General features: G+C 44.7%; 4 protein-coding genes and 1 pseudogene across 8 annotated transcripts; 1 reads left to right on the top strand and 4 right to left on the bottom strand.

Moving 5' to 3' along the window:
- The first annotated feature begins 23,185 nt into the window (after positions 1–23,185).
- On the top strand, positions 23,186–25,499 carry LOC136102540 (inositol 1,4,5-trisphosphate receptor-interacting protein-like 1; annotated as a pseudogene).
- A 5,987-nt stretch (positions 25,500–31,486) lies between these two features.
- LOC136102526 (inositol 1,4,5-trisphosphate receptor-interacting protein-like 1) lies at positions 31,487–33,025 on the bottom strand. The gene has a single exon (XM_065839673.1). It carries the CDS (start codon positions 33,023–33,025, stop codon positions 31,487–31,489), a length of 1,539 nt encoding a protein of 512 aa, XP_065695745.1.
- A 10,997-nt stretch (positions 33,026–44,022) lies between these two features.
- LOC136102315 (inositol 1,4,5-trisphosphate receptor-interacting protein-like 1) lies at positions 44,023–45,561 on the bottom strand. The gene has a single exon (XM_065839294.1). The coding sequence runs from the start codon at positions 45,559–45,561 to the stop codon at positions 44,023–44,025; it is 1,539 nt and encodes a 512-aa protein (XP_065695366.1).
- A 3,157-nt stretch (positions 45,562–48,718) lies between these two features.
- On the bottom strand, positions 48,719–70,165 carry CCDC175 (coiled-coil domain containing 175). Its single transcript, XM_065839292.2, has 18 exons — positions 70,145–70,165; positions 69,931–70,042; positions 67,882–68,017; positions 66,800–67,028; positions 65,932–66,054; positions 64,469–64,578; positions 62,494–62,575; positions 60,635–60,771; positions 60,394–60,504; positions 59,077–59,148; positions 56,970–57,105; positions 56,344–56,475; positions 51,987–52,125; positions 51,615–51,694; positions 50,976–51,128; positions 49,702–49,804; positions 49,548–49,591; positions 48,719–49,002 (listed from the first exon to the last, which is right to left on the bottom strand). The coding sequence occupies exons 1-18, from the start codon at positions 70,163–70,165 to the stop codon at positions 48,826–48,828; spliced, it is 2,097 nt and encodes a 698-aa protein (XP_065695364.1). The 3' UTR covers positions 48,719–48,825.
- A 15,045-nt stretch (positions 70,166–85,210) lies between these two features.
- RTN1 (reticulon 1) lies at positions 85,211–207,117 on the bottom strand. 5 transcript variants are annotated; one of them, XM_065838874.2, is made up of 9 exons: positions 206,635–207,117; positions 139,011–139,748; positions 134,682–135,464; positions 90,466–90,673; positions 89,339–89,477; positions 88,384–88,453; positions 87,952–87,998; positions 87,804–87,862; positions 85,211–86,010 (listed from the first exon to the last, which is right to left on the bottom strand). In XM_065838874.2, exons 1-9 carry the CDS (start codon positions 206,822–206,824, stop codon positions 85,968–85,970), a joined length of 2,277 nt encoding a protein of 758 aa, XP_065694946.1. In that variant the 5' UTR covers positions 206,825–207,117; the 3' UTR covers positions 85,211–85,967. The 5 variants fall into 5 exon arrangements, with proteins under 5 accessions (XP_065694946.1, XP_071665860.1, XP_071665859.1 ...); XM_071809759.1 differs by lacking the exon at positions 206,635–207,117 and adding an exon at positions 167,941–167,959; XM_071809758.1 differs by lacking the exon at positions 206,635–207,117 and adding an exon at positions 159,230–159,317.
- Positions 207,118–232,649: the final 25,532 nt, after the last annotated feature.

Below are 232,649 nucleotides of genomic sequence, written 5' to 3'. Positions count from 1 at the left end.
TCAAGAGAGCTGTACATGCCATGGAAGCCCCACCAGATGCTAATACTGAGGGAAAGTCATTTCCCAGGGCTTCAGCACAGGCAGTGGGCTGTTGTGTCTCTTCACCTGCTGCACTGGGTAGATGGCTCTGTCAGGGCTGCTCCTGGCCAAGGGACAACCAACACCCATGTTGCTGCTCACCACGGGCTCTTTCTTGGGCTCCCATGACCCATCTGCTGCCATCCATCCATCCTACTCCAGCACAGGCTGGCACCAATCCTTTTTTGCCTGCAACAACCTTGCGCTCTCCCCTACCAGTCCTGAAGCAAGGCCTGGAAAAGAAATTAGACTCCACTAATTACTGATTTAATTATAATTGGATGGGGTCCTGCCTTTGGCCTTGCTCCTCAGAAAAAGTAGCACATGGGCCACTGCAAACCTCTGTCAGCCCAGTGTACCAGTCCTGGGTTTGAGGGCTGGTTTGAGTTGGGAAGGACTGCCCAGGAGGTCCTGCTGTATATTCTGGTGAAATTACCCACCCCAGATTTTCCTCTGACTTGGCATGACTGCAGAAGATGACAGCAGATGAGGCTCCATTCATCTTTGCTGTGTCCTTGACAACCTCAGTATGCAAACCAGGAGCTGACAACCTGACCCTCCAGACAACCACCTCTGGATACATGTGCCTTCCTCTGCCACAGGGTACTTGATTCCCTCCACTCTTTTCTAAATGACTCTGTTTGCAATCAGAGGTGCCGAACAAGCTATCAGCACACCTCAAAGTCTGGACTAAAGGGGCCAACATGAGGCTGGCTGTTTTTTTGGCTCACACGCTCCCTGTCAGCTCTTGGTACCTATTGCTTCTGGTGCTGAGTGCTGCCCTGCATGACTCCTGACATGCTCCCTGGGGAGGGTGCACCGGGAATGTGCAGGAACGTCCTACCACCCAATTGAGGTCAGTAACTGCAAAAGCAAAGTTGGAGACATGTTTTTGATAGCCAAAAATGGCCCCGTTCTCTCCTGGAAGATTGATACCCACTCCAGGAGTGAAAGCTTGTGACGTACCCATGATATACAGGTGTTGTGGCTCCTCCAACAAACCTGGCAGATGCTGTGGGCTAGCTTTGATGTGTAGTTTTTGCTATTTGAAACAGTCACTCCTGCAAGAGTTTGGACTGGGGACTGTATATAAAAGCTGCTGTTGTTTTTGTTGGGCTACCATCCATCTGTTTAAAAGATGGATGCCCTGAGCAATTCTGCTGACGGCAAGTGAAGGTGAAGAGGATCCTTTGGATGTGCTCAGAAATCATCTCTGCATCCAGAACTCCTTGTAGAGATGTTTAACCATCATCTGTCTTTCAAGCCTCTCAAAGTACTGCCACATCTCTGGGGTTTGGTATAAACACTCGGCTTCAGAGGCAGTGAGAGAGAACAGGGCAGGCAGCACAGTTACAAGATCATAGAATCATAGAATAGTTTAGATTGGAAGGGACCTTCAAAGCTCACCTAATCCAACCCCCGCCATGAGCAGGGACATCTTCACCAGCTCAGGTTGCTCAGAGCCCTATCTACCCTGGCCTGGGATGTCTCCAGGGATGGTTCATCCACCACCTCTCTGGGCAACCTGGGCCAGGGTTTTACCACCCTCAGGGTCAAAAATTTCTTCTTCATGTCCAGCCTGAATCTCCTATCCTTCGGTTTAAAACCATCACCCCTTGTCCTGTTGCAATAGACGCTGCTATAAAGTCTGTCCCCATCTTTCTTATAGGCCCCTTTTAAGTACTGTATCAGAAGTGGTGCAATTTGTAGCTGCATGGAAACGTGCTGGCAGAGAACCAGAATTCTGGGAGATGCACCTTTCCATTCCCAGCCCAGCCCAGAAGTAGCTGCCAGCCCCAGAGCTGGTGAAGCAACACTGCTCACTGCTCCTGGACCACAGAGATGAAGCTCTGATGTAACTACAACAGAGACCATGCTCACTTGTCTTTGCTTGCTGTCTGTACCAGAGCTGTCTTGAAGCAGGCTCTGGATAATATTCTTCAGACCGTTCCTCTTCAAAAGCTGTGCTCCAGCTTTCTGGAGCCACCAGCAGTGTACTGCCCCAGCACTGCCTCTAACTGCAGCTCTAGTCACCCAAGAAGTTATGAGTTGGCTGGTGCCTCCTTTCAAACCACAGGAGGGGAGTCTCCATCCCTCTGCCCACCTGCCTGTATCCCACCTTGGACTCTGCTACCCAACAACCAGCAGCCACCACCCAGCCCAGCTCCATCTGCTCCTCTGTCCCATACCTGTCCCTTTCCATTGGGACATAAATTCCCTGGGTGTGGATGTCCAGGGAAGCTGCAGGGCAGCACAAAGAGAGACCTTTTCCCCTTTATGCCTCCTGCAACCACGGTTCCTGGGAGTCAAACTGCAGCTAGGTGACTTGCCCAAGGCCACAGAGCAGGTCGGTGTCAGAGGAGGGACATGGACATCCCTCCCTGCACTGTGGCCCCAGCCCGGCCGCATGCTATGTGAAAAATGCACAAACCGGACATTCAACTTACCACGTCTCTGCACAGGGCTGTCTACAACTGGGCCTGCCAGGGAGTTATCAGATGCCCTCGTGGCTCTGCAGAGAAGCCAGGACTCTAAGGGAAGGGTTATTGATTGCATTTTGCCCCTGGGGAGCTGTGTTGGACAAAATGCTGTATAATCACTGCACAATTCAGCCTGAAGAACAGCACTGTAATATTTTTCTCTTAACATTGTGCAGCTTTGGAGGCTCTTATTTGATCTCCTTTATCCATGTGAATGTGTCCAAGAACACAGCAGCCTCTGCCTGCAGAATGGCTCCTATTGTTCCCCTTGTTCGTATGTCTGGACTGTTCCTCAGCCTCCTCTCTCGCTTTCTGCAAAGAGATAAAACTCTGCATGGTCGAAACGTATCTTTACAACTTGAGCTCAGCCATGGAAAAGGCAGAGGGCATATTTTCGTGAATATTACAGATACGCTTTCTGTGCTCCAGAGGGGAGCATGATGAAAGGTACCCTGGGCTCATACAGTAGATTAACAGCTTTTAACTTTAACCAGGATCTACTCACCCATACCCACTGCAAGCTACTCTGAACTAATGCTGAAAATAAACTGCACTGGACTGAGCATTTTGACTGATCTCTCTGTTCCTCCTGACGTGCTGACACTTTTTGTTTGAATTATTCCATAATAACACAGTAAATCAGCTTGGAAGAGAAACAAAGAATCTGAGGGATATGAGAAATACAGGTCCACATTTGAATTTTTTTCCCTGCTTTTTCAGATACAAAGGCTTTTTACCTTCATGCTGAAAACAGACTGGAATCAACTTAGATTTTAAATGTATTTAACTTAGATATGTTTTTTTTTTTGTGAGCATGGAACTGAATTCCATGCTTTTTGAAACTAGGCCCCCAGCTTTGAAAAGAAGTCTCTCCAACTTCTAGACCAGCCCTTCCCACTTCTTATTTCAGACAGGTGTGCAGCAGCTTATCCTAATGCTATCTGCACAATCTTTACACCCTGTTGAGTGTGCAGTTTCAAAACAAACCTCAAACAAACCTCAGCTCCCTCTTCTTCACTTAACCCTCCTCACAGAGAACCTGTAGGAAGATGTCAAGTTATACAAATGAGAACCTTGGCACAGCTGGGTTAAGATAAAGCTGAATTAGTCATCCAAGTTACAGCTGGGGGTTGTTAATCTGTTGGTGACTTCCAAGCAAATTATTTCTATTTTCTGTTTACAAAATAAGAAAACAAGGTTATTGGTGAGGCCTCGAGGGTGTGATGCTTCATTGGCAGTGGTAAAACGAAGATGACACGGAGCTTGCTGGCACACAGATGAAGGTGTGCTCCTTCATTAAGCCTGAGTCATCACTTCCACGCGGAGCAGGATCAAAGGGCGATGTGGAAGGGCTCACGCACCGGAGCCGCTCACTTCTGGGGCTGCTGGCAGTGGCCGGTGCCTCCAGGAATCCCTGATCCTGCGCTTTGCAATGTGCAACTGGTGAGACTGGTTGGAAACGGCTGGCTCAAGGCTGGGTGGATGCTTTGGCTTTCCCATCTGCCTTGCAGGGAATTATTCTTTAGACTAAGCTTGTGTGGGCTGGAGGCTGAAGATAATTTTCTTTTCTCAGTCCAGTTACTTTTTTTGTACTGAATTAAGCAGAGGAAATCACTTTCTGCTGTTCAGGTCTCAAGCATGTGAGCTGCTATTAATCTCAGACTTCACAAATTGTGAATGTAACTTCCCCAAATCATGAGATATATATATATATATATTTAAATAACAGTTTGCTTTCTTCATTGGTGTTTTGTGCTTTCAGTATATCTTGGTTTTTGCCGTGCACATGTAGCAGCAGGAACAACCCCTTCTGTGAAAGTTAAGACCTGTAACACAATTGCCTGACTCCTGAAACAGGAATTTAGAAAAGCACCCACTTCCTAAAGACCCAAATTAAAGCTTTAGACATGAGCAGTATAGGTAGGAGCAGTCATTTTGGTGCCCAGGGGCCAAATGCTTTCTAACCTCATCTTATTGCTCTTAGCATAGGATGCTTTGAGAATTGCATTGCTGGACACACGTTATTTCATCTGCAAACTGTGGAGGAAAAAAAAAGAAAAAACAAACCAAAGAGCAGCTGATTTTTAACGTGGCCTCTCCTCCGCCTTGTGGCAAAGTCCCTTTCCTCAGTGCAGAGAGCAGCAAAACCCTCCTGACCCAGCACTTCTGTTTTCAAGAAATATCAAGGTAAACCCTCCCCCCAGGGTAACATGGTTTGCACATTGGCCACCTGGTTATTCACAGTCTTGCCCACCAGCGAGGAAGAGCCAGTGCTGCATCCACCAAACCGGTGGCTGGAATGGGAGCACCAAGGCGAGTGAAACACCTCAGCAGAGGGACAAAGGAGCAAATAACCCCCCGCTGTCCAAGCCCCGAGTGTCTCTTTCCTCTGCTCACCTCACAAAGCAAAAGTGAAAAGCAAACCTCCTTTCCCGTCCCTCGTAACCTCCCTGAATCCCTCCTCATTAAGGAAAGAAAAGGTTAATATTGACGGTGTTGAAATGAAGCACAAGGACCGAAATGCCTCCTGTGCCTGGTGCAGCGCGCTGAAAGAGCCAAGCGTGAGTCAACATTTTCCAGAGCCTCCATCAGCTTGGGGGGACTGTTTTGGCTTGCCAGTGTGCAAGGAAGGAGCCTGACTTCAGGAAGCAATTTGCAACCAGGCCCTTAGGAGGATAGGGGAAAAAAAATAAAAAAGGCACAAAAAAGCACCTGTGAGTGGCTCATTGCTTGGCCTCCTCAGACACAGGTTTGAAAAGTGTCTGGCAATTTGGGAAATTCAAGAGGTGGTGGCCAACCCCCACCAGGAAGTTAAGGAAATCTGAGGCTTGCCGCGCCAGAGAGTCCTTTGCAAGACTTATCATTCTTGGCCCAAGCCACCCGCTTCCCTCCTTGCAGCATCTGTTTGCTGATCCATCCGGGCAGCAAAGCCTCCACCCCCAGGCCTGTGTTACCCTCAGCACATGTGCATCTTCTCAAATGCTGCATGAAGAGATGGTGTTTCCCACTCTACCACTTTGCTTGCCCAATTTATCTCTCTGCAGCTATCTGCCAGCTCAGCTCTGCCCAGCACATCATAGCTTCTTTCTTCATCTGCATAGACCAGCAGATGCTCTTCTGGCCAAGCATGGATTTGGTCAATGGTGACCATCTTGATCCACTTTCATTCTGTCTCCTCCCAGTTTTCTCCTCTGCTTCCCCTCACGCTTCCCATTAACATCTCATCACCCTCTTTGAGAGCTGCCTGTGGACCATCTGCAGTGATGGCTTGCAGAGACCACGGCTGGTAACGGCACCCAAGGTGTTGAGGCTGCACCCTCACAGAGAGTAGACTCTTCTGTGACCTTGTGCTTTTCTGTCCATATCCATCCACCCACTCGTTTCTGTTCTCAAATCTCTAGGCACCCTGGGTGAAAGCCGATGTCCCTTTGGTCTGTGCAGATCCACCATTGCTTACGATGCTCAAGGATAACTTGAAACAGCGGAGCACCAGGCTCGCGCATTTGTGCTGGGCATTAGGTGGAGCCGCTTTCTCCGACAGCTGGTCAAGGGCTTCCTGCTGAAAGGCATCTGTGAGGGAAATGCCTGTTGCTATAAACAGATACCTCCTATGGTATGGTGCCAGTTTTGCTGACATTTTCCTATTCCTTGTTTTAACCTGAAAATAAAACTTTTTTTCCCCCATTTGGTCATCCCAGGCTTCACTGTTTCAGTGTGACCAGTTGTTTTTAGCTGCTGTGAGTTTGATGTCGATCTGTGTCCATCCGAGTTGCTTTTCACTTGTGTGCGTTGTGAGAGACATCGGCTAAGCCTGGGTGAAAAACAGGGGCAAAAGCCCCTTGGGACCAGCATTGTGGGGAACAGCCAGTGTGCCGCAAATCGAGCAGGGCTGGAAGGCTTAAATGTGCTCAGAACTTCGTGACAGGTACTGTTCTGCAAAAAATATGAATGTTTTCTTGCCAATTTGGTATCAAACCAAGTGTTTAAAGAACCTGACTTTTCCCTAGGAATGGAAAATTTTATTTTTGACCAGCCTTCAACTTGCAACCTTCAGTCTGTTCTAGAAGGAAGCTGTTTGGATTGTTTTGTTTTGATTTTAGTGAGAACAGGCATCATTGGAATACTTTCCAAATACTTCTTTCTTGTGTACTAACAACTCAAGACATTTACCTTGGCCTACCAGGTAGAGCGGTGCCCAAGAGAAGCTGAATTAAGCCCTGGTGATGAGTTACAGTGCATAACACTTCCCAAATACAATCACTGTGATTTATGACCGCTGACATGACAAAGATTTTGTTTGGTAGTGAGGAGTGATGGCTGATGTCCCTCTCAATGCTTATCATTTCTGGTAGCTTAATTGAATCCCGTTAACAGATGCAACAAAACTGAGAAACATTTCTCCTGCTGGCAGTCCTCACTGGGCCAGCAAACCCTGGTGTTGGCCTTATTTCCTTGTTTTCAGGTATTTCCCTTTGAAGTCAGAGTGTGCAGAAATGATCTTCCTGAAGGAAAGAGGCTGAGACGGGGTGTTCAGCTTGGAGAAGAGAAGGCTCCAGGGAGACCTTATTGTGGCCTTTCAGAGCTTAAAATGGGCTGATAAGAAAGATGGGGATGGACTTTTTAACAGGGCCTGTTGTGATAGGACAAGGGGTGATGGTTTTAAAATAAAGGAGAGGAAATTCAGGCTGGACACGAGGAAGAAATTGTTGGCCCTGAGGGTGGTGAGAGCCTGGCCCAGGTTGGCCAGAGAGGTGGTGGATGAACCATCCCTGGAGACATCCCAGGCCAGGCTGGACGGGGCTCTGAGCAACCTGAGCTGGTGAAGATGTCCCTGCTCATGGCAGGGGTGGCACTGGATGAGCTTGGAAGGTCCCTTCCAACCCAAACTAGTCTATGATTCTATTCTATGATCCACAGCAGCAATGGATGCCTGTGGCCCAGAGAGACTTTCAGGAAATGTTAAGCTAGGCGTACAGCGGGTTCTCTTGCAGCCTGAGCTGGGCTGGTCTCTCGTCCAGCTTCATGCACCAGGGTGTTATCTTTTTCTCGGGAAAGCCATGTAACTGGGTAGAATTTAAATTATACCCCAGAGAAGTTGACTTGCTTCTCTGACAGAGATCGTAATGAGGGAGTGGAGATTCCAGTTATAGCTTGGCACAGCAGATGTAGCTGGTTTTGCAGATGATAAAAATACAGGCTTGTCTCAGGAATGCTGCAGAAGTGAGGCTTGCGTGTGGTATTTTTTGGTTTTTGTTTGGTTTTGTTTTCTTGTTGTTTTTTTTTTCAGAGCAGTTCTTTAACTCAGACTGTGCTGTACAACAGTTGTTCTCATTGGGAAATCAATATTTACAGGGTAAACAGCGATGAGATGTGGGCTGGGTGCTATCAAAGAATGTAGCAGGATCTGCTGCCAAATGCCCACACCTCGAATTGTGGAAAATGTTACTCTTCTCTCTTTTGGGATAGGAGTGGTTTTTTTCATTACCGGTGATGAATACTTTTTAATTTTCACTCTGTTCTGTATGCTTTTCAAGGCCTGCTTGCAAGGAAGGAGGCAGCCACTGAAGTGTAGGAAGCTACACTATATACTTTCCTATATCACACACAACTCACCTCTTCTGATCAGAATTCAAGGCCTGGTGCACAGAATTACCCATCCCCTCAAATACAAGTAATTTATCGTAGAAAGCAATCAGAATTGACACTTCAAATATACCGAACTTCCAGCACAACTTGAGCTACTGCTTGATCTCAGAGTGAAACTCCCATGTCAGAAACTATATATTATCAAGTTCAGTATGAGTGACCAGTGTGCTGCTGCAGCACAGAAGGCCAACAGGATGCTGGGCGGCATCAACAAGGGTGTCACCAGCAGAGAGAAAGAAGTCATTATATCGCGCAACTCAGCATTTGTCAAGCCACACCTGGAATACTGTGTTCAGTTTTCACCCCTGCTGTAAAAAAAAAAGTGAACAGGCTGGAGAGGTCCATAGAATGGCCACAAAGATGACGAAAGTTCTGCAAAAGCTGACATACGAAGAAAGGCTGAGAGAACTGGGCTTGTTCAGCCTTGAGAACAGAAGGTCTAGGGGAGACCTCATTACCATGTTCCAGTATTTAAAGGTTGGCTACAAAGAAAGTGGAGACTCCCTTTTTACAAGGAGTCCTATGGGAATGACAGGGGTTAATGGGTGCAAGTTACTCCTGGGGAGATTCCGACTGGACACAAGAAGGAAGTTTTTCATTATGAGGACAATCAACCTTTGAAATAATCTCCCCAGGGAAGTGGTGAATTCTCCATCATTGGACACTTAGAAAATGCAGCTGAACAGGGTGCTGGGCCATCTTGTCTAGACCGTGCTTTTGCCAAGAAAGATTGGACCAGATGATCCTTGACATTCCTTCCTACCTGATATTCTATGGTTCTGTGATCTCCTTAAGGCTTTTGTAATCCCACTGCCCATGGGGATCTTCACCTAAGGGACAAATGCTGCCCAGTGAGGAGCGCATCACTTCTGGGGTGAGGCTCAGCTGGGACGAACACAAACCCAGCTATGCAGGCTTGGTGCCTTGCTGGTCCTCAAGGCATTGCCGGTGGAGGAACGCGCTGCAGGCAGAGCTGTGCTGCCCTTCCCAGTTTACCTGGATGCTACGATGAGTCCACATCCTCTCATTTTGCAACCACACTCTTGAGTTGGCTATGTAATGCTGCCCAGCACTGTATTCCCTCCTGTTTGCAGAAGCAGCTTGCAGCTGTAAGAAAAAAAATTCTGTCCCTAATCTCTGTTTACACAGGATGGCGATAAAGAAATTCCTCGGCAATCACTTAATCTCCCTTCAGGCTGACACCACCATCTTTGCTCAGCCCAGCTCCAAACCAGCAGTAACACATGCAAAGACACCACAGTGCTTTGTGGGCTAGAGAAGGGCCAACATGTGAAAACAAGATCCGTACCAAAGTCTTTTGCTGAGCATCATGGGTTAGCAGCCCTGTGCACTGCAAATGGCCCCTGAAACAGGCAGAATGATGTTGAGAGGTAGGGCAGCCTCATCTTCTGGAAGATGGCATGTTTGAAGCTCTTGCTCATATTTGCCGTGTGATTTGAAACAAAAGAAAAAGCCTTCTTTGGGGTGGGTTTCTGCTGTAAATTCTGCTGGTTGTCGGCATCAGCGAGGCACCATTAGCAGACACGCTGTCCCCACCATGAGCTGACATACTCATGGAAGTAAACTCCGAGCAAGCTCTGCGTGAAATCACTGCCTGGCCCTAAAGGACTGGAAAAACAGGAAACTCTTTCAAAGGTGTCTAAGGATTTGATGTTGACGTCTGAATTTCCCTTTCATATCACTGCAACATTTTCATCCAGGCGCTTTATCCCGGCACTGTGAAACTGTCATTTATTTCTAGTCAGAGATCTTGTGCTTTTGAAAATAAAGCCAAGGAGGACAGAAAATTAAAGTACTTTATTGCATCAGAGAAGTCATTATTATGGGAAATTGAGCCTTTGCAACCCATGGGGAAAAGCATATCTTGTGTACAAATAATTTAACAAAAATACAGAGCTGTTCTGCCTACTGAGATTTTTGGTGCTATACAGTTTGAGGGAAAAAACAGAACGTACTCATGAGTTGAAACAGAATTATAACACAGTGACAATAACCTAGAATGAGCTGAGGGTGACCGAGGACAGTGCAGACTGCATGGCCACACAGCTGGGAAAGTGGCGTCCTTGCTCAACCAGGCCCTGAAGCAAAGCAGGTGGGCTGAGCACACACATCAGGGCTACTGTGGGGGCTCCTCTGGTGACAGTCTCATCTGTGAAATGGGCTCTACTTGCTGGCAGCTTGTGATCACTGAGGCCACGGGGACGAGAGCAGGCAGAGAGCATCTTGTCCTCTTCCCAGGAGCTGCAGGGAACCAACTCCCAGGGCAGCAACCGATGGCCGCTATTTAAAACACATGCATCTTCAATGCGGCAGCTGGAGCCGGCCACGTTTTCCTGCTGGTGAATTGTGTGTTGGGAGGAACTGTGGAAAAAAAGAATCCACCAAAATTCTATATGAATGTAATCTCTAAGGTGAAACTCCATCCCACTTGTAACCCAGCTCAGCAAATGTATTCACATTCCCATCAGAGCCATTTTCCCCAGACAATGGCCTTCTTTGCCTGGGTAAACACAGAAAGTAGACATTTCCTCAGAGGAAGTTAATTTGGATTTTTTAGGAACAAAAAAATAAAAAAGGAAGAGTGGGAAACAAGATCTTTTCAGTAATCTGGGTATTATCAGATAAGACCTTTTCTACTAAAGGGAAACACTTTCCCTAGTCCATTGAGATGCTAGGGACCAACACATTAACATTATCTTTAAATTAAGAAAATTAGATGGCCCTGCCTTTCATTTTTTCCAGTAAACATACCATAGTCATTGAGTGCTGACTTTATTTTAAATGAGTGATTCATACATTTAGCTTTCGGTTAATTTCTGTCTTAGTTTCAGAGCCATAATAAATCTCACTTTGGAGGTGCAGAATGATTCATTTCTCAACCACATTTTTGCTTTCAAGTGTCTATCGACTGTTAATAAAATAAGCCCTTTTACATTCTCTTCAAAGTCACAAAACACAGGCAGATGCTTTGGGCCAAAGGAGGGAGCCGAAAATCTTTCTGGCAGTGAGAATTTATCTGAAATGAGGAGGGGTGCTCTTATCTCACCACCCAAAACCACTGCAAGTGGAGGCAACGGCAAAGTCGGGACTGGGTCTCTGGAGCTCCTGGTTTAGAGGATGGAGTCTGGGGGAATGAACATTACATTTTGTTAGAAAAACACTAATGTTTTTTCAGCGTGGATTTAATAAAGCTAATTTATGTCTAACTGAAAGTTAAATACCTTACAACCCTGTGCTTAGCATTTGCTTATTGGCATATACTGTAGAGTCCGTGTCTGAGCCACAGATGGTATAACGATGTGTCTAGAAGGAGTTGTGCCTCTGAGACATGGAGAAATGTGGCAATCAGAGGAGCAAGTTCCTGCCTGGCATAACTGGGCAGCCACCCTCCGAAGCCACCAGTTCAGACTGGCTGGGAATGAGCTTCAGGCACTCCGGGGTTAGGTTTTTTACATAAGGCAGAGTAAGAACAGAATGCTGAACTCAGGCACTGATGTTCTGGGCCACTGCAGTTGTGCAAAGGTCTCCCCATCTTTGGGAAAGGATTTATCCAGAAAAACAGGCAGTGCACAGCAACCTTCATCCCAGGTTGGCAGCTGCACCACTGGCATGGCACAGAAGGAGGAAGAAGGGGGGAAAAAATCAAAGCAAGTTGGAATTAAGTCAGTTATATCCCATCAGAAAGGTTCTCTCTGGAAGATGTAGTTCTCACACAAAAAGAATCCTACTTTTGCTAAAATATTTCCCATTTATATTAGGGAAAGCCACACTTAGTTGCTTTGTTTCAGTCATTTGGTTCTAAAACAGAATGCGCCACTGAACACGACATGTTTCGGTTTTAAAAGAGCTTAAGTTCATCTGATAGTATTTCCCCATGATGCATCTGACCTGCAAGAGCCACCTTCCAGAGTTCAGGCCTCTTCTTAGGGGCAGGACACTTTGGAAGGCTAACGTGTCCTAAAAATATCACACTGCTAAAATTGTGTGATGCAGTATGGGAACTGCATGACTTTTGGAGTATGGTGGGAGAGGAGGTTTGGACTGGGAAGCCAGGTCACCACAGAGAAGGGGAAGGTGATGCTCTTGGACTACAGTTTGCATGACTCAGTGTGAAATGGGGCAGGTGGTGGGGACAAGATTCAGGCTCCCAAAAACATTTCCATTTGAGGAGAACCTTTCTACTACATACATGAAACAAAGGAATCCATCACTGTATACTCAGAAGGAAAAATCTGAATTTTCCTTGTATGAAATTTTAGGGTGTGGAATAAAAGTAAGTTCTGAAATGTCCCAGAATGTCAGTATGAATTTTGCTAACCTGCAAGGCTGGATTTTGCAGATGGAATCCTTGCAGCCAAGAAATTCCCACTTGCACTGTTGCCCTCCGTGGGGCTGCCAGCACAAGTCAGAGCCCTTCCTCGGTCTTTGCGTTCAGCAAGGCCCCAGTTTGGGCAAAACCTGAATTCCCTATCGAAGCACATCAGATTTACGCTGGCATGAAGGGTGATGATACACGACAGGCAAGCTCAACAAGCTGCTAATGCAATATGGCTTAGGCTACAGCTTTCTGCCTTTGTATCGTTGGAGCCTTATGGAGGGGTTGGCTCAGGCATGACTTTCGCCATCTCTCCTGCTAACAGCACGGGGCAATCCTATGGATGTTTTGTCTCACCTGGGTTCTCAGCACAGGCAGTAACCTAAAAAAGAACCACAGGAGCTTTCCCATTTGCAGCAATGGGAACATGGACCAGAGCGATGCCAGCAGCGGCAGCTGTGAACCACAGCAGATGCTGAGCACTGCTGCGAAAATTAACCAAAGCTCCTTCCTTGAGCTGTGGTGGCCAGGCCTTTCATGCCACTGCTGCCGTGACCTCTTACAGCACCCCACGCTTGATGCAGGCATGTTTCACTCTACCCTGTCCTTTGCAATGGATTAATGGATTAACCCCTGATCTTTGCAGTGACCTAACTTGTAGTCTGATTGATGGCTCTGCTTGTTTTCTTGTGTTTTGAATCATCAACACAAGAGAAGGGATCACCATACAAAAGAAACAGCTGCTGGAGAGGAGGAAAGAATCTCAGCAAGTATTTTATAGGCAATTTCCATGCTTTGTTCCACGAAAGGTGTGATTTGGTGGTTTGGGGTAGCCAAATATTTGGAAATAGTTGTTTCTCTCTCTTCCCCAGATCATGTTGCTTTAACAAGACTAGGGACCAACTATAGATGATGGAAGACCGATGTTTTTGAGAGGGCAAGAAGGAAAACTGACAGCAAGACCTCAACTGTGGATATGAGCTGAGCAGACTTCAGGTTGTTCAGAGAACTACTTAGTAAGGTCCCCTGGAAAGAACCTTTTGAAGGTGCTTGCATTCATCAGTGTTGGTTGCTTTTTAAGTACCACCTCCTGAAAGCACAGGACCAGGCAATTTCAAAATGTTGAAAATCTAGCAGGTGAGGCAAAAAGCCAACTTGGTTGAGCAGAGGTTTTCTTCTTGAACAATGATGAGAAAAGAAAATTTATGGTCAGTGGAAGCAAGGTCAGGTGTCATGGGAGGACTACAGAGATGCTGCTCAGTAATGCAGGGAGGAAATTCATGGGGCCAAAGCTCAATTAGAATTGAAGCTAGCCAGTAATGTGAGGGACAATAAAAAGGTCTTTTTAAAACATGCTAATGGCAAAAGGTAAACCAGAAATAACATGGGCCCATTACTTGATGAGCGTGGTCACCTTATAAACAGGGATGTAGACAAAGCTGAGGTGTTTAATGATTTCTTCACCTTGGTCTTCAACACCAAGGATGGACTTGGGGACCCCCACAGCTTTGGCCTAGCCAACCACGGCTGCAAGAATAAACTCCCAATCAATCTGGAACTTGTATGGGATTTGCTATTCCAGCTAGGTCACTTCAAGTTGATGGGACCTGATGGGATTCATGCAAGGATACTTAAAGAGCTGGCTGGTGTCATAGCGAGACCTCTCTCTGTGATTTTTCAATGCTCCTGCGAATCTGGAGAGGTCCCAAATGATTGAAAGCTGGTAAACATTGTCCCAATCTTCAAGAAGGGCAACAGAGGTGACACTGGGAACTACAGGCCTGTCAACCTCACTTCTGTGCCTGGCAAAATTATGGAGAAGATTATTTTGGGCGTTATTGAAAAACACTACAATGACACCTCAGTCATTGGTCCCAGCCAGAATGGGTTCATGAGGGCGAAGTCCTGCTTAACAAACTTAATTTCTTTCTGTGACAATGTTACCCACCTAGTTGTCCAAGGGAAGCCTGGATTTCAGTAGAGCCTTTGGTGCTGTCTCTTACAGTATCCTCCTGGACAAGATGGCCAGCATACAGCTGAATAAACACACAATGCAGTGGTTGAGCAATTGGATGATGGGCCAGGCTCAACGGGTTCTAGTAAATGGTATTATGTTGGATTGGCAACCAGTCACTAGCAGAGTTTCACAGGGATCCATCTTAGGGCCAGCACTCTTCAATATCTTCATCAATGACTTGGACACAAGACTTTAGAGAATACTAAGTAAGTTCACTGATGACACAAAATTGGGAGGAGCTGTCCACACTCTCGCGGGCAGAGAGGCCCTGCAGAGGGATCCAGACAAACTGGAGAACTGGTCAAACACTGACTGCATGAAGTGTAACAAGGGCAAGTGCTGGATTTTGCACCTGGGACATGGCAAACCTGGTTGTACCTACAGACTGGGGAATGAGATGCTGAAGAGCAGCTCTGCAAAGAGGGATCTAGGGGTTCTGGTTGACAGCAAGCGGAACATGAGCCAACAGTGTGTCCTGGCAGCCAAGACGGCCAACTGTGTCCTGGGTGCATCCAGCACAGCATCGCCAGCGGGACAGGGAGGAGATTGTCCCACTCTGCTCTGCACTGGGATGGCCTCACCTGAAGCACTGTGTGCAGGTCTGGTCACCACAGGATAAAGAAGATATTAAGCTGCTAGAGAGTGTCCAGAAGAGGCTACAAAGTTGGTGAAGGGTTTGGAGGGGAAGCCGTATGCTGAGCAGCTAAAGGTGTGTTCAGCTTGGAGGAGGCTGAGGGGAGACCTCATCGTGGTCTACAGCTTCCGCACAAGGGGAGGAGGAGGGGCAGGTGCTGATCTCTTCTCTCTGGTAACCAATGACAGAACCTGAGGGAATGGCGAGAAGATAGAATCATAGAATAATGGAATAATTACAGTTGGAAGAGACCTTCAGGATCATTGGGTCTGACCATAACCTAACTCTAGCACTAAACCATGTCCCTAAGAACCTCGTTTAAATGCCTTTTAAACACATCCAAGGATAGTGGCTCTACCACTTCCCTGGGCAGTATGTTCCAATGCCTGACAATCCATTCCATGAAGAATTTCTTCCTAATATCCAATCTGAACCTCCCCTGGCACAACTTGAGGCCATTTCCTCTTGTCCTATCACTTGTTACTTGGGAAAAGAGACCAACACCCTCCATTCTACAACCTCCTTTCAGGTAGTTGTAGACAGTGATAAGGTCTCCCCTCAGCCTTCTTTTCTCCAGGCTAAACAGTCCCAGCTCCCTCAACCGCTCCCCATTAAACTTGTGCTCCAGGCTCCTCACCAGCCTCGTCGCCTCCTCTGCACTGTCTCCAGCACCTCAATGTCCTTCTTCTGATGAGGGGCCCAAAACTGAACACAGGATTCAAGGTGGGGCCTCACCAATGCACAGTACAGTGGCACAATCCCTTCTCTAGTCCTGCTGGCCACACTGTTCCTGATACAAACCAGAATGCTGTTGGCCTTTTTGGCCACCTGGGCACACTGCTGGCTCATATTCAGCTGTCTGGCAATCAACACCCCCAGATTCTTTTCCATCAGGCAGCTTTCCATGTGCCAGGGGAGGTTTGGGTTGGGCATTAGGAAAAGGTTCTTCACCCAGAGGGTGCTGGACACTGGAACAGGCTCCCCAGGGAGGTGTCACAGCCCCAAGCCTGACAGTGTTCAAGAAGAGACTGGACAACACCCTCAGACACACAGTGTGAACTGTGGGGTTGTCCTGTGCAGGGACAGGAGTTGGACTTCATCATCCTTGTGGGTTGATCCAATTGAGGATATTCTATGATTCTAAGATGAGTGCAGCCACTCAATTGCATCCACAAGGGCACTGCAGTAACTCATGCGAGGCACCGATGTCCCAGAGGCAGGGGAGAGTCCTTCGCTGACCAGACTGCTGCTTCAAGTGGTACCTTCTCTAGGACTTACAAGAAAGATACCTATAAGAAAGATGGAGGCAGAGTTTTCATCAGGGGCTGTTGCGATAGAACAAGGGATAATGGTTTTAAACTAAAGGAGGGAGATTCAAGCTGGACGTGAGGAAAAAATTTTTGACGCTGAGGGTGGTGAGAGCCTGGCCCAAGTTGCCCAGAGAGGTGGTGGCTGAACCATCCCTGGAGACATCCCAGGCCAGGCTGGACGGGGCTCTGAGCAACCTGATCTGGGTGAAGATGTCCATGCTCATGGCATGGGCATTGGAACAGATGAGCTTTGAAGGTCCCTTCTAACCCCAGCTATTCTATGATTTTAGGTCTTCAGCCATTCACTTGTTATGCTTCTTCAGAATTGTAGTGGAATATGTAATTCTCTGGCTCCAGCTAGAGGCCGTTCATGGCTATGTTGCTGACCTGAAAGGAGCTCTCTTTATAAGGTATTTCTATGCTGTATTAAGGTGCATGGTGCATGGAGGGGGACTAAGAAGACCAAACCATCTTGCTGGAGACTCCTGCTCAACACTTGCGGTTTAGGGAAGTTTTCAGGGAACAGTGCAGGTATCTGGGAACCCAGAGAGAACATCAGTCCAGGTGAAGTATGAGAGCAACCTTCGAAACCTGGCACACATGAAGGTATCTTCTGGAGTCTTAAATAAAGGAAAAACAACCCTGCTACAGGAAACAAGCCTGTCATATGAGGAAAGGCTTAGAGATATAGGTTTGTTCAGTCTTGAGAAAAGAAGGTCTAGGGAAGACCTTATCACTATGTTCCAGTATTTAAGGGGTGACTACAAAGAAAATGGAGAATCCCTTTTATAAGGAGTCCAATAAAAAAGACAAAGGGTAATGAGTACGTGTTACTCCTGGGGAGATTCCGATGGGACATAAGTGGAAAATTTTCCACAAAGAGAACAATTGGCATTTGGAATAATTTCCAAAGGCAAGTAGTGATTTCCCAACATTGAACAATTGTCTGATTTGACTAGAGAGGGTGCCGGGCCATCTTGCCTAGACCGTGCTTTACCACGAAAGGTTGGACCAGATGGTCCATGTGGTCCCTTCTAAACTGGTATACTGATTCTATGAATTGTTTTCCTTTAAATCCATCAATAACTCCCTCCCAAAACACAGCAGTTCCTTTAAGTCTACTCAAGTGCTAAGAAAAATCTACACCAACCCAGAAATCCCGCAGGAGCTCTGCTGCCTGTCTGAGCTTGTCCCTCTTGCAACAGGATCACAAGCAGGGCTTGCAGCAAAGTTTGTGGAATCTGCGGCTGAGAGTAGTTAGGTTTTCCATCTGTAAGATGTACAACCACCTGGCAGTAGAGTGGTTCCTTCCTCCTACATGTGAACCCATCTGGAGTGTATCTTTAAAGCCCTCATGTACAAAAAAGGTCTCCTACCCGGCATAGTATTCCTTTTTGGGGACAGAAACTAATTTCAGAGTTAGAACAGAGGTAGTGAAAAGGATGCCTTGACACGAGCCTTGAGCAGGAGGGATGACACAGTCTGTGGTGTTTGCTGGCCTCTGCTGGAAAGAGAGGATAAAAGAAACACTGTATAAATACAATGACCTGAATATTGCCAAACTGTGCGTGATAAATATCTAGACAGAAAGAGGCAGGCAGCTTTCAACTGTTTGCTCTAGCTACTGTAAGGGGTACAATCCCTGCTAAAGACAATTGAAAACCAAAAGATATAGATTAAAATCCTAAGGACCCATGAAGGATGAGTATGATATCATGAGGTGACCAAATGCTACTTGAAAAAGCACAATCCTATCAGAGAGAAAGTAAGTGTCAGTGAAGCCGCTTTGGCCTACCAAATGCTCAGGAAGATGTCCGACTTGCCTTTCTCCCCACCGATTGTCCACACAATGAAAACAGTCCTGTTGAAGCAGTCAGCTAGCTGAAGATTGCATTAGTGGGAGAAGGGCAGCACCATAACCTGGAAGAAGGGTGATACAGGGTGGTATTTACTCAGTGCATCCTCAGGGATATGCACATGCTCAGCACGTTCTCCACCAGATGTCCCCTCGTCCAGGCATGCTGCAGCTCCACGTGGCTGCAGGGATCTCTTGCCAGCACCTGCTCCACGATGCCCAGATGGAGGTGGAAGGCATGGCCAAGGGCAGGATGCAGGGGCACAATCAGGGGGTAGACAGCATCGTTCTCATGAGGATTCCAGCCTTAAAAACTGGTGCCCGCCTCTGTGACTGGCTGCAGTGTGAGGAAGAAACTATTGAAGAAGAGCAATCTGAAAATATGGAGGAAGTCAACACTACTTCCTCTGTCATCTGGCACTTGCTGGCCGTGTTCTACACTGGATACTGAATGTGCTTTTCAAAAACCATGCCCAAATCACTAACATCACAGCGATCTTCTTCACTTCCTTCTTCCTCCTGCCTCTCATCCAGCCTCCTCTTCCTCCTCCTGCGCTGTGTTGCTGCTGGATCTCTCCTCCTCACTGATGCTGATATACACACAGCTCCTTTTCTCTAGCGGCAAGCAGAGCCCAAAGAGCAGGAATCACACAGAATGACAGAATGTCAGGGATTGGAAGGGACCTCAAGAGATCATTCAGTCCAATCCGCCTGCTGGAGTAGGAACGCTCAGATGAGGTTACAAAGCAAGGTGTCTAGTCAGGTTTTGAATGTCTCCAGAGGGGCCCAGAACTGGACACAATATTCCAGGTGTGATCTCACCAGGGCAGAGTAGAGAGGAAGGAGAACCTCTCTGACCTACTGACCACCCCCCTTCTAATCCACCCCAGGTACCATTGGCCTTCCTGGCCACAAGGGCACGGTGCTGGCTCATGGTCATCCTGCTGCCCACCAGGAGCCCCAGGTCTCTTTCCGCTGTGCTGCTCTTCAATAGGTCATTCCCCAACTCATGCTGGAACATGGGGTTGTTCCTGCCCAAATGCAATACTCTACACTTTCCCTTGTTGTATTTCATTAAATTTTTCCCCACCCAACTCTCCAGCCTGTCCAGGTCTTGCTGGATGGCAGCACAGCTTTCTGGTCTGTCAGCCACTCCTCACAGCTTGGTGTCATCAGCAAACTTGCTGATAGTACACTCTCTTCCCTCCCAGGAGAAGGACTGGACCTGCCACTGCTGCAAGGCAGAAAAGCACAGTGCTCCCAAGGCCACGCCACTCTGCTCTTGTGTCCTCTGCTCTATCTGCTGCACTGGATGGACCACCTTCCGGAGGCTGATGAGCTATTCCCATTGTCTCGATGAAGAAGCATGGACGCAAGGAGGAGCCTCATTTACAGAATCAGAGAGACCACAGCCCACCACATCAGCTCTTCTGCAAAATGCTCCCTGACTCTGTGGCAGCTGAGCAGTCAGCACCCTATGCCCACAACCCCCACAAAAGTGATGCAAACACTCACAACATAACATTTCTTTAAACACAACTCTTACAGGCAACTTTGCACGTGGCAAAGCTCCCAGAAGAAATGGAATGGACACTGTCAAAGAGAGAGGGCAGTTGCTGTCCAGGTGGTAACAGAGTCCCTGTCACAAGCGTCCTTGCGACAGCCTCTTCAGCTGCATCGGGTCCCACTCCCCAGCGTGTGCTTTTGCTGGGCAGGAAAGGTGCGGCACCAGTTCCCCCTGCCGACTGATCAGCGTGTTCCCCTTGTCCAGCGTGCTCGATTCTCTGGCACCAGCTCCCCGGGAGTGTCTGGGGTGGGCAGTGTCCCCCCAGATCCCAGAGGACACACAGAGGCACATGGAGCGGTGCCTCGTGCTTGGTCCCCACCAGAGCTCCCAGCAAGACTATCTGAGCCAATGTAAAATCGCCACCACGGCCATGACAGTGAGAGGGGAAAACAGGGTGAAAATCCTCTTTGTCATCACCGGCTGCTGCACTGGGGAGACCATTGAGAGGGGAACATTGACAGTCTTGATGGAGGGCTGCTGCGCAGGGTGTTCCCTTTCCTTTCCAAGCCCTGCATTCTCCTCTCTTTTTTCCCTCTTGGAAGAAAGGGTCGTCTGCCAGCAGCTGTGACCTGCGCAAGCACAGCTCTGTGCAGGAAGACCTCTTTCAGTGTCCATGGGGATCCATTCCAGGAAACCGACTTCGCAGCTCCTCAAACTCAAGCTGTGCATTCTCATGGGCATCAGGATCCTGTGCCAGGAGCTGGAAGAGGTTCACTGGTGCAGCCATTCACAATCCCAGGGGCAAGATGGACAATTCCTCAGGCACGTTCTCATTGCCGATGAAGAAGTGGTTCAGTTGTTTCTTCTCCAGGCAGCTCTGCAGGTACTGCAGGATGTCGTTCAGTCGTTCCCGGAAATGCCTCCTATGCCAGCGTGACACGGGTATAGTGGTGAGCAGGTGCATCACAATGGTCTTCAAGCCGTAGGTGGAGAAGTCTGTTTCCTTGTAGGTTTCCTAAAAGGGACTCTGGGCTGAGCTTCAGCTCAGGCCTCTACCTCCTTTGGGGCATGTACCAAACTGCTGCTGGTTTGGTTGGGAAGGGTCAAGTGCATGCGTCACACCTGGGCACGTGTTTTTGAGGGCCTTGGTGTTCCTTAGTGTTGGTGACTTTTTAAAAGCCATTTCTTAAGAGCACAGGACTGGGTAATTACCATGTGTTGCAAATCAAACAAGAGGAGCAGAAGGCTGGCTTGTCTGGCCAGGGCTCTCTTTCAGGAACTTAGGCAGAAAACAGAAGCGTATGGGCTTAGGAAGGGGATCTGGGGGTTTATTTGATGTTAAGCTCAAGAGGAATCAATAATGTCCCCTGGTAGGCAAAAGAGCCAGCCATCTCCTGGGGTGCATTACACACAGTATAGCTAGCCAGTTGCGAGAAGCCGTTGACTCTCTCTACACAGTCCTGGTGCGACCTCACCCTGAGTACAGCGTGCAGCTTTGTGCTCCACAACACAAGCAAGATAGAAAAGTGATAGAAGGACTGCAAAGGAGGGCAACAAAGATGGTGAAAGGACTAGCGGGCATGTCCTGATAAGGTGCAGCTGAGGACAAGTTATTTGTTCAGCTTAGAGGAAAGGAGACAGAGGGGTGACCTCATTGCTGTCTGCAGCTTCCTGTGGAGGGGGAGCAGAGAGGGAGCTGCTGATCTGTTCTCTCTGGGGTCTGTTGATAAGATACGAAGGAGTGGCTTAAAGCAACTTCAAGGGAGTGGATGTCAGGTGAAAGTTCTTCACAGAGAAGGTGGTCAAGGACTGGAACAAACACCCCATGGGAAATGGTCTTGGCCTGAAGCCTGTTGGTGTTCAGAAATCAATCAGACAATGCTCTTAAGATGCCTGAGCTAGATTTGTGGTGAATGGAATTAAATGAAGTTGGCGGCCTGTGTCAAGTGGTGTTTCCCAGGGCTCAGTACTGGGTCCAGTTCTCTTCTATATCTTTATCAGTGATCTGGACAAGGAGATCGAGTGCGTGGTCAGTAGGTTTGCAGATGACACCAAGTTGGGTGGGATTATTGATGTGCATGAGGGTAGAAAGGCTCTAGAGAGGGATCTGGACTGATGGGATCTATGGGCCAAGGCCAACTGTATGAGGTTCAACAAGGTCAAGTTCTGGGTCCTGCACTTGGGTCATAACCACCTCGTGCAACACCACAGGCTCAGGAAAGAGTGGCTGGAAAGCCGCCCAGCAGAAAGGGACATTGACAGCTAGCTGAATGTGAGCCGGGAGTGTGCCCAGGTGGCCAAGAAGGTCAACAGCATCCTGGCTTGTGGCCAGCAGGATGAGGGAAGTAATCATCCCCCTGTACTCGGCACTGCTGAAGTCGCACCTTGAACCCTGGGATGGGTTTTGAGCTCCTCACTACAGGAAAGACCTTGAGGTGCTGAAGCGACTTCAGAGAAGGGCAATGAGGCTGGTGAAGGGTCTGGAGCACAAGTGTGATGGAGAGCATCTGAGGGACCTGGGAGGTTCTGCCTGGAGAAAAGGAGGCTGAGGGGAGACGTTATTGCTGTGTCCAACTGCCTGAAAGGAGGTTGTGGTGAGGTGGGGGTTGGTCTCTTTTACCAGGTAACAAGTGATAGGAAGAGAGGAAATGGCCTCAAGTTTCTCCAGAGGAGGTTTAGATGGGCTACTAGGAAAAAGTTCTACATTGCAAGAGTTAATGAGCATTCAAAGAAGGTACCCAGGGAAGTGCTTGAGGCACCATGGCTGGAGGCAGCCTAAAAGTGTGTAAACATGGCACTTAGGGACATGGTTTAGTGTTGGTTTTGGCAGTGATAGGTTTGCAGCTGGACCCAATGAACTCAAGGGTGTTTTCCAACATAAATGTTTCTATGACTGTCTGATTTAACTTGAAGCTTGCACTGTGCAGAGTCAGAGGTTGGCCTAGGTGGTCCTCGTGGGCCCCTTCCAACCCAAAATGTTCTATGATTATGAGACTGGCAGGGGCAGGCAGAGGATAACAAACCCAGCGTGAAGCACCACGCAAGGGCCCATGGAGAACATGAACTCTGGCCCAGCCTTCACTGGGACAGCGGGGCAGCTGTGAGTGGGCCGGACGGGCACGGCCAGCGGGTGTGCCTGTGACATGCTCTGGCGCCTGTGACATCACAGGGGACGAGTCCCCATGGGGCGGTTATCAGGGGCACCAGCAGCAGCGCTGCCCCAGTCCGGACTGGGCCAGCGGTGAGTGCGCAGGTGGGGGGAGGCCAGGCTGGACGGGGCTGGGACAGAAACGCAGCCCCCGGGCTTGGGTTCTCACCCTGCATGGAGGGCCCGGCCACTCGCGGGAGCACCTTGGCCAGGGCACGGAGCCACCGCTGGGGCCGGGGCAGCCCTTGCTGCCTCCCAGCTGCCTCGGACCCGCTCCTACCTGCCCCCTGCTCCACAGAATTGTTTTCAGTTGGAAGAGACCCGCAGGATCACGCAGTCCAACCCTAACCCAGCCCTGGCACTGTCCCATGCCCCTGAGAACCTCATCTGCGTCTGTTCAACCCTCCAGGGATGGTGACTCCACCACTACCCTGGGCAGCCTGTTCCAATGCCCGACAGCCCTTTGGGGAAGAAATTGTTCCCCAGATCCAACTTCAGCCTCCCCTGGTGCAACTTGAGGCTGTTTCCTCTGGTCCTGGCTCTTGTTATTGGGTAGCAGAGCCCGACTTCCCCTGGCTCCAAGCTCCTTTCAGGCAGTTCAGAGATCAGGAGGTCTCCTCTCAGCTCCTGTTCTCCAGCTGAACTCCCCAGGTCCCTCAGCCGCTCCCATCACACTGTTGCCCCAGCCCCTCACTCCCGCTCACTGCTCCCCTTCTTGGGCAGCCTCATGAGGATCTCGGCCACTTTCTCGGCGGTCTGCTGGGCCAGGCTCAGCAGCTCCTGCTCATTGTACCTCATGGCCGGTGCCCCCGCTACCGCCAGGGCAGCCTTTGCTGCCTCCCAGCTGCCTCGGCCCCGCTCCTATGTGCCCCCCGCCCCGCTCCCCTAGGCACCAGCCCCCTCCCTCCCACCCAGCTCCACTGAGCCCCTTCTCTCCCTTCTCCTGCAGACCATGGCTCTCTTGGACATTGTCTTCGGGCTTTTTCAAATTCTTACTCTGAACGTGCAGTTGGTCGGCTATGAGCTGGATGAGGAGATGCGTGAACATATGGAGCAGCGTATGGAGATGCTGAACCAGGAGATGACTCGGCTGTGGCAGGAGATAGAGCAGATGAACCAGGAGCAGACGAACCAGGAGCAGAGTGGCTTTGCCTGGTCATCCCTCCTTCTCTCTGCCTTGCAGCACTGGCAGTGCTGGGCCATTGCTGGAGTCCTGGTCCTGCTCTTTGGGTTCTGCTGGTGGCTCAGGAAACGGAGCCGTGAGCGAGAGAGAGAAGAAGAGAGCTCTGATAGTGATGTGGAGGAGGAGGAACATGAAGAGAATGACAATGCAAATGAAGCTGAAGAAGAGAATGACGATGCAAATGAGCCGGGAATGTTTTTTGAGGAGCACATCCAGTGGCCAGTTCAGCACCTGGACAGAGATTACCAGACTGTGAGGGACCTTATGGAAACCTTCATCCTTGTCTTTCGGTATCTCTTGTCAAATGCCTGTTTCCCAGTGCTGGAAAAGGCCATTGAGGTGGGCAGTGCCTTTGAAGGTTGGAGTCCCCGTGAGGAAGACATCACCTACCGCCTGCTTTTGCCCTTGAAGCCCCCCCGTGGACACATCTTCCACCTGGAGCCGGGCCCCGTGTGGCCAATGAGGAACTTTCGCACCCGTGTGGAGTTGGTGTGTACCTGTGAGATGGAGCGGCCGGCAAGAGGGACACATTGCTTCCTCCATGACCTCGAGCAACAGCAGAGGAGAAATGCGGGCCCCAACATCCTAGACGACCTCTGCACTGACTCCTACCTAGATGTGCAGAAAATTGCTCGCTACTTCCAGATGTTCGTGAGACATTCCTGGAGGGCTCTGCCTATTTCAGCTGCACACCGCCTAACAGTGCTGCCCTCCGACCGCTCCTGCAAATTCCGTGTGACACGAGGTCGGGAGAAAAGGATTTTAACTGAGTTGTTTTTTGGGGTGCAGGAAGGCGACTCTGACATCTTTGTGAGCAGCCAGTATACAGAGGCTGCCTACACCCCTAGCACGATGTGGCCAGAGAGCTATGCTGTGGCAGAGATGAAGTTCTTCAGGCATATCGCCAGCCAGGCACAGCCTGACACCTACCACCTCAGATGCCTGCAGATCTGCGTCCGCTGCCTGCTGGGCAGAGACTTTTACACCTACACACTGAAGACCGTTGTGATGCACCTGCTCACCACTATACCCCTGTCAGAGTGGGGCAGGAGGCATTTCTGGGAACGACTGAACGACATCCTGCAGTACCTGCAGAGCTGTCTGGAGAAGAAAGAACTGAAACACTTTTTCATTGGCAATGAGAACGTGCCTGAGGAGATCATCTTGCCCCTGGAATTGCGAATGGCTGCACCAGTGAACCTCTTCCAACACCTGGCGCAGAATCCTGATGCCCATGAGCACGCACAGCTTGAGTTTGAGGAGCTGCGAAGTCGGCTTCGGAGATTGGTTCTCCATGGACACTGAAAGAGGTCACCCTGCACAGAGCTGTGCTTGCGGAGGTCACAGCTGCTGGCAGACGACCGTGTCTTCCAGGAAGAAAAAAGAGAGGAGAACGCAGGGCACGGAACGGAAAGGGAACACCCTGCGCAGCAGCCCTCCACCAAGACTGGCAGCGTTCCCCTCTCAATGGTCTCCCCAGTGCAGCAGCCGGTGATGACAAAGAGGATTTTCACCCTGCTTTCCCCTCTCACTGTCAAGACCGTGGTGGCGATTTCACTTTGGCCCAGATACTCTCGCTGGGTGCTCTGGTGGGGCAGGGACCAAGCACAAGGCACCGCTCCATGTGCCTCTGTGTGTCCTCTGGGGTCTGGGGGACACTCTGCCCACCCCAGACACTCCCCAGGGAGCTGGTGCCACAGAACCGAGCACGCTGGACTTGGGGAACACGCTGATAAGTCGGCAGTGGGAACTGGTGCCACAGCTTTCCTCCCCAGCAAAAACACACGCTGTGGAGTGGGAAACAATGCGGCTGTAGAGGCTGTTGCAAGGAGGCTTGTGACAGGGACTCCGTTACCACCCAGGCAGCGACTGCACCCCTGACTTTGAGAGTGTCCATTCCTTCTGGGAGCTTTGTGCAGAGTTTTCAATAAAAATGTGTTTGAACAAATGCTGCATCTGTGAGTGTCTGTGTGTCGGTTTCTCGGGGAACACAGGCACAGGGCACAGTTTCTCACAGAAGACATCCTGTAATCCCTGGCAACCAAAAACTGGCCACAGGAAGGCAATAAATTGCTGAATTGCTACAGAATCAGGGAGCATTTTGCAGAAGAGCTGATGTGGCGGGCTCTGGTTTCATGATTCATCTGGCTTTGGCTTACCAGGTGTTGCGGGTTCATCCCAGCAGGCAGCTTGGCATCACACAGCTGCTCAAGCCCTTTCCTCCAGGGGCACGGTGGAGAGAATCTGAAGGGTAAAATTGGGAAAGCTTGTGTGTTGAGCTAAGACAGCTTAGTGCGTAAAGCAAGAGCTACGTGCCCAGGCGTAGCAAAATCAAGAATTCATTCACTCTTGCCCTGGTCTGCCGGAAGACCTGCATTTTCAGGAATTGTTCTCTCTCCTTGCCCCTTGCACTTTCAGGAAACATCCCGGCCTTGCATGGCCCTCCGGTTATTATCATAGAATCATAGAATATCTCGAGTTGGAAGGGACACATAAAGATCATCAATTCCAACTCCCAGGTCCTCGCAGGACTACGTAAAATTAAACCATTTGTCTAAGAGTGTCGTCCAGACACTCTTTGAACTCCAACAGCCTCGATGCTTTGACCCCTTCCTTGGAGAGCCAGCAGCAGCTGCCCTCCACTCACTTAGGGAAGAACTTTTTGTAATGTCCCATCTGAATTTCCGCTGACGGAGCTTCATTCGATTTCCTCGTGTCCTATGGCTGGTCACCAGAGAGAGGAGGTCTGTAATCTCCCCCTCTACTGCCCCCTTTGAGGAATGTCATGGAGATAACCCAAAAGTCAGTCTAGGCAGAGAACAAGTTCTAATCCGCACTTTATTCTAGCCAGAAAACTGTTGCAAATGAAGTGATTAGAAACAGGTTTTATATAAAGTGCTTCACACTCCAACAACATAAAGCACAGACTTGGATATCAGCTGAGGAGATCGTTGGGGTGTGACAATGTTCAGCCACAGGGTGGTGTAAGAGTCGGTTTGAAGAACAGTATTTGCCTGAACATCACCATCAGGGACTTGTAGAACAGGTGGCCTGGTAGACAGAATTGGACAATGACTTGGAGAGGGGCCTGAGGAAGAGAATTGTGTTGCACAGGTCTCTTCGACCTGGGGGGCTACCGGTAACAATAGCTGCTGTATGGACTTCACTTGCTACCTCAGCCAAACTTGCCCCCACCTTCTAAAGGGAATTGTGTTATACAGGTCTCTCTGACCTGGGGACAGTAGCCGACATCCAGAAGGTGGATTTTCCCCTGCTGCCTCAGTCAAACTTGTCCCCACCTCCTCACTGTTACTAAGGCCAACAAAGAGGAGCATGCGCAGAGGCTCACCAAGGGTCTCGAGATCACCCAACGGACCAGTAAGAGACCCCTAAATGCGAGGCATTGCAGGCGTAGATGGGTTCTGGCAAGCAAAGTGCGGACTTTTTGGGTCTGCACAGTTTAAGCCTGGATTGCAAAACAAAGGTGGAGATCGGCCTCAATCCATGGGAACCGGGTGTGGGGGAGTGGAGAAGCATAAAAGAAGTTTCCTGACTGGACATTGTTGAGATTTCCCCACCAAAGGATCCCGGATCATGACGGAGGACCAGCAGGACTCTTCTTATGGGATCTGAGACCAGAGGGATGCCTTTGGGACTCGTTTGGTGGTAGGAAATCCTTTTCCCCCTTTTTCTTTCACCTTTTCTCTACATTTCTCTATCGCGTCCTGCTTTATGGGCAAAATAATAAAGTAACACTGTTTGACTGAATTATAAGCCCTTGGTGTTTTGGTTGCTTTAATTTTGCACTTCGAGATCAAGGTAAATGAACTATCATGAGTCCATCACCGAATGGACCGTGACAGGAGATTATTGGGGTGTGACCACATAGAATAATGAGGATCCACGGTGTGCATGCATACACTCACCAGAAACAAATCTAGATGCCTCCCACTCAAGGGTACCCAGAAGACATATTTACTTGCCTGGGTTAGGCAAGGACTTGATCAAGGGTCTATCCAGCAGAGAAAAACAACCACTGACCCAAGTGAGGAGGTGAGGCGCTCTCAATCCTGGGAGGTCTCCCTAGACAGTGTCGCAATCTAATGGAAGGTTCCAGTTAAGAGACCCGCTGCTCCAAGAAGGCCACTCAAAGGGGTTCTTTGGTGGGGACCCCATTTTATAACCTGGTCAGATCTGGCTGTGGTCATTACAACATGGTCCAGAAGCTTTGTAGCTTCTCTGGGAACCTCCTTTGTTGAGGACCCTGTCAATCGACCAAGGGTCCCACCCCTCCTTCCCCCCCAGCCAGGGGAGGTGAAGTCACCCTGCCCCCAGGTGTGGGGAGGACATGACTGCCAGCACCAACCTAGGTTTGTACGTGGACACAGGCACAGTGGGGCACAAAAAAACACAATAGGTGCTGAAGAACCATCAAGTATCCTACTGAAGTCTCCAGATATCCCCAGGGGATGTGCAACTGCCACAAGGAAGCTGTAGACTGCAATGAGGTCACCTCTCAGCCTTCTCCAGGCAGAACAAGCCAAGGGAGCTCAGCCGCTCCTCACAAGTCTTGCCCTCAAGGCCTTGCACCATCCTGGTCGCCCTCCTCTGGACACACTCTAAGAGTTGGATGTCCTGCTAATCGTGTGGTGCCCAGAACCGCACACAGTGCTCCAGGTGGGGCCGCACCAGCGCAGTGTGGAGCGGGACAATCTCCTCCCTCACCCAGCTGGCGATGCCGTGCTTGGTGTGCCCCAGGACACGGTTGGCCCTTTGGGCTGCCAGGACACACTGGTGACTGCTAAACTAATGGACTCAGTGATTAAGTTACAAAAGACGTACCCATCATTAACCAATTGACAGGATAAATGCTTTCTGACCACCTGCAAAAACAGGGCATATTTTTCAAGTTTTAGATCCTTCTGCATGACAAGAGGGAGACAGAAGATTAAGTAATACATTTTCTAGAAGCGGAGTGCTTAGCTTGTATTTAACTAATTATTAATAGATGTATTGTAAGTAAGAAACTGAATACAATGACCTGAATATAGCCAAACTGTGTGTGATAAATATCTAGACAGAAAGAGGCAGGCAACTTTCATGTGTTTGCTCTAGTTACTGTAAATGGTACAATCCCTGCTAAAGACAATTGAAAACCAGAAGATATAGATTAAAATCCTAAGGACCCATGAAGGATGAGTATGATATCATGAGGTGACCAAATGCTACTTGAAAAAGCACAATCCTATCAGAGAGAAAGTAAGTGTCAGTGAAGCCGCTTTGGCCTACCAAATGCTCAGGAAGATGTCCGACTTGCCTTTCTCCCCACCGATTGTCCACACAATGAAAACAGTCCTGTTGAAGCAGTCAGCTAGCTGAAGATTGCATTAGTGGGAGAAGGGCAGCACCATAACCTGGAAGAAGGGTGATACAGGGTGGTATTTACTCAGTGCATCCTCAAGGATATGCACATGCTCAGCACGTTCTCCACCAGATGTCCCCTCGTCCAGGCATGCTGCAGCTCCACGTGGCTGCAGGGATCTCTTGCCAGCACCTGCTCCACGATGCCCAGATGGAGGTGGAAGGCATGGCCAAGGGCAGGATGCAGGGGCACAATCAGGGGGTAGACAGCATCGTTCTCATGAGGATTCCAGCCTTAAAAACTGCTGCCCGCCTCCGTGACTGGCTGCAGTGTGAGGAAGAAACTATTGAAGAAGAGCAATCTGAAAATATGGAGGAAGTCAACACCACTTCCTCTGCCACCTGGCACTTGCTGACCATGTTCTACACTGGATACTGAATGTGCTTTTCAAAAACCATGCCCAAATCACTAACATCACAGCGATCTTCTTCACTTCCTTCTTCCTCCTGCCTCTCATCCAGCCTCCTCTTCCTCCTCCTGCGCTGTGTTGCTGCTGGATCTCTCCTCCTCACTGATGCTGATATACACACAGCTCCTTTTCTCTAGCGGCAAGCAGAGCCCAAAGAGCAGGAATCACACAGAATGACAGAATGTCAGGGATTGGAAGGGACCTCAAAGGATCATCCACTCCATCCTGCTGCCCACCAGGAGCCCCAGGTCCCTTTCCGTTATGCTGCTCTTCAGTAGGTCATTCCCCAACTTATACTGGAACATGGGGTTGTTCCTGCCCAAATGCAATACTCTACACTTTCCCTTGTTGTATTTCATTAAATTTTTCCCCACCCAACTCTCCAGCCTGTCCAGGTCTTGCTGGATGGCAGCACAGCTTTCTGGTCTGTCAGCCACTCCTCACAGCTTGGTGTCATCAGCAAACTTGCTGATAGTACACTCTCTTCCCTCCCAGGAGAAGGACTGGACCTGCCACTGCTGCAAGGCAGAAAAGCACAGTGCTCCCAAGGCCACGCCACTCTGCTCTTGTGTCCTCTGCTCTATCTGCTGCACTGGATGGACCACCTTCCGGAGGTTGATGAGCTATTCCCATTGTCCTGATGAAGAAGCATGGACGCAAGGAGGAGCCTCATTTACAGAATCAGAGAGACCACAGCCCACCACATCAGCTCTTCTGCAAAATGCTCCCTGACTCTGTGGCAGCTGAGCAGTCAGCACCCTATGCCCACGATCCCCACAGAAGTAATGCAAGCACTCACAACATAACGTTTATTTAAACACAACTCTTACAGGCAACTTTGCACGTGGCAAAGCTCCCAGAAGAAATGGCATGGACACTGTCGAAGAGAGAGGGCAGTTGCTGTCCAGGTGGTAACAGAGTCCCTGTCACAAGCGTCCTCATGACGGCCTCTTCAGCTGCATTGTTTCCCACTCCACAGCGTGTGCTTTTGCTGGGCAGGAAAGGTGCGGCACCAGTTCCCGCTGCGGACTGATCAGCGTGTTCCCCTTGTCCAGTGCGCTCGGTTCTGCAGCACCAGTTCCCTGGGGAGTGTCTGGGGTGGGCAGAGAGTCCCCCAGACCCCAGAGGACACACAGAGGCACATGGAGCGGTGCCTCTCACTTGGTCCCTGCCCCGCCAGAGCTCCCAGCAAGACTATCTGAGCCAATGTAAAATCGCCACCACGGCCCTGGCAGTGAGAGTGGAAAGCAGGGTGAAAATCCCCTTTGTCATCACCAGCTGCTGCGCTGGGGAGACCATTGAGAGCGGAGCGCTGTCACTCTACACAGAGGGCTGCTGCGCTGGGTGTTCCCTTTCCTTTCCGTGCCCTGCATTCTCCTCTCTTTTTTCCTCCTGGAAAAAAGGGTTGTCTGCCAGCAGCTGTGACCTGCGCAAGCACAGCTCTGTGCAGGAAGACCTCTTTCAGCGTCCATGGAGAAGCAATCTACCAACCCGATTTTGCAGCTCCCCAAACTCAAGCTTTGCGTGCTGAAAGGCGTAAGGATTCTGCGTCAGGTGTTGGAAGAGGTTCACTGGTGCAGCCATTCGCAATTCCAGGGGCAAGATGATCTCCCCAGGCACGTTCTCATTGCCGATGAAAAAGTGTTTCAGTTCTTTCTTCTTCAGGCAGCTCTGCAGGTACTTCAGGATGTCGTTCAGTCGTTCCCAGAAATGCCTCCTGCCCCACTCTGACAGGGGTATAGTGGTGAGCAGGTGCATTACAATGGTTTTCAGCGTGTAGGTGGAAAAGTCTCTGCCCAGCAGACTGCGGACGCAGATCTGCAGGCATCTGAGGTGGTAGGTGTCAGGCAGTGCCTGGCTGGCAATATGCCTGAAGAACTTCATCTCTGCTACAGCATAGCTCTCTGGCCACATCGTGCTAGGGGTGTAGGCAGCCTCTGTATACTGGCTGCTCACGAAGATGTCAGAGCCATCTTCTTGCACCCCAAAAAGCAACTCAATTAAAATCCTTTCCTCCGGGCCTTTTGTCACACAGAATTTGCAGGAGCGGTCGGAGGGCAGCACTGTTAGGCGGTGTGCAGCTGAAACAGGCAGAGCCCTCCAGGAACGTCTCACAAACATCTGGAAATAGTAAGCAATTTTCTGCACATCTAGGTAGGAGTCAGTGCAGAGGTCGTCTAGGATGTTGGGGTCGTCATTCCTCCTCTGCTCTTGCTCAGCTTCGTGGAGGAAGCAACGTGGCCATCCTGCCGGCTGCTCCATCTCACAGGTACACACCAACTCCACACGGATGCGAAAGTTCCTCATTGGCCACACGGGGCCCGGCTCCAGGTGGAAGACGTGTCCACGGGGGGGCTTTAGGGGCACAAGCAGCCGGTAGGTGATGTCTTCCTCACGGGGACTCCAACCTTCGAAAGCGCTGCCCACCTCGATGGGTTTTTCCAGCGCTGGCAAACAGATATTAGAGAATAAATGCTGGTAGATAAGGATGAAGGCTTCTGTAAGACTCCTCACAGTCTCGTAATCTCTGTCCAGGTGCTGAACTGGCCAGTCTACGTTCTCCTCTAATAACCTTCCCGCGTCATATACATCATCATTCTCTTCTTCTTCTTCATCTGCATCGTCATTCTCTTCTTCATGTACCCCCTCCTCCATGTCACTTTCAGAGCTCTGCTCTTCCCTTTCTGGCTCACGGCTCCACTTCCTGAGCCACCAGCAGAGCCCAAAGAGCTGGACCAGGACTCCAGCAATGACCCAGAACTGCCAATGCTGCAAGGCAGACAGGAGCAGCGATGGCCAAGCAAAGCCACTCTGCTCCTGGTTCGTCTGCTCCTGGTTCATCTGCTCTACCTCCTGCCACAGCCGAGTCATCTCCCGGTTCAGCATCTCCGCACGCTGCTCCATGCGCTCGCGCATCTCCACATCCAGCTCATAGCCAACCGACTGCACATTTAGGGTAAGAATTTGCCAAAGTCCGAAGACAATGTCCAAGAGAGCCATGGCCTGCAGGAGAAGGGAGAGAAGGGCTCAGTGGGGCTGGGCAGGAGGGAGGGGGCTGGTGCTGCGCTGATGCGCTGGGTGTTCCCAGCCGGGGGCTGCAGGGAGCTGGGGTCAGGTAGGAGCGGGGCCGAGGCAGCTGGGAGGGAGCAAGGGCTGCCTCGGCCCCAGCGGTGGCTCCGTGCCCTGGCCAAGGTGCTCCTGCGAGCATCTGGGCCCTCCATGCAGGGTGAGAACCCACCCCCGGGTGCCGCCTTTCTGCCCCGGCCCCGGCCCCTTCCAGCCCAGCCTCCCCCCGCCTGCGCACTCACCGCTGGCCCAGTCCGGACTGGGGCAGCGCTGCTGCTGGCGCCCCTGATAACCGCCCCGTGGGGACTCGTCCCCTGTGATGTCACAGGCGCCAGAGCACGTCACAGACACGCCCGCCGGCCCTGCCCATCCGGCCCACTCACAGCTGCCCTGCTGTCCCGGTGAAGGCTGGGCCAGAGTTCATGTTCTTCATGGGCCCTTGCGTGGTGCTTCACGCTGGGTTTGTTATCCTCTGCCTCCCCATGGCAATCTCATAATCATAGAACATCCGGTGGTTGGAAGGGGTCCACGAGGACCATCTAGGCCAACCTCTGACTCTGCACAGTGCAAGCTTCAAGTTAAATCAGACAGTCATAGAATCATTTATGTTGGAAAAGAGCCTTAAGATCATTGAGTCTACGGGAGGCTGGAGAGCAGCCAAACAGAAAGAGATGTGGGGGTTTGGGTTGATGGGAAGTTGAAGACGAGTCACCAGTGTCTGCTGGTAAGTCAAAGAGCCAACCGTGTCCTGGGGCACACCAAGCACGGCATCACCAGCTGGGCGAGGGAGGAGATTGTCCCGCTCCACACTGCGCTGGTGCGGCCCCACCTGGAGCACTGTGTGCGGTTCTGGGCGCCACACGATAAGCAGGACATCCAACTCTTAGAGTGTGTCCAGAGGAGGGCGACCAGGATGGTGCAAGGCCTTGAGGGCAAGACCTGTGAGGAGCGACTGAGGTCACTTGGCTCATTCAGCTTGGAGAAGAGAAGGCTGAGGGGTGACCTCATTGCAGTTCACAGCTTCCTTGGGGCAGTTGCACATCCCCTGAGGAGATCTGGAGAGTCCAATAGGACACTTGATGACTCTTCAGCACCTGCTGTGCCCCTTTGTGCCCCACTGTGCCTGTGTCCACGTACACACCTCAGATGGTGCTGACAGTCCTGTCCTCCCCACACCTGGGGACAGGGTGACTTCACCTCCCCCTTGCAGAGGGGGGCAGGAGGGGTGGGACCCTTGGTCAATTGACAGGGTCCTCAACAAAGGGGGTTCCCGGAGAAGCTGAGAAGCGTGCTGCTTATGGGCAAAATAATAAAGTAACACTGTTTGATTGAATTATAAGCCCTTGGTGTTTTGGTTACCTTAATTTTGTACTTCGAGATCAAGGTAAATGAACCATCATTGTGGAGGGGTTTCATTAGAAGGAGCTATGTTGTTGAATTAGTCAGGCCCAAAGGAATCTCAAGGCCACTTCGAGAAGCTGAGAATAGAATCTGCTGCGAGAAAGAGGGGCATTTCTTCATTAAAAGGACCTCAGTATGGCGTGAGTCGTCGGACCTATCATCGGTGGGGCTCCAGTGTGTGGACTGCCCATGATGTTCATTTAATGAATCCATGCGTGGAGAATAGTTGCGTATATAAGGAGACATGTTTCTGTAATAAATGGCTTTTGCGTGATTCACATTGAATCGGAGTGCTGAGTCCTTTATCGTTCCAACAAATGGTGACCCCGACGTGATACTCCGAACGGCGTCTCGCTAATGTCGGGGAAAAGCCTGGAGCGGCCCAGCCGGAGGCGGATCAGCTGGACTGAGAGCCGGGCGGAGATGTATGGACGTTCCGCAGATAAATTTTGTTGAAGAAGTCCCCAGAAAAGGTGAGCGGCTGGGAGCAGGAGGAGGGAAGAGTGAAGTTATGGGGCAGAGTATATCCTCAGAGGAAGAAGCTATTGTTAAACTCCTCCTGCATATTCTCTCTAGAGAGGACTTAAATATGAAGAAAGTAACATACGTAGACTGTTGGTTTGGTGTAGAACTAATGGCTACCCGACAGAAGCTGAGAAAGCTTTTAAAATTGAACTTTGGGACGATATAGGGCAGAAATTATGGGATAAGCTTAACGATGGAGATAAAGAAGCTAAATCATTAGCGACTACATGGAAGTTTATAATTTCCACCTTAAAAGAATTTAAGGCTGAACGGGCTGCAGTTACCAGAATTTTTGCAGCGTTGCAGCCTGATAAGAACTCTAAAAATAACTGTGAAGCTCATCCAGTTCGTCTTTTCAATACCCTTCCTGCTCCATCTCCTGTTGTGCCTTCGGCACCCCCGATGATACAGCAGTCTGGGGCAGAGGGAGGAAAATTACCGAGTGGATGGCCTCCTGTACCATCACAAAACCCTAAAGAGACCAAGAAGTCCAAAGAACTGGAGTCAGATAATTTGTCAAAAGGACTGGTGAAAGTTGAGAATGCTAAAGTCGTAAATAAGTGTAATATCAATTCTTTTACTGATTCGTGTCCGCCTTCACCACCTCCTACCCTTCTAACTCCTACAAGAGAACAGAAGGAGTCGCCGGATAAGAACTGAGCAAAAGAACTGTGTGAAAGATCAGATCAGCTATTAGCGAGTGAATCCAACAGTCAGCAATATCAAGCTATGAGAGAGGTGCCTGAAACCAACAAAGCAGCCAAATCATTTGCAACTATTAATCAGGGTCCCAATGAGAATTACATGCAATTTATTGACCATCTTCAAGAGACCATCAATAAGCAGGTTGAAAACTTAGAAATTAACGAAGCACTGGTGTTGAAATTAGCAGTAGAGAATGCTAATGTTTGCTATCAGCATGTTATTTGCGAGTTTTACAGTACATATTATGTGTTCCTGTGTACCGTCTCTCTGAAAATCAAGCAGGTTGTCAGGAATGTGAGTTAATTGTTTTACTAGTTGTTTTTAAGTGCGCCATAAAACCTTCTGCCTGCTCTTCCCACTCAGGCGGCAAGCAGCCCTGTGCTTCACCCCCTCCACCCCCCCGCCTCTTCTCAAGGTTTTTACTTGCAAGATGGGGTCAGGAATTATTGTTTTCAGTTGTGTTCCTAAAAAATCGGCATTGGGAGGTGTTTTAAAACATAAGAAAGCACTCAGACAAGAAATCATTAAATCTTTTCAGACAGTTTTACAGGCGGGGCGATTTGAACTTCAACAAGCTGAGAGAGACTTAACTGATAACACACAGGTCAGAAAACTTGTGAAAGTCTACAAGATACTTTCCTTATTAACCTGTTTTCTTTGTGGGTATCTGTTTAAGCATGTTGCAATTTTGGTAGGTCTTTGTTATATGGTACGATAAGTTCACAGTCTGTTAAATCATGAGATTCCGTTGACTCAAAATGTGCATTTTGTGATAATACAGAAGAACATGAGTGATTTAGTTCTTTACTGCGTGAATGTGATGTCTATCCCTGTTTTTCTATTAGGATGAGATGTGTTAGGACAACTAGGAGCAACTCTGGTGACAAAACAACAGCATTTCTAGAAGCGGCCATTGATGATGGGCGACCAGTACTGAAACTACAGTAGAAAAATGATGATCCAGTATGGGTAAATCAATGGCTGCTCAGTAAAGAAAAACTTGCCCATGTCGAAGAGCTAGTGCAGGAACAGCTTGAAAAAGGGCATTTAGAGCTGTCTACAAGTCCCTGGAATACTCCTGTGTTTACTATTCAGAAAAAATCAAACAAATGGAGGTTGTTACATGATCTTCAAAAAATTAATGATCCCATGGAAGACATGGGAGCATTACAGCTGGGATTACCATCCCCTGCCATGATTCCAGAAAATTGGCAGATCTTAATAATTGACTTGAAAGATTGTTTTTTCACCGTTGCTTTGCATCCTGATGACTGTAAAGGTTTTACATTTTCCATAAATTCTGTAAATAAGGCTGAACCTGCGAAAAGGTATTAATGGGTAGTTTTGCCACAGGGAATGAAAAATTCCCCAACTATGTGTCAGATTTATGTAACTTGGGCCTTGCAATCAATCAGAAAATCTCATCCTGAGTTAGTGATTTACCACTACATGGATGACATATTAATAGCTGGGGAAACTTTTTCGACTGATTGGTTGATAAATGAAGTATCTGATACATTGCAGCATAGAGGATTACAAATTGCTCCAGAAAAGGTACAAATTCAACCAGCATGGAAATATCTTGGTTGGGAAATTTCTCAGTCCACAGTGAAACCTCAGAAAATAGTATGTCGGCCTGTCTTTCAATCCTCAAATGATGTGCAGAAAGTAGTGGGTGATCTGAATTGGGTCCGGATCATTTGTGGGATCACTAATGAGGATTTAGCTCCAATTGTAAAACTGCTAAAAGGGGATAGGGACATTAGCTCTCCTAGAACGCTTACTGCTGAGGCGGAAGCTGCTCTGAAAAAGATTATGATGTCCAAACTTGTAAAAGCTTTCAGTCATAGGTGGAACCCAGATTATGTAATTGGACTACTAATTGTAAACAATACTAACTATCCTTTTGCTCTCATAATGCAATGGACAACTGGTAAGGAGCCGTTAAAGATCTTAGAGTGGGTGGTTTTGCTTTTTCAACTCAAACGAACCATTACAACCAGGGTTGAGGTCTTTGCTCAGCTTATAATGATAGGTAGGCAGAGAATAGTTGAAATTTCAGGGGCTGAGCCTGCATATATCATTGTTCCTCTTGTTTCAGAATATTTACAGTGGGCTTTGCAGAACTCTTTACCCTTTCAGATTGCATTATTAGATTCTCAGGCTTTAATTAAGACATTTTCCCCTCCACACAAGTTAATGTCAGTTTTGAATATGGGATCAATGGAGGAGGGTGCCCCTCTTCCCTCAGAATTTCCTGTTAAAGGGCCCACAGTGTTCACTGATGCAGGGGGTAAAATGCAGAAAGCAGCAATTACATGGAAAACAGATGGAAAATGGCACGATGTGATACTAACTGGCCTGAAAGGATCAACTCAGCATTTGGAACTCAGGGCTGTAATAGAAGTGTTTATCAGATTTGCTCATAGTCCAGTCAATATTGTTTGTGATTCTTTGTATGTGGTAGGTGTGGTAGCTCACATTGAAAGATCATTGCTCAAAGAGGTTCAAGATGCACAACTGATGTCTTTGTTCAAGCAATTATGGTTGTTGATCGAAGAGAGACAACACCGATACTTCATAACACATATCCGTAGTCATCTGACAATTCAAGGCGATTTAGCTGAAGGAAACCGCCGAGCTGATTTTCTTGTATCTCCTGCCTGGGTTCCACCTCCAATAGATAGGTTTGGGCAAGCAGTGCGCTCTCATAGTTTCCTCCATCAGTCTGTTCAGGTCTTACAGTGGCAATTTTCATTGTCCAAAAGTGAAGCCCGAGATATTCTTAAAGGTTGTGCAGATTGTCAGCGCATCTCAGTAGGGCTGGGTGCAGGAGTCAATCCAAGAGGATTAGGAGCCTTGGAATTGTGGTAAATGGATGTCACACATGTCCCTGAATTTGGCAGGCTGAAGTATGTGCATATGTCTATTGATACATATTCTTTTGCCATATGGGCCACTGCTCAGACTGGTGAAACTAGTTCACATGTGCAATGACATTTACGTTCTGCTTTTGCAGCTTTGGGAGTTCCTGCACAGGTCAAGACAGACAACGCACCTGGTTATATCGCCAAAGCTACTGCCACCTTTTTTCAATTGTGGGGTGTTAAGCATATTACAGGGATACCAAATTCTCCTGCTGGTCAGGCCTTGGTAGAAAGGATGAATCAAACTCTCAAGCATCAACTTGACAAACAAAAAGGGGGAACTGACTGTACTGCTCCACATGACAGACTAAGCAAAGCATTATATGTCTTGAACTTTTTACGCCTTCCGCAAGGGTTCGACATTCCACCTATGATTCATCATAGAACAAGCTTAAAAGGACACTTGACAGACCTTAGAGAAAACCAATGTCAAGTCAAAATACGCAATGGAGTTACTGGTGAATGGGAGGGTCCTTTCCAATTAATAACTTGGGGAAAGGGTTATGCTTGTGTCATTACAGACCAAGGATCAAAATGGATTCCTGCGAAATGGATCAAGCCATGGCTGAATAAAGACAACAAAGATTCGACAGATGCAGAAGGACAGGAGGGAGATAAGTTGTGAGAATTGTCTCAAATGTAAACCATGAATTCTTATTCAGTGTTATGGATGTTCCTAGACCCAGTGGTCTAAAAGCTTATTAGTAAACAGATAAGGTACCTTCCATAGAGAATGTTAATTTGAACAGATAGTAAGAGTTCCAAAAGGGTGATATTACAATTAGATAATCTATGCATAGATAAGGTAAAAGTATAAGATATTTCTACCATGGTAACCTAATTTAGCAACTGGTAAGGTTTTAAAAGAGATATTAAGATTAAGCTATAGATCTTTTAAATAGGTTAATATAAGTTTTAAGATATTAAGTCAATAATTAGCATATAAATAGGTTAATATAAGTTTTAAGATATTAAGTCAATAATTAGCATATGCTGATGGTATTAAGTACGTTACTCTATAAACTGCGCAGTTATAAATCTTTTAGGAATTTAAGAGAATATATTGTATTAAGTTGTCTGACTATTCTAAAATAGTGTGTTGGTAAGGTTGTCATAAGTAGAATTAAGGTTTTACATATGATATGAAGATTTGAGTATAAGCAGATAGTTGTTTAATCTTATTAAGTAAGGTTTAGCTACATTATATGTAATTGTAATTATGTTGTTAATCACGTGTCCTATGTTGCAGTGTATTTCAAAGATGATTCAGCATGATGTTTAAGGGGTCTGACTAGTTCAAGAACAAAAAGGGGGAATTGTGGAGGGGTTTCATTAGAAGGAGCTATGTTGTTGAATTAGTCAGGCCCAAAGGAATCTCAAGGCCACTTCGAGAAGCTGAGAACAGAATCTGCTGTGAGAAAGAGGGGCGTTTCTTCATTAACAGGACCTCAGCATGGCATGAGTCATCGGACCTATCACCAGTGGGGCTCCAGCGTGTGGATTACCCATGATGTTCATTTAGCGAATCCATGCCTGGAGCGTGGATTCTTGATTAGAGAATAGTTGCGTATATAAGGAGACATGTTTCTGTGATAAATGGCTTTTGCGTGATTCACATTGAATCGGAGTGCTGAGTCCTTTATCGTTCCAACACATCATGAGTCCATCACCGAATGGACCGTGACAGGAGATTATTGGGGTGTGACTACATAGAATTATGAGGATCCATGGTGTGCATGCATACACTCACCAGAAACAAATCTAGATGCCTCCCACTCAAGGGTACCCAGAAGACATATTTACTTGCCTGGGTTAGGCAAGGACTTGATCAAGGGTATATCCAGCAGAGAAAAACAACCACTCACCCAAGTGAGGAGGTGAGGCTATCTCAATCCTGGGAGGTCTCCCTAGACAGTGTCGCAATCTAATGGAAAGCTCCAGTTAAGAGACCCGCTGCTCCAAGAAGGCCACTCAAAGGCATTCTTTGGTGGGAACCCCATTTTATAGCCTGATGAGATCTGGCTGTGGTCATTACAACATGGTCCAGAAGTTTCGTAGCTTCTCTGGGAACCTCCTTTGTTGAGGACCCTGTCAATCGATCAAGGGTCCCACCCCTCCTTCCCCCCCAGCCAGGGGAGGTGAAGTCACCCTGCCCCCAGGTGTGGGGAGGACATGACTGCCAGCACCAACCTAGGTGTGTACGTGGACACAGGCACAGTGGGGCACAAAAAGGCACAATAGGTGCTGAAGAGCCATCAAGTATCCTACTGAAGTCTCCAGGTCTCCTCAGGGGATGTGCAACTGCCCCAAGGAAGCTGTGAACTGCAATGAGGTCACCTCTCAGCCTTCTCCAGGCAGAACAAGCCAAGGGAGCTCAGCCGCTCCTTACGAGTCTTGCCCTCAAGGCCTTGCACCATCCTGGTCACCCTCCTCTGGACACACTCTAAGAGTTGGATGTCCTGCTTATCGTGTGGCGCCCAGAACCGCACACAGTGCTCCAGGTGGGGCCGCACCAGCGCAGTGTGGAGCGGGACAATCTCCTCCCTCACCCAGCTGGCGATGCCGTGCTTGGTGTGCCCCAGGACACGGTTGGCCCTTTGGGCTGCCAGGACACACTGCTGACTCATCTTCAACTTCCCATCAACCCAAACCCCCACATCTCTTTCTGTTTGGCTGCTTTCCAGCCTCCCATAGAATCAATGATCCTAAGGCTCTTTCCCACCTTTAGTGATTCTATGATTGTGTGATTTAACTTGAAGCTTGCACTGTGCAGAGTCAGAGGTTGGCCTAGGTGGTCCTCTTGCACCCTTTCCAACCCCAGGTTGGACCAGATGATCTGTGTGGTCCCTTCCAAACTGGTCTTCTGATTCTGAAGAGAAGTTGCTAAACTAATGGACTCGGTGATTAAGTTACAAAAGACGTACCCATCATTAACCAATTGACATGATAAATGCTTTCTGACCACCTGCAAAAACAGGGCATATTTTTCAAGTTTTAGATCCTTCTGCATGACAAGAGGGAGACAGAAGATTAAGTAATACATTTTCTAGAAGCGGAGTGCTTAGCTTGTATTTAACTAATAATTAATAGATGTATTGTAAGTAAGAAACTAAATACAATGACCTGAATATAGCCAAACTGTGTGTGATAAATATCTAGACAGAAAGAGGCAGGCAGCTTTCAACTGTTTGCTCTATTTACTGTAAATGGTACAATCCCTGCTAAAGACAATTGAAAACCAGAAGATATAGATTAAAATCCTAAGGACCCATGAAGGATGAGTATGATATCATGAGATGACCAAATGCTACTTGAAAAAGCACAATCCTATCAGAGAGAAAGCAAGCGTCAGTGAAGCCGCTTTGGCCTACCAAATGCTCAGGAAGATGTCCGACTTGCCTTTCTCCCCACCGATTGTCCACACAATGAAAACAGTCCTGTTGAAGCAGTCAGCTAGCTGAAGATTGCATTAGTGGGAGAAGGGCAGCACCATAACCTGGAAGAAGGGTGATACAGGGTGGTATTTACTCAGTGCATCCTCAGGGATATGCACATGCTCAGCACGTTCTCCACCAGATGTCCCCTCGTCCAGGCATGCTGCAGCTCCACGTGGCTGCAGGGATCTCTTGCCAGCACCTGCTCCACGATGCCCAGATGGAGGTGGAAGGCATGGCCAAGGGCAGGATGCAGGGGCACAATCAGGGGGTAGACAGCATCGTTCTCATGAGGATTCCAGCCTTAAAAACTGCTGCCCGCCTCCGTGACTGGCTGCAGTGTGAGGAAGAAACTATTGAAGAAGAGCAATCTGAAAATATGGAGGAAGTCAACACCACTTCCTCTGCCACCTGGCACTTGCTGGCCGTGTTCTACACTGGATACTGCATGTGCTTTTCAAAAACCATGCCCAAATCACTAACATCACAGCAATCTTATTCACTTCCTTCTTCCTCCTGCCTCTCATCCAGCCTCCTCTTCCTCCTCCTGCGCTGTGTTGCTGCTGGATCTCTCCTCCTCACTGATGCTGATATACACACAGCTCCTTTCCTCTAGCGGCAAGCAGAGCCCAAAGAGCAGGAATCACACAGAATGACAGAATGTCAGGGATTGGAAGGGACTTCAAAGGATCATCCACTCCATCCTGCTGCCCACCAGGAGCCCCAGGTTCCTTTCCGCTATGCTGCTCTTCAGTAGGTCATTCCCCAACTTATACTGGAACACGGGGTTGTTCCTGCCCAAATGCAATACTCTACACTTTCCCTTGTTGTATTTCATTAAATTTTTCCCCACCCAACTCTCCAGCCTGTCCAGGTCTTGCTGGATGGCAGCACAGCTTTCTGGTCTGTCAGCCACTCCTCACAGCTTGGTGTCATCAGCAAACTTGCTGATAGTACACTCTCTTCCCTCCCAGGAGAAGGACTGGACCTGCCACTGCTGCAAGGCAGAAAAGCACAGTGCTCCCAAGGCCACGCCACTCTGCTCTTGTGTCCTCTGCTCTATCTGCTGCACTGGATGGACCACCTTCCGGAGGCTGATGAGTTATTCCCATTGTCCTGATGAAGAAGCATGGACGCAAGGAGGAGCCTCATTTACAGAATCAGAGAGACCACAGCCCACCACATCAGCTCTTCTGCAAAATGCTCCCTGACTCTGTGGCAGCTGAGCAGTCAACATCCTATGCCCACGATCCCCACAAAAGTGATGCAAACACTCACAACATGACATTTATTTAAACACAACTCTTACAGGCAACTTTGCACGTGGCAAAGCTCCCAGAAGAAATGGAATGGACACTGTCAAAGAGAGAGGGCAGTTGCTGTCCAGGTGGTAACGGAGTCCCTGTCACAAGCGTCCTCGTGACGGCCTCTTCAGCTGCATTGTTTCCCACTCCCCAGCGTTTGCTTTTGCTGGGCAGGAAAGGTGCGGCACCAGTTCCCGCTGCGGACTGATCAGCGTGTTCCCCTTGTCCAGCGCGCTCGGTTCTGTGGCACCGGTTCCCTGGGGAGTGTCTGAGGTGGGCAGAGTGTCCCCCAGACCCCAGAGGACACACAGAGGCACATGGAGCGGTGCCTCTCACTTGGTCCCTGCCCCGCCAGAGCTCCCAGCAAGACTATCTGGGCCAATGTAAAATCGCCACCATGGCCTGGCAGTGAGAGTGGAAAGCAGGGTGAAAATCCCCTTTGTCATCACCAGCTGCTGCGCTGGGGAGACCATTGAGAGGGGAGCGCTGTCACTCTACACAGAGGGCTGCTGCGCTGGGTGTTCCCTTTGCTTTTCGTGCCCTGCATTCTCCTCTCTTTTTTCCTCCTGGAAAAAAGGGTCGTCTGCCAGCATCTGTGACCTGCTCAAGCACAGCTCTGTGCAGGAAGACCTCTTTCAGCATCCGTAGAGAACCATTCTACCAACCCGATTTCGCAGCTCCCCAAACTCAAGCTGTGCGTGCTGAAAGGCGTAAGGATTCTGCATCAGGTGCTGGAAGAGGTTCACTGGTGCAGCCATTCGCAATTCCAGGGGCAAGATGATCTCCCCAGGCACGTTCTCATTGCCGATAAAAAAGTGTTTCAGTTCTTTCTTCTCCAGACAGCTCTGCAGGTACTGCAGGATGTTGTTCAGTCGTTCCCAGAAATGCCTCCTGCCCCACTCTGACAGGGGTATAGTGGTGAGCACGTGCATCACAACAGTCTTCAGTGTGTAGGTGGAAAAGTCTCTGCCCAGCAGGCAGCGGACGCAGATCTGCAGGCATCTGAGGTGGCAGGTGTCAGGCAGTGCTTGGCTGGCAATATGCCTGAAGAACTTCATCTCTGCCACAGCGTAGCTCTCTGGCCACATCGTGCTAGGGGTGTAGGCAGCCTCTGTATACTGGCTGCTCACAAAGATGTCAGAGCCACCTTCTTGCACCCCAAAAAGCAACTCAATTAAAATCCTTTCCTCCCGGCGTTGTGTCACACAGAATTTGCAGGAGCGGTCGGAGGGCAGCACTGTTAGGCGGTGTGCAGCTGAAACAGGCAGAGCCCTCCAGGAACGTCTCACAAACATCTGGAAATAGTAAGCAATTTTCTGCACATCTAGGTAGGAGTCAGTGCAGAGGTCGTCTAGGATGTTGGGGTCGTCATTCCTCCTCTGCTCTTGCTCAGCTTCGTGGAGTAAGCAACGTGTCCATCCTGCCGGCTGCGCCATCTCACAGGTACACACCAACTCCACACGGATGCGAAAGTTCCTCATCGGCCACACGGGGCCCGCCTCCAGGTGGAAGATGTGTCCACGGGGGGGCTTTAGGGGCACAAGCAGCCGGTAGGTGATGTCTTCCTCACGGGGACTCCAACCTTCGAAAGCGCTGCCCACCTCGATGGGTTTTTCCAGCGCTGGCAAACAGATATTTGAGAATAAACGCTGGTAGATAAGGATGAAGGTTTCTGTAAGACTCCTCACAGTCTCGTAATCTCTGTCCAGGTGCTGAACTGGCCACTGGATGTGCTCCTCAAAAAACATTCTCGGATCATTGTCATCATCATTCTCTTCGTGTTCTTCATCTGCATCGTCATTCTCTTCTTCATGTTCCCCCTCCTCCATGTCACTTTCAGAGCTCTCCTCTTCCCTTTCTGGCTCACGGCTCCACTTCCTGAGCCACCAGCAGAGCCCAAAGAGCTGGAACAGGACTCCAGCAATGGTCCAGAACTGCCAATGCTGCAAGGCAGACAGGAGCAGCGATGGCCAAGCAAAGCCACTCTGCTCCTGGTTCGTCTGCTTTTGGTTCATCTCCTCTACCTCCTGCCACAGCCGAGTCATCTCCCGGTCCAGTATCTCCGCACGCTGCTCCATGTGCTCACGTGTCTCCTCATCCAGCTCATAGCCGACCGACTGCACATTTAGGGTAAGAATTTGCCAAAGTCTGAAGACAATGTCCAAGAGAGCCATGGCCTGCGGGAGAAGGGAGAGAAGGGGCTCAGTGGGGCTGGGCAGGTGGGAGGGGGCTGGGCAGGAGGGAGCAGGGCCGGGGGCTGCAGGGAGCTGGGGTCAGGTAGGAGCGGGGCCGAGGCAGCTGGGAGGCAGCAAGGGCTGCCCCGGCCCCAGCGGTGGCTCCGTGCCCTGGCCAAGGTGCTCCGGCAAGCAGCTGTGCCCTCCATGCAGGGTGAGAACCCACCCATGGGGGCCATCTTTCTGCCCTGGTCCCTTCCAGCCCGGCCTCCCCCCACCTGCGCACTCACCGCTGGCCCAGTCTGGACTGGGGCAGTGCTGCTGCTGGCGCCCCTGATAACTGCCCCGTGGGGACTCGTCCCCTGTGATGTCACAGGCGCCAGAGCATGTCACAGGAACGCCTGCCGGCCCTGCCTGTCCGGCCCACTCACAGCTGCCCCACTGTCCCGGTGAAGGCTGGGCCAGAGTTCATGTTCTTCACGGGCCCTTGCGTGGTGCTTCACGCTGGGTTTGTTATCCTCTGCCTCCCCATGGCAATCTCATAATCATAGAACATCCGGTGGTTGGAAGGGGCCCACGAGGACCATCTAGGCCAACCTCTGACTCTGCACCAGACAAGCTTCAAGTTAAATCAGACAGTCATAGAATCATTTATGTTGGAAAAGAGCCTTAAGATCATTGAGTCTACGGGAGGCTGGAGAGCAGCCAAACAGAAAGAGATGTGGGGATTTGGGTTGATGGGAAGTTGAAGATGAGTCACCAGTGTCTGCTGGTAACTCAAAGGGCCAACCGTGTCCTGGGGCACACCAAGCACGGCATCACCAGCTGGGCGAGGGAGGAGATTGTCCCGCTCCACACTGCGCTGGTGCGGCCCCATCTGGAGCACTGTGTGCGGTTCTGGGCGCCACACGATAAGCAGGACATCCAAGTCTTAGAGTGTGTCCAGAGGAGGGCGACCAGGATGGTGCAAGGCCTTGAGGGCAAGACTGGTGAGGAGTGGCTGAGGTCACTTGGGTCGTTCAGCTTGGAGAAGGCTGAGAGGTGACCTCATTGCAGTTCACAGCTTCCTTGTGGCAGTTGCACATCCCCTGAGGAGATCTGGAGACTTCAGTAGGATACTTGATGGTTCTTCAGCACCTGCTGTGCCCCTTTGTGCCCCACTGTGCCTGTGTCCACATACACACCTCAGATGGTGCTGACAGTCCTGTCCTCCCCACACCTGGGGACAGGGTGACTTCACCTCCCCCTTGCAGAGGGGGGCAGGAGGGGTGGGACCCTTGGTCAATTGACAGGGTCCTCAACAAAGGGGGTTCCCGGAGAAGCTGAGAAGCTTCTAGACCATGTTGTAATGCCCACAGCCACATCTGACCGGGCTATAAGACGGGGTCCCTGTCAAAGCCCCACTTTGAGTGGCCTTCTTGGAGTGACAGCTCTGTATAAACTCAGGTTCCAGTATGAATTGGGGAACGACCTGTTGGAGGGCAGTGTAGGGGAAAGGCACCTGGGGGTCCTGGGGTACAGCAGGATGACCATGAGCCTGCACTGGGCCCTTGTGGCCAGGAAGGCCAATGGCATCCTGGGGTGTATTAGAAATGGGGTGGTTAGTAGGTTGAGAGAGGTTCTCCTTCCTCTCTACTCTGCCCTGGTGAGACCACACCTGAAATATTGTGTCCAGTTCTGGACCCCTCAGTTCCAGAAGGACAGGAAACTGCTGGAGAGTGTCCAGCACAGCCACGAAGATGATGGAGTGGAGCATCTCTCATGAGGAAAGGTTGAGGGAGCTGGGGCTCTTGAGCTTGGAGGAGACTGAGGGGTGATCTCATTCATGTTTATAAATATGTAAAGGGTGAGTGTCAGGAGGATGGAGTCAGGCTTCTATCGGTGACAACCAATGACAGGACAAGGGGCAATGGGTACAAACTGGAACACAGGAGATTCCACTTAAATTTGAGAAGAAACTTCTTCACAGTGAGTGTGACAGAGCCTGGCCCAGGCTGCCCAGGGAGGTTGTGGAGTCTCCTTCTCTACAGACATTCAAACGCACCTGAACACCTTCCTGTGTAACCTCATCTGGGTGTTCCTGCTCTGGCAGGGGCATTGGACTGGATGAGCTTTCGGGGTCCTTTTCAATCTCTAAATTTCTGTGATTCTGGTTCTAGTCTGTTTGTTGGCTACACATTCCCGCTAGAATAAAGTCTATTTTGGAACTAATTGTTGTCACGGTTGAGACGGGAAAACAACGTAGACCGAGTTCTTAAGTACAAACAGCAGTCTCCACTTATTGCCACAAATGCTGCTTTATATGGTCTTTACCAGTTCATGTGCCTTGTTGCTATTGGTTGCAGGCTGCAATGGTACCATGTCATTGGCTAACTTTGCTATCGTCAAAGCTACTCCTTTACTCCCATCTTTCTCATGGGTAGTCCTTTATATCTTCGAGGCTAATTTCTGTTCCCATACACTCTGTCATGGAATCCATGGACCCACTGTAGTTTCCCACAATTCCCCCTAAGTTTTCAACCTGCTTCTTGATGGCCTCTTGAGGATGGTCAATAAACTGCATGTAATTCTCACGGGGACTTCTACTACCCTGTTTTCACCACCCTCTCTGCCTGACTTCCTCCCAGGGACATTTCCTTCTTCTATAAATGCGTAATTCACATTACCCAGATCTAACGATTTCAAAGCAGCCTGTATGCCACAGCCTTTCAGCTTTAATATGTATAAAAAGCCAGATTCTGTAACAAGACAATGGTCATAGTGACCAAGCCTGCAACTCCTTACAAATGAGACCTCTGTGAATCAACAAGTAAAGCAGGTATCTACAGGTCTGAGTTAAAAGGAGGCCCTGAAACAAGTGATTTGTGCCCAGGGCCCCTGTGTAATACAGAGTATTGTTCACTCAGACAGAAGCAGCAGCACAAATAGTCCACATGTACAGTTCTAGGTAACATAAACTGCAGTGAAACCACAAGCTGTGGGAGTTGAGGTTTGTTAGTTTTATTTATCCTCTGTGGAAAACAAACATACAGTTCTGGAAAGATCAGTGATGTGCAGACAATTTACAGCCACATCACTGTTATTACCATAAGCCTTTCGAAAGTGGAAATTAAAGGTAATAATATCCAGGCTGTGTTATAAAGCATCCCTAGTTCTTCTAATAAATGTACCACTAGGTCTCAATCTGCAGGGGAGACGTCAGATAGAACATGGCAGTACTACCTTTTTTTATCACAAACTGCTAAGAATCAACATATTCTGAGTTTAATATATCTTACAGTGATCATCTATTCTAGATTTTTCGTCAAACAGAGAGGTCAGTGCTTCCAGCTTATTTTCTAGCCTGCTGTTAACATCACCAATCTTTTCCTCTCGTTGTTGAAATTTGGTTGTTAGAGCTGCCACTGCCTTCTGTATTTCCTGCTCATTCTTCAGAAATTCCTGTAATGGCACAGAGTAGAATTTATTTTTTCTTAAAAAGAAAAAAAATCCCACAAAATGTTAAGAAACTTGTTTATCTTGTTTTCCCACAGCTTGAATGGTCACCAGACCTGTAGCTCTGCAGAAAGTTTTTCACTAGCTACCCAATACTTACATAAGAAGCGCAAAGTTTGCCTTCCTATGGAATAACTGGTCAAAAACTTTCTTAAAAGATAGTTTGTTTTAACTCCTGTTCAAAATGAACGCCATCCCTAACAGGAAAAATATTACAAGGCTGATGAGCTGAATGTAGAACATCAACGTTACTAGGTACAGGGAGACTGCACAGCTTTAAGGGTTGAATGTAAGACCAGCAAAAGGAACAATATAATGAAAAATGAATTTTATAGCAAGGACTTCTATACAATGCTGGGAAACATAGGCTTAATACTTTGCCCCTCTATGACTTCAAAAATCTTAGTGTTTTATTTGCAATATGGAATTTTATTTTTTACATGATAATTTAAATATCATGCAAAGCAGTACAATAGAAAATTGAAATTCACCTTTTCAATAAAGCTCTCCTCCAACGATACCTTCAGAAGAAGATCTGCAACAGAGTTAACACTTAAAATGTGGCAGATTGCTGTGCCAAAAAATTACAAGGACAACAAGATATTTTTAAAAGTGTCACTTTTTAAACAGTTGTTAACATATTACCGTGAAGCACTGCTAGGTCATTCCGGATTTCGACTGTTGCTGACTTGTGGTGTTCTGCTTCAGAATTCATTGCAAAAATATCTTCTTTCATCTGCGCATTGTGCTGTGAAAAAATATAATTACAACAGAACACTTGCCACAGTTTTTAACTTTTCTAAATAATTTCCAAGTGGTTTCACCATTTTTATAGAGATCAGGAAGAATAAACTGAGTTTTAGCTTACAGAAATACAAAGGTTAACATATTCCTCTGGACACACTTTGTTTCAACAACAGCATCCATTTCATCCTGTTGAACAAATTTTAACAGTTCCCAAAAATCAACACAAGCCAGCTATGCCTGTGTTAGCAAATAAAAAGGATGAGGATGCGGGGAACAGCTGGAGCAGCAAAGGTCGTGAGCAAACAGGGAAACTCTTCCTCACTCGCTCCCCTAAAATAGGATGGACTCAATCACCTTGGATCAGCTCTACCAGTGCCCATTTCGTACTGTCCCCGGTTTGGCTGAAATGTGTTTGGTGACCCAGGTCAGGCACAATAAACAGCATTTCCTTGTGCAATTCAGCACTAAAAAAAGAATCAGAGTTTCTCAGTTTCTGTTAATGAACTGAATATAATGGGATGTTTGTGGAGTAAGCAAGAGTTTTTTTCCTGAGGGAACAACCTTTGTTTCCATAGGGATATATTCAGAGCTGCAGGTAGCGGGTACCCAGCACACACCATCAGACAGCAGCAGAGCTCTGGGTCTGCAGGCAGTAAACAGGGCACAGGGTTCAGATCACCTCAGAAATTTAGTCCAAAAGGTTGCACAAATGTGGGTTTGGGTCCGGATGGCAGCCGGGTAACAGTTGGCAATAAAACCATTTTTAGGATCCTTCGCGTGTTTTACAGTGAAAGAGGTTCTCCTGTGCTAACAGGCCTGAAAGTTACACAGAATATTTTCAAACGCATGTATTCCAAACTGCACAGGCCTATTTTACATCTCGCATTCATGTCAGCCGTCTTCCCATGGCAGGAAGGCCTTTTCCTACAATCTCTGACCGAATGCTGTGGATACACAACATTAATTATGCCTCACGGGAGATGCTCTGCCCTTGGATTTTCCTCCTTGTTTCTTTTCAAAGTAAACCCAGCCCCACACATTCAATTAAAAGGCCAGGTTTGCCATGTGCTGGTTTTGTTTCATCATCTTCCATGGCTAGTTCCCTGTGAAATGAAAAATTAACAGAAAACCTCCTATTGAAAAGGCAGAGTGTTAAGCTTCAATGTACTCACTAATTTGAACCGGCAGTTCTCGGTGTTCACAAGGTCAATTTTCCTGTTGATCTCGTAGATGTCTCGTTCCAGCAGCTTCACACTCTCTGTGTGATTTGTCAGCTGGGCAATCGCAGCATCGCGCTTCATCCGCAGTTTGCTCCTCAGCTCCAGCTGTTAATAATGAACTCTTTGCTACTAACTTATCTTTAAATAGGATTTGTGCAATTAAGTGAAGCAAAAAGAGCTTTTGTTATGTGGCATCTTTCATTTAAAAATGTTATAGCACCCTCTGAGACAGGTATCTGTGCCCTCTTACCAATGAGGAGGAAGAGATACACAGAGAAGTGATTGCTCGTGGTCCACAAGAAAGGAACCAGCTGTGATGTGAAGAGCCCCACCTGCTGCAGGTCACCCCGCGACAGGGACACTGCTTTTCTGTCACTGGGGGCTCAGGTGCACACAACTGCTTCATTGTGCTACTCCTGTTGTAATAAGGTTGGAGAAACAGGTCTCCCATTTCTGAACAGAGACTATCTCAGTGTGGATGTGGTATGCTCTCAGCCCCAGGCTCCCTGGATGCCTTTTCTTCACTGGAAGGAAATAAAGCTGGTGCTGGAAACTTTGCAGAAGTAGTGCAGGTAGGTTTTAAGATATTACCGTGTCCTCCTTGAGCTTCTCAGTGGTTTCAATTGACTGCTGAATGGCTCTTTTGAGTTCTGCCTCTTCATTTTGCTTTTCTACAAAGCAGAGAGAAGACTTTTATACACTGTAATGACTGAACATTAAACTTAAGCTGTTAAAATAGAACCAGGTTCTGTCAGTAAGTGATCTGTTTATCTAATCTGGCATTTAAAAAAATGCTTTGTGTTTATGTTATGGCCACATCTACAGATTTCAGTTGTTGCAAAGAGCTCAGCTTATACTTGTTCCGGGGATCCCCTGAGCCATAGGCAGACAAAGGGCTACAGCTTGCTGGTTTTGGAAACAACAAGAGAAAGATCCATTATGTAGAGGAGACTTAATACTCACCTACAATTGATTTATTCAGTTCTTCACATTCTGCGTTCTTCTGTTCTGTTTCTCTCTGGGCTTCTCCCAAGATAAGCCTGCTTGTGTTTAATTCTTGTTCTTTTCTAAGCAGATTTTCAGTTGCGGTTCTGATGTCATTCTTTAATGAAATTAATATTAATCAATAATCTATCTAGGTAACATTTAATGTATAAGTAATCCAGCATAACCAGAGGGAAAAAAAAAACCAAAACACATAACAAAAGAAAAGAAAAAGATAAAAGAATACTGGAAGTGATCCCGAAGGTCAACTTAGTCCAGCTCTCTGCTGTACAGCAGAATCAATTAGACCTAAGTACCCATGACAGATGTTTGATTTGTCCTTAAAAACCCTAGTGGTAGAGATACCATGTCTCAGACAACTGATTCCAGGGTTTTACTATTTGTGCTGTCAATGCTTTCTTAAGGCCTAAACTTTTAAGTTAAACCTATTCTGTTCTCTGTTATTTTTCTTGACAAGTGGGCATGAAAACCTTATCACCTTGCTATCCACTTTTATTTATTGTTGGATACTACCATGTCCTCCTTTAGAGTTACATATTTTAATTGGAAAAGCTGCACATCTCTTTTTTTCTGATCATCTTTACTTAGCTACTCTTGGACCTCAAAATAACCTACACCTTCCTTAAATGAGGTGATCAATACCAGACACTGTTCTCTAGCTGTGACCTGCCAAGAACAGGTAGAGTAGAAAACTTATATCATAAACCATTCCAGGCTATCTGCCTCTTTACACAGACTGGTTTGACAGTTGCCTCTTTCATTACTATAAATCTGTGTTGACTTATGTTCAACTTGTCATCTTTATTCCTATTTATCACTGCCTAAACACGTCTCTCATGATGGGTTTGCAACTGTTTCTACCTAAACACAAATATATGGATTTTTTTTACTATTACTACAATCTTTTCTTCTCCAAAATTACTTCACCATTCTAGAATTACTAGTTCTGCTCTGCAGAGCATGCTCCAACTCTTATCATGTTTGTGATCTGCAGATATGATAAGCACTCGTTCTATCCTGTCACCTGAGTCATGAGGGAAATCACAGATTCATTCCAGTCTGAGATCAGACATCCCATAAACCAACAGGGACCATTATTCTGTTTTTTTCAGTAAAGCACAGGTAACTATTATCTAGCATGATTTTCCAGCTGTTTTTGTACCTGGGATTCTTCAACCTGGCAAAGAGACAACTGAAGAGACACAATAAATGTGTGTAAAAATTACACACCTTTAATGGGGGTGAGAAGAAAACAGTTATTCACCGTACCTCATAACACAAGATCTCCAAAATGCCAATAAATTTTTGAGAGAGGAGGTTTAAAACAAAATAAAATTCTTGTCCTTAAATAAATTATGTGTTACAGGTTGTTATAGAGGATAAATATATATGTGAGCTGAAAGAATCAATCAGTGACAGCAGAATATTGGACTAAAGATCCAGTACAGCATATAATTCCATCAAAAGCTATTAAATGCAGACACCACCTCCATCCAAAGAGGTTCCTGACACTTCATTTGTCACAAAGATTACACAGAAAATGGTAATTCTATATTTGGCTGTTCTTAGATTACTTCTCCAAGCAGGACTATTGATCACCGCAGAAGACAGGTCCTGGTAGGACCACCATTGTGTTTTACCTAGCAAGGCTTTTTTGGGATACTAAGTTGCTTTGAGTTTCAGTCTCCTATTCCTGATGTGCACTTAAATATCATCATGAACAGCTCTGTACTGGCTTCAGTCACTTAACTATCTGAAGGTGAATTCTGTTAGACTCAGATGATGTGAAGGCATCTGATATATCTAGAAACACTTCCTAACTGGTTCCTTCCCTCTCTTTGCCCAACATGTTACTTTTCTCATGCTGGCAATACTATACCAGGCATTTGATCCTGTTGACTCATCAGTGAAGCAAAACAAACTTAAATATTCCTTTGTCTTACCACAAATATGAAGTGCTTTCATGTTATTCCACGTCCTTTCCTATCAACATGACATTCTGTGGCTTGACCCATCTCATGTTGTTGCTCTGTGCCCAGCCCTAAGTGTATTTTTTCTGTCATACTAATATTTGTTTAATACAACTGTAGCTACAATGCTCTTGAATCTGAGCTGTTCAACCCCTATAACAGGGCTGCACAGACTTACCAGCCTGGGGATCTTTGCACTTTGTTACATCAAGACAGGGAAGAAGAGATATTAGTTCTTAAAGACTAAGCAGATCATCACCTAAATACCATTACAAATCTGTACATTTCAATCTTTCTGTGTCTCACTCCTTCGCTTTAAAAAATATCTGACCTTCTGGTTTAAAGAAAAAAAAAGTCTAATTCGAAATATGTGAATCTCTCAGCAAAGTGAAATCTCATCTTGGTTAGGGCAAAAGGAACACAAGTCATGAGTTAAATGCCTTTTCATTAGAAAAATACATTTCTCGTCTTTTGCTACAATAGATAAAAACACAGAAAGGAAGAACAGGAGCAACCTATGTAGACTAGGAGACTCGATTAACAATATTAAGAAAGAGACAAGATAATATGCAGGAAATAAAGCCATAGGAAGAAATGAAGCTGCACCCAGGATGTGAAGTAACATCAGGACTCTGAATTTGCTTCTTTACAGGACATTAATGTCAAATGCTGCACTACATGTTTTTGTTCCCTCAGACTCTGAAGTCAGATAAGTCATCACCTGTGATCAAAGACTAGAAATATCAGCAAACCTCAAAGTATGGATGTTTGGATATGCTCATGAGCTGTATTTTTTAATATAATAATGGCAGAAACAGGTATGTGAAGAAAGGAGAGAAACAAGGGTGATCTCAGACTTATTTCTGTGGACTATTTAGATAACATGCATCACCATGACACTCTGGACAGAGCAGAATTAACCTGATCTGACATGACCCTTACAAAATAATCTGTTCCTCTAACACAGACCATCTCCATGAGACAACATTCAGACAGAATCATTTCGCAAATAAAAATAATGGAGAGCAAGTGCAAGAAAATGCTGAAAACTTCTAAAGAAAAAAGCAGAAGAATAAAAAGGAACTTCAATTGTTTCATCAAAATGGTAGGAAATGAAAGCAAAGCGGGAAAACAGTTAAAAAGGGAGAAAACGTTAGAGTGTGTCACTGGATGAAAATAATTACTTTTTCAACCTGGCTCTATCCAGGCCACAGAGGAAAATGCAACACTGGTAACAGTTTAATCAGCACTATACTAGATGGGGGAAAAACTCTTTTAGAATGGATCATATTAAAGATGGAAAGAAAGCCGAGGTACATTTAGCATCTCTTTTGTATATCTGCATAGCTCAGCTGCTGGAAAGAGCATGAGAATAAATCCAGCACGATTTATTCAGCAGTGACAGTCTTAGCCCTGCTTTTTAGGGAGCTTGAGCAGTACCACGACCGTAACTGTCTTGTGTGATATGGGAGCATAACCTCTTCACCAGCAACATGAGAAAGACTCTCAAGGCCTTTTGTAAATCTACCTTTCTAAGGTCAGACATACAAAGAGGATATTTCCTCCACTCCTGGCATCCAATTTATCTTCTCAAATCACTGTTGACCAAAGGTCAGACAGTTGCCCTGGGGACAGAGCATATGTTATACACCAAAGATCAGAGAAGCGCTTGAAATCTTTGAAAGCTCTGCCTAGTTCATATTCAGCATTTTGGTGTCCTATTTACTTTGGGAAAGCAAGCTCATCAGTGATTTAGCAAACACTGACACTCAGTAGCCTTGAGTCATGTCTTGCAAACCATCAGTCACTCCAACAGTTTTACAACCACAATAATTCAGAGGAGAATTTGACCAATGTCTGAAATCAAGTTGTCATATTTCCATGAGTGTTGGCCTGTTTACCCGAAAATGATGAAACAAATTCTACATTAACGGGTTTCACATTGGAAGACTCACTGCAAAGCTAAATTGGCTGCATCTCAGGACTGAATCTGGTTCTGCACATATTTTTCTTTTAAAATGGGAGGCGTCTCTTGTGAGAAACACCTTCACTGCGTTTTTTTGACATAGATGACTATATGTACATGAATACGTATATGTACATATACCTATATGGGTTTGTGCTGATTCCAGTGTCTCAATCTGAGGGACTTCAGTGCTTTCGACCATTAAAAAACCCAAAACACCAACCTGAAATGTAGAGAAGTTTTTTGAAACAATCACTGACAGATGGGTCACATTTAAGCATAGTTCCAAGGAGCATAGCTACAATGAGAAGCAACAAACACTACCAATGTAACCATCAGAAATCTTCCCAAGGTTAATAAAAAGAACAATAAAACCTACCTCCAGACATTTTATTTTGTTAGCAAAATCCTCATTATAATTCTTGTAATGATTTTCCCTCTTACTTGCTTCTTCAGTCAGGGCTTTGATTTTGGTTTCATTCTGAAAGATCTCTTTCTCAACATCTTCAATCTCATAACAGAAAGCAAAATGAAGGTCAGTGATTTCTGAAACACATAATGCCTATGTGTACCACTAAGAAATAAGCAACTAGAGCAAAATGAGAGCAAGCTGCATTTAAAACACAACATCTGCCAAGAAAACTAATTGCTCTAAAATTGTTATTAAAAGGAGTTCAGGTCAGATCATGGCATAACAGAATGGCTGAAGTTGGAGGGGACCTCTGGAGGTCATCTTGTCCAACCCCTCTGCTCAAGCAGGGCCACTTTAGAGCAAGCTGGCCAGAACCACATCCAAATGGCTTTTGGATATCTCCAAGAATGCAGATATTTAGAACTTTATATACTGAAGAGCTTTAGATGTGATATCATGTGTAATAGCTTAAAAAATAATTGGCCCTTGAAGACTGGTCACTTCCTTAGGTACCAGTTTACTCTGATTATGTACAGCATGAACATATTGTAACACTGGATGTAATGTGTTATAATACCTCCTGTTTAACATACCTCCAGAAGTAGTTCAGCATGCCTTTTTTTGACAGCCTCTGTTCTTTCATTAATTTTTCTGTTTATATTCTCCTCCTCTGAGAAAAAGAGCTTTCTCTGCATTGCTAAGTACAGTAGCTTCCACCGAAGAGTTATTCTGGTGACAGATACACAAGCAGAAAGAACTGGAAATTAGGAGAAAACCAGGGAAGGGAGACAACACTATCAGAGGCATTGCAAGCCTAATTTAAGTGATTGGAAGACTCAAACATATATCCTGCAACTTCAGGACTACAAAGTGGTTCAGATAAAAGTCTGGGATACTGTCAAAATCTAGGAGAGATGCATGAAAAGACATAAAAACCTTTTAAAATGCCTCTCTGTTTGTACTAAACATGGAGGAGGAGCCTTAAGGTAGCTAATCTCACTCACGTGCCTCTGTTATGTACTCAAAATTTGTATAAATCTGGACCAAATAATTTGTTTAATTTAGCTTAGCAAATTGGAAGGGACAAGATTTCACATTCATAAAAGCCTAGGGTTTGTAAATTACAAAAAGGATAAAAGACAACATGATACAAAATGAAGGAAACAATAGCTGTCTATGTGAAAATGCAGACTGGAAGTCAGAAAATACTATTCTCAGCCATTGAAAGAATCAGATTTTAGAATGACCTCTTACTGAGTGTAAGTGGGGGAAGCAGCTATGTCTTTTCTGCATTGAACATGGTTATTTTTTGAAGGGAAAATTATGATGTTATATTCAGGGGAGAACCAGTCTGGACTAGGTGACCAAGACATCTCCAGTTCTCTTTGCACCTTACATGGCAGAATAATCAAACAAGGAGTCAGAGCTGCAGAGTCAGTCTGAAGTAGCTGAGCAGACAATGGGTTTATTTTGGAGAGTTTCCTATCAATTGTAGGGGTCTAAGTACATTCTTTAATCCACTTTCTTTCTTGCCATTAACAAGAAGGAGGTAAAGATCCCATCAGGGTTCTCACATACAAGGAGGCATTAATGGAAGTAAAACAAAAATAAAACAGAAAAACCTGTCAAGTACATAGGTGTTAATGCTACAACAAGAAGGTATCACCATTTTGGTGTAGAGTGATAGCACCTCAGAACCAAATACACAAACTGAGTTCCAACAAAAAGTATGAACAAACCGCCAAGAGCTTCAGTTAAAATCTGGCAGTTGCTGAGAAACCCAAAATTAACAGGAAATCTTTATATCACTCTCCATTTAGCTCCAGCTACAACAGTTTTGATTTATCCAACTCGAGGCTTTTCCTATAAGTACCTCACACCACTGTGGATAGATATGTGTGTGTATATGAAGAACAATACAAACTACGACATGGTAGATGTGTTGAATGTAGATAAAACAACCCTGAGTCTTTTTGTGACCTTTGTGTAACATGCTCCTTAAAATCCTCTCTAAAAGTTTCGTAAAAAGACAGATCCAGTAGAAAACACTGCTTAACTAGTGAAAAATATCTAAGTTCAAAGAAAAAAAGATAAAATACCTGAAAATGCAAGGATATCTTATTTGTACTGAGTCTGTCAAAGGCTTTACCTATAAGACAGCTGGAACCCCACCAGCCTGAGGACCTGATATTGAAAGGTGCTCAGCACACAAAGCTTCCCCACGTCCTCGCTGGAACTGTGGGTGCTTGATACTGCAGGGAACTGAGACACTTTTTTGCTATTGAATTCAATAGCAAAATTCTTATTCAGCTCAAAGGTGCAGGATCAGCTGTCAATGAACACTAATTGAAATAAATTAGAATAAATTACACCAACCCTGTTTCAGAGTTTACATAAGTGTCCATATCCTAGGAAAACTCTAAATAGTTTGTAAAATAAGGTAGAATATTCAGTGTCATAAAGTCTTAAAAGTTACTTGCACAGTCAGATCTGTGGGTCTCACCACTTGGCAGTATAACAATTATATTCACATGAAATCATTTGAGGAGATGCCCTTTTATTTGTCATTATATCACCGAATATTTACATAATAAGGCTTTGGGTTTATATCTCTGACATAATAGCAGTAACAACATACAGTAATTAATTAATTGCTGCTTTGTTTTAAAGATACAATGCACACTTTCTAGTTTATCCTACCTCCTCTTATTTTCTGTCTTCAAATCTTCTGTTAGAGATGCAAGCTTTTCTGCACAGGTCTTCCTCATATTTCTGGGGAGAAAGAAGATAAACTTTCAGAAACATTAAGAAGATTTGGAAAGCGAATCATACCTGACAGACTTTATTTGATATTGCCCATTGAAAAAAAAAAATCAGTCGATCTTGTAAAGTGAATGCTGAGAATCTGAATCCATTGCATACTACTTTTAGAGAAAATAAAAGTTAACAAGAGATATTAATTTTGATTTCTGGTTTGGTGGCCCTGTTAAAGTGACTGGGAGGTCTGTGTGATGTGCATCAAAATTACATTATTTTGGGTCTGATGTAGAGGGATGTTGTGAAGCCAGTGAAAGTTCGCAGAACAAGATAATTATGCACAAACATACAATAACAGCCTAGGAAAGGACAGGGATAGGGACTGAGAAACGGGGATTTTTCAATCAGTTTTTCTAAGAAGTCAGAGCTGTGATGCATTTTGAACAGTTCCATGTAGCCTGGTTTAGAAGTCTGACATTAAGAGCTGATGGACTCTGGCAGGAAGCTCTTACAACCCTTTCCTTTACTATCGTCAGTGTAGATATCCAATACTATGTGATGTTTATTTCACCCCATTATGTTGTTAACTTAGTTTTATACTGTAGACTCCACTGCACTTCATTACAACTTCTCCTCTTTAGCAGTGCATGGCTACTTCCTTTTTACCAGTGTGTGGCATGGTCTTATTTTTTGCATCCTACATTACAACAATATCTCCTTTGTCAGGAAAGATGCAGACACTGCCTCTAGCAAGACAGGAATGTACTTATTTTCCAAATAAATGTATTATATGTTTTATTATTCTGTATTAAAAGGGAGACAATCAATTATTTTCTTACATTGTTATAATTATATCCGTAAGTATGACAACTCCATCATAACAAAACATTTTTAGGAGGATTTTGGTAGCGGGAAGACCCAAGGAGTGCAGCCCCTTCAGTGCCACACTGCGAAAATGTTGCACAGGACCAGCACAACTGGTGTCACTCAAAACACAGAGTGTGTGTAAATATTTGGCTCTGCTACATTTGGGGGACACACAATTAATCGGTTGAACCTTTTAACTTTCTCTTGCAAAGGATGACACTCCAGCAGAGACAAAAACAAGAGCTCTCTCCTTTGTTGGGATTATCATTCTTACATGACAACATTTGATTATTAGTGGACAATATAAGGCCTTGGTCTCCTGATTCTCTAGCAAATAGGTGAACTGGGTCCAATGAGTCCATTTACTGTTATCAATATTGAAAGATTACATACAATAGTCTGGCTTCAAGATTTTCAATTTTCTCCTCTAGGTTTTTCTCTTTCATCTTCTGATCTTCCAGAAGTTGAAACTTTCCATTCAATGAAGTAGATAATTCCCCCAATCTACCAGAAGAAAAAAGAAATGTTAGATATTTGTGAAAAACATGCTCTCACTATGTAGCAAGAAAAGCTTTGGTCATAAAATCACAAACTTAAAAAAATCTGTATTCAAAAGCTGACAGCTGAAACCTACTTTGCCACCACTTCATCTCTTTTTATAACCCAGTCTTGTTCTTCTTCCAGTAATTGTTCATACTTTTGGTGCGCAGCTTCATTTTCTAACCTAAGTTTTTTATTCAAGCATTTAGCATCGTGTAGATCTTCCTTAGTCTAGAAATAAAAAATCCACAGATGTTATGTTAATATTTCTATTTTCGCTTACAATAACATTCTATACTGCTACAGTGCCTTTCATCAAAAAGTCCTGGAGAACCTTAAAATGAATCAAGATTCACAGCATGTATGTAATTAATATATATGGATATCAGGTCAGGATCATGGTTCTTGATCTTCATTTCCATGGCCTCATTCAAACCTGGCACCCTAATACAGCCTGCAAGCTGTGTGCTGCTCCCAACACACGGTACCGTGCTCCTGCTGGAGGTATCGATTTCCATTGTGTGGACTACAAAGAGTGATAAAGTGGGAATGGAGAAGGCTTGATGATGAAGGAATGGTGGGATGACAGGCACACGATTTCATGGTGGAGGGAAGTAGGAATTATGTGTCCTGGCTGAAAGAGGCAAGGAAAGTGGAAAAGAAAAAGAAATCAGGAAGATGATGATTGGGGTCCTGGCTTTTGATGGCAGGAATGCAGTAGATTAGAGGGTGGGGAAGAATGTGGCTCCCACCTAGTGCTCTCTGATGTCAGTGTGGCAGAGTTTTTAGTGGACCAGCACCTCATCCAGCACAGAGCCACAAAGATGATGGAGTGGAGCATCTCTCTTCTGAGGAAAGACTGAAGAAGCTGGGTCTCTTTAGCTTGGAGAAGAAAAGACTGAGGGGTGACCTTATTAATGTTCATAAATATATAAAGGGTGAATAACACGAGAATGGAGCCAGGCTCTTCTGGGTGACAACCAATGATAAGACAAGGGGCAAAGGGTATAAACTGGAACACAGGAGGTTTCATTTAAGTTTGAAAAGAAACTTCTTCTCAGTGAGGGTGGCAGAGCCTGGCCCAGGCTGCCCAGGGAGGTTGTGGAGTCTCCTTCTCTGCAGACATTCAAACCCGCCTGCGCACCCTCCTGTATAACCTCAGCTGGGTGTTCCTGCTCCGGCGAGGGGATTGTACTGGATGAGCTTTTGAGGTCCCTTCCAATCCCTGACATTCTGTGATGCTGTGATTTTGTGATTGTTTGACGTGAACACCTCTGGAGGAAAAGTTATGAATGTAACTGGGAAACCACCCCCGATAGATGTGCGTCTGCACAACAACAATGATCTCAGGAAGGTGGCATTCCTTCACAGGTTCAGCAGATGGAGTGCCACCACTAGTTAGCTTTTCTCCACATGCAACAAAAATTAATAATAATGTAAAAAAGCACGGAGCAAGTCAGCAAGAATAACTACAAAAACTGCACACTCAACTTTCCAGACCAGGAGCCCAACCTCATCCCTGTTAACAAGTCTCCCCACATTCCTCCTACGTACATCTGTCTGCCCCATTCTCTTATTGCACATACACTCCCTCCCAAAACAACATCCTAATCTCATAACCTTCTCTTCCCTTGCACCCCACCTCACAAGACCATACCCTCAAACTCACTCCACCTTTAATCTTTCACCACCAGCCCGTGGTCTCAGTTGAAGAGCAGATCTTGCCCTTACCTCCAGCATTACCAAGTCCAAGCAGAGTGGAAGGCAAAAGCCACATGTCCTGCAAATACTTGTGCCCCTTTTCCCTGACCACACTCATCAAGCATAGAGGCATAGGCAAATCAAAGCACCTACCTCACAGGTTACACTTTGTGCAGGCCTGTTCTCATTGATTGTTTCAACAAGACAAGGCCTAGTAAAAGCTCTAAGCCAGAATAAAAATGTCTCTCTTACCTTTTGAAGTTCCTTATCAAAATCCTCCTTTTCTTGGGCATATTTTGATCGTAAATGAAATAACTCAGACTCAAGCTGAATTCTATTAAATAAAGACAATGTAGACATATGTAGGAGTGTTATTAGCAAAAAAAAATAAAAAATTAAAAATTATACATTCTTATTCTCAAGCCTCTATATAAATGTAAGCTCTGTGAATGTCTGCATACACTTGAGCTCTATTCCATTCAGATATCCTTATTCATTACTTCCCTCTAATATACCTGGTGAGAATAAAACCTGCAAAGAAGATAAAGACATACAGACCTAGCAGGCTTTCTACTGCAAGAGCTTAAAATACAAGACAAGGTAGGCTTGTGGGGACAGGCAATCATTTCTATAGACAAACTGATAGTACACAAAGAGAAAACAGATAGGCTTTCAGGTAGGTAAGTCCTACCAGCAACAGGCCTACAGGTTAAAATGAGAAAATTTGAGCATAGATTATTCCTCTTGCTTCTAATGGACATTGTGTGTTTGTATGTTTTACAGGATTTAGTCAGAACAAGGGATACTCACTTTCTTTTTCTACCTTCTATACAAACCAAGAGCCATACAAGAAGTATAAGCCTCCCTAAGGAAATGTTTGAAAAAATAAATCTGATACAGAGGAGCAGAGGATATAAAAAAAGAAGAGAGAGGAAGATAAGGCCCCAGGATCCTAGTAGTTCCATAACAAACAAATACAAGAGCAGAAAACCATACTACCAGGCTTTGAGAGCATGTGCCAAACATTTTGAAGGAAAAAATACATTGACCAGATCTTTTCTTTAACTCAACTGCCTAACTCATCTGTTACATCAGATAGTAGAATGAGTTATGAAGTACAAACACTCTAGAATAAATAAGGACGTCCACAACACTGAGCAGCTATAAAAATATAGCACAAACAGAACAGAAATACAATGCTTCTGTTACTCTCGGGCTATGAAATTACCCATAACCCACAGGCCTGTGGCCATCACCAGGTCATCACTACTTGGACTCTTGAAACATAAGCATGGTCAGCATGAATAGTCCTACTGAAGTTAGTACTAAGGAGAGTAAGATAAGCAATTTATAACTGCCTACGGGATCAAGAGCCACGGCCGGATGCTGGCTGCAGCTCATTTTTTACAGTAATTACATTGTTAATTAATGGTAATATCAATTTTGTGAAGACATTAATGGATTAGTTCTGCCATCGAGAAAAATAATAGAGTTTGGAGCAATAATTTTACCAAAGTTTCCAAGAACTTGTATTTTCTTCTTAGCTCAGCTTGTAGAGGGAAATGGGTTCAGACAAGAAGTTGGAATCACCAGGAATAGTCTCTCATTTATTTTTTCCTATCACTTCAGTCATTTCACCCTTCAGAAGGCCTCTGGCAAAGTCAGAAGAGAAGCAGCTATGGCATAGCCTGGGTAATGCTAAACTGAGGATGTCCACGTTGAGCTCCATGGGTGTAATGTAGACAAGCCCATGGAATGATATTTGGATTATTTTTGCTTATTCACATCATTTGTGATGCTTTGCATTTCAGCTAACACACATATCAAAGCAAATATGCCAAAGCATGTTAAGTATTTCAGCTGATAGGACGACGATAGCACATGCTGGGAGTAGTGACTGACTTTCCTACCATGCATATTGTAAGAAGAGCAGTTTAACTCTAGTCCAAAGGGCACTGTTCATGAACATTTGTTCCCTGACAGCTAATTTAGATTAACTCCAGTTGTCCTCCAAATCTTTACTGTATGCCCACTGAAGTCAATAGAAAGATTCCCATTACATAATTCACATACTTTATAGAATTTGGCTAGTTCTTCTTAAATATTGGGGGGGAAATTATTCTTCTTAAATTATTCTTTTTAAATATTGGGGAAAGAATCCCTCAGATAAGATTGATGTAGTTTTAGCAAAAAAAAAGATGAAATCAAATGGTCTAATAATTCTTACTTCTTTTCTGAGAGTGCCAGCATGTTTTTCTTTTCCAGTTCCAGGGTTTTTTCCAGTTTATTGCTTTTTTCTTTCAGTTTTGCAATGCGACTTTCCTCATTAGATATAGCCTATAAAAAATATAACAATGTTAAAACATATACAATTTCCAAACCAGCAGATAATTAATCCCTTTACTGCCACTGTTCTTTTTTTCTTATTTAATATTTCATAACATCTGCATTAGATTCTATTATTTTCCAGCCACTCTGAGATTTCACAGTCAAAATTACTACCGCCTGCAAAGAGAGAATACTGAAGAAGCAGCGGTTAAGGCTGTACTTACTGTTATTTAATCACTGAAAGAGTTTAAAAGAGTCAGTGCAGGTTGGTAATGAAAAGAAACGTTAAAAAATTAACCTATGAAACTTGTCATTTAAGGGAACCTCACTGCAGAGTTAACTCAGGTACAATTCTGGAATGTTTGCTAACACGATACCTGATTTTTACAGGAAGGCAGTTGTGCTTCTAACAAAAGTTGGCCAGACTAGGGCAGAAAATTATGCTTTACATCTGTGTGACAGATGTGCTTGATGCCTCCCAATCAAATTAATTTGACTTAACTCATTACAAAAGTATTCGTTTTGCAGTAGGGTTGCTTGCAGTAGTACTGAGGCAACTCAGCAGATGTTAAACTGAATGCACATAGTTTGAGTTGACTTTACAAGAAATCAGAAAAAAGAAAGATGAGAATGCTGGATTTTCCTTGCTTTTCTCTGATAAATGATCCCTGGAAAAAAGGGGAAAAGTAGTTCTAGATTTGGCAGGGCTGAACTGGAAACCAGTACTGAATAGGTGGTAGACAGAAAAAGCCTGGTTGTCTTTTAGCCCTATCAGCTTTGACTTTCTGCATCCTGAGCCACCTTAAAATTGTCACGTCCACCAGTGTGGAGTAAGTTACACTGCTGAACACATTCCCAGCACAATAGAGTCTCCTTGCTTATTTTAGTTTCTACATCACTTTTCCAGCACAAGCTCTTTCATAATATCTGCATGGAGTAGTTGTTTCTAAATTTCTTCCCCCTATGCCATAGTTTGCATCCGCCAAATTGATTATCATTTCTCTTTTTCAGCTAGTTCTCCAAATAGCTCCACCAGAGGCTGAAATGGGATCCCAATCATCCTTTCACTGGCTTGTTTTAATATTCCCTCTGAGGATGTCCTGATAATTAGATTGACTAGCACAGACTACTCAACTGGTTCATTAAGCTGGTAGAAAGAGTCTATATGGGCCTTCTGTTTTTAAAAGTGACATTCTAACTAAGAGTTAATAACAACAGTCAATTAGACATCATGCAAGCTTATTTTTCCTCTTAAAAGCCAGGGACTGCATTTCTCCATAAATTCCCCTCACTTTGACAAATTATGAAATTGAATGTTCATCTTTGTAATAAAGAACCAGAACAATTTTGTGTATAACTTACTGTTGTATTCCGACTTATCAAATGTTGTAGATCCAAAAACTTTACATTCAGGTTTTCAAATTCTTGCTTTTTCTTGGAAGTTTCTGCTTGCTGAGTATCGCGGGTTATTTTCATTTCTCTCTTCTACATTAAAAATAATACAATTATGCCAAAATCAAATGAGCACAAAAGTTACGTTGGAAGAGAACAGCTTTCTGCAAAGCCACAGCTATGTACCAAATGACAAAATTCCATAAGAAAAGGAAAAAATAACTAATTATTATAACATGCTAATTAGGACCTGATCTGTCAAAATTTCTTGTGATTTTATTCCAGAGTAGGAACGTGATTATACCATATTTTCTACTAGAAAGCTTTCTTTTAATCTGTTCGTCCATTTTTATCTTGTTGTTCAGGAAGGATGTCAAATATACACAACAGAAAGTAGGGCAGAACATAAAAAACAGTAAAACCTTACCTCAGAGCTTGCTGGAAAATACAGGTACCTTTATTTTAAGCAGTTTGCCTGGAGGGGTTGAATTCCCAGTACATGATTATTTGCCCCACAGTCAGTAAGAAGCACCAATAACATAACATTCTGAGATGTGCTGCTAGAAAATTAAATTCATATATCAAGCAATTTTGATGTGTGCATGTTTGTCTGTGTGTATTTGTGTGTGTATGTATATATACACACATAAGCATGTGTATACAGGAATCAAAACAGCCTGTGTGCACCCAATGTCAAGAGAGTCACTTTTCTGTCTGTGGTGCAGTGGACGCATATGTGAGCGACAGATGAGAAAGCAAAATACATCTGGAGTCATTTCTAAGGTCATTTCATTTTTGGTGCTGTATAACTACCTGTAAAACTGTGAAGCACATTTACCTTTTTATCACATTCTTCTAGCGCTTTCTCAAGTTTACTTATTTTTTCAGGTATTTGTTCTTGCAGTTCTGCTAATGCTGCCTTTGCCCCGAATATTTCTTTTTTGGTATCTCTTATTTTATCACGAGTTTCAATTAAGAGAACATTTGTGTTAATTTTCATTGCGATCTTTTCATTCAGCGAGTCTACTATTTCTTTATACTGTTTCCGCAAGTATTGCAGCTCCTTACTGGAAAAAAAACACAAACAAAATTAGATTATATTTCCTACTATTCATTCATATCAAAGACTTTGTTCATAAGTTTACTGAAATGAACGCTTGCCAATCTATACCGTAATTCAGTCTACTATAGCACTATATATTATAATATAAAGCATGACATGGTGTGATGAAGGTCATCTAAGACATTGCATTCCAATGGAACGGCTTTCAGTTATTTGTATTTTAACTCTTTCAAAGTTGTTATCTTTTTTCTGATGTGATCATTTTTCCTCAACTTGGGAGGGCTGCTTGCAAGCACTGAAAGAACAAAGAAAGCAGGTTTCCCCAAAGAAAATGCGTTGTGATTTATTTCTGAACAGCTCCAGCAGCATGGCAGAAGGTGACAGGAACACAAAATCCGGTAGAGAGAAAACAAGTATCTCCCAAATATCTTGGGGTAACTCTTGAAGAGGAAGATGGATCTCTAGCACAGTTACCAATTCAGAGTTTTTTCCACATTTATTTTCTTTTTTTTTTTTTTTTTTAAACTGAAAATTATGATTTTGTCTGTCGTGATTCCTTAACATTAATTGTTGAAAGAGAAAACTCTCCCTGCCGGTGTGGGAAGCGAAGCTCCAGACAGTTTTCCCTAAGGGAGCTCATCAGAGCTACGGTGGGCAGGCAGCAGCAGGCAGGCTCTGCTCATCACAAAACCAGATTTTAGAAACCAGGCTGGCTGCTGTAGCAAAGAGTTGCCTAGGAACGTTTGTGGCCGGCTGCAGGGGTGAGGGCCGAGCACGACTCACCGTGTTTTGATAACATTTCGGTTCTCCCTAATCATCTTGCCAGTATGGTTTTCCTTGTTCAAAGTAATACATACCACAGTGCATCATGCTGCCTTTCACAAAGCGCTTCCTTCTCCTCCTGTAATGCAATTTCATCAGCAATGCCTTTCAGTGCAGACTGCAGCTGATTTATCTTAGCAGCGCTAGATTCTCGTGCAGCAGCAACAAGAGCTAAAACACAAAACATGCGGAAGCCTCTGAGCTATAAAAAGCTATATATGAGATAATGCATTAAGGGATTGATCCATAATCATTAATTCACTACTAGAGGTACTGTCACCTGGTAAGCAACAGCTGTGATTCTAAGACACTAACATCCTGAAAACCACATACTTTATTTCAGCAATTTAGTCTTGCTACATTTCCCTAGTCACCTGCATTTATCAACAAGAAGCAGCGTGCTGTGTTCTCACAGAACAATTGCTCTTTTTCGTATTGTATGTCTAAGAAGTTCCCTAGACTTATAGCGAACCAGCAAAAATTACTTCATTCCCCCTCAAAAAAAAAATCTTCTGCACAACCAGCTCTGGCAAGGCAGAGATGAGGAGCAGGATCACCTGGCTTGAAATTCAATAACATTTCTCCCAGAAGAGACATTGCTGTGTGCAAGTGAAGAGCCTGGATGAAGAGGCACTGTGGATAAAGCTCCTCTGCACAGGGGCATTGTACTACAGCATCTTTTCATTTTCTGAGATAACAGCCACGTTAGTGTACATACACCCACGCAAAAAACACTTAGGCGGTGCAGAATGGGAGCAGCTCGTACAAACAACCAACTAGCTGCATAGCAACCACGTGCTACAGGCAGAGAGAAGGTGAGGGGGGAAACAGCTATAAGAAAGTAGTCAACAAACACAGAACGTAGCTGCAGATAAAGTGCAATACAATTTAAAAGTCTCTGTTGGTTTTTTATGATGAACCTAAAGCTGTTCTAACTCCGTAGGTTATGGTTGGACTTGACGATCCTGAGGTTCTCTTAGCAATAGGACAAGGGGGCATGGGCTTAAACTCTGCCAGGGGAAATTTAGGCTGGATATTAGAAAGAAATTCTCTACAGAGAGAGGTCAGGCATTGGAATGGCTGCCCAGGGAGGTGCTGGACTCGCCGGCCCTGGAGGTTTTTAAACTGAGATTGAACATGGCACTTAGTGCCATGATCTGGTCAACGGACTGGAGTTGGACCAAGGGTTGGACTTGATGATCTCTGAGGTCTTTTCCAACCCAGTCGATTCTGTGTGATTCTGTGATTCTATGATTCTGTAGAACTCTAAAAAGAGTAGTCCTGGCCACCCTGCCGTCCTTCTTGCTGTGCCACCACTAACAATCATATCTCCTCATGGCTGGCCAGATAAAGAACCCTGACTCCCTTGCTTCTCCCCAAAAGCAGAAATCCTAATGTTCATCTAGATCGACTCCCTGACCACTTTCCTTTGTGACATCAATGCAAACAGAAGGGTAGTAGCAGAATAGGGATGGTCATCTTAAAAGTAAAGCTATAACTGAGCAAAAAAAACCCCAAGAAATAGAGCTCAAACTTTATTTTTCTCTAGGTACCTATATTTGAGCTGATGCTTTAGCCTCCCTTTCAAGCCAGTGGAGAGAAAGAGACACTTCAAGTCCATGATTCTTCTGATTTGCTTGAAACACCTGTTCTAGGGTGAGATGAATCATGCCTGGAAGTGACACTTTACTGTCTAAAAGAGACAGCTGGTAAGCATTTTGTCGGGTGAAACCCACCCAAAAGTAAAGACACATCGGATGAGCATTGTTATCCCTACTGCACACAAAGGGATCTCACAGCACCTCAAGCACCAGAGAAAGGCTGTGGCAGGGCTGGGGTCAGGACTGAACGCTGCAGTTCTCCAGTCATTCCTCCAGTGCTTGTGCATGGTCTTCAGTGAAGACATCTCTCGTTTAAGCTCTTACGTGGGAAAATAAGCCCTCATGATATCACACATCAGCAAACACTCATCTTCTTTCATTAAAAAGTTATTACTGAAGGCAGTAACATTTATGTTATAGAATACTTCTAATTGTTTAAATGCATAGAAAATTCAATTCTCTGCTGAGAAAAGCCAGGACTACCTGCCATCTCTGCCATAATCTCTCCTGGAAAATTCCGCACTCTGAAGCGAAGATTGCTGTTTTTTATTGTCTCCTCTTCTAGGCATTCGATGGTGTACCTTCGAATTTCTTCCTAACAATTAAAAAAATCAGCAAATGAGAACTCAGTAATACAACAACAGATTGAAAAGTACGTCTTCCTTACAAAACCATAATTTCATATTTTTTCAGTTACTTGGCACTGGCTATTTTCCATGCCCGGATACATCATTCTCCTTGCTTGTACTTGCTCTCTTTCCCCCTTTCTTTCACTCTTCAAAATAACAAGTCTCTTGTTTTACACGTAGCTGACACAGCCTATGTATCTCCAGGAACTGTTGGCCTCAGACTATTAACAGCCTTCAGGGAGCTGTTACCTACATTTCTGCTCCAAAAGCTGTGCTGGCAGGGAAGGTCTTCACAGTCAGCTTCTGCCATTGTGCGTGAAATGTATTATTTAAGCAATAATGAAGCTATAATGAAGAAGAGGACTCTAGCTGGCCTTGAGACACACTAGAAAATCACCTTCTGGTTCATGGTTAATGGTATGAGAAGGGTCACTTCTAGAGTGATAGAAGAGCAGGAGAACGCAGACTGAACTGACTGCAGGAGAAGCCCTCAGACAACTGACTGCCTCAATTTGTATGACTGAAAATTGGAGGTGGGTTGATGAAACCCCAAATGTCTGGGGAAATAAATCAGTTCTTAAATGGATGTTGACTTTGGCATCAGAGCTGATGCACAAAACCAACTCTATCTTTCTCCTCCAGTTTTGCTAGCAGTTGTGATCACCAGCTGAGACACCGTGGGAAGAAAAGATACTGTTGAATTTTGCTGTCTACAGAGCAAATTCTATATGCCTGCATATAAATTACTCTCATTTCCTAGAGAGGATGAAATATTTAGAGGTGCAAAATAAATGTGTAAGAGGTTTTAATTTCATATGAGTTACATCCTCAATTAGCTGAAGCAGTGAAAGAGAAAACAGCTTTATGATTTCAGCACGTTACATAAAACACTTATCTGATAGACTAATGCACAACTGGTCTGAAATGGATGATTTAGAAGCCTTCTGAAGGAGAAAGGAAAGCTTTACAAGATTTACACCTACCTAGACAAACACATTGTGGAAATAACTTTAAAATACCTTCTGTTGGAAGCCATTCTGTCTTTAATGGCTTCAGAGGTCTTGCAGCAAAAGTTAGCTACCTATGAACAGCCATTCTCAGCTCGTAATTGCTGTAAGGTCTCTTATTATCACACACGATGCCATTGCTTCAAGAAAAGACAAATTGCTAAAGAAAATAAAATCCCTTTGCACCAGGTCACAGGGCAAACTACCCACCTGCCGAATTCTGTACCATGTGCTGAACACACCAACATTGGTGGGTGTATCCTCACAGCAGCACTGACAGCAAAGCATCATCTTTCTCCCTCACACCAATGGTATAAGGCCCTTATGATGTAAAAAGCTCTACACAAATTGATTCTTGCCTTCAGGTGATTTTTGTGGCACTCCTCACAAGTCACTGTAGGTTCAGAGCTTATATCACTTGCACAAATGCAACTATCAAGACACAACAGTATTGTGAACAGAACTTTAACCCCAAGCCCCAATTTACTCTGCTGAGTATAAGACCCTTCCTTTTTTTATTTTGGCAGAAATCTGGGCACTCCCCAAATTTCCCCAGCCCATTATATACTTGGCATCCACTGCTCCCTCATTAAAACAGCAGCAGGTGAGCTATGGCTGGGATCAGCTGGGTGACCTACCCTGGTCAGGTTGATTTGTTCTCTCATATCACAGAACAACTTGTGCAGGCAGCAAAGTGCACACAAGCAGCCACCAACTTAGCCCCAAACTGCCGATCTCTCTTGAGGTAGAATGTAATTCACACAAGAGGACACTTCTACTAGTAACAACCATAGAAGACTGATTTCATGGTTACCAACTAACATTTTCACATACACTTGAAACTAAATATTAGATTTTTTTTCTTACCAATTCCCTAATAGCAGCAACAGTATCCTCAAGATATTGCACAATCTCCCCACTGAATGCAGAGTCTTCATTTTCCAAGTGTTTTTCTAAATTAAAAATACAGTGAAATTAAAATTTAGAGTCTTTAAGCTTCAAGTATTGCTCTGTTGTTCTGCAATAATGATTCTGAAAGAGAAGGATTTATTTTTCAATTATTTGCTAAATCTGTTTTGCCTTGTTCTAAAGTAGGTCAGCATCTTTCACACTCCTCCTGGTGCACAGAAAAGGCAGATGTACAAGCAGCATATGAAGTCCACAGGACCTGGTAAAATATTCAGTCACAAAATGGTTCCAACTTAAAATTCTGCAGGAATTATATTTTTCAAGAGTCATTCAGAACAGTTTAGAGAGGTTATTAAAATGAAGTAAAAGCTGTGGATCAAAATAATTTCCCTTTAAGTGGGGTGTAGCTAATCTTTAGGATTTTTCCAAGCAGTCATGACTTCATTATGTCTCTTTCCACCCAAAAATACTAATCCGGATCCATCAAAGCCTGAAGTGAGATTTACATTACTCCAGAACCTACTCTTTGTATTGTTAAATTTAATTTAGCTTGAGCTGGAATAATAATTGCAAAGATTTGAATTAATCCAAAATATTATTGTACCTGTTACAGTGGCACGATTTTTTTTTATAGCCTGATTTTGTAACAGAGGCTAAACCCTCATTAAGAAAATTCTTAATCCAAGCATAAGTATATTTGCTGCAAAGACGAGGCAACGAGCCAGCTGAGAGCGTTGTTTTAATCTGACCTACTAACTTGTTTGAAAACTGTCAGCTGTCTCATTCCACCAGCATCTTTATCCGGGAGCAACTGCTACCTCTGCCCTACCTGCCCATCTCCAGGCCTGAAGATGTCACCTACCAGCATGGCATCTTCTGTGAACTCTCGGCAGGAGACACATCAGAAAACAAACCCATACGTGCAGCAAACAGCAGAGTGGGTGGTGCAATTTGTAGAATTTACCTCAGTTTCACCAATTACTTGTAATTCCAGACAAATCTGACAACATCAGTCTGAAATCAGAGTCTTTTTACCGTCTGAAAATCAACAGAGCTATGAGCTGTTATCCTCAGAAACATAACAAAATTTAGGGCACATCATGAATAGATGAAATTCTGTGTTAAAAACCTAATCTAAGTTCTGCTTGTGAAGACTTTTTTTCCAGTACTTTACGTCTTCTCTCTTCCAGACCTGCTCTTGATTTCCTTTGATGTATTTGATTTCCCCCCTTCTTTTCTGCTTACATTTGCTCACTTGAAAAATCTATATTTCCTAAATGAAATATCTCCTTTCAAAAGAGTTGCAATGAAGTTTTAAGGTATTTTCCATTTCCTCCTATGCCTGTTATTAAACCAAAACTAAATGCCAAATGTAAATAAACATTTGGCGAGGTATAAGTTTCCCAAATACAGGGTTTTAAATTTAAAAAAACCCATATCCCTCAGAAAAGTCTTGCTTTTTTTTCCAACATGCTGCACCAAAATTCAGCCAGCCTTTTAACCTACTCTCTTCATTGCCAAAATTCATATCTTAAACAAACCTTTAAACCTTTTAAAGAGGCATAAAAACTGCTTTTAAAAAGATGCTTTGTCCCACCTGAAATACCCCCTTGTCCCCGCTGGCTCCTTCAGGCATGGGATGAGCCACAACCTGACAGTGGCCAGGAGGGAAGAGCACCAAGACCACGGACATTTACTGGTGGAGTGTTTCCATGTCATCTTAGATCTCATCCTGCAGTTTATGTCACCCCAAGCCATTTGTCTCATCTCCGTTTGCCTTTTTCTGATCTCCAGGTCATAAGCTCTTTGAGGGACGTTATGATTGTACAGCCTTTGGAACTAAGCTGTTGAGATAACGCCGTGCAACCAGTCTCAAAGGTGACAGGGAAGCTCAGCCCTGGGCCCATACAGTCCTTTTTCTGACAGCTGAACCCTCCAGAAGTGAATATTTTGTCATACACATCTATAACTGCAAGCTGTGCTCAATCCTGCCTATTTATAAGAAACCAGTTCTGTTAGACAAGAATAACTTTCGATTACAGTTAAACAGATTTGACAGTGAAGGAATGTTTTCAATGGTCTGAAATTGGAAAATTTGAAAGGATAACCAGATGCAGTGACCCACAGCGTGGAATCCACCCCTTGAGGCTGCTCAGCCTTAGTATGTGTCTGCCCCTACCTCTTAAAGAGAAGTATTTTAGAGCCAGATAAAACTTGTTTGAAATGCATCCCCTGGTACTTAGTTCATTGGGTGCTTTTTCTCTAGCTAACTTTATTACTTGTAGCACAATTTCCTTGCTTACACTTGAAGCAATCCTTCTCTTGCACGATGATTAATCTTTCCTTCTAGAGCAAATTTATTCTGTTTTTAGCCACTGCTTCATCTCCTTCACCAAGGCCTTCGCACCGAGCTGCTGATTGCTGAATTGTTCCAGTTTTAAATCTCCATAATCCATTCAGCTACCCTGAAAGCAGCTGTATTTCTTACAGGAGACACCATGATAAATGTGATTCTATAGGTCACATTTATCTTCTAAGAAGGCCCAACAGCTCCCTAAGCAGGGTTTTGATATGGTTCACAAAAAAAAATATATATATATTAACATTCAAGGCAACTCAGGGGTTTCTAACCTCTCAAGACCTGAAAGGAATGAATTTTTGCTTTGGGCATATTTAAAATGTCCTTCTTCCTTCAGATACCACACCACACGCTCACTTCAGAGGCTGAGGGGACCACAGGCACCTGTCCTCTGCCACCTGCCACATCACCCGAACCACCGTGCAAAGTGCATTCGCTTCTTAATGTGCCACCAGGCTTGTAGGGGAAGGAGGATTTTCCTCAACGCTGCCCTACAATGTCAGCACTGGTGACAGCGAGGAGGTTTGTGTTACAGGTACAGATTGCAGTTGTCCATGGAAACTCTTTGTTTAAGCAGGGTTTCCAGAAATAAGATGGAGTAGAAAAGCTTGAAGAGGAAAAACCCTAGACATCTTCACATACATGCTTGCCAAAAAGTCTTGGGAATCCCACAGAGGAACCAGATGGCCCCATATGTGACAGTAAAACCAGAAAGACAAGGAGGAAACGCATTAATAACCATGGCAGCCTTCTCATTTAGAAACACATGGCCTACACGTGTCCCTTCCCCACCAGCCACTTGCAGTGACTCTTCCCTTCAGGTTTTATGTTTTCTACATTAACCCCAGTAAACCAGGCCGCAGGTGAACAGGAAAAGACAGTCCACAGCCACTGCAGGCGTGGGGGTGACGTTAGCCACGTTTTCGTGGGCTGATATTTAAAACTGAAAAAAATGGTAAGGCAAGAAATGGTAAGGCAAAATAATACCAATTTTCCCTATTAAGCCCTGGCTCCACACATCCTCACAGTAGAAAATACATGTACAATACAAGGTGTGGGTCTTTCCCTGCTCCTGCCTGCCCAGGGCTGGAGGGACATTGTCCCCTGGGAGACCAGCCCTCGCTCCCAGCGCCAGGGTTGGAGACACCTCAGCAGCCCCCGAGCGCTGTGCACACCCACCCAGGCTCTGCAGGCGCCTGAGGGCGGCCGGTGCCACCACAGAGGATGAGAGAGCCATGGTGGACGGACCAGCTTTCAACATGGCGGCTGGGCCAGGCCTCGCTGTTGCCAGGCAACCAGGTTCTGAGCGTCCAGGGCCACGCTCTGTCCCCTCACCCCACGGCAGAGGGCAGACCTTCTGGGGGCTCAGGCTGGGTCTGTCACCCCAACAGAACTCCCAGGGTTAAATCTGGGTGTAGCCTGCACCCCATGTCAGCCTCCCAGGGGTGCCAATGAGCACAAGCATCTGAACGAGGCTTCACAGAGTCACAGAATGTCAGGAATTGAAAGGGACCTCAAAAGCTCATCCAGTCCAGTCCCCCCATGGAGCAGGAACACCCAGATGAGGTTCCACAGGAAGGTGTCCAGGCGGGTTTGAATGGCTGCACAGAAGGAGACTCCACAACCTCCCTGGGCAGCCTGTTCAGTGTCTGTCACCCTCACTGGGAAGAAGTTTCTTCTCAGATTTAAGTGGAACCTCTTGTGTTCGAGTTTGTACCCATTGCCCCTTGTCCTATCATTGGTTGTCACCGAGAAGAGCCTGGTTTCATCCTCCTGACACTCACCCTTTATATATTTATAAACATTAATGAGGTCACCCCTCAGTCTCCTCTTCTCCAAATTAAAGCTTTGAGCAGGAGAAGACCTCGCCACCTTCCACACATCACATTCAGGGGTACAATGGTTGGGTTGTTGTTCCTTGTAGAAGTCATTTTTGGGGAGCAGGAATTTTCTACACTGTTGCAATCTCTTGTGCTTGTGGTTTGAGGTTTTCCTCCATCACAGAAAAGGGATGACGTCAAGATTAGATCAAAATATTACAATAAACTCAGAAGAGTCTTGGGCAACATACGAAATGGCCTTCTCAGAAAACATAGTGCATATAGTACTTTTAGGTCCTAGCAGTTGATAACTTCTGTTCTTGGAGGCAATGCTGGCATCCCAACCTTTCAAAACATGGAAGATTTAAAAATATTAATAATTAAGCTTAGATTCTCTATTTACTTTTCCAAGCCTGCAGGTTACAGTTGAGTTGCCTTCTGAAGCTGCCCCACGGATCTTTTTAAATGCCGTTATCTGTGGTTTACAGTTATCACTGGAAAAACACGGGCCCCGAGAACAAATATTCTCTATTCAAAATTGAAGATAAAGTAGTGATTGTATGAGGGAGTATCAGCTGGCACTGCTGATTATTTCAATGTGAAATAAGCTCATAGAGACAAATAATCAGCAGGATAATATCACCTCTTTTCCATTATCAAAATACGTCCAATAGAAAGTGCTGCAACTTTCCTCTGGAGATAACCAGCTTTTTAGAAGATGGATCCTTTCTTTCCTACATATTTATGGCTGCTACCACTTTGCCAAGCTATTATTGGTATATTGGGATTGTTTGGCAAGGTTTTGGTAGCAAGAGGACCTACAGGGTGGCTTCTGTAACAAGATGCAGAAACTTCCCCCTTGTCAAATAGAGTCCATGTCACCAGCATCGCATTTGCAACTTGTGCAGAGCTGCAAAGAACTTCAAGCTCTTTAACTCTTCACAGAAAATTTCTAGCGGCTCTTACACAAAAGATCCTCCCCAGGGCTATTTTCTCTCCCAGATACACTCCTTTTCAATTGTCACCGTGCTGCGTGTGCCAGTGCAATAAAACCTTCTCTGCAGACTTTGCTTTCAAACTCCTGTCAAAGATGAGGAGGTAAACACAGTACAGACATATAAAGCCCACACATGAGCAAAGGAGAGGTCAGAAACCGGGGTGGTTTTACAACTGCTGCAGGACATTTAAGCAAACAAATACTTTGATTTCTATCTCCAGACTTCTAGGAATTTATTGCTGCCCCGTATCAGAAATAAATTTAGCTACTGCATTAATCACCAAACGGGGAAATTCGAGCTCCTGCCCAGCCTTACGGTGAGAGTAGCCGGGCAACACAGCACCAGCTTACAAGAGCCACCAGGGTATTAGGTCTGAGCAAGCAGAGGTGATGTTTGTCCAGGAGGATCTGCTCCCTCCTTCCTTTATGACAACTCACAGTCTGAACACGGATAAAGCAAATACATATTCAACACAAATGAAAATCTACATGTCTCACAAATGATCTGCTTCCTGGCAAGTTTATTAGAGTAAAAACTAAGAAGGGAACTCCAGTAGATTTGCACCCCCCTATTTATTTATTTTCTCTAATTTCTATTAAATCTATACGTCACAACCTGAATCTTACCTGGTTACCCTTTTCTCTGCATTCAAAATTGCAGCACAGCAAACAGGATTCATAAAGGGAGACATGGACCAGTCTGTCTTCACAGCATCTTCCTAACTCCTGGGAAACAAGAGGAGGAGTGAAGCTCTATGGCATTAGGAAGAATTGACAAGCCCTTACACTTTTGTCACAAGTGTAAGGATGGCCTCGCTGGTGCCTGGATGTCTCTGCTGAGCCTGGAATACCTTTCTCGGGATCAGAAAGATTAGTAGTTAACAATAAATAAGGGCAATCTTTTCTTCCCAAAGAAAATGGGCCCAATTTGGAGTTCAAATGATCTGGAGAGAGCTGTTCTGACTTCATCTGATCTACTTGTCCATGTCACATGAGCATCTGTAGTATTATCTTCCTGCTAAATAAACACAGTGACTCTCTAATAGCTAATGCACTATTGCAAAAATTGATGGGGAAACAAAAAAAAAAGGTGTGTGATTCCCTGCAATTATCTCTGGTAAACTCACTTTCAGCACAAAAAGAGCTACATGCGGTATTGCTGTCTGCTAATTTTATCAAAAAGGCAATTGGCATTGAATGTAAGCTGTTTCCTACCTTCGATGACTTTTAGATTCCCAGTGCTTGTTTCTAAATCCTATTTGGGAGTTCGTCTTAATTTCCCTGACCAATAATAAATCTTAATTTCCAAACCAAAACCATGGAATGTAATTTTTTTCCTGTGTCATCATTAAGCAGTTTAATTAAGCAGCAGTTTAAAGAGATTTTAGCTTTCCTAGTGTTTACCCCCAGTACATGTGTAAAGAACAACTATATCCTCCCTTCCCAACCTACATTACAGTAACAAAGCCAAACTCCTCTGGATTCCGCTCCTGTAGTGTCCCCCACATGCCCTTGGACGCTCCCTATAGCACTTCTCTGCCCCACTGAGAACTTCCATACTGTGTTCAACTGGGATCTTCTCATCAGTATTTGTTTCTAACCAGCACCCTTCTAGCCGACACGAGAATTTTCTGTTATCAATCCACGACATAACTTTGCATTGTGGTGCAAAATATCATCTGATTTGTGTTGCGTATGGGCTTCGAGATTACCCAGTTCCTTTCACACTGCACCCCAATGATCTCATCCGACACTTCACTCCTTTGTATCATTAGCAAAGCTCATTGGCATCCTCCGCATCTGGTGTGTTTCATTTATTTAAATTTTATGTATGAAAAGTTAAAATATGGCTGATATGTGGGAAACTTCAGTACTGACCTCTCTTTTTAACACTACCGATTACCATCTGTTCCCAAAGAGCTCCTTAAAATCTTCTATTAATCAAAGCTTTACCTGCTTCTCTCATAATTTCTGTCATGCCACCATATCAGAGACTCCAGGTACGTGACTGTAGCATCTTTTCTGTCTGATTCCTTTTGCAAAACTTAAGTTGTGATACTGTCGTTCATCCTGCATAACAGCCCAGAGCGTTTCACTCTAGAAGGCAGACTTACTCAAGTCTCTTGTGACTGGAGAGCTGTAGGAGTACTTTTGGCTAAATGGCAGCAAAAACTATGTTTTCTTTTAATTTGCACTATTGGTGTAGTACGTGAGTCATAGACTTGTGATTGCTGTTGGGGAAGTGGGCGAGATAAAACACTTGAGATGAAGAGAGATTCTTGGTTATATTCTGATGCCAGAACTAAAATTTAAGCTTCTTTCTGAAAGTCTTGTGTTCAAAAGTGACACTAGTATTATCAGAATTTGATACCCGTTAAGTGTCTTTTAAGCTGACATGAAAACTCGGAGTATACTTTCTATTTCAGCTGCAAAACTGTCAATTGTCTAGGTTTTGAGGGGGTAAGAGAGGTGAGGAAGGTTTCCAGGACTTAAAATTTCCTACTAGAAGGAAGAGGTGCTTCCTCAAATGAGTTTTTCTGAGGAGGTTACAGCCCCACTGCTTCCTGATTAAGTGCTGTAAATTTGCTGATAAGTGACAAGTTAAGTTGATGTTCTGCTCGTTCAGAGATCACATTTAGCCTGTGCTAAAGGTGATACTTCTTCACTCAGTGTAACAGGCTAATAACTGTGTGCATGGCAGTTTCTCCAGGCCAGCATCTGTGGAATTAGGAGAGATGAAATTAGGTTTCATGTTTAACTTAGCAAATGAAGAATATTTTGTGTAAAGACATCTCCTCTTCAAGTCACTCCACTGACTGGATGTTACTTTCGGGGTTTTTTTTGGTCACATCTATAAAACATGATAGACATTTTGGAACTGGACTGGGCTACTTTACATCACTTTAGCTGAATTGGAAGGTTGTACAAAAGAAGTAAAAAGGTAATTAATATCCTCTTTACAGCTCCCTCATAAGGGAAAATATATACAGAGAGGCCTTGCTGTGAATGTGAATGATAATTACCTTCATTTGACTGAATTATTTTTTCAGCTTAAACAAAAGGAGTCATGAGGAGACATAAATTGCAACCTCGAGGCTGAATCACTTCGATATATAGTGAACATGAGAAATAGGTCTACTGTACAAGCACAGGGCTACTTCATCATTTGGTTTTCTTAGATAGACCCCTTCTGCAGCTCTATCCCATCCTTATATTTTGATCCTGGTCCTTGCAACATCTCCCAGCATTTTGGCCCAGGCAGAGCAGGAGTGAAAGGGAAGACGAGAACACGGGCAGTGCAGAGATGGACACATCCCAGTCAGCAGTGATTTGCCAGAGTGCTAAACCAGAACCAGCTCCCCACACACCTGCCTGCTCAGGTAGCTTTACCTCGCCTTGCACACACACAGGGTGATGTCCCCCCAGATTATACAACTGGCACAGGTGTAGATTTAGCCCTTTTTCTTGGGGAACTGCAGGGGTGGTCATAGAATCATAGATGTCTTGACTTGGAAGGGACCCACAAGGATCATTGAGTTCAGCTGCAGTCCCTGCACAGTTCACACCGTGTGTCTGAGGACATTGTCCAGTCTCTTCTTGAACACTGTCAGGCTTGGGGCCGTGACACCTCCCTGGGGAGCCTGTTCCAGTGTCCAGCACCCTCTGGGTGAAGAACCTTTTCCTCATGTCCAACCTAAACCTCCCCTGGCACATCAGGTTCATGGGGCTTGGGTGCTCTTTCTGGTTCTACAGAGCTCATCCTTCCCCAGTAACAGCTACCTATACAAAGAAAGAAGTAGAGCTGCAGAAGTAGCAAGTCACAGGCACCTGACTTACTAGCCCACAGTTACTTGGCTTAGATGCTGACCAGAGGAGAGCACCAACAGATGGTGATCTGACTGTTCATGTATGAACAAACACCAAAGACAAGGAAACAAACAGTTCAGGTAAGAGAGAAGCAGGTCAAGCCCATGTACCTACTTACAGTCAAATCCCACTTCTCTGCACATGTATGGAGAAGCATTGTCCATTCTCAGTATCTCTCCCCTACTGTGGCAGAGAACAAGGTTTTGCTACTGTCTCCTGTGAAGGTGTTGAGCAGTAAGAAAGCCTGGCAGAAATGAGCAGAGACCATTCCACCTTCCGTTTTCAGGCAGTGCAACTATCGACTCTTTTATCAGCGGACAAGTCTCACCCTTACCCAAATACCATATGTCCTGCAGGAGCTGCATGTGCCAGCCAGTCTTACCAGGTTCCTTACACCAGCAGCATCACTCCAGTGATTCCTGACTTCCTGGGAAGTTCACGTGCAGGTTCACTGATGGAGCATCTTTTAATTCCAGGCCTGAGAAAAGAATATATTAGGAAAAGCCAGGAAGAAATACATCACGCTTGGTGTTTACAAACACATGGGCTTGCCACCTATTTCCCTGTGCCCATATGGAGAAGGAACGGTTGATAAGCTTATAGCTGACTGACTCATAACCCACCAGGACAGGGATGTGAGCCAGCTGACATCTGAAAGCGTGCAGGGAGGGAACAAAAGCTATCAGGAAGAAGACGGACTCTCTTTAACTGGATTAGCTGCTCACAGAATATTATGTCATTCTTATCTCCTCCCCGTTCCAGAGCTTTCCTGACACTAATGTGTTTTATGACCCTACTCATAGGGTCTCACTAGATTAATATTAAAGACTAGAGGAAGCATAAAAGAGATCAGTAAGTGTGGAGGCAAATACATAGGCTAGAAGAAGAGTGAAATACTACCAGAGCATCAAAACACAGGGAATCGAACCCAACAATGTTAGAGAGTATTCACATTTCACATCGAACTAGCAATGGCTTATTCGTTTCAAGGTACATAGACAGATATTCAAGTGACATAAAGCATTGACAGAGCTCTTCAGTAACTATTGAACCTCTCCTTAACAGGCAGTAGTTTAGGAAAAGGCTTATAAAGTTTCTGGGAGGTACAGGTGAAACCACAAAGAAGATATTTTAAAGTCATACAGCCTAAAAAAGACACATTTGTAGTTGTAGAGATTCTAACAATTTTTTTTCTCCTGCCAGCACACCACTCCTGATTTCATATCCCCAAGCCAGATTTAAATTGGTTTCAGTTCAAACTAGCACAGCCATTTGGGCTGGCTTTTGAAGATAAGCTCAGCAGGAAGACCTGTTATTTTCTTTGGAAGGCAGCACCACGTCAAGCAGTTCAAAACACAGTTTCTTTACACGAGCCAGCCAGTTCTCAGCCATGGAAATGCCTCATCCAGACCTGTCCTTGTATCTAAAGAAGCCTTGCAGCTGAGGCATCCACTTTAGAAACATCTCATATTCCTCTCCAGAAAGGGAATATCAGTATCTCAAACTACCCAGAGACACTGCTTGGGCAAGGTATGTAGCACACACCGAACTCCAACCACCTGAAAAACCTCACTCCGTTAGGTGGGTCTTCAAAACATCCATACATTTGTATGTCTTGTTAAAGCAGCCTTTGAACTAGGAGAACAACCTGACTCCTGAAGCACCAGTGATGTGATGTCCAGGTTCTTCTGGCAAGGACATCTGAAGACAAAATGTTAGTGTGATGCTCTTCTCTCCTCCACCATTTTACTCAGTCTGTGTGAGCTGCTTCCCAGGTTTCACCTGTTAGAAAACCTCACAAGTTTGCAGCTTTCACTGGTCAAACTTCTCTACAGCTGCTCTTCACTTTGAATGCAAATGAAGATCAGAAACAAAAGGGCTTTACAGCTTGTTTACCTCAGAGCACAGCTCATCCATGGGTGCAACCATTGTGGTGTCTTCAGCCATCTACTGTAATCACACTAAAATATTTTAAAACAGAGCTCAGTGTTGGTTCTTTTTTCCTCACTTTTTTGAAAACCAAAAAAGATGGAGATATAGCCCCTCTCCATGGTGTGTCTCTGTGAATGAGACTTATCGGGGAATACCAAAGGCATCACAAGCTCTCACTCCCTATCTGCACAGGGCTCTGGCATTGCAAGCTGTATAGCAGGACCATGAGCTACCAGAGGTTTGCAAACAAGACTTATGGAGCGTTGGGCTTGATGGCTTTCTCCAAGCTTCCATGTTCAAAGGTATCACAGACAGTGCTGCTGTCATCCCAGTAAGGTGATAGCGGCCATGGGCAGCACAAGCAATCCAAGCCCTGGCTGAACACCTCTGCTTCAGGTACGTCCCAGCGTGGTCTTCCAAACTGGTCCTACCCGTGTTAACCTATCTCAGCTGCTCAGCAGCACTTGCCCACTTGCAGGTCGTGACTGCCAAGTTCATGGAAAGTCAGTGTGACTGCAAGGAAGTTTGGGAGCTGGGTTGGAATGGTGGGACATGAGAAAAGAGAGAAAGGTATGGGTTGAAGAGGTGAGTGTGAGGGGGTATGGTCAAGGAGATGATGGCTTGGAGTGAAGGGCTGTGGGTTGTGAGAGAGAGGGATGCTGGATCAGACAAGAATGTGAGTCTTGGTCTCTATTGATTTAGGCTCTTCAGAGTATTTGGACTCTGCCACAAGGTTTTCTTTCATGTGATTTCCAAGTATACGGGAGATGGAGCCTTCTTATCCTGCTTAGGGCTCGGCATTGCAAAAGGCTGCTCTTGGATATAACCGCATTGCTGATGCTGGGAAAGAACACGTTTGCGGGACCAGTGGGATGCAACATTAAATGCGCACGTTTTCAAAATTAACCTGTTGGACCCACGTACTCATCTGGTAAGTAATGAGAGCTCTGAAGATCAGTCTTTATTCTCAAGGACACTCACACGGGCTGTGCTGTCTCCCTCAGAGATACAGGGAGTACACTGGCCATTTGAATGCACTCGTAGGAACGTGTTAAGAGGCAGCTAATGCTGGAGGTAGGTGTTGAATTTCAACTCCTGGCTGCAAACTGCACACTCCAAAAAAACATATTCGAATTGATCAAAAGCAACATATATCATATTGAGGCATTCCGTTTTTCGTTGAGAAAAAGTGTTCATATCTAGCTACAGGTGATGTTTAAAAGACAGTCTAGTATTTTTAAATAAGAGCAAAGAACAATGTTTAAATATTAAATTAAGGGTATTTGAGACTCCTCATAAGAATTAAGTATCCCACAGACATACCACTGTTTCTACCAACCCTCATGTGCATTTGGGTTGTACATTTATACACAGCCAAACAGAACTGTAGCCTGACCTAGGACAAAGGTCACCATGTCCATGGGAAAGTGAGATGAAGGCGAATTAAATTAATTCATCGAAGGAATGACTTCAATTCAGAAAGCTGGGATAAGTGCGTAAGGATCTAGATGTTTGTAGAAAAGAATAAGTTCTGTATAAAAACTTTTGTGATAGAAAAAGAGAAAAACTTTGTTTTGGCTGAAAATGTTTTTATGTTCACTTTTTTTTTTTTGTATAATAAAGATTTGTCATGGGTACGTTCCACAAACGGGTAAATCGTTCAGCACTAAACTGATTGTTTGTTTTGAAGCACTTCAGATAATGTTCAACAGCTGTTTCTCCTGTCTGATGGTCCGTGAACAACAAACACCAACATTTAAAAGCCTTCACCTTTGACGGAAAGTAAAGGTTTAATTCAGTTCCCAGCCTCTGAGTTCAGTATCAGTCCCAAGGTTTAAAACAGATTTCAAATACAGCTTTGGATAAGAGAGTAACATGAAGATAAGGAAACTAAAAAGTCCTTGTGTTGTGCTGACCCCTCCCATAGTGTGTTGCTTATGATTTGCACAAGGTGCAAATGGAGGAAAACACAACGATTCACGTTCCTTTTATTTGCTAACAACACCAACCGAAAAAACAAACTATGTGCAAAGATCTTTTATTTCTGTTCTTTCCTCATCAAGATGTGAAACTGATAGATGAGCTATGTACTACAGGCGATCTGGTTGTTGGACTTTACCATTTTGTAAGGGTGAAGCATGTGTGGATCATGAGAGGTGAGACAGAGAGAAAATGCTTCTTTGCACATTATGTGTCCAGTTTGCAAATGTCAAGATAATCCCAGTGGCAACAAGAAGGAGAACTTTTACATTTAGTAACATTTATTTCTGCATTCGGTATCAAGTACATAAGTGCAAATATTCAGAGTCCATAATTAAGTCAATTAGGAACTACAGAGAATGTAATACAAATTGTAATAAATTTAACATGCTGTAACTTTCCAGTTACCATACATGTAAATCAGCCTGTCAATCCCTTACGACAAAAGTACTGGGTTTTCTTTTCACCTTTTTGAGTTATACAAAACTGATTACCATAAGTACCGATTACTGTTCATTTTATTTGTGCTGGAAAACACTAAAACATCAGTCTACAATTCTATATAGTTAATAAAGATGAATCCAACCAGCAACCCAGTGACGTAGAAGCAATTTTAACTATTGCATCGGTGCGCTAAGCAGGAAAGCCCCTAGCCACATGTAACATTAAAAGTTATAGAAGCAATGCCAATAGAAGAAGGAAAAACACTAAAAAAATAAAATAAAAAAAGGTCAATATTATTTAGGCTCTCACCATCATGCACTTTATAAGCAACACAAAAAACCACATCTAGTACACTTTTCTCTTTACTATACTTTAGTGCTTGACACAAGTGATTGCAAATATTCTAAGTGCAGAAGCAGCAGGGGAAAAGCACTGCTTCCGAATTTTATGTTTCTAATATTATGGTGTCGAGAAAATAAGAACAATAAGTTTGCAGTAAAGTGTGAGAACAGAATTGTTTCACTCCAGATTTCCCCATTATTCACTACTACAGTCGACGAATTTTTGATGTCTGCTTTACTCTGCCTTTCTCTTAGCACCTGGGATTTTAGCTTGAATCCTAGAAATAAAGAAGAAAAAAAACAGAAGGATTATATGGTCAAGCTGATATTCAATCCCAGCAGATCCCCACTTGGAAGCTTAGCCAGGGACAATCTTCTCTTTAGCTTGTGTTTGGTGTGTTGTTTCAACCGGTGGATTAGACACTAATGAGGAAAAGGGGTGATGCCTATCTGTCTGTTCTTACAGGCCCCAGTCGTAAATGGCCCGGGTTTTGATGGTTCATGTAACCATGGGAGATGCTCAGTGATATGCTTCCCAGCTTCATTGTCCTACAATGATCTATGGTCTATTGGAAGCCAGGAAGGAAGTTTAAAGAAAGAATATTGAGTACAGACTTTTGGTCCCACCCAAGTCTAACTGTTTTGCAGAATCACAGAAATACTGGCTGGAAAGGACTCCTGGAAGCCTTTGAATCAAACTCCTACCTGAGGCAGGACTATCACCAATGCTAGATCAGGTTGGCCACACCTTTGTCTTGCTGCATCTTGAAAACCTCCAAGGAAGGAGGTTCTGGTACCTCCCCACGTAGCCTGCTCCAGTGCTGTCCTAATCTCCTAGTGAAGAAGTTTCTCCTGATGTCCAACATCAACCTCCTAAGCTGGATTTACCTGGTTATAACATGTGCCACTATTCAGAAGTGTTTGGCTCCATCACCTTGTAACTTCCCATCAAGTATTGATAGGCTCCTGTGAGATGCTCCTTAGCTCCCTCCTCACCACGCTAAACAAACCCAGTTTCCTCAGCATCTCCTTGTGTGTCACTTGCTCTCTGCACCTCACCATTTTGTTACTTTCCATTGGATACGTGTTATTCAGTCAACTTTTGCAAAGCCAGAGATATAAACTGCTGAGATGCATGGATCTACCTTCCAGTCCAGCCATCCTACTTCAGTAATTCTCAAGGATCGAGAACTATGCTTAGACCCTCACTGTGCCCTTAAAGATCCCACAAAAGCTTGTGATACAGGTAACGCATTAGGAACTAGAGCAGACTGCACCAAAAATTTCATCCAGGTCTTCTGCACATTCCATGGTGGTCTGAGACACTCAAGACCATGATGCTTCCAGGTATTTTCTTTCTGTAACAGGGTAGTGTTCTAATTCCCATTTTATTCACTAGCGGTGTTATTAACTTTAAAGGACACAGTCCCTGAATGCAAAAACCCATGCTGGGGGTGGCCAGTGGGGAAGGGAGTTAACATATTCCTCTGGTTTGTCTTGGCCAGGTAAAAGTATGGACATCAGTCCCTGGTTGGGCAGGAGATGGGAGAGAAGGATGTAGGGGCACAGCTCTGCTCAGTTTGCACTCAGCTGAGGACCGTGTTCCTCTGGGGATCTGCCCTCCCACAGGCTCCTTCACACCACGAGTTCAGAGTTCAGAGAAGGGCAATGAAGCTGGTGAACAAGTGACATGATAAGAGGAAATGACCTCAAGTTGCATCAGAGGAAGTTCACATTGGACATTAGGAAAAAATGCTTCACAGAAAGGATTAAGTACTGGAACAGGCTGCCTAGGGCAGTGGTGGAGTCACCATCCTTGGAGTGGTTTATGAGACATGTAGATGAGATTCTTACGGACATGGTTTAGTGCCCGAGTTAGGTTAATGGTTGGACTTGATGAACTTAAGGGTCTCTTCCAACCAAAATGATTCTATGATTCTATGGTTCCATGCCATGAGTCGGGGAGAACACGACAGGGCATGGTGTCCTCAGGACCACCCAGCTCGTAGCCACCCCCAGTGAACCACAACCTCACAGCAAGACTTTTGGTCCAGTCTGCTGCTGAACTCACTTTGCCACAACAGTGTTTATGTGGGTCCGGACCAGTCCCAAGTATTGGTCAATCTGTGCCTGCAAAGAGCAAAAGGAGAACAAGTCAACCAGGGATCAACAAGGCAGAACCACCCAGAAACCCAGCCACACCATGCAGACAGACTTACCTGGTACTTGTCGTATACAACAGGGAGAGTAAACATTGACACCACAGCTGAGGAGAAAAAGAGCACACTATTAGATTCCTGCCCACCAGATCCCTCCAGAGAAGAGACCTACTTCTGTGACAAACACGTATCATGCCACCCGGTCAGCTGATCCACCAGGGATCTTTGTATTAAAAATGAACTTTGCTCAAACCTCCCAAATATGGAATTTCCCATTGCTCTGGGACCAGTAGCTGCAAAACCGTAAAACACAAATTAGTTCTAGCATGAGGGACGGTGTAATGGGAATAATGAATATCTAGTGGAAAGGAAAATAAAAGTTGATGGTTTAACTGTAGGGAAGGCACAATGAGGATAGGCTGTTTTGTCTAAGTAGATACCACGAGGGAGTTAAAATTAAAAATAGATTTTAAAAGAAATGTTAATTTTTACCCATTATCAGAAGAGTCAGGCCATTGAAGAGGGCTCCCACGTAAGTCAGCAGCCACATTAGTACTGCAAACTAAATTAAAGACTGATCATTACATCACCTCCGGTGCCAGCATAAGAAGAAATTAGTGCACTTAACTAGCTAAGATAATAGCACATTAGCCTTTTCTAATGTGTAAGGGGCCTTGTTAAGTAAGACACATTAGGAACTAGGTGCTTTTTCTGGGTGTATAGACCCCATCCTCCATTATGCTCTTCACTGCTTCTAACCCTCTTAGCTGAGCTTTCATGTATATCTAGAGCTTAATTGCATACATTTAGGGGTCTGCATTGAGCATGGCATAGGCAGATTTCTGCATCCCATTTTAATGATGTCAGGGGTCATCCCACACAGGTTAATGACAGCCCCACAGTGATAACCCCCATGACTGAAAACTCTCGAGGCTGGGAGATGGGTATGTTTTTCTAAAACTCTTCAGTAATTTAGGAGTCTAACCCTAAAGCCTTCTCTCTCAATGATCTTTCCTTTGCTCTGAAGAACACCTACCAGGGTGTAAGGCTGAAAATAAATATCTCAGCAGGGAGGGAAAGAAGACTTTCCTCCATAGCAGGAAATTAGAGGAAATCTAAATTAACACAAGTACTAGCAGGGAATACACCATTTTGTGGCAAAGTCATAGAAAGCATGACACAGAGATGCTTCTAGAACTACAGTGGTGCTAAGCTGCTCCTACAACTTTTATAATTCCTGTATTACAGATCAATACATTCAAAAGCAGTTTGCCAAACTTCTCAACGGCTGGAAACAAGCAGTTTGTAAATTAAAAAGGAGAGCAGCTTTTCTATTTGGAGCTATACAAAACTAGGTTTATGATGGCACCGTCAATATGGGAAGCAGTACTTTGAGATGTAGACTGATCCTCTAGAGAGGGGTTAAAAATATTTAAAGCAATCCTACTTTTAAAGAATCCACGAGGTCCTGAACGAGAAAGAGTCTCCTCAGCTCTTTGACTGTGCTGTTCACGTATAGCTGGAGACAGTCTGTGTATTTCTGAATCTGGTCCTGTGAAAGATTCATTTCCATCTCCAAGTAGGCTCTGCCATAAAAACACAGGTCCAGTTACAAACCTGGCCAGGTTCACCTGCTGTTCATGCTCGTGCCCATCTGCCCCATCACTCTGTCCTCCCCTGACCTAATTTCTTTGTGCTGGAGCAATGTGTCCCCCTTCCTGAAGGCACAGAGCCACCAGACACTGTCTTTGCCTTGCGTGACCCATCTCCTCGGGCAATTGCAGGCTGACGCAGGGCTGTTTGCCTCCAGCCTTGCCCTCTCCCCACGCAGACCCTGGTCTTGATGGGATCTCTCTCTTCACTCCATGCAAATGGGGATGCCAATCCCAGCTGGGGGGACAAGGGTTCCCCACAACCTTCTGTGCAACAATGCTGCTCAAGTCAAACAGAAGGAGCAGCACCACAAAGAGACTTTTGTTCAGTATGTGTGTTTGCAAACCAGGTCGGATCCGTGACCTGGTTTACCAACTTGTTGGCACAGCAGAGGAGAAGGGATGTCTGCTGTCCTGGAGCAAACCACCCCAAGGAGGGTGGGGAGGGCACCATATTGGCACTGGCACCAGCCCCTGGGGTGATGGATTGTCACATCACAGCCAAGCAGTGCTGGAGAAAACATAGAAATAGTTTCCTTCTACACCCAGAAGAGTGTGCCCAGAAACAATACCCTTCCTGCTTGCAGAGATACTGTGTTATCAGTAGCTCTAATGAAACTCTCTCTGTGTTTGCTTAAAATTTTCTGGATGTTTTGAATTTCAGGAAAAAAATACCCACATCTCAGAGGATGATGGCTTTTGTGTTGCTTTCTTTTTTTTATTATTTATTTATTTGTTTTCTCCCCAGGATCTGAGCCAACATAGCCTCACAGCTCTTGAGACACCGGACAACAGAAAAAATTATTTCCCCTGTTATGAACAAGAAAATAATTTTATCCAGTATAAAAGCAACGTGAATTGCCACTGGGAGTGGATCCTTCGCAAGATAAACGGCCCCTGGCATTGACTGCAAATCACTCACTTGAAGGGGTGGCCCTCGTCCGTCTTCTGCACAGCCTGTAGGACCGATTTGTAGATTCTGAAGCTAATGGTGGCTGAGAGGCCGGCGAGGGCCAGGTAAGCCACAACGCTGACGACGCTGAACTGGGTCAGGGAGAAGAGCAGCAAGAGGAGGCTGCCGAACATGATCCCTGTCTGCTTGATGTCACGCCAGTACAACAGGTCGATAGCTGGAGAGAGAAGACCAACATGTTAAAGGCAGGAGCTGGAAGGGCATCGAGGATGGTCACCATGGCCGCTGCGATGCTCAAAGTTCTTGCAGGAGGGTGAAGGGAGGAACGATGCTCCTGCTCACATCAGCATCGACAGGTACTCCTCAACAGAAGCACCGAAGTCACTTCAGCAACACACTGAGGAAATGACAACTGATAACCTACTTGAAATCCTGGTATTTCATGCATCTGTGTCTGGGTTAGAGAAGATGGATGAAGATCTCCAGCTGCAGCATGGTGGGTCCCTTACAGCAGCAAGACAAAAGCAAGCTGGGGTTCGTGTTGTTGCAAGGGTTGTATGGAATTTTTTACCCTAATTTGCATTTAGCTATTCTGCAAACTGGAGTTTTTTATTTTATTTTATTGTTTGGCTACAAGTTCAAATGCCAAATGCTTGATCAAAGCATTTTCAAATTTTGGTTGTTGATAAATGAATGAGAAAGTTTGGGGTTAGCCACAATAAACCATGTTCCCACTCAAATATCTGACAATAGGTTTTTGTTATTTCTTAAGCCTTGAGAAAGGAAAAGACTGGTTTTACCACTGCTTAATAGGTACATGAGTAGGAAACCATTTTTCAGATGGGACCTTAAAATACAGAATAAATCCCTTTTGCTACTGCAAATACCACCATATCAGACATATTAAAAAAACCCCTTTTCTGCTTGTTCAATAACTTTCCTTGTCTAGATCTATGGGAAGTGTTATTCAGAACAAAGCAAGTGCAGAAAACCATTTTCAATCAATATATTTTTACATTTGTTATGCAGTTAATTTTGACAGTGTTATGTAGTTAATTACAACCCCTTCAGCAAGCAATCTTACCATCAGTAGTAGCCACTATATAAGCAAGATTTTGTGAAATTTTGTTTCTGTATATTCAGTCCACAAAGGCGACCATAACTTCTTTACACCGATTCTTCATCCAGCCAAAGAACATGCTCATGACAATCTAAACAAAACAGCTCTCATTTCACACACTGCACAAGTTCTCATGAACAGCTTGAACACACCACCAGCCAAACAGATTTCATAGATGACACTTGTCAAATCATTCTGAACAATGAGTAAATTCAGGAAAATTGCAATCTGCCCCCAAAAAATCTCACAAATACAAAAAGAAACAAAATTAATCCAGCCTGGTAGTTCTTATCATCTAATCTCCAAAAATTGTGAGTCACCACATAATGTTTGCCTTGAGTCAATGAGCACTATTACTCATTACTATTACACATATTAGCATTGCTTTTCAAAGTGATGGGCTTGAATGCAAAAATTGCTGTTGTATGACTGAGCTCTTTTCTCTTCATGCAACACTCACATCCTACTATATTTTCCATCAATATACACAGTATAATAACTTTCATATTTTTAGTGTCGGTGTTCAGCTCTTCACCTGTGAACAGATCTATGGACTGAGTTCAGTGTTGGTCCCTGCTATACAAAAAAGGTGTGGACAGGCTGGAGAGGGTGCAGAGAAAGACCACAAAGATGGTCAAAGGACTGGGAAGGCTGATGTAAGAGGCAAGGCTGAGAGAACAGGGTTTGTTCAGCCTGGAGAAAAGAAGGCTTAGGGGAGACCTTGTCGCCATGTTCCAGTATTTAAAGGGTGGCTACAAAGATTGGGACTCCCTTTCTACAAGGAGTCACATCGAAAAGACAAGGGATAATGGGTACAAGTTACTCCTGGGGAGATTCTGGTTGGACACAATAGGGGAATTTTTCACCATGAGAACAATCAGCCATTGGAATAATTTATCCAGGGAAGTGGTGGATTCCCCAACACTGGACAATTCTAAGACGCATTTGGACAAGATGCTGGGCCATTTTGTCTAGACTGTGCTTTTGCCAAGAAAGGTTGGACCAGATGATCCTTGTGGCCCCTTCCAACCTGGTATTCAATGATTCTACGACTCCATGAAAGCCAAGGGATGGGGATCTTGGTGGTACATGCTGGGGTCCTGAGTGCCGACTTTACAAGCCAGGGACCAGGCAAGAGTCTTTTCAGACACATGCCCATGTCTCTCTCCTGCAGAAACCCGGGACCATGGACTAGGAAATGCTCTAACATGCAGTTACAAGGTGGGCAGAGCATGCACCTGTGTCAGGGAGTTTAGTGTCAGACACAGCTGTATTGATGCAGGAAACTGGGTCTCCACAAATGACTTGTTTTGAGTTTTGCTGGAGTGAGCAACTCACAAACCATCCTTACAAAATGGCATCCAGATCACAAATGTGCAGTTTTCACCATTTTCCATACCCTTTTTCAGTCAAGGCGCTGCAAAATTCTGCAGTACAGCACAGCAACTGGCATGCTGTCACCAGCGAGCATTTGGACAGGAGGTATTATTCACAGCTCAATCATTTTTATGCTTAAAAATTCCACTGTCAGAGGGCAGTATTGGAAATTTATGAAAATCTCACTTATTGAGATATGTACATTTTCTATCACACAATACCCTCACGTTAAATGAAATGAGCACAGGTGAGCTGGCTCGGGATGCTGTACGTGGAACATCATCTGCTGATGAAAAAGGCCACGCACCAGGGGAAAACACTACTTGGGATGTAGATGGCAGATCAGCAAACAAATGAGAGCTGAGCAAAGAAATGCAAAAGCCCACTTCAGTAGTTTTCTGAGTTAGTGCCAATTGATGATAAGACCTGAAATGAGCAACTGAGCCCAGTCTCATCCTTTCTAGTATCTTCTGCCTCATATTCCTGCAGACTGGAAGTGTGCGGTAGTCTCAGGCAGAGAGATGCCAAACTGCATTTTCTCATTTCCCTCAGCAAGGAAGATGCTGCATGACTCAAGACAAACTTGACCAGGTACATGTATACACTAAAACTTGCCCCTTACTGCCACAAAATGATTGAGATATTTACTGAGTTGTATCAGGTAAGGAAAGACCTGACACAACCCAGAACGAGATGGGCAGAGGCCAAATGACACAGTTCTGGGGACATGTCCATGCACAAGAGAGGAGATAAAGAGGCAGCTGGCCTCTTTCACTAGCCAAATGGCACCTGGGAGAGAGGGATCCTGCCTCTTTTAGAGCTGAAGGCAAATACTCCCATGTGCATGGAAAAAAATGTGTGCGAACTGCTAGGTGGACAAACCTCAGCACAGAGGGAGATACGAGTTGAATGATCTTTACACAGTTGCCCCAGTGCCCGGGTCCAGCCTTGAAACACAGCCCCTCCACCCACAGCCTCCAGTAGGTCAGTTAGGTTCTATAAGTGAGGATTTTCAGGGCAGGAACCGAATCTGCCTCCTCCTCCCCTAGGGAGAAGGAGATGAGCCAAACCACAGAGCAGACCTCTCAGGCAGGGAAGGGGGAGAGTTCAGAGCCAGAAGTCATTGGAGACTTGCGGGGTCCAGCCACAGTCTGTGAGCTTTCCTGGAGAAAGCACTTTTTGTTCTTGCCAACAGGCCTCAAGGATTTGAGCTGTATCAATTCCCCTGGAATTTAAATGCTGCTGAAAACACCTGAGCTACATGTCAGAGCCATTTTCTGTCCTTCAATTGCAGCTTCAGTCACTTCAAAAGGTTTTACATTATTTTTGTCCTGCATTTCCTTACATAAACAAATCTCCCCTAAAAGCAGTCAGATGCAAACTGGGTGCAGAATCCTCTAGTTGGGATCCTTTGCCTGGCTTCCTCAGGGTGCTGTTTTCTCCTGTAAACATTTACACCAGAGAAAACATACCTGTCACATCAGTGTCTGTTATTGTAGGTAGATACCAAGGGGCAAAACCATGAGAAATCTGCTCCTTCACCATCAGGTGAATCCAGGACTGGGTGCTTAAACCCCCTACACACCCATTTTTTATTCTGAACGGGAATTAAAATGAAAGATGTGGTTGTCCACCACACTTACATGTCTGTTTTAAGTTTAAACTCATATTAATATAAAACTAATTAAGATGGCAAACAACTCCCTCAAACACTCACTGAACCCATGGGTTTATTGCCCTTCAAAATATAAATGGTGGTCTGAGTCTTTGAGGAAGAGTAGCTGTCTGCATCCTTCCTTCACGTGCCAAAGAGACAACCCCCAGGCTCAGACCAGCCTCCTCAGCATCTGGGGATGACACTGATGCTAAGACAGTTATCAAGTCTGGTTCTTACGTGGGTACAGCATCCTGCACCTAAGTTAGGGGAGAGGGAATCCCTCATGGCATGAGTTAATGACATAATAATTACATGCTTCGGTCAATCTATAGGGAAAGAATAGGAGGTCCTGGTGTGGGGAAGGGTTCTGCAAGCGCCTGGTGTGTTGCAGACAGTGTGTGTGTGCACAGCACAACCCAGACCCACACAATGGCACGATTCTGAGCAACGCACGCTGAATATGCATGAAGCAGGAGGCTGGTGCCACGTGAGCCTGTCGATATGTGACGTGCATGAAATTGGGCAGTGGGTCAGTCTGCCCAGCTAAGCAAGATACACTTCTGAGAGCCTAAGTGCTAACTTCAGACCGCCTAAGGTTTGCAGCTGGGATTTGCAAACAGGGTTTGGGAAAAACAGGCACTGAAATCAGCTTCAGATTCATGGAGGCTGGGGTTAATTTTGTTTCAAAAATCCCAACTCTAAAATCCCGACCATGCCCATTAAGATGCAGAAGCTGTTCAGCTGTAGCTTTCTGCGATCTCCCTTTAGCCTCCTGGAAGGAGGGAAGCAGTGTTGTTCGCTTTGCACTCTCTCCAGTACAACACACCAGAGCTCTGGCTCATTTGTGGAGGCATAAAAGGACTCTGGGTTTTGCCAGAACTGCCTCAGACTCAAAAGTATTTGTATTTATCAAAGAGGACTTGCGAGACATCTCTAAGACAGCAGTGGTGCAGGTCACTGCAACTGCCTTTGAAGAATTTTTCTGGAGAAGCGTGTCTGATGAGCTATTTATCTGAAAGTAACCCCTGCCTGTGTTTTTTAACTGACAGCAGAACGTGTAAAATGTTACTCAAGTAGCCTTCTGTTTGAAATAAAAAGTTTTCAAGGGTGCCACATCGGTGACTCAACGATGCTTCATGTTATAATTTCATCTCATTAAACTAATGTGAGTTCTCCATTTCGGGCCAACCCCCAGACTAACAATGCACAAAGGTGAACTCTGTGGTACAAGCAACCACTTGTTAATGTGAGTAGCTGGTAAATACCCATGTTTGTGAGGCAAGCTAAAAGTAACCTGACAAACAGAAGTAACAGCAGCAGCATGCAATGCTTGTGCCAGCAAGGAACTGCTCCTGAATACAATGCCTGAAAGCTCTCCCAGCTCTCATCACGGTTTTCAGCAGAAAATGTTTCTGCTCCTCAATATTTGGCATCAAGAAAAGCCAGAAGACAGATGTGGGTGCTGGAAAGGGCAGTTCTCGAGGTGAGGAGTGAACAAGGGGTGGACCAAGTAGTGATGCTCCTGCATCCATTCTCCTTGGAACCTGGTGGAAACATGAGGACCGGGTTCTGGTGGTTTAGGTGGTCCCCAGGAGGACCATGATGTGGTGCAGCTGCACCCCAAGGCTCCTGAGCAGAGATCCCAGAGGGAGAACAGAGGATCCAAACCAACTTGTAGCTAAAATGTCCTCACGCTTTCAGACTCCTGTGTGGTTATGCCTCGTGAAAAAAAAAAAGCTTTTGTAGGAGAAATGGGGATCTTTCCATTGTATGTCTCAAAGCAAGTATTTTAAGAAGAAAATTCATGAAGATCAACTGAACACAATTCACATCTTCCACGGCTTCTCCCTCCCTCCCTCTGAAAACCTCTTCTTCTGACTTTGCAAGTTTTTCCTCTACTGCAACAGCTGTATGAAAAATGAAGATGCATCAAGCAGCATTTACATGAAAGTTAGTAAAAAGTATGTGCAAAATCCTTGTATCCAGCCTTGAAATGAGGTCCATGGACCTTAATGATTGAATAAAAGGTTATATGCTCTTCAGCATACTAATAACAGCCTTGGATGTCATCAGGCTGCCCGCCCCACGATGAAGGTCCCACTGGGCCTACTTAGGAGGTAAAATCAATGGGTTGTACAGCTTCATTCCCTATGTAATATAAGTATTAATGAGAAGTGAGAAAAACTTGTCTACGCACAGCCTTTAATCCTGTATGTAGTGTAATATTATAACTTCATAAATATAAATTACTTCATAAGTAATTTCTCAGACCTACTGGGTGTGAAAATGCCAGGAAACCTAATTTAAGAAGCATTGTTGCAACAATATTTGACAACAGATCTATAAGTCTTTGAATAGAAGTAAATATGGCTCACACTCAAAGAAATTCCAGTTTGCAGCTTTAACCACAGACTGCAGGACCAGTCCTTCCCTCTTCACTCCAGTGAAGGGTCCAATGTGACCATTTCTGCCTTCTCCACAACAGATCTGATTCAAATGGAATACAGATGGATACACCATTTAATGAGCAATCTGGTGCCTTCAAGAGACTGCTGTGATTAACAGCAGAGCCAAGACAGAATATCTGTGCTGTTTCATGAGGCAACTCTCCTTATACTTTATCTCCAGCCTTGAGGGATCTCTCCATACTTTTACCTCTTGTACACACTTTGTCTGTTAACTTCCTGTCATCAATTCAGCTTTATAACTCTATCATCCAAGACTCAATCTGAAAGTTCAGACTGTTGCTCCCAAAACCCTGATGAGAGGAGAACTGGAGCAGGAATAAGACCAGGAAAAAGGAAAATTTTTATATAGGATGCCTCCCAGGTTGTATCCTACTCCATTTGCAGGATCAAGAGGTGAGCAAAAAATTACTAATTGCCTCCTGTGAGGCACCAGAGTGGTCTTGGGTAGACAGAAGAGGATTTGCAATAAAAAAATCAGCCCTACAACCGTGCTGCACACAAATCTATTGCAGTATATAATGATTAATTATTATTATTTTTATTATTAATATCATCATTACTATTATTATTATAAGCATAATTATAATTATAATTAATTAATTAATGGTGGTTGTTATAATTTTCACATGAGAGATGCTTTAAGACCAGGATTTAAGCAGGAGAAAGCCTCCACCACACACCTCCTGCTCGTCAAACCATATCACTACCTGCCTTGGCCAGGTTCTATGGAGGATGTTATTGCTTTTGCCTTAAGTGAGCAGGAGCCAAGGAGACCAAAGAGAGTTCCTGAATGCAGTCCCTTAATCCACACAGAATCATAGAATCACAGAATGGTTTGGGTTGGAAGGGACCTTCCAAGCTCATCCAGTTCAACCCCTGCTGTGAGCAGGGACATCTTCACCCAGATCAGGTTGCTCAGAGCCCCGTCCAGCCTGGCCTTGAATATGTTAAGATTTTTCCCAGATGCTCCTGGACTGAAATGACAAACCTGGATCCTTCCTAATTCTGTCCAAACATTTGAAAATTGGCAGGTTTTCAAAGTGAATGGCTCAGAACTGTGTTATTTGTGAGAATTAAAAATAATGTGGAGAGAGTGACCCTTCTGATATCAAAAAAACCTCACTGAAACTCACTTCCCAAAGACCAAATGAAGGCAAAAGCAGCCCTCCAAAGCTGCCTTCAGCTGTTGCCCCATCATCACCCTCTTGCTAGAGTCTAAATTACTCCTCAGGGAATACCTTAAAACAATCTTACTTTGCAGAAATTTTCTCCTTGTTCTGCCACTGAAAGATATTTTCTACCTATTCTTAAAAGAAAATCAACAAATAATTTACATTCAGACATGGCACAGCAGGTGTGCAAAGCACATTTTGGCAGAGCTATTGAAATCTCACTGATTTTTTGATATCACCGAGATCAAGGTGTTCATTGGAATGGTTGGCAGTTGAGCAGTGTGAAGCTCATCTAAGAGAGGTTGTCCTCCAACTTTAAGCTCTTGATCTTGCAGTTGTATCCCCATTAACAGGAATATGCTTGAAGCAGGATTGATACAATTTCTGCAGCGTCAACAACAACAAAAAAGGAAAGTAAATTTGAAAGTGGAAAAAAAAAATTGACAAATTTCATTCAAATTTCACAGGAAATCAACTGTGAAATTGGGCAGTCAGTTCCTCATAAGTTAGTGTAGTTTTGTGACACAATTAGCTAAATTGCTTACACCACATGATGACTTGGTTCCAAGAATTTAACTCTACCAAGGTCTAACATAAAAACCAACCACGGGGACAGATATTTAGCTGCTAAAAAGAGTGAAAGCTCATTCGAGCAAGACAAGTGTATCCCAGCGAAGAGTTCAGCCCACACTATTTTCAGTAAAGCACTGAAGGTAGCGACTGGTTGAAGTTATATTTTCATGAGAACAGCTGTAATTAGACAAACTTTAGAAATATTGATAAGATTATAGATTAATAGCATGCATCCATAGAATTGCCATTGAACTCCTTCATCAGTCTTGAAGTAGGGAATATTGCCATGAATAGCTGATGTAGATCCTCAGCATCCTTAGGAAACCAATTGATGTATTGATCAAGGAAGGAAGCTGGTTGTCTGGAAACAGCTGCCAAGAAAATGCTGCGCAGTAACTCCAGTCCAGTGGAGTTATGTCAGCTAGATGGATTTGATGTAGTCTGCAGTCCTGTTCCACATTAAGTTATAATTGTAATGTGAATAACATTTAGGATCATTTCTATGAATGGTTCACAGGCCTTTTTCTCTGGATCTTTCAGATTTTCTTTTAAAATAAGTTTTGTGGGAGGTTGAATCTGCAGGAACAAGCATGTCACTTATGACCACACAAGAGCTGGCATGTAGAAGAAATAGTTGAAAAGAGAATACTCATGGGGATCAGCATCCTGCCATCAAATATCTCCACCAAGCTGGTGTGCAAAGACCTTCCTAATCCAGAGAAACCTCTCCAGCAAGGCTGGGGATGAGTCCTGCTGAGGTGGGCCGAGTCCTTGGGGAAGGCACAGAGACCTGCCCCATCCACCACATGAACATAGAAGTACAGAGACCTGCTCCACCACCCCATGAACCTGAAGGCACAGAGACCTGTCCCATCACCCCCTGAACCTGGAGGCACAGAGACCTGCTCCATCACGCCCTGAACCTGGAGGCACACCTCACCCATCAGGTCCCCTCTGGAAGTTGCGCACCGTGATGCGTCACGCGGTGGCACTGGCCATGTGTTGTCACACAAAGGCCCACATCAACCAGTGTCCCCATTTGGAGATGTTTCTCCACACGCCCATGCATTATGCATGGCTCCATCCCAGCCTCCTTCAAATGCATCACCTGCCCATGCGAAAAATGACTTGGGTGTGGAAGCTGGCTGCAATTCCTCAAAGCTGCCTAGATAATAGTTTGAATGAATCAGATACCCAGCAGGGACCAATTACTGTCCCGCTCCCCTGAGCTGCATCATGATCTACCGTTGACATGATCATGCTGTACCTATAGGATGGGTAGGTAAAACACATTGCAATATTTCTAAATCTATGTAGCAGCATCAGCTCCTTCATTGCAAGCAAAATAACAGTACATGGATTTAGTGGGGCAAAGCCAAAGCTTTGCCTTGTGTCTCTGCAGCTTCTCAAGATCCCCACCCAATTTTACACCAATTATAAGGGCAAATCAATGATACAGCTAGTTGCAGGCTTGACTATTTATTAATTAAAACTTCTATTATCCTCAATGTATCTCCATAATTTCAGTAAAAATATACTCTGTATGTACTGAGGTTTGTGTTTGCCACTGCTATGTTCACAGATATATTCCAGAGTTTTCAGAGAGGAACTATAATTCCGTTGATAATGAAGCTGGCAAAATTATACAACTCCAGGTTTGCACAAAACTGATATTCTGGGTTAAGGCAGAGACTACATGAATAATAGATATTAAAAGAATCAATGAATCAAGCCTTTAGTCTCCATTCTTCTGAATTTTAAATTTCTTCTATTTTATCTGGGACTGATCAAAGAATTTTGCCGTCAGAAATAATATTCTAGGACTATTTCATGTTTTCTGCAGAATCATTTTTGAATCATAAAGCACCACCCAAGAAAAAGATATGTAAATGATGTCAAAGTGAGGCAAGTGATTTATTTTAGCTGCGCTGATTTTTTCAGATCTGAGGTTTTTTTCAAAACAGCATGGGGCATATTGTGTCATTTAATTTTCAGCAAATCTACCTCAGTTTCAAAAAGGAGAGCGCAGAAGGAAAGTCCACTATTATTATTAATAATTAATCAAACAATAGCAGCATGCCCTTTGTTATTCCCCTTTTCAATATATAAAAATATAATTTTTTCTGATAATGAGGGAAAATATGTAGTTTGCCTCTAAATACAGGTGGTTGAGCAATCTGACTCAGCAAACTAATGTTTTGCTAAGGATCAGCAAAATATTGAGCCTTTTTGGAAACAAACAAAAAACCCAAACCCTGCCTAACAAGGAAGTTTTTCTGCAAAGCTCAGATGACCCTGAAGTTTGGTTGTAGCTCTCCCATAGAAGCTTAACAAGTCATGTAATCCCATAGAAAACCATAACCCTTGATTAAGGTATGGAAAGCTCGAGCTGCTGCAGGCTGGCATTGAACAGGTGCATCTGTTTACTTTCTAGCTACTCATCTTCCCTAATAAAAAAACAACCCTCATAAATACAATTAGATGCTGAATTAAGATTGCAAAAATATCAAGATCCCTGGAGACAGGCATCTGACTCAAAGACCTCCCCATGTCCTCCCATCCAGAAAAACACTTTAAGGAGGTTTCCTGGCTTCTGTTACATTGAGCTGCATTTATAAAACTATGTCTACAGGCATCCTGGATCCTGTAATGTGACGATGCTCTACAGTAATCTCCCTCCCAGGGACCCTATTGTGAGCATCAATACCATGGTACTGTCTATTCAGCGTAAACATGCACCTTAAAATTAAAAAATACATTCAAACAAAGCGTGCCCGAAGCAGACAGCAGCCTGCCCGGCAGGATCAGCCGCCAGCTTTTCTCCCTCTAATCTGCCCACCGAGCAGCGTCACAGAGACTGTCTTTTATCAAAACAAAGGCTGGATGCTGGCTGGGAAGTGTGAAGCCGACTAAAAATGGCTGAAAAGCTGTCCGAGGCGGCTGGGGAGGTAGCCAGCCCCACCCAGCGCCAACACCGACCCGCTCAAAATACGCTGAAAATAAGCCCAAAAGGGAGATGCTATTGTTCCCCTCGCCTACTCAGCAGCAAGACATCATCATCGCAATATTTTGCCCCTGAACGGCTCAGAGAAGTGCTCAAAAGCCCAATGAAAGGATCATTTTTTTTTTTTTTAAAGCAATCCTACAGCAAAACATGAAGCGGGTGGCAATGCCGCGGTTGACTCAGTGCTATCGCACTTCTTGCCGAAGCTGCGTTTTCTTTGTGTCGACGCTAGGCTAAGCCCTGCTATGGGTGTGTCCGTGGGCAGGGTGCACCGAGGAGCCCAACGCAACCGCCTCGAACCCTCGTGAGCCCGAGCCGGCACAAAATCACCGTCACCCGGCTTTCCTAAAGCCCAAAAGGTATGAAATCATGAAACCAGCAGCAGCCCCACGGAGAGAGTCAGGGATGAGAAATTATTCCGCTCCCTGCAAGGGTGGATGCTTTGGGGATGAGCTGTAAGGTGGGAAGGAAGGTTCTGTATCCTGGATGCTTTCAGGGTGAGACAGCTGGAGATGGGAGAAATGCATTCAAATAAAAGAATTAAGGGCTTTTAGTCTTCCTTTCTTAAATTAACCCCCAAACAAAAGCTTCATGGGGAGGGAGAGAAAACAGCATGCAAAGGCCCACAGGTGAACAATGCAAAAATGGATGGATCCTGCCTTTGCCTCCTCTGACATGCAAGTCCTTCTAGCATGCAACACTAGAATAGATATAATACCCTGACATTTCCAGTTGCTCCAAAGACAGTCCATCTTGGTGGAATCGGCACTGGCTTGCATCTCGGAAGGGCTGAGGAATTGCCGGTCCGTCTCGTCGCAGGCACTGCGTTAGCAGTCAGGCATTCCCGAGCATGGGTGGGTTAGCGGGTATCGCTCCCGTCTCCCCGCTCGGCTCCGGACTGATGCTGTAAGCAGCACAGGCGGAGGGGGGAGGGCATATTGTACGCGCTGCGGTCTCTACTGCAGCAAATCAGCGGTGTGATGTGGTTGCCCTAGGGAGCAGGCTCCTTTGAAAAGGGGATGCAGTCCCTTTTCAAATCAAAAGCTTGCGCTCGGCGGCTTTGCCTCCTAAAGCCATCGAAATGGTTAAGGCAACCTGACGGCAAAGAAATAAAAACAAATTGGGTGTGGGTGGACGGTGGGGGTGGGGGGGGTGAGCAGTGTTTCCTATGTGGCTGTATGGTTGTGACTATTCATGTTCCAGAAATTTCTTAAGAGTGATGAAATCTGGTGTTTTCTTCATTTTTTTGCAAGGGACAAATTTCCCCCCAGCCCCTTCAGGTTTTTATGTCCTCCCACACTCCTCCTCTACCCAGCCGGGTGATGTTGGGGAGCAGGCAGGAGAAAAGCAAGGTCAGGATCCAACCCCAACAGAGCAACACCCATTTTTCTATTTTTTTCAAGATTATTCCAGAAACATAAAAAAACCAGCAAGGTACCCACACCACGGGGATTCAGCCTTCACCCCCAGCAGGCACAAGCACCCACAGGTATGGGGTGACCCACACGGCCCCTCCAGCCCCTCACACCAAGCCCTGCTACACCAGGATGCTGAGCACCACAAGCTGCACCCAGGTTGGGGTGTGAGGTGTGAGCGCTGCCTCCTCTCGCTGCTCAAAATGCTGCATCAACCAGGATTTGAGGTGCAAGAGTGCAGGTACACAGGACAATTTGTAAAAAAGCATCTGCTCTCAATAAGTAACTGAGAGCCCACTAATAGCTGAATTTTAGCACCAAGCCAAATGCTTCTCTGACAGTAATATACTGCCCCTGCCTCAGTTTCCCCATCAATAAACTACTGTAAGTAACTTGCAGACACATCATAACTAAGCAATGGCCATACTTGGCAAATACTGAGAAAGAAAATGTTTTACAGCCACCCAACCTATTTTCCTTTTCAGTTTTTGGGGTGGTTATTAATCACAAAGAAACGCCCCAAAAATACGAAGAGGGACCTGAGATACTGCATACCAAACTTGGTCCAGTCATCACTGGTAGAATGATCCAAATTGCAGACCTCTGAGGCTGTTTAATCTTTTAGATCATGCTAGTTTATGAAATAATTTGACTTTAACCATGTCATATTGAGTTTAGCTTTTTTACATGGAAACAGACACTGGCACAGACACGGTGGGTCATGTACACATCAGCATGGGGAACAGTTTGAACCTCTCTATTCTTCTGGCTCCAAAACCAAACAGTATTTAAAGCCTGAATTAACAGAGATCTTCTCCAGCTGGCAGTAGTAGGTCACTTATCCTTCCCTCAGGTAACTCATCTCATAGAAGAAAGTCAAAATTTAAGGAGAGATTCACCACAGTGTGATCTTAATCTTTACTTGTGAAACTCTGCTGGGATTACAGAGGCCAATGGCTACTGTCTATGTATCAAAACCATCTTTGAAATCTCCCAAAAGACTTGCTCTAGGCTTGAATCCAGCATCTCCAGTCCCCTAACAGAGAAATCATTACCTGATTGGTGCAGAACTGGTTTCAGTCATCATTGCATATAGTGATATTATAATAAATCACCTACAAACACTGTTACAAGTCTTGATTTTGTGTTCTTCCTGACTTTGCTAAAAAGAGGGGTTGTATTCACACGCAGTGTATATAAAACAGAGCTGTAATTCACATGGAACTCCTAAATCCTGGAGTCCCTGCAAAAAGAAGCCAAAGAGACCTCAAACTTAGCACATGAATGAAAACTCATGGCTATCGGGCACATGCCACCAGCAACACAGCAGTGAGAAGACACAAAATCTCTGCTTAGTCTTCATTGTCACCCACATTTCTCAGTCAAGTATAAAAAACAAATTCCCTTTGGAGAGAAGAGTGGTCCACGTACATTTAACATCTCAGTGTTGTATGAAATAGTGATGGTTTCTCCTTTCCTTCACTGTTGGTAAGGTTTTTTCTTACCCCAGACTTCAGGTCTCCATCTCCTTCCCCAGGCTACCAAAATTAACCATACCTTCAGTTTTCTTGTTTAACTTCTTACTTCCATTTGGAAAAATGCCTCTTCAGTCCTGGTCCATACAATTGGACTGTCCGATGTTACTTCCAGAGCTATTTTTAACTGATGGGTGCCAGAACCCATCACTTTACCACCAGTAACAAGAATGATGCATTTGAGTTAGAAACAGAACTGGACTGGAACTGTGAGATGAACCTACTAAGAAGATGCGAATGGGCTAAGAAGGTCTCCAGTGTACATTTGCTGATCCCAGGAGCCGAGTCAGCGGGGGGACAGAGGCAGCACCTGGCATTAGTGTGGTGTGTATTTCTACACAGACTTGCACAGAAAGTTTAACAAAATCCCAATCACTATGGGGTAGATCCAGGACTAAAATGGCAATTGATATAAAATTCATTTCTACAATGAGAATTCAAATTATGCATTCGGTAAGTAGTGAGCCAGAATGAGGGCTAAGCATTTGGCCATCAATAGGCTGAGGGCAAGAACTACTTTTTTGCAGCAGAACTAAACCAGGAAAACCAACTAAACATTTACTGAGCAGACTGGAAGGCACAAATAAGCACAGCACTGCCTGGATCTTGAAACAGTGAGACATGCACAGGTCAGAGATCTTGGCATCAGCTGCAGGATACTGCAGTGCTGGAGGAGAGGTGTCCTGTGATCATAAATAGAAGCAAGATTAAAAGCATTAAGTGGAATTTGCTTCCCTTCCCTTCAGAGTACTGTCCACGGGAAGTCTCCTTCTGCCGCAGGACATTACTGAAATGATGACAGATCTTAAGATGTTTTAGTGAGGTCACCTACAGCTCAATGTTGATGGCACAGCCACAAGCCCATCAGTATTTGCCTGTTAAGTAGCTCTGCTGGAGATAACGACTGGAGAGAGTTCAGAGAAGAGTAACACAGCTGGTGAGGGGTCTGGAGCACAAGCTTGATGGGGAATGGCTGAGGGAGATGGGCCTGTTCAGCCTGGAGAAAAGAAGGCTGAGGGGAGGCCTTATCCCTCTTTGCAACAGCCTGAAAGGAGGTTGTAGCATGGAGGGTGTTGGTCTCTTCTCCCAAATAGCAAGTGATAAGACAAGAGGAAATAGCCTCAAATTGTGCCAGGGGAGGTTTAGATTGGATATTAGGAAACATTTCTTCACAGAAGGGGTTGTCAGGCATTGGAACAGGCTGCCCAGGGAAGTGGTGGAGTCACCATCCCTGCAGGGGTTAAAATATATACAGATGAAGTTCTTAGCAACATGGTTTAGTGCCAGAGTTAGGTTATGGGTGGACTCAATGATCTTGAAGGTCTCTTCCAACCAAAATGATTCTATGATTCTGTTCTATGACCCGTGTGTGTGGTAAGGATGTGTGGGGTAAGAACTCAGTAAAATGAAGTTACCTGGTTGCTTTCAGCCCATCCTAACCTCCCACTGAGGGAAACCTCTGGCCAGGTTTACAAATGAGTAGGGCATTGCTGTCTGACTCTTCTCTTTCAATCCCACCCCAGCAGGGATTGCTGGATGAGGTACAGACCGCAGCTCAGCAAAGGACACAGGCACCTTGCCGTGGTGTGTGGACCCCCAGGGATGTGCTGCTTACAGGGGCACAACGTGCCCTGCACCAGGACTAGCTCTCCAGCCCTAACTTGCTTCCAACCAAAGGTCCTCCCACTTCCACGGTGACCCAGTCTGTCTATGCACCATTGATGAGCTCTGATGAGGTCAGAGTTAGCAACATTTAAGGCTTTTTAGGTACGTATACCTGAATTGACAAAACAGCCCATAAGACCTAATGAAGTTTCAAGAACCTAATGAAGTTTTAAGAACTTAATGAAGTTTAACAAGGGCAACTGTAGGGTCCTGCACTTGGGGAGGAACAACCCCAGGCACCAGTACAGATTAGGGGCAGACCTGCTGGAAAGCAGCTCTGCAGAGAACGACTTGGCAGTCCTGATGGACAACAGGTTGACCATGAGTCGACAATGTGTGTTTATGGCCAAGAAGGGATGCATTAAGAGTGTGACCAGCAGGTCGAGGGAGGTTGTTCCTCCCCCTCTACTCTGCCCTGGTGAGGCTGCATCTGGAGTATCTGTGTCCAGTTCTGGGCTCTCCAGTTTAAGAAGGCCACGGAATTACTGGAGGGAGTCCAGTGGTGGGCTATGAAGATGATCAGGGGTCTGGAGCATCTTTCCGATGAGGAGAGACTGAGAGAACTGGGTCTGTTGAACCTGGAGAAGAGAAGCTGAGAGGGGATCTCATCAATGTTTATAAATATCTCAAGGGCGGGTGTCAAGAGGATGGGACCAGACTCCTTTCAGTGGTGCCCAGCAACAGGATGAGGGGCATTGGGCACAGACTGAAGCACAGGAGGTTCCATCTGAATATGAGGAGAAACTTCTTTCCTTTGAGGTGCCAGAGCCTGGTCCAGGCTGCCCAGAGGGGCTGTGGAGTCTCCTCTGGAGACATTCAAACCTGCTTGGACATGATTCTGTGTGATCTGCTCTGGTGAACCTGCTTCAGCAGGTGGGTTGGACTGGATGATCTCCAGAGGTCCCTTCAACCCCAATCATTCTGTGATTCTGTGAAGTACCTCCTATTCCACCACGAGAAGGATCCCACACAGCCCTAAACTTCTGAGCTGTCCCTTAACAATCCTGCTGGAGGGCAAGCTGGCAAATCAGCATCGGTTTCAAAGAATATTTAGTGATAACAAATTCAAAAATAGAGCTGAAGCCGATGCCAGTTCTGCTCTAAGTGCGGTGACTTTGAAGACACTTTGGACTCATTATGCTTTTCAGAACAGCCCTCTGCACCACTCCGCATCAATGCATCGTGGGACACATTGAGGGCAGCACCAGATCTGCAACGTGGTGCTGTAAGATCCTGACATTTAGCACTTTAGGAGAACAATAGCATTAAAGGAGATCATTGGTTTTTTCTTCTAAGATAATTTGTTCTTAGCATTAGCAACAAAAATAGAGGGGATGCTATTTTAAAAGTTGCATTAATATGTCTAGAAGCTCTAAAGAGCAATGGGAAATTTTTGCCTTAGTACTCCAAGCCAAGGGCAGCCAGCAATTACATTTTCATGAGGAGGCTGTCAACAGCAGAGGGATGGGCCAGATCCTGGCTCTGCTCTCATCCTTCCCTCCAGCTTTAATTTGTTCTTGCACAACACGTTTCCTGGGCTGCAGAATCACTCAGGTGAAAAGGCCACGAGCTGGGAGATGCTGACGGCTATTTCAGATCTATCACTACTCACAGCCTACGTGGGACACAGACGGTTCTGCTGTCTTTTGCCCTGGGTCTTTGTTGTTTTCTCTTAGGAGATTGATTACTTTTTTCTTTTCTCAGATCTTTCAATCACAAAATGATTCAATAAGGTGGCAAAAAAGACAGCACAGTCTTAAATGGGTGCAGTTTAAGTCTGGAGCCAAATACTACAGAAACAAAAGAAACCCCATGTCTCGACATGTCACATAATGTTCCAGCTTCCCTGAGATTTCTTTTAGATGTCTTGAAATGCCTAAGTTTCTGAGGGTTTTTTTTTAAACAATCAGTCAAAATTTTTGCATTGTTCACAGGGATAAGAAGTATTGTGCTAATAAGTATATTTTTAATTATTATAATCAGTAAATAATAAATAATAATATTGAAATACTTCTAATAATATCATTATAATTGTATTAATAGAAATAACTAATAAATAGTAATTAGGTTATATTAAGGACAATTCTTTATGACACAAATTAACATGTTATTGTTTCCAGATAATTTGTTAAGCTTCTGCTCTGCTACCTCTGTTTCACTTTCTGCTTAGCAGAACTGTTCTTCATGCCCATTTTTTGCTCCAACTCTGAAACTATCATGAGGTCTTCAGCAATGACCATGTGACATGAGTCAAACCAGTGTGTGAAAGAATCAGGTGAGACACCCTTTGCACTTGCTTTCCCCCCTGGGATTGAGGTGGCCTTTTTTGAATCCCAGCAAATGAGCCATCCTGGGGGGGGAAGTCCTTAAATTTGATGCTATTGTTAAAATACCATTTTCCATTTCCATTTTTGAACTGCTGATGTGCAGTCCCTCAGTGAACCTGGCACAGATCCTCTTCACCAGCCATCCCAGAGGTGGCTGTCACTTCTGCAGTGCCATTTGAGCTCGCTGACCCCTGCAGGCAACAGCATGTCTGACACATAAGAACAAATTTTGATTTACTCCTGGCTCTTCAGCAGTGGATAATTTCTCTTAGTTCTTTAATGTTATTTTTGAACCATGAGGATCACAGAGATGAAGGCTTTATTCCTGCCATTGACCTAGAAAAGTCTTTTGATTCTTTCCAGTGGGACTAATTTTTTCAGTTGCTGGGAACGTTAAAATTGGGTGTTTCTCTCCATTGGCAGACGTAGTTGGTACATCCTCCTTCCTCTTTTAAGATATGATCAGTAAGGCTGATGAGACCCTAAAACTCTGGCTGACTTACAGAATTCCCCCATCAGAGCAAACTCTTATGGTCCTTGCAGCCTACCCCCATTTCCAACCTGCCGCTTTTAAGCCTGTGCTGCTAAATTCGTCTCCCTTACAGCATTGTTGGTGCTGCAGCTGGCATTATTAATTCCATTTCATTAACTGATCTTCCTAATGCACTGGAAGACAAAAGAGAAGACAGTCCCGAGACCACAGTGTGGCTGGGCCTCGGGAGATCTATGTTCAGTCCTCGTGTCTGCCACAGGCTTCCTACATGACCTTGGGAATCATCTCTCTTGGGTCTCTGGGTCTGCCTGGTCTATTTAAATTTGGGGCATCATCTGCTTTTTAAACTTAATTTCTGCAGCACCTAGCACAACATCTGCTGCTCTAGCAAAGAAGCCTCACACATTTTTGCAATGCAAGTTACAGGGTCTCAGTCTTGGACCAGTGGAGATCAAGCAAGATCGTAAAGATGAATCCATTGCTCTTGGAAATAGTGAAATCCTGCCTGGTGCTGGGCAAGGATGCTGGAGGACAGAGGAGCCTCTTTTTGGGCCAAGCGTGCCCAGAAGAGACGAAAAAGTCACACTTTCAGCAAATTCTTGAAGCAAGGTCTGGCAGCCAGCGTCTGAACTGGGGAAACGAAGGCTGGAGTTTGCCACATGGATGTGCCACAAGCCACCAGCACCACAGTCCCTGCCTGGGCAAGGTCAAGTGCTGGGGGCAGAGGAGATGGCTCTGGAGCAGCCCATCTCACTGGCTGTCCCTCTGCACTGCTGGCACCCTGCAGAGCAGGCACAGCCCCTCCAAGCTGCTTTGCTGGGAGGAAGAGGCAGCCACAGAACTTGCCCAGCCAAGTCCTGCCCTTCGCTCCTCCACACACAGGTGCCGGGCTGAGGCAGCTCTCGTGCAGCCCTCAGGAAAGATGCGCTCAGAAAAATGCCCAAAGCCTGGCTTCCAGCTTACAGGGGCCGCCTCTACCTCCTGTCCTACTGGGATCAGACCCAAGTTTTGAAGCTCCAGGTGCCGATTCAGGGGCTGTGACGCTCCGTTCAAGTGCAAAATGCAACTACAAATTGTGCAAATGCGACAGTAAATTAAACCAACAGCCTGAGGGTAGAGACTCAGGAGACCCAGGCTTCTTTTGCAGCAGTGCCACAACGTTCTAATTCAGTCTGGGATTCTCACAGGTAGCCTGGGGTGCTTGCAAATGGGCTCTGGTTTGCAGCGTTTCTGCTGGCTTCTCTGCTTCTGTGCCCAGTGCTCCTCCTGCCAGCCCAAACCAGGCGGGTGGGAGAAGGTGCAGAGTGACTTACTGTAGACCAGACCCCTTCCCCAGCCCCCATTCCAAAAAAAAAGTAATTTTCTTTGGGGAAAGAAGTAACTGAGCTGGCCCTGAGCTGTGGACCCCTCTGCACTGTGCTGGAGAGCTGCATCGAGCATCTCAACATCTTTGCATTCCCCATCACTCTCCCCACAGCATAGGAGACCAGGAGGACAAATGCATTAGCAGCGGAGGTGTGCGGATGCTGTGGTCACACACACAGCAGCTCGACCAACACACAATTGTCATGGCAACCCCAGCTTTCCCCAGAAAACAGACCGCTAATACACCACTGGATGAAGTAGCCACAACCGTATGCTCCATGGATGCAAGATTCCTGGGTACCAAAATGCTCTCTGCAAAGGGAGGGGTGGCACTCACTGAGCCACAGCACTAAATCATTCACAGGCTGGGAAGTCAGCTGATAATTTGGAAACAATCTTGCCCAAGGTTGCAGAGAAAAGGGGGACAGGTCAGGGGAGGGGGTTGGAAAGCAGATGCAACCCCACAGTGCTTGCAAAGGTGATGGAGGAGGCAGAGCATTGCTTATTGCAGCAATGCTAACAGTGCTGCGAAGGCCTGATGAGTGAGGAATGTTAGTATTGTCCAAGGGGAAAAGATATTTATACATAAATGAAGGACATAAAATATTGGTGTGTAAGGAGTGTCAGTGCAATGCTGTGGGATGGGGAGAGCAGAGAGAATCTGAGCAGGGCTCTGGTGAGAGCCAAGATGAGCACCAGCTGGAGAAATGCTTTGGACAGTGAAGCAGCACTCTGATTTTTAAATGTTATTATGGGCCTCTAGGGTAATTAGAACAATTAGATCAGGAAATGCTGTGCCAGAAGTGTCGCCTGGATAGTGGTCAGAGTTGTGTTTGCTGGGGAAATGAGCAAGGAAAATGTTTTTGTGGGGCATTTTAGGACATTATCTAGAATAAGAGCTACACAGAGAAGTGTTGGAGGGACTGGCCCTGCCCCAGCCCATCTCCTCACATGGGGCAGAGGGAAGAGGAAAGGATGGATCATATGTATCTCTCTTATGTATATATCTATACCATAAGCCAAGTGAAACAAGCTTCCAGCATCAAATCAGCAAAATCAGCCAGCTCATTAAGAACTTAACATCAGTCATCCTTAAAATGATATTTCTTATGCATATAGATGCAAAATGAGCAAAAAGAGAATAAAAAAATGCTGAACACAGATAAATCCACTGAATTTGTGGAAATGGGTTCCTCTCTGAGGAACAGATTCCAACCGTGAGTATTTGAATATAATGTATCCTCACTCCCCCTCGCTGCACACAATGAGAAAGTCCTGATTTGGATGCTGACGTCGAGTAGCTGAGAAAAGACAATTTCATTTCCTATTCTCAAGGCCAAGGGATTAAAGAGAGATCAGCAACACTATTCCACACTTAAAAAACCAAACCAAAACACCTAAGGAATTCAAATTTCCCTGATTGTATTGTTAAACACTACGAGCCACAATTTTCTGATCACTTCTGCACAGGAATGATAGCCCTCTGCTCTGGGATGAGCATGAATATATAATAGCAGGTACAGAGTGAATTTGAATAAGTACATGTAAAACGGAATTACTTTGCCATCTTTATCAATTAATACGCAACATGAAAGTTCCCTGGATAAAACTGAACAAGGAAAAATGTTTTCCTTATATCACAGTACATTTAACCACTCTGCTTCAATAATGGATAGCATGTGGATATGGAAGAAGTAGCAGTAGTTTCAGAGTAACAGGGTGGATTTGCAGAGATACAGAAATAGCAGTTATCCCAGAGCACTGCACACGAACAACGTGAGGTGGAAGGGTAGGATCCTGCATTTTCTGCATGAATAGAATTCCTTTGCAACAGGTTTGGCTTTTGCAAAAACTGAAGAATTCCCAATAGTAAAAGAGGTCTGGGTGAGCATTGCAAAAGGTCTGCTGGGAATTCTGAGCTGTTTTCTATAAGTGTTTCACTCCTGGTAAACATTTAAACACAAGGGGCTTTGCTGAAACTCCCTGACTGAGACAGGTGCCACCAAATAGCCCTTTGTACTGCATGCTTAACAAAAACATACAGAGACCAAAGCCACGATATCTTTGTGTCCCATCTAAGCCTCTTGCATTTCATATGCCAGACACTTAAAATTAATTTCTGGTGAACGAACCAGAGATAAAACATAGTGGCATGACATTAATTTTAAATTATGATAAATTCAAGAAAACCACAATCTTTGTACATGCAGGCAAAACAAACCCAAACCTAGATGTCATATTTTGTTGTTGATGAACCCCACCTTTCACAGGCACGGCGAACATGATCAGCTGTTGCTGAATGCCAGGCAGGTCTCCGAGTCCTCCTGGTCCTCAGCACCCGCAGGTCCAGCCTTTGTAAATAAGGAACCCCCACCAGCTTGAAGCTGAGAGACATCAGCCCTGTAGATTACATTGTCTAGTACTGAGAGCCAGTGCAGGGATGGTACTTCATTTTGGAAGCAGCAGCTCTTATCTATTCCAAAACACTTGCTTTTTAACTGCCTTTTTTTTTCTCCTTTTATTTTTTTTTATCCTGAGTTGCCTGACATTTTAAGTGATCAAAGTTTCCTGTGAACCACAGCTTCTGAGTTTCTGATAAATATGGCCACACCACTCCGCATTTGTTTGTTTTCCTCAGGTTGCAAACCTGCAGTCTCAAGACCTACTTATTTTGGAGCAGGGAGAGCTGCTGCTTGTCACCACGTGCTTCAGCAACCCGGGAGGAGCACAGCTCTGTGTGCAGGGTGCAGCTCAGCGCTGCTTGCAAGACAGGGCCTAATCCTGCTCAGGAAGCAGGGAGCAAAACTAACCAGCAGCCCCTGTGCTGGCCTGAGGAGCCAGAACAACCCTGGAGTGGGCAGAAAGCAAAAGGAGACATGATGCATGGAGACAGGCTGTTTATAGGAATGCACAGACGGGATGATGGAGGTGGCTGTGGCTGAGCATGGTGACATGCCCAGCCCACGCTGAGACAAAAGGAGACCACTCTATAGAATCATAGAATGGTTTGGGTGGGAAGGGACCTTCAAAGCTTATCCAGTGTCACCCCTGCCATGAGCAGGGACATCGTCAATCAGGAGCCCCGTCCAGCCTGGCCTGGGATGTCTCCAGGGATGGTTCATCCACCACCTCTCTGGCCAACCTGGGCCAGGCTCTCACCACCCTCAGTGTCAAAAATTTCTTCCTCATGTCCAGCCTGAATCTCCCTCCTTTAGTTTAAAACCATCACCCCTTGTCCTATCGCAACAGGTCCTGCTACAAAGCTTGTCCCCATCTTTCTTATTGGCCACTTTTAAGTACAAAAAGGCCGCAATAAGGTCTCCCGAGAGCTTCTCTTCTGCAGCTGAACACCCCAACTCTCTCACCCTGTTCTCCCAGCAGAGCTGTTCCAGCCTCGGATCATTTCTGTGGCTCCTCTGGCCCCTCTCCAACAGGTCCATGTCTGTCCTGTGCTGAGGGCTCCAGTGCTCAGACCCCGAGCCCTTCAAGACAAGGTGAAGCTCTGGGTGCTCCAGGGTATCCATGAAACCACATATAAAGGCAGGAAGGTCCTGGCTCCCCCTCCTTTACCCTCCCATGCATCCCCACTCAGCCCAGTACAATTTATTTTGGCTTCCCCATTAACTGGGAAGTAAATGTGGCAATTACTTAGCACATCTGAACTGTCAGAACCTTTCGGCACATTTCCCTGAAGCTAAATAATTAATGAAGGACTCTGATTAGCATGAATCTTGTGGAATAATCAGACAGTGTGAGTGACATTTATTTTTACCTCTTGACACTTTAGATGGGGCTTTGTTAAGAGGCCAAGGATGGATGGGCTTCCTGGCTGCTGAAATGGGAGTCTGTCCTGCAGCTGAAAGGGTTTGGCTTGGGGTTCATTTTGGGAAAAAGGTTTCTGCCCTACTTTGTGCTTAGACTGCCAAAGAGAGAAGTAGCCTTCAAAATCTGAACACTTTGCAAGTGATGGATGATAAAATACACTTATTTTCCGTACAGGAAAGGCAGCTCATATAAGTAGCACCCAGCAACTTGTTCACTTCAATGTCTCATTAGAGGTTTTTTTCTCTCTCACCAACAAACAGGGGTCAAGCAGAGGATATCGGGTGTGCGTCTGCCAAGGCTCAGGCTCAGCTCCTGCAAACCAGACCACCGCAGCAGGGGTGATGGTTTTAAGCTAAAAGAGGGGAGATTCAGACCACATATAAGGAAGAAATTTTTGACACTGAGGGTAGTGAGACCCTGGCCCAGGTTGGCCAGAGAGGTGGTGGATGAACCATCCCTGGAGACATCCCAGGCCAGGCTGGACGGGGCTCTGAGCAACCTGAGCTGGTGAAGATGTCCCTGCTCATGGCAGGGGTGGCGCTGGATGAGCTTTGAAGGTTCCTTCCCTCCCAAACTATTCTATGATTCTGTGACCTGGCTCTGCAGCAGGGTCAGGCCTCGTGGAGTTATGCCTGTGGCAGCAGGTTTCCAGTTTTGCCTCTAATGACAGAGCGAGCTGGTGTCCCTACAGGGTGAGAGCCTTTCTAGCAAGAGCCTGCTGCATGAGAGATGCAGGAGGAGCTGGTGGCTGTCGCTCAAGGTCCACTTTCTCTTACAAGTGCTTTCTTTTTGCATCAATTCCCCCCACAAAGCACACCAGCCACCCAAAAACCTGCACTGAGCCCTGCCAGTGCCATGTGGGTCTGTGTCAGCCACTGCCCTTTTCGCAGCCTGTCCTTGTTTTGCCCTCAAACTGCAAATAATCTGTTTTTTACCATGACCCAGGGAGGAGACAGGCTGCCCAGCAGACACGTGGAGCTATTACATGAGCAAATTGGGGTTTTTTTCAGGTCCCGAAATGCAGAGGAGGCTATGATCCTCCCACCCAGGGAGGAGATGAAGGTAAAGCAAAGGGATTACATTAAAGCTGAACTCTCCTGGCCTCAAATGCCACTGCTATAACAACATCAGCTCCAAAACCCACTGACCCTGCCCTGTCCCATATATTTCACCCTGAACACATGTGCTCAGGGACGGAGGATGCTTTCAGCACCCAGAGCAACACCAGTTGGGCACCTCGAAAAGTTGCCCCTCCCTAAAGGGGTTTCCTCCTCGTCCAGAGTTTTGTACAAACTGGAGGCAAAGGGCTTCTCACAAACAAAAGCTAATGTTTTGGAAATCATGTACTTTATGTCTATGCCTGGTTTCACTTCATCCAACACGTTTCCATGGAAGCAGAGAAGGGAGCAGGGAGCCTGCGGCTGCAAATCACAGCGATCTCGTTGCCTGCTCCCAAGTCTGAAGAGACAAATGGATTATTAAAAATAAAACAAAACTGAAATTTAAACAATCCCTTGCGATAAAAGATAGAAGATAGCAGATATTTAGTGCTGCAATGCTGTTTTTAGGGGCCAGAGTCCAAGCGCATCACAGCTCAATGAAACCGAACTTGGGCTCATTCTTAGAGAAAACACAGTATGCACTGAATAAAATGATTTTTATTCTTTTGTTGATCCCATTGGTGTAGTAATTGTGTGAGCGCAGAGAATGTCAGCACAGCACACAAAGGGAGTTATATAAACTGATTAAAAAGATGTTTTCAGCATGGTTTGAAGGAGTGTATCTCAGAGAGAGGTCAAAACAAGGATGGTTTAGGAAATACTGATTGTTTAGGAAAACTGAAGGTTTGTCTGTTGATCCAAACCCAGTTCTGATCTCAGGCGTAAGTCTCCTGAAGTCAGTCTGTCTGTCAGTCAGTCACTCTTATCAACATGTCCTTTGAGCAGAAACTTAGTTTTCACAACAACCACAAAGTTTTCCTGGCCTTCAACTGGCACCTTGAGGCATCACCGCATTCCAACAAAACATGCATTTCCTAACAGCTTGCAAGCGTGTTGCAAATGCACCTTCCTGCTGCTGAGCCAGGCACGTTTCACTGGGAGTAATTACCGTATATCCTCAGGTAAAAAGCTGCCTCTCAACCAAAATGTGGCACTCAGCGACTTGAACGCAGCCGCTCCACACAGCTGCTCACGAGCGACTGACCTGGATCTTCCTTCCCAGTTGCCTTGCGCTGGCTCCCAGCAAGGCAGCGGGGCTGATACGTGCGCAACCATTATGTGAGCAAATGCAAAACATCCTTCCTGCATTTACCCCAATAAATATATATACATATATCCGTTTGACAGCAGCCTGCCTTCTCCCAAGAGGCAGCAGAATTTCTCACCAGTAGATGTTGTTTTCTTTCTTGACTGGCAGGCAATAAAAATTAGGCAGACCTACAAAAGCTGCCGATTAGAAAATAGAGTTGCAGACTCTAGTGGGTTAAAAATCCTGAGTTTTTAGTGCTTGTGAGATTTCCTCCCCACAGCTCTGTGTAATGGATTAGGAGCTGTTCTCTATAGCTGCCTGAACGCTGAATTTCTGAATACTGCGATCAATACTGTATTGAATACCGATACCTATGATCTAATGACAGCTCTGTGTGCATTTATTACTTAAGTTTAGTAGATAGCTTTCAGGGGGAGAACAGCGAAAATTGAAAGAATGGGTCAAATTAACTTGAGTTTGTTCAATACTACATTTGAACAGGGAAATATGTGAGATGAAAATAAATTTAATGGGGAAAATGAAGGGATTTAGCTTGGACCAGGTGTCCCCAGAGCATGCAAAAATCCCAGACAGCTTTATACCAGCACATCCCAAAGAGAAAATGCCAGTTATTGCCAAAAGTATAATTCTTGCCTTTTCTAGCCTGTGAAATTCATTGCTGAAAGGGGGTTTCAGGCCAGGTGACCAAGACAGGGCAGGGCCTTGCAAACTTGTTTATACATGGTCTGTGTTGGTGCTGAGTACCAGCATCCCAGCAGGACCTGCAGGGAGCAGGGAAGCTGGTTTGGTTTTCATCTCTGGTTAGCGCTTGATTTTTCTTTCTTCCTCCCACCAACAGGAATTGCCTGGTGGAACGGGTTGGTCCAATGAACTATGATAATACTTTTTTTTTTTTTTTTAAATAAAAATAAGGACAACAAATCATGATAGTGATTTGTGGCTTGTTTCTACCTATGGCATTGGTGAGCAGGACATTGAGTGTCCACTGGGCCCAACAGTCTGAAAGTAAAAGGTTCCTGTACCCCATTCCCCACCCTGAGCCCACGAGGACAAGGCTCTGCAAGTTTTAAAACAAGTAACTCAGCAAAGGAAGAACAGTGCACCTAAATTCTTGGACCACATAGGAATGAACCAGAAGGTGAGCAGAAAACCAGTGCAGATAAGTGCAGAGGATATCAGAAAAGCATTTGCCTCCAGACAGTGTGGGATATTGATGTGTAGAGTCATACAGCAGCACATACTGGACAGGAAGCATCCGAAACACGTCGGAAATTGGGTGATGGAAAGGGAGAAAGGTGTCAATAAAATCAAGCAGTGTGGCAAAGAGAGGAGGAAGGAGAAGGCTAGCAGGGCAGCTAGCACAGAAGCCACTGGTGTTTACCTTGCTCTGTGTATCAATGACCTTGAGAGTGGTGCCATTATCTAGTGATGCCAAATTGTAGGAGGCACAGAACAAATTAATTACAAATGGGAGATTAGGCTTACGGTCTGATAAGCAGCTCATGGAGTTCAATGAAAAGAAGTTTTAATGAGATTAAGTGACAAAGCCATCACTTAGAAGGAAGCACTAAACAGACTACAGACAAGGAGAAAGAACTGGGGGCGAAGGCAGAGAACTATTAAAACCATCTGTGTTATTAAAAGAAGAGTAAACAAGGCCTGTGCTTCTCAGGGAGAAATGGAGATAATAGTAAAGTGTGCTGGCACTGCTGGTGGAAACTCCTCCCTTGAATATATCATACGTAGCATCACAGTCAGGCTCAGGGGGATATGGATGGAGTGCAGCAAGGGTATCCCAGCACACATTTGGGACCAAAACAAGAAGCAAAGTACTGGCTGCCTTGAATTACTGCAAGGAAGAGGCCCAAGGGGAGGTCCAGGAGGTCTGGTGTTACTGGGCGACAGCAACGGGTTGGAGCTGGACTTGGTGGAGAAGACTTTAGCCCACTTCAAAAACACATGCAGCAGGTTATTGGATGGTAGCAACCAAGGACAGAAACAGGCTAGCAGTTAGTATGTCAGGCCAAGAAGGGCAGCTCTTAAGTAATAACAGCTACTGCTAATGATGAATAATTAAAGCAGATCTCTGGCCCTAGTTCCGTTCCTCTAATGTACAGCAGAAGCATCCTTTATAATATGCAACAGGAGGAATCATGTGCTTGCACAGATTGGCTGTGCTTCATCTCCCACCAAACCCACCGCATCCTTCTCCACAAGCTGGATTTAAAGCTGAGTTCAAATATTATGGGAATGGGAGCAGCTTTGAATCAGACTGATGAGAGACCTGGGCTGTAAAGGCAGCTCCATCTTACCATGCAGCAAATGTGCAAGGGCAGGGACTGGAGAGAACATCGCTCATTCACGTTACCTACAAGTAATGGGCCAAAACATTTCCTGAAGAGGAGAGACACATCTCATCTTTCAACAGAGGTGGGCAGACTTCTGTATGTCTGTTTTATAAAGCGAATACTAGACACATTTCCTCATCTTTCCTCTTCGTGATGGGACAGGTGCGGTCGGGGTACATGGAGCTGACTGACGTTGCCACGCATGCCATGACTCACCAGCAAAAGATTTTATCAATTCTCCCTTCTCAAATGGATCCAATCAGGGAAAAGGTTTGGAAACAGATCAGAGCCAATCTCAGCCCTCTCGCTTGTCTCTCCTCCCTCTCACCTTTCCACCCACCCCTACCCAAAGGGTAGCACCACGGCTGGGGGATTGAGGGACTGAAGAACGGAATGGGCACCAGGCAAAGCAGGGCTGACCCTCAGCCAACATAAAATGGTGAAATTTCCCAGTTTCATGCATTAAATAATCTTCCTCATACTGAAATTCATCCTGCAAACTCTCCAAGGAGGGGATCTTACTGTCTGCTCTTCTCTCGCTACACAAAAGATCCTGATCTTTCCTGGGTCTCCAGGCACTACAAATAAAATAAGATCTAAAACAAATAATCAGCACAGAACTTTCTTTTTCCTTACGAAATCAGGGAGCAATTTGTGCATGTTAAGAAACATGGTTAGCACTACAGCCTTTCAAAGTCATCTGCTATTCCCCTGACTTATCTTGCAATGCAGATTATCCAAATGTGGATCCCTGGGTGCCCTCTGATACACAATTCCAGTAAATATTTACATCCTCTCTCTTCCTATTTTGGTTTAAAATATGCTAAAAGAATGCACAAGGTGTGCCTCAGCATTTTACAGCCTCTTCACTTTGGTCAGCAAAAGCAAAATCCTGCAGGAGTGACTGCCAAAAGCATGTTGCATTCTCACCTTTCTGGAAAGAGTCAATCCCCCACAGTTTAATCTTACTTAAAAAAACCCATACAAAACCAAAGTGTGTGGCAGAACCTTCTTCAGTGATATGATTTTTCAAACTTCTTTTCCTTTTGGTGGGGATTACCCAAAATAAGCTCACAGAGATGGAATCTACCATTTCTTAGGGTCTGTTGCTGAGTAAGGGAGAACCGATCCTGGGAAAACACAAACCTTGGAGGTTTAGGATGCACAAGCTTTGTGCATGCTTCCTTGTTTGTAACTCCTTTTCCTGAGCCAGGGCTGATAGGTATGAGATGAAAACTTGGCCCACATGCCTGGTCACACCTGGCTCGACCTGGATGTGACACCCTGAGGAAACACAAGCACAGGCTGGGTGGGGGCTGTGGGTCCTTCTGACGAGCCCCTGTCCCGAGTGATGGGGACCAGGACCTCAGGGCTCACCACTGCACGCCCTAGCAGGGACAACTTTAGGGACAGATCAGCTACAAACCCCAACTGTCACAATTGTTCTATGGTATTTGCTGGAAGTGGATGGGACGGTCTTAGCCTCAGGTGTGAGCACGGCTGGTCGCTGGTGGGGATGGCACAGGGGCTGGCTTTGCTTTTGGCTCTGGAAACAAGAAGGAGCATTGCACACTGCAGGAGCCCAAAGAAACCAGAAACAAGGTATTTGGATGCAGCTGAGCACAGCTGGATGTGCTGATGTTGGTTTGTAAACGGCCAGACAGTTCCTGCTGTGTGTGTTTCTGATGCATGATTGTCCCCCTGCTTTCTCTGCAAAACCTCCATTTAGCAGTGCTGGGAACTCTCTCTGCTGAGCAGGTAGGAGGAGATGGGGAGGCTTAGGTATAGAATTACACATATAGGTATGATACACATCTATGCCTGACTCAAATCCATGAATAGAAACTGCAGATCTAAACTCCACCCTTTGCCCACAGGGCAAAAGTAAAGCTTCCACCTAAATAAATCCTGAAAATCTCAGCTGCCAGCATCTCCAAATCAGAACAACAGGAGATGAAGCCAAGTGCTCTGAATATTTTCTTCCAGAATACCCAGGAGAGCTCGGCTATATGTAGCAGAGCCATTTACATGGTGTTTGAGGCAGCATTTCTAGTCTTAGCAGACAGAGAGGTGCCAGGAAACGATTCTGCTCCCCAGGCAGGACTCAAACCACAGCACAGCCAGACCTGTGAGTCCATGATTATCACATTGATCTTTTCAGCCCCTCCTCATGTAACATCAAGCATGTGTTAGACGGCTACTGCTCATCTCAGATACTCCTCTTAGCTACTGCTGTGGGTTGTAGTGCACTGAATACTGCAAAGGTAATGCCTCCCCTCAGTTTGTCCCTGAGAAGAGGGTCAGATCCTAATCACGCTGAAGATGAGGCTTCAGTTCCCTCCCTTCCCGCGAAACACAGTAATGCAGAACACTTTGATGGGACATCGTTCCCTTCTTTCTATGGGATCTGAAGTGCAGGGAAGAGAGAGGAAAACCTGCAGACAGCTGCTCAGATTGGTCAGGGAAAGGGGAGAAGGAGCTCTGGGGTAAGACACTGCAAAACTTGTGGCTGAGTTTTAACCAGGGGTGCAGGAACAGAAGAAAGCAAGACACTCTAAAAACAGACAAAGAGGATATGGTATGTCCTTTTAAGAATCGGTCTGAAGATGGAGCAGTATTTGCCTGAACATCACCATCAGGAACTGAGAGAACTGAGGCCCTGACAGAAAGAACCCATGGACAATGACTTGGAGAGAGGTCTGAGGAGAAGCATTGTGTTGCACTGGTTTCTCGGATATGGGGGGGCTGCTGCTCACAATGGCTGCTGTATAGACTTTGCCTGCTGCTCCAGCCAAACCTGCCCCTGCCTCCTGAAAGTGATTGTTACGAGGGTCTCTTTGACCCAGGGACAATAGCTGCCGTCCAGAAGATGTGTTCTCACCTACAGCCTTGGTCACACCTGTCACCTACCTGCTCCCCCAAACAATGGCCAATGAAAAGGAGCATGCCCAGAAGCTTGCCAAGGGTCCTGAGGTCACCCAATGGATCAGAGAAAGACCCCTGAACGGTGGCCACGGTAGCACCGGCAAAAGAAAGCGTGAATCTTTTGAGCCTGTGCAGTACAAGCCTGGGTTGCGAAATCAAGGTGAAGACTGGCCTCAAACAATGGGAGTGAGAGGGGGTGAAGAAGCGTAAGAGACGACTCCTGAATGGACACTGTGGAGATCTTCCCACCAGAGGATTCTGAACCACAATGTAGGACCGGCCGGACTCTACAGGACCAGAGACCATAGGGACACCTCTGAAGCTCTACTGGTGGTAAATGCAGCCTCACTTCCCATCTTTACTTTTACTCTCCCCGTTTCTTTTCTCTTTTCTTTTTCTTACTTTCTCTCTCCCTATCGTGTGCCACTTTACAGGCAAATTAATAAAGTAAAACCGTTTGATTGAATTATAACCCCTTGGCTTTTTGGTTGCCTTAATTTTGCACTCTGAGATCAAGGTAAACGAACCATCACGAGTCCATCACTGAGTGGACCGTGACAGTCCTCTGGGCAGATGTGGCTGACAAGGGTTAATCTTTCAGATTTCATGGCTCTACCTGCTATAACCACACCTCTGGCTCTAGACAGCTGCCTGCTGCGCATTCCCTGCTGTTTGCAATATCTCCCCTCGAAGGGAAGGTCTTCCGTCACAAACTGAACTGATCCGAGCCCAAAAGCATCACCAAAGTCACACTTTGCGTGCATGACCAAAACTTTCACTCTGCCCTCAATAAAAGGCTCATACCTGGCAGCAACTGGCACTTAAGGGGTGGGATCCCAGGGCAGATCCTCTGTGAAATCTGTGACACCGGGGTGTTTGGCTAACACATCATTTGGCATTTTCTCTCCAGCACCCTCATTTGTTTCCCTTCGCAATGTCAGTTTGCCAAGCCAACTCAATGAATAATTCAGCACCATTAAGCACGTGCCAAAGCCGCTTCAGCACTTAGTAGGATCAGTTCTTTAGCCTTTTTCTCCATTTAAACTTCATTCCAACATAATCTCCCCTTTATTGCTGCTGGAGGAGCAAGATCTACAAGTAGAAAGTACATTACCAAAGCTATATGGAAATTTAGCTATATATATGGAAATCATCCCCTTGATAAAAATGGTGTGCTGCTAACCATTCTGCTTCACGCATGGTGCCTTGCTGCTCCTGCTCATCGCCACTTTGAATGATGGAAAAACCCGCTGTTTTTTCACAGACATTTATTAGATGTAAGGGTCAATAACCACGCAACAAGGACGATCTCACAAACCAGGATTCAGAAAAAAATGAGGTCATTTCCGAGCTCTGTTGTGTATTCCTGGTGTTATTGCTGTGAAATCAATTCATCACACCCAACAAATCAATTAATCATATGATAAATTAGTCAATCTTGGTCCCTTTTCAGCAGCTTTTCTAGACAAAGGGGCTTTAAGATGAGTGGGCACGTGTTTCAGCATCCAACCTCTAAGATGACAATATCATCTCCTTTCTTGCTTTGCCTGGAGATTTGGACTGTTTAACCATCCCTCACTGCCAACCTGCAGCGCTGAGAAAACTGTGGCTCTCAGCATGGACAAAACCTGTAGGTTCTCAGCTTCCAGTAGTCCTGTCACTGTGCCTGAAACATCTTCAGTCCCCCAAAATGGCACTACTCAGACCCTTTCCCTGCAAGGACTGAGGGATGTTTCCCTGGAACATCAGACATAACTGCACACTCAACTGCTGACCCAGTTTGCATGTGCAATTATCATGTCTGGGAGCAGCAGGCAGCAGAGTCAGCACATCAGATCCAGCTGCAATAACCGTCTGTGCAAATACAGCGTATAGGTGAGCGCTCATTGCAGAAGGCACAATTGCTACGACGGCTTTTATTAAATCCCACTCATTTTATGACTCCCTGGTTGGAGCAACAACCTTTCCCTTTCAGCTATGGGTATACATGGGTCTGATGTTTCAACAGCAGCAGCACAGACCAGCAGCTCCAGTGCAGGTGCCTGAGATGAACAGCAAAGGCAGCTCATTCTGTCACTTTGGTAAGCAAGTTCCATCCTTCGGAAAGGTTCTCACACTTAACCTAAGCAAGTAAGCATAGCTGCTCAGGTTTCAACGGTACATTAACCGACAAAGTAACCTTCAGAAATCCTGACTCTTAATCTCCGCTGTTTTTTCTGTAAGCTCTCCTCCCCTTCTCCTTGCTCGTTGCCCAGATACAGGCCTTGTTTTGTGGATGCTATCAGCATGTCATTAGGATGTCTGCAATAACTCCCCCCCCATCTCTGTAAGGAACTGCCTATATTTCTGAAAGAAAGCAGAAAAACCTGTCTGTACAATGCCTGCCCCTGCCAACAGCACCCACTGAGTGAGCACAGATTCTAGGTTGATTTTAAATGAGTTGCTGTGAAAACAGTGTCTCTGGGATTGTCAGAGGCTGGATTTTGATCTTACATGACTGTGAAACTCAAGGAACATCAAGTAAGGCAGATGGTTTATACCTCCAAGGTTTCAGACCTGGAAATCTCTGTTCATTTTGTTTTCTTTTTTGTTTGGTTTGGGTTTTTAGGGGGGGGGGTTGGTTTTTTTTCCCCTTAAATTTTGCAATCTCTCTGCACCTTCTATTCAAAAGATAAGATGCAATTAAAAAAATTTACATTTTGCTCATTGGTATGACCTGCTGTTCCAACAGTGTTTCCATCCAACCAGATGACGTAGCAACACCAAGAGCTGTTTCCCTGGCAAATGATTCTTTAGGATCCAGTTTGAAAGGGGACAGTCTTTACTGGGATTCCTACTTTATCTGGCAATCTGGGTAGTCTAATGCTAAATCCTTATTCCAAGCTAAATTTGCTGCCTTGGAAGCCTCTTTCTGTCTAAGACATGGCTTTTTTGCAAAGGTGGTACTGATTATCTGTGTCCTTTTTGTGCCTCTCAAGTTACTGAAGCTCTAGAGAGGACTCCTGAGGTCACCGCTCACAGTAGTTTGTGCTCTAAAGAACTGAGTTGTGGGTTATTTTCATGTGAACTGTGAGAAAGCTTGTACATGGCTTCCAGTGATGTTAGGAATTGCAGGGGGACTGGCAGCACCCAGGTGGAGCTAATCGGCACCTATGTTACAGGAGACTCCTACGGGGAGCCACGACACAAAGCAAACTCCGACACCAGCCGAAACCTTTGGAAGAGATCATCGGTTCCACACAAAATCACATGGCACCAGGTGGGAAAGGTTTCCTCCGCGCAAGCGATATCAGAGGACTTTCAGTGCATAGACCTGTGACTCAGGTTGAAGCTGCAAGGAACATAAACCCTAAAATGAGTTTTCTGGTAAAGAGCCTTCACCTCAAAGCAATCCAACTGGCAGGGTATTTTTTGCACAAACTATTCACTGCTGCGTAACGTGGCTTGCAAATCTGTCATGCTTTGTGTGTTCTGAGCCCTGAATATGCAGGAAACAAACACTCAGTCCTCTTGAGTGGATAAAAATCCATTTCAGAAGCACAAGGATCCTTGTATGCCAAGTTTTCATAAACGATGCTTGGCTGGAGCATCCCAGACTCTGAGCACGTGTGAAATCCATCATCGCTACCAAAATGATAAACCTTCACTCTCATTGCTAGAGCTGATTTAAGCAACTTTGATATCACCAAATGTCCCCAGCACAGACAGGGTGACACTTGGCAGACCTGCGGTGGAGGCAGAAGATTACTGCCACCCAAACCAACCTGTCTTCTTGTAGCATTAGCTTTTTTTCCATACTTGTTTGTATTCCTCACATGCAATTAAGTGCTGCAAAATCGAAACACCAGAATGACCTCTCACTGCTATGGTTCCCATGTAACCACCAAGCTACTGTCAGAATCAGGAGGGAGAGGATATCTGTGATACCTCTCTAGAAATAAAAACAGTGGGTAAGATCTACCAAGTTGAGTAAAGGTCAAGAGAGTTAGGAAAAAATACTGCAGAGTAGTAAAACAAAAGAAAGTGGTAATTGAGTTAAGATTAAGAGTTAAAGTAACAAAATCACCACTCTTTCTTCAGGAGGAAATCAAGCTCTCTGAATTGTTCACTCACTGCATGTCCCTTATTTTCTATATTGTTCTGAACTAACATGAACATAGCAGCCTCCTAAGGAAAAAAAAATCCCCTTTTCAGTCAATATTGCTATTATGTCCTAATCAGCCGTGTACTCTCGGAAGCTAAGGAAAAACACCAGTTAAATCAATACACACCTCCAGGTTTTATTCCCAGTAGAGATCTCCTGTCACACGCCCACCCTTCACAACAGTCAAATACGTTAATTTTAACCTCGTGCTACCTACCAGACACAAATAGCAATACTCAGGGAAGCCCTTATTCTGTTTAACACCTGCAGAATTAGAGCCACCCTGAAACTGCCAGACAAGTTCAAAAGTTCGTATTTCACCTCTGCTTGAGAAATAGAGATGTATTTTATATCACCAGACCTTAATCACACACTTAAATCTGACCTGAAACGAGTCAATACTCAGAATTAATCAATAAAACTGGTGGAAACCCATGATTGCCAGCTCACAGAGCATTGCAGAGGTTTGGAATCAACATTCCAAGCAGATCAGAAAATGAAATATTCCAGAAGTTTCCTGCAAAACATTAAATTTGCAAGAAGACTGAATTAAGAGGCAAAATATTCTGCACGAATAAAAGTAAAATGTTTCGATTTTTCCTTCACCTCATTTATATTATGGCGTATAAACTTCCCTGAGCACCTCTGAGCTAAAATATTGAATTGGTATGGAGAAACATCTTTACATCATTTATGGAAAAACCTTGCAGATGATATAACTTTTGCCTTTCATTATACATGATGTTTTTTCTTTCTTGTTTCCGTATGCCCAGAAGAAACATCTCTCCTTACTATATATTGTGTCAGCCACAGAAAAGCTATCAATAGGTGTTAAATTTCTCGGTCAATAACAGATCTCTGAGATCTGCTCGGAGGATTCAGGCAAAGAATATATATATATATATATACATATATATATATATATATGTAGGCATCTGGGAAAAACTGGCTAGCACGGGTCTGTCAGGGTCACAGCCTTCCCTGAAAGCTGAGTCATTGATCGCTGATGCCAAGAGACACCGAAAGGGACACCACGTCTAGATTTTGGCTTTCAAAACGTGCTTAAACTGTGAGTGATTCTGCAATTATTTGTCCACATGCACAGAAACATCGCCCATGAGCAAACTGTTTGTCTCCTTTTGCCTCCCCCCGGAGCAGGACTGAGCTGACCTTGGCATGGCCATGGCCATGGATGTGGACGGGGCAGAGTGAGCAGTGAGCTTGTGCAGCACAGCTCACAGGGGATGATCTTCACACATTACACATCTTTCTTCTTTGTTCTCTTCTCAGCAGTTGCTGTTTGTGTATGGATACCCACCAACTTGCTGTGCTCAGCTTAGACTTCGCCATTCATGGCTTTGATTTAAACACTTGATATAACCATCAGGCATCTGTATGTAGTCAAACAAGTAGCTCTTTTTTTTTTTTTTACTGGCCAGGATTACAATCTTGACCTCGCAGGAAGATTTTTTAAACACCGTCTTGTGTCATATCTATCAGAAAGGTCTGTAAACTTCTGTTTGAGTGTTATGACTTATGACAGCTCTTCAGAGGGAGTCTTTTCCTCTTAAAGGGAAGATATATGAAAACAGAAGGATAAAGCCTATAAATTTTTATAGCTCTGTACTTAACTCATACACAGGCAGTGGAGTGGATAGCAGTCCCATGAGAAGACTTATGATCCTCCTACTTTAAGCTATGCCAATTTTAAAAGCACCTCTGAGCATCCAGCCACTGTGTTTAAGATGCTTCGACACTTCTGTTTTAAACGTTTGACCTTACCCAACACATTGAACGTAATTTTCACGAGCACATCCAAAAATCAGGGACGGAAACAGATGCCAGAGGTGAAATGGGCCAAATGCTCAGGCTATGGACAACACAGGTTGTGATCTGAAAGGTCATGCACTATTGTGCATGCTGCTAGTCAGGAGAGGGCATCATTGCATTTGGTGGTTATTGATGCCAGCCACTGCCCAAGCAAACCATCATCTGGGGAGAGAAGAGAGGAAATCCCCTGTTCTCTGCTTTGCTCTGATCCTCTCCAGGGCACAGGCATCTCCTCTAAAGTGACTGCTCATCACTTAGGAGATCCAGTTATGCTCCCACCAGACCAGGACTCCAGGAGAACCCCAGAGCCAGCATGTTGACCACCAGGTCTCATTGTCCCCTCTGTGGAGAGGACAGGTGATCCTGAACCACTCCTGAGGCCAGAAAGTGCCAAAATCACTCCTTCCTCCCTCAAAAAAAAAGGTCTGGGAGGAATGGAAGAGAAACAATGTACCGCACAAACCTGCTGGTGTGTACACTGCTTGTTTCCACCACCATGACCTGAATGTCTCCAGGTTTCTCCAGCTCAGCTCCTCCACGCGAACACCCTCTCCACCTCAAGAAGGAGTCAACCAATGGTAGAAAAGAATGAAGGGAACAAAAAGACCATTCGGAAAACTGGAAAACCTGACAAAAGAGAAAAAACTGAAGAAGTTTGAATTTCTTAGCCTAAAGTGAAGAAGGATGGAAGAATGGTAACTGTTTTTGATAGACACCTGGGAGCTGGTAGAGGATCTGCCAACAGAGGCCTTTCCAAATGAGTCACAAGCATCTGTCAAGTGTGCGCTACCAGGGATCCTGGCTGTGCGCCAGGAGATGAGCTCTCTGGACCTTGTGAAGTTCCCACCAGCCCACTCTGCATGAAGCTACGTTGAGGGACAGCTCTCCTCTACCCTGCTCTGCAGCGTGCCTGCGGCTAATGGTGCTGAGGTGCCATCATGGGACTGACCCAGATTTACAGGCTCCAACTCTCAGCTACCCCCAAATCTCTGCCTTTGCTGAGAAGATGGACAGAGGCAGAAAAGCCCCGAGCAACTTGACCAAACTGCTTTGAGCAAGGGCTTGGGCTAGAGACCTCCACAGATCCCTTCCCACCTAAATTATTCCACGTGGGAGGCAAGCGCACAGAGGTTCACCAATCTACTCCAAGATTTTGTGGCTAGGCCAGGCCTAAATTCACATATTTACATCTCTGGGCAGGTTTTACCCCACTTCTACAGCATCAGAAGACAAAGACAGTCCCACCCCAGGCAGGACATCCCTCTCCCCTACACCTTTTCCAAGCAGGGACTTTCCAAAGGATCCAAAGCTACCAGAGCCCCATAAAAAGCAAACTGAAGCAGGCAAAACAGATGGGCCAGGGTGTGGAGGCACTTACAGCAGATGGCACTAAAATATTAAACTAACATTACCGTATGCTTAAGCCATGGCCCAGCTTGCTGCTGATTGCAGAGCCAGCCTGGTGAAAGCACGCAGATGAGACATGAGCCTCAGATTGCTAAATCATCCTACCAAACATCCCCTTCCCATGGAAAAATGCCTCACTAGCAACTCCTCCAACAGCAGGGATGTGCTAACATGATGCAAATGATGTTTTGCTGAACAAAAAGTATTTCCAATAAGTTAAGGTCTCTCCCAGATCTCTGCCGGAAAAACATCTCAAGAAACTGTGTAAAATCAGTTTGTCTGTGGCACCAGAGAGGGTCACAGTGACAGGTTAAAGGTGCAAAGCCCACACTGGTGCTCATCCACTGAGTGACAGCCCCAGACACCATGGGATGGCACAAGAGGCTCCAGGGAGGGGAGGGAAACATGTTATCCAACCCAGAGCATTTGCCAGTGTCACCCCAAAACCAAAATGATCTTTACTGCAGCTTATGACAATACCTGAGAGACACTGAGCTACCACATATAGATGAGTGGCCATGAACCTTGGTGTCCCCCACAGGTGCTTAGAGCCACAGCAGCCACAAAGGATGTGTAGTAAGGACACACTCTGGTAGGGGAGTAACCAGATTGATGTTACAAAAGCCTTTTATAAGGCATAAAACTCAGGATGCTTCATAGCATGGTGGCATAGAACTGTACTGCAGAATTAAGCATTTCAAATGATGAATTTTATTTGACTGCTTTTGCAGCAGGACCCTGCTTGGACCTTGGGTCCTACCTGTTGTGCCACCTAGCATGTGAGTGACTGCCATGACCCCACAGCCCTGGGACTGGGTCTTACTTTTCCCTATGCTCAATTTTGCCATAAAATGAAAAGAAAACGAAAGTAAACATTATTATGAATACCCAGGTTTGTTTTTTTAACTTGAGCTGAGACACGTCATCTGAAAGGTACCAAGCTGCTGAATGTTCACTAAATAGATCAAGCAGAAGGAATCTCCTAATGTTGTCACTGAAGGAGAGACTGGAGAGAGACCTGATGCCACAGCATAAGGGAAATGTCCATCCAGGACCAGGTCCCCAGGCTGTGGAACACCAGCACACGATAAGCTAGGTCACCCTGGCAGAGAGCTATGACAGGCATGGCAAGAGAAGACAGGAAAGGACTCGGCCAAAAGGCAGACGTCTGCCTTGGTCCAGGCTTCTTTTGGACTTCTTGCAAACTGCCCGTGGATAAAAGATGCAGGTTTCCAGGGCAGTAGGTCTTTTCTGAAATTTCCTGCATGCCCAAGCCATGTGCAAGCCCGTCCTGGATGTCACCTGAGTTACACAACATCACAGCACTGCGCAAGCCACACCAATCAGCTGCATTATTTTCCAAAGTCTGTGAAAGTCTGTTGCAAGACAGGGTTTTCTTGGAATAAACCTAAAGATCTGCATTCCTTGCTCTGACTACTGGAAAACACAAATGCATCTGGCCATCCTTCTCTGTGGCTGAATATAAAATATATATTAAAAAAAAAAAAGAAACTGAGCTGGCAAGCTCCTTTCCTGCAGAGCCACAGCCAGATGTGCTTTAAGCCCTGTTGTATAAGGGCTGTGTCCACCTCTGGGAGGAGATGCCAGGGTTGATGTGGGGGCAGTGATAGCTGAACAGCAAATGCAAGGCGACACGATCTTTCTGACCATGGTGAAAAGCAAGGGAGGCTCCTCGGTGGTTACCGGCATGGGAACAGCTTTGCTCTTTCAAATCGTGGTAATCAGCTCCAGTAAAATGGAGGTAAGAAGTCACTGCTTGTTTTTGTTATTGCCACTGGATGGCAACAGACGTTAAGCAGAGACATTGAGTTATCACTGCGCAAAACACACATGCACTTGCTGTGCTCCACCTTGTTATTTAGGGGAATGGCTGTGATTTCCACACTCCTTGCAGACACACCAGAGAGGTCCCTAAGGGATTATGCCCCAGCAAAACTATCAGCAAGACTGTTCCTGGGGTGAGGCTGAACGCTGGGCTTCCACTTTGCACAGCTTCTCCATGTATTTCTCAGATTGTTCACTCAAAAATCAATTTTTGTCTTGCCAGCCCAGGGCAAACTCTTCCGATGAACCATGTAAAGTATATTAAATGCCAAGGGTGTGAGTAGAAAACTCCTTAGCAGAATTACAGTATCGCACTGTGAAATAGTTAACACATGTGAAACTAATGGCTATTTTTAAATTACATATATCTGGTAATGAGGTGGCGAAGGGCCACAGAAATATCTACAGCTGGGTGTCAGAAACAGAACCAGGCATGTGAAACAGTTTCATTTGAACCAATAGTTTCCTATGAATCCCCAGAAACGCACTGACCTGAACTCAGGGAGGACTTGCCATGGTCGTAGGTTGATCACTTTGTGAACATCACTAAAACCATCATGTCTTAATAAGGATTAGTGGTGGTAGCATGATGCTTCCAAGGTGACATGTAACAAGGACGTAACAGGAAACAATGAAGATTTTTCTGTTTTCTATCTTTTAACAACTACATGGTCACATCTTTTTAGTATTCTCTTAATAACAGGTAACTATAATTAAGATAATTCTCTAAATTAAGGAATGATGATGCTGTTCTGTCTCTGGGTGACATTGTTCTGCAGCACCTCCGTTGTGCAGCACTGCCACATCTCCCTCTATGCTCATCACTTTGGCTGAGTGTGGTCTGTGCCAAATGCCTGCCAGCTGCGCCTGAGTTGGCGTATGACACATACCATGCCACGATGTTAAGCTCTGCCAAGACGTCAAGTTGATGCTACGAAGGCAATCCCTGTCCCCTTGGATGTGCTCTGCCACATCATTTCCCTGCCAACAGATGTGGCTCCAGGCTGATGGAGCCTGGCAGGACCCAGGGGGGATGCTCTGGTTCTACCAAGCCTGTTAACACATCCCCTGGTTCACCTCTGATAACTGAAAAACCACTGAAGTGTTTCACATGAACTGGCCAAGGGAAGGGCAGAATCTCCTTTCCCATGTCAGAAGAAGAGGCCCACACTCTACTTTCAATACAAAAAATTACCTAGCGCCCAGACACAGCAACCCATGAAGCAAACACTTGTGACTTCTAGTGGACATCACTGTCATCCATATTTTCTTATTTAGAGCCCATCTCCCCATACCTTGAAATCAGCTTTAAAGAGTTACATAGGTTTTAGCAACAAGCTTCTTGAGAGGCTTTATGTTTTTGTTTTCCTTGCCTTAGGCACTGGAGTGTTTCAAGGCAGAAAAGCATATGCCCAAATACTTCTCTATGCACCGCAAAATAGTAATTAGCTGTCTTGTGTCTGTCAGTCCTGGAGGAAACATCGCTGCCACTACTATCCTATGGGAACACAGATAGGAAACACAAACGCACTGAGATGCAAGAAGAATGTCTGTTCACGCACACAGGGATTTTCTCTGAGAACAAGCCTCTGTTGGCATCAGTTTCGGCAGTGACAGAAATTAAATGAGACTCAAAACTTAGGCAAACAAAATCTGAATAAGATCAAGGAGGACTGAAAATTGTAATGGGACCCAAAATATCAAGATCAAGGGACAGACAACTAGCTGCCTGTGTGACGTTCCCCAACTACTTTCCACAAATTCAAAACCAAGTATGTTAGTTGTCTGCCCAAAACAACACACACAACATGGTTGCAGAGACTCCAGGCAGGAAGGTGTGTAAGGTAAATTCAATCAGCCCTAGGGCTTCCAGAGTTTGGGCAGGGCCTGGGCCAGTCCCACAAAAGGGGAATTTGGGAAGGGGCAGGGAAATGGTTTGAGCTCATCCTACCCATGAGGGAGGTAAGAGATGCACAGCACGACACTGCAAGCTCTGAGAACCTAGCAGGAAAACATACAAGCAATAACCATATGTTTCCTATTCAGCCTATTAATGTAATTAGTTCATTATCTCTAAGAATATCAATATTAACATATTTTATTGCAGTGCAGATCTTGCAGTCCTCAGCACATCATGCAAGTTCGAGCCATTTCCTCACTAGATGTGCACGCTTGGGTTCCCAGCACTAGATAAATCAGTTGTAAAAATGTGCCACTTAAACGCGTCTGCCACGTCTCCAGGCCATCATGTGCTCAGATGTCTGCACAAACATGGACAGCAGAAAAAGACGCTCTCTAAGCAGCATGGGTGGGGTTTTCCCCCTCTTCATCTCTACCCAGTTGTTTGCAAGGAAGCAGCGGCTTTCTGAATTGCAGAGTCCCATCGGATAGAAGAACCAGGAACAGCCGCTGCCCCCAAGTCCAGCCGGGGAGAGGGCAGAGGGGAGCAGGGGCAGCCCCAGTGTCCCTGGCTCTCTCCCACGCCAGCCTACAAAGCCAGAGGCACACAAGGGTTCTGGCTATTCAGAGCTGGCATCTTGCAAAGAGTAAAATGCCTTTTTCTCTTGTGTGCCTTGTGAACTATAGCAGTTACAGGCTGCAGGGACCCCTGGTAGTGTCAGTGTGCAGTGACCGTGTGCTACCCCTTGGTCCCCAGGGTTTAGCTCTGGCCAAAAGCTGGCATTGGTTCTAGGGGTTTGATGGGTTCAAGTTGCAAAATCTGGCCCTGGCTGGCTCTATACCAGCTTTGAAGGGATCCCATGGTGAGACAAGTGCCCCTGAGCTCACCTGAGTACTAGGGAAGTGTCCTGCTCGTCCCTCTCCCAAAGATGAATGAGAGAAAGGGCTTTCAGAGGGGCACACAGAGCTGGGATAAGCACCCCCAAGCCACCTGCCTCCCTGCACCAGTCTGGAAGTGCACACCAAATTCTCATTCAGATTGGAGGGTGTCAGATTCATTTAAGCTGCACCAGCTTCAGTAACAATCAGACTCACCAAACCCAGTCCCTCTCTTCCTCCAAATCTTTTTTACTAAATATATCCTCAAAAACATTATCCTCACATTTCTGGGAGAGGTAGGACCACCCTCCTGGTTGCACCCCTTCCCTAGGGCAAGGCAGGTATTACTGCAAAGAAAAAAGTGATCATTTATTGTTCTTTGTCTTCCTGGGGTTACTGCTTGAGCCAGTATCTCTACATGCTTAAGCCTAAAAATTATTGTTGCTGGTATTTTTATATTTTTTCCCCCCAAGGGAAAGGAGAAAAAGAAGAGGATGGGAAGGTCAGCAAAGACGTGTGCATTGTCACAGGCGTGCCCAGCTTGCAGCTGAGGTGGTCCAGTGCCAGCAACACCCCCTGCTCAGCAATACTAACATCTCCTCTACAAGGAACAGGTGCTTCTCCCTCCTCCCCATTTTTGTCAGCATTGCAAAAAAACCCAGCATAAATATCTGCATTTACCTTTCTGCTTATTTAAAAATGGCAGTAGGGGCAAAGCCATGGGACTTCTTTTGCCAGAGTCCTTGGAAGACACTTTACTTTGGTTAACAACAGTTTCTTCGATGGGTTTCTTCAGGATTATTCTTTCCTTCAGCTCCTCGGTGCTTACAGCGGAGGTCGGGGGCTCAGCACCTACTTTTGGTGCAACAAAGGAGCATTTCAGGTGGGATGCAGACTCTGCCAGGTTTTCCCTGTTCATCCTGCTCTCTGTTGTTTTACTCGCTTCGTAGTCTGAGGCGTCAGTGCGCGAGACGTTCTCCTCCTTGATAATGTCCATGACCGTGGGCTTCATCAGAGGGGAGTCCTGCTCCCTCTTTGGGCTCTCTTCGGAGGCCGACGAGGCATCGCAGGACTCTATGATGAGCTCACTGTCAAGCTCAGCCTCCCGCTCCTCCCGCAGGATGCTGTACTGGATGGAGGGGGAGGCAGGCGATGGAGGGGGCCCTCCGATGTGGCTGAAGGTCATGTAGCTGGAGTGCAGTGCCTCCTCGGCAGCCAGCGGGTCCTCCGAGACCAGCTCGATCTCCGAGTCCCCCGACTCGGCGCTGCTGGCTTCATTATCCAGGGATGAGGAGATGGCAGGACGCCCAGGTTTGGCCCGCTGGTCTCTCTTCTCAGTGGAAAGGGCTGGCGACCGCTGCACCTCTGGAGTCTCGAAGGAAAAGCTTTTTGCTTCCTTGATGGCACTGATGATTTCATCCTCCGACAGGCTGCCTTTGCCCTGTGACTCTGAGCCAGACGGTTCTGCCACCCAGAAAGAAAGGGGAAAAAAAAAAAGTAAAAAAGTTAAAAATGAGATTTTTCTATTTGCTTAGGCAACAAACACAACAGATTCCACACCAGCATGGATCCCTTTAGCAGGGCTGGTACCACAGGCAGAAAGTCTCCCTGTTTGGAATGACTAACAGGATTAACAGCTTGTCCTCACAGAGCATTTTCTGTGCACATATTCATTACGAAAGAGGCACAAGGCATGCCGCAATGCTGGTCAGTGCTTGGCCAGTGGCTCAACAATATTGATTTCACCAGAAAAATCACCACCTGTAAGGAATGTGGGCTCAGGCCACACATGACAGCATCTGACTATCACTGATGTGTACGGATCTGTTCTGGGGACATGGGGCTGGTTGGTTCCTGGCACTGGTGATCGTAACAACCCATGTGTAGTTACAAGTAATTTTGTCAAACTTCAACTTTGAGGCATGAAATGTTCCAGGTGCAAACTTTCCTCAGACTTTTTTTTCTTTTTTTTTTGAGGGGGTGGGCAATGAATTTTCCTTGTGCTTTTATCTCAGTTGGGCGCAAGCATGAAACCCGTTTTTTCAACTGTAATTCTTAATATCATTAAGAACTACATTAACCAAAATAACGACTGACCAACTTGTCACCCAAAATTTGAAACAAAAATAATTATCTGCATTTTCTGACTCATGTTGAAGAGGATTTGCTTGAAGAGTGAAAATGAGCAGCTAAAAAGGCTGGCGGCTCACCCAGGATGAGCAAGGAGCCCACATCCCATACTAGAAGGCAGCCCAGCACCAGACTTCCCAGCTGTTCTGCCTCCCTGTATATCCCTTTACCACATGGGATTCTGTAATGAAATCACATGCAATTTCACTTCCTTTGTTAAGTGCTCACAAGAAGAGGCGATGGAGGCAGCATGAGGTGCGGCTGCCATCCACACACAAGACCCTCCCTTTTTGGGGGGAAAAAGGCTGAATTCCCCAGTCAGGTTGGAACTGCTTGGGGTGCAGCTGCTGCCATCAACTCCCCAGGGCCACCCGGCTGTGTTGGCCACCTCTGGAAGCTCCTCTACAACAGAAGGTGGGAAAGAGGTTGTATCAGATGTAACTTAGGAAAAAAAAAATCAGCACTATTTTGGGCTATTTTCTGACTGAATTTCTCACTGCAATAGCATAGCTGATTTCTTCCTGATCATATGCCTTTGCCAAGATGAATCAGGTAAAGGGGGAGGTTTTAATGACACCACCCAAGCCATGACGTCCTGCTGGGAGATGGGCAAGAAAAACAACCTTCCCACACCCCTCCAAGTGGTTTTGGTTTGTGCACCTGCCAATACACATCACCATCAGTTTTGGGCACATCTTGTTAGCACATCTGCAGCTCCTCCAACAAACTCTATTCTAACACACCTTGCTCGCATGACAAAGTCCTTCTGCAACCCAGAGTATGGCCACAAACAGGATTACGGTGTTTGGGACTGTCACTACACACTCTGGCGTGGGTGTTGGGAATTTTCTGTTGCATTGAGCAGGATCCTGTGCATACTTTTCCTCCGGCTGCAGAAAGCCCGGCTGAGCCGCACCGCCCTCCTGCATTACCGCGTGTTAAGCATTTTCTCCCCAAGGAATGACTTAATCCGGCACTCGTCCAAACGGGCATGTGACCGCCAGCCCTTGTAGCGCAGCAATGCGCTGTCCCACAGCTTCACCCCGCTCCTGTCCGCCCTGGCAGTTTGTAACTCTCAACCACGGCATTTACCTTGCAAACAAAAAAGTCTTTTGTGGCCAGCAGCAGGGTGTCATATTTACCACTGACACGGGGAAGCGTGTAAATATCCACCGCCTTTCAGCACCGGCGCAGCGTATGAACAGGCTATGTCTTCCTTCCCCAGAAAGATAAGGGATTGCAATTAAAAGCAAACCATTTTCAAAAGTCCTGATCCAAGCAGGGGGGAACTGGGGGCTTTGCCAGGATGCTTGAGGGGTATCTCAGAGCGACGACTTTGCTGGGTCACTGGGTAGAAATAGCAAGGGCAGGTTTTACTTTTCTACCTCTTATGAATGCAGAGTCTGGGTGCAGCATGTCCCTGGCTGCAGGAACGGGGGAAATCCAGATGGAGGGAGCCATCCCTTAAAGCAAGATGCCTGCTTTTTCCCTAACAAGATCAATAATGATTCTGGCTTTCTAGCACCCCAATGCAAGGTGGTGGGACTTCCCACAGCAGCACTGGGGATCAGCTTTGCCCATGGAGAGGAACATTTCCATGCCATCAGTCTCACCAGCCACACCAGTGCCTCCCAGTAAGGCAGCAAGCCGTGATGCTCAGCCAAGTACAATTCAGCCGTTCTGACGGGATAGAGTTATCAAGTGTCACAAACGAGCCTTGAACAGTTGCCAAGTACTGAATAAATAACAATCAGTGCCTAAAGTGCTTAATTACCTCTTAGTGCAAAAAGTGTAAATCAATAAAAAAATGGCACGCCTCCCTCAGAAGTAGTGTGTGATGTCACCCAGTCCAATAAAAGGGGAAAAATAGGACTCTCAAGTCTGCTTATCAAAAGTTTCTGGCTGATGCAAGCAGGAAAATCTCACAGATGTGGTGGACTTTTTCTATCACTTTTTTCATGTGTGAAAGTGTGCAAACACACACTCAGTTTTGGATAGAAATCAAAGTATTTCTCTAAGGATCAGTATTAAGTGTGTGTGGAAGTCCCAAACTGCCGTTTTAAGGTAATTCCACTTGATTTTTAAATGGCTTCTAGATGCCATCAAAGCAATGGAGATTTTAGCTTGAGGATGTTCATTGTTAAATGTCAGATGTTCATTGTCAAAGGGCTTTGATCGAAGATGTTGAAATTCAATTTCAAGTCTCAAAATTCTGTTTCCCATCACAGAATTTTATTCCTTTTTAAAATGCTATACTACTTCCATATTTTAGCAATGTACAGCAGTGTGTAATAGGGAAAATGAGGAACAGACATTATGTACTACTGAAGCAATCAGACAATAAGAAAATTTAGAAATTATGGACTTTGGTGTTCCTCCAGTAGAAATGAGAAGTCTTTAAAAGAAATGGGCCTTTTGTCCCTCCAGCCTTACTCTGTAAATGCGGTGACATTTCCCTCCTCAGCACTTTCTAAAAGCCGCATTTTCATTTGACAAGAGTGCTCATTTTTAGCAATTCAGCTTCCATAGAACCATAGAATGTCCTGAGTTGGAAGGGACCCACAAGGATCATGGAGCCCAACTCCTGTTCCTGCACAGGACATCCCACAGTTCACACTGTGTGTATGAGGGTGTTGTCCAGTCTCTTCTTGAACGCTGTCAGGCTTGGGGCCGTGACACCTCCCTGGGGAGCCTGTTCAGTGTTCAGCACCCTCTGGGTGATGAACCTTTTCCTAATGTCCAACCTAAACCTCCCCTGGCACATCTTCCTGCCATTCCCTTATTCTCTGCAAGAACAAAGACATGTTAGGAAATAGTAATTCTCCAACAAAAAATAGTAATACTCCACAAAAAAATAAAGGTGCCATACAGCAGCATTACCTGTGCCAGAGGACGGTGGTGTGACAGACCCTGGGCTGTCATCTTCTGGCTCCGACACTGTTACTGTTGGTACCACCTCATGGCTTGGCTTCAGGCCGGTCTCTGGCTGAGTCGGGCTCGGTTCTTTGCTGGCAGCTTCCCCAGTGCTTTCGATCTCAGTGAGCGTGATCTTCACAGGGGCTGCAACCACAGAGGCACTATGCTGATCTCCAGACCTTGTGTCTTCAAGCAGGTCTTGCTCTTTGGCTGCCTTCACGCTCTCCGAAGCTGTCTGCTGAGGTTCAGCAGTGTGGCTGGACCTGGTGGGTACACCCCGGTGCTTATCAATAAGGCCTGGGCTCTCATCTTCTAAGTCCAGCTCATGTTTTTCTTGGTATTTTATTTCTTCTGATCTGCTTATGTCCATGTATTTATAAGCTTCTACTTTCATAGGATCTGCTAAGGTTTTATCAACTTCAGCAGACTCTGCGGGAGTCATCTCTATTCCTGAATCTGAGCTAAACAAGCCCCGGGACTCAAACCCAGCCATATCTTGAACAGGATGCCCCAGCGTGTTAAACCCTTCTGTGCTACCCAAACAGGGAATAGGGCTGTTTTCCTGCTGATAAATGCCAGTGAAATAGGTGGAGTCCCGCGGGGTGGTGTAGTGGACATCTGAGATCAGAGAGGTGTAGAAGGAGCTGTCGCCCCCATTGGCAGTGGAGCCATAGTCGAAGAGATGTGATGAGGCTGTGACACCTAAAGCAAAGACACAAAAATGATGCACGGTGATGAGACGAGTGCCTGCAGACATCGATTTTTCTGCAAAGCCATACTCACCCCACACTGAATTTAGATTTGTTTTGTGTACCCGGCTTGGCTTTGCTTGCAAGCTCTTTGGGACTGTCTCTTACAATACCCTTGGGCAATGTGGTGGCACATCTGTCAGACACAGCTTCCAGCTGCTGATGTATCCTAAAATAGCTATAGCAATCCTGATAGCTGCTAACAGTTCCCAGCCAATGTTGGCAATCCCACAACTCCCCTCACAATCTGACTCAGGGACTCACCATCCAATATCCCTAAAAAAAACCAATCTCATGTCCAATACAAAACAAAACCTGAGAAAAAATATTTTTTTTTTTGTTTTAATACAGAGAAATGGGGAAGTTTCACACAAAGGAAACTTTTAATTAAGAAAAAAATTTCTACTGGACAGAAATTGAGATGGAAACTTGGTAGGTAGCTTTACATTTTGTCTTTTAACAGTAGCCACTCTAAACTTATGAAACACCAGGGCAGAGACTAAACATCCCCAGTTAGTGGTTTCCACATGCCCAGAAAGACTTATCCTGTGGGCATCACCTACAAAGCGTGCCAGCATGAAAGTGGTTAAACCTCTACCCACGCCCAATGCATCATTTTCATGCACCGCCTCTAATTCCCTCTGTCATGCTTTAAGTTCCTGGGGATGACGCTAATTAAATTACAAACAACAGCCTCTATTTGTAGCAGCAATATAAAGCACAGTTCAACAACGTGAACAGTGAGATCCCCCATGAGGGAGGTGGGAAGTGGAGAGACATTGTTATAAGAGCTGGAGGAATGGGGATGTAGAGGAACAAAACTGATGTCTGTAGGAGCTGGTACCTATAGGAGGGCGACAGTCTGTTAACCACTTGTATGCTGATGCACACAGCATCGCAGGGGCTGGCCGGCTTTCTCCAACCTCTGCTCATCACCCTGCAAGCGACATGGAGTTCCCGACCCACTCCACCTGTGCTGTGTCCCAGGCTACCACACACAATGCAAACTCCACAGTAACGTTAAAGGGACGTTGCTGCAGCTGCAAAGCCAGAAGCTGAGAAATGTCAGTGTGAAAGTTCCCAAGCTGCTTACATTTGGCTATTTTCTTTCCCCTTGCACATACATAATGATACCATCTCTAAATACCATCACAACTATTTTTTTTCTCCACAACCCTCCTCACATGCAGCTCATTTAGTGAGTCCTGAAGCAATTCCCACCCCCTTAACACTGTTCAGCATGTAACCACAGGCTTCATTTTACTGCACAGCCTTGCTGGATTTGACAAGCACCTTGCATAAAGGCAGAAGGACTATTTCCCTCATCCGTATTTTTGCACTGCTCTGCGCTATGATGACTTGCAAGCAAGTTCTCCACCCTGGATCAACTTTAGGGTAGGAAACTGTATGCTCCTCCTCTTAAAAGGGGAAACCTGGTAGCACAGGGAAAAAGCAACCTAAAAGCACCATGCCTTGCTTTTCAGCCTACCTACCCTACCTGCTCCTCCATGTTCATCGTCACCAACTTTGGGTGCTGCTGGTCCCCTGCCAGCCCTCGCTGCTCATCTGCTACTGCACACACAATGTTAAGAGGAGCTCCATCCCCGCACCCATGGCCAGGGATTGAAGGCAGCTGCCTTAGCCATACAAGAACACAGAGCAAGGGGTGCTGTAGCCAGCTGGTGAAAAATTATCATCAGTCCCAGCCTTCAGTCTACTTCTCTCACTGCTCTGAAGCACTGCATTGAACTTTTTATAGAAGTATCAATGATCAAGCCAAAATCTTGTTCAAGAGTGGAGACACTGCCTACACAAATGAATTTGGGAAGGATTTTTCCCTCCTTCTGTGTAACTTTACATTTACCTACTCTAAGCTTCATCTTCTGTTTTCCTGCCAACTCACTCGGGGCTGCAAGGTCCTTTTGTAACTCGCTACAGGCAGCTCTTGTCCTTGACACTCAGAATGACTCCGTCTCATCAGCAAAGGTATATGAGAATGAAGCCTAAGCAGAAAACAACAGTGAAACAGAAGCAGAAGAAATAAGGGCTAAGCTGGACTGTCCAGCACCCACATCAGGTCCTACCTGAGGTCATCCAGTGCCTTGCAAGGGCAGCTCGTACCCACCAAAACTTCTAAATTATCAGTAAGCAAAAAGCAAAAAAGAACAGTTTCTTTTTCTTTCAAATCCTTTTCTTGCTGAACTTGCCTTTCTGAAAATTACCCATAAACAGGCTTGGATTTTCACAAATGTGCTGGTTAGCCAGAATTATCTGATGCTTTGATTAAGCCAACATATTTCAGGCTGTGAATTGCTGACTCCAGACTATTCATGCCTGTTGCTGCCAGTATCTGCTGTGGGTAATTTACTATTTGTGCTGGGTGAGTGGCTGTCTAAATCATGGGGTTTCAGGGCTGCTCTTCCATTAGATGATTCCTCAGAGCCTACTGGGCCTGATCCAAAGTCCACTGAATTCACTGGAAACATCCCGTTGACTCTGAGTGGCTTTGGACCAGCTCAGGTTTGCTGTGCAATACTTTCTGTGCCAGGTGCTCATGAAAAATGCACCATCACACCACCATCAGTGAGCAAAAATCAATTTTGACAAACATTCCATGAGTGCTAGTAGAGAGGGAGCACAGGCATAGTCAAAGGAGATTGAAGTTGCCTTCAAACTGTTATTCATGGATGCTGTTTGCAGCTTTCATTTCTGCTTTGTCCACAGAATACGTGAGCCAGCTGCACATGCATTTACAGCACTTAGTAATGCTGATCAATAGAGCAGTGAAAGGGCTTCTAATGCATTTGTGTCAGGTGCTTCATGGCAGGAGTTATAGCGAGCCAGGAGAGCCACTGTGATAGAAAGCCTGGGAAAACATCATCCTGTTCCTCACGTTGTTCAACACCAGAAAGAAAAATAACCCTGGAATAGTCATTGAAAGAAACATCACTTCTCATTTCCAAATAGTACAAAATCAATGCTGTAGCAGATGTTAACACAAGAGCTTATTTTTAACAGACTCGGTGTTGATTGTAAACTTTTTTTTCTGGTTTTGCAAATAACAATGAAACAAGAAAATGTGTTTCTTACTGGGCTTGAGGGGGAAGACAAAGAGTTAAAGGGTGTGTGAGCACCTCCCTGTGCATGTGTGAGCTGAGAGAGGATTCGAATTGGCAGGACAGAGGGATCTCAACTCTCAAAGTACTGAAGACAGCTGAAATCACCTCATTACTAGGATTTAATGCAACTCTCCATTTCCATGGGGAATGATTTACAGCCATTGGTAAAACCGCCTTTTATTTGGCAAGTGTATGAATCTATCAGCTATTAGGCTGGCTATTAAAAACACAGAAACCTGTAATAGCCGAGCAGGTTTTTGCTGAAGAATGGTGTATTCAGAGCCTGGTGATTAAGCAAAGCCCTCGCTGACTTTAAGTTTATTTAGTTCAATATCCGTGGGAAGGAGAAGCCTTGAATAGCACTGGTAATGGATGGCAGTATCAGGTCTGAATTTACCCTTGTTACAAAGGGTTGGTTTTTTCAATCTGGATTTCCCTCAAATGTGCCCAAAAACTTGCCTGCCAATTTAGGTAAAGCAAAGCTATTCAGTGCCTGAGAGCAGCAGTCACGCTTTCTCGTAATACGAGCCCTCGGGAAAGAATTTTACTTCCTGCAACTAGCTAAGAAGTAATGGGTCTGATTCAATCATTCCAAACGCAGCTGAGATGCTCGGCAAGTTCCATGTGTTTTCATCAACTGTAAAGAGAAAAAAAAAAATTGGAAACGATTGTATTGTTTCCTCAGAATAAGTGAATGCTCCAGAGAACCTCTCCTACAGCACTGGATTTAGAGTTATTTAGCAATTGACACAGGAAATAATTTAGGAATCATTGGTTTCATGCAGAGTAACTCTTAATTTAAGAAAGGCAGCTGAAGGCCAGTTTGGATCAATGCAAGCTGAACTGCTGCACCATACTGGAAGAGGAAACAAAAAGTTAGCTGAGAATAACAGAGTTAATTTACACTAAACTGATTTGTTTTTCCTCAACTAGAGTACACCAAGTTGTCTTCAAATTAATCACTTCAGAATATTGTGTTCAATTCTCAATAAAATAGGCAGTTTCCCTGTTAACCCGCCTTTCTTAATCTCCACGTACAACTCTGGTGACCTTCAGTGCACAGACAGACTGACACAGAAGGACACAACAATTCAGTTTTGCAGAACTGGCAGCTCTGCAATGCAGGGTTCAGTATTTATCGTGTTTCAGTGATTCTGTTGGAATTATTAATTTTTCAGAAGAGGAGAGGGGGAACTAATCTTTAATTAGATGATGCTATTTTTACAGCCCGGAGCTGCACTGAGAAGAGGAAGGCTCTTTGGTTGCAACTGGAGGAATCAAGGTTTCAGCAACCTTTCCAGACAAAAGCAGAACAGTGCGACCAAGCCGCTTCCAGTAAATTCCTATAAGTCTTTTAAAATAGCTGGCTCTGACTTTTGCTTTGGATATTGAGCCTCAGGAGTTGTTGCCAGCAATCCCAGATCTGCCAGGAGCAGGGTCTCCCCAGCTCTTTCCTATGTTCACACAGATTGCAAACTCCTGGCAACAGGGTCCACCTTGTCCTGTTTGGACAGTCCCTGACCTTCAGTAATTTATGGACTAGAGATAATATGAAGCAAAGTCGTATAAACAAGGGGAGCACTTCTGCTTGACTGGCCCCAAATGATGCTAGAGGGTATCTCAGGCCACATGTCACTCCCAGGTTCCAGTACCTTTTAGGTATTTTCCAGAGATTTCAGATAACAAGGAGGTCAAAAACAAGTGATGAGCATTTTCCATCACAGTGATTTTGCTTTGATTCAAGACCCGCAAAGGCACCACAGAGCTCAGAGATAGGCAGCGTCTTTCCTTCAGCACTCATGAAAGCCTGGCTCTTTAAAAAGACATCCTACATTGTCTTAAATCAGGGGTGTCAAACTCATTTTCACCAGGGGCCACAGCAGCCTCGTGATTGCCTTCAAAGGGCTGGATGTAATTTTAGGGCTGTATAAATGTAGTAGTTACATTTGAAGGTAACTGCGAGGCTGCTGTGGCCCCCAGTGAAAATGAGTTTGACACCCCTTGTCTTAAAGGCCCAAGGAGGATGAGCACTTTTTGGCAAACTTTTCATTTTATAATTGCCCTCTCTCCTCAAAAGGCTGATTTCAAAGCAAGGCTGACTGTCTAAATCCAAGGAGCCATCATGGCCTCCCATTGCACTGTGATGAGAGTGAGTCCCATTGCCCAGACCTTGCTGTCACTTAAACCTCTGTATCTAGAGATCAAACCACAGCTTGGGGTCCTCTCTGATGACCAGCATAGACTTTGTTTCCCAGCCTCACATCAGCAGATTACATTCCAGCTTGTCCTTCATTTTTCTCATTCATCCAGATAGAGGCATCTTCCTGCTTTCTTCCAAATACACAACACAAGTAGCTATGAAACAGTCCCCCTGCCTTTGGTTTACAAAATTTATAGTATTGTTATCAGCCACCAGGAACAAACCCATGCTTGACCTTTACTTCTTTATATTCCTAACTTATCCTTAAAAAAGGAGAAAAAAGAGAGACTTTTTCCTATTCTTTTGGCCCTGACACATGATGTCTTCTTTCTCTTTAGTTTCTTGACTCAGTTAAATTCTGTTTTAAAACTCATATTGCCTTACTAGGTTCTCATCTGTAGTCTTAAACAACTTTGCAGAGATGTTCAGTGTTTTATCACTTTTCCGCATCTCATTCCAGTACCCACATGGACCAGCAGTCCGAGTCTAACTTCAAATTCAAAGCACACCCTGTCTTCTTAGATACAGCCCAAGCTATTTCTTCCTCTTGTCTTGATTTCAAAAGTCCAATTCAAACTTCAGGAAAGCTCCACAAATTTCCAAACATGCTTCACTGGTACCACCCCCAGGGGTGGGGAAGGCAGCTTGCACGAGTAGCAGAGGCATCTCTCAGCTCTGTGTCAAATCACAGTGCTTCAAAGTAGGTTGGGTACCCCCAGGGATATTTGTGTGTACCACTTGCGAATCACGCTCTCGATTTCACAAGACCCTTTTTTCATGAACTTTACAACCCAAGACACTTCAACATCCAGGCAAACCTCGGAAGTCCTTGAACATGTCAACTCAAGTGAAGCTTGAAACTCAAACTTCTGAGACCCCCACATGCCAAGCGCTGTGGATAACACCACTAAACCAGCTCTCAGGCTCCCCTGGACCAGCCTTTCTCCTCAGCCAGCTGCCAGCTCTGGGCTGTCCCACCTCCGGTAGGTTAGATGCAGAGAGCAGCAAGCTCCTCGCAAGAGAACTGCACCAGGCGAGCAGCCCTGGCAGCAGTGCCAGCTATTCCCTGCTGCCAGGAGATGGTGCTCTTTGGTTTAGCTCAGGATTTAACAACCTCACTTTACAGGTTAGCAACTTTTCCTCAAGAACTCTCCTGATCCTGGCTGCAGGAAAGATATAACTTTGTAAATCACAGCATTCAAAACATGAATGGTCATACTCCAAAAGTCATTTTGGGATTCATTTGCACCATAGCAGCTATAAGAAAACTGGATGGATCAGAAGAACGCATGATCCTATCCTATTATTATTTCCCCCTCCTCCGCATGGTTTCTGAACGTGTTGGGGAAACTCAGATCACCAAGAATGCTGCTTCCCGCTGTCTGAGAACAGCTGCAGCTCCTGGGGACAGGAGTCAGCCAGTGCATCAGCTGTGCAAGTTATTCATCCTTCCCTCTGGGATCCTGCAGCAGACAGAGAAAACACCGCCGTGCAGAGAGGCAGGTGCTGTCTCCTGCACAGGTCGGAGGCCAAAAGGACAGGGTGGGAATAAAAGGCTTAATTCTCTTTACACTCTGGTTACTCCACCTCCTTCATTGGGGTGACTTCTGATTCATCCTGCTTGGGAAGGAAAGAAAGTCCTAAACTCAAACGAGTTAATGATACCCTTTGGTGCATGTAAAACCCCTCCTCCAGGTGGATCTGCAGAGGATCTGAGTTACTACAGCCTCCAGCCCCAGCACTTTAGCTGTCTAGTGTAAGCAGTCATTACAACTTCCAGCTTCAGGGCTCCCCCATTTCACTCCTCCATGTGCTAAATATGTGTGTGAGGGGGGTCACCTGGGAGGCCAGCCCCCTAAAAACCTTGGCTGCCAAGGAAGAGCATCCTTTATCAACTCATCACCTCCTAAGTAAGCACAGAGGCTGCAGAGGGGGCACAAATTGCTCTCAGGTTCCAACCCCTGGAGACCCAGACACTTTTCGGAGCTTTAGTTTGGAGGCTGCCTGGTGGAAACACTCCCCGCAGCAGCTGGTGTCAGGTCACCATCATGTTACACACAAGCCTGGTCCTTCCATGTGGCTTCCCAAGACCCTGCCTGGGGGTTTCTTCTCTTGCCCCACGGTGACTTCTGGTTTCTTACAAAAACTGGGCAGGTGCGGATCAGGTGCTGGCTCAGCTGCCGAGCGCTACAGCCCCATCTGCGGGAGGGTTGTGTAGGAAACACTGATGAGCTTTAAATAAGATTAAGACAGATCCACTCCGCAGAACGCAGGACACACTGTGCTGCCGGCACTGTCATCCCAGCAGGTTATTAACAGCATCTTTTTTTGTCACGGACTCTGCACCACAACAGCTACTGTGTCCCTGCCAGTGCCACCTCGAAAAGATACCAGGGTGCACCTTTTTGCTGCTGCTGAATAGGCTCTGTGGGTGTCATGGTGCACCCCAGACCAAGCCAAGTCAAGCCGAGGAGCAGAGCTTGGTTTGGGGATGCTGAATAACTTCAGTTGCCGTGGACATCCACAGAACTCAGGGCATCTGACAGGGGATGCTCAGCAAGTCCCCCAAAATTTTGCCAGTGTGCAAAGTGAAGCCATAGCAAATGATCCATCAGTTCCCACTCCTCCATGCCCTCCAGGCTTTCTGCTCCAATAAGGGATTTCAGAGAGCTTCAATTCGACCTGGCAGTAAAATCCTGGTAAAAGGCCCATGACAGCTCCTGAGTCCTGTAGACAGCACGAAAATCAGGAGCACTGAGAAAAGAGCCTTGAGAGGAGTGCAAGAACACTTCAAAACAAGCATAAAGTTGCAAATGCTCCTTCTAGAAGTGCAGCTGCAACAGATCTTCATGATTATCAGAAAAGGATATAAATATAATTTAGTAAGTTTTAACAAAAATCTGGTTCAGGAAAAAAAAAGCAGACTTTCATAACTGTGACAGCAGAAATACAACTGGTCAGTAAGGTTCAGCGACACTAAAGTACCGCCTAAAATGCTATCAAATGCATTTTGCTAAGGATAATTAAACCTCGCTTATGAGAATAATTCATTGTTATTTCACTGCAGTCACTCTTCCCCTGGAATGATCAAAACTCCACAGAGTCCCACATAAAAAATACTCAAAACCTAGGTGAATTAGCACCTAAAATCACACTTTTGAAATGATTTGAAAGGGGTCTAATTCCCTTTAGAGCACTAGACACCAAAGTATCTCACAAAATCTGGATGTGTTTGGCTAAGTCTCACTTGTCTTTAAGTTCTAAAATACCTAAATCTCATTTCAAACATGATTTAGGAACTTCAGCTGTTCACTGTTTTTCCCCTGGACTGCTACCAAGCTGTCGGTCACTCTCCAGACTTGGGTTGTCTTTCAATACCCCCTGCAGAAACACCTTCTCCCCCTGTCCACAGAGGTGGAAGTGCCACAGGCGCCTCCTGCATATCCAGCCCCACCTTTTCTGGGTCCCAGTTACTTAGAAATTCAGCTTCACACCATTTCTGTAAGGCTGTCCACAGCTGCATGGCTGCAGTTTCAGGCTCAGCCTGGAAAAGAGAGAAGTGCCAATGCCAGCTGCTTTTGATGCTGTGATAAACCTGGAACAGAAATCATCACCCTGCAGCTCCAGGCTCTTCCATACCCAGGGCGAGAGGGTTCAGCATCAGGGAAGTAAGAGCCAGTGATGGAGAAGGGCTTCTGCTGAAATACGAGTCTTTGAGCAAGAGTCTGATACAGAACTGGATGGACTGCTGAGTATGGTCTATGCCACTCATACCTGACTGCAACATCTCATGGAAATCCAGCTATTAAAAAATGAGAAAAAAAAAGGAAGAGAGACAAAGCAACAATTGCGACAAAGTTCAGCTGAAATCACTGAGGACTCTTGAGAGGAAAACTGATTTTGTGACAACGCAGAAGACCACAGCGATGTATCAGGCAGAGTAATTCAGGGAGAAAGCCAGCTGTCAGGCACCAAAGGCTGGGGTACATCAGGAGCCGCTTCACCAAAGGCACTAGAGTTACACCTGTGTAAAACTGTCAGTGAGGAAGGAAGTATGAGGCCCTGGGAGACAACAAATAGAATTTGAAGACAAGACATTACAAGACACAAACCAAGATAAAATCTAATGCCCAAGGGACAACAGGGGAATCTAGGTCAGAGAGGACACGGCAGCACAAGGTTGATGCAGGCAAAGAGACAGAGCTCAAAAATCACTGTCAGACTCTTTTTAGCCAAGGTTTTCCCATCACAACATGAAGGACCAGCGTATGCTGGCTCCTGGTGATCACCTTTAGTAGCAGTAATAAAAACATTAGGAGAAAAGACCCTGTATAGCATAGACTAGGATCCAGAATATATAGCATCACGGAGGAGTGAGGAAACATGAGCAGAATCAGTAAAGATTTAAAACAAACAAAAAAAAACCACACACACACACACTAAAACAATAGAAAAACCCAGAGGTTCTACTGAGGCAGCAGGTTCTGATCCAAGCGCTGATGTGGCTTATTTGCGTGTTAAGTGATTTCCCTCTATTTCTAGAATGTAGGGGCACCAAGGGTACACCTCAAAGTCAGTCAAAGTTTCCAAAAGTATATTAAAAGTTAAACCTCTCAAAGTAGTGCAGAATGTGGGGCAGATCCACTGCAGTCATCAATCAGCACCAACCCGCTGGCTCCAGTTTCTGCTTAAGGAGGATCAGGCCATATGTGCTATTACTAATACTATAAATGTCCTTGCCTTCAAGGTCTCTTTTTTATTTACCTGCCACTGTGTCTCTTTGCCTGTGAAAGATGAGTTTACTCCAAGCAGAGACAAGAAAATCCTCTCACTTCTCTGAAGGGCATTTTTAGGGACTTATCCCACTCTTCACTCTAGTGAAGAACCAACAGACCTACAAACTCCTCCATCTCCTGACTCTGAATATGTGACATCAAAAGTATTCACCCATGCAGGAGACCAGCCAGCAAGTTTGAAGTCAGTACTTTGAGCAGAGGCATAATGAAGATTTCAAGGAACATAGGTTAGTTGGACCATCTCCATCCCTGAAAACCCAGGAGAAGACCTTTCTCCTTCCTTACTCAGCAGCTCTCCATCTCCTTTCATTTGCAAAGCCTTGCAAGGGTGATGTGGAGCCTCTGTGGTGAGCTGGGGCCTGGTTAACAGACTGGCTTGTCTTTGGGCACCTTTCACAGACACCTTGGATGTCACCCGTGGGCTCCTCCTTCCTGGAGATAACCCTCAGGGAAAGGAGCAGCCACTCTTCTATACGTAAACACCATGCAGGCAGCACTGCAGACTCACCCACTGTTTCCTAAGATAAGGAAACCAAGGACATGGGCATCTTTGGCTCACGGGGTGACTGCTTTGCTCCAGGGCAGGCAGCTGCTGATCGCTGCTTTTCTGGAAGAGCAGAGGAAAGCCAATGCAAAGTCATGGCCATGCTGTTTGCAAAGGCACCCAGCTCCCCGCAGTCAGAGTTGGTGGCTAAATCACAGCCTTCTGCAGATTTCAAGACAGCAGAGGCTGCACTACTGAAAGCTTTTGAGGTTGTGACAGAGCAACCTTGATTCAAACCAAACATTTGCTGGAATTATTATGTGTTATTAAAGCAGAAGGGGGGCAGCAGCTTGACAGCAGTGCCAGGACCAACCTCTCTGATGGGCGCCTCTCTGCATTCAGCAGCACAGACTGGCATTTGGCTTCACAAGTGAAAAGCTGGGGATAATTACCCAGATTATGATGCCCCATGCAGCTTTCCCAGAGTCTCTGCCACATGTGAAGGGTCAGCTGCCAGGTAACCGTGGAAGCTGCAGTAAAAGGCTGGAGCAGAGAGCTCTCCCCTTGCTCTCCTCCTCTGCCTGACCTTCCACCCATGTGCCACCATTGTTGCTGAAGCTGTTCTTGTGGAGCAGTTGTTGCACACCACTGCCTCACCCACATCTGCTGAAAGATGTGTCTTAAAAGCTGAAATGAAAACTTAGCTTTTCAATCACAGGGAGGTCTGTTTTCTTCTGTCCCTTCCCCCAGTGAAACATCCAAGACTTCAAACCTGAAAGCCTCTTTCCTGCCAGCCTGACCTTACAGGAGGCAGAAAGCACTGAAGGAGTTTTCGTGTTCAGCCTGGGAAAGTTTCAGATCCTAAATGACTGAAAGTTTTAAGAATATTTACACAAGTAACTCTCAAATACTATCAGTAGAGGTGCTCCTGTTTGGGCAGTCTAAATACATGACCTCCACAGCAGCTCTCTGCTTCAGGCTCTAGCCTGAACTACTTTTGGAAGACAGGTATACGGCAGTCAGATTTGCAGCTGTGATCACAAACAAGGACCTTTCCATCCCAGCAGATTCAACAGGTACAGCACCTCATCTGAGGAGAAAGCAGCTTCTAGACCAAGTGCTGGACAGGACATCCCTGCAGATATTGCTGATTCACCTACAACTCTGTGTCAACATGATAAACGTGAATAAAGAGAAAAAGCAAATATGGCATGGCAGTTTTTCTGCTGTGTTTTCAAAGAGATGGAAGGGGACATCCAGAAAGCTTCAGGGCAAGTGGAGCAAAATGTCTTCTGGGAGAAGTTCATTTTGAGAGCCTACCACAGTGAGTGAGCCAGAGGGCATTTGGAAGAGCATGACTGCTAGCTAACTTTAAGCTAAACTTTAACCCACAAATCTAGTAGCCATCTTGTCTGTAAGCTTGGTATTAGGTAGCAAAGGAAAAGTAGTGAGTGTGGGAAACCTCACTTTCTCTTGTATTTTTGGCATTCTGTCTTCTCTGGTAACCAAGTCATAATGTATGTACAGGAAACTGGTCCAATGGATAAAGTGATAACAAGGGAATTGAGACACTAAGATGTCCTGAAGCAAGTTCTTCACAGGCAGTATCAGTTACTGGCTGATCAGTCATTGCATTAAAAACCTCAGCCAGGGTAGTGTAAACGCATCAGCAGATGACACCGTGCTCGGGATGTCGCATATTCCCCCGGGCAGGAACTGGGAGCGGGAGGCTGCGTATGGTGCTGCAGAGTGAGCATGACCAAATACCCAGGCAGGACACAAAAGGAGGCAAGAAGCAGCCCATGAATAGACAGAAATAATAGCTCATGGACTAACCCTGAAACGTAAAACAAAGAAGGTCCCATTCAGGGATGGGCAGGAAGAAGAGTGTTTGTCTGTTCCTTGTCCTCTAACCAGGAGCCAGGTATTTTGGGGTTTGTTTCGTTCATCTAGTAAAAGCACAGGATGATGCAGAGAAGTGATAGATGTTGGTGGCATAAGTACTGGAGGACAGGTCACCTGGGACCAGTCTGGAGGAGGGAATAAGAGAGATAAATTTATATTGCACAGAAAAGGGAAGGGAGAGGGAGGGCAGGATCACTGCTATAAATACTCTCAAGGTACCAGTTATAAGTGAAGGGAGGAAATTAGTCAGAGTCTTAGAGGATGGTAGGAAAAAGAGCAATAGATCGAAGCTAAGACATAAAATTAGGCTACATGTCAAGGTGTATTTCTTGATGGAAAACAGTAGAAGAGTCAAAAAGGGAGCACAGGGTGTGTCCATATATCATGTTCCTATTACAGCACATCTGGATGGGCCTTAGCCAGGAAGGAGCTCCAGCTCTGCACTGGGAGGGGGTTGGAAATGTTTTTTTCTGGCACCACTGTCAATAACCCAATTTTCCCTCTCGTACATTAGCACTTTAGATGAAATCTGGGCAAATAAGAGACTTCAGTTTGGCAAGAGAGAAAATTAAAAGGAAGTAATTCTGCTTGGAATTGAGCTGTAACAGGTTTTTTTTTGATAACTTTTTTTTTCTTTTAAGTCAAACACAAAAACAAACCAATAAAAATAATTCTAGGTCAAATCAATTTAATTTGACCCAAAGCTAAATGTCAGATCTAGTTTACTACAAACTCTGAATATCAAAGGGAAACACTGCACATCAGCATCATGCATCATGATACATGCACAGGCACCCTGTGGGGTGGTCTTTATTTTGCCCACCCCAGTTGCACCTAATGGGCTGCCAATTCCTTCAGAGAAGCATCTCTTATCTTCTCCCCAAGCCCAACCACTTCAGCACAGCACCCACTTGGCTGAAGTTCACAGCCAGTCCTAAATCATGCTCAGGCCCATTTTGGATTTAAGCCCATGAAATTATTCACTACATCATATAGTTGCTATAGTAACATCCTATTAAATATTATTAGAAATCACCGCCCCAAAAATCCCATCGATTGGAAGGAGTTGTGCAGCAGCAGTAAGACCATCTTTGCCTGCACAGCTTTCTGTTCCCCCTAGCTCCCAACAGCAGATGATCTGGGCAGTGGATTAACCATGTCCAATCTTTCCCCAGCACTATCGGCTGCAGGACTGAGTTGTGGAGTGCAAAAAGCAACATGCACCCCTCTTCCAACTGGCCCAGCTTGTTCAAAACAGCTGCTGTTTAAAGCTGCTTCTTCAAAGCAACTCCTTACATGTTTTCCAGAAGTGAATGAACAGAATATGCTCAAATGCAGGCAACAGGTATTTTTGTCAGTCCAAACAAACAAGGAAAATCTGAGCCCCTTTACCCTCCATTCGTCACAAGAATTTGGAGTAGATTAAATTTCGCAGTAGACCTTTCTGAACATTTCCATTTTACCAAAAAGAACCACCAACGTGTTTCTTTATTTGTTTTCCCCTGATATTTAGTGTTAGAACAGTGCACATTTCTTAGGAAACATGAAGTTAAACATGTACAGGGTTGAGGATGAACAGAGAGGACTGGGCAGAGGAAGAACCAGCCTGCACCTTGCTCTCCAACACAAGTCACTACATTCCTCCACTAAACTCCTCTTCCAGGAGGAAAATGGTATTTCAGCAGTTAAATACAACTAATTTATTAGGCAACAGCTTTCCATGACGACTTAGAAATTTTGAGAATTTCAAAACAGCCCTTGATGTCTTCTTATCCAAATGCCACATGACTGGAGTGCTGCATCTCTTCCTGCCCATGGGGCCAGCAGATGTCCACATGAGCCATGGGGATACAATACATAAAAGGGCTTCTGACATCCACACAGCTCCCAGCCTGATCTGAAATAGCCTGAAGACAATAACCAATGTTTTCCTCACTTAAAAACTGGAAACAGGAGAGATGAGGGAAGCTGAAGATGGGAGGCTGCATGAAGAGCATTTCCAACAGGCTATTTATACCCTTACTGGCTCAACTTCTACTTACCCTGAAGCCATTTAACACTGTTTCACAGTGTGAAAGGGCCTTCATGTGGATAAACTTTCAGGTCTGTCACCTTAAGGCACTCACAACATATGGCAGACTCTTCATTTTTAGTATTTTCATCCACTTAAATATATCAGATAAAGGTCTAAGGATTTTATGCATCTTCTGACCAAGATGACAAGTGTAAACAGCCACTCCTGTGAGATATTTTTGTCTGCACATCCAGGGTGCAACAAGACACCTCCCTGGGCTGCCAAGCCAGTTCCCAAGCCAAAGGCTGTGCTACAACTCAGGTCTGTCCCTCACCTTTGGGGATTAAGAGCATCATCTCTTGTCTGGACCTGTCTCCAGGTATCTCCAGGTGGTTCTCACCCAACTGCAGACGAAGGTCAGATTAGTCTTCCAGGGGGAGAGCAGAAATGGCTTTTCCATCCTAATCCTTGGTGGTCACTGGATGCAACATGCTTCATCCACCAGCCCAATTTACCCGGTCTCTGCATCTTTCACCCAGCTCCCAAGTCAGCTTTTAACATCACACATAGGTTTTGGCCATCTCTGCACCAGGTGGCTAAACTGCACCAGAGATCTTTGGCATCTGCCTGCCCCAGGGGCTATGTGGGCAGAGCATCCCCAGCATATGTTGCCTTGTGATGATGAGAAGGAAACAGCCGAGGAAGGAAGTGAAAAAGATGCAGAAACAAGAGGGATAACAGCTCTGTGCTAAGAACAGGGAAATGTATCGGGAGGGAAAAGATGGGATGTGTGGGAACAGAGTGGAAAGCAGAGGGGAAAAAGGATACTGATGTGGAGAGAGAGAGGCAGAGTGAGAATTAAATGAAAGAAGAGTGATGCAGAAGAATTTTTAAAAAGTGATGGGAACAAAGGACAAGAAAGGGAAAAAAGCAGAGGCTGAAGTATGAAATGTGTGAGAAGAAGTAGTTTTGGAACTGCTAGGATAGACACACAAACCTGTCTGTACATACAGTCTGAGGCTACTACATTTGACCTACACTTCCCTCATTCATGTTTATCCATCATACATTTCTGGGACACAATTTTTAACCACTTACAAAAACACACTAGGAGCTTTTCTCACTCCCATTTTTGAGGAAGGATCAGGCACTTCCCAGGCACAAGTCGAATCTCTTTTTAGAATAAATTCAGAAAGGCTATCAGAGCAAACCCAATGCCTATGAATAACTCACTCTGTTCCTGCGGAGCAGGCTGTGGCAAGGCGCTATTCTCAGATGTGCACACAGCCCCAAAGGAGAGAATATTTGGGATTGAATAAGGAGGTGGCAGCCAGGAGCCCTGCGTGGCTCGAGCATTTTATCTGCCTTCCCACAGGGAAAGAGCTTTTCCAGTCAGGAGCAGCAAAGGGCATGAGGAACAATATGTATAATACATGAGGGCAGAAGAATATAGTCAACATCTGAGCTGCTGAACAGGTCCTGCTGCCCTGACCAAGGCAGCTCCTTCTCACACCAGGGCCAGCCCATGCCCTCTGCACCGTTCTGCTGGGCGACAGCCTGCAACAGGTTCAGCAGCACCAGTCTGATACTGGTTTTGTTCCATATCAGCTTGTGAGTACCTTGGGCGGAGCAGACCCGCTGCTGGAGGCTTTGCTCTGTGCTGTTGCGCTGCCATCCTTGTCAGCTGGGCTGTGATATTGCTGGCCAACACAGCCGCAGTGTGAAACGCTGGGCAGAGAAGGGATTAGCTTAAGGCAGAAATGTGCTGATTTAAGGATAAGCCTTCCCCCCCAGTGTCATCTCTCTGCTTGAATCTGTCAAATAAGCTGTTGTGTCCTGTTCCCTGCACATTACAGCTGCTCTGCCCCTCACTATAAGCATCAGCTGAGGTCAATTTGTCCAGTTATAGCAGGAAGAACCCAGAATTTTGTATAAGCCACTGAACCCTTCTTGGGTGGGACAACAAGGAAGGCAGGGATTGAGTCTGACCAAAAATCAGCTCCAGTGCCCCCACCTCAGGGCTGCTTGAGGCTGACATAGCTCTGCCTCAAGGCTGCTCTAACTCCTCATGGGAGAGTGACTCTGCATGGAGATGCACAAAGCCATTTCTACCCACCCTGCCCACCTTCAGGCCTTGTGTAATTTGAGCAGACTATACAGTACATTCAGCCTGCTTTGAAAAGTATCTGTCCCCTGCCTGGGAGGTGACTGGGGACAGCCAGGAGATGAGACACAGGAGCTAAAACAAGGTTTGGCCATGCTCACACAACCATCTTTTGATTATCCATTTACCCACACATTCATTCCCCTTAGCTGCTATATTTTACCGATCATCTAAATCATGCAGCCTTCTTCACCTTGAAGTTTATAACACAGGCTATTGGCACATTTGATAAGATGGCATCAGAGGTGTGACTTTCATCAGAGGTAAAAACAAAATAAGACTTTTGTCCATCTGCAATGTGACTTGATTCAACTGCCTCTTCTAGCAGTTGGGCTGGCAGAGATGCATCCTCCTGAGAGGCCAGATGCTAAAAATATCAGTGATGTGCAGAGGCTGGACGCCTGCACAGCTTATACTCATTAAATTGACATGAAGCTCCCCGGTCCCTTCACTGTTCTTTCAGAAGATGTAGATTCTTGCTTAAAAATTGGTAGGTTTCCCATTTCTGGTCTGTTCCTGAAGTCCCTGGGATCGGAGCCCCAGAGGGCCTGAGTGCAGCAGAGATGGTTTTAATGAAGTCAGTAGGATGGGCCGTGTCCCAAGGACATAGGAGTGTGCCAGAAATGCAGGGAGCTGTCAGGAGGGGGAAGCTGCACTGAGCTCCAGGCAGGGCTGTGGCTCAGCAGCAGAGGTGGTGAAGATGCAGAAGTGCTGCTCGAGGGCTGGAGGGACATTCTCTTGATGAATTTAATGCACATGTAAAAACTGGATAATACACAAGTGTTCAGATGGGAATCGGTCTCTACTGTCATCCATCCCATGCAAATCCATGCAGAGCATAGGAAACACAGAAACAAAACCCTTACAGATTTGAGATGTGGGAGAGGTCCCTGTTGCAGACTTTCAAGCACAGTCTGCCTTGGTGCCACAGATGCCCGGATATCTCAGATGTGAGGCTTGCTGCCAGCCTTGGAAATGGCTGAAGGTCCTGTCTGCTCACCAGCACTCCAGAACTCAAAAATAAACTTATTTCTTATCAGGAGTCCAGAGTTACTCACATTGCTAGAAGGGAATGGCAACCTGTTCAATGGGATAATGGGAGTGGGGTAAATGCCTCTCAGATGTGCAATGAGGTAGGGCTTGCACACCACAAGGTGATCCACTGTGAGTTCCTGCCTCCTCCAGCCCCACCATGATTTGAATCTCCATGACTTTGTTTCTCAGCTGCCATTTTTGGGATAATGAAATGAGACAAGGCCATCCTATTTCTCTTCAGCTGCAACAAATTTAAACCAAAGAATCAGAGTTTTGGAGTCAAGCTGCTCAATCACACGACAGCCTGCTGCTTTCCAATACATTTTAAGGACACTTCATGGGCAAAGGAGCCAGTTTTCAACAAAACGTAAAGCTTTAAGTGGGGAACATTTGGATTGCTAAGTAGAGCCACCCCCTTCCCCTATGCTGAACACTGTCAGAGACTTTTTCAGGATATCAACCTGTCTTAAAAAGCAATTTGACTTTTGTCTCCTTATATCTATTAGAAAACTGTTCCATGACATAACTGCTCTGGTGTTTAGGAGTCTCCTAAAATTCCAGCCTAAATTCATTCATCACCAACCTACATCCATTAGTTCTTCTGTCAGCATGAGTTTTTGCCCCTTGAAAATATTTATAGGAAGCAATCATTCCTTTGGAGCTCTCATTTTGCTAGACTGAACAAATTACTGTCTCTAGTCCCCTAAAGAAAGCTCTTCACACCCTGACACTAAATCTCATGAAGAGTCTAGGATGGCTGGTGCTGCACTCTGAAAAGTTTCTTATACCTTCTGTCCTGAATTCTTTAGTGTTAGGTACTTTAACCCACTCTCTAATGATGTTTCTACACGCATAAATGCATTTTACTACAGTTCAGACAACTCATATCATTATTTTGTATGGCTGGAGTAGCATGAATATACACTGACAGCAGTAGGTTAGTTACTTAGACATTTTTCTTTTTGGTTCAACTATCACAATTTCTGCTCTGGTATCATGAGATGAAGAAAAATACTGATAAGGGTCAGAAACGATGCAGAAATTGGAAGCATACAGCACTGTCAGGGTCAAGCAAGCAGTTACCAGGGTTTTCCTGGCAAGCAGAGCCACACAGCAAACACCATATCAAAGACTCAAAACCAAACTGCATACCAAAGCACATCCATATGTATGCATGCATATGTGTGCACACACACCTACACACATTCCCCTTCTCTCCCAAGCTGAAGTGATTAACTCTCAGCCTCTGAAACTTCTGGAATCACTTTTCTGGGTGACCACCACACCCAGTGCCCTGGCCCAGTCTCTGCATTGCCATACTGGAAATGGGAAGCTCTGTGCAAGTCAGCACGCTCACGCGGAATTTTAGCCACAGCATCCTGGCCCATCTGTTTGAGATTAAGACCACAAAGGAGCAGAGCATTAATAAATGATTTGCGGTTCCAACCCTCCTCCACTTTGCAACACTGGGGAAAAAATAATACTCCCAACACCCAAATGCACTTTACAGCAACAAATAATGATCATGATTTGGTTCAGCATTAAGCACACAAGAAAAAAGTTTAATGCAGAATCTGAGCATCATCCTATCTCACGGGGCTATTGTTCGAGCATGAAGATTATATATAGCTGAGTCTTTTTATTGCACTAATTCAATTCTTCAGCTGCTTAGGCTGCTCCTGTACATCGTTTCTAAATTAAGTTTGGTTGTCTGTACCTGCAGCTATGGTTATCCTGGGTATTTTCCTGTGTATTCCACTGTGAAAATCTTGATTAAGTCCATTTGTCATAAAACAAACATGACGCCATGAATGATAAATAAGCGAAGCGTACTGCAGAGACTGGCAATGCAGCTCCGCTTTCCCAGTGCTTGAGGGGTGGGGAGGGTTTCTGTGTCACTCATGTCTGAGATTAGAAAGCTTCCTAATGAAGAAATCTGCCTAACAAATGATGTCATTTCTGGCAAAGCCACAAGGCTAATTTGCAAGGAAGGGCCCAGCAACCCCAGCATCACCTCCCCAGGCGTGTGGAGGAGAATTCGCCTTTGCAGCCTGCAGGCAAGGAATATGCAGTGCAGAGGCAGCAGTGGGGGCTTCCTGCCTGGTCCCTGCACTGAGCTGCAGGCACCCACACACCTCCACAGGGTGACAGGGGGACATTGAACCCTGGAGATGCCTTGAGATCCAGGGAGCCTATCTACTGCTGCACTGGGGCTGCAGACACTTACCTACCCCTGCTACCTTCTATTCCACCTGCAATGGAGGGCAAAGGGGGACCAGTGTAATATTCACAGCCAGATTTTGTTAAATACATCTCAGGATAAACTATGAGATTGGACAGTATTCCACCAGCACCCATGACAAGATCCCCAGCCCCTATCCAGCCCTAAGCCAACAACAGCTGGCTGGGTTCTCCCACCACCCAGTGCGGTACCATAACCACAAGCTGGGGGCTGTGTTTCTTGCCAGCTTTTATGTCCCAGACTTGAGGAGGTGCTGAAGCAGCCTGAGCCACCTCCAGGAGAGTCACTTCATCACTCTGATGAAATCCAGAGTATGGGCGATTAGAAATCAGGCTCTCAGCTCCCCTAGGCACCCAGGCTCTGAGTTTACTTGCAGGCTCTCTGTCCCACAACCCTCATCTTCTGGGTGCTGCTGGATTTCAGCCCTTCAAACCACAGAATTGGAGCCCAGTTTTCCCATGAAGTTTATTCAACTCGGGACAGGTTAAACACTAAGCTCAGATCCCAGGAGAAGCCTTCAGTGTTTTGTGGCACCCCTGGCTGGAAGAGCAGGTAGACGTGGAGTGCCGTCCTCAGTCTGTGTTGCCCTGCTCTTGTTTCCAACCTTTGTGATGGATTTTCCACCTCTGTAGACTTGATATGCATCAAATTGCTTACATTTGAAGAGCCCACAGGTTTAACATAAAACACAGGAGTAGCCAGCATACAAACCCATACTTTGCTAAGCCATAGAAAGCAGAAAAATCAGTGACTCATGAGCTAAAGTGAGGTCTTTGCTGCCTATAAATCAATCCTACTCAGGCTCTTCCTCCTCCAGTTTCCAGCCTTCCTGAAGACCTTTTTTGCTCTCAGGTTATCTCAGCCCTCCAGCTATTTCTTCACCTTGCAGGTCTCAAAACCATAATTTTTTCGTTTTTCACTGCCCTCTTATTCCAGAGGCCACCAGGTCCATCGCTATAGTGTTTTTCATTAACCTCACACTCCAAGACATCCATGAGCCTTTGCATTCAACACCACCTCTGGCACTGACAAATCTGAAACAAAAAGCCTGCAGAAGCAGCCGGCCAAATACAGACCTGCTAAATGTAATAGATGCAAACCAGCTAAGCACAGTGACACAGCCATCAGGAACCCAGGAGAACGGCCTCCAGACCAGAGGCAGCTCTTCTTCTCTGCAGGATTAAGGACAAGACTGAAATACAGATGACCTGCAAAAATGCAGAGTGAGTTTGTGACCTGCCCTGTGGGTTGCCTCTGTTCAGCTCTAGGTTAATCCTGCTTCATTTACTTGATTTACAAGCACCACCACCATGTTTGCTTTATTCCCCAGTCCTTTCTATCTTCTGTGTTCCAGAGAGAGTTCAAACTCAGCATTCCTCATTCCCAAAAATCTCTTTGGCCAATTCTCCTCCTAACCCTTTCAGCTTAGAACGCTTCAGTTAGCAGCTGTTCAATACCTTCCCATTAATGTAATATTTTCTCTTCCATCTGTAATGAAAGCAAGACGCAAATACATCCTGCTTCCCTCTCCAAAAGCATCATCTCCTCTCTCTAGAGCCCAGCAGACATGTAATTTCTTGCCTTTCTGACACACTGATCGACAAGGCTGCCCTCTCTTTCTCTAATCATCAGAGCCGATTGCTGTAATTACATGCTGTCTGCTGTTCTCCAAGAAGCTGTAAATAAAGAATTACTCACAGTATCATCTCATCTATACTGTCCTCCAAAGCAGCAACTCCCATGGTCTCTGCTTGCAGCACAGACAGGCTGGGGGTATATTCTGTGCACAGCTACATACCCAGCAGGTTTCTAATATCAAAAGGCAGATGCTATAGGCTTGGGTGTCTGTATGAGCATAGCTCAGCACAGTATTTAGCTGATCACGGGCCATTCCTCCTACACCTAAACTGCTGTCCACACTAAGCTGCACGATTGCTGCAAACTGAGAGCCAAGCTCTGCTATGAACTGGGTTTTTTTGCCTACAGTATTTTTTAGGAAGGAGATCCCTGTTCTGCAGGTATTCACACACTTGAGACCCAACTGAAAATTGGATTAAGTCAGTCTGAATTGTTTCTACTTAGCTAAAGCTTTCAGTCATGTCACCTCCATCCCCTATAGGAACAACATAAGGGTGAAATTAGTAATTTTCTACAGGAATTATCCCAGAAATGGTACAAAGACTTATTCCAGTTACAAGACCTTTTGGGATGATCCAAACAGTGCACAGGCAGGCAGGAAGCCTCTGGTCAGTGCTGGGAATTTTCCCATAGACATTATTAAACAAGGAGAGGAATTTGCTGCTTGCGAGCAGAGGCTCACTGCTCATTTAATTCAGCCTCAGGAAGACCTGCACTGAATCAATGCTGCGTCTCTGCTAAGTGCAGGGTGGGGGCTCCCCAGTCAGCCCATAATGGAGTTTGTCAGAATAATTAAATCGGAAAAATGCATTTCTAGGTGTCACCAAGTCACTGGCAAGACTAGCAAGAAAGTCAGTTAAAAAACAAACAAACAAAACCCCCCACACAAACAACCACACCAAACTAAGAGCCTGCTGTTCAGTGAAGAAAACGCAGAGAGTGATGCACTCCCTCAGGCCGCACACAAACAGCTCAAGCACCGCACACTGCACAATACACCACGCCCTGGCTTGTGAAGAGTAGCAACTCCACAAAGCTGCAGGTTTGTCTCCCTTTTTCAGAATCAGAGAATCATTTTGGTTGGAATAGACCATCAAGATCAAGTGCCTAACTCTGGCACTAAACCATGTCCCTAAGAGCCTCATCTCTGCGTCTTTTAAACCCCTCCAGGGATGGTAACTCCACCACTGCCCTGGGCAGCCTGTTCCAATGCCTGACAACCCCTTCCAGGAAGAAATTTTTTCTCACATCCAATCTGAACCTTCCCTGCTGCAACTTAAGGCCATTTCCTTTCGTCCTATTGCTTGCTACTTGGGAGAACAGACCAACATCCACCTTGCTACAACCTCCTTTCAGGCAGTTGCAGAGCACGATAAATTCTCCCCTAAAGCCATGGAGCACTCTGGGTACGTCACAGCAGGGACAGTCACGGACCTGCTGCCTCACCCACAGCCTGATGCTGTGCTCACTGACCAGAGCATCCTTGCTGGAGCTAGTGACCCGTGCAGGTCAGGCCAGACAAGTAGCTACTCTTCCCATTTTAGAGGTGGGAAACCACGATACAGAAAATGCGAATGACATGCCCAAAGCCACACTGTGAGATCAAGGGAATGAATGACCATCTCGAGTCACAAAAATGGGTGTCTTCTGCGTGCCCCTTCACTCCTGTGCACAAGCGGCTGCCGTCAGCAGGAGGAATCCTTACAGCCACAGAACAAACACTGCTGGGGGTTTGCACAGATCTACCACAGCACTATTTTCTGAACAGACCCAAGGTCTTCAAATAGGCAAGTTTTAGAATTTAAAAACCTCTTTTACAGCATTGCTCTTGCATTCAGACAAAGCAGTAACAATGGATAGGGGGTTATTGAGCTTAGTCAAAGAGTGATTATAATAGCTTTTTCCCCCAAAACAGAAAACCACCATCACAGCTTAGAAGTGGAGGTGAATGGGCTCACGCAGACATCCAAGGCAGCAAGCTCCTCTCTGTAGCACAGACTTTGTAACCCACTAACCTGACATGTGATAGCAGAATAATCATCTCGAGCTCTTACACAGTCCTTTTCATCAGTAGATCTAAGAAAACTTTCTAGATGCTGATTGTGCCAGTGTTTGTGATTGCCAGGAGAACAGGAAGAGAACAGCAAGAGAGGTTTCTGAAGGCAGTTTTGGAGCACCAGGTTTTGATCAGTACAGTCTTACAATAGGAAACCTGATTCAAAGGCTGCTAAAATTCAATTAAGCCATTATGCAGACTTCAAGGGGCTTTGGAGCAGAACACTAGGGATTACTGTAACTTTTACTACAATTGCTTTTACAACAATAAAACCACATGATCATAATATGCTTTACTTGCCACATGCACCCTCGTATACCTAAGAGCTTAAAACGACCTTTTTTTGGCTGTTCCCAGTGGCACATCTGCAGCACTCTTCTAGATGTCACACGCCCGGCTGTAAGCAATGCTAAGGATCCTGCAGACTGAAATGACTTTGAAAGATCAGTTTACAAAATGCCTTTTTTAAGGTTCAAGGCTCATCTGTATTTTGTGCAGTGCATTCTTCAAGCCTTTAAAACAATGCCATTTGTCATGATGCTGTATTTCTTGAGTTAACATTAAGAAAGAGAGGATAGTTGAAAGCACCATCAGTCCAACTCGGACGTGACACCTTAATATCTGTGTAACAACAGACCTCAGCAAATAACTCAGAGGAATCATGATGCCCATGAAGTGGGTTCTGTTATATTAGGGTTTTTATTGTTGTTGTTGGTTTGTTGGTTCTTGGGGATGGGGGAGGAGGCAGGGGTGTGTCATTTTGGTTTTTGTGTCTGTGTGGGTTTTTTGGTGTTATTTTGTTGTTGTTTGTGTTTGTTGTGTACATTACATTCCTGCCAGAGAAGAACAAGCACACTCCTCAGGTGCAGCACATCCTCTGTTTATATTTTCCTGTTAACTGCATTTACAAACAAATGAAAAACCTCATTTCCAGGATGCCATAAGCAAGCAAGCTGTGAGCAGAAAAATAATTCTAGAGGGGAAGAATATGCATCTATTGCTGAAATTGCTGCTCTTTTGCAAGGAAAAGTTGAACCAGAAGAGCCCTTAGATTAGTGTGTGCCACTTGCCCACAAAGCTGGCAGAGATGGAGCCATCTCTGGTCAGCATGAACACAACTACCAGCAATTCTGTTGGAAAGCATCATGTGAAACACCCTGCACAGAAAGAGTGGCTGTTTACCGGGATGCATTTCCTTGTAGATAAAAACACCAAGAAAAACCCCAACAAACCAACCCACACTATACGTTGTACTGCTCATCACTTTAGCTAAACCATACCCTACAAAGGTTCAATCTTTATGTCAATGAAACAATGACAGTGCCCAATGTGCGAGGATCTGACACAAAAAACATGCAGAAAAGCAAGCAGGAGTCTGTAACCAGTCAGCCAGTTCACGCACTTGGAAACAGAGACACAAGCTCCATTGCCTGCTCCAGAAATCACTTTATACATCTTTAATAGCTTATAAATAAACCAGGGACTGAAATGGAGGTCCTTCACCTTGGAGGCCTGCCTGAAGCACAAGCACTTTGCATCTTTGGCTCATGCTCTTACCCCACCAGGGTGAAGGAGATTGCCACCCCATCCCTTTTCCACAATCCAAATCTACTCCTTTAGCAACTATTTGGGTCTCCCACCCTCTGTGTGGGTGTCCTGGGTGCCAAAATTCAGACCTGCAGCTTCCGGGCAGCAAGCCCAGCACCTCCAGACTCACTGCAGTTGTGCCGACCCAGTTGGAGATGCAAGTGACCCTCAAAGGAAGAATTGTTTGACGAATACAATGTGGAACTACAGCTGTTCCAAAATTACTCTGCTCCTCATCACAATTTTATTAATATCTCACTCGTCCAACCTTAAGGACAGGGCAATGAATTAAGTGCTTTTACTAGCCTAACGCCAAGAATAAATTAATGATGTATATTAATAATATACAGCACTCTTACTGAACCTAAGGCTATTTTCTGATGCATAAAATAGTAACCTAAAAATGACTTATTTTTAAATCAATACAAAATTCACTTCTCAGTGCTACCGCATAAACTGTAACTTTTATGCTGCATCTTAAATATTAGATGGAAGTGGATATAAAACTGACTGAAAAAGTTCCCCGCCTCTTCAATTTTAGAGCCGAGCTTCAGATTTGCAAGTGGTTTCGGACCTCCCTAGAGGAAACAGAAGAAGCGCTGAACACAGTGAGAGACCACTCAGAGCACCAAGTGTTACGTGGTAAGACATGACCGGTGAATGCTGGACAGACACATGGGTGTTACTTTAACTCAACACCAGCTTGATGCAGCACAGGACAACACCAATATTGGCTGTTTCCCCTCCAAATCACCGTCCTTGATCCATACCTACTCTTAGCACTCTTCCCTAGCCTCTATGCTCTCTACACACAAGGGCAAGCTCACTTAAACCAGTATGATCCTTCCCCACAATTCCCAGTGCGTTGGCTTAAATGCAGGAAGACAGATTTGTCCATCGGTGTGGACAAAAGAACAGTTTGGGTCACCATGTAGTCAGGTGAACCAGGAGCAAGGGAAGGGGGAGGCATTTTTGACCTTTAAACCAGGCACAGGAGCAGCAGCCTCGTACCTCAGTTTCTCACAATTAGGTCTGACCCACCAGCTATTCAGCTCTGATGAAGCAAAGAGCTGCTTAACCAACAGAAGAGTACATCAGAAAAAAAAGACCCACCCTAATCCATAGAACAACATATGCCAGGTTTACCAAGTAGCTGCCCATCTTTGAGCTCACATTTATGTACTCTTGTCCCTCCTTTCACCCAGGCCACAGCACAAAAACGTCCAGAGACAACACACAGCGTTTGCCCTGGCATTCCTCTTGACCCATCTCTAGCTATAAAGTTTCTGTGGGTTTGGGTGTTTTGGTTTGTGGGTTTTTTTTGTTTGGTTGGTTGGTTTTTTAGGTTGTGTTTTGCTTGGTTTTTTTACTTTTTTTGTTCTTATCCGTTTGGGTTCATGAGGTTTTTAGTTATGTTTTGGGGTTTTTTGTTTGTTTGTTTTTTAAATATTCTCTGGTTGTATCTGTGAACACAAGCACCATACTATGCAGCAGAGCAGCATTTGCTAAGCACATCACCTAAGACTCTGCACCCAGAGCGACAGCAGCAGAGCCCCCATCCCATGGTTTCCAGCTCCAAGGGCACAAAACCTTCCAGGATGAGGCCAGTGCGCACACAGGGGGGAGCCAGACCCCTGGACCCCCATCCGGAGTCAGTTTTGATTCTGAAACTGGGATTTAGCTAAAGCAATGCTAACTAGCCCACCCAAACAAACTCCACACATGTGGGAACACAACTAAGCAACCAGGATGATAACGATCCAGTGTTTGAGCAGGATAGCTGAGGGCTCAGAGACCCTCGCAGGCACGAACATAAGAGATACAACATTAAAAAAGGCATCTGTAAATGTTCCTGCTCCAAATTCTTCTTTGCTTCCACGCAGATGAAATTCAACTTCATGCTTTTCCAACAAGCAGTGGCTCTTTCTGGTGGTTTTAATTGTGAAGAAAATGAACGTAACCCTCAGCTATTTTAATCTGGACACAGCACTTAGCAGTTCCAGCTCCAAGTATGAGCCCCACACAGACCCTTATAATATGAAAAACGTTAATGTGACTGTACTCCAGGTATTCATCACCAACTGCAACGAGCTGGGAACGCACTTCAGTCTCCCCTTTGAACAACACTGGGAAAAGGAAAACCATGTAGATGCACTTGGCTTAAAACTATGTTTGCTACACGCAAACATGAGCATCCAGCAGCACAAACATCACTGCTCTGTGGGGCTCTGCCGGCTTCTAGAGCGCAAAAGAATCATGGAGTGTCTAAACCATCTAGAGGGGAAAATCCCAATTCCTTTTCACTGCTCTGTACTAAGCATACATTTTTTTATCATTAAAATAACATAATCTCTACTAGCCCCTCAAAACTCAAGTAAATCTGAGCAGCTATAACACAAAACAAAAGCATATACTTGTTAACTTACTACAAAGATTAGAAACACAATAATTTGCTTCCAGGTCGTGCCTCTCCATTCTTTGCAAATAGATCTTATTCAATTTAGTTAAACCAGAGTGCTAAATCTTAAAATGCTGAAGTCAGATGAGTACTATCACTTAGAGCATAATATTCTGGGTTATAAACATACAGGATCTCACAGTCACAGGCTCCCTAGAAACATCCAGTGTTTCCTCTTATCACATAAAACCATCATTCCTTCCAGCCACATCCTCAGCTGGTAGCAGGCAAGAGAGCAGAATCTTAAAATAGATATGGATGTAGGACACACTCTATTTCCCAAGGCAAACTCTGGGCAAAATACCATGACCATTATTAAAAAAAGATACACACACAGTAAACTCACAGTAAAGAAACAGGTTAGATGAGACAGTAGCAATTTAGTGCAGCTACTGTCTGTCTTCTGTATTAATCAACAAAGTAAAATCAGTACCAGAACATACTCACACATCTTCCCAGTGCAGAAAGGTGAAGGAACTCTATACAAACCCTTAGAAAAAGCTCTTCCACATAAATCCTGAGCTCTGGGCAATTTGCAAGCTCAGAGGCAGCTGAGAGAGGCACTCCCATTTGGGTGCTAATTAGATAAAGCTGAGCTAATTAGAAAAGGCTGGTGTTCAAGTCAAAGGGGAGCCCAGAGGGTCGCAGAAGAGGAAACCTTGGCATGTGTGGATAGATGAGCACCGCTGTCTGCTAAACAGTTATGTCCTTTCTGTCTGTGTTTATATCACTTGTGTTAGCTCACTGGAGTGGTTATTTCTGATGTAAGCTCAGAGGTGGAAGTGAGGAAGACGTGGGATGGAGGAATTCTCTGTGGCTTTGGCTCCTGCAATGCAGCTGGCTCTGCCCACACAGCTTTTGAGACATGGGCAGCTCTGCAAAGCCAAGCAAGAAGCTCAGCTGGAGATGGCCCTGTTGCTGCAGAGGGAGGGCCAGAGAGGCACATCCACGCAAAGGCACCCCTGCTTGCAGTGCTGTGAACCCAAACTGCAGCCTCTGTGTTTGCCCTTGTAAAACCATAGAGGAAAACATTGGTGTTGAAGTCTTCTGCCAACCCACAGTCTTCCTGCATTAAAGCAAGGCACCTAAAGCTTTCAGAGTGTTTATGTGTTCAAACAACAGCTTTTACTGAGCTTCCTTTGTCATGTTATTCCATGCAACAGGTACAAACAAGGCATTTTCCAGGGTGGTTTTAACATTGCACACACCTCACTGTGTACACGGAGCCATCAAGCAGACAGCCGTGCCACCTACATCGCGGAGGCAGCACAGCCACACCAAAAATGCGGTTAAAAGCTGGATGTCTGGGAAAATAATCAAGCACAGCATGCTTCATTGCAGCGAAATAAATCACATGTATGATACACCATGCCTCATGAGGAATGTCTTATTAAAAAAAAAAAAAATAAAAATCCAAGAAACTGTATATATAAGTTATTGAAATCCAAGGATGGGGCTTTTGCCGAAGCAGCATGTGGGAGCCCCTGGGAGAAATGCCCAGCAAAACCCACCGGTTGGACAACAGTTGTACAAGCCCTCCTGTGTATATTATCTTGAGATCGTTTTATTCGAGTGTTACACTGCCAGTCTGCATTAATGCCAGAATGTTAATATCTAGGGAAGCCAATCTGACTAAATACCACGCTGCTCTAATGAGCAATTTTTCTGTATTCACCAGCAGTAAGGCTCTGTTGTTGAAATGTAGTTCTCCGTAATTAGCACCCACTCATCACACTGCTGTGAGCTTGGTGTCTGAACGCAAAAATAAGAAGGGAAGCCTGTAAAGTTGGCAATGCTCCTTCAGTGATATCTGTATTAGGCATTTTTTAGCATAAAGGAGAAGGATGGAGAAAGAAGGGAAGATATCTTCTAAAGGATAAGGAACATCTCAAAAAAGTATACACTGAGCTGAAAAAATGCAGCTATGCTTTGAAAGATGTATCTGCAGATACTTACAATGTCAGGTCACATCCTCTATTTTCAGCTCACAGTTGGGTTTCCCCTCTGAGCCAAGGAAACCCAGTGATTTTCTCTCTCCTTGTGATAAGAGTTTTTGTGGGAGACACTAGTAAATAAGCGAGCCTCTATAATTGCACGGTTCACCTGCACATCTCAAAGCAGTCAAAGGTTTTGCAAAGCTTGTTAGGAAACAGTAGCTTTAAATCACTCTGGCTGCCCCAGCTGGAGCACGTTGTTATGTGGCTCAGAGGCTGGTGTTAAAAAAGCTGGATGGTTTGTATCTCAGGCACTGAATGAAGCAGATCTCTCGGATTCTTCAGCTCCGAGCAACTTTGGAGCCACACTGCGGCTTACAGAAGCTCTTTGCCTGTGTCGCACAGCGAGGGAAAAGCAGTTCAAGGAGGAGCAGTACCTGAATCTCTTTGGCTGGGTGGAAGAGGCTTTGCATAGCCTGTGGGTACCACCACTGGTGATCTCCTTGCTAGCCACCTTTCAGCTTCTCAAACCCTCCCTATCCATGGTCACTGAATAAAGATATACAAAATTAAAACAAGAAGTGGTGTCATGGATTTTTTCCACCTTTTAAAAGAAAAAAATTTTGAGGATCTTAGAACAGCAGCTACAAACTAGAACACATTGTGGACCAGCAAGTAAATATTCAACGGTTTAGAACAGGGGTGTCAAACTTGTTTTCATCAGGGGCCACATCAGCTTTGCCGCTACTCCTCTTCAAAGGGCCGAATGTAATTTTAGGGCTATACAAATGTAGGAGTAGTTACATTTATACAACCCTAGAATTACATTCGGCCCTTTGAAGGTAACCGTGAGGTTGATGTGGCCCTCAGTGAAAATGAGTTTGGTACCCCTGGTTTAGACATATTTTCCCTCAAATCCTTGACTAATTAACTACTAAGAAGCTTCAGCTGAGGGGAAATTATTATGTAACCAAATGTGATAATCCTCAATATCACTTAATAATAATAATAAGTATCTAAGATGCTTTTTTAGTTTCCAAATTTTAGCTTTGAAACTTCCATGCTTTGTAACTGTTAGGGGGAAATAGTGAGTTTTGCAGTCAGCCATTTCAGGGATTAAAGATGCTGCTCGTCCTGGTAAGTGCAGAGGGCAGCATGAGCTTGCACGGCTTGGACCAGCCCAGAGCCTTGTCCTTGCTCTTTGCTTGTCACCCCCAGATCCTTCCTCTGGGGCCCCGAGTCTGCCCTCCAAACGCAGCACGAGAGAGAGTGCTGATGCTCCAGTGCAGGGAAATGGGGCAAATTGATTCTGCATAGGCGAGTTCAAAGAAAACTGAGGGTGGGGGATGGAGTCCTGACTTTGGCATATAAATGCAGTGGTCAAAGCTTTCATTAGGGATGGGTATCAGTGTATCAGCTGAAGTATTTGGCTGCCAGCAGCTCCATCCACAAGCGATGCACTGAAAACATCATCTCCCAGTTTTGGTAGTTTTGGCACTTGTCCTGTTATAAATCTTCACCCAAAGTCACGTTACCTCAACAACATCCTCACCTGCAAACTAACAGTCCAGTGACGGATCAGATGTGAACCCTCTGCCCAGCTCCAGGCACATGCTTTGATTAGTTGTGAGCTTACGGAAACCATGTGTACCAGCCGACAGCTGATACAGCAGCACATGCTAAATCAAATCCCCATTTAGCCCCTGATCTTCAACATGCATGAGACCAGCTGAGTCACCACCTGTGCAGGATGAAAAACACAGCCCTTTGCTAGTGACTATAAATATTTTCCAAATAAAAGCTCACTGCATGACAGGTCTATCTAACTCCCCTTGATAAAGGCCCAGTACTGGACTTCATAATCCTCTTAGTCTCCTCCTACAAGAACTCCTCATCTGCAGGTCAGCATTATAAAGCAGACAAAAAGGGTGAAAGCCCATCAAAAATCAAATCACCTTCTGAAAAAAGCCAGCAAAATACCAAGCTCCAATAGATTATTTCCCTCCTGCAACACATTATGAAGAGAGAGGGAGAGGAGATAGAGGGTTCAAGTCAGGCAGAAGATGTGCTGGTGGCATGGCCAGCCCCATGAGATGTGTGGGGCCAGGGCCAAAAGAAACAGCACAGGAGGGGTGAGACATGTCCCTCTGGTACTGCTGGGATCGAAGAGCACACAGGGCATAGCAGGGTGTATTACAGAGCATTTCCATTCACATGGCAGGTTCTTAAAAAGCCTTTTCCCATGCGATGACTGGATCATGTATAACCCTAATGGCTCTACAGAGGTTTGCATGTGGTTGCATGTAGCAAACAACGCAGTAATATGGACATATTTTTTCTCTCTCTCCCCTTCTGCAGTTGTCTCATGTGAAACCAATGTCCTTGAGTGTCTCCACTGTGAAACCAGCTTTTGGCCTGATTTTCTCCTTACTCATGTCTCTTATTTAGCATGCATTAAGCTGGTACATTCATAAACAGGCATTTATAGCTCTATTCAAGTATACATCACACTGTGCACAATGCCACCACTCAGATGGCATTTTTAATAATGCTGTTGTCTTTACTATTTTGCTAGACCTTCCACTGCTTTGTGATAACTCCAGACCTCCAAGAAGACACACACCGGGGAGTTTCCACACATCTTTCCTAAAAGCCTGCTGATTGCTAAAAATCCTTCTTCTTTAATACAGCAAAACCGGGGAAAGAGAGGCTGCTTGTGAGTCCGCTCCCAATAGCTGTCTGAATCTGATTAGGATCCTGATTTGAGAAACCATGTGAGAAAAAAAAAAAATCGTTCTTCCCAGGTGTGCAACAGAATTGCTCACTTACAACGATCACTACCTGTCTTTGCTGAGCTGGAGGAGCTGGTCCTTTGCCCTGGGCAGCAGGAACTTTGTGCCCTGGAGATGCAAACCCTCATCCATCCTCAGCCCGTGATGCTGGACACAGGCCCCTGGCAAATGGGAGGGGACATGAGGAAGCACTTGTGCCTGAAAGTCTGTCTGGTTTCCCTACCACTATTAGCTGGTCCATTAGAAGTTGTTATCTCTCCTTACCAGTTCTGCCCCATGGATCCTCAGGCCATCATGGTTGCAACACTATTATGGCCCTGGGAAACAGCTCTGACAGCCAAGTTTGAGGTGTAAATGACAGAAAGACTGGGCAGAAAGGGTAGGAAGAATAAACACATTTACTAATCCACACACCCTTTTACAGGCCTCACTAAACTTGTACAACTTCACAGGATGATATTCTGATCGTCGACCTCGCTGGGAACTCCACCAGCCTTTGGTGTGATTGGGATTCACTCATCACTTCTTTCCCAATGAGCGGAGTTTGACCCCTTCCTTCATCGGGATTGTTCCTTCCTTTGCTAAAAAAAAAAAAAAAAACAAGCTGAAAATCTTCTTTCCTTTTTTTTTCATTTCAGCTACTGAACAAACAAAGTACTTTTCTTATTCAGCTCCCAAAGGCCAGCAAATACCTGCACGTACCACATGCAATCAAAGAGCACATGGCTGATAGAGGCAGAGTTAGCCCTATGGGAAAAGTACTCACAGCGTAGATCTGTCTGTGGGGACCTAACGGAATCAGGAGAATCAAAATAAAATTTGTATTTTGGAAGATAAATGTATTTCACTCCCTGTCACTGTCCTCGCCCCAAAACGCAATGTCTCTGATGAGAACCTAGGGTTATACACAAAAGCAAAGAATATTCAATTATTCAGCAATGGGCAGAAAATTCTAAAAATAAATACACCATGCTGAGAGAAAGACATCTGGATCCTCTTAAGAGAGAGGCACGAGCGGTGTTTACTGCAAAGCAATAGTGGTGCTTGCAAATGCAAATGTGTGTGTGAATCTGAAAAAGCAACAGACTGCAGGAGCAACACGAGTGCGTGGGATGCGACACAGCATTAGCTATATCTGCTTGGGGATTTTTTTAAAGGATAAAGAAAAAGCAAGTTAGCAATGCCAAGGGAATTTAGCACACTAAACCTTATCACTATAAGGATTGATTCTGGCTTGGGTGTTTAAAAGAAAGAAAGAAACCTATCACCCAACTAATTCATTTATCCTTCTACTTCAAGTCAAAGGCTGTCACTCCTATCAAGTGTGGAAAACATCCTTTGATCACTGTGTTGAGGGGTCAATGAAACTCACCTCTAAAAATCGAGATTTAACACAGTTACAGTGAGATACCCTTTAAAAAAGCTTGGAAAGCCTTGCCTGTTTCCTAAAAAGCAAAGAGAAATTTCAAGAGCTCTTCAAAGGCTGTGTTGTGCTCACTAAAAGGAGAGGTAGAGCAGTAGCAACTATTGTTGGTATCCAGGTGAGGAGATACAGCTGCTCTCACTGGTGTTCAGCCACCATGGCTTGCATGTGAGTTTATTGTCTCATGTGGTGCCAATAGGATGTAAGAGCTTCACCTGTCTCCACGTGACATTGTTCTTCGAATACGTAAGTGTAGGGTGCTCAAATTAGGTCCAAAATAGTTTTTGTCAAATGGACAAGCCTGGTTTTCAAGCTATAGTGTCCAAAGATAAATGCTCTTAAAAATGTAATCTGCCGCTCCGGTGCACATCTGGTGTGATGGTACCTGAAGTCTACAAAAAAACATGCACTTGCACACAACCACACAATTCATTAACTGTAGTGCACTTACTGTTATTACTAATTATTTGAATTTCAATAAACTCTAGGAGACCAAATAGTGATTTATACTCCAGTATGCTGAAAGCTGAACAAAGAAGATAGTCTTGCCACAAATGGACACAGTCTGAAAAGACAGAGGCAGAAACTGAAGGAGAAATGGGGAACACAAAGAAGCTGCATCAGTGTAACTAGGACCGTTTACTATTTCAGTTCTGAGCACGTCAGAGGAAAGATGTCTCTTACTACAGGTCCATAGAGTCCCAGTCTCTGTAGTGCCTTGACCTTGATTGATATTATAAACCAGATATGATAATAACAAGACAGACATTTTCTGAGTGTGCTTATCTGGGATCCATAGTTTTCTGAGGGCTGGATATAAGAATCGAACATTGCTTTGTTGAAAACATGCTGGCAAGAAATTTCCTTAGGAGGGAACTGTATCACCAGTGCCAGACAAAGAGGCTGGATTGCTTTTAACCAGACGCTGAACAGCCACATCTTTCACAGATGTCCTCCCACTGTTTTCAATAGGACCTGTGAAAGGCTTGAACTTTTGAAAAGCTGGGAATTTCATTTGAGTTCCCAAATGGCAAATCTACATTTCTAATCTGGACCTCCTTTACTATCAGATTGTTAGTTCTGAATAAATTAGCCAGAAACCAGGGCCTTTTTATTGTCCCTCAGTTCTGCTTTCTATAAATATGTTCATTACTTGCACATTGTCACCGAGCACTTAATAGGTTCTCTCCTGTGGAGCTACAGCAAATTGTTGGTTTGCAATATATACACTACTCATTAGCCACCGTGGAACTAAACAATTAACTCACACAATGTCATCTCCTTCCGCTGATGATGAAAATAACCAGCAGCAGATTATGAATAACAAATATCCCTATTATCAAGGAAAATCCTTCTAAAAGTGATGAGAAGCATTGTTTCTGTATCGGTGCACTGGTGTCTGGATGGTCCACCCAGTTGCTCGGAACTCAAGAAAACACTTGTGAGTGCTGCTTTATCCTCCTGCCCTAACCACTTTATTTTTACACACAGAAGTTGTCTAAGATTAAAAGAAGTGCTATGAAATTGTGTTCTGCCTTGAGCCACAGAGCAGAATAGGAGTTGATAAAGAAGTCTCGGTGTGTTTTCGCTCTTGTGCATGGTACAGAAGAGAGGAATGGGGTCAAGCAGCCTGCAGATGATATAGGGCTGCAAACTCTCATGGTGTGCCTGGTTTTGGGAGAAGTGTGTGGCTTTGGGCACCCTGCTTCAGTTCTCCATCTGTTTATTCAGTTGGCCCTGGTACTTCCCTACTCACTATGGGAAGCGGCAGCACATGTGAATTACAATCCATATGAAAATGTTGAAGAACCAGACAAAATAAGGGGAGTTGCTTATTTCAAATATACACTAGGAATAAATGAAAAGGCTTCTTCTATTTCCCATCCCTTTCAAATATGGACATGCACAGAAACACACACTTGCTTCCAGTGTAATTACTCTCAGAGTGAGCTTGACCTTGCCATAGCACCATAAGATGAAATCCTTAAGCATGAGTTCTGCAGGATGTCAGATCAAATAACCTGATGTTTTCTTCTGATTTAAACTGACGAAGGAGCATTTCCTTCCACCAGTAATCCTCCATCCATAAAATGCAACTGATCTTTAGCTTCACTTTCCTTTTTTTTTCTCTCTTCACATCAAGCTGCTGCAGTGAGTGGAGGAGGACATGTGCTTCTCTGCCTGCACCTCCATCTCAACTCCACTGTACCCCAAGTGCTCATGGCCATGCATGGCAATTCCCAACATATTTTCAGCCATCCTGGGTACCTTAGCTCACCAGGAAGGTAACTCTGAGTTGGATTTGTGTAACCTCCTGAGGCAAGGAGCAATGCACTAATGCATTAGGTTGTCTCTGTAGGAGATGCACCACAATATATCGCTTTATTGCCTTTTCAATAATAGATGGATTCAAATGTATTCACTTAGTTCTTAAGAAGGAGCATTTTTTTACCTTGATATTTTATTTTATCACAACAGCAGCAGCCATTAAGACCACAGACTTTAGCACATCGTTGTCCATCTGTAACACAGCACAGGATGTCTGATCTTCAGCAGATTGTTCCCACTTATGGTGTCAGTCCCAGCCCAAGAGCCCCAGGTAAACTGCATTCCTGTGGACATCACCTTTTCATCTTGCTGATGTGTGGCTCCTGGCTCAGTCCATCTTACAGCAGATGTGGCAGTGAAAGAGAAGTGACAGGAGTGCCCCAAGAAGAACCTCTATAAGTGCGTTGGGATGCTGCAGGGTGCTGGTGGCATGTGTGACTCACACGGCTCGTGTCAGCAGAAGCACACACTAAAGATGCATCAAAAGTCACAGGCATCAAACGGCTATTTTTAATTTTCACCTTGAGCTTTAAGAGAAGTTATAGATTTTTATGGCTTGCAGGATTTACCCACGTTCCTTTGACACTGCAGGAGGGACAGGCCACTACTGCACTTCATGCTGAGGGCAGAATTTGGATGCCACATTGCAGGAAGATGGACTGAAGACACAGTACTAATTCCAATATATGTGTACACAGTGCATCTAACAAAGGAGACAGCTGCTCTGGGCAGGGCAGCCAGGCATGTCTGGGTCACAAAAGGAAGGAAAATTCCAGCCAGGTATCTTATTAAAACTCCCTACACAGGTTTAATCTGGTCACATATCCCAATTCTGAATTGCATACAATCTCAGAGTATGGTCTCTGCACCCTGCCACCCAAAAAAAAAGGTTTGTTGGTCTGATATAATGGGGAATTAAGTCCTGACTCACCCCTTGAAAGCTGTGCTGGGGTCAATCCATACCAAAAACTAATGCATGAAACGGCCCTTAACTGCTTATGCATGAGCAGTGTAGTGGTATTTTGCACAAGAGAATTGTCTCAGGTGGTTTCTGTAGCAGGTCACTACATTTCAGTCTGTTTAAGAGGTCTCCTACTGTTTCAATGAAATATGTTATTCATCTAATGTGTGCAATCAGAACCATAGCCACGTTGTATTGTTCCTCAGGCAACTAAGACTGCACTCCATGGGCAGTGGTGCTAGAAAAATCACCTTTTTGGTCTTCCTACTTGCTTTGGTTTTTAAGTCTCTGTCAGTGAAAGCTTTTGATAGCCACTGCACCGAGAGCAGGTGTTTATCTGAATATGCACTGTAGACATATCTGATATTTCTATATATCCGGGGGCAATGACAGAGCTGTTGCTATAACCTGCTGTGATGCCAGGTCTGTACAAGTATATCAAATCCCCTAATTCCCTTCAGACACAATTTCCAGGTGGGAAAGTAGGTTCAGCTCAATATATATATGAGTTCTTCCCTCTGTGCAAGCCCTGCTCCGGCAGCCTCCATCCCTAGGGATCTTGCCCTAATTCTGCCCTAATTACTGAAGCCAAGTGTTGTCTGGGGTCAGGCAGAAAGGATGGCTGGAGGGATCCAGCTGGATCGCTCTGCCCTACATGGCAAAGGACTCCTGGGAATCAGGAACACTATTTTCTGTTCTTGGCTCTAGAAAGCAGCGTAGCCTCTCAGTGATGAACAGAACAACCCGCGGCAGGGATGGGCAGATGTCATCTGCTCACTTCACTGGCCAGCTCAAGTGATTTTTTTCCTTTAAACAAGGTACTTTGTTGGAAGGACAACTTAAGCCGGGATTTTCTCATTCTTTCTGAGACAGAACTCTTACACTTAAAATAATGAGTTCACCTTTAAAAGAGCTACAGTAGGAGGCTTTAAAATGACTCAATACTGTATTCTGAAAAGAACTCGTGGATCGCTTGTGCCTCAGAGCTATTTATACAGTACCTGCCAGGGAAATTCACAGATGAACGAACTAGCAAGAAACATACTATTTAAGAGAGAGTTTCTTAGGATCTAGAGTCAAAAAACCCCACATAATTACATAAGGGTTCTTGCTTGGAGGGCTCTGCTTTCTGGAGAGAAACTCTTCAGCATAATTTCTCTATGTGCTGCTCCTGAGGTGCTCTTCCCTCTGCCAGAGAAGTCACTACCAAGCAGGTGTGGAATTCAGTACATTCCAACAGTTTGTCATTGCGCTAACATTATCTGTACTGTAGCTGTCATGGGAAACCAGGTTGCAGAAAATGGGAAAATGCATATGCATGTAACCTGTTCATGGCCTATAGTTGCTGTTTTCCATGAGTGAATAGCAATAAGTAGAAGTAAAAATCCAGCATGCTTCCTTGCACTCCCCTTAAAAGTGCACCAGTAAAGGCATCATTTGGAGGGCTGTGGTCTCTGTGTGTCACTTTACTTGCCACCAAATATCCTCTAGAGTTTCTCCATGGGTGAAAGCTGGCTTTAAACATGCTTGGTGCAGCCTGCAAGATGCTGGAGCGGCACAGAGGGAAATGTCAGGAGAGATGGAGAGGCAACACCGAGACACCTAGCTCCAAGATTAAGATGCAGACAAGTGTCTTGTGTTAGGATCAGGTACTTTCTTCCACTGGTTTGTTCCTGCTCCAGCAGGGGGATTGGACTAGATGATCTTTTGATGTCCCTTCCAATCCCTAACATTCTGTGATTCTGTGTGATTCTGTTTTAACAGCGACAGGATTAATGCAAGGCATGTCTGCAAATCCCCCTTCAGGGTGGTCCTGACAGCCTCAGCCTGGGCTCTTAATGAGCAGTTCAGTCCCTGCCCAGTGACTGAAGGCAGGGGCTCTCCCACACACCCACATTTGGCACAGGGCAGAGATTAATTTCCTGCTGACGCCGACGCAGAAAGCAGTCTGGGACTGAGCATTAGCATGTAACTGAGGTTTCAGTGCAGCACCGTAAAGGTGAAGCACAGGAGGCACGTTGCATTGGCAAGAAGGAATCTTTTGGGGACACCCTAAAGTCGTTGTGTCCCCCTTTCCACACCTCCCACTACATTGCAGGGAAGCCCTTGGAGATTTCTTCCTCTTCCTCCTCTTCATTCTATTTCTCCTCTTCCTTCTCCTACTCTTCCCTGCAAGGCAGGCAGCAGCACAGGGGCTGGAGTGGGCTGGACTCCCAAGGGACACATGTCCTGAGCCCACCCTGGGCTGAAGCAAATTATGGCTTGGAGGCAAAGACCTCAGATTTTGCCATACTTTCATCTTTCCCCAGGTATTTCCTCTGATTTAGGGAAGGGCTGTCACTCTTCACCATGAATCCCTCCTTCCTTGGCAGTTAAACCTGCTCACTGCAGTTTCAGCTAACGCTTGTATAATATCTCTTGGACCCACAGGTTTTATCAAACTGCAACATTGCTAGCTTGTGCATTCCCAAACCAGCGCACATTTGTGTGTGAGCTCTCTGCAACCTATTTAATATGCACAATGCTGTGGAAATGATGCTTCATAATCTCTCTTTAGGCAGCCACAGAGCTGTCTGGAGGGACAAGGCTGCCAGAGCTGAGGGGCACTCATCCATCTAACAAAGAGTGAAAAAACATGCAGTTTACCAGAACAGCTGCATAAATATTGCACGAGCTGCAGACACAGAGGTCATCCCTGTGTCTCGCCAAGGCAGGCAAGCCTGCTGGGCTGATCTCTCCTGACAGGTCAGTGGAGGCTTCACTCGCCCACAGTTGCCCATGGAGGATTCACCCAGAGGGTGCTGGACACTGGAACAGGCTCCCCAGGGAGGTGTCACGGCCCCAAGTCTGACAGTGTTCAAGAAGAGACTGGACAACACCCTCGGACACACGGTACAGATTTTGGGGTTGTCCTGTGCGGGGACAGGAGTTGGACTCGAAGATCCTTGTGGGTCCCTTCCAACTCAGGACATTCTATGGTTCTATGACAGCAGAAAGTGCCCTGTGTAGCACATATAGCCCCAAAACCCTTGTGTTCCTGCTGCCACTGCCCACCCACCGGCTCTGAACCGCTCCTAGGAATTTTCTGTCCTGTCAGACTTGGGTTAGGGTGTGAGGGGACATCAGATTTGACCTGCTGAGCCTTCCCTTCTGGTTCTCCAGGAGAGTAGTTAGGGGTGTTCATCACTGAGGACATGAGCAAGGTGCCTGGCATGCTCAGTTGCCCAGAAAAGCTGCTAGTTAAACATCTCAGGCTTCTCTGGATGCCCTCAGCCCACACAAAGTCATGAGGCGGGGTCTGCCACCTGCAAAGACGCAGCATGAAATGAAGTGGGTGGAGGAGAAAAGTGGTGCTGGGACCATAAAACCCAGCCCTGCTGCTCAGTGCCCTGAGCTGCAGTGAAACTCCCACTGCAACAAGAACAGCTGTCAAAAGGCACAACGAGGACAAAACCACAACAAAAAATACAAGACTTATTTCCACTGTTCTCTTTTTCGTTACAGCTGTTCAGGTTCTTGCAAGTTGCAGAGGGTCTGGCAGAATGGCTGCTGGAAAATACACTTTTTCAATTGAAAAGCGTGGAAAAAAAAACCCCGTTCCCTTTGTTTCATGATCAGCTGTTCTGATTTTGTGTTTGATGGAGTCCTTGACTCATATAACTCCACTCCCCCTCCGCAAACTTTACAATGGGCATGTTTTAAAGTCAGTAGGGTTATAAACCCACAGGGCCTAGCCTCGGTCTACACCCCTTTACACTGAACAGCAGGAAAACAGCCTAAAAGACAATGAATAACAGTTGATCTAAAATTGTCTCTTTAAAAAGGTATTTTAAAATTTCCCTTAAGAACAACTTCCCATTAACCTTAACAGGAGGGGTGCACATGGAACAAATGTTAGTGGCCAGCACTGCAGGTTCATCTACATAGACAGGCACCTATGTCCGCATCTGGGCTTTGCAAGGGGACCGGAGCATTCGCACAGGGAGCAGCAGCCCTGGACCATGTTAGTCGTTCTCGCAAGATTTTCACAATTGATGCCAGACACGGCTCCTGAGGATGCCGAGGGCCAGCCTCATCTAAGGCTCATCAGCATTTTTGGCCTTTAAAAGGTGAACTGCAAAGCAAATGCTTCAAATCCAGAGGACTGCAAAAAATAGCAGCATCCCAGCAATGTTTCCCTGTCTGCCTTAAGGTGCCTGATTATTTATAAAGAGAGACACTAAACAGAGGGCTGAGGCGTTTCTATAGGCTGCTACAAACCTTTGGCTCCAGAGCAGGTCAAGGCAATGAGGGCTGAACCCAGCAGACCTTTGAGGTCTGCTTGTTGTTGTATCCTCCCCGTGCATTACGGTGATGGAGAGGCAGTCAGACGCATAAGGGGCAGCCAGACACATTATGGTTGTTATCATGTTCTCACAGTCTAGCAGGGATGGAGATAAGCACCTAATAACATAGAAAATAAAAGAAACTCTTCCAGACTGGACTTGGAGCTTTTATTGGGCCAAAGCCTTTTATTTTTCCCTTCCAAACATGAAAAGGTTGCAATCCGATGAGATGGAAATTGTTCTGGGAAGACTGTCCCACTTCCTGCCAGGGATTTCTAAGCCCCTTTCCTCTCCCTGCCCTGCATTGTGTCTCTGTGTGCTTTCAACAGCCCTAGATCAAAGAATTTCCATTTTCTGAGAAAAAAATACCTGGAGATTTGGGTGACTGTGAGTAAACACTATGAAAAATGTCATGGGAAATGTCAAGATAAAGTTATGGCAAACATATTTTTCATAATATACCTCCAAGACCTTTCCCCATTGGACAGGGAAGACATTCCCTGACTGTATTAATAGGGATGTTTTCTGATGTCTGAAGAGATGGCAGAGCAGTGTCCCTGTGCGTGCTCTGAGGCACTGCCATGTACCAACCTTGGACTCTCCCAGGCTTCATGTAAGAGCAGGGACAGGGGAGAGGGCCAGGAAAATCACCCTTCTCCAGGAGTGCAGCTCTGCCTGCTGGAGGGCGTTTTGCCCTCAATTTCAGCATCTCAGCCAGCATGAGCCTCCCCTTGCACAGTCCAGTTTCTTCTGGACGAGGCACCTTTCCACAGTTTATTTCCAAACACAGAAACAGCCACCAGTTCCTCTTATGAACAGATCAAAGAAAGCAGCAGTTAATATTTCTGAAACTTGCTCACAGGCCTCAAGGGCCATTTATTTTCCCTAATTTATCTTGCAGATGCAATTAACTATTTCTTGAGCTCAAGGTGTCTAATCGGATGGGCCAGGGAGGCCACGCAAACTGTATTCACAGTTGCAGAGGAAATTCTGACATCTTACAGAATCATAGAACCATAGAATGGTTTCAGTTGGAAGAGACCCTCAGGATCATCGAGTCCAGCCATAACCTAACTCCAGCACTAAACCATGTCCCTAAGAACTTTGTCTAAATGTCTTATAAACACGTCCAGGGATGGTGACTCCACCACTGCCCTGGGCAGCCTGTTCCAATGCCTGACAACCCCTTCCGTGAAGAAATTTCTCCTAATATCCAATCTAAACCTCACCTGGCGCAACTTGAGGCCATTTCCTCTCGTCCTGTCACTTGCTACTTGGGAGAAGAGATCAATACCCTCCATGCTACAACCTCCTTTCAGGAATTGTTTCAGAATCCTACTCAACAGTATATGTATTCAGCTGAAGCCACTCCCATAAGGGAAACAGCATTGTACAGGATGATCTGGTTTTATATTGTTTACCATTCAGTAGAGACAGCAGTAAATACAAAGCATCAAACAACGTCCTTGAGTTCCCAGATCTCCTGCATGGGAGTTTTATCAGTTTAGAAGTCAAATATCAGGCCTATGGATGGTGGTTACCTCTCCGTTGCTGACACACGTGTCATCTCTACCACCTGCCTGATGGACTGGCTGGTCCAGATTTGTTTAGCGCATCTTCCTGTCCACTCTCAAATTGTCCCATCTGCTTTCCAGGAGGAGTTCTCTGCATAACCCTGCCTGTCACAGCAGATAACGATGTTCTTTGTGCTTTTCCCCAGGAGACAGATGGAAAAGAGAGAAGAGGGAGGCGTCTCAGACACGCTGTCGCGGTGTCAGCTGGGGCCGGCTGTGACGGGTTTGTGGAGAAGGGGACTGTCTGACACTGGGGCTTCGCCAGCCGGCAACAAGGCACTGATGGGGACCCTGTGACTCATTTCCTGTGCACAGAGTTACGGGAGCATACAAAGGGATCTCCAGCTGCTGCTCAGGAGAGAAAGGGAGGAAAACATGAGCCTGACAAAGTGACAGTCCCCAGCAGAAGCAGAATTGCAAGGTTGCTCGCAAGTAGGACAAGCTCGTATATGAGGAATGACCTGCAAACATCACATCTCCTTGGAATTGACCTGGATGCAAAACCACATATTAACTCCTACAGTAACAGAGCGTGGTGCCAGGGGCTTTATTTTCCTACTCAGAACATAAAAAAAAGAACATCCTGGCTTTAAGCACAGCATTTAAAAGAGACAGTAAACACTGTCCCACAATGCGCCCAGCTAATTTTACAGTAGAGGGAAATGTATTCCTGCTCCCAGCTGGTGAGGAACTCAGCCAGAGCAGTTGATGACCTTCATCTTTTATCCTTGCTAGAATAATCCCAGTTTCATAACTAAGGGATATAACCAACAAATTTCTCAATTTGCAGATTAGAGAAAGGTCAGCTCCAGCTTAATTTGCTGCTGCCACAGGTCAGGAGACAGAGTAGCTCATAAACTGTGTGAAATTAATAAAAGTATTTAGCATATTGTGTGTGCCATTTTCCATGTCTTCAATCCAAAGAAAACAGAAAGGAGGGACCAAAAGCCTTCCATTCCAAGCAATTGCCAAATGTCTTCTTGGAAAAATCAAGATAGGAATGTATAATAGTAGGGAAAAGTCAACAGTGTGCAAACTGTGGGGGATCAGATCTACCCTTCCCAAGGACAGCCTAGGGGCAGAGGAGGCTTTTGGAACAGGCCTTTGCAAACCCATGGCCCATCTGAACTCAAAGAACCAGAGAAGAGACCTCAGCAGAGCTCTGCTGGCTTACAGTGACCAAGGGTCTGGGTCTGCCACCCCACATGTCGCCCTTGGTACTTACAGCACGGCATGGCCCAGATGGTGCTGGCAGAGATGTTATGGATGTCATTGGTCTTACTGGAGGAACTCCAGCAAAGATCTTTAAAGGAAACAAGAGAAACGCAGTCTTGCGCAAAAAGAGGCAGTAAATATCTGTGGTAAATATTTCTGCATTATTTAAACCTCCTTTCAAAACACATTTAGGGTTTAACAATAGGCTTCATATTTTCTTCAAGATTCAAATACATGTTTTCTTCCACTCCACCCAATTAAGGGTTGTTGGAGTTTCTGCCACTAGAAAAGTCTCTATTTTGTGCAGATAAATGGCATGGCAGATTATATTTTGAGCAGACTGTATGAGGTTAGTTAGGAAATTAAGGCTCAGGAGCACAGCTTGAAATCTGGAAAACTGTACTCAAGAATTAAATATTTTACAGCAGGGCTGCACAGCTCATAGTTTCTATAAACAAACAGCAAAGCACAGTAGAGATTTCTAGCATACCTTCATCCCTCTGTCCTACAAAATTTCCTGTGCCATTTGCATCCCTCACTTGACCTACAATCTCCATACAATCCTCCATACTAGGACCTCCTGATGAGTCATAGAATCATAGAATGTCCTGAGTTGGAAGGGACCCACAAGGATCTTCCAGTCCAACTCCTGTCTCTGCACAGGACAACCCCACAGTTCACACCGTGTGTCTGAGGATGTTGTCCAGTCTCTTCTTGAACACTGTCAGGCTTGGGGCCGTGACACCTCCCTGGGGACCCTGTTCCAGTGTCCAGCACCCTCTGGGTGAAGAACCTTTTCCTAATGTGAAACCTAATCCTCCCCTGGCACATCTTCCTGCCATTCCCTCAGGTTCTGTCATTAGTCACCTGAGAGAAGAGATCAGCGCCTGCCCCTCCTCCCCTTGTGAGGAGTATCCTCTTATTTCCCCAACCTATAGACCAGTTCCCATCACAAGCTGGAGGCTGACTGTGTTCTCAAATCCATTCACTCTTTGCAAACTTAAATGGTGGAAAATGTCCGGCTTGTCCTTGGACACATCTGCATTGCCCAAGAACACATTGCACCACCAGAGCAGCGCAGCTTTAAGCCTCAGACGTTTAGTCGTGCTGAGAGGCTTGTTGTGTCCAGACAGGAAGAGCACAGCAAAAGCTCGGCTTGCAAGGCCAAGGTGGCACCTTCACAGAGCACGATGCTACCCAGGGTAGACGGACAGATGGCTCATCCACAGCACACTGCTTGCTATTGCTTGGTTTCAACTGTTCCTACAGCTCAGTAGCATCTCTCCTATCACTTTCCTCTGTCTACCTGGAGATCCTGCTCGTGTCTCCACACCATCTGCAGCACTCGCATTGCCACTGCGGCATTTCTGCTGGGGCCAGGCTCCCTGGGAATACCCACCCTACGTTACGCTCTGCGCCTTGCCCTCATATCACAGCATTTGCCAGAGGGAGTTTCTCCTGAGCCAGTTGAGGCCTGAGGAATGCAAAGCCAGGATTTGATGGTAAAAGGACAGTCTGCATCACACCATCTCTCACACAGCATCTTCTGAGTCAAGCACACCCGCTTCAGCTCCCCTCATACAAACAGCTATTAGCTGAGATAGATAATGGTGCTTCTTTTTTCTTTCCTGCCTTGTAAAAATGTTGTAACAACACCACAGTGAGCAGAACTGCAGGAGAAGTGTCCATTGCTCATGGAAATCAAAGTAGAAAATAATCAAGCCAACCCACAGTAGGAGAGATGTGGCAGCCCCAGACTCACTCTCCCCACTTTGCCTTGGTCCAAAGCTGCTGGTGTGAGCTGGGTCCCACCACTGTGCAACTGGAGTGACCCTCAGAGAGAGCCGGTTCATGGTCAAACACCTTTTCCTCTTGAGAAATCAAGATTTCTCAAGTGTTAACCGAGTTTTCCACCCGTGAGCTGGTGACACAGCCCGTGAGCAAACATCAGCACTTTTGTCACTACCTTGCCCTTATTCTATTATAACCACTCATCTGCACAAAACGCTGCCAGCAAAGAGCGCCCGGTCTGAGAGGCAATCGTTACACTTCTCTGAGGATGGGGGAAAAAGGGAGAAAGACAGGAAAAATGACATGCACACAGGTCTTGAACATGTTAGTGCTTGGGATGATGGGTGGCTGTCCCCATTTCAGTTGCCTGGTCAAATTGCCTCACAGAAAACTCATCACTGCACCTTCACCTTTCTCCTTAGATTCAGTCCAGCCTTTCATTCCTATAAAACAAGAAAAAACACTCCATGACAGCTTATTCCTCCTTGAAACCAGCAGCATTTTCACCACTGCAGATCTCTGCTTTACCCTGCTTAAAAAACGGAGTCTGTAGCATAAATATGGGATGTGGGATCTCCCTGCTGCACTGCCAGAACTCAAAATGGGTGAGATTTTGGGGCTTGATAGCTCATTAGGTGAAAAACTCAGACTGGATTGACCCCAGTGTTTAGAAGTTTCTGCCAAATTCAGCCAATAATTTTAGCTAAGAAAAAAATACTTTGTTGAAAGGCCTTGCATTTACTGCACAGTGGTTGTGGCAAACTGCACTGCAATTTGTTTATGTTCAAACAGTGTCTTTTGCCAAAGCTGACTTTTCATAAAAATAGTAAATAGTTTCCAAAGTGAAGTGAAAGGAATTGGCAGGGAGAGAATTGAACACCTGGGATTTAATAAAAACAACTTGCTGGGGTTTTTTTGTTTTCCTGAGGAAACAGAAAATTCCTTGTCTTAGAGTGACCTGAAGAAATATATATATATATATATATATATGTTAATTCATTAATTCAATCTGTGAAGCAGAGCAACAAAACACCCAGCTGGGCTTGAGAAACAACCCAAGCCCCTTGTTGGTGCAGAAGTGCCTCAAGGGCCAGCAGCCAACTTTTAAATAGCCCTAATTACCTTTATATTTATAATGGGAAAACAGGTGAAAGTGGTCAGGAATAGTAGGTAGGAGCACAGCAGAGGAAAAGGTGATAGACCTGAGTCTTAAAAGTCTTAGAACCACAGAAAAAAGGGACCTCTGGAGATCTCCAGTCCAAAGCTAGCTCAGGTTGCTCATTTTTTTCCTTCTACCCACCCTTGGCTGAATAGAGGGAATAGTCTCTTTTCTCAACTCACTGGCTTTGCTCTTGCTAATACAGCCCACCCTGCTCACTCCAGCTCAACATACTGACCACCACAACACCAGAATTTACGCACATTATTCTAGCAAGACCATGCAAATTGCACATGCATGATTGCACAAATAAATGCATTATTCAGATTATACTAGCCAAATTCTAATTAATTTTAAATTAATAAAGTCCAATCAAATCCTAAGAAAGGCACTAAAAACTTCTAATACTATTCTAATACTATTCATTCCCTGTGCAGGATGTTATTTAGGATATTAAGTAGGTCGAGAGAGGTTCTGCTTCCCCTCTACTCTGCTCTGGTGAGACCACATCTGGAATATTGTGTCCAGTTCTGGCCCCTCAGTTCCAGAAGGACAGGGAACTGCTGGAGAGAGTCCAGCGCAGAGCAACAAAGATGCTGAAGGGAGTGGAGCTGGGGCTCTTTAGTTTGGAGAAGAGGAGACTGAGGGGTGACCTTATTAATGTTTACAAATATATAAATGGTGAGTGTCACAAGGATGGAGCCAGGCTCTTCTCGGTGAGAACCAATGATAAGACAAGGGGTAATGGGTTCAAACTGGAACACAAGAGGTTCCACTTAAATTTGAGAAGAAACTTCTTCTCAGTGAGGGTGGCAGAGCCTGGACCAGGCTGCCCAGAGAGGTTGTGGAGTCTCCTACTCTGGAGACATTCAAACCCGCCTGGACACCTTCCTGTGGAACCTCAGCTGGGTGTTCCTGCTCTGGTGGGGGGATTGCACTGGATGAGCTTTTGACATCCCTTCCAACCCCTGACATTCTGTGATTCTGTGACTTACTTTCAGTGCCCCATAGCAGAGATTTGTGGTCACCTTTCAGTGATCCACATGGCACCAAGGACATGCCCAGGCATGTGATAGGGAGGGTGACTCTGGGCTGGAACAGGACAGCAGAGGCTGGAGCCCTCCCGGGTGTCACACACCCATGACCATGCCACATCCTCTCCCCAGCTCTCTGAAATATAAGGCTCTCAGTGGGTGGTATTGTACCTGGGGCGCCCTGAAATGTGGCAGCATCTTGTGCAGCAAAGGTGATCTCCAGCTGGATGGGAGCATCATTTGGTGATGCTCAACTGGAGCACCCTCAGGATCTCCTCCAGACATCCCCTCCAAATACCTCAGAAAGCATTTTTCTCCATGGCATAATGATGTTAACTATTAGTCCCACTCAAACCCTAGCATCTGAATTTCAAACTGGATGGAAGTTTTTCTCAATCTTCCATGCAATTACAGTAAAAAATACCCACAGTTCAACACCGCTTCAATGGCAAGTCTAATAAAGATAAGTCTAAGACCATTGATTTGTGAAAGAAAACCCAAACATTTGGTAGAAAGCACATTGATTGCTAACCGTAGCTATTCAAGGTTGTATAAAATGTAGATATTCCCCTATAAGCGTGGAAAACAACGTTACCCCAAAGCCATACAACAAAAAAACTAGGGAGCTATTTAAAAAAATTGTATTGTCCTTGACTTCTCATAGTGGTTGATGGGGGAAAATGTATGTTTGCCATTGAAAATATTTAATAACAAAATATTCAGCACTGTCCAATTTTCATACGCCCTTTCTCTTTTTTTGCCGTCTTTTATTTCTTTGAGCTTCTCCTTGCTCTGCAATGTTAAATAGGGTCCCAAATCTCTCGAGCAGCAAACTTTTCACTGCAACACCATCTAGAAGCAGAAACTGAAAGAACTGATCCTGTCAATGCCACTCTGCTGCCAGATCAGCAAGATTGTGCTGTGGTAGGAACATAAACTAAAATTTTCTAATCATGGGTATCTGGAGTTTGCTCCTTTACATAAAATCCTTTATGTAATATGGTTGTAGAATCTCAGATGGAAGGAACTGGAAAAGGAGTCAAGCATTCCCAGCACTTCAAAATCCCAGGCCATTTAGGTTGAGTCAGCAAAGCACAGAACATCAAGCTTATTTTAAGCATGCAGAGAGTTCTATTTGAGACCTTATTTTCCTCCTTACATACAGACTGAAATCTGCAAATATTGACAAACACGAAAATTGGATCTTCATATTTTATGAGAAAAATACTAGTCCAATCTAAAAGGAAACAACCATCTGGCACCACTCCTTCCAGATGTTTTCCTACACATTCTTCATTTTTTCATTCCCAAATGTGTATTTTCTGTGTACTCAAGGGACTGCCACAATCCCCTTTTGTTTATCCATGGCCAGCTCCAGATTTGCAAGCTTGTTATTTCTTTCCCTTTTTTCCTACTTAATCTGTCATTCCTTCAGCCAGTGAGTGGAATCTGTTCAACAAACAGAATTGTGTTTTTGGAAAGAATTTGCCTTTTATTATGTTTGTGGCTCAAGGGTTTGTGGCTGGCTTGGCAGTGGTGTATGAAAGGACAGCTTATTAATAATTTAAACCAACACATAGACCATGGAATTTTGGAAATGTCCATGCCACCGAGATGAATTGACAACATTCACTTGAGCTGGGAAATAATCATCAAAAATGAGTGTGTTGGACCTCTGGAGTCACTTTCCAAACAGAAAAACTGTCGTCTTTGTACAATATAAAAAAATCTCTAACCTCAGGGATCAAGTAGGTCCAGTGTCCTGGACTGTCACAGGTGCACTGATCTTTACAGTGTGAAAAACTGAGATGATTTTTCAATCCAGGCAGCTCACTGACTCTGCCTTACATCAGCAGCACCCTTTGCTGCTGAGCAGATCACATATGTCATGTTTTATAATAATGAAACAGAGCTTTAAATCCAATGAAATGGCACTTCAGAGAAGGTTCTTCTGAACTCCGTCATAACTGAATGCATTACTGAGATCTTCGGGAAAGATGAAGTCTTTTTTCCCAAAGTTAATAAACAAACTTTTATGAAAAAATGTTGCAACAAGCAGTGTACCACAAATGGTTAAACTACCCATCTCTTTGCACAGCGATGTTTTGTGGACCTTGTGATTCCCCATTGATGCAGCATGTAGGATGAGACCCAGGGACGGGCAGAAGACATTGCACCCGAGCAGCTGCATTGGAGCTGCAACACCTGCTCTTGCTCTGAGGTGAGAATTACAGCCACCCTAATGCCCTGGAAAAGCCTAAACATACAAGAAATAGGGGAAAATAATAATAATAAAATAAAATTAAAAAAACACACATACACAAAACCCCAACCAACCAATCAACCAACCAACCAACCAACCATAAAACCTACAAGCCTCCAAGTTGCAGCACAGCTAGGAAAGCAATCAAATTGGCCTTTCCTGAAGCTCCTTCTGACTTCACCTAATACAATTTCCATAATTGAACACATACAGTGCTGCCACCCAAATTTAGCTTGCACCTGAATCTTAGTGTTATTTTCTTAATTTTGGTACAGAGAGGATGATACTAACATTTTCCAGCGGCTATTACACGTGTAAATGATTTTATATTAGCTAAATCCATATACCATTTTCTGCCAACACCTGAGAAATTATTTTTTTGGCAAAGAAATGGTTGCCAAGGCTAATGAAAAATATGTATGTATCAGCATTGAGAGAAAATAAGCACTGAAATTGGCACAATCAAGTATGTCTAAAAGATGCGTTTGCTCGTTCCTCCAATCAAGGATCCTTGTTAAATGATCTTGTGACTCATATAAGAAGCTACAATTAGGCAGCACAGATCACATTTCAGATATTCATGATCAGTCCACAGAGCCCAAATATAAATGGAATAATTTCCAAATTTGCTCCCAACATGGTCTGAGGAAATGCTGTTTGCTCACTGATGTTAACACAGCTGGGAAGCCGTACTACATTTCTCAAAATGACGTTCATTGATTATTTGCTCATCCTTTCAGGAGGTCAGAAAATTTTAGTTAAAGGAATTGGCTGGAAAAAATAGTTTCGGTAAAATTGCACGTTTTTCTTTTTTTCTTTTTTTTTTTTTTTTCCAATTTAAAAGTGTTACCAAGCAAATGTCTCTGTTTTAGGTAACAGGCAGTGTGGCCATGGATGTGTTGTCCTCCACCTCTTCCATTTCAGCCAGCAATTTTTAACTTTTCATGTAGTGCTGGCTTTTACACTTCAGTGAAACTCAGTCAGAAAACAATCAGTATGTTACTGAAGCTGTCAGGTTTGCCTTCACAGTCCTCTTTTATAAATCCATTATGCATTTTTCCCATTTTCCATTTACCTTAATGTTCTTAACAACACTAATTAGATCAAATTAATAAGCCTGTACTTGCTGTATCTTTCTCCCTTTGCTGCTTTCTTGGATGCAGGCACTGCACTGTTAGCCTCCAACTATCACTGCACACTTCATCTTCTATAATTTCTTCCTGCCAAGCCTGCATTCATTAAAAATCCTTGTTATTACTATTTTATGCTGAATATTGCTCTGTTCATCCAACTTAAGCCACCGAATGCTATGTCTGGGTTTCTCTGCAGGAGTCAATTCACCCGCCAAGGAAAGCAGGGCTTTGCATGCAAAACAAACAAAACACTGGTCTTCTTAAAAATATATATATAAATAATTACCATCAGAAACCACCGAAACACAAAATATATCAGCACAGAAGCAGCTGCTGGTTTGAACAGGACAGGAACCAAACTAACATGGGAAAAGGAGAAATTACTGTATTCCCTGCTGCCATCCATCACTTCACTTTCTAGACTCCCCCAAATATGGGGCCAGAGAGGCCTGGAGGACATGACCCAGGTCCATCGCTGGTCCAGGCAGTAGCACCTCTCCCTATGTCACCTGGGTGATGTCCCTCTTTGCTGTCCATACAGCCCTCCCACAATGGAGCTGCAGCCACCCTGCTCCAGCAACATGTGCTTCTCCAGCCTATGTGTCTACATTGTCCTCAAGCTTTTTCCAGGTGACTAATCTGAATGTCTTACATCGGCTCCTTCCCACCGTGCTCCAGCTAGACAAAGGGTGGGGAAGCATGGTTTTGCTAGGGAAGTCTGTCTGCAGAGCTCATCAACACAGGAGAAGTGGACCAGAAAGCACCTGCTGAGTTTCTAAGCTTAACCCCCTACCACTGCAAGCATCACATTAGCTAATTCACAAACTGGTGAGAAATCCATCACTTGAGGAATCCAAACGCTCGAGAGTAGTTAGGATTTCTTCTTCTTGCCATTTGTTTTTCACTCCATTCTGACTTCCCCTCCTCCCCAGCCTGAACGCTCCTGTCCAATTTATACAATTTTATCCTTGTGCCTACACTGATTTTTAGCGTAGCTCTTTTCTCCTGGCTGTTTGCCCCAAGCACCAGGAGCAAACACCCTTTTTTCTCTCAACTTTCTGTCGAATGAGGTTAGAAACCAGCTCCTCTAACCCATCTTCTCAGAAACTGGCTTGTACCTGGCACAGCAGAGCAGTTACAAGCAGAAACCTGAGCGAGCAACACTGCAGGCAACACGGTGCTTTGCTCACATGGAGCATTTTTATTTCTAAAGGCCACAAAAGCCTGGGGTACCTGGTGCTGGGTGCAGGCAGGAGCTGTTAGGAAGCCTTGGATCTTACCTGCTCTTGCAGTTACTGACGTCCAGCTAAATGGGTCTGAAATTGGTTGAAAACTTACGGTTTTTGTTTTCTAAAATGCTGGTTAAAACACAGAGCACAGCAAGGCTGAGGAAACAGTTGTTATTGCAGCTCCAAGTGCAGGGTCAGGAAAGGGAACCTGATGGTTTCTAAAGACTCACGGAGGAGCCTGCGCTACTTTCCTACTCACACAAAGTGAGAAGGGGAGGGCTTTTAAAGAAAAGAAATTATCTTGTATGGAGCCTAAGAAGAAAGAGGAAGATTTGCTGTCTGCACCAGCTTTCCTTCCCTTGCTCAGCACCAATACACAAGTCACATTTTTAAGTGAGTAAGTAATAAATATATATTACTACATAATTATTTGCATCCAAGGATGCTGGGCAGCTGCAAGGTTGGGGAACACTCATGGCTTCATGCCTTCTTGACCACAGTGGTGGGCAAGTCATCTGCCATAAACACAGAAGAACCTGTTTCGTATTGTAGTTCAGCAGCAATTAGATGGACTGGACCAGGAGGCAACTTCATTTTCACCAGTGACACAGAACCAAGGTCACATTCCTGTTGAGTCCATTAAATAGGTGGTAACAAATCCTACTTGCTAGTGCACTAACTCTGGGATTTAATGGGTATTTTCAAGCTGAGAGTAGAGTATGTTGATGTTGTTGCTCTTCAGACAGCAACAGCAAAGAATAAGCTGTAAATGCAGGGTTGAAATTAAGCATACTGACTGCAGTTGTTTGCGGTTTTCCTGACATTAGCTGGAAGTGGAGCTATTGCAAAAGAAATTCTGTCCTGTGGGAAAATTTCATCACAGAATCACAAAATGTCAGGGACTGGAAGGGACCTGGAAAGCTCATCCAGTGCAATCCCCCCGCCGGAGCAGGAACACCCAGATGAGGTTACACAGGAAGGTGTCCAGGCGGGTTTGAATGGCTGCAGAGAAGGAGACTCCACAACCTCCCTGGGCCGCCTGGGCCAGTGTTCTGTCACCCTCACCGTGAAGAAGTTTCTTCTCAGATTTAAGTGGAACCTTTTGTGTTTCAGTTTGTACGCATTACCCCTTGTCCTATCATTGGTTGTCACCGAGAAGAGCCTGGCTCCATCCTTGTGACACTCACCCTTTGTATATCTGTAAACATTATTGAGCTCACCCCTCAGTCTCCTCTTCTCCAAGCTCCAGAGCCCCAGCTCCCTCAGCCTTTCCTCACACGGGAGATGCTCCACTCCCTTAATCATCTTTGTTGCCCTGCGCTGGACACTCTCTAGCAGTTCCCTGTCCTTCTGGAGCTGAGGGGCCCAGAACTGGACACAATATTCCAGATGTGGTCTTACCAGGGCAGAGTAGAGGGGAAGGAGAACCTCTCTGACCTACTGACCACCCCCTTCTAATACACCCCAGGATTAATTTTCTTTTCATTTCAAATCAAGGGGAAACAGCAAACCTTTCTATGGAAGAGAGAGCTCCACAGGAAAAATGTTTGGAAATGGTGAAACACGTTGCTTCAGCAAATTTAGTGATGTCAGTAGAGGTGGCAAATAACACATGGTATTCCCGCTATGTTGTTCAGCTGGAAGAGTAAATGCCTTTGCAAAACATAACTGAGATTCCTTAATATGGATTTTAAAGTGAAAAACAGGCAGAAAAACAGAAAAAAAGAAACCACACAAAACGCTGTCTTCATGTACCTAAGTAAAAATAGCTGTCCTACATTTTTCAGGAGAGAGGAATGACTTTTTGGAGCCTCAGTCTGGAGAGGCCCCACAAACCAAGTCACTGATGATGAAGCTGAGACCCCTTTGGAGCAGCTTGGCACTGCCTGGGCCTAGGAAGACTTAGACCTAGTTTAAATGTGGCTGCTGGGGACTATTCATTGCACTGTGCATCACTTGTCCCATCAGCAATATAGTAATAGAGGTTTCTACTTCCTTGCACCTCCCCAAAATCCAAACTGAACTTGAGGAACACCAGCTCAGTCTTCCATTCTGTGCTTTTCATCATCTCTTGGAAAGCAAAGGATGATGTTGGCACAGACCTGGCCAACAGAAAGCAAATAGAAATACAGAGACATTATAAAGTGAGGCTCCAAGTACTACAGTCTTGCTAAACTCCTTGTTTTAGTTAAATACCAAAGGCCCAAGTGGGTCACGGGCAGGGGAAGGGGAAAACTGACTCCTACTAAAGTGCTGGTGGATGTGGCATTTCCACTTCCAAGATGTTGCTGATATGCTGAAAAATCCCTTTTTCTGCTCACTTAGCACAGCTGGAACTTTGCTAAAAGCAAACCCTCCCTGTGAAATATTTTTTGCAAATCAGCACATTCTGCAGCACATTTTTCATCCCTTGGCGGGGAGGGAGGTACCAGGAGTTACCACCCAGCTGTGATGACACCTCATAGGAACAGGCAGTAGAAATTCCTGAAATCCTTCTTGCTGAAGCTCAGGCTTTGACCGATATAGCAGAGGGACCGTGTCCACCGCTGCTAACAGCTGCAGGCAATTATCTGCAGGCTGAGATGGGAAAACATGTAACATATTTTATGCAGATGTCAGACTAAGAGAGCAAGTAGCAGAAAAAGGAACGACCGAAGCTGCACTTCTGGGACCAGTTCACAGAACTGTGTAGAAACAGTTGGAGATCCATCCTGTGCAGATCGCATTAGAAATTACCTTGATGACAAAGGAAGAATTAACGAAGCTATTCTGTGCGTCTTCCTACTCTTTAGGATGCAATCAGAGCACATCTTCAGCTTTGCTATTAGCATTCCTTCACCAAAGAAATCCCAGCAAAGCACTGAGCTCACATTTTCAACGATGATGCTGGAAAGCTTCCCAGATTATACATTTTCCTCTTTTAATTTATACCTCTGAGGATAATGCTAATCAGGGAGGCAGTGAAAGTGGTGAAACATCCTCGGAGCCAGGTTGATTTATTAACAGTGGTTGCATTATTCTCACTTGGAGAACGATGCTACTATCCCAAGGTTCTGGGGGAAAAGAAACCTTGCTTGCTGGTAGGTTATCAAACACAAGCTGACAATGTACTTGCACAGCAGATATGGATAAGTGCATTGCATGGGATGATTCATCTGCAAAACATGTAGCATGCTAGATGCTTGATTTAAAGTAGGTTAAAAGAACGATTCATTAAAAAACAACAGCAGAGAGGGAAAAAGAAAAGAAGCTCAAACTCTGAAATCTCCTACTGAGAATTATATATTTTCTTTTCAGTCTTTGTTCAGCTCTCCCTCCTCAGGTTGCTTTTGAATAGATTGGATGGCATAGGGATGTGAAAATACATGTAGCTAGACAAATATTACAAATGCCATCTTCATGGCCTAGCAGATCCACCAAATATTCCAGGGATTATACATGGTCTGTTGACCATGTTCAAAGTGAGAGCAGATTGCATATATTTTACAGAGCATAAATCCCCAAGCCTGACCTGAACTTCTACTACACAGCAACTGAATTATAAAGGCTAATGTCTGAAATAGTTTGAAGAAAACAAAAATCCCCCAAATGACAACCAGCTTTGACTGTGATAGTTGCTTAGATGAACCAGTGTAATTAATCTCTAGTGGTGTTTCTTAGGGTGGGGGAAAAAAAAAAAGATGGCAATTCTAAAACACAATAGAGAAATTTGCAGGTCAACATTAGTGCTTTTAAAATGGAATTTATGTGTGTTTGGAATAAACATCCAACTACAAAACCAAAACGTAGATTTCTAAATAGTGCTGCCAGCCAAATCAGGTGAAACACATGAATTGCTTTGGGACCAATTTGAAAATATAGACACTAAGATTTCAACTTTTAAAAAATATTCTTTTAATCCACTTTTATTTCTTTTGAAAGATTTTTTTTGTCTGATCAGGAAGTTTCTCAAAAAATTAAATTTCAGAAGATTTGGTCCTTTTTTCTTGGCATCAGCAGAGACGGGTAAGCATTTTCAAAGGTAGAATTCCTATTTCACTCATGCAAAATAACTCAGTTTTTACTCAGAGATTCCACATCTGTGCATGTGATCAAATATTTGCTTGCTTGACTTTTCAATCCTGGATGCAATGTACACACAGTAAACACACAGGAAATTTTTAGAGAATTAGATACCACCTACTGAAGATCTACTCCAGATTGTTCAGAGATGTTAAAATCCTCTCTTGCCTGTAAAGAAGATGTCATTTACCAGCCACTTTGATGCAAACATTTCAGATCAGTGAAAGCAATAAACCCTATTTTCTTTCATAAACAAGGTGTTCAGGGGAGGTTGACTCCTCTGGGACTTATCCTGACTCTCACACATCATCTTGGAGCTTCACTTTTGGGCCCAACACCTTTCCTACAGTCTGAGAATTGCAGATTATACACACAAACTTTTAGAATATACCAGCAGGTCCTGAGAAACGAATTATATATTCAACCACAGTGATACTTTTGCCAGAGTAGTAGAGAAAACAGCAACAACATGAATCCTGCATTATCATTTTTTAAACCAACGACAAAAGCTGCAAAAGAGATGAACCAGCCTTCAGCTTTAGGTCAGCCCCATATCGAACGCAACTGTCTTTACAGATATATAAAGGGTGAGTGTCAGGAGGATGGAGCCAGGCTCTTCTCGGTGACAACCAGCCACAGGACAAGGGGCAATGGGTTCAAACTGGAACATAAAAGGTTCCACTTAAATTTGAAAAGAAACTTCTTCACAGTGAGGGTGACAGAACATTGGCCCAGGCTGCCCAGGGAGGTCGTGGAGTCTCCTTCTCTGCAGCCATTCAAACCCACCTGGACACCTTCCTGTGTAACCTCATCCCGGTGTTCCTGCTCTGGCAGGGGGATTGCACTGGATGAGCTTTCCAGGTCCCTTCCAATCCCTGACATTCTGTGATTCTGTGTGATTCTGTGTGATTCTGTGTGATTCTGTGATTCTGTGTCTCAGGTAAAACTTAGTGCACAGCAGTTTGGAGCATCTATTTATTTGGTCATTGATGTTTATTGAAAATATAAACCTTTGTAATAAAAAGAAAACACACTGGCAAATGTGGTATATCCTGAGACAGAGATAAGCAGTAATTAGAGATGAAAAAATGGTGAGCAAAATCAGGATCCACATTTTTAAACTTTTATAATGGTGGGAAAAGGCATTTCCCTTTTTACTACAATCAGTCTGCAAATAATGTATGATTACTGTGCATATCATCCAGGTACACCTGCATGCAAAGCAGTTAAGCCTCCAGTTCAGCTGAAGTGCACATTTAATTTTCAATGTGTTGCATTGCGATTCATTGCTGAAGTCAACAGGAATTAAAATATCCTGAAATGCAAAACATTTCCTACGCATATGAGCAGTAAGTGCATCTCTTTTGCCTCAAAATTAAGGACATCAAGGGAAAGACCTAATTAAGACTTATTGGAATTCAGACCCCTGGTACATCAGTACTCTGTGGAGACACTGTACCTATGAAACCTCATTACACCCTCCCACAAAGCACATGGGGATGCTGCTCAGCAGAGCAGAGCAGAGAGGGGACATGGTGCTCTTCAGTCTGCCTGCTGCAGGTCTTCACCTCCTGCCCTGGCTGCAGCCTTGGTGGGTGTCCCCTGTGTAGGGAGAGGGACATTGCTGATCCAAATCATAGAATCACAGAGTCATAGAATAGTTTGGGTTGGAAGGGACCTTCAAAGCTCATCCAGTGCCATCCCTGCCATGAGCAGGGACATCTTCACCAGCTCAGGTTGCCCAGAGCCCCATCCAGACTGGCCTGGGATGTCTCCACGGATGGTTCCTCCACCACCTCTCTGGCCAACCTGGGCTGGGGTCTCACCACCCTCAGTGTAAAAAATTTCTTCCTCATGTCCAGTCTGAATTTTCTCTCCGTTAGTTTAAAACCATCTCCACTTGTCCTATCAATACAGGTGAATGCTTGCACAGCAGTGGCAGCCTAGAGCAATTTTCAGGCTTTGCTCAAGATCCAGCCCTTTGGCTTGCCAGTGAGCTTGGGGTTAAGAGCATTTTCAAGCAGAGCTGCCCTGCTGGCTCTATGTGTGTCGGGACCTGTATGGGTGAGGGACCCCCACCTCCCTAACAACCAAAATGCTGCCTTTGGTGGGTGTAGGCATCCTCCCTGCACCAGCCTCACTACCTCCAAGTTGGGGGGCAGGATTAGGCCTGTAAATGGCAAAACTCCCTTGCCAATTGCAAGCCATAAATGCAGTCTGTCTCCCCACCAATTCCTTTACAGGTACCCCCGAGTGCTTTTGGGAGCAGCGTGTAGGGGGCCAGGCTCAGGAGAAGGAAATCAGTACAAACTCCAACAACTAGGGCTGTACTGCAGAGGCTGCCCATGGCGAGGATTTTTAGGCTCTTGTGCTGCACAGCCAGTGACTAACGCAGCACAGGCACAGCAGGGCTGGGGATGTCATTTGGATCTATATCATCTGCATTTGTAGATTTGCAATGTGCACATGAAATGGGGTGAGGGACGGTTTAGGAGACAAAGCACTTGCCAGCACCAGCACTGAGAAGCTCCTGCCCAGCCCAGGGCCAAAGTCTGTGCCCCAGTGCCACAGTTCCTCCTCCTCAGCCATGGGACTCACCCAGGGGTGCAACCAAGACATGGACTAATATTTGCACAGAAAAAAACTCAGAGACAAGAAAAGCACAAGATCCCCCGGGGCTGGGAGCAGGAAGGTCTCCAGCCTGACAAGGCTGCCCCATACATTTGCTTTTTATCGCCTGCAGTTAATAAGCCCTTCAATGTCTTTAAAGCCACCAACAATAGATCAGCTGCAGTTAATAAATTCAGTGCTGCTGAAATATAAGACGTAATTCATGTCCTGGATGGCACAGAACAGCCTCAAGCTGGCATAACTCCACGGGTCTGCAGAGTCACTCTGGCACAGAAAGCATCCTTCAGCGAGCATCCTCCCACGCTCCGTCCTCACCTGTGCCCGAGCAAACACCCGCTGCAGCACCGCATGCCTGACGGAGTCCGTGCTGCGTGATGGAGATGTTGGGAATGCTGCAGCTGTCACCAGCAATTGTGTTCCAATAATCTCTGAAGAACTGGCCACCTTTTCTGATACGAGATTTCATAATCGGAAGCTGTATCAAGGGCGGGCATCTCATTACAGCAGTGAAAGAAATATTCACAGAATTCTTAGCAGCTGTTATTTAAATAAAGATGGAAAAGCCCACTTTTAAGGAATATGAAAACACAAAGCCAATTATTATAACACCCTAATATTTGAAAGAGAATGACTTACAAAGGCTGTAGTCATTTCCAACAATTTTTAGTCATACTTGGACACACACAATAGATCAAATTAAACAACAACAACATTATAATGATTTTCATTCCAAGTTTTCAATGTCTTTAAATGTTAATTTTCACCGTACTGTAATGAGGTGGGTACGTGCTGGTGCCTCCGTTTTACACACAAGTGACCTGAAGCAGTCTGGCCTAATGGGTAATAAAGCAAATTTATCCATGTTGTATCTCCTACTTCATCTATTACTAAATTCGGCAAAACATAAGCTCACCTTCAAGCATATACTTAAGACCATCCTCATTTTTTAAAGGAGTTAAGAATGCGTTTATGTTCCATATAATTAGGATCATAAATACTTTATTGAAATAATGAGAACCAAAATAGGTGATTAAGGTCCCCTCTATTTTGAGTCTTGTCTTGCAGGTGAGTGCCAAGAACTTATTCTCACTGTTGAAAGTATGGGGATTCCTAGAGGATTAGGCTGACCATGAATCCGGAGTGTCTTAAAAAGCAAGAACACTAAATGTGGGATGTGTTCCTGAGTGCTGAATCATGCCAAGTGTACAGCAGCACATGTATTTACCTTCCCTAAATTAGAAAACTAATTACAAATAATGCTTCATTGCTCCAAACATGGTTTGCTATGTGATGGTCTTATTTTCTTAAATATATTATTATTAATATATTTAAAATATATTGATATAATAATAATAATAATAATAGTAACCATCCCTGATCTGGCAGTAAGAGTATACGACACGAAAACAGACATAAGGACATAAATGCTACATTAAAAATGAAAAAGGCTTAGTGCATATTTGGCCCATTTTACATGTACCAACTACTCAGGAGGGCAAGTGAAGCAAACCCCTAAGAAGTCACCCATTTAAAATCTTCCATTCCCCATTGATGATGTGCAGCACCACTCCTTGGACATTTCAGGAACTTTGACCTATAATACACACGCACAAAATAAATATGTCTTGGGGCCAAATGAGGTCTCAGGGCCTAAAGAAGAGCCAGGTGCTCATCCTGAGGATCGTGGTCAATCCAGGCCACGCAGCTGGGCCAGCATCTTTTTGTGGGACAGCCTGTGAAGACATAATAGGCAGACCTGTGGGATCTGCCCAAACTTTTCCAGGAGGACTGAGCCAGAGGTAGTACCCAGGCATTTGCTGGGGTCGCTATCCCCAGAGGACTGAGAGCACATGGTGAGTGTGCATGGACTTCACACTGCAGTTTTGGGTGGAAAAATCTGGTATAAGGTGTCACTGAATGGCATTTCCAGAGCTGCAATAAAAAAGGAGGCAGGTGTTCCTCTCCCAGGATCCTTACACCAGTGAGATACAGTGAACCAGGGAAGACTCACAGCCCAGGAAATACTGCAACATGCAAAATTGAATGCTTGCCGCAGCTGGGACATCTTAAGCCCTTCATGCCATTCCTCTCCTTCCCAACCTCTCCTCCTCAGTTCCTTGCCTATAAATAAAACATTTCATTACCCAGTGATGAAGATTAAAATAAGGCAGGTGAGTCACCCTCCCTGGTACTACTCGGTTCTTTCATCTGCCTCATCCTCTTCTTCAACTCATTTGCAGCCCTGAAGGCTGAAGAAAATCCATCGGCATGGAAGTCAAAGCAGGGATGGAGCTACCTGCACCCCTGTGGGGAACAGCATGAAAGAAGCTGCATTTTGACCTGTATGGAGTTGAGAACTACATTGCTGCACAGATTTTAACCCAGGAGATTTTATGCACCACACTTTTCACCCCCAGATGCTGAGCACCTGCTGGAGGGGCCCAACAGGATTCATTGCTTTTGCTTTACCCAAGTGGGAATGAAGGATGTTATTTCAATAGGATTTTTTTTTCAGATGACTGATTGTGGGCTGTGGCAAAATGGCCACTTCGTCAAGATTCATGAGAATTACAGAAACAGAAGGATCCAAGAAGAAATCCACTGAGTTTCTGTTCCTCTCTACAAAACCTGCTTGCACTCACAAAACCCCAGGGGATGCTGGCAGCCTCCATCAAATAATCTCTATCACCCTCACTCCCACCAGTTTGTCAGAGGTTTTGAGGGACTAATCTGGGGACCAGAGAAAAAATAAATTCAATTCGCTAAATCAGGCAAGACTAAAATGTCAATAATAGAATTGGCATGAATATATACTTTTCCAAAGTGAGATTAAAGCTGGCCTTAGTCGGCTAAATCTGAAAAAGATTGTCTGGCAGTTGACAATGTATTTCCAAGCAGCTGCTCAGCTCCCCTGCGGCGCACGCTTAGGTCAGTGAAGCCACCCTATCAAGACTCTTTCAGGTTCTGGACCTCAGCCTTTACAGTGCCCATGGCCTTGAGCAGTACATTGCCATGGATGCTTAGGGAGGGGGAACTCTTGCCAAAGCAATACTTGGAAAGGGGTGGAAAGGCCACAAAGAGCAGCTGAGCATGTGGCCTTGGGGAACCTGCTGCATTTGGTTGTGCTCTGACATCCCCAAAAAAGCTTTAGTGCCAAACCCAAGCAGTGCAGACACTCATGTTCATACCCTCTTCTTTCCACCCAGTTGAACCACAAGGCTCTCAAGCTGCCACAAAGTCACCAAAAACTTATTTTGCACTGAGGTGTAAAGCTGTCATTAGCTCACCCTTTCCAGTAACCAGAGACAAACAAATAGGAAGTGTTACCAGTATAAACATGGGCTTATGCTAGGAGCATCTCACTGCAGCCCCTTGCTAGCAGGGAGTTTGGTGGGTCAGTTTGTGGTGAAAGCACATGGGTACATGGGTCACATTTCAAATTCGACCTCTACAAATTACATAAATTAGATAGGTTTCTTAAAAATGTCTTTACTAAAAGCACTGAACCTAAACAGTCTGTCCTCATCATGGAGCAGCAGGAGCCAGAACCACTCTGGTGCACTACATCTACACTCATCAGAGCTTGAAGTGCTCCTGGGATTTGGTATCTCACTGCTCCTCGGCAGGCAGAGGCTTCTCCTCAACTCATCTGCCTCATCCAAGCAGCTTCTAGTCCCTCCTTCCCATCTCGCCTTACTGGCACGTGACACATGGGTGCTGTTCATTCCCATAAATCATAGGACCTCTCAACTCAGCTATGTGGACGTAGGGACATACCATACCTGTAAATCACCCTGCAGATAGCCACAAACACACAAGACTGTATACAGCTTCCCAGATCCTGACACAAGAATCACCATTTGAATGAGCTCCTGACCTTTTTCCCCTCTTTTTCCCCTTAAACACACCTGCACCATGGAGATACAGTCCGTTCTTACATTTTGCCATTTCTCTAATGGAAACCATTTGTATTTATCCTGGGGAATGCCTGGTAGCCTGTGTAATATTTTTGAAATAATGATTTTCAAGGATTTTTAATCACTGTTGATGTATAAAAATAAATAACAGAATCTGTGACCAGATGGTGTGTTGGGTGACATGGGGCTCTCTTCACCAACATGCAACTGCTCACCAGCCTTTCAGGACTGTTTCAGTCTCCAGTTCGTGCAAGAGCTGCCTGCAAGCTCCTCTTAACCTGAAACAAATTCATCTTTGGGAAGAAGAGAAACTCTCCATTTGAAGAAGAGGAACATTTTCAGCAAAACCCAGGGGCCAAGTATAAAAGCAAGAGAAACTGCTTTGTCCTTGCCCAGAAGCTGTTGGAGCTGATCTTCACTGTAGCTCTGCAAGAGGCGAAGCAGATGCGGGATCCGCAGCTCCTTATTGCCCTGACTTTGCTTAAGAAACCTCTGAGCTTCCTGCTCCTCGTGGGAATTTTTTTCTGCAGTCCAAATCACTGCTGATTTTCATTGATCTGAAGAACAGGGAGTGAAATCTATTGCTTTTCATCATTCAGAAACAACTCACCAGGTTTTGACACAAGGCCAGTTTGGCTGAAAGCCGGGCCCACGGCCAGCTTGAAAATATTTCTGAACCTTTCAACAATCCCTGGCTGGTTTTCAAACTTAAAACAAAAGCCAAGATCAGGGAAAGTTTGCAAATGTTTCAGTTGTATCAGAAAACTTCTGTACAACTTGTGATAAATTCCCACCATTTATTTTCAGTTACTTTCGTGCTGGGAGAATCTTTCAAAACCCTTCTCTTGCCTCAAAGAGCATAACCATGTTTTTCACACAAAGGACTGCTCTGGGAGGACCAGTGTGGAGGAAGATACAGGATGCATCAAGAAAATACCTGGAAAACATCCTTTCCAGTTCGCTCTTGTTTGGATGTATTGTTCCTTGTCTAAATTGTCCCCAGGTGTCCCATTTTACAGGGGGTGTTGTAAGTTTACAGCAATGTTGTAAGTTGGAGGTAGGTATCTCCCACCGGGTCCATTCCTACAGCTTAAGAACATACAGGAATCCCCCTCTGAGCAGGAGAATTAAAGAGTTTTCTGAAATACTTGACAGTTTTAGATATTCGGCAACATGACAGACCATTTATTCAGCAACTTGAGAATATTTAGTCACACAGAAAGAACAGGGAAATTATTTACTTCCCCTGGTGAAGGGAGCAGGAGCTGTAGCTCTCTAGGTAATGTGGAACAGAAATACAGGTGCTGCAGCCACAAAGAGGAAAGCAGACTGCGTGCGCAGGACTGCACTGGCTGGGATGCTGCTCTGTCTGCCACAGTTGGCTAGACACACATACAACCACACAACAGTTACCTTATTAGAAAGTAAAGATAAAAAGGGAAATGTTTAAAACACATTACTACTCTTATAATACTGCTAATATGACAACCTGACAACCCACAGCTAGCAAACACCAAAAAAAGGTCTCTTTTGCTCACTTTATCTCTACCTTGCCACAGTTTGACACATGCAAACAAACATATCTTAAGCCCCGTTACAGAGGATTCCAGAAGTTAACAATTATTTTCTTTGCTCGTCTTTTTTCTCTTTTTCTTTTCCATTTCTTTTTCCTTTTCTTTCATTCTCTCTATTCTGCATTTTATAACCCTGAACCTACAGATCAGGTTAAGCCTGAAGAAGCTTTCATTAAATGTAAGCACTATCACAGTCATTCAACTTCATAGGGATTTACACAATTTAAGAGACCACCCCTCTTTGTTCTGCATGCTAAGATTCAGCATGGCCATATTCTTATCCATCAGTGAACAATGAACGCTCACAAGATCTCTTCCCCCTCCTTCATGTCATACTGTTGAGACAACCCTACCTGGAGACCTCAATCCACACGCCCCCCTCGCCAAGAACAGCCTCACACTACAAACAGCTGCCTCTCTCTCCAGTACAAAGTCACGTTTCACAACCTGCCACTCAGATGAGTGAATGAGCAGCACATCAGCAGATTTGCTGCCTGCCCAAAGCAATAAAACAGCAAAACATTTCCCACATCAGCTGATGGGCATTAGGTCCCATTTTACTACTGAACTCAGTAGCATCAAGCAGACAGAAAAGCACCAGGGAAACATCCATGTTAAGAGTGCATGCAAGCACAGATGCACATTCAGAACCCTGGAAAAAAACATACAGATGAGTATCAGTGGAATAACACACATAGTCATGCTGCCTGTGTTATTTCTGGCCGGCTACTCTTTGTGCTGATTGACTGGAGGAGATTAGGAAGGACTCAGCCCAAAAACGCAGTTCCTAATGCTCCTGCAGCTATTGCATAACGGAGACCGATTCCTGTCCCACAACCCAGCCCTCAACTTACTCAAGACAAGTTTAATGCTGTCAGGCTGTCTAATGGAAACATCAACTTCTCAGTGAAGAGGAATCTAGATGGGATCCACCAGCTTCCCCAGGGCTGGGTTATTCAGGTGCTCTAATGGGTGGCAACGGCAAAGTAAGTGGGGAAGTGTGACCAAGGAGGAAATAGAGTCATTTTCCCCAAACATTTCTACCAGGAGCTACTGGAAGCTGAAGCTTTCTGGGGTTCATTAATAGATATACACCTGCTATTAATACAGCTACTAAATAAAGGAAACCTAAAGCAAGAGAAATCAAATACATCCCAAAAGTAACCTGAAAATCAATGAACCTGTAGACCCTAGGTAAACTAAATGCACCTTAAGTCAAATACACCTAAAAAAGCACAAGGAGTAAAACACAGCAATGAAAAAGTCCAGCATTAAATGGACGTGTCTCGAAAGCATGCAGAAAATAAATAAACACTTCAGAATAGGCACTCCTGTTAAAAGCTACATGTTGAAATAACATAAGAGGCCATGCAGGAATTCCAGGTGCACAGGGAATATCTGAAGTAACTCCTTTGGGATCTGTCACTCCAGATGTGTACAGGTGTATGACAAATTAGGACAGCGCCCCGTCAAGTCAGGTGAAGTCAAATGCTCTCCAACATTTGATTTAAAACTGGGTGTCCTGTGCCTGGAAAACTGCTAAGAGCTTTAGGGAACTTGGCTGGGTCCTGCATTCCCCCTCCCCCACATCAGCAAAACTGATTATTCGCAAAGGCCGCAACTGCACGTTGTTCTCTGTTTTCCTACATGCACTCACTAACTCGTTAGCAATGTTTCCAAGCAGCCAGGCTGGGAGAAGAACTGGGTAAGGGATTGAGGCAAGACAACCAGGAACCAGGAGATACAGCTGCCAGGGGCCCTTTGTTGAGCATCCCTGGGTACCCCTCGTCTTTTACCTGGGGATGCAGTCGCCATGGCAACGGACGGGTGTTCCCTGGCAGAGCCAAAAACCAGCTGTTCCCGCTGCTGAGTCCCATCTCCATCCCGCAGTGGAGCCCCAGCTGCATACTGGTCCGCCCCGTCCGCAGCCCAGTGCACCCCAGTGCCCGCCAGCAGCAGGTCCTGGGGGTCCGGCGGGGCTGACATGCTGCCTGCAAGGCGACCGTGGGTCTCTGGTTCTCAGGCTGCAGCAGGAGCCACCAAAAAAGCTGCGGTGGCCACCGAGGGCTGGCTGGTGCTGCGGCCGCGCTGGAGTCTGGCAGGTTGCGAGGACTCGGAGCTGCTGCTGCTGCTGTTGCTGTATCTCCACTAGCGCTTATTACGCAGGTGAAAATGGCTTGTTTAGTTGGAGCCTTCCAGCCCTTGCGTCACCGTGTGGCTGGCATATCACAGGGCAGGAATCTGCCAGCCTGGCTGCTGCTCTCTCCCCGTTTAACTGCTTCAGCAGGGTAGGCATCGGCTTGTGTGTACGGGGGGAGAAATGCCCCCTTCCAGGCAGGCACACGCCTCCCTCCCCTCTCCTGCGGTACCCCCTGCAGAGCACAGCCCCCTTCCCCGCATCATCCAGAGCGCCGCAGCCAGGCACAGCATCACACCCGCTGAAAACACTGCAGGTTCCTCCGGCACCTCCGGGCTTGGCAGAGGGGGGAAAGGCAGCCTGTGGCCAAGTGCATCCTAAACGCTCCCCATTTCCCCACTTCTCTCTGCCAGACCCCAACCCAGTGGAAGAAGCTGCACTCAGCTCCTGAGGACCTGGGTTTGTTTATACTCAGTCGGTTCCTTTCTGTTTGCAGCCACGCTGGAGAGATGATCACAGCTTATTGCATCTAAATGACACTTGTCAAAATAAACTCACAGCAGGTGTCTATGTCTGTGTGCCTTATCTTTTTTTTTCTTTTTTCTTTTCTTTTTTTTTTGCTGTGCCATTGTATTTGCTTGCTTACTGTCTCGAGGAATTAATGCGTGTGTACAGAGGCAGTGTGAACTGTCAGGGATCCTTGCTGTTAGTGAGAGCGGCAGTGGCACAAGATACAGGAAAGGTGAAAGTACAGGGGAGGATCTGTGACACTTCCCAGGTGCACTGGGAACCAGTATCCTTGCCATCCTGTTACAGATGAGGAAACAGAGTCAGGTGAATGCTGTGGGACCATTCCTGCATTGCACAGAGCTCCAGCATTGACAGGTCAAAGCAAGGAAATCACTGTCTTGCACAAGGACTTCTCTTTTGTGATGTGACAAGTCAAGCTATGAAGTGGAGAGTAATTGTCCCAGCCAGAAGGCTTCACCCCAGCCTGGCTCTTTGCCCATTGCAGCAACGGATCTCCAGCTGTGAATTTTATGTCACAGCATCCCCAGGCATTATTCAGACCCTCTCCAGTTCCAGCATGCTTATGCTTGGGTTTGAAAACACGTTTCTACTCTCCAGGCCAGGAAGGAGGAAATTCAGCTTAAGCCCACAATGCAAGATGAAGAGCCTCAAAAGTAGCCTCCAGCATTTACATTTGTGTTATCTTCCCAGGGAATCATCACCCCTATCCTCACTCCAGTCCAGAATCTGCTTCTGGTAGCCATCCTACTGCTGCCCAAGTTCATGATGTTCAGTGCCAGCTCCCCAGCCTTTCAGAGATGGGCTTCTCAGCACAGTGGGGTGGACCAGGGACAGGGGTGACCTTCGGACGTCTGCAGCCAAAGGTGCCACTGTAAGCAATGTGCTCAAGATTAGCCAAACCACACAGGAAGTGAAGTGACTGCTGTGAATTCAGATAAACTCTGCTGTCTCAAGCTCTAAGCAGCAGGGGTGATTTTAAAGAGTAAGACATTATTCTGTTTGGGGTTGCATGGTACAATTTTATTGTGGAGATACTGTAGGTTAAGACCAGCAAGATTTGGCTTTAAAAAAGGACATCCCAGGACTGTTTCTATATTGTCAGAAAAAAACACACTTCAGATGTAGCTCAAACCAAGTGTACTGTCCTCTTCCTGCTCTGTAAGCTCTGATTTCTTGAGAGACAGCTTCTGCAAACATGAGTCATGACACATCATCAACCGCACTTGTACACAAAAGGTCCATCTTGAGGCTCTGCCTGCCCTGGTAGCCACGCTTGGAAACTCATGGTATAGGTTTGTGAGTCAGCACTTGAGGCAGATCTCAACAGCCACTGTGGACCTAACAACCAATAATTTCTTCCTTATTCTGAGCTCCCTAGTGTGGTTAATTATCAAAAAACAATGACATCAAACCCACTTCTCCCTTTTCCATGCTTTGTGCCCTATTTCAAGACCAGCAATTATTATATAGGTCATTTTACTTCCAGGGCAATATATGCTTTAACACAGCATGAAAAGCCCTCTGGGCCAGAAGAAGAAACCTACTCCAAACGACTTGGCTGAAATATGGCTATCCAGAGGGTAAACTTTCCTATTGACCCATTGTTTTGTTAAAACTGTTACAGAAGTGTTACACAACATAGTCTATCAAATTCAGCCTTACCTGTGAGTTACTTCTAGGTGATCCATACTTCAAAGACATCTGAAATAGATAGAAAATGTATTTTTTATGCCATCTTCAAGTTTATTGATTGAGGGTACCACCATGGAAAAAGCTGCCTGAACCATGCAGCTCCACTGAACCGCTCATTGTGAACACTAACTCTTCTGTAATGCACACATAAACCATTTATTAATTAAGCATTATTTAATGTCTTCATGGAACAATGGTGAAAATATCCCTCCCACAGTGTGCTCAACCTGCCCTACAGCACAGGCTCATTGGATTTTCTTCATTTGTTTATGTCAAGATAGGATGGTGTTTGCTGCAGTTCAGTACCATATGATTTAAGTCATCATGTTTTTATTGCCAAATCCCACACCCAAAGCTCACCTCATGCACAAAGGAGATGAATTTACCTAATTTATGGTTCCCCCTTTGACATATACTATGTCATGCACCATATATTGTCTGATTAAGATTCTGGCAAGATTCTGATGGCTTCAAAGTTGCTAGTAACGTTAATGACACACAGTGTGTTTTCAAAAATTTGTTTTCCTGTAGAGCTTAATACATGTCCTTGTTCAGACTCTCTGGTTTTGTGTCCATCACTCCCTGGGACAGCCCTATGACACCAGTTGTGTGGGTCGATAAAGGACTGGAGGGCTCAGAGAAGGCCTGGAAAAGCACCAAGCCCCTGACAGCTTTGCTATGTGAGCAATATGTGATCACAAAGGTCTTCCGATAATGCAGCCTCATCAGAATGTGTGCACACACACACAGAATGATTCATTTCTACAGACCAAAAAGGTTATCATGCTCTGAGGGCTGCTGGCGTGAACACAGACAGTGTTACTATAGTAAAAGACTTTGAAGAAAGAGTGTGGACTGTGTGCTCTGCTTACTGAAGAGAAATGGGACAAACAGGCATAAGTACATAAATATAGCAAAAAGAGTGTTTTTTGCTTCAGGGATCCCAATTTAAGTGCAACCCAGGGCTTTATTTCACTAGTTCCTGCACGGTCCCCAGCTGACCTGACTGTCACAGGTGTGGTACGTACATTTCTGATTGATAGCAAAGCCTTGGTTTGTCAGGATGAAAAAAAAGTCAACAGGAACAACAGGACAGATACTCAGAAAGCTTGATCAATCCCTTTTCCAAGTTTGTACAGAAAACTTTGAACATGACACAATCCGAGCTGTCATGCATAAGGTTAAGTCACTAGAGATTTTACAGGCTCTTTTAAGATCCCCATAGGAAGATCAGGCTGGGTAAAGATTTAATCAAATATGTGCTGAAGAGAGATGTGAGTTTTAGTAAAATTCAGCACAAAGGAACAAATACGTTTTCTTTCTGTTTTCAATGAATTTTCAAAAGCTCCCAGTAGTTTGTATTGTATTGTGTTGCAAGCTGCCTTGCACAGGGCTCATCTATTTCTGCTCGTGGGTATTTAATTCTCTTGCTCTTCCCTTTGGACATTATAAGTCTCTGAATGTATGAAGTCTGAAAACATATACACACAAATTGCTTCTCTTTCCATTATAGCCCTTTGTGCACTGGGGCTGATGTACGCTATTGGGCCAAAGTGACTTCGAACCTCAAGGGGATTTTTGGTCTCAGATGTAACATTACCAGCAAAGAGCATAGGACCTGGCAGGGTGTATCAATCTTCTCTTCCTTGAGGATTTGTTCTTGAGGTTTTAGAATAAATTAATTGCAATAGGGAAAAGTAAAGCAAAAAAAAAAAAACCACCAAAATTGAAAAAAAAAAACCAGAGGCTTCTGACATGGTTGGGAAAATAAAGATAAGTAAGCCAGTCTCCTCCTACCCCAGAGCAATGACTCCAGCACTGTAGCAGCTACAGTCTGGTTTTCAATTCACTACATCTGCACTGCAGACCACCTGGTTTCCACATGTGTCTTACACCCTCTCTCCCAAACAGGCAAATTTCTGTGAGTGTATGACAGCACTGGCCTGGACAGCATGCATGAATCTCCTTCTGTGGCATGTAATCAGATCTCATTTTGACCAGCCACAGACAGGTAGAAGCCCCAGGAGCCATGCTGGGGTTAAATTAGGCATATGCCTGCCCTACAAGGCAGTGGGGTTCCCGAGATGAGGCTGGACTCGTGGTGAGAATAACAACTCCTCCTGGGCAAGCCAAACTGTCACTAGAGGGAGGCAAGTGGCCTGAGAGAAAAGCTGGCCCATGGTGGTGGCTCTGTCCATAGCAAAGGCCACCCATCATCTTTCAGTTCACCAAACAGCTTTGCACAGTGATCCTTCCAAAGGAGCCCCTTGGACCTTTGGTCTTCATACCTTCTCCCTCTCCACCTCCACAAGGTCTGTCAAGGAAGCAGGGCCAGGCAGCCTCTCCAAGGTCCTTTTCATCTCCTCCCACTGCTATAACTAACAAGGCCAATGCTTCAGGCTTGTCTAGAAATAGTTATCCCAACCTACTGCAGAGCTTCAAGGCACCATCTACCTCTGCGCTTCCCCCCAGCACTCCTGGGACCCACCACACAGGTTCCTACCCCAGCACTGCTTTGTAACCTGCACCAGCCAGTGGCTCTTAGATCCAGTTTTGCTATTGGAAGCACGAGCATCCCAGTGCCAGGAAAGCAACAGCTAAACTGGTTAAGTCCAGGAAAGACAGCAGTTTGATTACGGGTGTAATAACAGCCCTCCTGGACAAACAGCTGTGCAGACTGTGCTCTCTTTTGTAATGAATAACTGCAGAGAGGAGACAGGTACTCTAGTCCAAAACTGCAGCTCCGAAAATGATCTCCTGGAGAGGGCCATCTCTTACCACATGCTGTAAAATGAGGAGATTGGTTCAACTAAGGTCTCTAGTAAGTGCAATTTCAAAAATACTAAATAGCAGTATTTTTACTGCATATTGTGTAATTTCACCTTACTTCACTTTCAAAACTCACAGCCACAGTCTTTAGCAGACAATTCATTGCTCTGAGGTCTGTCTGGCTATAGCTGTACCACAGCAGTATTTTAAGTCCCTGCCTGGCCCTTTAATTCCCACATCATGCAAGACCTTTCAGCATCTCTAGCCTTCCAGTTGTAATGAAATGTGATTAAGGTGGTGCCTTTCCCTGGGTAAGCCTGACTGATTGCCCTGTCCTTCATCCCCTCCCCATCCACAGCTGCTCTAGGAGCAGTGAGGATTACCTCCATTTCTCTGAAAAGGGAGTTTTACAAGGAAATCCAACAGTAGCTTTAACAGCAAAACTGCTGGCCACATCAAGCAGGCACAGCCATGGGATGTGTGCATGTCACGGAGGCAACCCGAGGCTAATTTAAGGGACAACAGGGTCCAAAACAACTTTTATTAAACCGGTGAGAAACAGGGTTTTAGCACTCCAAAAGTGACTTAAATATAGGTTCGGGTATCAGTTGAGGAAAATTATTAAGGGGCAGCAACTGGTACAACAGGCGGTCCACAGAGTGCATGCACGTGGCTTCACCCAAAACAATGCCAGAACCACCCCCGAGTCCCAGAGGAGTACACACTTGCCTGAACACGGTGCAGGATTATTCTTAAAGAGATAAAGGTAAAGCGTAAGCTCGCGATTCCGCGAGGGTAAATTTATAATACACTCATAATTCTGCGAGGGTTAATTTACTTACACGTGCAAATGTGCACGGAATACTACACGTGCTTATGTGGAAGCAAGGGAGGAAAATACACTCGCGATTGTGCGAGGATAAATTTATAATACACTCGCAATTGTGCGAGGAAATAATTTAAAGTACGCATGCAAATGTGCACGGAATAAAATTACACTCGTGATTGTGCGAGGAAATAATTTAAAGTACGCGTGCAAATGTGCACGGAATATAAATACACTTGCGATTGTGCGAGGAAATAATTTTATACGTGCTTGTATTAAGCACAGGAAGTTACACGTGCATATGTGCACGGAAAGGATAAATATACTCGCAATCCTGTGAGGGGTTTTACTCACACCCATGGCGGCAAGGCAAGCTGGGTCTCCATCCCGGGGAGGGGGGGCTCTTGGCGGCAGCATCTTCAGCTCGCAGCTCCGAGACACCGGCGACAATGGGCAGAGTCTGGAGAGAGAGTCCCGTTTTTATACTGGCTGATCAGACCTGACTGTAGGCATTCTAGAAGCTTCTCTGCACCCCCACACCGTGTGTGGGGTGCCCCTGAAGCCTCCAAACATCCCCCACACTGGTTACAGGCGCCCAGCGGCTCACTGGCGCCTTGGCAATCCCTTCTCCTAATGGCCCTGGCCAGGGTGCTCTGGGCCAAACAAAAGAAGCTGTTAGCCTCAAGTAGCAGAGAGAGGGAGATGTGCCTACTCCCTCCATACTGAAGGAGCCAGGGGGAGAGAGAGGGGGGTTTGCATTCTGCCACAGTGTGTATCAGAAATCAGAGAGAAGAAAACCCACTGGGTCTCTGATGAACACAGCCTGTTTCCCCATTCTTCCCAGCTTCAACCTCTTAGTTGAGAAGGACAGCTGAGCAGAGTAGACAGGTGAGTAGATGGGAGCTTGGCATACGCAAGATACCTTCAGTAAGTGGCCAATTTTCAGCAGTGTTTGGTAGCTGAATTGCCATCGAAGTGCTATGTCTGAAAGGCTCCTCACTCATCTTTAAATGTTTGTCTACGGAAATGACTCCCTGTCCTGGAGGACAGTGGACCAGGCATCTGCATCTGAATCCAGCGTTTTAGCTGGTGTTATTATTTGCAAGGACATGCTCCATGCAGCAGCAGGATCTCTGTGTGCTATTGCAAGCGTTGTTCATGAGCATCTTGAGAATAGTAATCTTTTGCTCTTTTTACAGTGCTCATCCTGGGAGCCCAGCCCAGCGTTATTAAAAGCATTAGAATTTGTCCTGTCAGAGATTCCCAGCTGTATGGAACAGGACTTACTACTTCAAACCCTGGCAGAGCAGTTCCAGAGGCCAGTTATCACTGAGAAAAATGTTCATACTGACACCAATGCATCTGCTGATATTTAATTCCACTGCTAATGCTCCAGTGGAAAAGAAAGTATCAGACAAGACAGCAAACTCTGTGTGAACTCTCAACAGTGGCCAGAAGTTTATATGGGCAATGGTGTTGATACTGGTAAAAGAGCAAAAATAAAACAAAAATAACCACAATAAAAATATCCACATATTTGCATTTGGGAGAAGCTGAAGAAAGTGAGACAAAGGTTTAACCAGAACTGCTTCCATCATAGAATAGTTCAGGTACCCAAAAGATACAACCAGCTGCCAGAGAAGCAGAAACTATTTTCTTTATGAATTCTTATTCCCTGGCATTACATCAGAAGGTATTTGCGCACAGAGTGCTCTGTGCACTCACACAGCTCTGCAGCAATCCATTAGAGGTTAGCATTTGAGTCCTGATTTATGCTGAGACAGTACACGCATTTACCAGACTCTGAGTGTTGATTATGTACCATTTGCACATCTCTGGAAGCTCATAGATGCTGAAGATTACAGCTTGTATGCTGGAGAAAACAGAAATGGCCTGATAGGCTTTCATTTGTGATTCGGCATGGCACAGAGGGCATCAGAGAATCAGCCTATGGAGAAAAGACCTGCAATCACTTCTAAAACACACAAGAGATTACACCTTTTAGCACATCCGCCATCCTTAAGACCCAGAACTGCTGCAATATGCAAATATTGAGAAAACTGCAGTGAAAGGGAAGACATTCTTGACAGACATAACACTTTGTGCTTAGCAAAACCTCTAACCAATTGTCACCTGGAGGTAATCAGCAATGCTTCTAATAGTAGATATGAGGATATCTACATGTCTGCCATTGGCTGATCTAAAGATACGATGCTAATAGGTAACCTCAGAGATCAAGTTTAATGTAAGAGGTCTGAGGAGAGAAAAAATTACATATGATAAATCTGAACACCACAATAGCTGCCTCAGTGTAACCTTGATAACTGGGACTTATGCTGCCCTAATGAGCAACATACCTGTCTTTTCTTCCATTTTTTATAGCACAGACCTAATTTTCTTGCTTTGTATACAAATGAGAACAAAGGATAACTTAATAGCAGCCACTGAGGTCAATTCATAAATCAAAATCAGGCTCAGAACTCCCCATTCCTAATTATTCATTTAAATAGTTCTTAGGAAAAGTTATGTGAGCAAAAGGCCATTGTCTGCTCATTTGCTGTTTCATACCCAGTCAACCCTGAGCACAACTACTCCATATCAAAATAGACAGCAAATAACGGCTGTCTAGTTGCCCTTTTTGCTGTCTCTACCTGTCCAAAGGTTCAGTTATAATACTGAGTAGTTAGGCTATAACACTAAATTTAAACCCTTACCAGTCACCGCCCACACACTTTATCTATTATACAAGTACTGTTGATGTTTTGTGGTGCAAAGTTAGACACAAATCTGAGGTGTTGGGTGCCAGAGACCTATAGATGGCCAAGACAGGCAGGAATTGCATTTTTCCAGCATGAAGCAAAGCTGGAGTTGTTCTGAGATCTTTATTTTTTATTAAATTCATGAAATTAAACTCCGGTTAGCAGAAGTGCTGTAGAACCAGGCTCTATTTTATATTTGTAATTAGTCCCATTGACTTCAAAGAAGTTGGGTTTGTATAATATTTACAGGGTTGAGATTTGTTTTTGCATTTAATTGATATATCATTTAGCACTTGATACCAGCACTTCAAAGGGAACATTATTGCTTTACATTTCAAAATCACTTTGTAGTGCATTCTGTGTATCACATTATTCAAACTGGAGAGAAAAATCTGCAAATTCTCACCAGCTCTACCTATCTGTGCCTTTATTTTGTGAATCAAATATTTATAATGGACACAAGTCTACATTCCCCAAACTCTAGCTGATGTCAGTGCTGAAAAAGCAAAACCAGGCAGGATTAGTCCTTGATATAAATAACCCATAAAATCGTCATTTTTATTCTCTGCATTTTGCAGTCGAGTAGGTAGATAAGCAAATACTTCTGATCACTTGTTTTTATAAATTGTGGCATGTTCTTTTCTTAATGTAACTTAACTTTTGCAAAAATGAAAACCTGAACTGAAAACAGGGCTCTGCTAGTTTCCCATGAACAAGCCCATTGTATAATTATAAGTCAACTTCTGCCAAAAAAACAAGTGACCTCAGATCCAGGGCCCTCTGCTGGATTGTGAAGAAAATGTTACCCTCCTCAAAACACTGAAATGAATCACCCCCTTGGAAAGTTCATAGTACGCATCAACATACAATTTTGGCCATCAGCATTGCATTTATGAAAGCAGAACTACAGGTTACAATTCATCTCTGTGACAACGAAGTGGATTGTGACACTCTCAAGCAGCATTACAGGGAAGGCTTCCCAGAGCAAGGCATAAAGAGCCTGTTCTTATTGTGCCCAAAAAGAAATAAACACTTCCCATTTTTTGTAATTTCCTTATCTGAGTTCTTATCAACTTATTACAGCTGAACATGGTAGAGAAATAGATAGGAAAACAGAAATAGATAAAAGTCAGTGAAAGAAGCTGTGATAGGAAATGAGTTTTTGCCCTTCACACAGCTTGGGGAGTTGGGGAGAAAAATTCAAGCAGGTGAAACAAGCTGAATATTTTCTGTGCTTGACACTTGTAAGTCTTATCAACCTTTCCTAAGGACTGCTGTGCCTTCAAGCGGTGGAAGGATCGCATGTTCCCATTATCCTGTCATCTACCCAGGCAGCAGGAGCTTTGTGAGCTCTAGGACCTCAATCAACAAAGCAAACTGGAGATAGGTGCTAAAAAAGAAAAAGGGGAGATAACTGGGTATAAGAAAGGCCAACTTCAAATGGAATCCAATGGATTGTGATGCTAATAGAAAGTGTTTCAGGTCAGCATTGTGTCTTGTTTACCTGTAAGTAGAACTGGTTTCACAAGACCATTCTGGACAAAATTAACCTGGAAGACACGATTGATTCTTCCATGTCATGTACACAATTATTATGACATTTCTAAAGAGGCTTCTGAAAAGGCGGGGGGAACCTTGGCAACTCTGGTTCTCCAGCCAGGGGTGAGAAATCAAAATGAGATGAACAGAAAATAAGTGACCACATTATTCAATATAGAGTTAAAAACTTGAAAGCTGTGAAGAGGCTGCTTGGGGTTTGCCTTGTGGAAACAAGGAGAAATCATTTGTAATTTTCTTTTTTTCTGACTCCTCAGAACTTTTTTAGCATCTCCTACTCAAAGCTGTAGCTTAATTGCCTTCGTGCTCATTAATGGTGGATACACGTGGGGTTTTCACATCATTTCATATAAAATAAGTTTTGAAATACTTTTGGTTAATATAATAACTTATGTGAAAGTCAAATGTTTTAGATGACACTATCTCAAAATAGTGGTTTGGATTTTGGATTTGCATTTCCATCTTGCCCCCTGAAGCTGGGAGCTGAAGCAGTTCAGCAGAGTCAGTAGGAGATAATTCATTATTCTGAACCCATATTTTTAGTGATGAACCTATTGCCAACAAGGTTTTGTCCAGCTCTGGTATTCTCAGTATTGAAAGTCACATCTAGTGAGTTCATGAAAAAGAAATGTGAGAACTTGAAGTCTTTTTTACTTTAATTATTCATCCATCAGTCTTGGACAAAGCCCAGAATTTCAATGCTTTTAGCAATTTCATTGTATATTAAGAATAAAGGGTAACTGCTTGGCATCTGTTGTGCAAGAGGGCATGGTCAGATACTAAATGCCCCCAGTGCATATTTATTTAGTCACAGAATGCAAATGTCAGGGGGTAAACTAAAAGATCTCTCTGAGGACAATGAATTTACCTTCTATTGATATGCATGGGAACATGTCTTAAAATGTGAAGTATCAAATTTATTTCTAATTAAAATCAGAAAACTCATCCAGAGAACTTAATGTCAATCCAGAGAACTATGTCTGCTTTTACTATGGCTTATTTTCAGTTAAAACAGACAACCAAGGAAAAGAATTTCTATCTTCATTCTCAGTTAAAGATCTGTTCTAGTTCACCAAAACACCGCTGTGAAGCCATTACCCGTTGGAGTAATAATGACCTTCTCTCACACACATGTTGTGCCTAGTGCCACAGACATATGCTACAAAGGATCCAGTCTATTATTTCAAAGACACCCTAAAACTGAGCACCGGTGACTGTTCTTTTAAGAGAAAAACATTCTGACCTTTTCTTCCATCCTACTGTATCTTCCATATGTTCCAGTCTCCATACCATTACTTTCACCATTGATCTGAAAATTTTCCAGCAGTTGTAAACAGAAAACTCACTGCTATGTTTGTCATGTGGATGACAGAAGACCCTCCTGTTCACCTGAGAAAGAGGAAAGGGGAACATTGATAAAATGAGAAGCTGATTTTGTAGTCTGCACTGGCCAATCCTTATAGCTGAGGTCTGATCTTTTATGTACTGACTTCCATGGTTAGTGCCTTAGCGATGTGAACTTCCCTCGGAATCTGAGGTTCTTTCATGACATTTTGAATCACATAGCTGGAAATATTAGTGCCGAAGCTGCTCTTGAAATGTGTACATCCCTGCGGGCTTCTCTCCAGGATGCAGACCTTGCTCATACCGACAATATGGAAACCTGGTGCCACTTGCAAAATGAGGTGAGCAGGTAGGAATCCTCAGCCCAACAGCCATGATTTTTGGTCACTAATTCCTCATTTTCTACAACTACTGAAGAGAATCCATCTCCCTGTGCACCATATCAGTCAGTGGGCTCCAGGGTTTGAACGTTCCAGGGCCTGTAACATGACTCATGATGAAGATGGACCAATTAAGATTGCCTGTTTCATTACACTGACCACTGCAGGGCATACCTTGAAAGTACCTGGATTACTTCTCTATTCAGTCATATTTTAGACAACCCAGATTATGAGTCATCCATGAGCTGCTTTGAGTAAATATTGCGTAATCACTCTCAGGAAGTTTCAAAACAGTACTTCTCCCTCTGCCCTTCAAATGTTTATGTTCTCAAATGTACCTTCAACTTATAATACAGAATTGCTTAAAATACTAAAATATAAGGGACTTGCTGGCTTGCCAGTCACAGTCCTTTTCTATTTCAGGCAACAATATCATATAAACTGTTCACTGTCATTTTAAATGTAGAGTGTTCTGTCCCTCTTATTTCTACTGGAAAGCTGTTCCAAAAATTCACTCCTCTCAGGGCTAGACAAATTCTTCTGATTTCCAGTCTAAATTTATTCATGACCAGTTTACAGCCTTTTGTTCTTGTGCCAAAACTGTACTTTAGCTTAAGCAACTTTTCCACCTCTCTAGCATTTTCTTTGCTGATGTATTCGTAGCATCCCAAAAGTTGTTCCCTATTTTCAGCTTGCTGCAGGTTTTCAACTTTGTGTATGTTGTTCTGTTTTTATTATTAACCATGTTATGAAACTAGCTGCAGTGTCGTAGACATGCTTTTATTACGGTTATGTCAAAAGAGTCTTCATAACATAATGCCTCTGTATATCCAGATCAAACTGACCGTCCCCATTTCAGGTTCAATATACCACTGTCATTTCACTTTTCTGTTGCTGTCGGCTTAACCTCTGCTTTTCTAGGTACCCACTAACATTTCTGTATCCCATTGAGAACTGAAATTTGGGGAGGAGGAGGGGCAGAAGGATTCCCAGATGTATCAGTTTACAGGAGAGAGCTCATTTTTTAAAACCAATTTCCAGATTCCATCTCCTGGTTGCTCTCCTTTTTTTTCATCTCAGTTGGTGTTTGCATCCTGTTCCAGAGCTGGATCATTTACACATTTAATAATTGTGCCTTTAAATGCTCTTTTAGATAAGATAAATTCATTTATGAAGAGTAGCTCTAATACGGATTTTTTCAACCTAGTTCAACTCACTTAACTATTGTCCCTGTGCACTATCACAGTCATTCCAGGAGCACAGCACCAGTAATTAGAACCATAACTCCAGTCTGTTGTTTCCTTCAGACAACTGCCCACACTTCCCTACAAGTGTCTTCAAAAACTTTTCAGGGATGCATCAAGGAAAACAAACTCTATGGCTCACATACCCAGGTGCTAATTAAAATCCTCCCCATTTTGCCAGGTTCTGAACATGAAGATAAGACATTAGTAAACTGTCCAACACTCCCAGGAGTCAGAATGGGTTGTGAAGTCTGGTCAGCCAGGAGTTACGCTACTGGAGTCTTAGCTAATCCAACAGCTTGGTTGTAAACACCAAAGTCAGATAAAGGGAAAGGAGAAAGGAAATAAAGTGAGAATTATTGAGCTCCATAATGAGTCAAGCCAAAGCATTACTCAGGATCCTGTCTCTGAGGTCCAGTTGCAGCTGACTAGAGAAAGCGCACATAGGGGAAACCAGGAGTGAAAAATCATGCGCTTTCACAGGCAGTGAAAATCCTCTGTCCCCTTCCTCAAGATATCCTTGCAGAGTTCCTGCAGTCTTTGCTGAAAGGTTTCCCAAGCCAAGTATTGAAACCGCATCCTTCTGTTTAACAACCTTTGATGCAGGTATATCCATAATTTTTTCTAATCACAATTTTAATTCGTTTATGCTTTCAGCTTCCATGACATCCTGTAACAATGAGTTCTACAATTTAATTATAGGCTACTTGAAGAAATACTTCCTTTTGTTTGTTCTGAACCTTCATGACAATTTCATATTGTGCTTATATAGTAAGGAATAATGGCTATTTTTCCCTGCTTACATCCTCATGCTATTTGTGTGGCATATTTTTTTATATACCTCTGTGATTTAGTTGTCTCCTTTCCAAGGTGAGCACTTCTCTTTAGGCTCTCCTCATATGGGAATTATTTCATACTGCTGGTCATGTATCTCTGAGCATTTTCTTGATACATGTATAAAAACTTTTGTGAAAGACAAACTGGGAAGAGGCCAAACTGCTTGTATGATGTAAGGTGTGGGTACACTGGGGATTTGCTGCTGTGGTCAGATTTATTTTTGTTTGTCTCCCCCTTCAGTGGTTTCTGACTTTTTCTCTGCTTTTTCCATTGTTCCCAAACAAGGAATTGATATTTTCATTGAATTATCCTCAATGACTCTGAGATCTTTTTTTCCTGAGATGTGATACCTCATTTAGAGCTCATCAGTGCATATCTGTAGTCACGGCTGTCTCTCCTCAAGTGCAGCCACTTGCATTTATTTTCATGGAGTTTCATCTACTGTTTCACCATCCAGTTGCTCAAATTTTATGAGTCTCCTTTCGCACTTCTTTGCAGACAGCTTTTGTTTTTACTGATCTAACTCTGTATCATTTGTAATTGTTATCACACCACTGTTTTTCATTTTCTGCACCATTTATGAGTATGTCAAGCAGCACACATCCAGCACATCCCCCATGACATGGGAGGATTTACCCACTGAACACTATGTCCTGTGTCCCCTCTTTTCAAACATCATCTCCCACGCTCTTACCTCACAGATTTACTAACTCTCCCCACCATTTCCCTCCCTTATGCCCAGCTTGCTAATTCTTCTCACAGCACTAAATCTATCCTCCAACACTTTGCTGTGACAGAGAAAATTTTATGCACTTGTGTCCTCTGGTTTTGGAGACTCTACCTTTTAGGGAGCACGGTGGCATCAGCTTGCTTCAGATCATTCAGCCATTGCTCCTGAACTGTAAGGAGTGGCATGTCACGGCCGGACGGTGCACTGTATAGACACCACATCACACATGCACAGCAAATGAGGATACGCATCATATGAGCACCAAATTCAGGCATGAAGCAGTTCCACGTCTGCCAAGTCAACCCTCACTGCATTCATCTTTCTCTGGTGGCACAGTGAGTGACAGAACTCCTTTTGCTCCAAAGAGTGATGATCACGTCTCACTGATTCTGTTCAGCAGTTCTTGTGTCCTGTGGGAGAGGCTGCAGAACAGCGTTTGCAGCTTTGCAGGCAGGTCCAAACAGCTGGAGAGGCTGCCTGGATTTGTTACAACCGTCTTAAGGGAATTTTGGCCCATCTCCCCCTCTTCTGGTGAAACAGTAGGCAGAGGGGCAACAGGATCTAATCCACATAACCATCTTCTGAATCCAGCTGCAACCCCAGAAGACTAGAGACTAAGAATGCTATGTAAACTAATGCTAGAGGAAGCTGTTGCTTTTTGCCTGGCTTCCATCCAAATTGGACCTCTAATATCTCCGTTGGTGACTGGAAGTCTAGAGGCGTTAGAAAGGGACAGAAAGAAGAAATTGTTTTTGCTAAAAGTACTGCCAGTGCCAAACCTCACTGCACTCACTGAGCAGTGAATGTTTTAACCGTTGAATCGGAATTTTGGAGCATGTGGCACGCTGTTTGCTGTTTCCCCATCCACGCATCACGAATTTCTAATTTGTCTCTCATACCGTAATCTCATAAATAATCCTCCAGGACACATGTTACGCAGGCAGATTAATTTTGCCATAACTATAAGTGGAACAGATCAAGACAGTGTGGACTGTGTTTAATGTTTCCTCTCACAGGATCTATTTGGGTAGAAAAGTCAGCAAGGCCATTCCTTCCCCTGCAGAAGCAGCAGCATTTGCCTGCATCCTCCTGTGCTCTCTGCAACTGATTTGAGGTAGAAATATATTATACTTTCAGTAATAACTGTCAAAAGAGTGAGCTGAGATTTCTCCATTTTATTTGAAAGCTGAAGACTGCTCTTCACTTGATCAATGGCCAGTTTTATTATAAAGTCTTGTACAGGTGTTACCACTCCATTGGTGACAGTCTCCCCACCTAAATCCCTTTGAATTAAGTTTTGAGAGGTATTTGTTTCAAATACACATTCCATCAAATACAATGCAGATTTTTGATTCAGTCTTTCCATTACATTTTATAATTCTATTTTAAAAGCAATCAAATCTGCCTGGCAAGAGAGAATCAGTCTAACCTGATGCTAGTTCAATATGCACAATTTCATTATAATCACCAAATTTAATATCTTTCTCATTCTTTCCCCTCTATTTTGTTCAGTATTTCCCTAGAAATGTGAGCTAGTTTTGGAAGAAAAATGCCCCTGCCTGAGCCCATCTTTATTATCTCTGTGGCAGCACAGTCCTAGATCTGTCACACTGCAGGAAGCTGCTGGGGTGCTGGGTGGCTTTTTTAAGGTATCCTTTGTGATTGACCAGTATTAAAACTAAGCAGCAAATTAATTAACCTCTGTCCTCTGCTTTTGTGTTCTCGAGGCTCAAAGTTTGTCTTCCAAACATGCCGAGACAGTCCTTAAGGCTTTATTCACTACATGGTACCACCACCATAGTACAGCACCAAGTACTTCCTCTGTGGCTACAGTCATCGATGTCATGGGTCAGTGAACATTTTAGCATCCCAGAATCTTTAACTGAGTATTTATGAAGCCAGACTTGATGCAAAATTTAGTACAAGTTCGGCCCTGACCCTGCATTTCATCCTCCTTCATGGTTTTCCTAATTGTTTTCAAACATCTTAATTGATCACAAATTGCAGCACAAAAATTGGGAAGAAATTACTTGCCAGCATGGCTTTGAATGTTTAAAAGTACATGTGTCATGGAAGCAAATCCAGTATGTTGGGCTGTAAACAGCAGTGTTAGGTCTCAATTTCTTCCAGCACAACTATTTATCATACACATCTTTTTCTCCAAAATTTGCAGAGATGTCATATGAACAATTACTCACATGTACTTCCCAGGAAATTATCTTATCCTCACAACCAATTTCATCTAACTAGCTAAGTTCTGTTTTGTACTTTTCTCTAGATTTATCTTTTCCTTCCATCCTTGCTTTCTTTTAAATATTTTCTGTTATCTTCATTCAACATATAAACTGTAGGCAAAGCAATTAGATCTTGGCTGTTTCCCTTGGCTTTTCTCCACTTACTGTGGCTCCCCACCGAATCCTCTTGTTCTGTTTTCCCTGTTTATTGTCTCAAAACCATGACTGTTCTCCACCACTCTGGTATAATGGTTTTACCCAAGACTTCCAGTCCTTTTTGCTCCCTTTATCTTCTCAGTCTTTGTAGAATCTATTGTGCTGTGTAATTCCCCAGAGCTGCGATGAAAGAGGATTCACATCATCTACAGAGTATATATGATGTATATAAGTAAATATTCATCATTCTGAAGCAGTTCTGTGCAAAATCCTTGTACTGGAGAAACTGAAACTTGGCCACCTTTGCCTCTGAAACCACAGACAACATAAACCTCATCTAGAAAGGTAAATAGATCTGAAGCACAGAACTGGTTCATTAAAAGTGGCTAATTAGCACGTCTTTCCATCTTTTACTCATCTGTTGGAATTAATTTGGTCTGTGGGAAGTACAACCAAGGAACAAGTCTCATCAGCTGTCTTCATTATGTCTGCTCTCCCTCTTAATCCCAGAAGACACTTTTTCTGCTCGTGTGTGTTGCTGTCAATAGAAAACCAGCTCTTGCTGCTGCTGCTCTCGTGGGCTTGTTTTAAAGAGTTTTGTTTAGTGAAAGAAATCATTTGAATCATAGCTGGCCCAAGATGTGGTCAAGAACATGACACAGTGCTACAATCAACATTCTGGGGAGCCACATTTCCTCTTTTTTGCAAAAAGCAAAGCATCTGATGCTATCGCTGTTTGTGTTTATCCTAACGGGTAAATTCTCTTCTTGGTTGTACTGGCTGGAAAATCTCTGCTAAGACACACACCCCTGATTTACTCCACTCTGGAGATGAATGTTGATTGGCACTACACCATGTTGCCCTTATGTGTGGTTTTTGCTTTTTCTGTGGGTTTTTTGGTGTGTTTTGCTTTTTGTTGGGGACTGGTGTGGTGTTTAATTCCTGCTCTTTTTCCAGTTGCATTTAAAAGCGCAAGGAGATCCAAGTCCAGGTGTGACTCTAACAAATGATTATAGAGGTGGTAAGGTGGAATAGTGTCTATATGACATTTGCAACATCAGATGTCACAGAATCAACAGAAGCATCACATAAAGAGAAAGACACATTCTTCACACCCAAAATTAAAGGATACAGTGTCCTGAACCCTAGTTTCTATATCATACTCAGACGGGTGTATTATATCGCTAAAACAATTTTCCAGAGATATGAGTGCAGCCTTTTAGCTGCACTTTTGAAATCATGATCCCTCTTCCAGTGCAATTGAAGGCAGTTGTCAGGACTCTTGATACTCAGGGGCACCACAGACCTGGCATATCTATTGACGGCGCTACTCTACATTTCAGATGGACTCAGTCACTTGTGTTCTCAAAATTCTCCCTTACTTTGGCAATACCAGTATCTCAACCTGTCAGACCACAGTCACTTCCATAACAGAAACTCATACATAATTTTTTTGCCCTGGAAAATTTTACCTATGACAATGTACGAGGAATTAAAGACACATTTTTGCTGCATTTTTCAAAAGAAATACATCAACTGTAGTTCCCAGAACCAGACAGGAATTCTTCTCTGCCTTTTTTTTTAATTAACTATATCACAGAGAGTCTTAAGTCCTTCGAAAACTGGAACTGTTTTATCATAATACAAGTTGATAATTTCTCAGTCTTCCTTTGCCCAAAATATAACAATGTTTAGCAGCCTTTAGGATGTTTCATTAACTTATTCATTCAGAATATTAACTCAAAATATTAATTTTATATTTTTACTAATTGAGTCCTTTAGATTATAACTTTTTTTAATATTGGGAACCTAGTGACAGCTAAATATGATTCCTTGTTAGATAATTTCAAAGATGGCTTTATGTTCTGGAGGTTTTTGATACATCCGCCTTTTCCAAACTATAAATTGGGTGTTTTCTCCTCTGTCTCATTAATAAGGCAAAAGCATACTCATGCCACTTCCTGCTGTCAATCTTCAATTCAGGAATTTGAACAAGAAATGTATTCCTTATGCAACATAAAGGGATAAAAACTTGTACAAATAGTTCGGAGACATGATGGAAGCTGCTGACATAGTCAGCTGAGCCTTTGAAACTTCCAGGTTCTGTATCTCCTACAGCAAAATCTAAAAGGTAATGTAATATCAAAGTGCTGTTGAGCATACCACTCTTTTCTCTTGCATTCACCAACCTTTTCTGCTCATTGGTATAACATCTGCTATTAGTCTTTGGGTTTAGAATTTTCATTACCAGTGGCTTTTAAAAACAGGTTACAAAAACAGCACACAGGGAAGGTTTGGAAAAAGTCCAATCTACCCTGGAGCAAAGGGGTGAATTAGGGGACTTACAAGGTGCTTGCTAGTCCTGTTTATCTGATTCAGGAAAAAAAAAAAAAAAGATGAAAAAAGCAAACCAAGAGAAACAAAAACATTTAAGATTTCCTTAAGCTGGTTATGTAGGAAGTCCATTACACACTCAAAACAACATTTTGATACTAAGTCTTACAGTATCCTTGTTCTGTGAATTATGTTGCCAGGTCTCTTCATCAAAAGACACAAATAGCTCAAGGAAGATTTGCTGTTATCAGATCTAGGATGCTTTTCTCATCATATTTCTCAGACTGGGATGATAAGGCTCAGCCCTTTTTCATCCATGCAGAAAGACCAATTAAAGTATTATTTCATCCTGGAAAGCTAACTGCACTTGTTCCAGTCCGGCAGGTTTTCAATTTCCATTGTGCCTCAGAGACAAAGAGATGTGCTAGCCACCATGAGAAAATGCAAGAAAAGAAAAGCAGGTGAAAATTCCTCACTGTATTTCATTGCTGCTTTCAAGTTAAAGTCTTTTGCCCCAGATATTAGACAAAATGTTCTAATGCTCTTCCTGTGGTGCTTTTTGATGTTCACATTTCCTAGAGACCTCTGATAACTGACATTACTGTGTGACTGCAACATATGCTCAAGAACTCTCTTGAATATTTTTGTTTCATTCTCCCATTTTGTAACTAGTGGTCATAACCTCAGTGCAACCAGGCTCTGGGAAAAGATGATTCATAAAGATGCTTCATAAGCCTGTAACGATTCTTCCACACCTACTCTGGCGGTTGGGTCCCTGTGTGTAGAATAAAGCCAATAGCAGGCAAGAATAGGATCATAAAACAGTTCTGGACTTCAGCAGGCATAAAACTAGCATCATTCCATGGGATTCAGTGGAACTACAGAAGTACATGCAGACTGCAGATTAGAGCCAAAATTACTTTCCTTGTGACTTCATGATATCATGACCCACACAAGATTCAGTTGTCTCAACGGAGCTTGTTCAAGTCATTGATGCATAGAGAGAAAAGAAAGGCAAAAAGGATGGAGACAGAAAAAGGTGATGTTTTTCAAAGTACTGGTGCAAGTAGAGTTTGCTCTCATAAAAATTGGAAATAATCACCACTAAGACTAAAATTGCACTCACATTCCTATATCTGCAGGTCTTCTTCAGAAAGTACGAAGAATTTGATTGTCCTTTTGGATAAATTATTTGCTTTACCATTCATAAGCATTGAAAAATATAGATTGTAAACTTTAAAGAGCTTAATGGATTGGGTATTATTGATAGATTACATGAAAAGATGAAGTTGAAATTAATAAAATGTAAATCTTACAACTTATTTTTCAAGATTGCCCATGAAAATATCAGGATGAAGTTCCACAGGTTTTGCTTTCTAACCTAGCTCAGATCCCACTGAGATTACTGGTACAGAAGAATTCATCGCTGATACAACACTACCCCACTAATGCTGACAAAACATTACACATATTAAAATACATTGTTCAACTTAAAATTTCAGTGGCTGGATATTGTTGCACCTTTCCCTGTCAGACTCAACAGCCCTATGCTATCCACTATAATTTCTCGTAACTATTTATATACTACCATTCAGTTCAGTTTCCACTTCCCTTTCATTAGTGAGGGTCTGTTAGCAGTGTGTTGTCAGGTCTGGTTTCCAGCCCATGGCTAAGCTTGTGGCCCCTTTCTCTGGAGTGAAGGCACATTAAATGAACACACCATCACCGGAGCTGTTCTGTCAGTGCTGCATACAAAAGAAAAATCCCTTCTCTGACTTATTCTCTGTGTTCATCGACTTGATAAACCCATAGATCGTGTTGATCAATTTAACTAGAGTGCTACAGTGGGAGCTCAGGCTGAAGTTTGCTATGGCTGACCCTACATCCCTTTCCTGAGTCAAAACATTTCAAATTGAGCTTCTTATTGGGTAGCTGTAGCCAATGTAGCCCCAGTGTACCAGCTTCCATTTGGCTGTACTGAAGTGCATACTGCTGGACCGTCACCATTTAATTAGGTGATTCCAATCATTTTGTAGGTGTAACTTCATTACTTGCTACTCAACAAGCCTGAGCCATCTGCAGATTTAACTGGCAGAGACCTAAGTTACCATTTGGACAGACAAAAAAATTATTAGATAGCTGCATTAAATTGATTAATAATAATTAAAATTATTTTTTCCCATTGTGAGGTCTCCTTTTAAGCCAATTTCTAATCCATTTCATGTGTGCCCTGCAAACTGTTTTATACTACATTCCTTATTTTCATATATTTTGGGCCATATTCTTTGTAATCTGTTTATAGTAACATTCCTTTGTAGGTTCCTAGCTGATTGTTTATGAACAACTCCCTGCTTTCATAAACGTTTGCCATTTTCAAGTTACTTTGCCTGTCAAAATTTATGTCAAAAATTGCTCTAAGCTCTGGGACAGTGACCCGAACAAAAATTTGGCATGTATCCATTACTGCATAGTGCTATTTTTTGTTTGCATAAAGCAAGTGTGCCAAGATCATGAGTCACTAGGCAACTGCTAATTTAGAGATCAACGCTGAGCTCATTTCTGTCTGTTAACATGACATCCGGTCCAGAGCTGGCTGAAGAAGTTACTGCAATAATAAAACATTCTATAAGTAATATCTTACCTATTGTTTTTAGAAGTGCTCATGATTTTTTATTGGTTTGGTTTTGGTTTTCTAATCTCCTCAAAGGAGATTTTCAACAGCTATCCCCTACTCATCTGAGATAACTCAGTCTTCCTTCTTACGTGTTATTGACAAATACATAAGAAGCAGCTTGCCCTGTTCCACAGGGAATTTTATACACATGCCCAGTTTCCACCTGAGTTCACTCCCCAGTTTTTATGGCCTGTCATCCAAAGCAATGAGAAAATACTGCAATTCAGATGATCTAAAAGCATGCAAAATACAAAGCACAGACATACATATTTATCTATATGATTCTGTTTAGTTCATTTACTTTAGAAAAATTATCAAGAGTTGTCTGTATATTTGCAGGTGAGCTGCACAGAGAGTCCCACAGCCCTGACATGAATTCTGCATCATTCACAATGTGGTGACGAGGCTGCAGCCAGAGCTGCTGGGAAATGGCCTTTTCCACCCACAACTCAGATAGTCAGGAGTTACTTTAGATAAAAGTCATGATCCTGGATTCTCTGTGACAACTGTCTGTTGCTAGTGACATACTTGAGACACACTTTTATCCCATTCAGTCCTGTAGGTCAAGCTGTAACTAGCGTGGGATACATGCCAGAATGCTCCCCGAATAACATCTATTTTTGGCAGCACTCTTCTCCCCACTTCTGTGCTCATGGGACTCTTGTGAACACATTTAATGCATCCCCACTGCTGAGCCAACCCCTAGAAGCCCTCCTCAGTCTTGTTTCAGCAATATTTTTCTTGACCTCAGTGAGAGTAAGGACTCTGCATTATTAAGTGGAGACATCAGTATAACTAGATGTCACAAAGGCACCCCAAAAAGTCAATTTTAGGCAGACAACAGGTTCCAAAACAGACTTTGCTCTAGCCAGAAAAGAGTAGCCAATAAACCAAAAGGGTTTACACCCTGTATAAACAGGGTTTATACAATTATTTAGCACATGCAACTGCCGCACTAGATGATGTTACTAACTCCCAACTACCATCCATGCTTATCCTGCTAACCTAACGGCTCCCAATCACATCTGAATGGGTGATGTTTTCCAGATGATTAATGGGAAATCCATTCTTTTAAATACTTCAAAAGACATAGTCATGTCTCTCATAAAAATATTCATACTGCTAAAATTATTAGAAATAACAACCCCAAAACTGTCTCATATATCTTACCTAATACTAAATGCTAGCTAAAGGGCTTACATCTTTATTGATGATAACACATGGAGATCCTAGTTTCTAAAATGTAATTTCTCTTAAACATTTACATGAGGTCTATCATCACTGCTTCTTGCCACTTAATCTGGTATTCCATCTAAATATGCACTGGTTTGCAGAGACAATATCAGAAGCACTTGGATTAATAAATGGCACAGTGGAAGTCAGAAATATTCCAGTGATACAAAGTAGAAGCAGAAGTAGAAGCTGCATATAGATTACAGAGAGTATTTTTTTAAGGATGGACACCCTTCCACAAATATACAATGATGACTGTTTAGCAATGCCAGTGAAACCTAATTGTCTACTAGCCTATAAAAACACCAACACCAGTAGAAGGCAGAGACAGAAACACAAACCTATCATATAGAATGATCCATGTGAATCCGATGAACATCGGCTTCAAAAGTTTCTACAGTAGTCAGCAAAACTACAAGGACAATTTCAAAACTAAATATAGAGCAGCAAAGCACCAATACCACTTAGTTGCTCTGACTATGCAATGAAAAGATTTCAAATTATACTAAAAGGCTTTAGGAGAATTAGAACAGGATGTGCCACAGCAGAAGGTGAACAATAACACACTTGAAATGATTAATTCAGTCTGAGCTAGGTTTGAAAATCCTATACATTAAAAGAGAAACCTAGCAACTGCTGCCAGACATTTTATAATGTGTACATGCAAATATACACTTTAATGGCTTTACAAACCATCACAAGATTGTCTAGCAGTAACATTATCTTGCTCTTAATGATCTGAGTTAATAATTAATATTGTAATGTTGCCCTGCATGCTTGCTGCAGTTGAAGAGATTAGGAATATTATGCACACAGATTTTAGAGCAAGTCACTCTGAGGTGATTCAGACAACGAGAAAGGAACCAAAAGTGGTGCACAATAATGTTGATTTTTACAATCATTCTGTTCTGGTAAGAGAGGAGTGCTTTCCAGTCAAACAGAAATCCCTCTGCCCAAATTAGATCATTCGGCTTCCCTCACTGCCAATAATGAGTCATTCCGTTAGATAACTTAGAAACAAAAGCAGTTGCCTTTTGCTACTGATAGTACCAAAGAATATCTGAATTTGGATGCAATGCCTGGCTTTAATGCTTATTCATTCAATTACTCTCTAAAAAATATTAAACAGATCATAAAATACTATCAGTTGCCCTAGCTGTCTAAACTAATTTACTGAGAAGGTTGCCCCTAAGATTCTTTGTCAATGAGAAAGGCAAGAAAAGGAGTAATTTGCTAGATAAGACCCTCTTCTTTGCAGGATGGGGCATAAAGGGAACAGAAGACACACCCCCCCATCCTTAGCAAAATGACATAAAATTTCTCTAGATAAGGTTCAGAGTAGATTATTGGTTTGGGTTTTTTTCCTGGAATTAGAAAGTATGGGCAGTTTTCAGGACATTAACTCCCCTTTTTATTTCAAATTGTTCCATTATGCACGTATTATTATATGTTAATTCAGGAGAGCATATATGTACTCACAGACTTACTTTACTACAGACTTCTGCTAAAAGAAACGATATCTTCACTTATCTTTGGATAAGTGAAATGCAGCACCTATGGATAGGACTAAGATCAAGCCAGAACATCTCTTACAAAGTAGAAATCAACAGAAGCTGTTCACCTTATGTGGTCTTGGAGTGACATCTGGTGACACGAAAAAGCAGCCCAAGTAACGAGCAACAGACAGAACGATCCCCCTTGGTAGAACTGCAGAAGCTCTTGAGCGATTTTCTCCCTCTCCATTACAAATGTTAAGAAGCATTAATACAAACACTTTATCACAAATCTTGTCAATTTTCAATAAATGAAACCTTACCCAGAAATCAGATACCTTTGATGCATTTGTTTCAGTGAGGATCGAATTTTCTGCTGAGCAATCCCACAACTGGAAAACGTTCAGCTCATTTCACTGCATGTAAAACAAACAAACAAGCAAATGAATAAATAAATAAATAAAAATTAGTGATTTAACTATACTTGCTCCTAAATGGAGGAAATTAATCTAGTGCAAACAGTTCACTGAACACAGTCTCTTTGGTTTGAGAACAGCCTATTCTATCTCACACTCACATTTCTAAATTACTTAAGATAAGCCACAGTGAGCTTCTGTGCTGCAGTTTGGCACAGTCAGTTTACATTCCCCCCTGAAGATAAACTGCTGCACAAACGTGACACCCTCCCTGACCAAGGGAGATACACAGCCCAGAATAAAAATCTCTAACCCTCTTTTTTTGACGTTTCACAAACCAGCTTATCAGCTATTTTCCATCACCTCGCACAGTAACAGAGTAAGAGGAAAAGTCACTGAAGCTTAAATTAATCACCAGCACTGGGCCAGCTGGTTGGCAAAGGGATGGGGAAGGTCTCCAGTGTG

The sequence above is a fragment of the Patagioenas fasciata genome, chromosome 5, assembly GCF_037038585.1.
Source record: "Patagioenas fasciata isolate bPatFas1 chromosome 5, bPatFas1.hap1, whole genome shotgun sequence".
Lineage (NCBI taxonomy): Eukaryota > Metazoa > Chordata > Aves > Columbiformes > Columbidae > Patagioenas > Patagioenas fasciata.
Note: the sequence above shows the minus strand (reverse complement) of the source record. Positions and strands in the feature narration are given on the sequence as shown.

Coding starts and splice junctions, on each gene's coding strand:
- CCDC175 (XM_065839292.2), bottom strand. CDS start 70,165: ATGGAAAATAGCCAGTGCCAA. Junction 62,576..64,468: donor CTGGCACTCTCAGAAAAGAA/GTAAGAATTATT, acceptor TTTATTTAATAG/AATTCAGCTTGAGTCTGAGT. Junction 60,505..60,634: donor AGAGATGAAGTGGTGGCAAA/GTAGGTTTCAGC, acceptor TTCTTCTGGTAG/ATTGGGGGAATTATCTACTT.
- LOC136102526 (XM_065839673.1), bottom strand. CDS start 33,025: ATGGCTCTCTTGGACATTGTCTTCGGACTTTGGCAAATTCTTACCCTA.
- RTN1 (XM_065838874.2), bottom strand. CDS start 206,824: ATGTCAGCCCCGCCGGACCCCCAGGACCTGCTGCTGGCGGGCACTGGG. Junction 87,999..88,383: donor CCTGACTCTTCTGATAATGG/GTAAAAATTAAC, acceptor TTTTCTCCTCAG/CTGTGGTGTCAATGTTTACT. Junction 87,863..87,951: donor TTGTATACGACAAGTACCAG/GTAAGTCTGTCT, acceptor TGCTCTTTGCAG/GCACAGATTGACCAATACTT.
- LOC136102315 (XM_065839294.1), bottom strand. CDS start 45,561: ATGGCTCTCTTGGACATTGTCTTCAGACTTTGGCAAATTCTTACCCTA.